The sequence below is a fragment of the Perognathus longimembris genome, chromosome 1 (genome assembly GCF_023159225.1).
Source record: "Perognathus longimembris pacificus isolate PPM17 chromosome 1, ASM2315922v1, whole genome shotgun sequence".
Classification (NCBI taxonomy): domain Eukaryota; kingdom Metazoa; phylum Chordata; class Mammalia; order Rodentia; family Heteromyidae; genus Perognathus; species Perognathus longimembris.
The window spans coordinates 99,889,435-100,177,792 of record NC_063161.1 but is presented as its reverse complement, the minus strand read 5'-3'; the positions used below and the strand labels follow the sequence as shown (position 1 = coordinate 100,177,792).

General features: G+C 39.8%; 1 protein-coding gene across 6 annotated transcripts; it reads right to left on the bottom strand.

The window, feature by feature from the left end:
- Positions 1 to 105,683: 105,683 nt before the first annotated feature.
- On the bottom strand, positions 105,684 to 277,370 carry Smarca2 (SWI/SNF related, matrix associated, actin dependent regulator of chromatin, subfamily a, member 2). Of its 6 annotated transcripts, none has more exons than XM_048347869.1 (34): positions 277,232 to 277,370; positions 262,315 to 262,588; positions 259,997 to 260,126; positions 253,419 to 253,844; positions 242,954 to 243,215; positions 235,528 to 235,654; positions 232,983 to 233,156; positions 230,669 to 230,842; positions 227,716 to 227,886; positions 218,157 to 218,210; positions 214,297 to 214,427; positions 213,667 to 213,724; positions 211,580 to 211,680; positions 210,232 to 210,379; positions 206,968 to 207,131; positions 205,578 to 205,644; positions 204,810 to 204,920; positions 201,880 to 202,122; positions 200,374 to 200,487; positions 192,186 to 192,293; positions 191,277 to 191,363; positions 188,393 to 188,439; positions 186,439 to 186,605; positions 180,832 to 180,995; positions 174,278 to 174,505; positions 170,758 to 170,835; positions 165,271 to 165,489; positions 135,922 to 136,139; positions 127,252 to 127,305; positions 116,676 to 116,781; positions 116,097 to 116,198; positions 112,490 to 112,622; positions 107,972 to 108,114; positions 105,684 to 106,574 (listed from the first exon to the last, which is right to left on the bottom strand). In XM_048347869.1, exons 2-34 carry the CDS (start codon positions 262,537 to 262,539, stop codon positions 106,539 to 106,541), a joined length of 4,770 nt encoding a protein of 1,589 aa, XP_048203826.1. In that variant the 5' UTR covers positions 262,540 to 262,588; positions 277,232 to 277,370; the 3' UTR covers positions 105,684 to 106,538. The 6 variants fall into 6 exon arrangements, with proteins under 6 accessions (XP_048203826.1, XP_048210880.1, XP_048218298.1 ...); XM_048354923.1 differs by lacking the exon at positions 277,232 to 277,370 and adding an exon at positions 276,378 to 276,628; XM_048362341.1 differs by lacking the exon at positions 277,232 to 277,370 and adding an exon at positions 276,423 to 276,628.
- Positions 277,371 to 288,358: the final 10,988 nt, after the last annotated feature.

Below are 288,358 nucleotides of genomic sequence, written 5' to 3'. Positions count from 1 at the left end.
TCATTGTCTTCTCACCCAAATCTCTTGGTGCATTTTGTTGTTTCCTAAATACAATCAAAGTTTTACTTACTTCTTACCTCTATCTCTGTTAATGCCTCTGTACTCATAACTTTTAATCTTTTTATACTTGGCGAGATCTTTCCTACTTTCTAACATACGTGTCAGGTCACCTTCCCCATGACAGGATCTCCTTTTTGTTCCAAAGTGTCTAGGCTATTTCGCTGTATCACTAATCGCTATGTGACTACTTCTACTTCTATAGTGAGCTTCCTGGCCACTTAAATTTTTAATCTATTTTCCTTTATATCACAGCTTCTGATATCATAAAAAGACAAGAATACTCCAAAATGCTTATTGAATTAAATTTCAAATGGTCTCCATTTTTTCATACTGTAGTTTTAAACTCATGAGTTATTTCTACTTTACATTTACGGCCAGCAAACGTGCCATGGCTTAGGGTGGTGTAGCCATCTGCAGGGATTCCAAAATCTCAGAGGAAAACAGGTCATGGAGAAGTACCAGGCCTCTCAGTCCTATGTTTCCTCTCACCATCTGCTTCTGATTTGATCTGCTAATAAAGCAACTTTCCTAACCTCATCTTCTGCTAGAGACGACATGGGATGATTTGGCTGTCATGAAGGAGGAAATATTGTTGACCCAAATCCACTGGAAATTGGACCTGAGGCTAGAATATTCAGGCCTCAGTAATTGTAGGGTCTAAGTGGAGAAAGGAAGCTAAGAAACTGTAGCTTCATATTTTTTTATGTAAAATATCACATTTGTTTGTAGGGCAAAGAAACAGATGCAAGCTTTTGGGGGACTACCCCATAACCCCCCACATTGGTCTTCTACATGTCTCTTTTGCAGACTTAGTTGGTGCCCAGACTTCATATGTTTGGTTCTTCAGTTTTCCTGGTCTGGGCTGCCCAGATTCATGCTATGAGCTGGGAATCTGGAAGACTCTGCAGGTGTGGGCAGGCTGCTTAGCTTGTTCAGTGGCTAAAGTGGAAAAGTAGCCTATAGGCTGTAAGAATAGCCTATAAAGTCTTATTTTCAGAAACTTCAGTGCACCCCACAAATGCCTACAAGGCAGTGAGCATATCAGTACCGAGCCTGGGTCCAACCTGTTTAGATACCTTGGAATTTTCCAGAATTTTGATTGTGGAAAGCGATCACCCTTTTGCTCCAATCAGCTGTCTTCATCAGAAGTGCCTGTGTGCTCAGAAGAAGAAATATACTCTCCCAAGCTGGTATGGTGAAGTACATATACCACTTCAGCACTCAGGAGGCTGAAGCAAGATCATGAGTTCAAGACCAGCCTGAGCTACAAATCATAACTGACTCAAAAAAGAAAAAAAACTCGCTATAGTTCACATTGAGTTCACATCTTCAACATGACTGTGAAACTGGCATGGATGTTATGAAAAATTAATTGGATGTGGTTTAGCATTCTTGTGGACAAGTATCCCATGATCCTGATATTATTTATGAGAATAATTGTATTGAATGTGTTCTTAAGTATTGAAATACATGGAGTTTTCTAGGAGAAATACTGTGGGGAAAAAGTCTCTTGGCTCTGAATCTTTTACAACATGAGATATACTCAATTATTTGCTGCATGAAAATTTCAAATCCAATATCACTGAACTCATTTCAAGTCATTCTTCTATACCTCCGTCATCCCCAAGAGAAGAATGAGAACAGCAATCGATGAAGCCAAGCTATTATTGCAAGAAATATTTCTTAACCTAGTTCAAAGACCTTCTGAGAAAGTAAAATATAAGCATGACAAAAGTGGAACTGATGCAGGTAACTCTGCATTGGACATTCCAGCTACATACAATGGAACCACAGAAGTTGCATAAGACAAAGATAGCAGCCCTTAAGAAAGAAGAAGCTTTCAAGAAACTCTTCCTCAGAGTGTTCCAGCAAAATATCAATTATCTGAAAACATTCAATCACAAGAAAATACTGGAAGTCAATCAGGTATGATAGAGCACATTTTTAGTTCCAGCACTTTTGAGCTAGAGGGAGGAGGATCATGCATTTAAGGCCGTGTATACAGGTAGTAAGACTCTGTCTTACTTCAAAAATCAATAAAGAAAAAAAGAGAGATAACTCTGACTCTACCATGTATCACTCCTATAAAATATTTAGGGTGAAGCAATGCAGTAGCAATACTCACAAGTTGCTATGATGAACTTTACAACTTGGTGGGGAGGAGAAAAGAGGGGTAGGAAAAGTGGGACAAAACAAGAGGGGCTAAAAAAGGCACTCATTACCTCACTTATGTAACTTTTCAATAAGAAATATACTCATTACTTACTAATGCAACTGCAACCCCTCTATATATCACCTATACAATAAAATTAAATTAAGAAAAAAATATCAACAGCTGATACTGTTTTTTGTGTTTTGGTTTTGGTAAACTGAGCCTTTAAGAAATGTTTAATTTTCAACATTCTAGAATTGATAAGGATTTACATTTTTGTGTTGTGTTTGTTGAATAATATACTTGATTAGTAATATGTAATTTTGGAGTAATAGTTATTTTAAATAGTCACACTCTCTAGTATTTACATTTCTACTTGTGTTAGAGTGCATTTAATTTTTGATTTGTTGCATAACAAACATTTTATTTTGTGTCTTGTTTGATGAACTCTGTATGCATCAAATAATCATTAAATGTTAAAGGTGATACTAGTATCTCAGTATTACAAAAGAAATACCTAGTTAAAGAAACTGGCATGCTGTTGTGGTGTTGTACTCAAATAATAAATAAAATTTAAACTATAATGAATAAAATAACAAAGTAATAAAAGTAATAGCACAATAAAAGCCGCAATCATACACAAACTTGACACACTGAAACCCAAACACACAGAACACTGGAGAGGGAACATTGAGTTGATTTCATGTTTTTTCTTCTCTATTTTCCAACTTCTACCATTTGATTAAATCAAATGTCTGAAGGAGTCTCTCAATATTTAGCAAAATAAGTAAAACTGGAGTTTGACTTCTCTTGTGTCACAAATAGAGATCTCAAGATACTGGGAGCCAGAGGTTGGCCCAAAGAGTTTCACTGATTGGTTTATCTCTTAATACATGCAGTGAAAGCAATGTGCAAAAATAATGGATTTGTTTCTGGCATCTGTCTAGGTGGAAATCATCTGCTATCAATTCAGTGCCATTGAGCAGGACCACTTGATAACTTACCCGTGCTGACCTCCACAAGTGTTTCACTCCACACAGCCCAATCTTTGCTCCTATTCTGGCCCTGGCTTCTATTCTGAGAGGAATGTGTGTCCTGAACCCCTTTCTCCCAAGTAGAACTCTGTGATACGTTCAGATTGGATGTCTTTCTATTCTTCAACAATGGCAGGAAAGACAGAAGTATAGTGCCTAAGCATTTCCGTAGGGCTTTTGTTTCAAGTTCTTAGCCTGTCTTCAGGGCTAGAGAACATGTCCAAAAGTAGAGAGATGACCAGTGATCCTGCCAGGACTGAAATCCAAGTTCTTCCCACTTTCTCACTGGTTCTCATACTGTGGCATGCATCAACCCCCTGAAGGACTGGGTAAAACACTATCAGGCTGCTGTCCCTCAGTTCCAGGGGTGAGGGGTGGAGCTATGAATGTGCATTGCTAATAAGATCCCAAGTGATGCTGATGCTGTGGTCCTCACACCACATTGCACTATGCTAATGGCTCATCATCACCGCCCCCTCGGTGATCCTCAGGCAGGTGACCTGTAAGTGACCTCAGGGGAAAATTGTAGCCATGATAATCACACCCAAAGTACAATTCCAAACTGTATGAAATAAAGTGCTGAGTATAAGTTCAAAAATAGGTGGAAGTGATCTTGGCACAGATGGCTCATGCCTGTAATCCTAGCTATTCAAGTAGCTGAGATCTGAGAATGGTGGTTCAAAGCCAACCTGGCATTAACCACCAACAAGCTGGAAGTGGAGCTGTGGCTCACATGGTAGAGTGCTAAGCCTTGAGAAAAAAAAAAAAATCCCAGGGATAACACCCAAACCCTGAGCTCAAGCCCTAATTTTAGCACACATACTCAAAAAAGAAAAGGTGAACATGAAAGAAAAGAAGGAATTGATTTTGAATGGACAGTGATAGGAACTAGAAACAGGTTCAGTGAGGCATTTGGGTTAGGGCTAGCTTACATAATTTATTTGAAAATCAAGAGACTTTTGTTCAAAAAGCAGAAAAGCACGTCATTAATGGTACTCAAATACAAAGCTTTCCCTTTCATAGTCTCTCAGCTTTTCATAGTGCTTTTATTTACTACTTAATGCTGTTGTAAATAAAGCAAAAACATTTTACATAGAGTTATTTGCATAAAAATTTCCACCTTTTAATGCACAGTTAAGGACCTGTGATTCCTGTGCAGAATCACTGACATTGCACAATTTATCTTCCAGCATTTCTATGTATGTACATATTTTATTCTTACCAGAAGAAATACAGCATGACATTCACTGAGGTACTGTTTTTGTTTTGCTTCTTTATATGCTCATGTTCTACCCAACACTCTGTTTTTTAGCTTATGGTCAATAAAGAAGGACTTAAAGAAAAGGAACTATGGAACTATAGCGTGAATGATCTTCCCTTTTCCTTCCACATTACCCCCTTCAGCTTATTAAATCATCTAATACTGGAAAATAATTGGGCAAAACAAAAAAATGATAAGATTGTTTCTTAGAACATTCTTGCCTCTGTGTGTGTGTGTGTGTGTGTGTGTGTGTGTGTGTGTGTGTGTGAGTATGTGCGCGCACTCATTGTTTCTAGGAGAGATTCAGCTTGGGGCCTGAGTGCTGTCCTTAGCTTTTTTGGCTCAAGGCTCAAGGCTCTATCACTTTAGCCAAGACTCCATTTCTTGCTTTTTGGTGGTTCATTGGAGATAAGAGTCTCACGGAGTTTCATGCCTGGGCTGGCTTTGAACCTCCATCCTCAGATCTCAGCCTCCTGAGCAGCTAGGATTACAATTGTGGACTCACACCAGGATCTGGCTATCATTGTTTTTTCTCTGAGTAGGAAGCCAGTTACATTTAGAGTAGAAAGCATGGGTACTCAGGCTCCTAGGACACTTCCTGTAAGTAGCTGAACGACACCTTGCACTCACCTTGAACTCCCCTGCATCCTGAGCTACCACAAATTTGTACTTTTGTGACATCTTGGATACAGTTGTCAAGAGAATGATAAGGGAAGGCGGGACACTCAGAATTTTTGTGTCATTCAAGTGCATGCTCCACCACCCAGTCAGCTCCATTCAGAAAACACAAGTCAAAGTTGATTTTAAGAGTCCTTAACACAAGAGGAGAACATGATCTTTTTTGTTTTTATTTTTGTTGAGGTCCTGGGGCTTGAACTCAGGGCATGAGGGCTGTCCCTTGAGCTATTTTGCTCAAAAGTAGTACTCTACCAATTGAACCACAGCTGTCCTTCTGGTTGTTTATTGGAGATAACAATCTCATACTTTGCTGCTTGACTGGCTTCCAGCTGTGAGTCTCAGATCTCAGCTTCCTGGGTAGCTAGGATAGCTAGGACTACAGGCGTGAGTCACTAGTGCCTGGCTCAGAACATGCTGTTCTGAGCATGGGACCCTGTGCCAAACAGATTGCAAACCCACCAAACCAACAGAGGGGGGTAGTATAATGATGCCCCCTTCATTACATGGGAGGTAATGTAAGGAATTCCAGACTTGAGAGAGAACTCCATTGCCCTACACATGCACAGGAAACCTGTTAAGGACTAACAGATTTTGAAGGGCCAGCTGTCCTGCCTGCTTGCTCTCTGGAAAAATATACCCTCTACAAAGAGGCAAGGCTGTTTTAAAATTCCTCTTTCCCTTTCCCCTACTAAAAATAAAAGTAGGTAGCTTAAGTTCATATATAAGAATCAAAATAGCTGTGAGATTATTTTATTATGTGTTATATTTTCTCTCAAAAGCAAGAAAACATCTCATAAAAGCTGTAACTGTTATTGATCAGTGTAATAAACGTATCAGAAGATAATTTCCAGCTTTGAGTACCCAGAGGATACTTTCATTTCTTTAATGAAATTACAGAGAAATATCTCTAATTGTTCGTTAGGTGTTTTTTTAATATGAAGCCATGCTTATTAAATCATATTGTTATTACTTTTTCTCTCCCCTTGGTTATTGCTTCGAAATTCTGAGGCACAACACCTTGTATGTCAGAGATTACTTGTAACAGAGCTAGAATTTTATGAAAAAAATGCCTTTGCTTTTCAAATTACTATCATGGGACTTAAAATTAGGCTGCATATCCATTTATGTTATCACAAATAGGATAAAATTCCTATCAAAGCATTACTTACTGGACTTGTATAATGTATATTCACTTTTTTTTCAAGAGATTCAATATTGTACACCATAAATTAAGTAATATTGTAAGAATACATTTAACTTCTTGGTATAAATTTCAATTTAAAAATGTTATGCACTCACTGTCTAATGTATATAACTCTAACCACTTTGTACTTGACTTTTACAATAAAAAATAAATTAATTAAAAATAGAAATGATCATGTAACAAATCTTAATACATGCAGTCAACAGATCAAGGTTGAAGACTACTCAGTTGTAAAATTTGACATTAAAGGATATGTTGTAACTTTACATATTTAAACAATAAGTCTGAACTATACACATATTTATTAGTATTTACTTATTGCAAAACAGATGGGATCTAACAGGCAATGGTGGTGGTTCATGCCTGTAATTCTAGCTATTTAGGAGTCAGACACTTGAGGACTGACTGAAGATCAAAGCCAGCCAGGACAGAAAAATTCGTAAGCTGGCTGTCTCCAGTAAACTACCAAAAAGCCAGGCATGGAGCTATGACTCAAGTGGTAGATTGCTAGCCTTGAGTGATAAAACTAAGGAACAGCACCCAGGCCCTGAGTTCAAGCCACAATACCGCAAACAAATAGGCCACAAACAAACCAAAAAAATCCATTCACTTAAAGCAGAAGGATTTGTGCAGATCTAATCTTCACACTGAGGACTGCCAACATTTCCCAGATGTTTCACAGGTGTTCAGTTGTCCCTCTCCTAGGAACACTGTGGCTGTTTTCAACTTTTAGCTTTATGTGCAGTGCTGTGGTAAGCACCCTGGCATGTGCCTTCTTGTTAAATGCAGTTTATTTTTGAGACTAGCAGAGAGAAAGTAGAACTGACCATTGAAAAGATGTATATTTAAAAATGTCATAGCTTCTGCCAAATCACTTTTGCAAAAATTCTTGTCATTTCCTATCCATGTCCTTATATCCTTTTTTGTTAAAAAAATTGTCATAACAAAGATGATGTACAGAAGGGTTACAGTTACATAAGTCAGGTAAAGAGTACATATCTTTTTTTTTCCTGTTGGTCATGGGGCTTGAACTCATGACCTGGTTGCTATCCCTGAGCTCCTTTGCTCAAGACTAGTGGTCTACCACTTTGAGCCAACAGCTCTACTTCCCCATCCCCTGATAACCTTTTCATAATGAATTTGATGAAATCCAAGTTAGTCTTGTGGTGGTTATGGTGTCATCATGGCGAGGGGATAGTACTCAGCTATTCAGCCAAACATTACTCTAGGTATTTCAATAAAAGTATTTGAGATTAGTTTTTTTATCAGTAGGCTTTGAATAAAGCAGACAACCTTTTGTTGTATGGGTGGGTCTCATCCAATCACTTGGAGACTATAAAAACAAATAGAAATGACTTGATCTCCACCCACCTCTGGAAGAGGGAATTCTTCCAGTAGATTTATCTTCAGGCTCAAACTGATGTATCAACTCTTCTCTGGGGTCCAACAGGCCTGCAGCCAGCATTGCATATTTTGGAACTGACATCCTTTATGATGATGTGAGTCATTGCCTTAAAATAGCTGTCAGTAAACCAAGCTATCTATCCGTCCATCCATTTACCCATTTATCTTCTTCTATCTAAATAATCCTAACAAATACACACTTAATTTAAAGAAAAATAAGAAGAGACATAAATGAGAGTTGTGGGAAAGAGAGGGAAAGAGAGAAATAAAGAGAAGGAAGAAAAGAAAGAGGAAGGGAGGGAAGGAGGGAGGGAGGGAGGGAGCGAGGAAGGAAGGAAAGAAGAAAGGGAGGAAGGGAGGAAGGGAGGAAGGGAGCCAGGGAGGAAGGGAGGGAGGGAGGGAGAGAGGGAGGGGGAGGAGGGAGCAAGGGAGGGAGGTTTTAGTTGATTAGAAATAGAATCAACCTTCTTTTCCCACTGCGAGGATCTGAACTGATGTATTTTTCCTGTGAGTAGTCTAATCAAGTCAACCATGCACAGTGACACTATCATCTTGATAGACCCCAGTTCCCACAAAGCAATTGACCCCAGAGATGCGAACAATCAATAGGATATCAGCTTCATTGACTTCTAAGTTCCTCCAGATTTGCCTGTGTGTATGAACACAAATTAGCTCCTGTTTCTAAATTATCATCCTTGCTCTATTGAACTACCCATTTTCTCCAGAACACTTGAGGAGAGTTGCACCGATTCAAGGAAATACCATCTGATCATTCTTTATATGAAATTAGTAGTAGTGTTAAATATGTATATGTGAATCCATTTTTGTGAATTTCCCTCAGAATCACCTAGTCTCCATCTACATATAGATATATTCATGCACATAGAGCTGCACCAAAGTGCACACATCTGAAAATGTGTAAATCCAAGGACAGACATACACATGCATGGAAACATATACAAGCACACACATGTACATAGGCATACCTACAGGCAAACACAGACATATATGTGATGCTGTGATACTTGAACAAAGTTTGAATTACCTACAAAATGACTATGTTATCTGGTTCAAGAGAAGGCTATTTACATCTGAGCAATGGAGTGTATATAGGAGATCTATCTATTAGAGGGAACGTTTTTATGTTTATAGCCTTCTTTAAGTCTTCATAGTGTTCATGCACTTCTGATCTTTAAATAACATCTCTGGTTTTTTCCGAGTGAAAAGAAAGCTTTGTGTGTTTGCTATAATTAATACTTACATCATTGTGATACATATCTGAGTGATAGATGGTCATCCAATGAATAGAGACTAAGGATGCTTCTAAACATTCTACAGTCCCCTAAAAACCCTCCCACATCAAGGAATCATTTATCCACAATGACCACAGAGTGGATGAGGTTGAGAAATCCAGACTTGTGGTAACTGAAAAGGAACCATAAAGCATTCTGACTGATAAGAACATCAGGAAGTCATTATCACTCTTAGGTATTAAGGTCTGTATTCAATGTGAGGCTACAGCAAGAAGATAATTGACTGCAAGATTAGAGATGGACCCTCACTGGGAATTGATCAGCCAGCAATTTGATCTTAGGATTCCAGTCTCCTAATGTGCCAGAAATACATTTCTGTTGTTTAAACCAACCCATCTGCTCTTTTGTTACAGCAGCCAAAGGAATCCGAGACACCAGAAAATGATGCCACAGTTTGCAATCAGTGAAACTGTGGCTGGATAAGCCAGGAGTGACTTAAGCAGACCATCCCAGGCTGAAGCCATTGTCCTTTCCTTCATTCAAGGTGTTGTCCAAGTGTGACTTGTTCCAGAAGCATGGTGCTTAGGTTTATCAGCCTGGCTCTTATATGACCAATCAGTTTATGTCTTGCAAATCTTATAAAAGCATCAGAGGTTAAAGGAACCTGATTCCCACCGAAAGCATGAGCTGATCAGAAAGCCACCAAGTCTTTGTTGCTCCTTTAACACTGGGGAAATGTCTAAAGTAACTCACCAGAGCCTTCATGAAATCTAAGCAGAGAACCCCTAAAGCACTACCAGTATCCATTTGTTCCAGGGCTAAGGAACTTTCTCTCACATGCTCCCATCAGACTAGAAACCTACCTTCTCTTGAACTGAGACATTTTCTCCCTCATACTGGGTCGTTTATAATATCAAACTTACACATTCCATGCTGAAAACTTAGAACGCTTTTGACTTAGGGACCTTAAGCCTCCTTAGACAATACTAGATCTGACTGGTAGATCTCTCTAAGTTTTAGTTTAGACTACATGGGGTTCTAGAGAAGAAGAGAGCTGAGCAGGCTGAGGAGCTATGAGAAGACTTTACCAAGGGTCTGGCTTCAACTGCATCATGACTTATGTGCAGAGATGGAGGAGAAAGGCCACATAAGGTTGGCCATGGGGGAGGTGGAGGTGGGTAATTCTATATATAGGACACTTAACCTGGCATTCATGGCCTTCATTTACTTTGAGAATGGGTAAGGGCATAGCCTCTGGAAACGTCCAAGTTTCTAAGTATAGCTTAAACCTTTGGCACATTTGAGGCCTTAATTCTTCTGTGACTCAACAATCCCATCTGTCTCACTGAGGCATTAATAGTCCTCTGCCTCCCCCATGTAGCTGGAAGCCCCCATGCATAGATCAGTACTTAGCAAGCATTTACTCTGTGTCAGTTGTTCTCATCATTCACAACAGCCCAACCAATGTTTGCTCAATTAAGGGATGGACTCCCAGCTAGATTGCCAATACCTTCTTCCAGATAAAGGTTGTGATGGGGGCAAGAATGACTATCTTCTCATTCTGTGTACAGCTGAGAAGACTCAGAATGGCCATAACTCCAACAGTGTCCTGCCTGTTTCTAAATCCTGCACTCTTTATTCTTCTTGACCACACTGCCTCCTCCTTTGTGTTCAACTAACACATTGTAGTACCTGCAATAGAAAAACAGTATAGCTTCCTTTATTTTTTTCCCACCTTCTAGCTGAAACAAGCAATTTCATTGCAGAAAATTGTATCACTCTGTTCCCCATTCCGATGTTGATATTGGACATCTCAATCACCTCATAGCAAGTAAGTTAAATTCAACCCAGGCTCTATTTCTTGTTTTTCTTAAAATGATTTTTCTACCTGGGAGGCACATACATTTCCACAAATCTAAAAATAACAGTAATAATAGAAACAAGTATCCATCATTCTTTGAACACCTACCCAGTGTGCTATATGGCTATATGCACTAAGAATTTTACGTTGGGTATCTCATTTAATGATCACAGCAATATCTTAAGCCCCTACCTTTTTTAGTAGATGTAATTAGGCTGAATGCCTAAGATCACACAACTACTCAATATAGTGGTTGGAGTTTGATTCTGGATTTATGTTGTTTCACTATGCTCTCTTTTTTCCTAATTCATTGTTGCTGCTGCTGCTGCTTCCTCTTCATCCTCCTCCTCCTCTTCTTCTTTTCCTCCTTCTCCTTTTCCATCTTCTCCTTCTTCCTCTTGTCCTCCTTCCCCTCCTTTCCTCCCTCCTTCCTCTTCTTTCTTTCTTTCTTTTTTTCTTTCTTTCTTTCTTTCTTTCTTTCTTTCTTCTGATCCTGGGGCTTGAACTCAGGGCCCGAGTGCTATCCCTGAACTTATTTGCTCAAAGTTAGCACTCTACTATTTGGGCTACAGCTCCACTTCCAGCCTTTTTTGTAGCTTTTTTTGTGAATAAGAGTCCCACAGACCTCCCTGCTAGGCTGACTTGCAGCCACAATCCTCAGATCTCAGCCTCCTGAGTACCTGAGATTATAGGCATGAGCCACTGGTGCCCGGTTCTGATTCACTATATTCTTTTTAAAGCATTCTGTAAGCAGAAGTTTAAGGATGACAACTCTTGGAAGCATCTGTTTTTTAAAAAAAAAAAAAAAGACTTCACTTTTTCTTCAAATTTCAGGTTTTTTTTTTCACATAGTGAAGCCTTCTCTTTAACCAGTCTACACAGAAACCTAATCACGGAGATGGTTGACACATTTCTTTGGTTGTACTAGAGGGTCTTTGATTCAAAATTACCTACTTCCTCCCATTACAACCTTTCATCTCCAACTCTTAATATCTGATGGAATACTGAGACATCATGTTTACATCAACCATTAAAATGCTAATGGAATGTGGATCTCAACTGACTACTGCTGAAAGTTGTTCAAATCTAGATAGAAATGTAGTATATAAACACAATTCAACCATTAGAAGCAAAGATATTGAACCATTTGTAAGGAAATGGAAAGACCTAGAAAAAATATGTTAAGTGAAGTAAATCAGGCCCAGAGAGACAAAAGATGCATATTCTCCCTTATATGTGGACTTACAAGTAAATATTTTGGGTGGCATGCAAGTGTATACAAATGTATTAACTGAAATATGGTAGATTCAAGGGAGAACTCAAATTGTGTAATTTCTTAGAAAGGCAAAAAGTCAACGTTCAACACAATTAACACAAAGAAGCATTTACTTGAAAAAGATAGGGTAAGGCCAAGGGGAAAGGGATAGATACATGAAGGGGATAAGGTAGTAAAAAAAAAAATCAATATATATTCTACAAAATTAAGAAGAGTGAGGCAAGGAGTTGGTAGGGAGGAAAGGGTGTGGCATTGAACAAGGTACGTGTGTTCACAAATTGCTTTGTTAAATGGCACTGCTTAATAATTAAGAAAGAAAAAAATAAGAGTTTTGGTACCCATGAGGAAAAGTTTGCCACTAGCATCAGCATGGCATCATGGGCTCTTCCTGAATGTAGTAGAAACCAGAAGTCTATGGAAACATGTGACAAGCAATGATTTTGCAAGACTGGACAGCCCCTGAAGACATTTCAAACACTTTCCTTGGAGTGTGCTGTATAATCGGGAAAAGGATCTCAGTGGCCAAAAAGAACATAAGCTTATTTGGTTTTTATTTTCTCATGCTCAAGATCCTCCTGCTTCTAAGACTCATGCTGATAGAAGAGACACAGCCTGAAAGATCTCTGAATGTGCTGATGAAGAGATAGAATATTCCAAAAATCTCACAGCAGATATTCAAGCTCTGGGATAGGACCACATGTTTTTACTTACAACATACTGGCCAGAGCAAATCACACCAGCTCTCCCATAACAAGAAAGATAGGAAGGGCCTCAGTAGGATATAAAAGAAAACATGAGAACTGTCCATGCTCAGGCATCAGGAGTGGCCCCCAGAGTAGTTGTAATTAAAAGCAGGTGCTACTAAAACTGGTCCCTTCCATGGTTTACTTCTCAAAGCGCTACAAAGGGTATGACCATAATGGGATGCAGGTCAGAGCTATATAATAGTTATCCTCCTAGGCCTGCCTTCAGGTTCTCAGCAACTCTGTGTCCAGGCTCATTCAGAGATCTCCAGCATTTGATTGCAAGACATTTTCACAGATCTAAGGATCCTCCCATACACCCCAGCCACTGAGACTCTGCAGTTGGATGATTATCGGTCCTTAATGACAGAAGCATACATTGGATTCACTCTCCTTTCTGAAAATCCAGCACCTACCTCCTGAAAAAACTTTCTATGATTGCCGGGCTAAGCTCTACCTCCTTTCGTGTGCAGATCCTGGGCCTATTTGCCTCCTCCATGTGGTCCCCTATCGCCCTCTCGCATATCCTCTGGCCAGTAGGAATTGACTGCGGGGGTGAGGTCCACATGTAGCCTCAGTCAGCATGTAGTTGCGAGATGCCCTGCCCCCTTCCCCATACTTGCCAAGGAAGACACGGGGCGCGTGAGCTCTCCAAGAAGCCTCAAGGGGCGTTCTGGTTTATTCAAGGGAGGTGCTAACAGTCTTATACCAGTAATGACATGTGAAGGAGAGGGACTGGCCAGGTGCTAACGATAGGCTAATGAGCATGTCCATCACGGTGATGTCATGGAACTTCACCTCTTGGCTCCGCCTCCTGGGTCAGCCGGCGCCATTACAACACAGGTGCTTGCCACCGAGAGGCGGGGGCTGGTTTGGCTTCTCTTCCTGCTTCAGAACCGGAAGGATGTGGGACGGGCTAGCTAGCAGCCGCCCCAGGTCTTAAAGGAATAGCCATCCCCTACATATGATGGCAGGAGTTCCCAGTCAGATTTAGTGCAGTGCTTGGAAGGGAAGCTGGCAGTTAGAGGAGGGATCCTAGGATGCCATGTTCCCTGTGGCTTTTAGCCTCCAAGAACTGATAATCATATACCTATCTTAGAGAGAGGAAGTGGGTGTGATAGAGAAACACTGGTTGCTATAAGCACACGGATAGTAGGCTGCCTTTCAGAGATGCATCACTGATCAGAACCTCAGATAACTAGGCAGGAAAATATACAGCAGATTCTGCAGAGAACTTGGTGACATCTTCCATCCCCAAGCCCTTGCCCACTGTCTAGGTACGCACTCTCTTTTGTACCTCTTCCAAGTCCTCTGATTGCAACCTTCCTTTATGACCTGTAATGAGACCTTTTGTCCTTGTTACCACAACATGCCTTCACCCAACCTGACCAATATGGAAACTTCTTAATTCTAAAAGTGAATGATAACAGCCCATTCACCGTGAAAACTCTCATCAGGACATGTGGATTTATTAGATAAGAACTTTGGGAGTGTTGTTGTTGTTTCAGTCATGGGACTTGAACTCAGGGCCTGGGTGCTATCCCTGAGTTTTGTGTTCAAAGCTAGCATTCTATCACTTTGAGCCACAGCTCTATTTATGGGTTGTTGTTTTTTTCTGGTGGTTAAGTGGAGATAAGAGTTTCACAGATGTTCCTGCCCAGGCTGCCTTCGAAACACAATCCTTAGATCTCAGCCTCCTGATCAACTAGGATTATAGATGTGAGCCACCAGTGCCCAGCCAAGACCTTTAGTTTATGATACAAGTATAGGGTGCAAATCTCAGTGGGAAATCTATTTGTAGCTGAATCCTTTGCAGATTATTAAGTACCAGCAAGCCACCATTTCATCAGTTCTCAAAAGGATAAGACGATGGCCAGCTCACAGAGCTACTGTGAGTTTCAAGTGAAATCTCCTGTGGAAGGATGTATTGCTCTCTTCCACACATCTTCTAACACCCTAAAGAGTGAAGAGGGTATGGTAAGGTTGCTCATGTTCTCCCTGGGATTAATTCCATCCCTTGCTTGAAACCCACACTTAAGTGCAAATAGAAAATGAGCCATTCTCTGATGATCCCACCAGACTACAATGCCCTGAAGGTCAAGGTCCTTGACCTACTTATCTTCTTGGTCCAGTACTTAAGCTCAAGAGAATGCAAGAGTGCAGAAGGAGTGAAAGTTGGGCCAGCACGGCAACTTCTTTTTTTTTTTTTTTTTTTTTTTTTTTTATTTTTTATTTATTTATTTTTTTTTTAATTATCAATTGAACATAAATTTTTTTTTTTTACAAGGTGCTGTGCAAAGAGGGTGCAGTTACATAGTAGGGCATTGTGTACATTTCTTGTGATATCTTACAACCTGTTTTCCCATCCCTTGTCTAGGTCAGGTAGACCCATATGCAGTATACAATGTATCAAGCACATATACAGTGTTCACAGACTTGGTCTCTACTGTCTCTCCATCTCCCTTTGTTAACAGTCATATATCAGGGAGATCATGCCCCTTTGTTTTCTGTGTTCTAGGCTTGTCTCACTCAACATTATTTGTTCGAGTTCTGACCATTTCCCTGCAAATAACAATATTTCACCATTCCTAATCGCTATGTAGTATTCCATTGTGTATAAGTACCATATTTTTTGGATCCATTCATCTGTGGAGGGGCATCTGGGTTGTTTCCAAATTTTGGCCATTGTGAATTGCAGCACGGCAACTTCTGTACTCACAGTGAGCACAATTCATGAGTGAGATTCTGTATACCAAGTCCTAGGCTCTGGATATAAATGAGCTAGAAACCACAGCAAGTGAGCAAACCATAGCTCCAAGGATGGGACAGGGCAAAGTAAGAAAGGTTCCTGATCCTATGAGTATTTGAACCTAAGAGTCAAGGTGACTTCTTAGTTCCATCTCCTTGACAGAGGATTCAGAATCAATCAAGATTTATCTAGGAATTTTCCATTTACCCAAAGTGGGGAGACTGTCAGATGTGATGGCTATTGACTATTGAGTCTTTATTAGTGCATCTATTTTCTTCAAAGATCCAGAAAGATTACTGATAAAAGACTGAAAAGATCCCTTGAACATCTGAACTATTTCTTCACTTTTCGAATAATGTGCTTCCTGTATTTACATTTTGTATTCGAATCTGCAGAATAATTCGGGCTAGGGGATGGAAACACAGAAGCACATTTTAGGATGCTCATGTTCAAAATTTTGTTTAAGACTCTCAAAAAACAATCCAGGCTTTTTTCTAAATATCCTTTACTGCTGACCAGTTTTTGAAGATACATACCATAGGTGAGTCTTGACTCAGTATATCCCAAAGTTTTTCCAAATTCAGTTTCACAAAAATCACTATGCCATAGAATTTGTTTAGATCACCTTCTTCTTCCATCCTGGGCAATACCCTAGGTAAATGTAAACTAAATTTTTGTGTGATCTTTTCCAACTTTTGGTGAGGGAAACCTATATAAGAGCAATATTGAGGTTGAAGCATCTGCTTTATAATGATTCTTGTTTTATGTATATTCCAGAGAATTTTAAGCCACCTGCAAATGCATCTACAGAATGTACAGAATACAAAGTATGGTCCCCTAACTTAATGAGAACAGAATGTGACTGTCTTATTTTTATGCAATTGAACGCTCTTGTTTCTATTTCAAGTTCTCTTTATACTAGAAGAGCAGAGACTATTCCTGAGTCTATTGTGGCAATCTCCTTTTCCCTGAAGTAGTTTGTCATTTGGGAAAGGATCTTGTGGGTTGGATACTGGTGGCTCACAACTGTAATCCTAGCTACTCAAAAAGCTGAGACCTGAGGATCGCAGTTCAAAGCCAGTCAAGGCAAGAAAGTCTATGAGAGTCATCTCCAATTAACCCCCAGAAAACTGAAAGTGGGGCTGTAGTGGAAAGTGTTAGAGCACTAGCCTTGAGCAAAAAAGCTCAGGGGTAGCACCCAGGCCCTGAGTTCAAGCCCCATGACTGACAAAAAAAAAAAAAAAAGAAAGAAAGAAAGGTCTTCTTGTGAAGGCAGGGTGCCTTTCTATAATACCTTCTCTCCAGACCAGCAGCCTCTGAGACATTTCCATTCCTTTTGGGAATCCATTTGCCTATCAAAGCACTCACTTGGTTATCTCTCAGGCCTAATCCCAAGCTCTCCTGAGGTTCAGGGAAGAAATTTTGGGCTCTCACACCATGCTGCACTGATCCATGCTAAGTGCCTGAGACTGTGCTGGACCCCAAGTCCCAAAACCTATTACACAGAAGTGCCTTCTTGCTTGGCCTATTTCCTGGGCCACTGCCTGGGGCAGAGAGGCTCAAGTTCTCTCAACTCTCAAACTTCCCCAAGGGAACTGAAGGGCTGATTACCTCCTCCTACCTCCAGCTTAGCCACAAGTGGGGGTAACACAGATATGTCTATGCCCCATGCCTCAAACCACAGTGCCCACTCTTTCTTAGCTTCCACTCTCTCCCTGTGTCATCACCACCACCACCCCAAACTCAGGAACTCTTCCAGTGTCCAGGTAAAACTCCTTCCCCTAACTTATCAAGTATTTTTTATGCCTGAAGTACCCTCAAGGCTAGACTTTTGAAGGTTAAAGCTCCCCCTTTTTTTCCCCTGTGATTGCACACCACCACCAATTTCCTATGGTAAATGAAAACCTCAGAGTCTGAACTTGAAACAGGGAAGGGTTAGGAGGTTATGGGGAACTGCAAAGTATAAGAAAGTTAAGATGCCTGGTAATGTTTTAAAATATGATTCTGCCCCCAATATACTTGTAATTCTAAGAACTTCAGTTCACATTCGGAACTCTTCTTCCCCTCAAGTATTCCTATCAGGTCCTCAAATGTGTCTTATTCTTCTTTCCAACTAACTGCTGGCTCAGACCCAAGAGGCCCAGGCACCACTACAAAGTGCCTGTGCCGCCTCTGACTCCCCAAACCCAAACCTAAACCCCAATTCAAGGCACCATGCTGCCAAGTCAGCCCAGGCTTTTCCTGTGTTTTCAGTGACCCAGGGATTCTGGAAAAAACAGCTCTTTTGCTGTAGCTCATTGTTTAACATTCTTGGCCACGAGCCCATGGTGCAGCGGGTGGTTCAGTAACACACAGGGCCACTGCACACACCGCCTCTACCCCCACTGCCCTGCATGGCGTTGCCACACGGTTCTGCCATGAGCCTCCTCCTGCAGGCTGCTGGATGGGTCCCCGAGTAAAGTGGCAGTGAGAGGGGTCTTTGAACACTTGACATGCTCAGACTTACATTTGCCCTAGGTTTGCAATTGAGACCCACTCCCCTAACCATTAAAAAAGAATTGATACAGAGACTGGCCATAAAAGTAGAATTCTTTCCACTTAGAGATGGTGAAGACACAAAAGCCTGGACAAAGAAACTTTCTCTCTATTTATGGATACCTATCTGCCTTTCTTCAGCCAGTCTATGACCCGGAGAGAAAATTGGATAGCTTCTTCCCCTTTGTTGGGAAAAGAGTGGCCTTTTATACTATCACCCTCTGCAAGTATGAGTGTTAAACTTCCTTATTGTAAATTAAAACAAAACATTGAGATGGATACATTAGGAAACAAAATTCTCCTGTATGACAGGCTGAATAAGAGTCCCCAAATATATCCATGACCCAATCCCTAGCCCCTGGGAATGTTAAGGTTATTATAAATGCTAAGGGTCTTTGAAGCTGTGATTAGGTTGAGGGTCTTGAGATGAGGATTGTCCCCAGGGCCCAATGTAACCATAGATATGTTTATGAAGGCCACGGCAGGTGTTGTACAGACAGAAGCTGGAATTAGAGGGAGGAAGCCACAAACCAAGGAATGATAACAGCTTCCTGAAGCTGGAAGGGGAAGGAACATATTCCCATATTACTTTAGCAAGTAATTTTAATTGTACATTGTTGGGTTCTGGAACTTTAAGACTTCTGCAACAGCACGTTTGCAGTCATTTGCTACAGTGGCAGTGGGAAACAAAAAGAACTTTTGAGGGGGAGAGTGAGGTACTAGCAATTTGAACTCAGAGCATTGTGCTTACTGGGAAGGTACTCTTCTTTCTGAGCCATGCCGCTGAGTTCTTCAGTTTTTAGATTTTTTTTTGGTTTGTTTGTTTGTTTGTGTTGTTGTTTTCAAGTTATGGTCTCACTTGCTTATACCTGGGCTGCCTTCCAACTGCAGTACTCTATCTGTACCTCTGGAGAATTTGCAATTCAGGCATGTACCATCATGCCCAACTCCTAATGCATCTTCTTTACTCAAGATTGCCTTCAGTTCAAACCGATTAGGACTTAGAAAAATTAGAAGAATGCAGTAGAACTGACTTGCATCTAGAATTTTATCATGTATCTTTAAAATTGTTGGATCAATAGGTTGGAAGAACCTACAAAATGTGTTTCTTCTCAAAGACAGGGCAAGTGTAATTTATTCACCTTTTTGCTGTTCATGGGATGGCAAGCTTTAAATCATGGTCTCAAAATCATCTACTAAGTCAAAGTTTAATATGAGATCCTGCCCTATTTTGACCATTTCGAGTCTATGATTTCATGCAAATCACTTAACTTTTAGAGATTGATAGCTACTGAAAAAGGTATTGTAACATTCCAATTAGATAATGCAAGTGAAAGAATTTGGTATCCCACAAAAACCTATATGAGTATAAGGTATTCTTACAAATAAAAAAAAGCAACACAAAATGTATAAAAAGATGCCAGTCATTTGCATTTCCTGCTTGCTTGGACTTCAGATAAATCAGAGTTTATTGAAATCTGCCTCAGGTTTTCTTTTAAGGAGCTCAGATTTCATCAAAGGCACTGGACTCTGTCTCTAAGGTCCCTTCCAGCTCTACTATCCTATAATTCTAAATGTCAGCCTGAATGATTCTATGATAGCACCATTAATTCTCTCATGGCAGATAGATAGAGACCAAAAGCCCAAGAAAGAAGTTAGAGTTGATCAGGAATGAAGGATGGCATGGGCCAGTGTACAGACATCTGAGTGAGAGTGTTTTATTCATGCATTCTGTATTCATTTATTCTTTACGCATATAATCACTAAATGACTGTTATATATGCCAGGGACTGTACAAAGCTCAGGATAAGATGAGCAAAGGGTGATTGGGGGAAACAAGAGTTATGAAGAGGGAATGCAACAAGGTTTGTGACCTCAATGACTTTACAGTGATCACAGAGCATTTATAACCACGTCAAATTGATTTCCAAGAGCCTTTGTTAAAATCATCCAGAAAACATCTGTTGTTGGTCACCACCATTCTGGATATGATTATTAGAGACCACCCTCCACACAGTCTGTAGCCATTACAGCTACCAGGCAGGGATGGGGATGGCTCTAATGTTTCATGGCTGTGGTTCCACTTTAAACCCCTCTTCCATCCACAGTTCCCTCCAGTTTCCATAGCTTCCATCCTTCTTACCTGTTTCATTTACCACTGGCAAGTTCCAGCATCCTCCTTCATGTTCTTTCCACAGGACTTAACTTCATTTCCAAACAAATCCATGCTCATCTTGAAGTTTGTGTTCCCTCCTTCCCTCCCTCCCTCTCTCCTTCCTTCTCTCCCTCCCTCCCTTCTTTCTTCCCTCCTTCCTTCTTTCCTCCTTCCCTCCCCCTCCTCCTTCCTTCCACCTTCCCTTCCTCTTTCTTTCCCTTCTTAGGTTTAACTGTTAGTTTGTGTGTTAGGGAAAGTATGGAGACTGAATCCAAAGGAACAGTGCATTGCAGAGGAACAGCAAGAAGAAGTGTGTGTGTGTGTGTGTGTGTGTGTGTGTGTGTGTGTGTGTGTGTGTTGATACCAGGGCTTGAATTCAGACTCTGATGTTCTGACATAGCTGGTTTTGTGAGATCTAACACTTCACCGTAAGACCACGCACATAAAATTATAAATACAAAATCAGGGCTTTGAAAGAAACTGGCACAAATAACAAGCCCCAAAGTATGAGCTTTCCTAGCTTTAGAATAAACCCTGTACACTCAGTAAATCCACTTGCAATGCAGCCCTCTCAGCCCCAGAACATAGCAAAAACCTGAGCCTCATTATTTTAAGTCAGACTTTCTATAATAAAGCCTCCTTTGGTGACATTGGTACATGACTGATACTCTGAAACACTCAGAATCCTGAAATAGGAAGGAATGAGGCCCCTGCTCTGGGTAGATGTTGGGATTCTGTGGTGTGTGCTTTATAATTACCAGGGGCAAACATTTGATGCTACCCCGACCATATAGTCCTTAGTGATATCTTGGTAGCATCTAGGCACCACACCGCTGGCTTCAGAAGCTAATGTCTTTCTGTATCTGTTATCCATCTCTGGGGTAACTCTGGACCCTCGAAAGGATCCATGTCAGTGACTTAGGTGATGAGAGAGAAAGTTGTTTATGGCTTTGTTATGGACTCCATTTTCATCTTGAAAGGTACTGTAGATGAGAGAGACTCAGCTTCTTTGTACTGCACAAACTCTTGCTGGGAAATACATTGATAAGCAACTGTAGATAGCAAAAGGCTGTCCCCCTGTGCTTTTTTGAATGTAGCCACGTTTTCCTTGATATTACAGCCTAAGTATTTTTCTACTCAGGGTTAACTGCAATTCTAGGAGCTAGCTCAACAACCTTGGCTCCTGATATGTTAATGGGAATTTAGAAATTCATTTCCTCAACCAAAGACTGGCTTTAAAGATAATTAAATTCCAAGTGAATTTTTTAAGAAAGGTATGTTAGTCAAAGATGAGAAATTGCCCTATTGTTATAAATGGTTACCACCCTTCCCCTGAAGACTTTATATCCATTGCTTCATTAGGTAGGGAGCCAGCCCCAGGACAACAATCATTCTAGAAGATGGAATATTCAGGAGTTTTCTTTTAAATGATTTTCCCCATGTGTATGTATGTTGCAAATATGAATTTCATGTTTTTATAAATAGTGGCATTACTAGCTCTCAGAAGTTAAAAACTTCTTCTTTATATCCTTACACAGGATTTCCTTGCTCTCATTTTCTTCTCAGGCTCATTTTCCCAATAACTGTGTTTTTAACACTCTTATAATGAAAGGCTACATCGTCATCACACATTTGATTATTTCTGTTGTGAGCCAGATGCACATTCTTGAGTACATTGCTCTGTGGATTTCTAGGAGAAACAACAGAAATGCTAAGCTTCACATTATTACCATTTCATAATAACAGAGTTTAATGTGGATCCTTCCTACATCCTACTTCTACCTGGTGGCTGGGAGGCTGTGGGTCCCTTTGCCTCTCTGAACTTCCATTTCTTCATCTGAGAGTGAGGGGGCCAATGACCTCAGCAGGCCTCCAGCTGTTGAAGCACAAAATGATTTCTGTTGCATTTCCCTCAGATGCTTCACTGGCTGGAGCCCATCCATTCTCTCACACTCAGCTCATTGTCTGCATGTCTCTGAACTCCTTCTCCTTACCATGCACCGCCATCCTTGACTCTTCTAAGAGTTGGTGAGCGGTCCTTTTATTTCCCATCATTCCCTGCATGCAGCCAGTTGTATACATATTAACAGTATAATAATGACCTACTTAAAAGTGACTGGCTCTTTTTATATCTCTCTATTCCCAGAATTTGGGACAATATTGGTTGAGTAGGATCCTCAATGTACATATGAATGAATCACTGTACACAAGTCCATGGTTGTAATTTTCATAACTACTTTTTTTTTCCAAAAAGGAAAAGCTTTATTGAGGGATGATCCTATAAGGAGGCCAAATGATGGTAGGAGGGGAAGAGTTCAAATCTACCTCGCCTATCAGTTGGTTTGGGGAAAATTTGTAGGAAAAGTGAGGGAAGAAGTGGCATGTTGGTTGGCTGTCAAGTAGGAAAGATTTTGAGGCTCTTTTCCTCAGGCTTTTCACAGGCAGCTTGTTTCTCTGTGCGTAGGAAGTGGGAGTTTTCATGTTTATCATGGAAGATGCTAAGCCTGCGCCATCTTAAGGGCCTTAAACAGATGGACTTGATTCTTCTGCATATGACCAATTGTGAAAAGAATGCTTCAAATCTTGCTTGAGTGGATTTTGGAGGCTTTTCCCAGTCCAGAGCTCTGAGAACACTGCTTGGGTGGTCTGACAGAGTGCAGAGACTGTATATACACTGTGTGTTGGGTTCTTTCTTTTCTCTCTCTCTCTCTAGGTTGTGGAGCTTGAACTCAGGACCAGGGCACTGTCCCTGAGCTCTTTTCCTCAGAATAACCCTAGAATAACACTCTTTTCCTAGAATAACACTCTACCATTTGGGGCCACAGCTCCATTTCTGGTTTTCTGGTGGTTAATTGGAGATAAGAGTCTCATGGGAACTTTTCTGCCTGGGCTGGCTTCCAACCATGATCCTCAGATCTCAGCCTCCCAAGTAGCTAAGATTATAGGCATGAGCCACCAGCACCCCACTGTGTAAGAGTTCTTATAGAGACTTCCGTAAGAAGGCATGATTAGTCAATCCATACCTACTTTTAATCACCAGGAGGGTCCTGTGTTCACTCAGAGAGCCTGGGTAAGTAGCCCTTAAAACACATGTGAGTATTTAAGATTTTTTTTGGAAAAACTCATCCTTAGGATACTGAACTATTTGGGGCTGAAAAAGAAAAATGGAAGAACATTAATGTGTGCGTGTGTTGTAATTCTTGCAAAAGAGAATGAGTTGGCCCATGTTTTATAAAACATAATTATAGGCTTTCATCTTCAAAACTCAAGGGTAAAGAGGGAAAGTTTGCACGTACCTTTCCAGAAATACACTCTGGCAAGTATCAAGCTTCCTTTGCCTGGGTTTTTTGGCAAACACTCAACCTTCATATCCAGTATAATTACAAAAACTGGGCAGTTTCCTCAAGTCTAATGATCTCTGGGAAACCCAGATGACTATTCTAATATTTTTTTTGTCCTGTTGGTGTCAACTAGATACATTGGTAATAACACTTGGGTCACTAGTTGTTCCTATAAGATTAGAGTTTTCTTGAACATCAGAAACCTACTTAAAAGCTGTGATTCCTTGCAGGGTTATTTGCCTTTTCCCTTGGTGAAATTGGGCTTGTTATAGAGACACTAGAACTTAGTTCAAGGAGTAAACATATTTATTCCTTCTTTAAGAATCCTTAAATCCTCGTTGGTCACCTAAATTCACTAATTTAACAGAGATCCATCTCCTGTTAACAAGATTCTCATCATCCAGTATGCTACTTTGATCCACTGATTCATCAGCCAACAGCCCTGTGCACACTGCCCTGCCACACGCCTCTCTGGGAGAGCTCAGCAGAGGTCAAAGGGAGGGATTCTCATGGATAAAGGAGACCTCTTATATTAAATGACTCATATCAAACCACTTTGTGTAAAGGAAGAGGAGTGAATAGAAAGTAAAGAGGTGAAAATAGGAATATGAAGTAGCTCTTGGATGTTACATTTCTCTTTATTGATTAAAAAGTAATAAAAATTATGTTCTCCTTAGAGAATCCATTGGCGGGAGATCATTCCATTTTGCAACTTGCAAAGGATCAAGTGTCTGATTTTTTTTTCTTTAATGTCTTATGTTTAACCCATCAGCTCCAAAAAACATGTATTTTATTTTAATCTTTTTTTCCTCCACTTTCTGGTGTAGCCTTGAGTCTACTCCGACGGAGTCCTTCCAGTGAACCTCAAAACCCTGCCTGTAAACAATGGTGAATCCTAGTGGGTGCTGTAGAAGTAGGAACTCTGAGACTAGACCATCTCAAAGAGTTAGGCACTTCAGCAGCCACTGAGGGGTATTGCCTGGTACTCATCTGTCTTGGCCCATGAGGTCTCCTCTGAGCCCCATTTTGGTTGACCACAAAGATGAGGCTCAAGTCATTACAGCAACTTATCTGAATGCACTCATTCAGTCAGAGACAGAGCAAGATTTGAATTCAGATCTTTCTAACACAATCTTCTTTAGCCTCCGTGTGATAGCGGGCCCTCTTCTTGCCAATTCACAGATGACACACAGAGCCTTTAGTTTTCAGCCTACCATAATTCCATCTACATTCATTCCTGTCAGTGGGCTTCTGAGATTCACAGTGCAGCAGAGGCCGAGTTCTGTGAGCGTCTGTGGCTATAGACACCCCATGGGCCCATGCTCTTCCCTCTCTTTAGCCTTCTTGTCTTTCTGCCTTTCCCATAAGAGGTAAAATATATTACTACTACTTGACTGTATATTAATAATTAATATTAAACTAATGCTCATTAATCTTAAATTACTGTTGGTAATTAATGCTGGTTAATCAAATTGCAGTGCATAGTTGAACTGAATCATTGCCTGGAAACCCAATTGCTCATCTCAGTGGGGGAGATTCTGCCTTCTCAGGGACATTTGGGCACTGTCTGGAGAAACTGCGGGTTCTTGCATCTTAAGATCTTAAGGGGATGCTAAAGCATATAATGGGTTCAGGCCAGGGAACTGCTAGCTATCACAATATACCAGGCAGCTTCCCACAGTAAAGAATGATCTGGCTCTATATGTCAACAGTGCTGCTGAGGACCAAACCAGCCCTCTTCACACCACAGAGGTTGTCACCCTGTCCCTAGGCATGAGCATAGCCCAGAGACCCTGACATAGATAAATCATCTTGCATTTTGCCTCCAGGCAGAATAATGCTGAGCTTGGGTCTCATTCTGAATTTGCTTCTTGAACAGCCTGAGAGACTGTGGGAGGCTTATTTTCAGAAGCTGAGAGGCAGCAGGGTCTACACCAAGGAAGCAAATACCAAAGCCTCAGGGTGCCACTGAATGGACAAGCACAGTGGGTTGAGCAAGGAAGACTGTCAGGGCTCAGGGTCCACAAGGCCTGTGTCCTGGGGTGGAGAGGCCCAGAGCCTCCATACAGGTAGCAGTATCTGTGATCTAGGCTCTGGTGTCCTGCCCTGCCCTATAAAGTCTTTCATCTCAGTCTCCTGCAGACGCCCCTGGATCAGAGGAAGACTGTGATAACTCAAGCCAGCTGGGGTACTAATAACTAGCATGTCTTTTTCTACCAAGTTGTTCTTTTATGTTTGAAAAAATACCCTTCATTTATTCACTTTTTACGATTTCCTGAGAAAACAAGACTAGGAATCTCACTTACTTTCAGTTTTAGTGTTTATTTTATTTTATTATTAACTTGGGACCCCTTGAGAATAGATTCTCTCTCTCTCTCTCTCTCTCTCTCTCTCTCACATATATATACACATACATATATGTGAATATGCATAACTATCTGCTATATATATTTGACTATCTGATATATATTTGACTATCTGCTATGTATTAGTCATATATAGCAGACAGTCAAATTATGTTTGTCAGAATAAAATATTGTCTAAGATGCTGGTAACAGTGTAAAAGTATCTGACAAGTTTTGTGCTTATTGATTTTTCCCTTTCAAATCTACAGATCCATACTAATGTGATATCAATTCATATAACTTGAGCAAACAGACTAGCAGAGAGTTAGGTGCTGGAAGTAGACAGATAAATAGATTGTGCTTTCATCCTGAAGGAAGTTAAATGTAGTGGGGGGAAACACAGTCTGCAGAGAGCTTGCTGGAACAAGCAAATTATGATACATAGAAAAGGGGGCTGCAGGCAGAGGGTTAAGAATGTAGAGGAAAGATACATTCACAGACTTTTGATCTCAGGGAGGAGAGCTTTGTGGTCTAGGTCATATAAGCTGGATGAATATTGTTGATGTCCTCACAGATTGTTGTTTCCTGGGTCTGCTGTTACACCTGCTGTTACAGTGCCCTTGCCATTAATATAAGGTCTAGATCCCCAAATGCATAACCGTATAGCTCAATAAGATTCTATAAGATGGGAAACTATACCTCTACCCAAGTTAAGCAGTGAAGCAGTATTCTTTCCCAGTATCCTCTCTATGCTCTCTTCTAACATCCCTCCTCCCTGCTCCCTAAATGTCACACTCAAACTTCTCAAGCAAACTACTTTTTCCAGAGTTAGAATATTATTTTTAAAAAAATGAAACTTGGGGCTGGGGATATAGCCTAGTGGCAAGAGTGCCTGCCTCGGATACACGAGGCCCTAGGTTCGATTCCCCAGCACCACATATACAGAAAACGGCCAGAAGCGGCGCTGTGGCTCAAGTGGCAGAGTGCTAGCCTTGAGCGGGAAGAAGCCAGGGACAGTGCTCAGGCCCTGAGGCCCAGGACTGGCCAAAAAAAAAAAAAAAAAAATGAAACTTAATGGATGAATGCTTCTTTTGCTTGAAAAGTTCTTTATGAGAATCATTCAACTTTCTCCATGTAAGTATACTAAATTCATTTTCAGACCTGTATAGAATTCCATTCCACAAATACACTACAAATGATACATTCTGCTGGTAAATGGAGATTGTTGTATGATCGGCTGGGGTGCTTCCTGTGTTGTGCAACTACAGATATCCATGCCCCTGATAGATGTTTTTGTAGGTATCTTTTGGAGCATGTGGATTCGAGTTCTAAAGGCAGTCTGATTTCACAAATCATTTGAACACTAAATATGTGCAAGTACCTTCATCTCCTTTAGTAGGGGACAAAATCTTTGCACTTAAATATTTCAAACCAAGACAAAGTGGAGTGCCTGAATTGAATTAACACATCAGGAGAACTCAAGCCTTGCAAATGTGGTACACATCACCCGACCACTCTGTGGATCATGCTGGGGACATGGAAGAGAGTCCAAAACACCAACCCCATACTTCAAATTCAATTTCCATCTTCGCCAGAGACCCCTGGTGATTTTCAGGCCATGTACTCTGGCAAGATTTTTCTCTGTAAGTTCAGTTGGGTTTCACTCCTGATTTATTGGGGTTTTGTCAAATTGTAATACCATTCTTCTGCCCACATCCATCTCATCAGCAGCAGTTTAAGCTCAGTCATCTTGAATCAGTCACAAACAGTCCCAAAGGTTTATTTACCCTTATATTTCTTAATACGATTTATAGCATTCAAATATTGAATTAGATTTCAGGATGACATTCATCAAGCCTACTGTAATATGCCCTTGGCTTTCTTTTTTCCCATCATCCCTGTCATCGATCTTGGCAGTAAAAGTGCTGCTGCTTTTCCCTCTGCTCAGTGTGATCAGATTAAGCCACCTTTTCTTTATATGTTGGCAGTGCTAAGAACTCATCTACATGAATGGTTTCAGTCTCCTTTCATAAAGCTTTGTAAGATGCCCACCTTCAATACTTTTTCTACCCATGGTACAGCAGGACTTTTAGCTTTTTTTTCCAAATGTGAGAACTGTTTAAGTCAACGATTTGACCTTCTCTGAAGCAAAGATCAGGCTTCCTGATGTCCAGGTACATAGGTGTTCATGGGACAAAGGGCTGAAATACTATGATCTGGTGTGGAAAAAATGAAATCTCATTCACAGGGGTTGTTGTATAGAGTAGGTTACTCTATGAAATATTAAAGCTCCCCAAAATCACAGAGTAAAGCTCCAAAGTTAAGCCCCCCAAATCACAGAGATTTGGGTGCTCTGTTCTCAGTTCTTGGGGATGCTAAGAGATCAGAGTGGGATCGTCCAGTTCAACTCCACTTATACCATAACTGAGGCAACTGAGATGTAGACTGCCACAAAGAGAGCTTCTCTAACCAATATATTGTCAAACAAAGCCTTAGATGCACCTGTGGTTATTTTTCATTCATTATTTCCTGTGTAACACACACACACACACACACACACACACACACACACAACACACACACACTCCATATCATATCAACTCCAAAGGAAAGAGGGCATAGACTCTGGAGTTCTCTAGATCCTGCCTAGCATCACCCAATTGTTGTTTTTTCTTCCCAGAGATGAAGACCAGAGGAAGGAAAGAGCAGAAGATAAAGGAAGTAGTCATAGGCTGCTACCTGATATAGTGAGAAAGCTTGAACACACCTATAGGAGCCTTCCTCCCTTCTGCTCCTGTGCCGCAGGTACTGTGTGGTGTGTCCATACTTCAGTATTGGAGTGCTTCTCAAAAACAAAGCCCTGCCCTCGTTTATATCACTCCTGACACCTTGCTGGCCACAGGTCTAGACATCCAGCAAATCATTTATGAAGGCTGAGAGATCAATTCACTCATTTTATTTTTTAAACTAGAAGATGGAAGGATAGGGACTAGAGAAATAGAACAGAGCATCACCCCTTCCTTGTATTTGAGAGTAAGCGTGGATGCTCTTATCAGTGCAATGGAATCGACCCTCTTTCCTCTTAACCAAGGGTCATGGCCCTGTGTTCTAAATACCATAGAAGCAGCCCTGATGTTTCTGTTTCTGATCAGCCTCTTTGCTGACCCCAGGCATTGTTGAATGATCCCCAGGACCCACAGCCACAGGAAAGAATTATTTTCTTCTTCCTTGAAACTTTTATTTGGTCTTTGTTCTCTGCTAGGCCGGTCAGTTCCTAATGAAAGTTGCATTTCCAGTTTGGAATCAACAACATGGTCATGTGATTTCATACCTTCTTGCCAGCAGAACTGGAAAGGTCTGTCTTTAGAAATGTGTAACTTAAGCTAAGGCCTAAGACCATGGTTTGCTCATAGAGAATATTAGAGACCAAAACAAAAACAAGCAAAAGATGCCCTTCGATATTTGGGTTCAGTGACTTCAAATTCAGACAACTATTGCCAAAGCCAGGCAAGTTAATGACACTGTCTACAGCAGCTGGGGCTCCCCAAATCCCACCGTGTCTCCTACTCATCAGGGACATTGTGTATGTCACCAGAGCCATGCTGATTTTGCAAGACTGCCTGCCTGCCTGCCATTTGGCACTATTCCTACACATGAATATTTCCACTGAAGATTTTTCCATCTGACAAGACCTCTTGGTGAGCCCATAGTGTAAAAGCAAGGGGATTGGACCATGGAGAATGAAACACCTGCTTGTGGGCAATGTGGGAAGAAGCCAGGCAAGGAGAAAGGATAAGGGCATGGCAATAAAGAAATAAATGGGCTGCAGGCTGTTGGTGGTACCCAGGTAACAGGCTCCACCTGGATGTCATCAACTCCTTGGGAGCTAAGAACAAGATCTAAGAAGCTGCAAATGCAGAGGTATAGTAAAAATTTCCCCGTAACAATGAACTATCAAAGTTTGGAGCCAATCACCCAATGAATGAATGATAGCATCTTTCCAGCGACATTGAAAGTTTACAAGACTTCCTTAGACTGGAAAGATCTAATCAGTTTAATCACATGCTATTCTCTGGGAGATGGATTATTAGAAAAGTCAGAGATGTTGTCCTCATCTTAGTCCCTTCTACTGCATAGTTTAATTAAAATGTTGGATGGAGAGGGAGGAGAAGAGTGCATGGTAGTTGATTTTAATTTTCTTTCTTGGCCCCAAATGATCTATTATTGTTCAACACAAACAGAATCCTGCTTCACATGTCATATTTTTTCATGTATTTTTGACAGCTCTGATATGCATTATTCCATTATTTTCATTCTTTCACAGGGAAGTTGCAAGGTAAAAAGGAGCCAAGTGGACCATGCCTAGGATAGTGTGTTGATTATTATCTGCACTGAAGTAAAATAGAAGAACAAATAGAGCCACAGAGGCAGGAAGACAGGGAATAGGTAGAAATCGAACTCTATTGTTCCCAAAAAGTAGAAGCTAGAGGTCAGTTGAAAATGACTGTTTACTAGAATGAGTTGAAATTAGCAAGAATTCTAACCTTCCCCTTCTGCCCCATGGTTCTGTTAGTGAGGGTTTTGTAAGAACACAGTGATGGAGTGGGAAGCTTTCTAGCTGCATTGTTCTTAGAAAATTATGTAACCTCCCTCAAGCCTCAGTTACCTCAACTTGTGAAATGACAATAACAATGGGATCTCTCTACTGTAGTGCCTCTAGCTGATCCTAAGGGAAACTTAAAGAGTACAAGATCTCTTCTGTCTTCAGCCTTGTCTCCAGTGGTGTGAGGAGTCAGCCACCATTGTTTTCAAGTGTTGACTGTCTGCTTCTCTTTCCAATGCCCAGTTCAATGACTTCGGATAGAAAAGACAAAAAATGGCCAATAGCATCTTACAACGATTATAATTGGAAGTATGTTTTTTTCCCAGTGGCTCACAAACTAATGGCTCATGTTAAATCAATGGAGTGTTAAGAGTCAATGAAACGGTATTATTATCCACCATCATTGCTGTCATTACTGCACCAGGCTTTTTACAAGAGTCCATATAACTTATTCACAAAAGCCCTGCTAAGCCTGTAGTAACATTCAGCTGATTCTAGGGGAAAACTTAGAAGTCAAGAACAAAAATACCTTGTCTTTATCCTTACCTACAATTGGCCATTGTCTCTTCTCCCTCCTACAGTCCTTCAGCTGAGCTTCTCAGGAATGATTTTAGGGTAAATCCTTTAAGTGAAGAATGAGTGCCATCTCTGCCCATACACACCACTACTCTGCAATAACAATCTAATGGCTAGCTAGGCATGGGAAACTGAGGTCTCCCATTGAGCTGAGACCTCCCTATGCAGGATTGTCTCCCCCATCCTGCATAGCTGCATGAGAAAGGAACTAGGATGGTCTCACAGCTTTTCTTATTCTGGAATAAATTTTGGAGTTTCCAAAGCTACCATCTTAACAGGCCCTCGCTGCCTGTGGATCACACTCTCTGGTGGGAAATTCAGAGCAAGGTCGCAAACATGTTTCTTGAATAAACTGATGAGTGACAAAATAATAATACCAATAATAAATACATGGCAAACATGAACCATTTAATATATGAAATGGCCAAGTACTCATTAGCATGTTGTAAACAGTACTCAAATATCTGGCCGATGGAATGTTGAATTGCTTTACCCCATTTTAAAGGACATTTTTTTCCTAGTGTGCATTTAAGTTTAAACATCTGTCCACCATGTTGTCTGATTCAGAAAAACATTCGCACTCAGGCACAAACTAGCTTGCACAGGGATCTTCCTGGCTATGTCATTTCTAGTGACAAAACAATGTGAACAGGCCTAAATAAAAGTGATTAAATGCACATTGATACTCATGACTATGCTATTTGCAGCAGTGAGAAAAGATGAAGCCCATTTGTACATATAAATGAAAGAGAGACAGAGAGAGAGACAGAGTGAGAGAGAGAGAGAGAGAGAGAGACCTGAGACTCAAGGCTCAAAGCCAGGTTGAGCAAATATATCTTGTCTTCAGTTAACCATCAAAAAGCTAGAAATGGAGGTATTTTCAAATGGTAAAGGTCAAGCCATGACTAAGAACTCCAAGCCCAGAGTTCAAGCCTTAGTGGGCACATGCACACTCATGTGCACACGCGCACACACACACCCCAAAAGAAAGACTGAGAAAAAAGAATGTGACATAATATGCTTGTATTCTTAAACAATATAATAAAATGTTTATATTTTGTTTCATTTATTTAAAATATGAACAAAACTACTTGTGTGGGTTTTTTTTTTTCATCTGGGGGTCCAGATGCATAAGAAAAGTAGAATGGCCTTTTGGAAATGGAAAAATTGTGGAGAAGAACCTTGGGGTCAAGTCAGACTTCAGATTTTGTCTTTTGCTTAGATTTGTGCTTTCCAATCCGCATATCCTCACACCATAGTTATGTGATTAAGTAAAAAAAAAAAAGTGGGGGGGATAAAATAAAGAGACGCCCATCTCCTGGATACTCAAGCAGAGGTACAAACTCCCACAGTGGCGATGCTTGCATTCTCCCTGCCAAGGAGGGGCTGGTGCCATCTGTGCTGTGCCGAGCAGTCAGTCACACATGGCAGCTTAGGGCTGCTGCATACACTTGTCTCTGGGAGATTATGAGCCAAGACAGAGGAAGACAGAAATCCCTAGCTGCCTCTGACCCACTTGACTACGTGATGGACTGTCAATGGCCACACTGGTTATGCCTTTCTCATCCTCTGATCTACTGATGCCCAGCAAGGTGGCAGGAGGAAAGTGAGGAAGACAGAAAGGTGGAAGGAGAGGAGATTGGGGTCATTTAACACAGACAGATCCACCTGGTGTCTATCCTAAGAGCCTGATCTTCCTGTAACTAGACATCAGGGGATTTGATGGTTTCTCCTCCTCCTTTTCAATTTCCTCTATACTGCGCAAGCAATCTCTCTAAGCCAAACCACCTCTACCCTCTACACCTCACACCAGTCACAGTCAAATGGTACTTCCTATTTAAAGGAAGGAAGTAAAAAAATGAAATAGGCCTTGTGGAAAGGGGATATCATAATATACATGTAATTTTTTGTCTTCCTTAGGAACCAAAATATTTCTCTTGATGGGTTCAAGTTCTCACATTTATTCCCTAAAACTTGCACAGGATGAGATTTCTGCCAGCTTGTCTGGTCTCCATCTGTCTGTGTTGGTCCTTCCACCCATCCAATCACATTCACTTAGCACCAGCCACATAAATACCAGTACTACAAGACACGTGACTGTGAATGGTGAAAAAGTGTCAAAGAAGACTTGGAAGAAGTAACATGAAGAAAGAGCAGAGTGAGTCAGGTTATCTGGCATTCATTTGGGAGTATGAAGGACACTGGGCATAGACCTACTGAAAAACATGTAAGCTATTCTGAGCTAAAAGGAGGAAAATGTGGATTACAACATCGTTTAGTAACTCTGTTCTTAACATGCCGTGGGCAAAGGGGTGTGTGTGGGAATGACTCAATCCAGAAAGAAAATAGCACATTAGGATCTCGGAAGGATGCTGGGTGGATTTCTACAAACACGGAGAGACGTCATTCCAAAGTATATGTATGCTTGTAAATGAAATACTAATAAAGCTCTGGAAATAAAAAAAATATGGTGAAGTGGGACTGAATTTCTGGCAAAGGGGAAGTTGATGAAGGAGTTGGTGTTTTCTACTTCCAAACCTGCATAGCCTAACAGTGTGACCCGCAGAGGAGAGACTACTAAGCTGAGAGTCAGGAACCAGGGTTGTCTAAGACTTGCTATTTGATTCTTCTATTGCCTTGGTCAACCTTTGTCATTTTAATTTTTAAAATGAATTCCAATGGTTCTCCCTTGCTCAATAAAAGCAATTGAAGACACTAACTTGCTTTCAAATGTGTTGCCTCTTTTACTCCAGACAGGGTCAACATAAAAGCTTAAAGATAAACCAAATTGTCTGTCAGAATAGCAGGTAGGCTTGGACTGCTGGAGGAAAAAAAAAAAGGAAACACATGCTGTGGACTTCAATTGATCTAGCATTGATGAAAATATGTGAAATGATTGCTGGAAAGCTCAGGAGAGGGTACTCTGCAAGCACTCTACACACCCATGGACTGGGCACTCAGATTGCTGATTGTATGACCGCAGGTGGTGTATTTATGAGACATTTGTTGGTCACTCTCAGAAAGGGAGATACTCAATCATTTCATTAAACTGTTAAGTAACTATACAACAAGAGCTAACTGAGCAGCCATGGAGGGTCCTTAGGTTAGACTCCAAAGTTGGAATGAGAGAAGGAGGCTATGAAAAGGGCCACAGACAATTCAGGATCAGCTGGCTCTTGATGAGTGTAGGAAAGTGGCCATTAAGCAAGGATGGGAGTGCTCCAGGCTCATTAGCTGGTTTTGAATCCCTGTGCTTCAGTTTTCCTGCTCCATTGGGTTGCTAACATTAAATGGAAAATAATTCAAAGTGAGAAAGGTAAAGCACATAATCTCAAAGAAAAAATTAGATATTATGACAAGGGCAAAAGTACACCGGTAGGCATCTTTTAATAAAATAAAATTAGAAAAAGACCTAGGGAAACACAAGCCTACAGGTTCAGAGCATTTGTGGAATAAGGACAATGCAGGTGAATGTAATTTTTGTTTGTTTTTGCTTTGTCGGTCATGGAGTTTGATCTCAGGGCATGGGTGCTGTCCTTTAGCTCTTTTGCTCAATGATAGCATGCTAGCACTTTGAGTCATAGCTTAACATCTGGTTTTCTGGTGGTTAACTGGAGATGGGAGTCTCTTGGATTTTGCCGCCTTGGCTGGCTTTGAACACATCCTCAGATCTCAGTCTCCTGAGTAGTTAGAATTAAAGGCATGCGCCACCAGCACCCAGCTTAAATGAATGTTTTATATACCTCCTATAGGCAATGCGAGGGAATTCTGAGTTCTTTCAGTTCTATATTGGTTCCATTCTATTGGCTTAGAACATGTAATTATTTTTGAATATTGAAGTACAGAAACAAAGTAAAAATAAAATCTAAATCTGAAAGGTAGATACTTTCTATTTGGAATGCAAATTTAGGCTTTTAGAAGTTTTAAAAAGAGGTGGGTTTTTCAGGAAAATGGTATTACAAGGACTATAAGCCAGTCATCCCTTAGCCCCAATATCACCTGGCTTTGGACACAAACACACCTAAACTGAGGCCAAAATTATAGAGCCCCTGCAAATTGTTAGTACCCCCTGACTGGTTGAGGGACCTCTATGTGCTATGGGGATAGAGGACTCCAATTATCTTGTTCCCCTATCTTTGTTTTTGTCCCCACACTTTCATTTGCCCTGGTTAATTGCTAATAAAAAAAATAGTTCTCCATACATAGTGAGACCAAAGGAGGATACTCTTAGGAGAACACAAAGGCACTATGCCTATGTGCATCTGATCATATCAAATAATATTCATCAAAATGAACTCCAGGAAATGGAAATAACAGGTTTATGTGATTGCTGTTGCTGTTTTTTTTCTTTTCTTTTCTTTTTGTGTTGTTTGTTCCTTTATCTGACCTTGGGAGGGCAAGGGAGGGCACAGAAACAGAGGAACAAAGACAAAACAAATGCAGCAGGAATACTTACTAGACACTATGTTAAAAATGAACTATATAACTTTGGATGGAGATGGAAGGGAGAAACTGGGAGAGAGCAAGAGAAGGGTTGACACTGTCCACATCACCTTTAAAATAACAATTTAAAACAACTCTCTGGTGCCCCTGCTGCTGCCCCTCAGGGGAGGCCAGCATGTATGTCATGACTCATGAGCCCAAGACTTAGTTCTTTAGGGGCCAAAGTACCAATAGAGCCTCTGCAGTAGGGGTAGTATGTGTGGAATCCCCACTGCTTTAAAACCATGTAACCCCCAGGTACAGATGGTGGTGAGAACTATTGCCTAGTTCTGGTGCCACAGTGGCCATTTTGTGAACTAAAAATGTAATATTCAGGATAAAAGCCAAGCCCTAAGGATTGTAGGGCATAATAGTAGAAGAAATCTGAGTTTCTGACTTTGAGTCATCCTACCAACCCAGATTTTATTTTCTTAAGGAGAGAAAAGATGAAAAACCAAATAAAATCCTTATCTTGTTAAACCACTACTCTGAATTTTCTACTGCATGCAGCTAAACATAATTGTATTTGATTTTAAAATAAATATATAAATAAAAGGTCTCAAGCCATATCTAATATTTCTTCCATCCTTTTAGAAAATCTCAAGTTCCAATTTGTTTTTCCCCAAGTTAACTTAAAATTGGAATATGACTTTAGCCTTTGAACTCTGACAATGAAAGCTTTGAATTCTTACATTAAATTTGGCTGCATTGCTTCAGTTGATCAGTGAATCTGTTCTTACCCTAAGTAATTTATGGAAGATTGTGCATCCAGATCTCAGGGTGCAGAAGTGGCAATGCAAGTGGTGATTTGTCTAAGTGACTTGTGCCCAGGCTGGAAGTTACAAGCAGCTGTAGGCCTGTGCCCTGATACTCCCAAGGGGAGTGATACGTGTCAGTAGACTTCTTTCACTTTTTTTTTTTTTTAGGATTTATTGTTTTATTATATATTTTATAAAAGAAAGAAATAAAAAAGATAGGGCCCAAACATGCATGCTACCCACCAGAGGAAGCTCATCTCTTTCTTGTGCAGACTATTTTTTAAAGCAGGCCATGGTAACACGTTAATATGCCCAACTACAAAATTGGAGCTTCAAAAGGTGTATGAAGACAAACATGAACTTTCCCTTGTTTCAGTAACATAAAGAACCAGGATGTTAACAGGGAGCAAATGCCAAATGAATAATTGGAGTGTCTGTAAGGGCAGGACCGGTGAGACAGACATGGGCCACATGATTGCATCTACTTGTTTTCAGAAGGCACCTGTCTCCTACACCTTTTCTCAACAACTGAGGATGACAGCAGGAAAATCCAGTATTTAGATTCTACCCATTTTGAGGCATCAAATGCAAGAGGGAAAGATTAGTTATATTCAATCCAAGCAGCATGCAATGAGTATATGTTTAAACCAACATGGTTAAGTGTTAAGATTTTTAGAAATCAAAATTATTTATTCACAATTAAGGCATGATAAGGATATGAGTTCTTTCTAGTTCACACTAAGCAATCTGATTAAAAGAAGGAAAATGATATGGTTTTTAAAATTCTTTTTGGATAGTTATACTGGTTTTTAAAGGTCCTTGTTAAAGCTCTAGAGAATTTTGTATGTTTGCCTTTGGAAATGATTCTTCAAAAGATTAGCAGAAAAGCACAGGTGGCAGACCGAAGGACATAGATGCTTGTAACTGCACGTTGCCACAGGTCATTATTTTCTGCTCCAGTTGTAATCATTCAAGGGGTCTAAACAGTTAACAGTCACCCACACATTTTCTAATTTGTTATCTGGTGGTAAGGCTTCTTTGGAGGAAGAGGGAAGATGCTGCTTTGCCTGCCTTCCAGTTCCGGGGCAAGTGATTATTTGGACAGTTAACAAATTCTACCTATGGGCAAAGGACCAAGAGTATCATGGGAAATATCATGCACTGGAAACTTGCATTTGTTCCTGTCTAAATTCAGGCAACACGTAGACCTACTGAGACACCATGCCCTGGGTACCATTTAAAAATGGAATGTCTAAGAGGAGATTAAAAAAAAACCTCATGAATCTTACATTTAAAACCCTAAACCTAAAACTGGCCAGCAAATATCACTATAAAAAAAAAGCACTTTGCTGATTTCCAGTTTATAGCCTCTCTCTCTACTTTTAAACTAACCTACAGAAAATAAATCATTGTTCCTATAACTTTCTAAGATGCAATAAGCCAGTTCTGGGTCTCTGTTGAGTCTTTTCCAAAAGTACACATTGCATTATGGTGTCCAAACTCTTATATTGGTCACATGGTTCTTCAGAATCCTGTCTTCCTTTATACTGAAGAGCCAACACACATGGAACTCAAAGAGAACCACTGTCCCTACCTTGAAGTTTGGGAAGGATAAAATATTTCTAGGGAAACCAAGGAAAGGAATAAGAGAACAATTTTCTCTCCGAATTAGCACCTCTGGATTTCCTAATATTTCACCTGTGTGGCCCTCATTTTGAGAGTACTGAGAACACTGGCACAGCTCTTTAAATAAGACCACTCCATCCTGCACATAGTAAGTAATAAGAAAATCCAGTTTCTGGAATGGTCTGGAATGTTCTCTATGGGTGTTTATTCTTTGCAATCATTATTGACATCTGAAGTCTTGGGATGAGAAACAGTTTTTCCATTTCAATTTGTGCAACTCAGTGGGAAAACTTGTTGTTGTTGTTGTTGTTTACTTTGAATCATAGGCTCACAACTGCACAATTGAGAATCTAGCTAATGCATCCACACTTACGTTTTGTAGTAAAAGGTTCTCATTCAGGCTCTGGAACTCATGAACCTTTGTAGCCAGGCACTATTTGGCCTCTGATGGAAGACCTATCTTTCTTCATAAACACTGGATTCTGAGAGGATATGGTCAAGATCCCAGCCACAGCAGGATGATGCAGAATGCTCCTAGACAATAACTGCAGCCTCTTTGGAGTCAATAAATGTTTTCCCATGGCCCATAAGTGCAAATGATCCCGGATATTAATGGCTCAACAGCATAAATAAGAAAAGCTTCTCACTCTCCCTGTTATTTTAAAGGTAAGACTTTTGAACTAGCAAAGCATGTCATTTTCATTTTGTCTTCCTCATGAAAGAGCTTGGACAAACATCTCTAATGCACAGCTCCCAAATGCAAATTATCTCCAGCTTACCTGCAGAGTTGATTTTCTTTTTCTTAATGGCCTCTTTTCCTTGATTAAATCCTGGAGCTTCATTTGATACATTAAATCAGAACTAGAATCCCTGAAAACAAAGCAAATTAAAATGGCAATTCATTATCGAGGAGGCTGTGTCTTTCACCATTTGCTGAAAAAGAATGTGAAAGGAAGACTGAAAGGAAGAAATAACAATAGAACAAAAGGCAGAAGAAAGAGATGAAAGGAGAAAGGGAAATGACAGGTATGGTAAATAGATTTGAAAGCATTTGTGCCTCAAATGAAAGACTTTTCAGTTATTTTCTTAATTAAAAACCATTTCACCCTGAGTTTCTTTATTACACTTTTATCTACATTTATTTATTCATTTCCCCATTTCTCTGTCTTGCGTGAAGAATAGTCTGAACATCTCAGTGACTGATCTATTTAATCAGAGATTCTGCTGTTTGAAATTATTCTGAAAAGCCTTCTAAAAATGTTGGGAAATGTCAATAAAACTGAGGCTATAATACAACCTTCAGCACGTTGATCATTGTCATGGTCATCATTCATTCTTGCATTCTTGTTGTCCATGCTATTGTTGATATTAATCAGCCTGAAACACACTTAATTTAATCCCTAGAACCAGCAAGAGTTTGGATCAGACCGTGATGATAATCCTGGGGTTGTATTTAATGAGTGTTCTAGATGTATAAAAAATGGTGGGTGGTATTTAGCAAATGAGTTGATTTCCTTGAGTTATAGATGCCTCATTAGCAAACGCCAGGCTATGGAAATGAGTAGGCAGCCTCTACAGGAGAGATCAAGAGCTTTCAAAGCAGTTCCAGCCCTGTAGAATCTACTAAACAGAACACAAAGAACTTCATTTTTTCTCCTAATCTGCTCTTGTTGGAAGCAGTAGAAATTCAACATTTTTGTACTCTCAAGAGGCTAATTCTGGCCTCCAGTCCTTCATCATAATAGAATAAGACACACAACTTGGGGATTGCCTCAGCTAGAGTCTAGATGTGAGCTGAATCTGAAACTGAAGGAGAAAACTAGATGAGTTCAGGCAGCTCCACTTACGTCATTTTGGGAGGTAGAATATTTTGCCTGTTTTAAAGAAGAGATGCTTTGAGTTCAAAGATAAAGCCCAAAGATAAAGGTTACCTAATAAGCAAGCAGCAAGCTGGAATAAAATTTGTTTTTCTTGCCTGTTTTAAAGGAGGTGCTTGACATTCAGAGATACTAAATAGCCACCCCCAAGGTTATCCAATGAGTAAGGGAAGAGCTAAAATTTGAGTCAGGATAATGTTCCCTAGAGGTCATTAGCCACTCTTCAACTTTACCTCCCATGATTATTTGAGAACTCAAATGAGACTATAAGTTGATTATGTGGAATACATGTAATAGTCATTATTGCCTAATTTCTGTCAGAGCTAGCCGATTCCTCAGATATAACATGGCTTTTGGTTTATGGCTTTTGGCAAGGGTCTCCTTCAAGTGTAGAAGCTAGTATGGCCCTCCAGAAAAGTCCGACTCCATCTCAAGTGGGTTGTGTTGTAAGGGAAGTGGCCACTTGCACTATGCTTCCAGAAAAGCAGAGCTGCTTTGCTCTAGGCAAAATGGATACCCTCATGTCTTGTTTCGTGTGTGTGTGTGTGTGTGTGTGTGTGTGTGTGTGTGTGTGTAAAACCAATTTTCTATTTTGGTTAAAACAAAATAAATTAACTCTCTGCCCACTGTGAACATTTACCTTTGATGCCACTGTCTGAGCTAATCACATATTCTAGTCACTGCACCTCCTATCAACAGCCATGTAGCTGGCATCTCTCCCTATACACTGGGGTGACATCAATATTTCATTGGGAACAATGAGGAAGAACCCTGTTTGCTCTGGGAAAGAACAAAACATAGAGATGAATTCAATAAAATGGCCTAGATACTTGGGGGAAAATGTGATAAAGCCCTGCAAGAAGGAGAGAGAGAGAGAGAGAGAGAGAGAGAGAGAGAGAGAGAGAGAGAGAGAGAGAGAGAGAGAGAGAGACAGAGAGAGAGACAGAGAGAGAGACAGAGAGAGAGACAGAGAGAGAGACAGAGAGAGATTTTCCTCAGTGGTATTTAGAGAAAAGGGATTTAATGCACAACAGCTTTTATTTATTGTTTTCAGTAAGCTTTTTATTTGCATTATTATTCATTTGGCAATTCAGATGGGTATTCAGAGGTGACAACTTGCCAATTTTTTCATGAACATTTTTGACTTGAACATCTTAATTTGAAATCACTGCAGTAATTACAAGGGGGTAATGGATGTAGGAAGGTATTAAAGACACTCATATCAAGAGGACCTTTGCTAAATGGGAGCTCTGACAGTTCAAGGATGCCTGAATATTTGCCTGCTGATGGGATAACAGGAACAAGGTTATATGTGTGTCTGTATATTACTCATGCTGAGACATTTCACATCTTTTAGAAATAATCAGAACTGTGAAAGCCAAGATAGTATTGTCTTCATGACATTTCTTTTGAAAACTTCTTCTGAGAGTCACTGGAGCAATAAAAAGGCATGCCTAATCAGTCAATCAATATTTATTAAATATCTACTGTGCCTTAATGTACTCTAATCCATTTTCCTGCTTTATTCTGTTTGTTTCAGTAGCACTTGCTACTGATACTGTTATAATTTTTGGAGTATTTATTTGGCTATTATCTGTTCACCCTATTAGAGTTTCCATTTCATAAGCTAGGAATTGTGGTTCCTCAGATGAATTTATTTATTTATTATCTTGGGTTTTGTTAGCAACTACATCTCAACTAGGAAGAACAATGTCTAGAAAATAGTAAAGGCCTAATAATTATTAGACGAATGAATGCATGAGTGAGGGAACAGTAAAGGCTAAGGTAAGTTAAGGACTAGCAAGTCATTTTTCCTGATATCCATTTTAATCTAGCTGGAAAAATTGTATGAAATTGAGATAGGCTGCAAACCGAAGTTATCCATATTGTGTCTTCTTCGAGGTGTATTCTGCACAGAAAGTGACAAGATGGCTGCTGTACAGAAAGGAAAGAAAGCTGTTGCTCTCCTCTTTGGAATTAACTAGTAACAAGATGCTCATTTCTCTTCTTTGGGCCATCTTCCAAAGGCTTGCTTTGCACACACTCAGCCTTCTGTATTGGGGGTGGGGTGGGGTGAGTACTGGGGCTTGAACTCAGGGTGAAGGTGCTGTCCCGTAGCTTTTTACTCAAGGCTAGTGTTCTACCACTGCAGCTACACCTCTGCTTTTTGAATAGTTAACTAACCAACTTTTTGCTCATTAATTGGACCTAAGAGTCTCGTGGACTTTAATACCCTGGCTGTCTTCAAATCATGATGCTCAGATCGTAGCCTCTTGAGTAACTAGGATTATAGGCATGAATCATCAACTCTCAGCTCTGCCTTCTGTATTTTTGATCCTTCTTATTTTGTGGGGTGAAGACTGACCTTTTCCAACCTTCTGCTGGTACTAGTTGGTTTGCCTCCTACCTCTCTCCATTAATTATATCCAGAGACTGGCTTGATACCAATGTATCCTTGGAATAAATTTCCTCAGTCTTGCAAATTATATTGTAAGACACAAAATAAATCCTATGACTTTTTAATAGAAATTTACTAGAAAGATGTTTCCATTGTTAAATAGATTTTGGGAATACAGATTTAAAGATACTCGCATTGGCTGTTTGCAAGCCTTTAGTACTACTGGTGTATATTTAAATATCTGGAAATGACCATAGTACATAGTGAAATTTCTTCCCAATTTATTTGACTGTAGAACTTTTCTCATCTAAAATACGCATGATCTCTTGTTGTCATTGGGGATATAGTTTAGGAAACATTAGTCAATAAACTTTTCAGAAAGACATATACAGATTATTAGCCTGAGCTAAGCTTTTGGGGTTTCATAGAGTGACTATCTGAGCACTACAAATTGAGTGGGAATCATCATGATTGAATTCAATGAGCTAGGACCATGAGGATCCAAAAGAAGGGGAAAAAAGCTTTCACAGGAAAGATGGAATGGAGCTGTGTTTCAAATTTTAGAAATTTCATGAAGAGCAAATAAAGAGATTTCAAGTGTGGGCAAAAGTGAAAGACAGAGAGGTATATAACTATGAGTAATTTTATTTTTAAAAATTTTATTCAAGTTCCTAAAAGTTCATTTAGGCTTTGACTAATGCATTCTAACATCCAATCCTATTTTTTTTCCTATTAATTCAACATGTTGGCATTGTCAGAAAGCTTAGTAAGACAGAATTCAATGTAAAAGGATTGCATTATGGAAAAATGCCTGTATGGCAGAAAAATGGGAAATGACTAGGGAAAATTATTAGACCATCACATAAGCCTGACCCCATAGGATAAAGACAAGGAAGGAAAATGGATAGAAGCATCCCAAGCTGCTATTAAGCTTTAGAAAGGAAGGGCAACACCGTCTGGGACTCCTTGCTGCCAGAATTGGCCATCAGAGAATCTTTGTTTGATTTGTTTTTGTTGCCAGTCCTGGGGCTTGAACTCAGGGCCTGAGCACTGTCCCTGGCTTCTTTTTGCTCAAGGCTAGCACTCTGCCACTTGAGCCACAGCACCACTTCCGGCTTTTTCTGTATATGTGGTGCTGAGGAATTGAACCCAGGGCTTCATGTATATGAGGTGAGCACTTTACCACTAGGCCATATTCCCAGCCCCATCAGAGAGTCTTATATCTCTCAGGACTAGCTTCAGCACAACATGATGCAAATGTGGTCATAGATTTTTAGTTGCTGGCCTCTTTGCCATTTAAGATCCTTGTATTTGAGATTTAGCAAGGCACGCTCTCATCACCACTGCGCAATAGAAAAGTCTTAAATTATTTTTTTTTTAAGTGCTGGTCATCAGTGGCTCACTCCTGTAATCCTAGCTATGCAGGTCGCTGATCTGAGAATCACAGTTCAAAGCCAGCCCAGGAAGAAAATCTGTCAGACTCACTTCCAATTAACAACAAAAAGCTGGAAATGGCACTGTAGCTCACAGTATTAGAGCACTAGTCTTAAGCACAAAAGCTCAGGGAGAGCACCCAGGTCCTGAGGTCAAGCCCCAGAATCAGCACATTAAAAAAAAAAAAAAAAAAAAGGTGAACTAAGCTGCATATAAAGAATAAACCACATAAAAGCCCAAACCCAAAAGTCTCCATCTGAAATCACTGATAAAGACAGAGCAATATCTGATGCACATAACAATAAGCCTAGGCTAGTAACAAGAAAGTCTTGTTACTTCTTATTTTGTGTCTCTCAGTTGAGAATATCTTCATTTTCCTAGGGGTAGATTTAGTTATTATGGAATCTCACGCTTATAAAATTGATGTTGGGCATGGGAGCATCTATCATTAAGGAAATACGTATATTAATATATATATATATTACAAATAAAAAAATCATCCAGGGGCTTTTTCTGGGGCTTTGAATGGACCTCAGGAAACAAGAGATCAGCTTCAGCCTCATTTACTTGATGACAAATTCATTCCTACTCATCTGCAAAAGATGGTTAAGAGATTTGGAGGACATTGCATGAGCACACTCAAAAATAATTCACTGCTGATGGATTCATGAAAATGCAAAATGCCCCACAAGTGTTTAATTATCTGAACTGTGTGTGCCTTCCATGGTAAAGAAACAGCTGATGAGAGATGGAGAGAGAAAGCCAGGGAGGTTAATGCACAGAGAGTGACCCTGGAGTGTTCTTTCCCACAGAGCTGACTGAGCTGCTGACACGAATCCAGAAAGAAATGCTCTTCAAATTCAGCTCCAGTCATAGTCCTTGGAGAGGATCAGATGTGGCTTTCATTTTCCGACTCTCTCTGCCTCTTTAAAGACAAAGGACAACGGAGCTAGAGGAAGCTTAGAAAGAGAGCAATAGAGGAAGTTAATCGGACAGAAATGTATGTGAAATCCTATGATGAAGCCCCTTTGTACAATTAATAAACACTAAAAAATGATAGGAAAGTAAATGAGTTCAGTTGTGAGAGCTATGCCCGTGGAGTAGGAGGCAGCCAATGGAGAGTGAAGAGGGGTTAATATGGGAATATGGTCAGTGTATTTTATATTCACATGATTAAAAATAGAATAAAATCTGTTGAAATTCTCTTAAGAAAAAATGATACAGGATAAGGGAGAGTGAGTGAGGCGGTAAGATTGACCAAGGTACTACTACATTCATGGAAATGTCACAACAAAGTCCCCTCATAAAACAAATACACACTAATAAAAATGTGTTTTTTAAGTAATAAAGAAAAGGCAACAGAAAAGAAAAAAAGACCCATAAGTGAATCACATATTGGAACTACTAAACATTGCCTGAATCCTGTTAAGGAAGGTAGATAATAAGATGCAGAATTTTACCAAGAACTAGAATCTATTTAGAAAATGAACAAATAAGATTTCTATGACTAACATTAAATAAGCAGGTTTAACTGATGGTCAACATAGCCTAAGTCGAGCTGACTGAAAGTTGTCCACAGTGAACATCCCAGCTAAACCACAGATTAACAAAAGAATGCAAAACGAAGAGAAGAACATAGACCAAATTAAACAGAGTAAAAAGATCTAACACATTTGTTATTGAAATACAGAAGGAAGTGAGAGAATGGGAAGGAAGTAATATTTGGAGAGAAAACATGGGATCATTCTCGGAAAAAATTTTGAAAGATAGCAAACCAGGACTCCCAGATTCTATAAATGTATACAAGCCAACTAAACATGCAGCATACCATGGTTAAACACAACATAAGAGAACTACTGAACACTCAGGGCAAAGGAGAGCAATCATTAAGCTTTGTTTCCTAATGCTTTGCATGGAAAGCTGAGAGACTAAAGTATGACATCTTTAAAGTGCATATATATATACATATATATACACACATATATGTATATATATGTGTGTGTATATATATATATGTATATATATGCACTATATATATATATCCCTAGAATCAATAACCTAGAACAATAGCCTTCAAAAATAAAAGTAAAATGACTAACAAAATCTGAGACCCTCATCCTTTCAGACTGCCCTTACAGAGGGGAGAAAAAGGAAAGCAAGAAAGAAGCAAGGGAAATTTCTTCAGGAAGAGGAAAAGTAAGCTCAAAGGAATTGTAGAAATACAGCTGTGAATGCAAACCAATGAAAGGAAAGCTGTGAATATTTTCAAATTGGTAGACTTTGGTGGAAAAAAAAACAGTAATAATGATGCTGGAGTTTAACAAGCATACAGCAACAAACTACAGAACAAAAATGAAAAGGGCAGAACCAAATTCACTAATAAATGCATTTCTTTGTTTCTTGGCCTTCTGTCTGTCACCGGCATCTGGCCCAATGGAAGATATGCAGTTAGTACTATGCAATTGTTGGTTGAAATTATCCTTTTATAAAGAGGGAGACACAAGAAAGCCCAGAAATGAGTAGAGTGACAGTCATGAGCAGCTCAGGTATCTTCTGCAGACAAGTACTCCTAGTGTTGACTTGAGAGCCTAGTTTTGTACTTAGTATCCTTGAGGGTGGGTGACATTTTACCCTGTTTTCCATTTAACTAGTGTGCCTGAAAAGGAAATATTCCTTCTCCTTTGAAGAACGGAAGTCCAGGGAAATTGCCTGCACCCCAATCTGTGTTCCACTGTTAGCCCAACCCTGTGCAAAGCACCTTTTCCCCCTCTTCCCAGAACATCCTTTCCTAAGAGGCAAGGCACCAAGAAACCAAGATTAACCCCTGAGGCATGCACTCCGGCCACATATCACCTTGAGGGCTTCTTCCTTCCACTAGGAGGCTTTGTTCTGGAAGAAAACAAGGTAGATGGAGGAGAACCATGTGTAGCAGCCTGATGTAGAAGCATCTGCAGAGCTGTCAAAGTTCATTTTCCAAGCAATTTTTCCATAGGTTTTAAGGTGACAAACTGCCTCTACCTTGCAGATGATTTTGTTTTCAAAAGGAAAGCCCAGGAAGCTATAGGCAGTTGTTCAAGAGAAAGGGATAAGATGATAACTCGCTCTCTCTCTCTCTCTCTACCTTCTTTTCTCCTCCTCTCACAAAACCCAAAAAGCAGGCACGGAATATATAATATGGGATTGTCAGATGTGCAGTGAATTTGTGATGTGGAAAATTTTTAACAGCCCCTTTAATTTTGCAGACCTTTAACAATCAAGTTTAACACTCAAATAGGTTACAAACTCGGTAGAGTTTGTACACAAAGTCAAGAGACCAGTGTGACTGGTAGAGGCAATATTTACCTCTGTCAGCAGAGAAGCAGCTGTGTGAAGAAGGAAAAGCTTTGCCATTGAATTGCTTGATTTTAGCCCTTCTTCTACTTCAAACTGGGGGGGGGGGGGTGTGGGGGTGGGTGGGAACACTTTCTCCACCTGCAAATGAGAAAGACAACAATATTCCTACTTTATGTGACTTCAGGGAAAGCTCAGACGAAGTAAAGCATACACCTAAGCTTTTTCAATGGAAGATTCCTTAAGGACAATCTATTGTTATCATTCACCTTAAGACTGGTGCAAATATTTCTTTCTTTTTTTTTTTTTTTTTTTTTTTTTGGCCAGTCCTGGGCCTTGAACTCTGGGCCTGAGCACTGTCCCTGGCTTCTTCCCACTCAAGGCTAGCACTCCGCCACTTGAGCCACAGCGCCACTTCTGGCCATTTTCTGTATATGTGGTGCTGGGGAATCGAACCCAGGGCCTCATGTATATGAGGCAGGCACTCTTGCCACTAGGCCATATCCCCAGCCTGGTGCAAATATTTCAGACTGTGACAACTAATGAATACTAACTGTACGAGAATTCTAAGAACAAGAAAGATAAACTGAGGGATGTTTCAGCCTCACCCATTTATCTTTTAGATAGGAAAACTGAGTAAAACCCAAAGAAATAAAGTTGCTTTCCTGAAGTCCCGAACTTAGAAAAAAGAGAAGAAAAGGAACATCCCTCAAACCCATCCCAGATTCTTTGTTAGAGGCCTAGTGCGCCATAGAGGTCAGGATTAGCAGACTCCAGTGGGGACCATTTCTTGTTCTTTGATGTCTTCAGACAATCCTGAACTGGAGGAGGAGATTAGCAAGAGATCAAAGAAGGATATTAATAGTTATAGGCAGCATCTAGCTGGTGTTTTCTTTCTCACATGATATGAAGAATTTTGAAAGCACTCGATGATTTCTACTAAGAACAAGGACAACATTATCTGTAGATTGTTGTAAAAAAAAATTATCTTTCAGGGAAGGCCTGGACATATAAGCTCAGAGTGAGATGATATCCTGGAAGCCACTTCAGGATCATTTCTAAGGCCTCTGGAGTTTACTTGCAGCTGCTTAAAAGCCAGAAAGGAAAGCGTGGCTCTCCACTGACATTGGCATCATCTCATTAGCACCAGGAAGGTAGAAGAGAGGACACTTGGTATAGGGGTTCACATCGTTTGTGTGGGTGACAAGTGATTACCCGAAGTCTCCAGTGTCCTCATGAGATTTCTTCACTGAGTCCTAAATCAATTACTGATAAGGTAGGGTAGAGTTAATCCAACAGGACAGACAGTTCAGGGGTCTACACAGAAAAGATAGGTCAACTATCCACTTGGCATAAGCCACTTAGAACCAGTTACTTGAGGCCTTGATCAGTGACTATTACAATAACACTGGCTGTCCTAGACTCTGCCAGCACTGGGAGGTTTTGGGGGTCTTTGAAGATGAAGTGGTCATTTGATCCTGAATTTGCTTCTACCACCACAGCATGACTCAATGCCTTCCAGCAATTCTTTCGTTGGGTTTTTCCCCCCTCCCCTTCAAAGGTTAGAAATCAAAGAGCCCAGCTCTCAGCAGATCTTAGAAGGCTGCCAGGTTAACCCAGTTACATATTGTCATTGGGTCAATGTCATTATTTGGACTTGGATATTTCCCAGATCACATTAATCCTTAATCAGCATTTTCCTCTGATGTCACAAGACTAGAAAGCCAGCCCCTATCATCCAGAGATTGGCTAGAATATCTCAACTTCACTAGAAGTAACTGTCACTGATTCAGACACAAGAAATAGCCTGTCCCCAAGAGACCAACTCACTAAGCAAGGGAGATCTCCCTAAAGTATAGTATGATTGCTTTGTTCTGTGCTGGCCAGTCACCTCCCTAAACTGTGTTGTCATCTCTGATTCCTCCCTCTATTTCATGCAGGGTAACTCGAAGAGGCCAAGTGTTGTGAATAGCCCTGCTACACTTAACTGATAAAATACAGCCAGCCCCTGCCAAGTTCAAGGGAGCAAAAGGATAATCCAAGGAGGTACTGAAGTAGAACACTAAGCAACATGTCAAGTGGATGTGGCTGTGGACAGCTGAGGAGGGACAATAGTGAACTGGCTTAGCTGGGGTCCTCAGTCATTTGGAACCAATGAGGGACAAAAAGACAGAGCTACCATCCTAATACAGCCTATAAGAGCCACTCAGGGACACTGCACAGGGCAGACCACACACATCTGCTGTGTGAGAAGAATCACCAGAATTAGTTTACTCATCTCTCTTTTCTTGTTTTTATTATTAAGTAGTCGTACAAAGGGGTTACAGTTCTGGAAGTCCAGTTTACTTAGCTTTGAAACATATCCTAATTAAATACTGTCCTAAGAAAGACTGTCACTGTGGCAAGACGATAGGTTATACAGAGAAGCAAAATATTTTAAACTCCCTGCAAATTGGATTCTTACCTAGATGAGGTAAGATGATGTGAAACTTGATGTCCATTTGGAGCAATAAGTAGCAAAGCATATCTAGCATATCCAGAGATGTGTGTATGCATGTGTACATATATAATATATACATATATACATAAATGTGCCTACATACACACACACCTGAGCATACAGATATAGAACCCCTGAAAAGAATATAAATTTTTGGTAATTGAGTTAAAAAACAATTACAACTTACAAACACTTTTTAACTAGGTGTGGCAGTACATACCTGTAATCACAGGTCTCAGGAGGCAGAAGCAGGAAGATTGTCTACTTGAGGCCAGCCTGGGTTACTTAGTAAGATCTTATCTCAAAACAATTTAGTTATAAAATAAAAAACTTTTTTAAAAAGTTAAAAAATGGCATGCCTGAATTCTGACCATAATTGTATGTATACTATGTACTTAGGTAAGGGGGGAAAATCCAAAGGCTAGGGAATTGGTACTGCTATTGTTTAATACTTTGTTGCTGTTGTTTTCATTTTTGCTAGTCCTAGAGCTTGAACTCAGGACCTGGGCACTGCCCCTGAGATTCTTTTGCTCAAGCCTAGTGCTCTACCATTTGAGCCACAGTACAACTTATGGCTTTTTCTGCTGATAAGAATCGAACCCAGGACTTCATGCATGCTAGGCAAGCACATTACCACTAAGCCGCATCCCAAACTCCTTCTTTAATACTGTGAATTAAAGTATAAGATCACCTTGACTAAAATAATTGGAATTTGGACTTACTATTTCTGGACAGGAAAGTTATCCACCATAGTCACTTCATCATCAACAGAGCAAACCCACCAGGAGCACACAGAGGTAATGATGACATATACTGGTGGTTTTTCCTTTCCCCTTTTAATTATTCCTACCAGTTCTGGCACTTAAACTTGGGGCCTAGGTGCTGTCTATAATCTTTCATGCTCAAGGCTAGTGCTCTACTACTTGAAACACAGCTCCAATTCCAGCCTTTTTGTTTTATTTTGGTGGTTCATTGGAGACAAGAGTCTCACAGACACTCCTGCCTGGGCTGCCTCAGACCTCAGCCTCTTGAGTAGCCAGGATTACAGGTATGAGCCAGGGCCCAACTTCTCACACCTTTTTCAGTGTCTTTAATATCTCACACAAAGGTGAGATCATTGGTAGGGAAGGTACACAGAGGCCTACTTTCTGGTATTTTCTCTGTTATCCTTATCTTCCCACTCTCTCTAACCTCAAATATCTTTAACTCAAAGTATCTCCTCCTTCTTTACCCAAAGACCAGTCATCTCTATGGATATAGGCACACAAACAGTTAGGGGAGGGGAGACATCTATGTAGTAGAAATACATTGGGTCTGCCAAGACGACAGATCAAGGAAATGTAGTATGCCACAGAAAATGCCAACTGATTTCAATTTTGAGAAACTGCGTGGTAAACAATATAATTTACAAGGCAAAGCAGTTTAAAATATAGTGCCTGACACTTTTTGAAGGGTCTTTTGTAGACATTAGAATCCACGAAGCCCAAGTTTGTTTATTTGTTTGTTTGATTTTACTGCAGGACACCTCTGATTTTCTTCTATTACTGTGTAAAGCTCACATCGTTGCCCAGGTTAGTATTGTAATAGGAAGATGAAAGTAGTCTGGAAAGAAGTAAAAATAATCAGGGCTGGGAATATGGCCTAGTGGCAAGAGTGCTTGCCTCCTACACATGAAGCTCTTGGTTCGATTCCCCAGCACCACATATATGGAAAATGGCCAGATGGGGCGCTGTGGCTCAGGTGGCAGAGTACTAGCCTTGAGTGGGAAGAAGCCAGGGACAGTGCTCAGGCACTGAGTCCAAGGCCCAGGACTGGCCAAAAAAAAAGAAATAAAAATAACCCAAAATCTATTTATAATCATTTGCTAAAAGACTGTTAGCTAAAATGTGAGGGAGAGTCAAATTTTTCCTTGGTAAGTCAGTGGTGCCAGGTATCTGACTTACATTTCTGTTCCTTTCCTTTCCTGAAATAGTATTTTCAGTGGGCTTGAGATGTAATTTGGTGGTTGAATATTTGCCTAGCACATGAGGAGCTCTGGGTTCAATCCCCAGCTCCAAAAGGGAGAATCATTAAAAGAATACTAGAATTAGGAAAAGACTTATTTTACCTGGTCCAAACTGTCCCCATTTTGTAGACAAGAAAACTGCAACACAGTTTTAAGTCAATCCTCAAAATTGACAGATCTGACAGAACCAGGAAAACAAAACACTTCTTATCTCCAGCCCATTTTTTATCTGCTCAACAGTCTCTCACCCTGCAGTCCTGTTCCTACTATCTCTTCTCTCATTAACATTCCCATCAAAAAAGAATATGGACCAAATAGATGATATAGGAAGTAGTCGCCCATCCTGCATCCGAGCTCAGGTAAGATGAAGGTGTTGTCTCATGCTTCTTGAAGCCTGTCAGCAGACAGCTGCTCCACAGTGTCAACAACTAAGAGGAAAGAGGGAGTCTTGCTGATGATGGCACAACATTTTTCAGCCCAGTGCACTCTCAGAGAAAACAGCCATGGTATTGTGTTTCTTTGTAACTGCTTAGAATGAAGCTTTCAAAGCATTTAAGTAGAACAATTCAAGGGACCATGTGCCCTTTTACTAGCAAAACCAAATGCAAAAACAAGACAGAAGAGGCCAGTGGAAATTCACATGGCAAGAGTTACTGGGACACACCTTGTAATTGGCTTCAGGCCCTTAAAAGTCTAACCCAGAGCTCTGTGCTGGCCTCACTGAACAATGAAAAACTGGGTGCATGCCATTAGAGAATGGTCTTTGAATTATTTTTTTTTCCTTAAACGTGATTATCAGGGTTAAAAGCAGTGTATAGACATAATTATGACTAGGATCTAGTCACTTAACCTTTCTGACTTTGGTTTTGGCTTGTTTTTCTTCTTCCAATTTATGAAATGGCAGAATTGAATTAAATGACCTTTGAGACCCCCTTCAAGCTTAGAAATTTCATATCTATAAACACAAAGCCACCTGCTTCATGCTAGAACAAAGCTCATAATTCTGGCTCATTAGCAATCTGTCTAATCATCCAAGAAATAAATGAGAAAACAGTTTTTATCTGAGGAATAAGAAGTAGGAAAGCCCAGATTTTTAGACCAAATTCCTTTCTTAAGAGAATATTGTTACTTTGGTATGTAGCCACAAATCCCCTTGCTCCCAATTTACTTGGCCTAGTGATATTTGATTTTAAGAAAAATTACAAATAACAACTTCCTGTAGAACAAATACCTACATTAGAGATTTTTTTGAAAAAAATTGGGAGGATAGTACTAGGGTTTGATCTTAGGCCACTGTGTTTGCTAAGCAGGCACTCTAATACTCCACCAATCCCCAAAACTATTTTATTACTATTAGTTTCTTTGGTCAGCCTGGGGCTTGAACCCTGAGCTCCTCAGCTCAACACTAATGCTCTGTCACTTGAGCCACAGCACCACTTCTGGTTTTCTGGTGATTAATTGGAGATAAAAGTCTCCCGGGTTTGTGGGGAGGGGGGTGCTGGGAATGTAGCTTAGCAGTAGAGTGCTTGCCTAGCATGACCTGGGTTCAATTCCTCAGTACCACATATATAGAAAAGGCCAGAAGAAGAAAAGGCTCAAGAAGTAGAGTGCTAGCCTTGAACAAAAAGAAGCCAGGGACAGTGCTCAGGCCCTGAGCTTCTCACAGCCTTTCCTGCCTGAGCTGGCTTTGAACCTTGATCCTCAGCCTCCTGAGTAGCTATGATCACAGGCGTAAGCCTCCAGCACCCTGCTATTATTTTTTTAAGTACTTGTACAAAGGAGTTACCATTCAATGAATCTATTTATAAATACAATGCATCTTGGCCAATGTCATCCCTTTCATCATTCTTTCTCAACCCTTCCTAACCTACCACGCCCCTCAATTTTCTTAATTTTGTGGGATATGCATTAAATGTTTTCACTGTATTCTCTCCCCCTTGCTTTTTTATTTATTTATTTATTTTTCCAGTCCTGGAGCTTGAACTCAGGGCCTGAGCACTGTCCCTGGCTTCTTTTTGCTCAAGGCTAGCACTCTACCACTTGAGCCACAGCACCACTTCTGGCCTTTTCTATATATGTGGTCCTGAGGAATTGAACCCAGGGTTTCATGTATACGAGGCAAGCACTCTTGCCACTAGGCCATATTCACAACCCCTATCCCCTTGCTTTCTTGATTGTACATGAGTTAATGCAAATTAAACTCTACATGTCCCAGTTTCTAAGATGCCTAGAAGAGATGTAATATGAAATCTTTTCTTGAAATGTTGACATCGGTTTAGAAAAATGAAGGATATAAATTGAAGTTTTTAATTGGAGAAGTTCCTTGTATAAATATAATAGCCAGAGGTAATGGATGATGCTCACACTTGATCAAATGTGGACACTTATAAGGAAAAGATTTCTGTCAGCTGGTTAATTTTTATTTTATTTTTGATTGGCACAGAATTGTACATAATTTATGAGTTTACAATATGATATTTCTATATACATTGTGTAAGGACAAATCAAGATAATTAGCATAGCTACACCTTAAATAGTTTCCCTTTTCTTACAGTGAGAGCATTTCAAACTCTTCTAGATGATTATCTTCAGTTAGTTGCACAAAGGAGTTTCAACATTGTATGAGTTTAATGCATCTTGATCAATGTCACCTCTTCTCTCATTCTACCCCCTGTCTCCCAACCACATCCATTCATCCCCTCAAGTTACCTGGTTCCATCTTCACACTGTATTTGCCCACTTTCTGAACTACATTACTGTCATGTCCAGTCACTGTATGCAGCAATAGGACACTAGAAATGATTCCTACTATCTAACTGTGACCTTGTTCCCATCATTTCTACCATACCTCCCTCCACAGCCTCTGAAGAAACACCAACCTACAGTCACTTTCAATGAAATGAACTTTTTTGGATTCGACATAGGAGTTAGATTTCATGCTCTTTATTTCTCTGCGCTTGGCTTACTTAACATACCATCTTCCGTGCCAGGACAACTCCTCTATCTTCTGGGATACCAGTGCTCTGCTCAAATTCACTCTTTTATAAATATTTGAAGTTTTTTCTGTTTTGCTATTAGACCTAGATGGTTATAAAAACCTTAATAAACTAGAACTTTCTCAAGGGGCTTTTAGGTGGATTCCAGAGAAGGCTAGTGGGTTAGAAAGCTTGCCTCAATGAGCCTGTGTACATTTATCTTAATCTCTGCAGCACTTGATTCCCAACACATAAAAGAAATAGTACTTTCTTAATGGTGTGGAAAGCATTAAATGAGCTAATATGTTGTGTAAAACGCATTCAAAAGTACCTGGTAGGTGCTAAATGTCACATAAATAGTATCTATGTTTATTTGTCTGGGGACGCCAGGCTTAAGTGATTCCCATATTCAAATGATGGATTTGAGCAGCCACATCCTTTTAAAGGATCACATAGCTTCTGAAGTTGCAGGAAGCGTGTGCTGATTGACAGGGATGCTGTAAAAAGAAATAATTTTCCAAGGGGAGCAGCAGTGGTTACCATGGTTTCCAACTGACAGAAGCTCCAAGGTCAATTCCAAAAAACATTTCCCCACTGATAAAGAACAGCGAGATTCCTTCAGCTTTCTAATCATTTCCCCCACACCAGGGAAGATTGTTATAACACCGAGCTCTGGCTTCCAGCAGAAGAGGGGGAAAAAATCTGAATCAACTAGAAAGCAGAGAACAGTGGTCATCTAGCTGACCACGGACCATGAAGGCCAACTACAGCTGACTTCCCAGGGGAAGAGAAGGAAGTGTCACTTGAGCAATGGAATTTAAATGATCACAAGAGGGAGGAAGTGCTTATAGAGAAGATTCCGTTGTGCATGGGTAACAGTCACGAAGGACAACTTTGTACTGTTTGAAAGGATGGCTCTGCACTCAGAGTGATTCATTTCAACTTCCTGAAAAGTAACTCTCAAGGCACTGGGGGAAATCACAGAGCAAAATGCTTTGGGAGAACCCACAGTGCAAGCCACCTCCCGACTTAACTCAGTGCTTCCTGCCTCTGGGCCTGCGTGTGTCTTATTCACAAATCAATGCTCCAGCCTTTGGAATTAAACTCCTCTGACAACCCACCAGCAATACCAATAAAAGATTTTCTCCTCTGGAGTGACTCAAGTTGTTTCTGAAAAGCCTTTTCCACAAGGGAGAGGATTATGCTCAGAGAAGCTTGTTCTCAGGGCAAGGCATCCTCCCCACAGGTGTGCCACATGCCAGCACAGCTGTATTCGCAAGGTCCAAAAGCGAGTGTTTTTATTATAGTCAAGCTGAGCAGGCATTTACTACAAGATCTGAAAGATGCAAGGATAACTGCCTCATTGCTATGGTTTGAATGTGTCTGCCGAAAGTTCATAGATCAGAAACTTAACCCCCATGTTAATAGGTTAACGGTTTTGGGAGGTGGGGTCACAGAGATAATTAAAAGATTAGATGAAGTCATGAGGGTGGTGCCCCTAGCAGGGCATTAGTGGCCTAATAGAAACAAGGAGACTCAAGCTAGCACATTTGTTCTATCTTGTCAATGTGATACATTCTGCCATGTCAAGAGGCCCTCACTGGATGTCAAGCAGGGTGTGTGCTATGGATTCTTGTAGACTTATCAGCCTTCTAACCATGAAGCAGATCATTTGCTTTTATTTTCTTTCTTTCTTTCTATGTATTTATTTTTGCCAGTCCTGGGGCTTGAACCCAGGCCTGGGTGCTGTTCGTGAGCCTCTTTGTACTCACAACTAGCCCACTACCACTTAAGCCACAGTGCTATTCCCAGATTTTACTGAGTAGTTTATTAGACGAGTCTCATGGGGACTTTGCTGCCAGAGCTTGCTTTGAACTTTGATGCTCAGATGTGAGCATCCTGAGAAGTTAGTATTACAGGTGTGAGCCACTGGCTCCTGGGTCTCAATTTCTACTCACTAGACATTACCCAGTTGAGTCACAACTACTGAAAGTAGACTAAGACATTAACTGAATAAAATACTGCCAGAGAAAGGCAACACTTACAAATTAGTAGCAAATCAGAAAGTGGAGCTACAGATTGGCCAGGCATTCAAAGGCTATGTTTTGAAATGGCAACCTAGAAAAATCCAAATAATGAGATTTCCTACTTAGTCATCATAAAATTAGGTCTTTTGTAAAGCAAGCTCATAATCATCTACTTACAAGGCTATATTCAAAACGAAAAGGGAAAAGAAGTTGATAGTTACAATTTGATTTGAAGATTTTGTGGCATGGGGGACTGGAGCTTGGACACAGTGCTTGTTCCCTTGAGCCATGCATCCAGTGAGGCTGTTTGGTGGTTAATTGGAGATGGAGTCAGAATTTTCTGTAAGGCTGGTTTTGAATCTTAATCCTTCGGATCTTAACCTCCTGAGAAGCTAGGATCTCACAGATGTGAGACACTGGCATCTGTCTTTGGAGAATGATTTTATGTAAGAAAAAATCTTCCCACCTGTTGCTACTCAACTGTGTGATCTGGCTGCGTGCCATCGCCTCACACCTATCATCCTAGCTACTTAGGAGGCTGTGATCTGAGGATCATGTTCTGAAGCCAGCCTTATCAGGAAAGTCTCTGAGACTCCTAATTTCCAATTAACAACCAAAAAAAGCTAGCAGTGGAGCTGTGGCTCAAGTTGTAGAGCGTTAGCCTTGAGCAAAAAATACTCAAGAACAGCTCTTCGTTGCTCTGTCTCTGTAGTATAAGTCCAGTAATGTGTTATGTCCAATATTGCTTTTTTTAGCTCAAGATTGCTTTGGCACTCCCCTCATGAGGACTTTCACTATTTCTGTGAAGAATGCCGTTGAGGTTTTGGCAAAGATCAGATTAAACCTATAGATTACTTTCAGTAGTAGAGTCATTTTATGATATAAATTTTATGATATAGATGATTTTCTGATATAGATTTTACCAATCTATAAGTGCAAGTGCTCCATCTATCTTCTAGTGTCTTCTTTAGTTTCCTTCTTCAAGGTTTTATAGCTTTTATTATAGAAGTCTTTTTTGCATTCTTGATTATATTTATTGCAAGGTAAAACTCAAAGAAAATGACGTACTTCTTCATTGTTTATAATGTGAATGTACAAACCAAGAGTCTCTCCCCTAATATACAGGAAGAAACCTCACTACTGAGTCCTCGTGAAGAAGGCAATTTTAAGAGCTGCCCATTTCTATTTTTTTTTTATGTTACATTGTCTTTCTTATGATAAGCAAGGAATAGAAAGACTGCCATGTTGAATTATGGGAATTCCTCTACAATCTGGAACTCCAAAATACTTTAGTCCTTAACACTCTATTCTTTTACATTGTAGCAAAATAACGAAATATGTCAAAAACCCTAAAAATACCTTCTGAATCCACAAAAGAGTTTTACAATATGTCAGGGTGGCTGTGATGTTGAGAATATTATTGTGTTTTAGTTGTTTTAAAGAAAAATGATGATCCAGGGATTGTGTGTGAAACAGGCCTCCACTAATCATAATAATCATTAACAAGTATTCACTGAGTCCCAACTAGGCTGCAGAACCAAGAATTATTCAGATGAGCTTTTACTCAACATTTCTAGTTCCAAATTTAAAGATAAAATGTTTGAGGGTGGGTGTTTAAAAAAGTAGGGGAGGATTCTATAAGAGCCCATCCAAATGTGGTATTTTACAATTGAAATCTATAATATTAAGGTTCCAGAACACTACCTTTCCCAAATGTTCTCTCCTCCTCCTCCTCCTCCTCCTCCCTCCCCTCCTCCTCCTCCTTCTCGTCCTCCTCCTCCTCCTCCCTCCCCTCTTCCTCCTCCTCCTCCCTCCCCTCCTCCTCCCTCCCCTCCTCCTCCTCCTCCTCCTCTTCCTCCTCCTCTTCCTCCTCCTCCTCCTCCTCTTCCTCCTCCTCCTTCTTCTCTTCCTCCTCCTCCTCCTCTTCGTCCACCTTCTCTTCCTTTATTGCCCAGCACAATGGCAAAATGCTTCTTGCAACATATGACGATGGGGAAAGTTAGGGAGCAGGCAAAACGAATGTGTTTCAGATCAGTTTCTGGAGAGCAAGAGAAAGAAAGAAAGCTTTTCCCATTTCTATCACTGTCTTCTACAAAATACATTGGAAGACTGCTAGGGAATGTGTCAATAGCATCTTTGTTGACAAATGGGGATCTTTCCTGGGTACAAGACAGAATGAACATGCTGGTCACCCTATTTGTCAACTGGCAGTCATGCTAAGAAGCTCAATGTTAGAAATAAGTTCAAGGATATCTTAGGAAGTTAAAATGCATGTATTTAGCATTAAATAAACACATTTTGTATGCTCAGCACTCAGCTAAGTGCTATGAAGGAATTAAGCAAGTATAGCAGAGAGTCCCTGCCTAACAGTTAGCATTTAATTAAATCACATACTTGGTTGAGCGTGATGAAAGACTTGAAGGAAAGATAATGCCTGGATCTTGCTTTCCAGCAGTTCATGGCTCTGGGGAAAACAAAAGGTATGCACTTAAAACGTTTAAAATGAGATCTGAGGCAGGAAATGGAAATGCCAGAATGGTTGGCAAAGAGTCTAAGCAGTCATTCAGTAGAGGAAAAGAACACAAGTGGGCTGCAACAGGATCCATGGATGACATAGGACTTGGCTTGTACCTGTGGCATCTTCACTCAGTCATTTTAGTCCATGAAAGAAGTGTGTCTCTTATAAACCCACAAGGAGAAACTCAGGCAGACAGTCATGCTAGGGACAGCAGTACCCTAAGATGGGCCAAGGCACTTCTGGAAAATAAAACATAAAGCTAAAAGCATACTAAATCCAGGAAAGTGTGTTGCACATAGAATGATAAGATAAAACCAGCAGTTCCACTTACAGGCCTTTAATTATTAATTGTATCTTTCAGGTGTATGGCTATCTCTACACAAAACAAACCATATTCACCAGTATTCATGGAGACACTGCTCAATGGCATATGTGTGTGTATATATATACACATATATATATACATACATATATACACAAATGAATGCATGGATCAACATAGTATTATATTGATAGTATGGAATATTACCTGACAATAAAAAAATGACCAACTGGGATACAGCACAAGCCTATAGGCACAAGGTTCTAGTTGGGTTACGAACTTGGCCTGCAAGGAAACAAAACAGCTGTGTGCTGTGACAAATGAGCCCAGAGAACATTATGCTGAGTGGTGAAGGCCGTATATAAAGTATGACAAGTGTCTTTACTTATATAACCATATAAGTCTGCAGAGAAAGGAAGCAGATTAATAGTTTTCAAGAGTTTCAGGGAGCAGGGAATGGGGGCAACTATTATTTACTGGGTATAGACAAGGAGGTAGATGACAAATATGTTCTAATATTAAGTAGTTGGTGCACAACTAGGAAAAAATCATCGAAGTATATTCTTTTTTTTTTTTTTTTTTTTTTTTTGCCAGTCCTGGGCCTTGGACTCAGGGCCTAAGCACTGTCCCTGGCTTCTTCCCGCTCAAGGCTAGCACTCTGCCACTTGAGCCACAGCGCCGCTTCTGGCCGTTTTCTGTATATGTGGTGCTGGGGAATCGAACCTAGGGCCTCGTGTATTCGAGGCAGGCACTCTTGCCACTAGGCTATATCCCCAGCCCCGAAGTATATTCTTTTAAGAGGTGACGTTTACTGTATATTAATTGTATCCTAATAAAACTATTAAAGGAAAGAAGAGACTGGGAAGAATAACTGACCCAAAGACAAGAGTACTAGCTCCTAAGGGTGAGAATATAAACTAGACATCTCCATTTCTTTTCAATTACAAACAAAAATATTATAAAAGAAATTATTTAAAAAATATAAAATGGAAACATAAAAGAAATATAAAATATAAAGGAATAAAATATACAAAATGTAAAGAAATATAAAAGAACTATAATATAAAGATACTATATTTCTTTATTAGAAATTGCTTTTTAGGGCTGGGGATATGGCCTAGTGGCAAGAGCGCTTGCCTCGTATACATGAGGCCCTGGGTTCAATTCCCCAAGCACCACATATACAGAAAACGGCCAGAAGTGGCGCTGTGGCTCAAGTGGCAGAGTGCTAGCTTTGAGCAAAAAGAAGCCAGGGACAGTGCTCAGGCCCTGAGTCCAAGCACCAGGACTGGCCAAAAAAAAAAAAGAAAAAAGAAATTGCATTTTATTTAAATTTTCTTTAAACTTAAATTTCTTTGAAAGAAATTACATTTTATTTTAATAGAAAAGAAGAAAACAATGGGCAAAATATAGAAGGCTTGTAGTTCACAGAAACAAGATTCCATTAAGAACATTGCTTCCCTTATGGTGTTACGAAAAATTTAAAAATCACAGAAAGTGCACCTTAGGTAAGGGGTGAGGGGAGGTCATGTGTCATTTTAGCAGAAACTTAAGGGCATGGCAGAATTATTTCCCCATTTGAACTCAGGGCCTTACTAAGCCCTCTCCCACTTGAACCATGTCCCATCTCAATTTTGCTTTAGTCATTTTTGAGATAACTTCTCATAAATTTTGCTCCAATCCAGCTATACTATGATTCTCATAGAGCTGCCTTTTGTATAACTAGGATTATACAGATAGACACTACACCCAGCTTGTTAGTTAAGGCCTATGCTGGCCTTGAACTGTAATCCTCCTGACATCTACCTCCAAATTCATAGTGATTATAAGCATAAGTCACTGGACCCAACCCTTGTACATGTCTTTAAAAAGCTATATATGTAGTACAGGGAACACCCATGTAGTATTCTTCACCCTCAAAATTCCTTTTGCTTTATTATTTGTGCTTTGTGGCTGTACAACACCCCCTCTCTCTTTACATATATCCCCAATATATACCAAATTTTATAAATTTTAAAAACACAGGGCTGGGGATATGGCCTGGTGGCAAGAGTGCTTGCCTCGTATACATGAACACAAAATTTGGCATACTTATTTGAGAGTAAGAAACAAGCCTCACAACCCTTTTCCTTCTGGATTGCAGTGAACATTTTCTAAGAATACAGATATTAACTTACAGCCTAAGATATTCAAAGATGCTCAATACAATCTGTCCTTCCATGTAGTTTACTGCTCATTGTCCAAACTTGTCAAGTGACCTAGCATGTTTCTTTTGGCTCTATAACATTATTCTAAAATGTATCAGTTGAAAACAAGGCTTGTAATTTCCATTTCTGTGGATTGGGTACCAGGGATGGCCTCTCTAGGTCATTTGGTTCAGGGTATCTCACTAGGCTGTAGTCAAGGGCTTAGCTGGGCTGTGTTTTCATCTGAAAGTTCAGCTAGAAGAAAACCACTTTCACGATGACTCAAAAGGCTATTATCATAACTTGGTGTATGGCTGGCTGTTGGCCCATAGCCTTCCTTGGTGCTTTACCAAGTGGTCTACCACCCTTGATCAGCTCACACATGGCAGCTGGACTACTTTTTTTTTTTTTTTTTGGCCAGTCCTGGGCCTTGGACTCCGGGCCTGAGCACTGTCCCTGGCTTCTTTTTGCTCAAGGCTAGTCCGCCACTTGAGCCACAGCGCCGCTTCTGGCCGTTTTCTGTATATGTGGTGCTGGGGAATCGAACCTAGGGCCTCGTGTATCTGAGGCAGGCACTCTTGCCACTAGGCTATATCCCCAGCCCGCAGCTGGACTACTTTAAATGGACTAATAAACCAAACCTCCCAAATGGCAACCTCAGTCATCTTCTGTAGCCTAATCTTTGAAGCAGCATTCCATTACTTCTGTCTTGTTCCGTATATTAAAAGTAAGTCAAGGACCTGGGGATATGTAAGTCAAGAAGGTAGCACTGTGGCTCAACTAGTTGAATATTAGACTTGAGCATGAAGAAGCTCAGGGACAACACCCAAGCCTTTAGTTCAAGATCTATGACCAACAAAAAAGTCATTAGTGAGAATATTGAGAGGGGTGATATCAATCAAGATGCATTGTTAAATGGCAAGTCCTTTGTACAACTATTTAAAGATGGAAAGAAAGAAAAGAAAGAAAGAAAGAAAAGAAAGAAAGAAAGAAAGAAAGAAAGAAAGAAAGAAAGAAAGAAAGAAAGAAAGAAAGAGGAGGGAGGGAAGGATGAAGGGAGGGAGGGAGGGATAAAGGGAGGGAGGAAGGAAGGAAGGAAGGAAGGAAAGAAGGAAGGAAGGAAGGAAGGAAGGAAGGAAGGAAGGAAGGAAGGAAGGAAGGAAGGAAGGAAGGAAGGAAGGGTCATAGTCACAGCGGGGGAAAAAAAAACTGAGTAAACAAGTCCAGCCCACATCTAAAGGAGATCATTACACAGGTGACAAATATCAGGAAGAAGAACTGTTAGGATCCAAGTTAGAATTTGTCTGTCACGCCCAATAATGTTTTCCAGTATAAAATCTAATCTACAATCATGCACTGCATTTAGTTAACATTCTCCTTTAGTCTTTATTTTTCTTTATCATGGATGTGATTTAAGACAGTCCCCTTGTTGAAATAAAATGATCCACATTTGGGCTTTGTGTGATGTACATTATTAGATTCAAGCTATACATCCTAGGCAGGTGTTACATGAACAGTGTTGCATCATGTTAGGTATCATATTCAAAGGCACATGACACCTATCTGTCCCTCATTGGTAATGTTAGTTTTGACATGTGGTCACAATGTTATCTGACTTCTCCACTTCTACCTTTACATTTTCCCTCTTTGCAATTAAAAAGCATTATGTGTGGGAGACACTTTAAATTCATGTAAACAGCCTATGCCTTGTTCAAAATGTCCTCTAGAATTACTCTCCTCCATGACTAAAGACTTCCTCAACTTCTAATAGCACTACAGGCTGGTGGCGCAGCTTTAAATATAGGTGTTTAAGATCAAAATGATAGCCGTATGTTTATGTGTATCCACAGGTGCATACGTATAGACCAAGTCCCAGAGTTCAGCCTACTGCAATCCATCCTTCCCCCACCCACCATTTTCCCTTTCCATATTAATCACTCCCACAATGAGAACCCTGGCCCCCAAAGTCAATGTACTTGATCATGTGCTCAGTACTAGAAAATATCCCCAAACAGTTTCAGAATCATTTGTGCCCAAAGAGTTTAGTATTTATTTTGTTTTCCCCAATCCCAACTCTACCCAGACTCACAGGGTTAAGTCTCGGTTTGTTATAACTTCCTTGGATTGCTACTCAATGTACACTTCCTTCCAGTGTGATCAGTCATATGGCATACAATTAGATTAATATTTTCAGCTTGGTTTTAGGTAGTCTCTCTCCCTCCCTCTCTCCCTCCTTTCCTCCCTCCCTCCCTCCCTCTCTCCATATTTGTTTCTTTATTTTTATTTCATTCTATTTATTTTTGCTGGTATCAGGAATTGAACTCGGGGCCCTGCACTTGTTCAGCTTTTGTAGCTTTGCTTAGTCAACTTTGCTTGCTAGGCTGATGCCTATCCCTTGCACCATGTCTCCAGCCCAACTTATTGCTGGCTGTTTTGCAGATGGAATCTTCTGAACTTTTCTACCCAAGCTGGCTTCCAAACCTGGATCCTCCAGATCTCAACCTCCTGAGTGGCTAGGATTACAAACATAAGCCACTAATGTCAGACTTATTTTTTTAATATATTGAACATTAATTAAGCTTCCCAAAGCACAAATCATATGCAAAACTATACAGGAGAATTATCACTCCTTCATATATCCCTTCTTCCCTGTTTCCCACCTTCCCCTTTGAATGGCTCACTACATTATTTTCTAATTTAATCATTTATTTTCTATATATCTTTCCTTCTGCTTTGCAGATATGTGCAACTTTCTCATGTTTTGCTTTTCTTCATATGTATTAACATATCATATATACCCTTTGTCAAGAAAAAACAATTGCATGCCTATAATCCTAGCTACTCAGGAGCATGAGATCTGAGGATCTTGGTTCAAAACTAGCCCAGTTAGGAAAGTCCATGAGACTCTTATCTCCAATTATCTACCAAAAAAGCCAGAACTGGACCTGTGGCTCAAGTGGTCAAACACCAGCCTTGAGTATAAAAGCTCAGAGACAATCCCTTCAAGTTTTAGAGGCCAGCAGGCTTCTCTATAGTCTCCATTCATTCAGTAAACAAGTGTGACTTTCCACAGAAAGCCGTGCATTGGTGGGCCCCATGTCCACAATGAGTTGGGCTTATAATGCCCTGTCTACAGCCTAACCAAAAGCTGCTTCTAGCATCCCTTTCTCCTCTGTGCCTTGTCTACCCCCATCATCTGGTCTTCAGACCCTTGTCCTCTAATGCCTCCAGTGCCCTTGCAGACTTTTAAAAACCTCCACCTAGCACTGACCCATGACCTCGACTTGTTAGTGGAAGGGTTCAGTCTTCCATCCAAGAACAAGCTGTACTATGTCAAAGTGCCCTCATGTTGTTCTACCCTCTGTCATATTTCCTGAAATTTCACTACCCTGGCCCTTTTACCTTACACACACATGCGCACACATGCATGCATGTACGCACCTTGAAAGGCTTAAAGACTGATGTTTTCCCCTAACAGCAGGAAGCTCCTAAGGAAAAGATTTTTTAAATAGCTGTCTGTGGGGTAATTCATCATTAAGCATTCAAGCACCATTCTCACTGAGGGTGGTTCTTGAGCTATTGGCTTCTACCCTCCAGCTCCCCTGCTCAGCCCCTGGGGAAGCTGCTTCTCCCCTGTCAGTGACCCAATAGCCATAAAGCCACCATGTGAGTTGTTTGACTAGGAAGTCCAGCAGTAAGGAGGAAAATTCCCCGGGTTTTGCCTTCAGCTGACTCCCTTACACATCCAAACTACAACATCAACATCACTGAGCACTGGTGGCTCAGGCCCATAGTCCTAGCTACTCAGGAGGCTGAGTTCTGAGGACTGTGGCTCAAAGCCAGCCTGGGCAGAAATGTTAGTGAGACTCTTATCTCCAATTAGTCACAAGAAAACCAGAAATGGAGCTGTGGCTCAAAAGTGGTAGAGACTTAGCCTTGAGCAGAAATAGCTCAGGGACAGCATCCAGGCCCTGAGTTCAAGTCCCATGCTCAACAACAGCAACAAAAACTCCAACATCATCTGACAATTAGCCTTCCCCAAACTACTAGTTGTTTTTTTTTTTCTCCCCCTAGTAGTTTCTTCAAACTACTGTACTCCCCAAAGGGACAGCTTAGTTGGCATTCTGAAGGCATAAGGCTACACATCGGATAACAGCCATAGGAGAGAAAAGGAAAAGAGAGAGTCAGGCCCCTAGACAGAGGAGGGGCCTCACAGGGTTGACACAGCAAAGCTTGCACAAAGGATAGATGAGGGCAAGGCAAAATGAGAAATCATTTGCACAGAGTTGGGGGGGGGGGGGACACAACAAAAAGTTCCTTCCATTCTTTCTCTTTGCACCTGGAGGTACATTTCCATTTCAGAGCAAATGCAGCTACAAATGAAAGTAGCTAGGAGCACATTCCTACTTAGGCAGCTGATGAAAGCCCCATTCCACGCCTTTGATGCAGGATGCATAACTGAGCATTTTTTTGAACCCCTGCATCTGTGGGGATGCTTGGGAGCCCCAGCAGAGCAGGCTTGACTGTGGGCAGAGACAGAGGGAAATTCTGGCACAACTTTAGCCCTGGAATGGACTACTGGAGCTGTTATAATAGAAAATCTGGAGTGGATCAAGAGACACCAGTGCCTTTCTATAAATCGGGCACTAGGCTCAGGCTCCAAGAAGTCCATCATCTGAACCCAGGACACCCACCCTGCCCGTCCCCACGGCTCCTCGGTGGTGGGAACCTGGGAGGGGCCGAACATGCTGTTCAGAATAATTTAGGAGGCAGAATATTCTTCCTGCTTGGTAGTGTGAAATCACTTATTTACGGCATCCATTCAGACCCCTCCGTTCGCAGATAATCCCCCTTTCTAAGCAGTGGAACTCATGAATGTTGATCTTGCAAATCAAGCTGACACTGGCAGCTTTTGTCCACCAGGGCATACATCAAGGCCTGCCTGCTCCACAGCACGTTTTCCTACTTCATCGGCATGCCTGTCCCAGATTCTTGCAAGGCAAGCTCCTCCCCAAAGCGACCTGGGGTCGTCTGCAACAATCAAGGGGCTTGTCTGCCAAGTGCTAGGGCCAACTTGGAACGTTCTGCTCAAGGCCCCCAAGAGTAACCCTCAAGACAAATGGGCAGACAGGAGGAGGGCACCCGTTGAAGGGGCCCTCAGGAGCTCTGAACACTCATCCGGGGGAGGGGTGGGGAGAGCTAAGGTTTAAGTCCTTAAACACGTATGCCAAGCCAAGCCCTGGACAAAACCCCAGCTCTGAGAAAGGAAGCGATGAAACAATTGCATTTACATGACGAGAGGGGACAAAGCCAGCCAGGATGCATGGATCCGAAATAATGAGATCAGATGGGGGAACTCCGTTGCCAGCTCCATCCCAGAAGCCATCAATAAAGCTGGCTTTGCTGAAAGCCAAGTGGATCGTTGGCTTAAAGAGTGAACGCAGTCGTAACTCTGGATCATGGTGGGATAAGATGCTTATTTATTAATGCTAATTAGCTAATGTTTATTAACAGATCCAATCTCCAGAGAGATAGCTACACACTGCAGACCAAATATATACTTGAGTGTTTGGGGATGGGACTGCTGGAGGACATAAGAATATCAACCATAGGCATCCTGACTCCAAAGACTCCGGATTTCATACATTAATATAGGTGTGCTTAATTTAAAATGTACTATGGTCTCTATAGCTGAAGGAAGTCACAGTGTGCCTCACAGATGGACCATTTAACTGTGTGTGCTACTCAATTTTATGTAAAGAGCCATTTCAGTGTCAAGGCTGGACTATAGGGAGGATATTCATACATGTACGTACACACACACACACACACACACACGCACTATAGTGCCAGTACTAGGGCTTGAACTCAGGGCCTTGCCACTGTTCGCTTTTTCACTCAAGCCTATCATTCTGAAACTTGAGTTCTGTTTCCTGTGTTTCTGGTGGTTACTTGGAGATAAGAGTCTCACAGACTTTTCTGTCCAGGTTGACTTGAAACCAAGATCCTGAGATCTCAGTCTCTTGAGTAGCTTGGATTTATAGGCATGAATAACCAATACCTGGTACACAAGTTTATAATCTTAAAGCTGTCTTGACTGCTGGGTGCAGGATATGTAAAGAAACATCCCTGTAAACAACAGGCTAGTCCTCTGTTCCATTTCTCAGCAAACAGGAACACTGATTCTTGACAGGTCTTCATCAGCTTTCAGCTTTTTCCTGTTACTCTGGCCACTGTAGATCTCACCAGAGAGCAGACCCATAAAGGATGTTTTGTGGATGAAGAAAAGAGGCCATTGGAGTGACCATTTTTATTGATAACACATTTCTCAGAGAGAAGGGATATTCTAACTTAGGGTGCTATGGGAAGAACCTTATCCCTACGCCAATGCTGACCATTTTCACATCAGCTACACCTCCAATCCTGGAGTCTCTAGTTAGTATAGAATGCAGCGACAAGCTGCTTTCCTTTTGTGGGATAGATTCTTCAAATACAATTCAGTTGTCATCAAGGCAATGATCCAACCTTGCCTTCACTTGTGATTCTTACCTATCTATACCTTCTTGGATCTAAGCATTCTCTATTTATTGACTTTGTCAGTGACCAAAGAGTAGATTGCTTCCCCCTTCAGAGTCTCCATCCCCTTCCTCTCCCTGCTCTAGCCTTTGGAAAATTTACTCTCCTTGACACCTCCAGGCTCTAGTTGGTCAGCATATGTGACCAATAGAGCCTGGGACCAGGTCAATTTTATTTCTCTTCCAGGATCTGGGCTCATCAGTGGGGAAATGAAGAATATAAAATGTGATCATACCTTGATGAGTAGGTGTGATACTTTGAAGTCAGATTCTGTGATTATTTCCAGCATTGCAAATCTTGCTCAGGAGGGTATGTGTGTGTGAGCGTGTGTGTGTGTGTGTGTGTGTGTGTGTATGTGTGTGTGTGTGTGTGTTTCCATATGAATTTTAGGATTTCTTTTTCTGTGAAGAATGTCATTGGAGCTTTGATAAGATTTTACATATGTATTTTCATATTGCTTTTAGTAGTAGGATCACTCTAACAATACTTATTCATATGGTCCATGAGTATAAGAGCCCTTTTCATCTTCTAGAGTATTCTATAATTTTTTTCCTTCATTGTTTCATAGTTTTTATTGTAAAGGTCTTTAACATCTTTGGTTAAGTTTATGCCTATATGTTATGAAGGATAATATGAATGGGATTTCTTTCTTGACTTCTTTCTTGTGAGGTTATTAGTGTATAAAAAATTTACTGTTTTTGAATGATGATTTTACATCTTGCCACTTTGCTTAAAGAAAATCTTAAGTTATCTCAAATATAAGAGTATTATTGTGGAGTCTTTTGGATCTTTTAAGTATAGGATAATATCATTTTTAAAAACGATAGTTTGATACCTTTCCTTCCTATTTACATTCTTATCTATTTATTTTGTCTTACTGCTTTGAGCACTTATTATGTCATATGTATATATGTATTCATACACACAAATACACACACAACATTTTCTGATCTTCACACCTTAGTAACTCTTATATTCATCAATTCCTGCTGATCAGAAAAGAACCACTTCAAGACACATCACAGTTAAAGCAAGAAGGGACAAATTAAAGCTGCAAGAGAGATGCAGCAAGTCACCCACAATGGCAATCACATAAGAAAAACAGCAGACTTCTCAACAGAAACACTGAAATAAAAAAGGGCCCTGAAAACAAACAGGTGCCAACCTAGATCACTCAGTAAAGCTATTATTGGTAGCTGAAGGACACATAAAAAATTTCCATGACAAACAAACATGAAAAGAAATTCTACACCGAGGAGAAAATAATTATAAAAATATAAAAGAATTATAAACATATAAAAGAATATAAAAATATAAAAGAAATTTCACCAATTCTACTCTTAACATACATAGCCCAAAGGCAAATGAGATGCCCATTTTGTCCTCAAAGAAATCCCACTGACAACTATCCTGCCAGCAAATACTCCTGGTGGTCTCACCTACTTTTAGAAGATTGTACCCCAGGAAGGTTGTCAGACCACTCAAATAGGAATCACATGAGAAATATTTAAATACTAAGTTATTGTACATAATCAAGAGTGTGGGTGGGGATTGGAACTATCTTTTTGGCTTTGAATGACCCTCTCATCTTCATTTCTATGATATGAGCACAGAACTGCCTCATTATCTCAGTATAATCATAACTGGTGCACTTATCTGCTGACCACGTTTGATCACTTTTATTAGACAATACCCCTTCTGAGGACAGGCACCCGGGGTAATCCAAAATAAGCTTTCAAGATACTAGATTTTTAAAACTCAAAAATACGCATGGTGAATGGTGGAAAGAGGAGTCAAGAGATACTGAACAGTGAGGTGGAAAATCAGCAGAACCAGTGTCTTATTAATGTCATTGTCAATCATTAATAACTACATTACCTTAAGCCTTTGGTTTTTTTTGTTTGGTTTTTTAGTTTGGGGTTTTTTTGGGGGGTGGGGAGGAATGACCAGTTCCCAATTTCCCTCTGTTTTATCTCTGACAAATCATTCTATAATCCAGTGAAGCAAGTCTGATACTTTTCTAACATCCTAGTATTTCTTTGCTTTCCTGCCCCTACTACTTTTTCCTCTCAGAAGCACCACCACAGCAGCTTTGAGAACTCTCATTTAGTTTGTAACACACATAAATGAAATGTGAGTGTTTTGAGCTGAAGTTGCTGTCAGACCACATTGGACCTGAGAGAGCTGAATATTTCCCTGGCTGCTTAGAACAATCTGCCATACTGATCCAGTTACCAACAGACCCTACTGCAGAGGAGAGGAAAGTCAATCAATGTCCCAACTGTGTTCCACATTCACAGGCTTTAGAATGCCTCTGGGAGCTTGATAAAGGAAAGCCAGATACAGAGAAGGGTTGGCTGAGAGAGTGACTTACTAAAGAGCTAAATGAGTCACCTCAGCCCTTGGCAGGAATTTCCTTATGGCATGCCAATTGTCTTAAAACACTTTCCTCTTCTTGCAATGAAAAAATCAGTCTCTTAGTGTGCTGCCCACCTTAAAAATGCAAGCAATGAATGTCTTCCAACATATAGGGCAGGCTCCCCAATCTCCATGCCATGTATGGTAAAGCCTTCAAACCTTACACTAACGGTGAGATGACATAGTTCTAGTGGTTAAAGGTAGAGCAGGGAGACAGAAGAGTCGAAGCTTTTATGGCATAAGACTAGTGTGTCTATTTTCTTTCTTTCTTTCTTTCTTTCTTTCTTTCTTTCTTTCTTTCTTTCTTTCTTTCTTTCTTTCTTTCTTTCTTTCTTTCTTTCTTTCTTTCCTTCTCTTGCTAGTTCTGGGGCTTGAACTCAGGGCCTGGGCAGTGTCCTTGAACTTCTTTTGCTCAAAGCTAGAACTCTACCACTTGAGCCACAATGCCATTTCTGACTTTTTCTGTTTATGTGGTACTGAAGAATCAAACCTAGGGCTTCATGCATGAAAAGCAAGCACCATTAAATCACATTCCCAGTGCCAGTGTGTCTATTTTTTTTTTTAACGATGATAAGCATTTCCAATTGAACAGACTACTTACAGCCTTCCTAAAAGGTTCAGTTCCTTTTAATTGGATAAAATAGTCAGAACAAGATATTATGAAACAAAAAGCTCGGATGGCAGGGAGGGTTGTCACAGTCATGAATGTTCTTGGAAGAATTCAGTGAGTTACACAAAATCCCAGGAAAGTGCAGAGGCGTAGCAGTCTCACAGAGCTCAAAGACTTCAAATTAGAGTGTCCAGCCCAAGTGCCCTCTACACCTTATCTTTCAGAAATCCCAATTGCTTTAAGCCCTATTCTGAAAAGGGCAGCCACTTCTTCTCTTGGTTTAATCATTAGAAGCACATTTCTGTAATGTAGATCAATCTGGTATGATCTTTACCACACTTAAGGTAGCTATTCATCTGGAACACTTTAATAACATTTAGGAGCTAATAATATCCTAGTGAGGTTGCAAGTATCTATGGCAGTTACCAGCAATAATAACATCCCTGATAACGTCCCAGACCTGGAAGGTGCAGCTACCCCCTTCCTACTTTTATAGAGTTACCTGTTCTCACTAACTTCCTTCTGCCTTCTCAGAATTGGTCTTTCACCCTTTCCTCCCATTGAGAACAGAGGCATTCACACAGGATTTTCCTAGCACCTATTCTACCACCACTACCACCCCCATCTTCAATCATGACAGAGCAGAGGCTACAATACCAGCACCTCCATCTCAAAATATCTATACCCTTGACTCAAAAATTGGCTTTCTAAATCTTTGCCAAAATATAATCTTTGTCCTCAGCCCTCATATATCAGGATATATGGCAATTTCCCAGCTAATAATGATGCTGGCCAGCAAATGCAGGACTTCTCTGAGTGGGCCTATGTATGAGCATACCAGAGTCTTTGAGGATAGAGCAATTTCTTTCCTTTTGCAATGCAAGGAAATGATAATACGAGTTCTTCATAACAAAGATTCCATAGTCCAATATACTTGGGGATCACTGAAACATCCCTTTGGGAAATTCTCATTGAAAATCGACATCTTACAAAGTCCAAGAAATGTCAACAATAAAGAAAACCAACTCCTTTATCTCCAATTTTCCAATTTCCAAATTCATTTTATCCCAGATATGAAGGAAACACGGTAATAGCAGAATAAAAACACTCCTAATTAAGTGGGGATGGATAGAAGCATATTTTGTTAAGAGAAGTTCAGCTGTTGAGGGCAAAGAAGCATTCTGATATTGAACTTGATGTGATATAGCATGTGTTGAGTTTATGTGTGTGGAATATTATGCTGAATCTTGATGGGTGCATTATTTCCTTCGTGTTCATCTTTACCACAACACCATGAGGTGGGTCCTACCCACACTCAATCTTTTTTTTTTTTTTTTTTTTTGCCAGTCCTGGAGCTTGAACTCAGGACCTGGGTGCTGTTCCTGAGCTCCTTTTGCTCAAGGCTAGCACTCTACCACTTGAGCTTCTGGCTTTTTCTGTTTATGTGATACTGACTCCAATCTCAGGCTTCATGAATGCAAGGCAAGCACCCTACAACTAAGCCATATTCCCAGTCCCACACTCAATTTTACAAGCAAATTTTAGAGAGTTTGAGTAAACCTGAAGAAGTCACACAATCTTAAAGGAGGAGAAATGGACATGGAAGGCAAGGTCTGCCAGCCAGCACTCCATGTCATGAGCCTGCATCCTTTCTGGTTAGTTGAGAACCTCCATGTCCTCAGGGCTACTTCAGTAGATTTAGATGAGAACTGGTGTGGATCCCTAAGGAGAGGTGTCTTCATCTAGTTGTGGAATTCAGAAGACAGAGACTTGTACTGCTCCAACCCTATCCAAATGAATTATTATGACTTACTTAGGGTGAATAATATTGAAGTGTTGAATGTAGAAGAATTCAGAGCTGTGATTTGTATGTTCTGTCAAGAACTTATGTTGTCCTTCCCACATCACAGAAACAGATTCTCTAGCTTGAGCTTTAAGATGAAGACTTAATTGCTCCAAACATTCCTATGTGCCAAGAAGTGAGCCATCATCTAGCTCAGTGTGGTCCCCAGATCTCAGCATTAGCATCATCTGAGTACTTGATAGAAAGCCAAATCCTTGGGCCCCACTCCAGACCTACTGAAGCAGATCTCTGGCAGTAGGGTCCAAGAAACTAATACAACAAGGCCTTCAGAAAATACTTGGATACTCTAAACTTCGAGATTTGATGATTTGACGAGCCCTAGTCTCTCGTTTTATAAATGAGGAGATTGTAACCTAGAGAGTCAAGTTGATTTACTCATGGTCCTAAAGTGAGTAGTGGAAGAGCCAGACAGGGTGGGCAGTCATCTGACCTGTCCAGTATTCATTGCTTTTTCTTTTGGTAACAGAATTTATCTATTACAGCAAAACTGTAAAGCCATAGGGCATCTCCCAGAGGCCAAGCACTCCACCATCATGGGGTTGGTGCTGTTTCCACAATGATCCTCACATGACAGACTGTCTCCTCACCAGGGAGATTGAGACCAGGGACATTGACTTTACTCCCTCCACTGCCTGGTCTTCTTGCCTCTTAAACATCTTTGCAGGTCCATGCTAGATCCTCTTCCTCTTGCTGCCTGCCTCTCATGACCTTCTCCTATCCAGACACTAAAAAAGACTCAATAGCTGAGAGACTGCTCCTTATTTTCTTAGAATCTTAGTCTCAAACAACTGGAACCTTGCTACCGCACTCTGAGATGAGACAAAATATCTTCCTTTCAAATGCTAACAGTCCCTTCCATAACAAATCTCTCTACTGGCTCACCAGGTCTTTGTGTGCTAAGAGTCTTCTCTTCTTCTTCCTGAGGAGCCAGAGTTTGGACCTGAAAACTATTTCCTCCTTTTTTCCATCACCTATCTGTTTCTCTGTATTTTTCTTGTCCCTTCTTTCTCCAACCCTCAGTTCTTTTCCTCTTTTATTTCCTTTGTTATCCTGACTGTTCTCATTCATAAATCTAGAGGATGTTTCTATTGTGAATTTGGTCCTATTCTCATTTTTATATGTAGTAATTATCCTAGTAGGAATGAGGCAACATTTTATGTTTTTGTTTGTTTTTGTTTTGTGCTGGTTCTGAGGCTTCAACTCAGGGGCTGGGCACTGTCCCTGAACTTTTGTGCTCAAGGCTAGTGCTCTATCATTTGAACCTCCACCTCCAGTTTTTTGTTGGTTAATTGGCGATAGAAGTATAATAGACTTTCCTGCCCAGGTTGGATTTGAACCTATGATACTCAACTCTCAACCTCCTGAGTAGCTAGGATTACAGGCATGAGCCACTGGCACCTAGTCTTCATTGTGTTTTTTAGTTGCATTCCAGTTAGCAATGCTGGGTATTTTTCATATATCTTGTTATTTATGTCAACTTTGAAAAATGTCTTCCCGGTTTCTTTATTCATTTTTTTAAAAATCAGGTTAAGTTCCTTTTTTTTAATATACTTTTGAATTGAGTTCATTATACATTTTGTTTAACTCATTATTAACTGTATGACTCACAGATATTTTGTTCCCTTTCCTTGGCTGTCTCTACTTTGTTGATTATTTCCTTCACTGTACAGAGGCTTTTCAGTGTGAGGCAATCCCCTTGGTCTCACTTTTGAAAGCATGTGATAATATACATGATAGATAAGAAAAGAATTCAGAGGGAAAGCAGCTATCATCAAGATGGATAATATTTACATTGTTTAGTGAAGAGAATCGTGGGTCTATGAGGGGTCATATACCTGCTGTCATTGAGATTCTTGACTGGAAGATTTGGGAACTGGAAGATTTGACTTACCCTATATGAAAAGACATCAGAAGGAATAATTGCAACAGCGTAAATTCTCTGAGCTATTTCTTTCATAGGACTATGGAAAAGCTGGATCATGTTCTATTTATGAGCAACCCATTTGGGACCATATTTTTACAAATTATAGTCTTCCCAGAAAATTCAAGTTGAAAGACTTGGAAAGAAAAAACTGAACTATCATTGTAATCTACAAGAGAGCATTGCATAGCTGGACCTCCTAAACAATCACTTGTATTTTCTACTCTGTTTCTCTCTCTTATAACCTTTCAGCTTTGATTCCTGCTTCTTTCCAATTTTTTCATTTAGTTAATGACAGTAATTGTCTATTTGGTTTCTGCATGGGCAGGGCTTTTATAGTCCAGGTGATTGCATAGGTAATAAACCAACTGTATATCCAAGCAAATTCCTTCAGGTGGGGCAAGGAATAGGAAGAGAGATGGTTTCCTATGGGACAGAAGATGTTTTCTAGGTCTCTGCAGAGGTATGAATATAGAACAGATTGCAGGGCAAGCTCCTGTGGTGGGCCAGCAGCCATACATATAAGAATATGGAGTTTGTCCTCTAAGTGAGGACATCCCATGACATCAAATATAGGCCAAGTGCTGGGAACAAAATAATAATAATTCAGATCTGTGCTGATTGAAAGGAGTCATAATTTTTATGGTTTAACAGGCAGAGAATAATGATGATGAGAAACTAGAGATGGTAACTCTTCTGAATGTTTGATAGTAAAGGGAAAATTTGTAGCTCAAGGTAATTGCAGCGTTGATGGAAGGCTCAGAGCTTCTCGAAGTGTTTGAGAATAAGCATGTCTGAGCATAGGAATTGATAGCAAAGCCATATTGAGGATGAGAGGAAATTGAAAATGTGTTTCAAGTGATTTTCCTTATGCGTTTCATTCACGTGTTCACGTGTGGTCTGTTGGTTTACCCCCATACTCGTTATGCATACACTAAGCTCAGTGCTAGACTCTGAAAACAAAATATGAACTCCTAAAACACAAACCAGAAATCTACCATCTGTTCCTTACTTTCCCTGCTTCCCTGGCTTTTTTCCCTCTAACCCACTTTTGGATGAGCAGCTCACCTTTGCTCATCCAGGTCTTGGCAACCTCATTGCTTCTTTTGTTCTAAGAAGGATGGGTCAGAGGGAGTGCTTTTGCAGCCTGTTTCCTGCCTTGGGCAAAGTCTGCAGGAGCCTGGTGATTTGGCGCCCCCCAGGGGTACCCAGACAACCCCGTCCTGCTCAATGAAAGATCCAGGAAACACAGCAGCAGTGTGAGGTTCAGCAGTGAATGACAGCTTGAAGGACAAATCTCAGTGTGTTTTGGACTTTACTCATAAGAAGCTATCAGGGCTTGGGAGTGTAAGAGGAGGCACAGAAATGGAGTGTTAAAAGGTGAACAAATACAGCAGTGGTACTCACTGGATACTACTTTGAAAATGAACCATACAACTTGTGGGTGGAAGGGAAAACCTGGGAGAAAGTGAGAGAAGGTGTGACATTGTCCAAAAAGAAATGTACTCTTTACCTGACTTATGAAACTGTAACTCCTCTGTATATCACCTTTACAATAATAATAATAAAAAAATAATTTTAAAATCAGGGGAAGGAGAGAATATGCAGTTCTTTCCCAAGTTCTCCATCGTGTAGCTGACAACCTGAGTTTTAGAGTCTAAAAGTATAAAATGAAGCTTAATTCTGCTCTGTCCTAGTTCTATGGTATTGGGTAAGTGGCTGAAGTTTCTTCATCTGTAAAATGGGGCTAATCATATATCATTTGGATACTTCTGTCAAAGTGAAATCAGACAATGATTCAGAGATTAGATTCAAAATGGAACAGAGAAGCTCAGATTGACTCTTTTTTTCAGTCTCCAGGGTTGGGGAGGGCAGGGAGAGAAGAGATCTTTGGCATTTGGGAGAGTGAAGAAAGTGAAGACCAAGATATTTCCCTTCCTGGAAAGTCATTCTTCATTTTGAGAAATAGAATGGTCTCTGAAACGCTGGAATGGCTCTGAAAATTTGGGAGTCTTGGGGAGCCACGTGGCCTGGTTATGAAGTGAGATCCTCTCCCCTAGAGTCTGCTGATTCCCAAGCAATGCTGATGGATTGAAGGACAACCAGTTCTTCAGACAGCATGTAGATCATTTCCCATGAATCTTACCTTGCACAATTCAGTCATATGAGGATATGAGGCTCTTGGTCTTTTCATTTTCTCCTCATTTGTAATGGTCAAGCAGGAGTCAGCGATTCATTGTCTTGGCAAGAAAGCACCGGCATGATAATTGGTCTTTTCCTGAAAATCCAGTCACAACTTTCCAAAGAAGAAGTTTTGAAAAGAAAAAGCCCAAACTTGCTGGCATTTTTCACAGAGATGTTATTTGATGGTCCATGTCAACTCTCCCTAACAACTGTTTGCCTTTCACAGTTTGCTATTTGCAGTATGTCTTATTGAAGCACAGGGCTTCAGTAAGACTGACCTGTGTAATGAAGAAACCAAACAGAGCTTCAAAAGTGTTAAGCCTTCCCTTGGGAGAATTAACTCATCATTGGAACTTAGGCCATCTGTAGAAAGAGGAGCTGTCTGATCTTAAGCAGTGGTGCCTTCCATCATTTAAAAGAAAATCAGAATGTTAAGAGCATGAAGAAACCTGGAGCTTTTTGTCAGTTCAGTCCTTTCATTGGTAGACATGCAAACACAGACATACCTAGACAGTAAGTAAGATTTTTATAGGTTCATTAAGAAAGTGAAAACATTGTGATTTGAACCCATGTCTTTTGACTCCTTACAGACGCTCTAGAGCCTTTTGACTGAGTAGGTTGAGCTTGGAAGGATAAGGACACACCCACCTGAATTTGTACATCTAGGAACATCCAGAAAGATGAACTGAGTATGAGGAGGTAGCTAGAAAGCAGGGAGCATTGATCATGGTCTATTTTACTAGGCTAAGATAGATTGGAGCTCTCTGAGGTCTGGTAGGCAGAAGAAAGCTGGCAGCTTTACCATATCTCTCTGATAAGCTTAAGACAAACTTCTAATCAATCACATTCAACAACCCAAGAAAGCTTGTGCAGGCATGGATATGTGTGTGCCTTTCACTCCTGTAGCCCCAGAGCCTCGCAAGCTCATTCATTTATTCATCACATTAATGGAGTATTCACAGAGCACATGTCAATCTTGTGCTAAATGCTACAAAGAAAATGAGGAATGGGTATTATGATTGGCTTGGTCTTTGTGGAGAGTATACATAGTGGCAGAGATAGAAATTTAAAGCCTACAATCATACAATCAAATATGAAATTAAAGTGATGAGAAAAAATATACATTTCCACACAGATGATGTTTATATGTGTATACATGTATTGAAAAACAGAAAATTTGCCTTTTTCCTCCAACAAGGAGCAAATTCGTTGCCAGCCTGTGACCCTTGCTCAGTGTTCTGCATAGCTGAAGAACTAAGATTAGGTTGGTTTGCTTTGTGTATTTGTAATTTGCATTTCCATGCAAATTTTAGAATCTGCTTGTCAATTTCTCGAGGCAATCAGCCATCTAGGATTACTGTTTGGATTTGTTGAAACTATACATCCATTTAGGGATTTGTATCTTCATTTCTGTTTTAGTTTCCTAGGATTTATTTGAGCAAAGAAAATAAATGGTTTACAGAACAGTCAGCTACTAGGATTAGAACAGATCTTGAAAACTCCCAAGAACTGAAATCTTGACAGTATTAAGATTTGCAGTTCATAAACACAATGTATGATTCCTTTTATTTAGATACACTCTAGTCTTTCTCAGCTGTATAAGCCTTGTACGTATTTTGTTAGATTTATCTGAGTACTTCACCTTGCCTTTATCATACTGATACTTTGATTTCCATTTCCAATTACTCATTAATAGGATATAAACATATAACTCATTTTTAATGCCAAGAAATAGTGCTTCCTAGTGATTAGTGGTAGGGATGGCCTAAAGCTGACTTGCAGTAAGTGTTCCCTGTGTATTGTTGAAACCTGTAGATGTTCCTGCCTGCAGTGCTGCAGTCCCCATAGGAACTTTGGGTCTGGGAACGTAGCTCCTAGATGTGTATTTACCAGATGATAACTTCATCCAACATACTTCAACTGGCACACTGCTTTCATTCTGGGCTAAAGAGCTTTAGTCAGACAATAAACACATATTATATTGGAATGCAAAGCTGCTGAATGAGGTCACACTTACATTTCATTTATCTTCAGTGTGACACTCTTAGCTTTTATATCAAATTTTTATATCACTTTTATATCAAATTGTGGGCAAAAGTCTTGAGGTGATAAAGTTCTTGGCATAAGAAAAGGAAGCCAGTGAGGATTTTTCTGAGAGCCCACTGGAAAAGTAGCATCCTAGAGAGCTGATTTACGGGAAGGAGCTGAGAGCAGAGTGGGAACAATAGTCCATGGGAATGTGGGAAAGAATCATGATGAGGAGAAAGGGACCAAGGAATGGTTGAAGTGAGTGGTCAAAGGTCATGTAGATCCCTCAAATTCTCTAGCATTTGGGAGTACTTCTTCCCTTTCAGTGTACAGAGAGCCTGTGTCTAATACTTCATTTCACTTGACTTCCAAAAGTTTGTTTTTCCCTGATTCCTTATCCAAAGTATTTCTGGAGCTTTCTTGTCCTGCATACCAATGCCACATGCCACGACTGTTGCCTCTGACCCAATGGTGCCTTGTATGACTGGTGCTGGAAGTTCACCATTGTAAGTTCACCAGCTTGCCACCCTCATTTTGGCATATGTGAATTGTACTCCCTGTCTGAAGTTGAGCAAGGCTCAGTTCTTAAACATATGCAATTCCCTTTCCCAAGCCTCAGTACTGGACCATTCATTAATTCCTCCAAGGCACAGAAAATAGTGAATTGTATTTAAGAATAGACACTAAAGGCTCTGAAATAAGTAGAGAAATACCAGGTGGAAAGGAAAACCTCAATTAGACATAGGATGTTATAGGTCCAGAGTTTTCATTATAAGATTTTCTACTAAGCATCTTTTTGATGAGCACCAGGCACACAGCCATGTTGCAGAGATGAGCTCATGTTCTGACAAGTCTTTCTCTATGCCTTCCAACTAGAGTAAAGGAAGTAGACTTCAGTGTACGGGAAGGATACTTGTAGTTCCCAGTCCAGCATGAAAAGAACTTTGAAGGTGCAACACGATCCAAAGCACAAATAAAAAGGCTGAACACACCAAACTAATCAACCACTCTTCTTAGATCTCTCATAGATGCGTAGTCACAGGGAAAGCTAATTAATGCCTTCCAAATAGGTTTGCTTTCCTTCCTTCCTTCCTTCCTTCCTTCCTTCCTTCCTTCCTTCCTTCCTTCCTTCCTTCCTTCCTTCCTTCCTTCCTTCCTTCCTTCCTTCCTTCCTTCCTTCCTTCCTTCCTTCCTTCCTTCCTTCCTTCCTTTCTTTCTTTCTTTCTTTCTTTCTTTCTTTCTTTCTTTCTTTCTTTCTTTCTTTCTTTCTTTCTTTCTTTCTTTCTTTCTTTTGGCCAGTCCTGGGCCTTGGACTCAGGGCTGGAGCACTGTCCCTGGCTTCTTTTTGCTCAAGGCTAGCACTCTGCCACTTGAGCCACAGCGCCACTTCTGGCTGTTTTCTGTATATGTAGTGCTGGGGAATCGAGCCAAGGGCTTCATGTATAGGAGGCAAGCACTCTTGCCACTAGGCCATATTCCCAGCCCCAATGCCTTCCAAATAGGAAATGCCAATGGGTGGGTACAGAGAATCATAACCTACAGACCTAGAATCCATGAACAAGAGATCCTCATAAAAACTAGTGCTCAAGTTAGGAAAATCTGACCATAATTCACAAATTACAAGTTTCCTAGGGCAAAGAAAATATCTAATTCTAGTCTACCATAGCTATTACACTTCACCAAAGAGGAAAAGGGAAGCCAGGAGGCACTGCTGGAGATTGAGGTGGCAGAGGCATGGGCTCACTAAAAGAACGAAGACTTCTCACATGACCCTACAATGCTACACAAATGCTGTCCTTCCCCCATATCCTACCACCATGTCACTAACAGCCTATTGATCACAGTTCATGTTATCTAGTACACCAGGCCCAACGATTGGGAAAATATTACAAAGCATGTTAAAAGGAAACAAAAACAAAAGCCCCAGAGCTTTAAAAGACAGCAAAAAGCATCAGAAATAGATTTCAGATATGGCAGGGATATTGAATTATCAAACTTAAAATTTTAAACAATTATGCTAATACGTGAAGTGGGGTATAGCATGTATAGACAGAATGGATGGTGTAAGCAGAGATATGGAAACTCTACTCATCAGGACTTGGATATAAATAAATTTCTTTTGTTTAGAAAGTAGCCTCAAGTATATCATTATACAAAACACACTAAGACACCAATTAAATTATCCTTCCAAAATAATACAGAACTACTTTCTTAAATGAACAAAAGTTGAGAGAGTTTGTTGCCAGAAAGCCTGCCATAAAAAAAAACAAAAACAAAAATCCCACTGTTTTAAAAGTTCTTCAGAAAGAAGAAAAATCATAAAGACCAGAAATTCAGGTCTTCATTTAAATATAAAAATATATATTGGAGGAGGAATAACTGAGAGTAAAATAAAAATGCTTATTTTTTATTAATCTATTTGACATACAACAGAGTTGAGAATTATAAGAGCAATGCATTCTGTTTATGCTATATGTGATATATCCATATGTCCATTTGTATGTTCATGTATAACTAAAGTGAATGGCAGCAGTGATATTGGGGACAAAGGATAAAAATTAGGATTATTTTATTATCATGAGACACACCACCATGAAATGGCACAGTATTATTTAAATGTGGCATTGAATTAGATGTAAATGTGTATTACAACCCTTAGGACATCACTAAAATATATGTGAAAAGGTGAATACACGAAATATTCAGCAAAAGAAAAGTAGAATAATTTTAAATGTTTGATTAACATAAAGAGGCAGAAAAAGAAAAGAAGAGGAAAATAGGAACCAAAAATTAAAACAGTTAATAGAAAACAGGTAACAAATATGATAGATAATAACCCAATGAACATCTTTAGTAACAATATTCTACATAAACCAATGAAAAGACAGCAATTGTTGGAAGAGATGAAAAAAACTATAAGAAAATCCACTTTAAATATGAAGAGATATGTAGATTAAACACATTGATATCTCATGCTAACCATAGTTGAAATGCTTATATTCACTTCACACAAAGCATACTTCAGAGCAAAAAATTTATCAGGAATAAAGAGAAATGTTATATAATGATAAAAAATGCATTTTCCAAGAAAATATCATAATGCTCCGTGTGCATGCATCTAATAAGAAAGTCTCTTATTTGGGGGCAAAAACCTGATAGACCAGCAAGGAGAAACAGACAAATCTACTATTATAGTTGGGCAAATCAACACCCCTCTGTCAGAAATGGACAGGCCTGGCAGGCAGAAAATCAGTAGGACATAGTTGAATTCAACAACATCATCAATCAACTGGATAAAATTGGCATCTATTGACCACTTCATCCAATATCAACAGAATACAGAATCTGTTCAAGCTAACATGGAGCAGTCACCAAGATAGACTATATCCAGGGTCATAAAATGTATGACCCCCAACGTAAAACAAATGTAAACAAATAATAACCCCCCCCAGACTGCAATGTAACTTAACAAGTCAGTAGCATAAAGGTAGCAAGAAAATCTATAATATTTGAAGATGAAATAACACATTTGTCAAAAAAATAAATCTCAAGATAATTTTTAAATTATTTGGAACTAAAGGAAGATGAAAATATAACTTAACCAATTAGTATGACGCAAATAAAGCAAAGATTGGCAAAGGGAATTGATAAAACTAAATAAGTTTGTTGGGAAAGAAGAGAGATATGAAATCAGTAACTCAAACTTTCACTTTAGGCAATGAGAAAGAAACATTAAATATTTAAGAAGTGAAAGAACCTGTGGAAATTCTTTTGCAAAAGAAGAGGGATAGTGAACGCAATAGAGGGGTGAGATTGACTGGAATACAATACAAACATACACAGAAATGTAGCAATGAAATCCTTCCCCTTGTATAAATAAGCTAAAAAATATTAGTACAAAAAATACAATTAGAGCAAGAATCAATGAAACTGAAAATAGAAAGTTAGGAGAAAAAAAAAGTCAACAAAACCAAAAGCTGATTGCTTAAAGAAAATCAATGCTGTCAATAAGTCTCTAACCAAGCTAAAAAGTCAATAGAAAAAAATCCTTCAAAATTAAAATCTGGTTGTCTGAAAAGGTTAATAAAATCAGTATGACTCAGCTGTGATAGATATTCTTAGTGGTAATCTTCACAATAGATGCCTAGGAAATTAGTTAAGGGGAGCGTCTGTGGAGGTGTTTCTAGGGTTTATGGGCTAAGGGAAAGAAACCCACATAGAATTTGGGTGGCATCTTTCAATAGGCTGGGGCCTGAATGGAGAGACTGGATTAGGAGGTGGAGCTAGGTCATGCAAGCATTCCCTCTTCATGGTTCTGTCTATTAGGATGCTCATTACCCTGCTTTACTACACACAAAGCTATACTGAGAACATAGCACAGGCAGAAATCTAAATGACCTTGAGGCATGAGATAATATTTTTTAGGCACAACAAGAAAGGAACAGTTTATGACAGAAATAATTGTTTAGGCGGACCTTCTCAAAATTTAAAACATTTTTTTTATTAAAAACTTTTGCTCTGTTAAAGACATGGTCAAGAGACATTTCAAAGAAGATACATAGATGGCAAACAAAATGCCTTCTGTCCTATGGGAAAATATAAATTGAAAAAGATAAAAGCTAACAATTCAAGTCCACTGCACACCTATTGGAAGGGGGTGGTAAGGATGTAAAGCAACAGAAACCTCTCATTCATTGCTGCTGGCAGTGTAAAATGGAACAATTACTTTGGAAGAGATTTTCTTTTGAAACTAAATATTCTTTTATCATACAATCTAGCCATCTTTTTAGTATTTTCCCTAAGGAATTAGAAACATATCTACATAAAGACATATTCATGGCAGATAGATATAATATGTATATATATACATATACAAATATACATATTGTATATTTGCCAAAACACACAAGGAACTAAATATGTACATATATACATACACATGTCTGCGTGTGTGTGTGTGTGTGTGTGAGTGTGTGTGTGTGTGTGTGTGTAAGGAACTAAATTGTAGTTCCATAGGTAAATGGTTAAACAAGCTATGGTACAACAAGGCAATGAAATATTTTTAGGCAAAAAAATGAAATAAACTGTCCTATGAATATGCACTAGGTTTCTTCCAATGAAAATGCATGGAAAAATCGAATGCATGTTACTAAATGAAAACACTCATCTAACAAGATAACATACACATAAGCCTAACTACAAGACTTTTGGAAAATTCAAACGTACAGAGAGAATAGAAGAATTCATATTTGTCTGTTGTCAGAGAGAGGGAAGGATAGACAGGCAATGCAAAATTGTTCTGTATGTTACTACAATGCTACAATGGTAGATACATATTAATATATATAATATATGTAGTATATGTGTATGTATGTGTAATATGTGTGTATCAAAATTCCTAGAAAGTACGACACATGAATAAGCTAGATTTGAAGAGATCATTATATGGTCCATGTAGGTTCATAATTTGCAACAATGTACCTCTCTGATGAGAGTTTTAATGATGGAGGAGGCTATGCCTGTGTAGTAGACTTAGTAGGCACATGGGATATCTCTACACCTTTCCCCAGTTTTCCAGCCAACCTGAAAGTTCCCTTAAGAATTGCCCATTAAAAAAAAAGAAAGAACACAAACGAAAGCCTGTATTTCAGAGCTCAGGCACTCTCCATAGACAATTTTTTCCATTGTGAAGCATAGAGCAAAGTTACTTCCTGCAACTGTAAAATTGTTATGATTTTTTTTTGCTATATAATATTGAGAGACCCCACATATAATGTGCTTATCTTTCTGTTCCCCACTTCAAAATTGCCTAGAGGTGAGCTCTGAGAGTTCTTATCTTCTAGAAAAAGAGACCAGCTGCTTAAAAGTTTTAAGTTTGTCAAAAAAGAAAAGAAGAGGGGCTGGGGATATAGCCTAGTGGCAAGAGTGCCTGCCTCGGATACATGAGGCCCTGGGTTCGATTCCCCAGCACCACATATACAGAAAATGGCCAGAAGTGGCGCTGTGGCTCAAGTGGCAGAGTGCTAGCCTTGAGCGGGAAGAAGCCAGGGACAGTGCTCAGGCCCTGAGTCCAAGGCCCAGGACTGGCCAAAAAAAAAAAAAAAAAAAAGAAGAAAACAGTGGTAGAACAACTGGAGAACGTTTCACTACTGGCAGCCTCCCAACTTTTAAAAACAAAAACAACAATGACAAAAAACTGCTGGTGTTCTGACTAGCTGGAGTATCCTATTCCCCAGTTTTAAACCAGTGATAGGAAAGTTTGAAGGGAGCAAGTGGACCCTAAATCATAGGAAGCCTCTTTAAGAACCTTCACTAAAGAAAAAAAAAAAAAAAAAAGACTATTTTGAGTCCACAATTCTCATCTGTTTTGGTGTCCTGTCACAGAATGAGGCAAGTACAAGCTCAGTAGCTTCATAGTCAATGTTAAACTTTCAATCACTGGGTCTTTCCATATCTTGATCTTTGCTTAAGATGTCTCACTTCCAGGGCAGAAACAAAGGGTGGGTTAGATAAGCTATCACTTGGCCAACTGGTAGGAGTAAGGTGCTGGTGGCTTAAGTCTGTAATCCTCTCTACTCAGGTTGCTGAGATCTGATGGTATGAAGCTAGCCTGGGAAAGTCTTTGAAACTTTTTTTTTTTTTTGGCCAGTCGTGGGCCTTGGACTCAGGGCCTGAGCACTGTCCCGGCTTCTTTTTGCTCAAGGCTAGCACTCTGCCACTTGAGCCACAGTGCCACTTCCATTTTTTTTTCTATATGTGGTTCTGGGGAATCGAACCCAGGGCTTCATGTATACAAGGCAAGCACTCTTGCCACTAGGCCATATTCCCAGCCCGTTTTTGAAACTTTTAATGACAATTAATCACCAAAAAGCCAGAAGTGGAGCTATGGCTCAGTAGTAGAGCTTTAGACTGGAACAGAAAAGGTAAGGGACAGCACCCAGGCCCTAAGTTCTCTCTCTCTCTCTCTCTCTCTCTCTCTCTCTCACACACACACACACACACACACACACACACACACACACACACACACACACAACCAAAGTAGCAACCTGCATTCCAGTAGCAAGAGTAATGCTGCTGAAAGTGTATAAATTATCCATGCTTGAGCTTTGGCCTTTTTAGTCAGTTTCATTTTTCAGTACAGGAAAATAAACCCTTTTCTCATCAACTTTGATCCTGCTTGCTATTTTTTATTGTAAACACTGAGAGACTGACTATCATGTGTCTAGTCATCTCTGATCGGTGCTGCTTTGTCATTAATTCTTCGTATGGGAGATGGATGGCCTGTGTAGCTCTCCTAATTCATGATACACTACTGTCACTAGCCTATAAATAATTAATGAAAAGGGACTTTTTGGTGAAGGAAACTGTCAGACCCATTAGATTTAAGTACTAGTTTAGCTTCCTTCCTGTAAGTTTTTATTGAGATTTTTACAATGTAGAATCAACTTTTGGTAAGGCAATAAAATGGCACTAATTCAAACAGCAAGGGCTTGAGAGAGGGGATGGCTGGTTAGAATGAAAGAAAAAATGTTTTTGAAATAAGTATTTAAAAATTAAAATTAAAAAAACAATCACTGTGTCAGGCCCACTGGTGGCTCATGCCTATAATCTTATAACACTCAGGAGGCTGAAATCTAAGGATTGTGATTCAAAGCCAGCCCAAGGAAGGAAAGTCTACATGACTCATTTCAAACTCACCATCACAAATAGCTGGGAGTGGAGCTGTAGCTCAAGTGGTAGAATGCTAGCACAAAAGCTCAGGAACAGTGTCCTGAGTTCAAGCCCTAGGACCAGCACACAGCAAAAACAAAAAACACTATGATTTGAACTCTGTCACCACGGTTCTTTTTTTCCCCTCAGTAGAACTGTTCTACAAAGAAGGGTTCACTGTACCATAAGTAAAGGGACATAGTGAGCCTAGCAGGTGTTCTCAATGGCCTGCTCTGCATCCATCCATCCTTCCATGAGTAGGACTTTTTAGTGAAAGTCCACTAAGGCCTATTTCTGATAGAAGATCATGTGAAGTCACCCTGGACAGGATAGAAGTGCTGTGGTTATAGATTCCTACAGAGGAGCCTTAGACAATGGAAGACACAAGTTGGTGGATACACCAGGCACCATAGCTGTGGTGCAACAACTACGGCCATGTTTTACATCATTTCCTTCTGATCCCCAGTGAGATTATATGCCAGTAGCCTGCATCACAAAGCTTCTCACCCACATGCATAGCAGTGACTTGCTTTCCTTCCTTGTTTTAATTTCCCACATACTTGCCAGTACTTCTTGAATCCACCTCTCAAATAAACTATTTTCACTTGATCCTTGTTTCAGGTCTTTTCAGTTTACCCTACCATCAGTATAAGCAAACAGATAATCTGATGGCTAGTAATTAGGTAGAGCCAGGTAGATAAAGATGTTAACCTATTCATAATAAAACGGTACTCTATGTTAGTTGTTAATGAAAGGTAGGTCTATAAAGTTTTAATGACAAGTATCTCAACCTTTCCTCAATAACCTTTTTAAATGTGCTGGCATGTGACTTTAATGCCTCCCTTACACATCTGAGCAAATGACCTAAGTTCTTCTGTCTTCTACCTGAGCACTCCAGGAGCTGTCTCTACTGATCACCTGGTGATCTGAGAATAATCCCCTGTGTTCATGGGCAGTTCAAGTCATATACATGATGCATTATTTTTAGATTATGAGTCCAAGTTCTTTGTTTTCTCAAACAAATCTGCATAGGAAATTAAACTATGGAGTCAGAAACTTCTGAATCTTTTTAGTGTCTGTGTCATCTCTCTTGGCCTCAACTCTCAGTGGAAACAGAACCAATCTTTTTGTTCCTCATATTTTAGATTCTCGGCTTTCTTTGTGTTTGCCATTGACCCAATCCAATAATAGCGAAAGATGATTTTTTTGAGTCTTCAAATCCCCAAGGAAAGGACATTTTTTCTGTTTCAACTGAGTCTGTGTGTTGGTCTGCTGTGGAGAGAGATGGCCCCCAGCTTACTCTTCCAGTTGGAGGCTTGTAGAAGTAAAAAAGAAGATACTTAAAATAGGAAGGTTTATAATATTCACTAACGAGAATGCCTGTTGTTATGAGTACTTCTCAAGTTCTTGAGGTTATTTGAATATTGCTTTCTTAAATAGAATAATCACCTTCCCCTTCAATTTCTTTATTGGTAAATTTGTACTGAACTGGAGCAAAAAGAATGATAGTCATTTTTAGTTTTACTTCCTTGATTACACTGGTTATAAGTAATTATTTTCTAATGTTTCTGTTTCTATAAACCACTATATTTGTCTTCATATTCTACATGCTGTTAATATAAAAACTCTCAACCATACTTTTAACGGAGTTGATACTAGCAAAGAATGATTCACGAGTCACAAGTCACAATGAAGTTAGTCAAAAGTAGATCAAAAGATAGATGTAGTGGGCTTAATGCCTGTCACCCCAGCTACCTGGAAATCTAAGGCTGGGAGGAATACAGTCCAGGCCAGCCTGAGTTAGAAAAGCCAATACCAATCCATTTCAAGGAGAGATGCTGAACATGGTGGCTCACACTTCTCATTCTAGCAATGACCAGAAGTCTGAAATATGTAGATTTCCATTCAAGCATGCACCCACCAGGAAGCAAGACACTGTTCTAAAAATAAGCACGTAAAAATTAGGCTGGAGGTGTGGCTTAGCAGCCGAATACCTAACAAGCCTGAAGTGCTAAATTCAAACTCTAATACTACTAAGTAGACCTGGACCATCTTTTTCATATGTTTGCATGTTGTCAAGAAACATCATTGTTAAACCTTATAATACAAACAGAAACCAAGATCTTCAGAGAGTTCCAGCCAGTGGGAGCTCTGAGAGGCCACACAAGAGATCCAAGTAGAGAAATCACATGATTGGCTACTTTTGTATATGTGCCTTATCTAGGCAGGTGTGGTGAGGCCTTTGCTTTATTTGGGCATCGATTTCCTGTGACTAGTTGAAGCTTTTGTTTGTGATCGGCTGGAATCAGGCTATTCACTGTTGAGTTCTGGTTTGTTTATTTAGTAAGTTAGGTTGCAGTTTGTTCCAGAGAAACTCAAAGTACAGAGACAGCCTCAGGCCAATGGCCCGCCTGCTTAATAATGTGTTGGCATGCCTGTTCCTATGAAAAATAAATAAACGATTGTGGGATAAATTAATGGCAATATGTAGGATAACATGGGTTTCATTAAATTGTAGCTTCTCTTGAAGCTCAATTGTAGAAATTAAAAATTAAAAACAAATGGGGCTAAACTAGAACTGCTGGCAGCTACAGGCCAATTAATGTATTGTTGTTAAGGATTTACAATTGCTCTAGAATATTCTTTCCCAGGGATAAGTTTTGTCTCTAAGGTTGATAATAAATTAGCTTAGATGTTTTTTGTTTCTGTTGATGCTAGCCTGATTAATGTCTTGGATGTAGAGTCTGTGCACTTAACGGGGAATAATGTGTGTGTGTTAGGAAGCAACTTTTCTGAGGGATAGAAAACAAGGCTGGGCCCTGGCACCACACTGTCTACTTGGATCCTGGCGAGCCACTCACTGACTGACCTTGACTATGTTGTGAGTGCTTCCATGCCCAATATCCTCATGTGTAAAATAGGGATTGCAGTACTCAGCCTTGTAGACTCACATTGAGGATTATTTCAGAAACAGCACTTGGCCTTGTGATTAGTGAAACCCTAATAAAGTAAGTCTCAAGTAAAGCTAGAAAGAATGGTTATTTTAAAAGTAAGGCAGGTGCTGGTGATTCACACCTGTAATCCTAGATACTCAAGAAGCTGGGATCTGAAGATTGTGATTTGAAGCCAGCTATGGCAGGAAAGTCTCTGAAACTCTTATCTTCAATAAACTACTCAGAAAAAGCTGGAAGTGACGCTGTGGCCTAAGTGGTAGAGCTTGAGCCTTAATCAAAAGAAGCTCAGAGGCAGCTCCCAGGCCCTGAACTTAAGCCCCAAGACTGGGGGAGAGGGAGGGAGGAAGGAGGGAGGGAGGGGAAGAGAAAGAGAGAGAGAGAGAGATGAAATTCCTAAAATTGTATCACTATAAACATAGACTATCTTTTCCATGTGTGTGCATACTGACAAATATAATTCTAAAACCTTCTAGAAAAAGTGGTAAATATTTACCAGAAGGCAGATTGGAATGGGGATGTAAAAGCAGAAAATTAGCATATATCGAGTGTCATCAAAAAGCCAAAACTCTATGTACATAGTTCAATGGGAGTCCAGATTTGTGTAGATCCAATCCTACCAGGCCACTCTTCTTCCTAAATAAAATTCTCATCCATCTTTATCTAGTAAACTGTGTTAGAAGGGAAGACTATCTGTTTGAATCTGCTTTCAGTCATTGTAAAGTTGTGTGATCTTGATGATCCTTCTCTTCCCCCATCCCCCGCTTTGTTTTCAACTTTAGTCTTTTCATTTAGGCAACTTAGACAAGATCAGTCTCAAGCTACATAAGTGGCTCAGTATCCTGGTCCTGTTTCTTCGTATCACTGGGCCTTGCTTGTTGCTGGGGCTCCATACTCAGGCATCACTTGCTAAATCTGCCAAACCCATTGCTAAGCAGCAAAGCAATTGTCTAAGCATGGATGAGCAGGATCAGAGCCCTCTGAGTATTCCCTAAGTAGTATACTTTACTTCCTCTTGCCTTTGATTTGTTTTCATTCCACAGATCAGAAAAAAAGGAGTGTATTCATTTTTTTTTTTTTTTTTTGTCAGTTGTGGGGCTTGAACTCAGGTCTGGGCACTGTCCTGAGCTCTTTTGCTCAAAGCTAGCACTCTAACACTTTGAGCCACAGCTCCATATAAAATAATGATTTATAAAATGAACTCCAAGAAAGGGAATCAAGAGACATCTTTTAGTTGCTATTGTTGCTGGTTTTGTTTTCTTTTCCTTTTGTCTTGTTAGTTTGTATTTAAGAGGGTAAGGGGGAGTGGTCACAGAAAAGGTGGGTCAAGGGTGAACAAATATAACAGTAGTACTCAGCAGACACTATGTGGACAATGAACTGGACATCTTGTAGGTGGGGATGGGGAAAATCTGGAAGAAAGGAAGGAAAGTGGGGACATGGTTCAAAAAGAATTCCACTTATTACCTGACTCATGTAACTGTAACCCTTCTGTATATCAACTCTACAATAATAAGTTAAAAAGAAAATAAAATGGTGTGTTTACTGTAGCATCCCACTGTTTGAGAAGCTTTCTTCTGTTCCCAAATTTCAGTGTAGCATCTGACTTAAAATAATAATAATAACCGATTAAGTTGGGATGCCTCATGTCTGCTGGCTTGCTTCCTGGACAGTTGTTTTGATTTGAATCCAGAGAGTAATTCCATCATTATCCATGAAAGCCACCAAATATTGCCCACTGTAATAGATATGGAAAGCAAAATATTACAGATAAATGAATGGGAAGAGAGAGGGGTTCCCATGATTTATTTTTATTTTTTTAAAGCTTTCCTTATTTATTGATTGATTGATTGATTGATTGCCAGTCCTGGGTCTTGGACTCAGGGCCTGAGCACTGTCCCTGGCTTCTCTTTGCTCAAGGCTAGCACTCTGCCACTTGAGCCACAGTGCTACTTCTGGCCATTTTCTATATATGTGGTGCTGAGGAATTGAACCCAGGGCTTCATGTATAGGAGGCAAACACTCTTGCCACTAGTCCATATTCCCAGCCCGCCATGATTTTTTAAAAACCATTTACCTGCTCCTAGTCTTTATGTGTCGTTTATTAGTACATAGTTTACAAGCCAATACCATCAGTAGTGATGTGTAGATATCAAATAAATAAGAATGTATGCAAATTCTAGTCATGTTTGATATGAAAGGTTTTTCTTTTTTTAATTAAATTTTATTGACAAGGTGTTGTGCAAAGGGAGTATAGCTACATTATAAGGCAGTGAATATATTTCTTGTGATATCTTACACCCTCATCAAAGGTTTTTTTTAAACTGAATAAAACATCATTTCTGAGGATCTAATACATAGAATAAAATTTATCAAACTGTCCTTCTTTCCATCGCCCTTACCTTTTAAGGACTAATGAAATACCACTGATCAAGACATGTGCCTCTTCCATTTTCAATGCATCTGGGAACCTTGTCATGCAATCTTACTTTTTGAGTTATCCAACTCTTTTCAAGAGTTATTCTTTCTGAAGTTATTATTTCACTTTCGAAAAGATTTACTATTCTCCTCTAGACACATAATCTCTAATCATTTCCTTCAGGATAAGTTGACAATTCATTTGTCTCCTAAGCAATAAGACATGACCACCTCTGTGCATAATGAAGAATGCCAATGCCTAAATTTATTGGAAATCACATTAGCAAAACGGATTGTATTTAACCACAAAAGTCTAATCAGTGAAAAAATTAGAACATAGACACTCATTTGAATGATAATACCAGAAATGACTTTCAAGACCATTTATCAGCTTAGCTTACAGATAAGAAAACTCAGGTCCCAAAAGATGAATAAATTTTGAAGGTCACACACTGGCTCCTGGCAAAGCTGGTTCTAAAATACTGCTTCCCAGAATCTTCAAACAATTTTCTTTAATTTACTTTCCTGTATAATTCATGTTTAAAAAAAAACTGGAAAGATGTTTTTAACATGCTTTTAATTTCATGTCTTAAAAGGTATGCTTATTTTAAATTTTGCAAGAGCAAAGTCAAATACCATTTACACTGTGCAAGACTTCTAGCTCGCTCTCCAAGCCGGAAGAGCTTTTTGTTTTCTTTGAATTTCCATATATCTTTCCCTATTACAGAAAACTGCCTCTTCCCACCTTATAGTATACTTAACTTGTGTCCATCTCTTATCTTCTTTCCTAGCCAATAATCTTCTAAGTACCTAGGACACTGGCTGTGTCAATGTCAATTAACATGTAATCTCAATCTTGCTTCTCCCTTCTGTCCCAATAAACACTTTAATCTTTTAACAGCAAATTCTATCTTTAAAACAGCATGGATTGTTATTCTGGGTGGGAAAATTCTATTTTTTAAGCCAACAAAAGTATATTATAGTGCAAATAACATACAGGAGGCTGTAACATGAAAATGTAATAGCATGGTTTCTGGCTTGTAATAAATTCCAGCATGGACTCCAGGCGCTGGTGGCTCAAGCCTGTAATCCTAGCTACTCAAAAGGCTGAGATCTGAGGATTGCAGTTTGAAGTCAGCCCATACAGAAATGCCCATGAGACCTTTATCTTCAGTTAACCACCAGAACACTGGAAGTGGTACTGTGGCTCAAGTGGTAGAGTGCTAGTCTTGAGCTGCACTGCTCAGGGACAGCACTCAGGCCCTAAGTTCAAACCCCATGACTGACATAAGAAAAAATAAAATAGATTCAAGCAAGGTACAACAGAGTTCAAGGTAACCCACAAGCTAGTGGGATATTTTAAATAATTCAGAATAAATAAGAATTTTTAAATTATGTGGCAGTTTTAAGGGAAATGTAATTAAAATTTGCAACTTGCTCTTTCATTGTTGTTGCTGCTTATAGAATCAGGAATAAAATATTCCATTGCAGACACCTAGGAAAAAAAAACACAAGGACTGAGCAGTATTATTTAAGGGTCTCTTCTAGTTGTCTTCATGTGTTCATTTGGTCCACAAGTATTTATTGACTACTTGCCATGTTCCACAGAGCATTGCAGTGAGTCATCATGGTTTTGATGAGGAAACACACAGAGAAGCATCTAGATCAGTCATGGAGACAGGGAACAGGCTTTCAGAGACCTTAGCATCTCAAATGATGAGTTAGCCAGGTTGAGATAGTGGCAGTGACAAGACCATTACAGATAGAGAACCTCACACTATAAAGCCCCAGAGGCAGGGAGAGTTTTGATGCATTTAGGTACAAAGAGGAACCCAGAAGGTCTAGGGGTTAGGATGCCTCAATATTGCAAAGATATAAAAGTGCATTGTCATAACTTTTCAAGAAAGAGCACCTGTGATTTCATTTCTGCTGTCATTACCAGGCAGAAATTCACCCATATATTATTATACATTTCACCAGAAGCTTTGAATCTGGATTTTTATTGAGAAGTATATGCTTTTATTTATTTGTTGTTAATTTTGGTCCTCCCACTTAACCTCAGGGTCAGCTCAAGGTTAGCACTCTACCACTTGGGCTACAGCTCTATTTCTGCTGTATTTTTTTTTTTTTTGCCGGGGGGGGGGGCGGTGGGGTGTTAATTGAGGATTAGAATCCCATAGACTTTCCTGCTTGGGCTGCTGGCTTCAAACCATGATCTTGGCCTTCTGAGTAGCTAGTATTACAGGTATGAGCCTCCAGTGTCTAGCTCAAGTATGCTTCTTTCTAAGCATTAATAACTATTTTTTAAAAAGCATGAGAGAGAGAGAGAGAGAGAGAGAGAGAGAGAGAGAGAGAGAGAGAGAGAGAGAGAGAGACAAGGTGATTACACACTGGTGGCTCCCCCCTGTTATTCTAGCTACTCAGGAGGCTGAGATCTGAGAATTGAGGTTCAAAGCCAGCCTGAGCAGGAAAGACCATGACATTCTTAGCTCTAATTAACCAGCAAAAAGCCAAAAGTAGAGATGTGGCTCAAGTGGTAGAGTGCCAGTTTTAAGCAAAAAAGCCCAAATCATGAGGCCCTTAGTTCAACCTCTAATATTGGCACAAAAAGAAGAAAGGAAAGAGGAAGGGAGGGAAGGAGGGAGGGAAGAAAGGTGGGAGAGTAGGAAGTTGGGAGGGAAAGAGGACATCTAAATTGGAAAGCTTTATAAGGCAGGCAAAAGATTTTCACAGGAATTGAGTGATGAGACATCTCTGTAGGAGACTTATGCTGAGTTCTTGACTTATCAGATTGCTCTTTGAGATATACATTTGGTTTAGGAGGGGAAAAGATCAAGATAGTGGGCTGTGTGGGAAAGAGGTCCTCTTGACTACATGGAACAGGCTGAGAACTGGGAACAGAGTTTAGAAGTAAAAGAAATTGGTGTTTATTTGAACTGCTTATTAAGAACTTGGATTCCTAAGACATGTTTCTAGCAAGTCTGTACAAATTTTGTAAGGTTGCATTGGCTGACTCAAACACCCACTGATGAGATGTGCTGAGAGTTCACTGTTTTTTATGGGTATAGTATAGTCCCTTCCCAGCACCATTACAGGATGATGATGATACAGCATGCATTGCCACAGTCTTTGGAAAGAGTCTTCTGGGAAAAAATACACACACACATATGTATACTTATGTGTATATATGTATACATGAATATATATTTTAACATATAATATGTATATGTGACATATATTTATAATATATAAGTATATATTTATTTATATGAGACTACTGCTTGATTCTATGTAATTCTGAGCAATCTTAGAGAGTTCTAGGTGTCCAAAGCACCCACCCTCAAAAATGCTATCATGAATATGAATACTCTAGAAATATTGAAATGGGAGTCAGGACATACTTGATTTGGGAGATCACAGTTCCTCCAAATATTGCATATACTAAGCCAACTAAGAAGAGAAATAGTGGTTTTTGTTTTAAATTTCTGCACACTTTAAGGGGAGGCCTTAGTATCAATATTATGAGCCTGCTTCCTCAAGAGCTACCAGTCTGAGAAAATTTGTTTAGAAGGCCAAGAGTGATGGAAATAGGCTGTGCTGAGGAGCTTTGAAAGAATTCCATTTCAAAGCCTTGGTGTTCCCAAACTGAGACTTTTTGGAACATCCAGGGCAGAATTAATCATAGCACAAAACCCTGTGTCATAGAGTCAGGTAAACAAAAGTATTTAATTTTCTGAAGGAGCTCTTTTTATGGGTCATAAGCAACTGAGAAGGAATGTATAATCTCTTTTTTGAAAAATTAAAAAAACAAAGCTTAAGCCAAGGGTGGTAGTGCATACCTGTAATCTTAGCACTCCGGAGGCTAAGTCAGTAGGATTGTAAATTTGAGGCCAGCTGGACTGCATAGTAAGAACCTGTTTCAACCTGGGGGCTGGGGGCTCACAGCTGTAATGCTAACTGCTCAAGAGGCTAACATGTGAGCATCACAGTTCATATCCAGCCCAGGAAGGAAAGTTCCGAGACTCTTATCTCCAATCAACCACCAAAAAGCCAGAAGTGGCGCTGTGGCTCAAAGTGATAGAATGTTATCCTTCAGTATAAAAGCTCAGGGACAGCATCCAGGTCCTGAGTTCAAGTCCCATGACCGACAAAAAAAATCTGTTTCAACCGTAACAACAAAAAACACAAAACACATTAGGGGCTTTGAGGAGTTAACATAAGGTAAAATAATTTTGTAGGGCCTCTTTATAATAAGAGAAAAACAGAAGTATTATGAAAATAAATATCTAGGAAGTAACCCAGAGGGAATCTAACCGAGAGAAAAAGCAAATAACTTTAGCTGTTTCATTTTATAAGTATTGTAATTGGAAGGACTGTGTTTTTAGCAATGACATAGATAAACTTGACTCATTGTTCTAAAAATAATTATGAAAGTTGCCAGAGTGGATTTAAATTATTTGTGAAAAACACTGGAGAATAAAAATATTCCATATCAGCCCCAATGTTTTAGGATTGTTGCACTAAATCATCACACACCTTCTACTGTGTGATAGTACAGCCATTATAATGAAGGCATTAAGGGGTTGTTAAGCCATTTCGCATCCCCACTAGTGATGCACCAATTGCAGTTGCCTTGCATCCTGTATGGCCTTCCTGTGTCTAGGATGTTGACTGCTGCCATTCTAGTGGGAATGTACTAGATCCCCTGGTAGCTTTACTTGGCTTTTCTCTAATGTTGGGGGAGGTTCTGAGCATTGCTTCACATGCTCATTGGCTATTCAAATACCTTCTTTTGCCAAGGCTCTATTCCAATCATTTGCTTATTGTCAGCTGGTTTGTCTTTTGTTGAACTCTAACACACTCATTTTGAGTTATTTTGTAGACATCCTTCTGCAAATGCTTTTCATAGTCTCAGTTTCCTTCATTGGTTTTATTCTTATGCCTTTCAAAGAGCAAAGATTTTTCATCTTAAAGTCAATTTATTTTTATTTATTTATTTTTTTGCCAGTCCTGGCCCTTGGACTCAGGGCCTGAGCACTGTCCCTGGCTTCCTTTTGCTCAAGGCTAGCACTCTGCCACTTGAGCTACAGAGCCACTTCTTGCCATTTTCTATATATGTGGTACTTGGGAATCGAACCCAGGGCTTCATGTATACAAAGCAAGCACTCTTGCCACTAGGCCATATTCCCAGCCCTAAAGTCAATGTTTTTTAGTATATTATTTTATGTTTCTTTATTTTTGTGTCTTAAATAGTTTTTCGAATCCAATATCACAAAGATACTCTATTTCCTCCTACTGTGTTATACTTTAGCCATTAAATTTATGATACATTTTGATTTATAGTAACTTCATTTTATGTATAGTATGAGGTAATGAATTAAGTTTATTTTTTCCCCACATAAACATGCATTTGCTCATATACATGTACACATACATATATATAAAGTTATATATAAAGTTAAGTTCTTACCATATAATCTAGCAATCTGTTAGTATGATGTAAGAGAAGTGAAAATATGTCTTGGAAGGTCTGAACATTGGTGCTTAGTACAATAGCACAACCTCATTTATAAATCACCCAAATGACCATTAACAAGTGGATAAACAGAGTGTGAAATATTTTAAACTATGAGATATTACTTATCAAAAAAAGCAAAAAAAATCTCAGAATCTCAGAAATATTTTCCAGTTGAAAATACTGAATAATGTGTGCTTCTCTTTACATGAAATTCTAGAAAAAAAGGCAAAACTAGCCTAACAGACAGCTGGGGTGAGGGAAGGTTGTTGGTTATATAGGGGTGAGAGAAAAACTTATAGAAGAACACAGTTGACATTAATTTGTGGGAGTGTTTACATGTTAAGCGTGATAATACCAAGCAGAACTTTACTTTTCAAGTGGGAAAACCTTATTGTGTGCAAACTATATTTTAACAAATCTTGGGAAAAGCCATATAAACAAGAAAATGGAAAAGAAGTAATAATTTATTTTACTTTTTAATTTTTTGCTAGCAAACATGTCTTTTTTTGTTTTTGTTTTTGCCAGCCCTGGGCCTTGGACTCAGGGCCTGAGCACTGTCCCTGGCTTCCTTTTGCTCAAGGCTAGCACTCTACCACTTGAGCCATAGAGCCACCTCTGGCTGTTTTCTATATATGTGGTGCTGGGGAATCGAGCCCAAGGCTTCATGTATACAAGGCAAGCTCTCTTGCCACTGGGCCATATTCCCAGCCCCAAGAAGTAATAATTTAAAGAATGTTTTTTTTCTAGAAAAAACGTTCGCAATATGTAATATTACTTACTCTTTATTTCCAAAATTTTCCCCGTCTGCTTAGTCTGATATTAATGCTAGGATGTTAAATGATTTAAATATGAATCTCTAAGTGTTTTCATATTGAAAATGTGTTTCTCATAGATAGCTGAGTTGGGTCTTGTTTTGGTCACTTTGGAAGTCATTTTAATTCAGTGTATTTAGAACCTTGCCATTTAAAGTGATTGAAAGAGTTGAATCAATACATTTTCTCTTCATTGGTCCTGTTTCTTCTAATCTTTTTCTGCCTCCTTCAGTTTTAACTGAGTATTTTTTATGACTCTACATTTTTTATACTTCTAGTGTATCGGATTGCTTTTCTTTTCTAGTATTATTATTTTTAATGGTGCTGGAGATCAAACCCCAGGAACTCCTGCTGGCTAGGCAAGTACTTTACCACTCAGCTATTAATGAGTTGTTTGAATTCCTTATATTTGTGGCCAATAATCCTTTTATTCAGATGCAGCTTTTGCAAACAGAACTCTCTCCTTGGAAGCTCCTCGGTTTGATTTTTTCCTTTGTTTTGTAAATACTTTAAATTGGTAACATAAAATCACATCTATATTTTTCTTTCTGCTTTTGAAATCTGATCCAAAAAATATTTGTTTTGCTCCAAATCAAGATCATGAAGCCTTTTAACGCATGTTTTCTTCTCGTAGCTTCATAGTTTCAGGTCTTACATTTAAGATTTAATCCACATTGATGATTGTGTAGTTGAGAGGCAAGGTAGTTTCACCTATGTGTTTATCAGTTTTCCCACCACAGTTTATGGAAGAAGCCTCTATTGCGTCCTGATTAGGTGTCAGTCTCTTAGTGAGCCTGTGCCCTTGGCTGGGACTGTGTTAAGTGTTTCTTACATTTATGTGTGCACCCCTTTCTGCCACTCCAGAAAAGTCAAGAAGGCTAAGAAGGTATGCATTTGAGCATTTCTCTTCCTCTAGGCTGGATAAGCTCCAGAAAAGAAAAAAAAAGTTTCCCTTGAAAGCAGGCCTTGTCAAGAATGGAATGCTTTTGGAGCATTTTTAAATGGTGACTTTTGCCTACAATAGATGAATGGATCAAAAGAAAAATATATGGTACCTATACAAAATGGAATTTTATACAGGCATTAGAAAGAATAGTATGTCATTTTGCAGGGAAATAGATGGATCTAGAACAAATCATGTTAAATGAGGCACCCTCAGACACAACAAAGGGCGTATGTTTTCTCTCATATGCAGAAGTTAGATCTAAAATACACCGGGACATGATAAATTATACAGGTTTCTAGGCTTTCACACACAGTGAGACCAAAGGAGGACACTCTTAGGAGAGGAACAAAGGTCCAATGCCTCAGTGCCTCTGACCATATGATATATATGTATATATGTTTGTTTTTGCCAGTCCTGGGGCTTGAACTCAGGGCCTGAGCACTGTCCACTGTCCCTGGCTTCTTTTTGCTCAAGGCCAGCATTCTACCACTTGAGTCACCACTTCTGGCTTTTTCTATATGTGGTGCTAAGGAATCAAACCCAGGGCTTCGTGTATACGAGGCAAACACTCTACCCCTAAGCCATACTCCCAGGCCCCTCACATATGATATTTACCCAAATGAATGCCAGGAAATAGAAACAAGGTATTTTTCTTTCTTGTGGGTTTTGTTTTCTTTTTGCCTGTTTGTTCATTTATCTGTCTTTGGAGAACACAGAAATGGAGGGACAAAGGGTGAACAAATGCAGCAATGGTACTCAGGATACAGCTGAAAATGAACTATAAACTATACAATGTATGGATGGGGAAGGAGAGAAAAACTGGGAGGGAAGGGGCAACAAAAAGAAATGCACTCTCTACCCGACTTACATAACTTTAACCCTTTTGTCTCTGTATATCACCTTTTAAATAACAGTAAGAAAAAAACTGGAAAAAAATGGTGACTTTTCCTCTTGCCCTTCTGGACACCCCAAGTTTCAGAAGCTGGCAGACAGAGCTTCTGGAGGTAAAGCTCTTGAAAGTGTGGCCCATTCCTAAAACTGGATCTTGCTGAAGTTTTTCAATTAAAAACATGCCCCCACTGAACTGCTCACAATTCCTAAATTTCAGGTTAGAATTGTTTTTTCCAGGTTCCACTTGGAAACCTTTATGCTCCTGGGCTGCTGCTGTGGCAAAGTATGATTGTTTGTCCCCTCTGTTTGTGTAGGCAGTGGTTTGTCCCATGAACCAAGTTCTGTGATGAATCTAAGAGCTGTTGACTTTCCATTTGCTCTGGCACTTGTTATGTGAGCAGGAAAGTATTCTTCTACCTTCTTTCCATGCACTGCCTCCTGGACATTTCAGTGTCTCTCAATGGTAATACGAGTAATTTCTTTTTCCTCCCCTTGCTGTGTTTATTGGCTTTGCATTGGTGAAGTATGTGACAGACTATTTGAGGAAAGTTTATTTAGCTCATAGTTCTAGAGGTTCAAAGCCTAAGATCTATGAGTCACATAGGTTTGCTCTCTGAGACAGCAGATGACAATGGCAGGAACTAATATGCCTGTCTCTTGGGAGCAAGTGGTCACATCTCAAGTAAGAGTGAGTGAGAGAGAAGGGGAAGGGAGGGGAGGAAAGATGAGGGTAGGGGAGGAGGAAGAGGGAAAGGAGGAAGAAGAGGGAAAAGGAGAAGGAGAGAGAATGGGCCAGAGTTCCACAATCCTTTGCAGGCACAGCCCCAGTGACCTGAAGACTTCTAACAAGACCCCAACACCTCTAGGTTCCACCCCCTCCCAGCTGCACAAGCATAGTGTCCATCCCTTTACGATATACCCTTGGTGGGGACTGACATTACACACCGTCCACAGCTCTTCCACTTCTTCCTATAATGTACATACATGCAGTTTATGTGGAAAAGCAAATAACATTCTTTAAAACAAAGGAAAGTAAGAGCAAGTTTAGTCTATTGCTTGTGTAGTACTTAAGGAAAAAAGAAGTCTAATATCCTTAAGGTAGAGCTGAAAATTAAAATCTTGTACCACTCACAGCTTACTGTGCACATTAAAATGGCTTAAGTTTCCATTGTCTTTGTGAGCACAAGTTTAATGTTCCAGGAAACTCCTGTTCTGCAAGTGAAAACTATTGTTATATTACAAGGACTTCCTGTGAGAAATATCAGCTTTTCAGGAGAAAGCATCATCTGATAGTTATGCTCTAAGAATTCTGTGAAACCTCCCTCCCAAATGTCACTTAGCAATTTCCACCAGTCCTAAAGTGAGTGATGTCACTGAATGAATCCCAATCAAGTCCAAATACTGAATCACTTTATTAATCTGTTTGTGTGTATCAGTATTAGGGCTTGAACTCAGAGCCATAGTTTTCTTACTCAAGGCGGATGCTCTACCATGTGAGCCACACTTCCATTTCAATCATTTCTGCCTGTTAGTTGGAGATGAGTCTCTTGAATTTGTCTGCCAAAGCTGGCTTTGAACTAAGAGTCTCCCCAGATCTCAGCCTTTTGAGTAGCTAGGATTACAGGGATGAGCAACCAGCTCCAGACAAAAACATTTCAGAACCAATTTTAATCTAACCTTGAACTTCTCTCTTGGAGAAACTGTCAAAGTGGTCATGTCCTCTAATAGAGAAAAGAACCAATTCAGAAACTATTTCTTAGCATTTTTAAAATTTTTAAACATTTATAAGTCATGTTTCCCTAACATAATAGAGACTTCTTAACAACCATAAAATATCAACTACAAAGATTAGAATGATAGGACAACTCACTCTTCACATTTTGTAGAGGAAATTAAAACTCAAGTCTATAGCAAAGTCCAGAATAATCCACATACTTGATTTTTAGGTCAGGGCCATGATGGGGGTTTCTCATTTGAAAAAAAAAATTACCTTAAGGGTTAAATAAGCAGCTTTAGAAAAGAAAGAAGGTCTTTAGAAACTTGTACATTTCTGCTACAATGTACCATTAAATGTTTTTGACCACATAGATAACAGTGGCACCATACGATTGTATTGTCAAGTTGTAGCCATCTGTCCCTGTGAAGTCACTTTCTCAGTGTCCTTGCTGTTGAGGGACACAGTACTTCTGCCTCTGTAATTATACCCTTAAAATTCAACAAGTTCATCTTTACAAAATCCCATTGTAAGAGTTGGCCCTGTGAAAATCTCCCTACTTCAGATCATGGAGCCCATGCTAGGAGCATAGACTTTAACTTCAGCAGAACCAGCCATGGGTGCCAAGCCAGGTGCATGGAGGAGCTAAAGCGAGGCTGGCAGGAGGGCCAGCTAAGAGGTCTGCTCTCATAAGGGTATGTTTGCTGTTGGCTCCAGAATTTCACCGTGGGAAATGCTCAGGAGTGCCATCTCACTGAGTGTGGGACTTGGTTTGAAGCTATACGAAAGTTCCCCTGATGCTATGGAGCATACTGAATTCCATTATGCTGTTTTTGTTTCCTCTACATGAATACCTATGACAAAGTATAATTAGGAGGAATAGTAAGAGATTAACAGTAAGTAGTAATAAGATACAACAATATACTTGCTATAATTTGGATACTGAATGTCCCTTCAACCATGTTAAAGGTTTGTTCCTAAACTGGGCCTGGTGGAACATACATAGAATCTCAGCAACTCAAGAGGAGACAGAATGACTGAGAATTTGAGGATATCCTGGGCAAAATTAGTGAGATCAGATAGACAGAGAGATAGACAGAGCCGGGTGCCAGTGGATGGTGGTACGAGCCAACTAGAGTGTGCAATAAAACAGAAGAATCATGATTCAAGTTGGCCTGGCAAAAGCAAGCCTCTATCTAAAAAAGAGCTAGCACAATATAGGTGTAGTTCAATCTGTAGAGCACCTGCCTAGCAAGAATGAAGCCCTGGGGCTGGGGATATAGCCTAGTGGCAAGAGTGCCTGCCTCGGATACACGAGGCCCTAGGTTCGATTCCCCAGCACCACATATACAGAAAACGGCCAGAAGCGGCGCTGTGGCTCAAGTGGCAGAGTGCTAGCCTTGAGCGGGAAGAAGCCAGGGACAGTGCTCAGGCCCTGAGTCCAAGGCCCAGAACTGGCCAAAAAAAAAAAAAAAAAAAAAGAATGAAGCCCTGAACTCAGAACTGAGGGCATAGCTCAAGCTCTTGCTTGGCAACTGTGAGTACTGCAATCAATGAATCAATGAATGAATCATTCACATAAAGGCTTGCTCCACCGTGCAGTACTATTGAGAGGTGATATTACTAGGAGGTGGTTGAATCTTTAGGAGACAGGGCTTACTGGGAGATGGAGATAACTGTGGGAACCCACTTCCTTATCTTCCTTTCTGGTCATGAACTTGGCAATTTTGTTGTGCATTCATTTCTACTATGATGTGTTGCCTCTCCCAAAGCAATTCAGCTAACTGGCAACAGACTGTAAACTCTAAACTTATGAGCCCAAGTAAACCTTTGCTCATGGCTACTCATTGTCTTACTTACAGCTAAATAAGCACTGCAAGTGGTATGAAAGTCGATCTGGTAATGAAGGTAGATACTGAGTGACTAATATATGGTAGCATATACCCCATGGATATCTTGGAAAGACAGGTAATTCATGAGTTGGGTAGGAGACTGTGGGATGACTCATTTTCACTAGAGCCAGGGAGAACAACCTAGCAAAGACAGCAGCAAGAAAATTAAAAGACATCTTCACAGTGCAGAAGTCTTGTACCATGAAAACAATATTTTTGAGTTGCTGAAGCCAACAGACTGCAAAGAGCACACAAAGTACAGAAAATATAGAAATGGAGGCAGGGAATGAAACTGCTTTCTTTGAAGTTGACAATAAAGCATCCCAGTAAGATAACTTAACATGGCTTATTCTTTGATGAAATTCTCCTAATGATGTTAGTGATATTAAATATAAACAATATAGCAACATAAACAAAACCAAGGAGAGAAACCCAATACCTAGTAATGCTCAGACTAATCAGAAGTTTAGACATGAGAGTCTCAGTGTTTAGGAGGACAAAGAAGTTGCCGATAGGATTGCTTGTGCTATATTTGAGTTGGATTTCCTTTAAGAAACAGAATATAACATTGACAATTCCACCCCTAATATATTCTCAAAGACCTCTGACTTCTCCTTGACAAGTAAAAAAAAAGGTTTTACTTTATCTATTATCCCCAAATGCTTCTATTTTCATCCTGCCATCATCATATCCTTAGAAAAAGGAAGTCTAGTCTTTGAGCTGGGTGCCAGTGGCTCAAGCCTCAATAGCTACTCAATAGAATACGATTTCAACCTGTGGCTTGAAGCCAGCCCAGGCAAGAAAGACTGAGATTCTTATCTCTAATCACATACACACACACACACACACACACATACATACATTCATAAATACATACATACACACACAAATGATAATACTGAGATAAAATTGACACTCAAATGTGAAGTATGGTCTCTAATAAGATCATTTAGATAGAAGACAAATTTAAGACAATTGGCAAAATGATGGTGGCTTGAATATTAGATAGCAGGAAGCAATTGTTAATTCTTTTTGACAAGATAATGTGACTGTGATGACTGAAACTTGTTTTATGGTTTACTAAAAAGTGGGTGGGGAGGATAAGCATTAATGACTGTCAGATATGAGTCAAAGGGTATATGGATATTCAGTGAGCCAGTCTTTCAATGGAATACTTTTGAAATCTTTATATAAATGACTTCATAAATTTTCTGGCAAATAAACAGAATGTAAGTCACAAGACGAGACTGAGGAGGGACTTAGTGTGGTTTGGTTCACAGCAGCATCTCTTCAACTATTTCATAGGTAAGAGCCAGGGAAGTAATGTGTTTTCCTATTCCTTAAAAACATACCTACATCATCACTTCAGCAGATTCTCTCTCTCTCTCTCTCTCTGTCTTCCTACTTTATCATGTGTGTATAGGCAAAACCTGCCAAGTTCTCTGTAGGACATTTGCACCTCAGTCCCAAGCATTTCAGTCCCCTAAGACTCAAAAACAAGAGGCAGCATTTGTTGAGCTAAATTATCTGTTTATTAGGAAAGCACCAACACCACATTCTTCAAAATTACTGGAATTTTATTTGCCTCAGGCTTATGACTGGCAACCAAAGACATTGTGCAAAGAAAGCAAAGATTAAGTACACTTTAGGGAGGAGACAATACACCTTGGGAACTTGGGAGGTCAAGTGGACAAAGGAAGCCATTCAATACACTCTAAAGATTGCAATAGTCAATTGCGCTTTTAACAAAACTTTCAAAACCAAGAGCAAAAAGGAAAAAAATTAAGCAATGTTTACAGTAGACATAAATCCTATACAATTCAAAAAGCTTTTGTTCTTCAGATCATAGAGCATAAAATGGAAAAATGTATATATGCAGGTGAAATCTAACTACTGTACACATTTATCACCTATTAAAGTTGCTTATATGTATCACAGTGTAAAAAAAAAGTACTGAACAAATAAAAATCTTGAAAAATCTTGCCTGATGAAAAATAAAATAACCAGTGGCTTTTAATGGCTTCTCCTGGTTATCAGTACTACAAAAGACAAACAAAATCTTCTCATCAGAACAGGTGATAAAACCAGGCACAATCAAATAGTTACCAAATTAGAACCACCCATAGAAATATACTTTCCACCCACCTATTTTTTCCATCAAAAGCTTTTGTTGCTTTTAATCTTTGAATCTTTGAGTCCCATTTGGTCACAATATGTTACAAATATTTGCGTGTGTATTTTTTTTTACACCATGATATCATATGTTTGTCTGGCACTATCCTAAAGCTAGTTTATAGATGAGGATGAGGACGTAGAAACAACCCAGTGCCCCCAACGACAAGTGAACTCACTGGGAAGAAATGTGGGAAGAGGAAAGGATTCAGTTCTATGATGGAAAAAAAAGGTCCAAGTGTTCACTCATCATCAGTCCCACTTGCTTCTGACTGTTCCTAAAAGGAAAAAAAAAAAAAAAAGATAAAAGGCAATGATATTTCACAAAGAGTTCATGGTCCAAATCTCATTCTGTAGAAAGACAGGAAGATGCTTCAAATGCACGGGCAATCAAGAAGCTAATCTGGGCAGGACCATACTGAAAACCCAAAGCCATACCCACTCCATCAGCTGTGTCTCTTGTTTACTGCCTTTCACTTTGGCTTCTGAAATTTATGGCTATAAATGTCTATTTTTAGATCTCTTCTAGAAAAGTTCATGTGAGAAGAAAGTGAGCATGCATTTGATGTCCGGCTTATTAGTAAAATCATTTGAGGAAAAATACAGGAGTTGAAGAATATGTGAAAAATACCCTATTTCCGGAAATTCACAACCAGAGCAGGGTGGCAGTGTGTTGAAGAAAAATCCAACTACTAGTTTATATACTATAGTGGAAAATTACCTTTCCAGAAAGAAAAATGTGTATGGAGTAGGTGTCATGGTATGCAAGCTTCTCTGGAAAGTGAATGGAAAGGAGGTACTACAAAAGGCTTTGCTCCTGGGTCTTCTAAGTAGAGGCAGTCATTAGGTCTGGGGTAAAACACTAGGGTTGTAATTTGGCCCCCATTGGTTACCAACTCCTAGACTTGAAGTGAAGCATTCACAACCTAAGTACTGCTTTCTGTAATATCTTTAGTGATAACTGTCTCTTGTGACACTAAGCATTAAACGTGCATTGTGCAGGAAGAAACCTATTTCACTGACCTTCACATATCACTAAATTCTCCCTGAATTTTCCAAATAATAAAAAGAATGCCTCTAGGTATTTAAATGTATGGTACCTTAAGTAGCAACTCAATCCCAGAACTCTGACATCACAATAGTTGTTCTCATTCTTCTGTCTAATATGTTATATAGTAAAGCACTGTGCTGGGTGAGATGGATATAAAATATTAACAGGGCATGAAGAAAAAAAAACATTTGCAGGTAAGTGAATAGAAAGATTTTTAAAAGGGATGAGTGGGAAAGGAAATTGATTTTGTAATTTTTTATTTTAAAATACTGTTTAAAAAGTAATATTCCCAGCCAGGTATCAGTGGCTTACACAAGTAATTCAAGCCATGCAGTAAGGTCAGACTGGAAGATTGAAACTAGCTCAGGGAGTAAAGTCTATAAGATTCTATTTTCATGAGAGGGGTTAACACTGATCAAGATGCATTGTACTCACAGACATGTTGAAGTGAAACCCCTTTGTCCAACTACTTAAGAATTATTTTTTTTAAGAAAGAATAAAAAAGAGGACACCCCCATCCCAATTTCCAAATTAGCCAGCAAAATACTCAACTGGAGGCATAGCTAAAGAGGTAGAGCTACAGCCATGGGAAAGAGTAGGAAGTCCTTAGTTCAAACTACTTACGTTTTCATCCTGCTCTTCATCACTGTCAAAATCACTCACAACAGGTTTGGCTTTCCCTCGATTTGGCCTTTTCTTGCCTTTTCCTTTGTCCCGCCCTTTCTCGTCTTTTTTATTAAGCTTGATTTTCACCTTAACAGATTTTGCTACAAAACAAGAAACAGACACAAGGAGTGACACAGAAGTCTTTTTACAGATAATGATCCCACCCGTAGTGCCCAGAACACCCCAGCCTCTGTCTGTCTGGAAGGTGAACTTGAGCCCCATGAAGCAGACCTCATGGGGGAGGCAGGGTAAAAGTAGGAGACGGATCCTTTTTCTGGCTAAGCAGGGACTATGAAGTATGTAGGCGTTTATTCAAGAGATTTTATATTACATTTAAGTAAATATGCATGGTGAAAAAAGCCAATAATTTCACTGTGTCAGTAACCGACTTGAAAACTGAAATAGTAATTCTTCAGAAGTATGGCAAGACACACAGTTAAAAGGCATATCTTGTTTTTAACTTTCATTTCGTGCCTTTGAAAACTTCCTCTTCCTCATTTCTCTCCCTGCATCTTCTTCTGGTGATTCTTTGCAGGAAATTTTAAAAGAAAAGAAAAGCACAGTCTATACATACAAATACCTTCATTTCTGTATGGATATATTATAAAGTATTCAAGAATATGTTACAGACACATATTTGAATTTTGTAAATATACATACACATATACCACATACACACCCATTTTATACTCTTTTTGTAATGTACCAGCTTACATCAGATTTGCGACTTCTACGTCTTTTCAACATGTGTAATGTTTCCATCTATGGTTATAGTGCAGCTTATTTTGCGAGGCCCCCAGGGGTGGGTGCTGAAGTCTTTTTTATGAGAATGAGTGAAGTTGCCTTCATGCCCTTTGTTAACCTATCCTGGCAGCATTTGGGGTATGGGAGGGGCAAGTAGAAGCACCCAAGGGGTAAGCTTCTGACAGTTCTCTGCCTGAGTAGCCTTCAGGAGGACTATATTCCTTTGGCCTCTCATAGGGCAATCTAAATACAGAAAAGAAGACACTCAAGAGTTCAAAGGTCTATAGCACAAATACAGGTGTGTATCACATGGAACAAAGATCTATGGCCTTGTTCTGGGACAGGCAGCCTTAGTACTTTGTGGCTGAGGTCACTGAGAATATGGACCACTCACACCAGTTTTCCTAAGAATATTATGTTCAGTGGGTCTCACGGCACCTGCATCTATATACAATAATGGAGAAGGTCATAGCTCCAGAAGATTATCTCTATAATAAAACATTTTCAGCCTTCCCACAGGGAAACATAAGCTAACAAAGGTGATGACAGCCAAACTATTTTGAACTGAAGTAGAGTGATGGTATCTGCCCTTCTTCCATTCTTCCATGGCAGTGATTGGCTGGTTCAAGTAGACAGAGCAGAATTCCTAGTCGTAGTTTCTATCCATCCTACCAGAGGTCTACTGCTTTATGTGCTCTCAGATGAGGTCTTCAGAGTTGAGAAATTCAGAATGAAAGATAACAACTGTAGACAAAAAGGACTACCTATTAATTGATGCATAAATGCTCTAAAAGAACTGATCCCATGAGCTTGTCCTTTCAGCCAATTCTATATACTTTTAAAAGTGAAATCTCTAAAAGGTGAGTGAGGGTAGGAAATGCAGGAAAAGTCAGATAAGGAAATATGTTTTCTAGACTATCATTTCAATGCACCTGGAGTGTGGGACAAGCTAAATCTATCACCCTTGTGTGTTAATAGATTTGTAACTCTAAAAAAAGACACCCAATAGGCTGTGGTGGATAAGCAAGCACCTATGACAAACCATCAGGTGAGCCCTACAGTCAACTTCCTAAAGTGTTACAATGCCATCGTATGTAATCCTGAAAAGTCCAGATTACCAAGCCTGCTAGGCAAAGTTTGAGCCTCCTTCTTCCTCAAGGTGTCCCAGTCTGGAACCTGTTACCCAACTGACACAGAAAAAGTGATCAAGCTACCCAAATCACTTGACCTTGAGGTGAGAGGTTACCCAGGTGAGTCTTTGTAATCAGCTGACACATGACATGGGAGGCAACTTTGGGCTCCACCCGTCACTGCTGGGTGTACAGATGGAACTAAGGTCATTAGCCAAAGTGCACTGCTAAAGATGACCCTCCACTGACCACCAGCAACCAAACAGGAACCTAGTCCCTATCACAAGAGACTTGAGTCTGCCAACAACCATGATGAACAAGAAAAGGGGCTCTGCCAGGGACCTCAGGCTGAACTTGTGTGCTGAAGAATTGTATGGTGATAGATTTCTATTGTATTGTGCTATTAAGTTTGGGTCATTTATTGTATCAGCAGGAGAAAATTAACTCATTGACTCAAGAGAGATTGGGGAAAATTGTAAGTTGATAGATGGGATAAGAAGACAGCTATTTAAAAACAGATTTAGGATGTGGCTCTGAAATAATGCAACATATTCCTAGATAGATTGCATAGACTTATTTGTCAAATGCTAAGATATTAAATCTCATGAATAATCATATGAAATTGGGAGAGGTTAAATTGAAAACAAACAAAAGGCGGAGTAAGTAAAAATACTGAGTGTGGAAGGATGGGGAAAAAGGCGCTGCTGGTGAGCATGGAGCTCAGTGATCTGTGGGAACATGTATAAAACGGGCATCTGAAATGTTTTAAGATTTTTAAGGGTTGGAAAGTATAAGACAGGATTATTTTTATTAGTATACACTGGTTGTACAAGGGAGGTTTCATCGTGACAATTCCACACCTGTATACAGATCAACCTTACCCTTTCTTATCACTCTCCTTATCCCCTTTCCTCCCTTTGTAAAATGACTTCACTAAATTTCCTTGTTCTGTTTTCATATGACCGCATTGTTTAAAATGGTCTGCTTCAAAGAGGTCAATTAATATATTTGGTCCATTCATCAGTATACATTAATATATCTGATGTAGAAAAATCATGACAATATAGAAGGCAACTTTTCAAAATGTTAAAGTATTGTATAATTCTATCACAACTTACTATCTTCCTAGTCATCTCTGCTAAACAGGTGCCCATCCTGGAGATTAAACTCAGAACCTGGGCCTTGTCCCTGAGCTTTTTCTTTTTTTTTTGGTCAGTCCTGGAGCTTGAACTCAGGGCCTGAGCACTGTTCCTGGCTTCTTTTTGCTCAAGGCTAGCACTCTGCCACTTGAGCCACAGCGCTACTTCTGGCCATTTTCTATATATGTGGTGCTGGGGAATCGAACCCAGGGCTTCATGTATGTGAGGCAAGCACTCTTGCCACTAGGCCATATTCCCAGCCCCCTGAGCTTTTTCTTAAAGGTAATGCCTACCACTTGAGTCACAGCTCTACTTCTGGCTTTTTTTTTTTCTTTTTGGTAGTTTATTGCATAAAAGTCTTAACAGATACCTGAGCACCAGTGGCTCAAGCCTGGAATCTTAGCTACTCAAAAGGCTGAGATTTGAGTATTGTGGTTAAAAGTCAGCCTCGGCAGGAAAGTTATGAGATTCTTATATCCAACAAACTACTCAAAAAGCTTGAAGTAGTGCTGTGGTTCAAGTGGTAGAGTGCTAGCCTTGAGCAAAAGAAAGTCAGTGATAGCACCTAAGCCCAGTTCAAATTCCAAGACTGGCAAAAAAAAAAGTCTCACAGGCTTTCCTGCTGAGGCTGGCTTCAAATCATGACTCTCAAATCTCAGTCTCCATAGTAGCTAAGACTACAGGTATGTGTCACCAGTGCCTGGCTTGTAATTGATCCATTTTTTAAAGCATGTCTACACTGTTTTGCATAAAGATAATAACTAGTAGCATGTATTCAGTTAGAGATCTAGAGTGGTAGTAAAACTAGGTAAAAAGAAATTTTAGACTTCAGACTTTTAAAGAGAGCCTTCACTTTTGAATCATTAAGGTTCTTCCCTTGGGTATAAAGCTCAAGAGAATATCAAATACTCCATAATGCACTATTTCAAAACCTCAGCTCATGCAAAATAAACTAAACATTTAATCTGTGATGAGGAAAATATCAACATGTTAAGTAGATGATTAATCAATAGCCCTGCCCCTCCAGGCAGATACCACAGCACTAGAATGGTGAGTGAGCCATACAATTCCAGCTCAGATTGACAATTAGGCCCCATCACGGGCTGCTGATTCCAAGTCACTGGGTAGGACTTTCTATCTGTGGGAACTGTGCTAAGGAGAACACAGATGTCATCCCAACATTACAGTACTAACACCCAAATGCAACATTCTCGGAGTCTGCAATGAGCCTCGCCTAAACGTCATGCACTTGTACACGTTATGACCCTGCTCAAGTGCAACTTCCACGTCTCTGAATTTGAAGTTAAGTATATGGCCTGAGGCTGCCCACAAGATCAAAGGAGATTAAGGACTTGAATTTGGTTCTGCCCAACTCCCAAGTCTTGTCTATTTGCATGGGTGGAAATGAAATATCTGCAGGTGGAAGCAGGTCAAGAAGTACAGACTCCTGATGCTGGACTCACCCTCTGACTCGGACTCCTCTTCCTCTTCTTCTTCCTCTTCCTCATTGCTATCATCCTCACTCTCTTCTTCTTTGGCAATTTTCTGCCGAGCACTCTTAAACACTGACTGTAAGACGATGGAATCTTCATAGATCTGAACAATTAAAATAGCACGTGTAAAGAACTGCAATCTTAGGTCATTGCTGTCACCATGGGCTCTTCTCTATGTAACACTCCAACTTTCTTTTATGAGACTGTTAGCAAAAATGTCATTGTTAGTTCTTTAATGCTCTTAGGAAAGTCAACAGCAAGGCACTGAACCCAAAGACATTCTCAAAAGAGGCATATATTCCAAAAAGAGCAACAGATGAATGAAGATAAGCTTATCTTGAACAACAAAAACATTACAATATTTGTTGTTTGGATTACTGAATTTTACAGTAATACCATAGCAAAGAAATCTTTATAATATTATTTCTTATTATTAACTTTATCAGCCTGGCGCAGGTGGCTTACACCTGTAATCCTAGCTATTCAGGAGGCTGAGATGCGAGGATTGCAGTTCAAAGTCCCTGTGAGATTTTTAATCTCTAATTAATTACCTGAAAACCAGAAGTGGCACTTGGCTCAAAGTGGTAGAGCTCTAGCCTTGAGTAAAGAGTCCAGGGACAGCACCCCAGCCTTGAGTTCAGGGCCCACACCAACAATAACAACAAAAAGTTTATCAGTGACAGTATTCATCTACTCGATGTTTGGTTTTTAATATATGTATGTACACAGGCTTGGCAGGTATTGAGAGAGACAAAGTTAAAAAATAGTCTTCCCTCAAACAAACAAAAAAAAACCAAAAACAAACTCAAACTACAAGAATGACTAGGTGACCTACGAATCACAGTTCTAGATACATATCCTAAATGATTAAAAGCTGGGTCTTGATGAGGTATTTGTATATCCATATTCATAAGATTCATGATAGGCAAATGCTAGAAGCAACCCAAATAACCTTTTAGACAGATATGTGGCTAAAAATAATGGAGTGTATTCATATTCTTCCTCAAAACGAAGATCTTCTGACATGTTATGACATGGGTGAGCCTTGAAGACATTGTGTCCAGTAAAATAAACCAATCATCAAAAGAAAAACAATGTGATTCCATTTAAATGGAGCATCTAAAGCAGTCAAATTTATAGAAACAGAAGGAAGACTGGTCATCAGGGCTCAGGTAAGAAAGGAGAGTTGTTTTAGACACAAAGTGTAAGTTCTGGGAAAAGGGCTTGAGATGCGTGGAACAACTATATAAATAAAACCAACACTACTAAATGATAGCCTTAAAACTGGCTAGGATGGTAAATTTTTTTGTTGTCTTTTTTTTTTTTTTTGGCCAGTCCTGGGCCTTGGACTCAGGGCCTGAGCACTGTCCCTGGCTTCTTTTTTTGCTCAAGGCCAGCACTCTGCCACTTGAGCCACAGCGCCACTTCTGGCCGTTTTCTGTATATGTGGTGCTTGGGGAATTGAACCCAGGGCTTCATGTATACGAGGCAAGCACTCTTGCCACTAGGCCATATCCCCAACCTTTTGGTTGTCTTTTAACCATTGTTGTTAAAAAAAAGTACAAAGGAAAAACTGGTCTTTATTCTCTAGGAACATATTCTTTTAATGTAAAGACCCTCACACTCAAAATGATGGGGCAACTTATTCTAAGCACCGAGTGAAATGGGAAAATGAAGGACCAGGGAGAGAGCACTACGGAATGGGGTCACTGGGACAAAATGTGCCTGAAAAGTCCAAGTTGATTTTCATTTTTTGTTGTTGTTGTAGTACCACTAGTGGGACTTGAACTCAAGACCTGCACACTGTCCCTGAGCTTTCTTAAGGCTAGTACTACTACACTGTGAGCCACAACTCCATTTCTGGTTTTTGAGTGATTAACTGGACTTTTCTGTCCTGGCTGGCTTTGAAGATGCATCTGAGAGGATGCCAATGTCAACTTCCTGGCAATGAGCTGTACCATGAGCTATGAGCTATGAGCTATGAGCTAATACCATCTCATGAAGGAATGAAAGATTCTCAAGGTCTGTCTACACCAGTCACAGCTGCAGTGGTCTCAAAAGAGATGGAATCGCCTGGGTGCACCTGTGACCATTTAGGCTGAGGAATGGCAGGAAATGATGCTCCAGACTATAGCAAGGGGTCAACAAAAGGAATACCACATAGAGGTGAAGTGACGCTGGAGAGCACATGGGGAGCCTCGAAGCCTTAGAAGGTGACAAATGACAAGATAAAAAAGTGGTTGAGTTGGTCACCTGTGGCTTGTGCCTGTAACCCTAGCTACTCAGGAGACTGAGATCTGAGAATCAAGGTTCAACTTCAGCCCAGTCAGGAAAGCCCGTAAGACTCTTCTCCAATTAGTCTGAAATGGAGCTGTGGCTCAAGGGTAGAGTGCTAGCCTTAAGCAAAAAGCTTAGGGACAGAGTCCAGGTCCTGAGTGCAAGTCCCTGGACTGATAAGAAAATAAATAAAAGAGGTTGAGCAGGACAACCATGGACCAACCAGGGAGTAATTGATGCAGAGCTATTTTCCCTGAATTTCAGTTATGAGACAAATGTAGAGAGGAAATGGATACATATCATAATTAATAAAGCTATGCTGAGAATTGGAAAATCTATCTAGAAACTATATGAAAAGATCAATCACAACAGGCTTCTCAATCGACTCTGACTTCCTGTTTGTCTTGGCTTTCACCCTACCTTTCTTTAAAGTCTTCAAGACAGAAAACTTATTTTTAAGGCCTCTTGTTTGAGTTTAAGGTCAAGCAAACACTGATCATCATAAACCTGGAAATGCAACGATTCTGTTCAGGGTTCATTTGGAAGATTGTCCTGGTCTTGAATTTGATGCATGCAAATATAGGTAAAAGGGTTTGATCAGCAGAGGCAAGGGAATGTAAGGAGTGGCGGATCATCACATCACATTGTGATTTCTTCTTTGGGTGTGAGAATGTATGAGGCCAGAAATGCAAATGGGGGGGGGGGGGAAGAGTTCCTAGAAAAGGTGAGAGTAATTAAGCTGTAATTAAAGTGGAAGTGTCCTTCCCCTTGTGGTTTTAATCAATTCAGTGTTACCTGTATACACTTCTACTCCCTAGCTAACTATGGAGAAAAGAATGTAAAGAGAACTGCAAATAGGGCTGATAAAAGGTGTTGTTTTCTAAAGCAATTAGAGGCAGGTTATTCCCCCTCTTATGTCATAGTACTTTCAATTCCTGATGGAAGGTTACAAACAGAAAAGTGAAGGTAAGTGTGTGTAATTAAATGACAGTGCACAAAAGCAGAAACAGTTGGTGCTACAGTTTTCCAGCCAGCAGTACCTGGAAGGGCTTGCTCCAACCCTCCCTGGTTGGAAGACACGCATTGAAGAGAGCATGAGTCTGCACATCTGCAGCCCAAACGTAATTTCAAAATGCCAAAGCCTCAATTTATGCACATAGGTAGCATAGACTAGGCTAGGGTTTTCATTTTCCTTTGGCTTGGGTAGGACCAATGAGTCATAAAGTAACAAAAACTGAGATGTTTTATTTAAAAAGAACATGCTGAATATTAGAGACTTCTCAGACAACCCGACACCCACCTGGGATCCCTCTAAGTTGAATGTCTGTGCATTGTGACAGAGAAGCATGACGTCTTTCTCCAGGTCGCCCAGGCTCCGGTACTTATGGTTACGAATTCTCTCCTGATGGAAATTGTGGATAAAATAGAAGACAGAAGAGTAAAGGGTAATACAACAATTATTACTTCTTTAAGAAAGTCCAATTTTCCCCTTGTTTTCATATCATTGTCCCCTATCCCCTCCCCCAGCCAGAGAGTGGGATTACACACCCCCAGGGATGCCATTATCAAGACTGTCCCCTTCCACCCTCTAGTGCATGCCTTGGGGAAAGGAGGCGGGGAAGCACTGTGTGGGAAATAAGAACTGTAATGGGAAGCGAGAGTCTGAAGGGTCTTCAGTAAAGCACAGTATAATATGTGCTCTCAGTGATTAACACATGTGGAATTCCAAGATATCCCATACCTTCCAAGTGGCAGGTTCTGGCTAGGTCTGGTGAACAGACAGGACATTATCACCGGCCAGCCCCAAATAACGGTATCAATGCAGTTACATGGCTCCTTTATTTAATTGAAAAAGGAAGTTAGTAAGCAAAATATCTACCTTGATTTTTTTGAAATCCACTGGCTTCCTAATTAATTCATAGTACTCTGGTAACTCTTTTCTGGAAGGTAACTGAATGAAGACTTCACTGAGCTGTCGCCCTGAACTGCAGGATGGGTGAAACAAACAGAAACAAACCACATCAAGCACTCCTCTGGGAAGGTTTTATTGCAGAAAACATCAACAAAGCGAACTACCTGCCATGCATATAGACATGGCAGGGCAGGGGGCTTCCTAAATCGAGCAAGATAGCACCACAACCATGCTGGAGATGAGTGCCCCTTTAGCTAACTTCAAATCGCCTGGCAACACAGCCAGGTCCCCGTTTCTGTCACGCCTAAGGGAAGTGAGATGTGGCTTTCTCTTATAAGCCAGTCTCTCCCTTCCATATGTTAGAAATATTTAAAGTAACTTAATCAACTCAAATACACCACTTTAAAAAAAATAATAGGACCCGTTGATTAAAGGTACACAGACATTTCCATGCTCCTTTGTCTTCAAATTCACTTTGTATGTACAGAGAAACTCAAAATAATGTTAGAATATAGTCTGGCCACACAAATGGAAAGCTTTTGCATGTTCCTACTGGGTGACCATCTTTTCAGCTTTATTCTTTTTAAAAGATTTCCCATATTCTGAGCCACATGGGTCTACATTATCTCCTGCCCCAAAGACTCCCCTTTAATCTCACCTAACTGCACAGATCTGTGTGTGGACCAGTTTGGGCAAAAAAGAATCACTGCCTTTGGAGACTGTGGGTGGCTCATGTTTCTAGGATTAGTGCTGCGCCTCCCCTCATGCAACGCTGGGTTTATTGAAAAGCAGGTTTTAATGGTTACAAATGCTTCGCATTTTGTAATTCAGAAAAAAAAAAAAGCCGCAAAAGTAATGCAAGCCTTTCACATCACAATATTAGAAACAGACGTGGTTAAAGGAACAAAGATAGATAATTTTGGTTCCAGATCCTAATATCTGATTTGGCCCACCCAGATCAGTAACAGCTTGTGATATATGGGCTAGTCATTTTTCACAAAGATCTCCCTCCCCTTACGATGCCATTTCTAGTTCCTTTGTGAAGCCAAACATCAAAAGATAACCATCAATCACCGGCATGTAAATTTCCGAAGGTGACTGCAGGAGTGTGCGAGAATGTGCCAAGGCAGTGGCAGAGCACAAATGACAATATGCTGTTTTAATCCACAAGTCCCAGTTGTATAATTAAAAAATAATCATAATGACAGTTATCATAAAAAAGGCATGCGCAGTAACTCAAATGGTTGCTTAGCAACCAGTGGGAGAAAAGCTGAAGTGCAAAGGGACCTGCATAAATTAACTGAAAATCCTCTGTCAAAGGATGGGCGAGTTTTTCTGCTATACTGACTGGGTCACTGCTTGCTTTTTTTTTTTAATGCATATATGGGCTTCATGAATACTAAAATCAGGAATGAGCACAAGAGGTTTAAGAACACTAAGGAATTGCATTTTTATGTTATTGTGGCAAGAACCAAGGTGTTTTCTTCCCCTCACCATCCCTCAGCCCCACCCCATGCAGTTTGGAAAATACGTTTATGCCACTTAGAATGTGGCAAACCTCTTTTATTTATTAGCACTTTCAACACAAAGCCAGGATTACTAGTGCATTTCCCTATCATCTATCCTGAGATTTATACATTCGAACCTTTGACTGTTTAAAAAAAGGAGCATATGAAAGGTAACAACAGAAATTTATAGATAGCAATATTTCTATTTATATCAGAAACATAGCTAGAATTAGCTTAAAAAATAAAACCAAGCATCAATGCCAACATCAGACCTCTTTGTAATGGTGGATTTACATCTGACCCTCAATACCTTCACAGTGTCATTTTCGACATTGCCAACAGATGGTGTCATTTTTCTATTGACAGCTTAACAAGCCCATCTTTGCTCTGGCACACCTGTGATGGACACACTTTCAACTGTGGTACTAGTGAAATAATAAGCAGCATAGATCAAGAGTGTAATGAAACCCTGAAGGGCAAAGTTGCAAAGGCAATCTTGTTCTGCCCTCTCTGCCCTTATTTAGGCCTTAGAAATCCTAGGCCCTATAAGGAAACACGTCTTAAGAGTTATCTGCTCGTAAAGAGGAGAGCTGAATGTTCTCAGACAGTGAGCCAATACTGTAAAAGGAGAAACAAACACATTTATTCTGCTTCAAAAATGAAGCACTCACTGGATTTAATACTCCTATCCCATTGTCTATTCTTGCTCTCATAATAACAGAAGATGTGGATAAAAGGTTGACTTGGAAGCTAAGGAAGTCGTCTTCTGACCCTGTTGCTTCCATCGTGCTTCAAACATCTGTCTGGCTTCCCAAGCCCTCCAGAACACATGTTCCCTTCAGTGTGTCTACCATCCACCTTCTTTGGTGGACAGGCGAGCCTCACATCTGTGCACAACTCAACCAACCTCCTACTCACTCCATGGCTGTGAATTTCTTTGTCTTTTTCTTCTTCAAACACTTCATGACCCATCCACATATAAGGACCCATTCACCACAAAAATGGAAGAAATTCTCCTAAATATTCATTACACTTAACTTCATTACTCCTATGTATGTTATCCTTTTCTTTCTCACAGGGTCAGATATTTTACAGGTAGTCAAACTTCCCCAGCCCTGCAGAGCAATGGCTGTTCTGAGGACTGCTCAGGCAGGGAACATCTGGATTCTTAATGTCCCTCACTCTCACCTGAACTGTGGTAGCTGGAACGCTTACTAATGGATTATAGTCATAGCTTTCTTTTCCCTCCAAAAAAATGTTACAGGTTAAAACCAAACAAGATAAAAGTGAGGCAGCTTGAGGGAGCTTTGAATTCTTGGAATTTCTTTTTCAAACTTGAGCCTAGCAAAGCCTTTTATAATATACCATTTCAACTGTTTTTCCCCTCCAATACCAAAAAAAGGTGTTTGTTGGTTTTTTCCAAGTATAGAACAATGGGCTAATTGTGAAATGGCTTGCAGAGGTGATTTGATTTTGTTGAACTACTTAAACCATCATAAGGTACTTTCCATTATGTTACTGTGTACAATTCAAGGCCTAAATGCAAATTGCTACCTCAAGTACACTGTTTTCCTGGGACAAAAGTAAGACCCACCTTCCCCAACCCCCACATCCAAAGACAGTCTGGATTTCAATCCATTTGGCACAGTGATTCATCTGAGATTAAGAAGTAACAAAGCTACAACTAGGGGGAGGAGTATGTAACCAGCAAGCCAAATTTAAAGAGTTGTACCGGACCTAATGTTTACCTGTGGCTGGTTAAGAACTTTTCCTGTCTACCAATGTATTAATGGTGCAGGGGAATGGCTGTCTGTGGGAGATGGAAAAGCCCAATATTCCACTTGTAAATGGTGGTCTGTAAACCCTGCATGTGAAGCTACATACAGAGTGAGGTTCATTTTGTTATTCTTCACCTGGAAAACAATTTTTCTCCAAAAGGCAGTTTACACATTGACCCTATTCTGACTCTAAAATGGAGACCACATATAGTCCACACTTTATATAAATATTAGCTTTACCACTGGTTACATTTTAGGTCTAATTGTAGGCATGAGAGAAGAATATCTCACTAAGAAACTTCTTTAAAATCCTGGCTGTGAGTTTTCCATGATTTTTTTTTCGAACTAGGGCTAAGCAAGAAGATTGACACTGGCTGAGGCTCTTTATTCCTTGTATTTTCTTGTTGTTTGTTTCTTTGTTTTGTTTTTTTTTGTGTGCAAGTACTGGGGCTTGAACTCTATCACTGAGCTACAGTCCCATTTCTGGATTTTTGGTGTTTAGAGATAAGAGTCTCATGGACTTTCCTGCCTAACCTGGATCCTTAGATCTCAGCCTCCTGAGCAGCTAGGGTTACAGGTATGAGCCATCAGTGTCTGTCTTTCCTCTCTGCTTTGTGTTTCTCCTGTGTCCAAGCTGATTGGTTGACAATATCAAATAAATACTTCTGAGAAAGAGATCTTAAATGAAGCTGAAAGAAGTTTTGTTTACATTAACAAAGGTAACTTAAATTATATTACATTCATCAATAAGATAAAAATGTGACTGTCTTAATTCTATAAGAAAATGATGTCATGGTTTAGAATACCCATGTGGGGCTGGAAGGCTTTACAGGAAAAATAACTATAGTCCTAATGGAATCATACAGGAAATCATTTGGGAAGACAATTTTGAAAACCCAGCCAACCCTGCAGGGTAGTAGGTGAGAACATACTATTGCTTTTTAGGGTTAAGTTCCTACTAACTCTTGTGCATACTATGGAGAAAATTCATCCATCCTCTAAGTGCACCTTCATTATCCAGTCAGGTAAGGTGTCATGAACTGGGTGCTTGTAGCTTACATCTATAATCCTAGCTACTCAGGAGGCTGAGATCTGAGGATTATGGTTCAAGGGGGCAGGAAGAGCCCACAAGACTTTATTATATCCCACTAACCACCAATAATGCAAAAATGAAGGCGTAGCTCAAGTGGTGCCAACCTTGAGCAAAAACACTAAGGGACTATACTTAGATCCTGAGTTCCAGTCCCAGTTTTGGAAGGGAGGAAAGGAGGGAGAGAGGGGGAAAAAAGCATGGGAGGGAAAGAAGGGAAGGAGGGAGGGAGGGAAGGAAGGAAGGAAGGAAGGAAGGAAGGAAGGAAGGAAGGAAGGAAGGAAGGAAGGAAGGAAGGAAAAAAGGAAAAAAAGGAAATAAGGAAGGAATCATGGGCCCTCTGTATTTACTATTGACAGTTCTCATGTGGGTCTCCGAAGGTACTGATAATTCCTACCAAACTAGGATCTGGCCTCCCAGGCTCTTGAAAAACATGACAGAAGAATTAACAGCAAGCCCGGGACTGGTGGCTCACACCTGTAATCCTAGTGACTCAGGAGGCTGACCGAGGGTCATAATTTGAAGTGAGCTCAGGCAGAAAGGACTCTTATCTCCAATTAATTACCCCAAAAAAGTCAGAAGTAGAGCTGTGGCTCCTGTGGTAGAGTGCTAGCCTTTAGACACAGACAGACAGACAGACACACACACACACACACACACACACACACACACACACAGAAAGAAAAAGAAAAAGAAAAAGAAAAGAAACAGAAAGCACTAAGACTTTCCAAACATCTTAAGTAGAATCACTCTTTGGTGCCCAACCTTATTTTCCATAATCTATCTATCTGGGCTGAAACCCAGAGAAAGATGTATACATAAAGATGTTCATCATAGGGTTATTTAAATAAATAAGTCAAAGCAGTCAAAATGTTTACTGATTTGGGAAAGGTCACATAATGAAATGCTAGCATCAAGAGCTGTGTGCTTTAAAAGAATGGAAAAAATGCTTGTTATGACATTAAAAAAAAACCCAACAAAAATAACCACCCTCAAGATAAAAAAAAAAACTGTTTGTGAAACTTCAAGGTTTTTAAACAGGCTTTAAAAAGGATCAGAGGAGATATGCCAAAACATACGCATGAATAACAATGCACTCCTATTTAACAAAATGAAGATTTATAGCCAAATGTAATTTAGAACCACATATCCATAAAGACAGTCTCAACACTTTTAATAGGTTACCTTTCCTTGAAGCATACTAAAAGTCAGAAGTCAAATATTATTTTCCCTACAAAAATAGGGGGTCACATGACTGGCTTATTTATATCACCATGAACAAAATATTTCACTAATTGTCACCTTTTACTGCTACTAATAAAGGCCAAAAAATAAACAAACAGAATAGGATAATTAAATAAAATGCTCAGTTAAGGATGAGAACCCCGGGGCTGGGAATACGGCCTAGTGGCAAGAGTGCTTGCCTCCTATTCATGAGGCCCTAGGTTCGATTCCTCAGCACCACATATATAGAAAAGGCCAGAACTGGCGCTGTAGCTCAAATTGGCAGAGTGCTAGCCTTGAACAAAAAGAAGACAGAGACAGTGCTCGGGCCTTGAGTTCAAGTCCCAGGACTGGCAAAAAATAAATAAATTAGTTAATTTTTTAAAAAAAGAATAAGAACCCTATCTTAAGAAGTCATGGTACAAAGTTGCTAATGGTTTCTTTCATCAGAATGTCCTCATTGCATCTACTGCTGTCAATGGTGGCCGGCAAAAGGACATGAGATTCAGAAAGTTATCTGCTTTCCTTTTTGACACGCATTTTGAGGAGTCATTTGAAGATGATTTACCACCTATCACTTGACTTTTAGAAATTATTGGCTTGAGGACATCTGTTTTCTTACTCCCTCCCCCCCACACTTGACATTTCACAATAGCAGGTAGACTATGGAACTCTCACTATCTCTTTCAAACAGATAGCGAAGCAGCCAGCCAATTGCCAGCTTTTACCACTTCATCCTAAAGACTTGCTCATCACTCTGAGAGGTGCCTTCCTTTCCAAATGCAAGAACTGATCTTCCCTTCCACAGAATATTCTGACCTTTGATCTTGTGGCTCTGTTAATAATAAAAGCACTCTTTTAGTAATAAAAGCATGCTTCAAAGTTTTTGGCTGAATTATGCCTAAACTCAAAAGCACAAAGCTTTCACAGGCAAACAAACAACAACAACAAAAAACAACAAATACCTCCCCATCTGCACTAGAGACCTAAACACTGTGTTCAACCAGTGGGTTGTGGTAGGCACCAGAGTGGTGCTTTTCTTCTCCCTGAAATGGCCATTTAACCAAATTCCCATGGAGCATGAATCTAAAGGAACAAGACAGATTCTTTCCAGGGATATATATATATATATATATATATATATATATATATGTATATATATATATTTAAATAACAAGTATTGCATATATATATATATATGCAATACTTGTTATTTAAATAAATCAATCCATTTCTGACCAAGATGTTGATGGACTAGTCTTGAAAACAATTTATCAGCTCTGTAGGAAGACTCATTCTACTCCAGTTATTTCCAGTTGGGATTTCTGTTGTCTCCTAAACTAGTGCTCTCCTGGAATTTGAGAGGCAGAAGCCCCTGGGAGAAAGGCTAAGGGCCAGGCTAAGGTTGGAAGCTAGAGGAAGTCTTCTGTGCCTCAGAAAACAGGCATACTAAATATCTGTGGGCTACCCACCTGCTGTATGTGGGTATAATTGGATGAGCACCATAAGGAAATGTCAAGTCTGCCAGGAATCACAGTAGCCTGCTCCAGGAAACAGTTTAAGTTAAGGACTTGTAATGAGGGCAAAATAAAGCACCGGAACTCCCATTTCCAGGAGCACATTCCCTCTCAACTGCAGGCAGTTTCTGAACTCCAATTCAGCCTTTTCCAAAGTATGTTCCACAGCCCACCAGCTTAGTGGATTATTAACAGTATCCCCTGAAATGGGGACCTTACCAGTTGAATCCTTTTGGGAAACCCTAGGAAACATGATCCCATACAGGGGCCTGGGCTCTGACCTTCCTAGGCTGCAATTCTACCAGATAAACACTCAGCCCCATGTTGGGTCCAGATATCTGCCACAGAGACTGGGTGAACCACAGCTCTTGACCTAGAGCTCAAAATTCCTCCAAGTGTATCTTCTGGTCACACTCCTGATTTGTGGCAGCTTCTCTATGATCTAATTAGAGCTACTAATGCAGAGGCACTTGGGCCTGACAGCCATCATAGCAGCTCCTTCCTCCACTTAAGGAAATATAGAACGTCTGCTGCCAAGGATACTAAAAATAAATTTTGTCTGAAAGACTTTGTTGGCTGATCCTGAAGGGGCGGTCAATAGTAACAACATAATCGCAGCATCAAGGGCTGTGAATAGCCAGGTGGAGAACTTTGATTTCCTGTCATGGACTAGGGGCAGCGGGGCTACACACACATGTGCACACGTGCATACACACACTGACTTTGCTTTCACTTTGCATTCCTATAAAAGATACTGACACTCGGTAGAGAGAGACAGAGTTACCTTATTCACATCCAGTCTACCCCAAGTCTTGTCATTCATGTGTTGTCTTGCTACTGCCACCTCCTTATCAGAAGATGCCTCCTTCTCTATGTATCAGCACTGTCTAACCAATGCTTCCTTCACTCTGTATCTCACAAGGTGTCATGGTGCCATTTCTCAGCAGAGGCAACCATGTTCCCATAACCCACTCAGAGTCTCCCCTCACATATGAGAGCCAGTCTTGGCTCCATGGCTGTCTTCCCTCTGTCTTCAGCAGACCCTGCACACTGGTCTGTCTCTGCACTCCTTTCCGAGAGTTCAGGAGTGCCTTCCTCTGACTTCCTAACATGACAGTCACTGTAAGTGACTGGAGACTGAGTCCTTGAGGACAACACTGGAACTCAAGCCTTTCCTGGAACACTCTGCTGCTCCTCCTTGCACCTGGACACCTTCTCACCCAAGAAAGCCTGCTCTTGCCCACTTCCATGGCTGCTCCATCCATGGAACTGAGCCTCTTTGCCTCCTTCACCCATGGCCTACCTGGCAATTTCTACATTACTAGTGTGCAGATCTGACCCTATTCCTGTTCGTTCTCCTCTCCCAGCCCGGGCACACATCGATTCAAACCAGGTCCTTGGGTTCCTCATCTATATAACTGCTTCCAAATGTACTTTAAGATCCATTTTATCATAGATTTACAGAAAAATGTTGTGCTTCTGAAACCTTAAAGGATCAACACACACACACACACACACACACACACACACACACACACACACACACACACACTGTTCTGCAGGAAGGGTTAATTCATTACAATACAACCTCTTACCACCATATAGTTGACTCAGGCTTGTGGGAAAAGGAAATTCGTGTGACAATAAAGGACCAAACAGGCCCCAAAGAGCCCCGAGGAATCAAGCACTGAGCCCCTTGCTATGCCTCTAGAAATGATAGTTTAAAAGTATTTTTAGTGCAATTGGATTTATCTAGGTCCTAAGTGCATAAAGTTCTATCTTCTATCCTCCGAAAGCCCAGGCATGAACATTAGGGGCTTGCAATTGCCTTTCAAGTTATTAATCCACTTTTCATGGTCACATGACTATTTGAGAGAAGAAAGGGGAAAGGAGGTAGAAGAGAAAGGAGCTTAGATCTGCTCTTGCTTGTGGGATGGGAGCTAAGCCTGCTCTGTGGTATTTAAACCATCAGGCTTCTTTCTAGGTAATGGAGGTAAAAGTGTCTATCCAAGTGGGCTCACTCTTTCAACTGCCCAGCTTTACAAGAGTGTTTCTTGTTTGAACCCCCAAATTCAAAACCAGGTGGAATTCTTTGCCATAATAGTAAAAACAGAGCATAGTTCTTCATGCTTCTCATGATTGATGTGGCTAGTTTGTAGGATAAATCATTGTTTACTGAACAGCAATAAAAAAGTATCAAACAAAGAAAAACACATGTGTTTAATGCTATACATAAAGAAGAGTGCTACAACCAGGAATCAATATTCATTCTGAAATACAGGCCATAGTCTGTTTTCTCTAGATTAGATCTATCTTGACTTAAAAAACAAGTATAAAGGACATTATTGACTCAGTTAACAAAACTGGAATGAGGACGATTAAGCATTGTGTCAATATTTTTAGGTCAGCTTAGTCAAAAGCAGAAACAAAGTATTATTTTCTATATATTAATAGCAACTCCTAACCCTGGTGTATCTTGCCCATCCATCTCTCCCACTCAATCAACATCTACTGGTCACAAACAACCTCTGGGAATAAAACAACTCTCCTTCCACCCAGCTGAAGCAAAGGAACACAAACGTTAGGCAGATTGGCCTACGATGCATAAGGCCCTAACAACCTGCAATAAAGCCCAGCACACACAGGAGTAGCCACAGCCCCTGCCCCTGCCCCTGGCCCTGTCCCTGCACATGGGCCTCAATTCAGTTTCTGGGTGCAGAGCAGTGTGAACATGCGTGCAGCTTCATGTTACCCTTTATCAAAGTCTGTGTGTCCTGGCCCCCAATGCTGGTACTCTATGTAGGACAGTAGAGAGTTAAAAGAGGCCCCAGGACAGCACCACAGAAGCTGTGCAGAGAGAGATGGGAGTTAGCACAAACCCATCTCTGAGGTGCTGCAAGGTCAGGCAGGCTCCTGCCTCCTTTGGGAGATGTGGATTTACCATATGGATCCTCCCTAGCCTCCCTGCCCACCCCCTATAAGACACGTTCAAAAGCATGATAGGTGTTTATTATAAACAAAAGTTCCTGTGTTCTCCACACTCCAAATAGAGGTGACTGGAGGAGGGACAGGAGAAATGTGCTTCTGAAGATATATTCTATGCCTTGGTTTGTTGGTTTCTTTCTTTTTTGTCAGTCATGGGGCTTGAACTTAGGGCCTGGGCACTGTCCCTGAGCTTTTTGCTCAAGGCTAGCACTCTACCACATGGGCCACAGCATCACTTTTGGTTTTCTGGTGGTTAATTGGAGATAAGAGTCTCATGGACTTTCCAGCCCCGGCTGGATTTGAAAGGTGATCCTCATATCTCAGCTTCCTGAATAGCTGGGATCACAGGTGTGAGCCACCAGCTTTTCTTTTCTTCTTTTTGCGGGGAGGGGCACCAAGGGATACCTGTTTTAGAGACAGGAATACAAGACAGATCCTGACCTGTTTCCTTCTATTTCCAACTGAGAATTACTGGGCACCTTCTCCACGTTACACCTGTGGTAGAGTAGAAAGAACACTAGAGTCAGAAGACCTGGGTCCTTCTCCCGGCCCAGTTCTTCCTCCCAGGTTGGGTGACCTGGAGGAATTCTTTGCATTTCTCCAAGCTTCAGTCTCCTCACATACCTGCCTTGGTGGGAAGATCACAGAGACAAGTGTTTGGAACCTCATTCTGAAAAAAAATAACACACTTTTCCACAAGTGGGAGAAAACTGGATTTCCTAATGACCCCAGAACTTTTCCTTCTTGTTCCCCTGGCCCTGCTTTCCTCCACACATGTCCTGTTCCTGCTCCCAAAAGGAGTGGTGGATGGGCAGCACTGGTTGGGTGATTCTAGCCCCTCAGTCTCCAATGAGGATGATACTTACCTCCCATGGTTGCTGGGACCATGAACTAGGATAAAGTGTCTTTGTTACAAGACTAAGAACATGGAAGGGGTCCATACATCCATCAGTTTTGGTTTCTGAACACCAACTAAGCAGTCTTCTCTGCTTCCTATAATTCTACTTAAAAAAAAAATAAATAAAAGGATCTCTGAATGAGATCTTTTCAAACTCAAGATCAGAAAGAAGTTTATTTCCATCAATTGGAAATAAAAATGATGCCAGGTTTATGCCTATATCCTAGCTACTCAGGAGTCGAAGATCTGAGGATTGTAGTTCAAAGCCAGTCTGGGCAGGATAGTCTGTGAAACTCTTATCTCTAACGATCAAAGAAAAAAAGCGCCTAAAACTCTACCCTTGAGCAAAAATACGCAGACAGTGCCCAGGCCCTGATTTCAAGCTCCAGGGTCAGGACCAAACAAAACAAAACATAAAAGTACCACTGGATCTCCAGTAGGGAAGGTTCCTCAGGTGAGCTTGTGAACTCTGTGACATGGGTATCCTTATCCTTTCAGGAGGTGGCAGGGCACAGCTGTTGGGCTGGACACATCTGATCTGAGGCGGCCCTTTATCCAAGTCTTACTCTAGACCAACATAGCAGCCACAGAAGAGTTTCTCTGTTCTGCCTCAGAGCTGAAGGTATTTGGGGAGGGATTAGCATGTGAAAGTGCATGTGATACTCCACATACAAAATGCACTGGAATATCCAGAAAGATTAGGAAGAGCAGGGAAGGATGTACAGGAAAATAAATCTGGGAAGTCTGTTGGGTTCAGAATGTGAAAGACTATTTTGTTCTATGCCGAGGATGTCTGATGATCACTGGGCAGGCCCAGGAAACTATTGAAAGTTTTAAGGAACAAGATGGCATGATCAGGTACACACCTCAGGAAGGCAGCAGGATGGGGAACAGACTGCAATCAGGACACACAGATAGGCAGGGCTGTCCTTGGCCAGGACAGAGGGGCCAAGGATTCACTGAGACAGAGACTCAGGAAGGAGAAGGATGGGTGCCTTGGAAAGAAACTGAGTGGAGGGAATTTTGTATCTTAGTGTATATCAGAAAGACAGCAGAGGCTGAGAAGATGTGTACTGCTAAGATCTCAGGCTGGCCACAGAGCTGACCCAGAGGAAACAGAAGCCAGAGGGGACCAGGTCATCTTGGAACATGTAACAGTGAAGGACGAAAACTCGAGAAAGACCAATATTCTCCTGTTACACTGAAAGTAATTCAGAGAAAGACAGGTCTGTTTCTAGGATCTGAGATTAATAGGCTAAAAGTCAATGGCAATGCTAGGGTTTAAATGAAAGGAAAGTCTAACACAATAATTTCAAATCAATCATCTTGATAAGGAATACTCCTAAATCAGGAATCTGGAGGGCTTGGGGAAAAAAATGAAAGTACAAATAACAACAATAACAACCTTAACTAGTGGAGTTGCTTTTACTGAGGTATGTTACTACAAATCTGTTTTTAAAAGACAATATAAACACTCATATAAATAATCCATTGGGTTGCTACTTCAAGAAGATTATCAAGATGGAAAAGTCACACAACAGGATATACCTCAGTGAATTTTAAGTAGAGCACTTTGAAGAAAAAACCCTGGACTATGGCAATATTTTTTTTTAAGCCAGTCTTGCCTTTTGGAGTTCAAAAGTAGCAGCTTAGTCTTATTTGAAATAAGAGAGATGGAGCCATGCACGGTGGCTCATGCTTGTAATCCCAGTGACTCTGGAGATAGAGGTTAAGAAGGACTGTGGTCTGAGACCCTATCTGAAAAACAAAGTAAATGGAAAAGGACTGTGGACATGCCTTAAATGATAAAAGTACTGGCCTAGAAAACCCGAGGCCCTGAATTCAACCCCCAATACTGGGAAAAAAATAAAAATAAGAAGAAATGTTACAATGTCCACAGCAATGAAGCAAGTATAATTAAAATGGTTAGGTTTAAAGAATACTAACACCTTTAAAACTGTGCTATAATGAGCCAGACACCAGTGGCTCATGCTTGTAATTCCAGCTACTCAGGAAGCCAAGATCTGAGGGTAACAGTTTGAAGCTAGCCCAGGTAGGAAAGTCCATGAAACTCTTGTCTCCAACTAACCACCAAAATAAAAAGCCAGAAGTCAAGCTGTGGGTCATGTGGTAAAGTGCTGGCCTTGAGCAAAATATCTCAGGGACAGGACCCAAGCCCCAGGACTGGCACACAAAAAAAAAGAAAAAGTGCTATAATGTAATAAAAAAATGTTGGCTGTCTTTTCTCGGGAAAATGTCATTAGAACAATGCAAGGGTTTTTTTCCTCCCTAAAAGTGACCATAAATGCTGCATAATGCCACTGTATCGCCACATAGTGGGAGCTCACAGGACCTGCTAACTGGAATTCTTGGTTTGGTAGCCTCAGTAAGAGAATTCTGCCCTCTCTGTGCTGTTTGGTGATAAGTAGGGTGCATACCAGGAGCTGACCTCATGATCAGATACAATGGTACAGTGGGACGGTTCTAGAACTAAGGAAACAAGGGTAAGAAACACTTCCAGGATGAATGAATGATTTTCCCCAAAGCAAGAAGTGTTAAATAAAAAACAGAGAATACGTGGAGCTCTACCCCAGTTCTATCAACACTGCCAGAGACTATTAAAATTGCAGACAGAAAGGTAAATGCCTTAGTTAAGCATATAGAAGCCTGAAGACTGACAAGGAGTCAGGCTCAATGAGGCTGCCATTCTTGCTGCTCCACTGTGCCTGCACTGCACCCACTAAACAGATGGGCAGTCCTGCCTCCCTCATTGCTTCCATCTTCAAAGTCAGACCCAACATCCACATCCTGTGCAGACTGCAGGGCTGGTTTTCATGGATGCACTTTCAAGTCCCGTGTCTTTCTCTAATCTACTGAATGAGGATGTGAGGATTTGACTGATATTCTGCTTGCTCCGAGATTCTTCAGGAATGAGAAGGTGCTTGGATTCAAAAAGAAAAGCACAATAAATATAGTTGAAAAAAAGAGTGGATCAAGGGGCTCCAAATAAGTTCAAGCACCCAATGGCAAACTAATTATATCCCAAAAGGTGTGTAGATCATTAAGTCTAATAGTATATAGGAAATCAGAGAAAATAGAACTAGAAACAGAAGACTAGAGATAAGCAAATGCCCCAATTTCAAAATGAAAAAGGAAACTTGAGATTGTTATATTTGATGTTGACCCTTGTAGAAACCTAGAAGAAATTACTCAGATGCCATGGGGCTATTTAGCAAAGATAAATAACATCATTAAGCGCCAGCAGGAGGTCTCTTAGAAAAAGCCATGGCAGTCTAACCTCATTTCACTTTTTTTGGCAGGGTTTCTAGGTTGATAGATGGGAGAGGCTACAAACATGGTATATTTCAGTTATAGCCTTTCTTGGTAACCTTGAGAAAGGATGGATAAATGTGGATGATGCGATAGATAGCCTGGCCATGTAGGCTCCTTGTTATTTGATCAAGTTTCAGGAGTACTGGTTAATATATTTATGTCAACCTGTAGTGATTTCCAGGCGCATGCCAATAAACTTTGTCCTTTAGAAGGTTCTCAACAATAGGCTCTTACAAATCTTATGATGACAAAACATTAGGATATCAAGTAAACATCATTTTTCAGGAATTCAGTTATCTCAGTGGGACAAGAATAATGAGGGCAAAAAGTAAGAGACACATCTGCACAGGGATTAACTATAAAGTCAGTACATAAAAGTTGAACACTAGTCCAGTGCTAATCTTGGTAGCTTTCATTTGAGGAAAGACCTAAGGGGATGAGGAACTCAACATGTCAAGTCCCATTTAAGTTAGGTCTGTGTTAGGGGTGCTGGAAAAAGTGAACACACTCCTGAGTGGTGTTAACTGAATTCTGGTGTTCACAGTAAGGGAGGTATAGTCTCCCTAGCCTTCAAGGTACATCTGGAGTGCTGGGAGCAATGTTTCAAAGAGATGTTAGGAACACAGAGCATATCCAAATAGGTGGTCTACTAGCCCCAATGTCTAAGTCTTAGACAGTAAAGTGAGGTGTTTCGAACTGAAGATGAAAGATCTGAACTAGATATTCTTGCTTATAAATATCTCAAAAGATATGTTTTATAATGAGTCTGTATTAGTTCCCTGTGGGTTCAAGTGGAACAGACAAAAGTCAGAGGGCTAGATCCATTTTTCATGTGAGAAAGACCTATTGTACCATCAAACACACCCTTACAAAGTGAGCTAAGGCTAGTACCCACGTGGAGGCTGGATAGTGGGCACAGGGGGACAAATCTGTGCCATGGGAAATTGGACTAGGCAGAGTCAAAAGTCCTCTTCAACTTTAAGAATACCTCTATCAGCCACACTCAAGATTTGGGAGAGCTCCACTCAACCATACATGTTATTCTCTCATTTCACACCTCCATTCATGGGCCATTTTAAAGAGTATAAATGCAAATTAAAATGAAATTTTCAAAGAGAATCTTAGGTTAAATGTTACGTGAACAGAGAATATGGCTTCATAAGAGCCTCCAAAACAATGAGTAAGTCAGAACAAGGACTTCCAATACAACTTGATAGACTTTTATGTGGAGAAATAAAGCCATGAGGACAAGTAACAGAAGATCAGCAGTATATCTGAGTGTAATCCATTCATGAATCACACAAAATGACTGGGTCACTGGAGTTACATATTTTAAAGTATCCTGCTTTAAAAACAACAACAACAACAAGTCATATCAAACCAAACAACAATAACATACACGAAAACAAAGCTAGATGTTAGTAGCTCATACCTATAATCCTAGTACCTCGAGGGACTAAAATTTGGAAGATATGGTTTGAGGCCAGCCTTGACAGAAAAGTTTGCTAGATACCACATGCAAAATTACCATCAAAAAGCAGGGGTGGAAGTGTGGCTCAAGTGGTAGAGTATCAACCTAGTAAGTAAGCTCAGCCAGCTCATGGTCATTATTTCAAACCCTGTTACCACAAAACAGTGAGGGAAGCCTGGCACTGAATACAAAGCAATAAATAGATGCTTAAATTATCTTGTCTTTGTAAAAATAAAATCAAGACACATCTGTCTCAGAATCACATAAGAATCTTTAAAATAACTATCTCACGAGATCCAATTAATTCTTCTTATATACCTGTTCAATATAGATGGCAATGTTTATTTAACACTCTGCTAATCTACAAGCTCAGGACTCTTTCACTGGACAGGAGCAATGGGAGAGGGAGCTTAGTACATTTGGTGTTTGTTTTCCAGGTAGAGTGACTTAGTGTGTTACTAACTGCCTGACTAATGGTGCAACAATTGCAACACAGTGAGATGTACATTTCCCAGTAACATTTTCTAAAATGAACCAAAAATATGACACTGTATCTAATTAAAGGCCTTCCTAATTTGAGTGCCTCCTACTTAAGAACCAAGTTTGGTAAGAAAAATACACAATATAAATAGAATAAGTATGGTTTTTTTCTAGAGGATTGCTAACATGAAATATACATGAAACATGCAAAGCTGGTATGTTTAGCACGTACTCCCTATAAAGTACCTAAGCATGGAGGCAACAGAATGAGTCTTAGGAGGGCACTTGATAAGGAAAAGGTAAAGAAACAAGGAAAAGGGAGGGAAACAAAACCTACTCGATAACAGCATGTTACAATATTTTAATATGCTATACCTACAGTAAAACTAAAGACATCTTCAATATTCAGAAACAGGGAAAGTACATTTTCTGCTTCTGGAAATAAAACCATGGAAACGGGTATCAGCAAGGACACTGACTTCATAGAGCTCAGCCGTCCCTTCGCCCACCTGACTAACTACAAGTAGTCTGAATGGCTGATTATTAATCATTAAAGAACCTGGGTTACATGAACTTGTGCATGACTACAATTCTAGAGGCAGGTGCAGTAATTATTCCCCACCTGTTGTGTGGATCGGGGAAACTGAGGTTCAGGGAAGTTAAGTCAATTCCCTTGCTCTCTCACAGCTAAGGGACACCAGAGCTGGGTTTTTGATGCAGGCAGTTAAATCGAGACAACAGCTTGTGCTACAGTGCACCAAGGTGAACCAGGAAGTCACAAATGAAAGGCTCTAGAGACACCAGGTAATGAGTGAGGGGTGGAAGCATGATGACAAATGGCCACTCACACTGCACCTTGGAGGAATGATTAGGAATGACAGGGGGCAGCTGACATATGTGTGCTCCAAATAGAGTGGTCCTTTTCAATCTCTGTAGCCTTTAGAGATGTTTGGCAGAGTGTAACCAGAATTTAAGTTTTCAACAAAAGAAAAGGCGGTAGGGGGAGGCAGAAAATGTAAAAAAAATGCGTTTGCTTTTAAAGGTTTTCACACGCTCCTTTCTTTCAAAAAATATAAAATAAATATAAAATAAATGAATATAAAATAAATGAAGCTTAGAGGTAGAGTGCATGAACGAAGTCCTAGGTTTGATTCCTCAGCATCACAAACACAAAAAGCCAGAAATGGCACTGTGGCTCAAGAGGTAGCGTGCTAGCTTTAAGCAGAAAGAAGCCAGGGACAGTGCTCAGGCCCTAAGTCCCAAGCCATAGGACTGGTGGAAAAACAAATAAGTAAATGAATCTTTTGATCACCTGTGCTCCAACAGTTGCTGGCCTCTGCAATGTTATTAGGAAGGCACAGCCATCACTGTGGACTCAAAGACCAAGGCACATCTGGTCAGAAAAACATGTTGCACTCTCTTGAGACAGAGGCAAAATCAATCAATCAATCAATCAAAAAGTATGTGCAGAGTAACACTTTTCTTTGCACCAGAGGCTGATAAAACAAGGTCTCATAATCCAAGATTTCCTCAATGAAATCTACAAGTGGAGTTAGGGATGAACACACTAGAGAGGGAATTAGTGATTCTTGGTTTACACAAGGATTGTTTCCTCTTAGTAGATTTGCAATTAAGTTTTCCTTTCTGGACTGCCATCTTCTCTCGTTGTTACTCCACAGCAGATCCAGATTCACAATAATGGGTTTTCCCTTGGTGGCCTCTTCAGACTCCTTCAAGGGGATGTGTTTTTAAGGAAACTATTAAAAATAGTGAACATGGGACCATGACATCTGATGAGTAGAAGAAGTGGAAATTCTGACCCTTCCATGAACATCTCCTGTGCCTTCACCATTTCTGAAGACTCCTTACAGAAAGGCTTAACAACCCAACATGATAAAAGTTTCTGTTTTGCTTTTTCAGGTACTATATCTTTCTATTGATTTTTTCCTCCATAGTATAGGACTTGTACCAAAGACACAATGAAAAACGAAAGTCACAATTCAGTTACTTATGTTTAAACACATCTAGGTTCAGAAAGCAACACTAGTCAATGTCAAAAATTGCTGGATATAAAAAACTGATAAGACTCCACCACAACAATTTAGAGATTTGTCATATCATATCTGGTTTTCTATCTATTTCAGTGGAAACAGACCCAATCTTCACATAAAAACATCATTATACGATCAAGTAAGAAGCCAAATCAGTTAACTAAATTCCACTAATCAAAATATACCTATCTAGTTTATCTATTTGATAGTGCTGATTGACATTCTCAAGTGTCATTACTTTGGTTTTCAAATCACTATACATTATTTCAAGTAGTTTGGACAGTGTCTAGCAGTCTTTGCACAGGTCACACCCAATAATTCCATGAAAAAGAGGCAAATTTGCTGAGATGCCATGCTGACTACATGTAGCAATATTAGGAGACAGCTTGAGGAAGAGCTCAGAAGTCCAAGTATTAGAAAAAAGAAAAGGACACTATTTTTGAAGAAGCATCTGTTTGGTTTTAAAACAGAACCCTTAGTGTGAAATATTTACTTTAAATATATTAGGATTCTTCTTTCTCTAACAACTCAACCTCAAAACCCAATTTCACTCTACCAACCAAACTTCGTTAACATCAATAATGGTATTTCAAAGGTTCTTAAAAATCTTTTTCATATGGGGAGGGAAGGAGGGAGGGGGAAATAGGTAGATAGATTCTAAACCTCACTTTCAACTATATTAATAAATGGTGACCCATCAGACAAAATAAGCAGTATTGGCCATCAGACATAGTACAATGTAACTCTTGCCTTTGGAAGGAATGAAAATTAGGAAGGACCTTAGAACCCTAGGGTACAACTTAGTAACCCTGGGTCTTTAGCTAGTACCGCTCATGAGCTTAGTGAGGATGATGGAGGTGAAGGACTGAAACACTTACCTGTCTTTGTAGTTTATAACAGTATCGATGATAGCATTCATCTGCTTTGTCAGTTTGGGCGGATTTGGTGAGAGTTTCTCAGCTGGAGGGCGGCCTCTTCTCTTCTTAGCTTTTTCCACATCTTCCTTCACGGGATCTTTATCCACATTTCTTCGCCTTTTTCTTTTCTTAAGCCGTACTTCCTCTTCCATTTCTTCCAAATTGCCGTCTTCGATGGCCTGTTAATTGGAGACAAAGAAGAAAAATTCAAGACAGGGAAGTAACCAAGACAAATTATACATATATAACAATAACAAGAATAAAATGAGACTAACAGAAAAGTAAAAATCAAAGTTAACAGTCATCAATGAAGAGGGAAGAAAAAACAAAAAACACCACCTTATTAGATAATGCATCTTTAACCCAAGTCTATTTCATAAGCAAAACACGTTGAAGGCCCAAACACTCATGATAAAGAAGAATGACAAATGTTAAAACATCTATACATTCAAGTGCTTGAAGCTAACTGAATCTCTATAAAATTTTAGCTTCATTTAAGAAAAAGTCCCTCGATGTCTCATTACTATGAGAAAGAAACAGGTAAACAAAAACCTAAGGGTGGGTGGAGAGAAAAAAAAAAAACCCTAAAAATACATCCATACAAATCAGACAAGCTTTGACCTTTCCTTCTCTAAGGTTTTAAATCAATTTATCCATGATTCACAACATAAATCAAAATGCCCAACCAGATTGTTCTAACGTAGCAATTAGTGAACAAGGAAAGAGGGAGCACAAAGCCACACTCCTTGGTAAACACTTAAATCATCTGATAGAGAACACACACACTCACAAACAACAAACACTTTTTTCCAATTACCTGCAAACGCTTGCTTTAAACCAGAGCCAGCAGCACTAATGCAGAGAGATAATAAAATAGCTATAAAAAACAACCAGGTATAAAAGAAACCTGTTCACAAAAGGCTAAAAGATCCATGTGACAGACCCAGAAGTTTAAACTTTTTCTTTTTTGGTAAGTCTCTCAACTTATGAAGAAAAATTAAAGGGAAAAGAAAAATGCAAAAAAAAAAATTAAAAAAGGATGAAAGAAAATTTGACCGTAAAACAGAAATTTGCTGAAAAAAATCTTTAAATTACATTTTGAGATTTCATCCTCACACAAAATAACTGATGTTGCTATTTGTTCCCCCTGCCTCTCAATACTGCCTCCAGTATGCAAATGCTAATCAATCCTTTCTCGTAGCTGAAAGAGCTCTAATCATAAGGCAATTACCTTCATTTCTCCACAGCACCAAACATGGCTAATATTTATGATCATGTGAGTATAACAATCAATATAAAGAGTGATTACAGCTCAGACATAATTTCTTTCACTTATATACAATGCCTCCTGAAAAAAGAAAGGTTTTGTGAAGAAAACCTGCTCCAGCACACAAAACAACCTGGCATGATAAAAATGCCAGTGGGATTAAAAAGATGTTTCCTATGCATTCTCCAATATGAAAATCCATAGAAGCAACATGCACACAGACAGAATCCTGAGGGACAGCCTGAGCCCAGGCCTTAATAATCAAAAGACAATTTCCATCACGATCCCACAGTGTTTAGATAACCACTATCTATGAAAGAGGCGAGATCTGATGAGTTATGAGGAAAAAAGGAAAGAAGAGGAAGAAAAAAAAAGCCCCGCATTATTTCATTAATATTCATTTGCTTAAAAGCAGGACACCCACTATACAGCTAAACACACTGCAGCTAAAAGCAAAGATTAAGAAAAGGAAATTGTCCCGTATTTCTTGGAGACTGAACATGCTAATAATAAATACAGCATGCAAGGCTGTCAACAGTTAATAGTATTGCTCTCCTCAAGCACCCAGTTGCACACAGAAATACGGAGAACACCGGCTTTTGATGTGTTACACACCTACACATGCCTGGGATGTCGTTCTACGGAATCTTCAAGACGGCAACGAAAAAGGATATTTACCTTACCACTATCAGCAGGCCGGCTATCGGAAATCACAGTTAGTGGGGATAAAATTAACAAGCCAGCAAAGCAGCGAGCTGCTAGTCTCTTCATCAGCTGATCAGGAAAAAAAAGAGAGCTGGGAAAGGCTATGTTTTCATATACAAGTAATTTTATTTTACTGAAAATTTAATACTGAAAGGATTGTGGATACTCAAATCTGCTGTTTCATTCTACCTACTACAAGGCCCGAAGCCTTCCTCCTTCAGCCTGTTTTAATATTGACAACTACTTATCATATTTTCCCCCCTTATTATTCTAGGCAGCAGAATTAAGAGATTTTTTAGCTCAGGTAGTTACTGATTCTCGCTTGCATTTTTAACAATTAAGCCAACAAAAAAACAAATTAATATTCAATTTTATTTTTTAAAAATTAAAACAAGGTCTGTTTTCTCTCTATTTTAATACCTCATTTTAGTTCTTTTTAAAAAATATGCTGCATGGTTTCGGATCACTCTACAATGATTTTTAACATAGAAAATCATTTTTTTATTAGATGCATGAAGCTAAAAGTAATATACATGTTATCAGGTACAAATATTTTAATAAAATTATGTTCATTGTCTCTTTAAAGAAAATCTCGAGCAACTGTGATATTCCACTTTCAGTTTCATGCTGTAAATTTTTTCATTGTTTTTCTTTTCAGTGGGATACAGGAAGAAGGGCAAGTTGTGAAAAGAATTTCTACTATCACCCCCCCCCCTTTATTCTGAAAAACAAGGGGGAAACAAAGCATAAGCTTGTGATGTTTGGACTTTTTAAGTCTCTAAATCTGTGAGTAGCTAAGAAGCGAAAGCAAATTAAATTGCAAACAGAGCTAGGGAAACAATCTTTATTACAATTGCTCATACGTGCAGTTTCTTATTAAATTCAGGTTCTGGAATTACAAGGAAACACACAAAGTACTGACCATTTTCTTCCCTAAGTTAAGGTTTTATGCAGGAATTCAGAGCTACCAAACCTCCCCCCACCCATCCCCAATGGAGTGAGATTTCTTAAGGGTCTTTCGCTAGCTGAAATCAATTACATATTTCCCAATGTTTTTTGCCCCCCACTTACAGGGTACAGTAAGATTTCTCCTCCATGTAAGGAAAATTATTCATGGAGATTTTTTTCAAAACTGTTCTTTTATTTTTTTAATTATTTATTAAACTAGCTCAACTGACTCAACCTAGGGGTGGGGGTGGGGATCCAAAACAAAACCAAACCAAAACAATAAGCAAAAAAAAAAAAAAAAAAACTTGCTACACAATGCTAAAAGTACTCCCCTCCCGCCCCCCAATATTCCCCTCCCAAACCTTTTACCAACAACAATAATGAAATAAATCACAGAAGCAAACCCCCAGTTTCCGACTGGTGACGTGTTGCGCAAGAGTGCGAGCCCTAATTCAACATACAGACGGCTCCCATGCTGAACTGCCTCTAGATTTAATGAAGTGAATAGGAAGGAAGTCAGGGGAAAAAAAGTGTACAAATAAGAAATTAACACTTTCCTTCCCTACCTAGCGAGATACAACTCTACAGCAAAGTTTGGTGAGGCACCTCTTTCCTTAAAGGCACACAGCACTCATTTGCCTCCGGACGGCAGGAAAAAAGCCCCATATGGTGATAAATCTCCAGCCAAGTTAAAAGAGTTAAGCATATTTCCGCCTGCGGGTTTTTTGTTTTCTCTCTCTCTCTCTCTTTTTTTTCCTGAATGAAGCTGGAAATTACTCCTTTCTCCACTGGATGGCAACCTTTTCCCCTCCCTCTTTCTTTCTTTTCTTTCAATTTTGCTTAAAAGAAAGAAAGAAAAAAAAAAAAAAAACAAAAACGTTTTCCTGACACTGGGTGTGCAAGGAGAAAGGGAGGGGGTTCTTCTTCATCTAGTTCTTAAGAGAGAAGTGTGCAGCTCCTGACCAGGAAGTGCAGACAGCCATGCAGGACCAGGACTGCCCAGCTGCTTTAGAGGAAAACACTTGCAAAAGCTTGCAAAAGCACATGGCAGACCCGGGAAGCAGCCACACGTGGCTCTGGTCGTGGCTCTCTGTCATCATGACACACGCCAACAACATCTTTCACTGAATGACAGCAGGTCCAGAAAGCAGGCATGATGCTTGTTCTCAGCCCAGAGGAGGTAATGAGGCGCTGTTGTACACGTGACGTGTCCGTCTCACAGCAGAACGGGATCCATGATTACGAATACACAGGGACTGGCAAACAAAAAGCCACACACCAACTCCCAGTCGTTGTTTCCTCCTCTGCATCTCCACCAGGCAGGGTGGCACAGCCCTCAAAGCGGAACAAACCATCTTAAGGAAGACGAAAAGCAGCAATTCTAAAGACAGCCAGACAATGGCGATTTTCTTGCATGTGAAATAGAAAAAAAAATCAGTCTTCTAGCACTAGCTCTGATATTTAAATACCATGCTGATGCTGTTTGTCTGTACTGACATGGTTTCTTTCTCCCTGTAGGACAGGGGGATGGATGGGTTTTCCTTCTTTAAGAACTCTGTGTTTAGATTCCATAAGATGCTCCCAGGATGCCTCTGGGGGTGAAAGCCAGGTCACAAGGCTAAAAGCTAAGCATTAAAGACAGCTAAGACAAATACATTATACTAGCATTTTCTGAGGACAACTCACATATCACCAAACTAGATTGTAATATTAAGGGGAGGGTAATCTTCCCTCATGTCCTGTGGAGATCCTAAAACCCAGAAACATAGGTAGGAATCCCCCAAATTGGAATACCAATGCTGAAAATCAGAAAGCAAAAATTTAAAGAAAAGTCAAAATGTTGAGTGTGGGGCACACTCCTACAATCCCTTCATTTGGCAGGAGGATCAAAAGTTCAAGTTCAAGGCCAACCTAAGTTACATTGCAAGCTCCAGAAAGCCTAAGTAGTCATGTATGAGTAGTATTCTTTGGGATACTAAACAATAGCAGAATTAATCATGGAGCTCTTTTTTGCTCAACAGTGGAACAGTGGCACACCAGTTTGGTCACTCAGGGCAAGAAGAACCAGATAGAACTCTAGGATGCAGAATTTCAGAGGTAAGGCTTTGGACAATAGTATGCTTTGGGTTATTACTGATTCTGAATGCAATTTGTTAGCAAAGTGTTCATAGAAAAGTCAAATTCTCTTAAGTGAAATAAGCCAGACACAATAGGTCAAACACCAGAAGATTCTACTCACAGAATGGACAGTGGTTACAGGGATAAGGGGAGTGGTGAGGTAGGGTTTAACTAAGTTGAGAGGATGGATGGTGGTAATGAATGCAGATCAATTTGCATGTATTTGTTATAGAAATATGCATTAAAATGATTAAAATAGTGTATTTCATGTAAATATTCTGTCATAAGAAAAGAACTTCATAATAAAACAAAAGTCTCTAAATATTGAGGAAATCCGGACAACCATATTAGGCCCATACACACTCCTACCACTCAGTGCACAGCAGCTCTTAGCATTTCAACAGGTGGCATGCACAGTCTTGCTCACAGAGAGAAACCCTTTTAAGAATCCCCTTTTATTTATTTAGTGATATAGGAAACCACCAATGCACAGGACTTAGCTATTCACAAATTTTTTATGTTGGCTAAATGCCTCAAATGTTCAAGAGATGAGTTCAGTCTAAAGGCTGAGGATTTTATATCATAAACCCACCCTACACTGTAAGATAAAACTAATGTCATATTCACTCAATAGGCAGAGTTTTAGGGTTTTTTGAAATAGGGTTTAAAAAATAATTTACTTTATTGTTATTATAGAGGTGATGTACAGAGGGGTTGAAGTTACATGAGTCAGGTAATGAGTACATTTCCTTTTATACAGTGTCTTCTTCATTCTCTCCCAGTTGCTTCTTCCTATCTCCACCCACAAGTTGTACAGTTGACTTCATCAATGTCCAGTGAGTTCCACTGCTACACTTTTTCATCCTTTTCCCCTCAAGTCTGTACCCTCCTCCCCCAAAGATGCACACATGAATACATAACACATAAGGTGAAGAAGACAGAATCATCAAAAATTAAAAGCTAAAAAAAAAGAAATAACTTGTTTCCATATCTTGGAATTCATTTCAGTATGTATATTATTTTACATAAATATGAAGAGGTACTTAGGCATTGTGCATTTGTGTTTCCCTCCTAAAAAGAGTATCCACTTTTGGTTTCACTGTAGGTATTTAGAATCCTGTATAATTTGTCATATCCCAATGCATTTTAGATCTAGCTTTCACAAATGAGAGAGAACATGCGCTATTTGTCTTTCTGAGCTTGGCTTACCTCACTTAACATGATTTATTCTAGTTCCATCTATTTCCCTGCAAATGACATTATTTTATTCTTTCTAATGACTGTGTAAAATTCCATTGTTATAGGTACCACATTTTTTTATCTACTTATCTATTATGGGACATCTGAGCTGTTTCCATATCTTGGCTATTGTGAATAGTGCAGCAATGAACATGGATGTACAGGTATCCTTACCATATCCTGGCTCATGATGTTCAGGGTAGATGCCGAGGAGTGGTATGGCTGGGTTGTAGGGAAGATCTATGTTTAGTTTTCTGAGGGACTTCCAGACTGCTGTCCAAAGTGGCTGTAATAAGTTCACATTCCCACCAACAGTGCAATAGGGTTCCTTTTTACCCACATCCTCACCTTTGTTATGAAACAGGGTTTTGCTATATAATCCAGAGTGGCCTCAAACTCAAGATCAGCTTCCCAGGTGCTGGGATTGCAGGTGTGTGTCTATTCCCTGTTTATCTTCTGCAAGGTCAGGCAACTTGGATGCCAACTACACCTCTAACTCTCCCTGAATTCGAATGAAATGTGTTATGTTGGCTATAGATGATAGATGGAAAAGGAACTGAGTTTCAGATTAATGAATTTCTATCACAGTGGGTTTTGAGGTTTGGGGTTCAATAATCTCAGAAATTAACATGAAATTAACGCTCTCTTTCAACACCTATGGCATAAGAAAGCTACATAAAGACACTGGGGGATGGCTAAGAAGGGCAAATTGAACCATAACTTCTCACTGTAATCATGAGCTGGTGCTCATGATTTGCTCTTAAGCAAGGATCCTATGAGAGGTTTAGGTACCTCTTTATTTGAAGTTCTCAGTATACTGAAGCAATGAAGAAATTCCAAGGGAAGGGAGCAAACTACTATAATTTCAATGTGTACAAAGAGTAATTAAGTGCTTTTTAAACAGGTAGATTACAATGACTAAGATCATAGCTTCAGCCTAGTGTAGTGGTATATACCCAATAGCCAGGAGGCAGAGCCAGGAGGATTTCAATTCAAGGCCAGACTGGGCTACTTAGTTAAGACCCTGTTTCCAAAACCAAACAAATAACAACAAATCGTAACTTCATTTGTAGATCATGAAAAACTTATCCAAGGCAAGTTTATAAATGTGAGGCTTCACTAAAATAAATGATTCTCTTCAGTTGGCTGTCGGTGATACCTCATCCTGGACCCAAGTTTACAGGATACAAATCCTCTAGTCTATGCAGCAAGGCATTGTGGCCAAAAGCATCAAACTAATAGCAGGGCAGTGAAAATAGGGCAAATGAAAGGACTAGCCAGCAACAAGGGAGGAGAACAAGTAAGTAAAGCCACACAAGAAATCAAAAGCACAATAAGTAGTTTGATGCTGTCTGGTACAGGAAAACACCAGCCTCATAGGAAGAAAAGGCTGATGCACAGCATCATTGGTACCTTGATCTCCAGCATCATTGGTACCTTTGTCTGCTCTTACAACTACCAGGGTCATAGTAGCGACAGCTAAACACAGTTTGCTGTGTTGTTAGTTACCCAGGGCTTTCTGCACACTGGCTCATTTAATCCTCATAACAGCCTTAAGAGGTAGGTATGGTTATTCTCTTTATTTCACAGATGAGGAAACTGAAGCCTGGAGTACTGAGGTAGCCTTTTGTTCTAGATCTATACAGAAGTAACAGACTAAGTATTTGAATTCTGAAAGCTTGTCTGCATAAACCATACCCCCAAGCTAGCAGGCTATTCTATTTTACAGTATTCAATGATAACTCTTGTCTAATCATGGTTAAACCATCAGAAAAAGTCTGAGGGACACTTGCTGGTTTTAGGAGAATAATATTAATATGATACATTTCAGGAACACTTCCAGAAGAAATGACATATGCAAACATTTGAAGTCTCTACTTCTCATAGAATTCTATGACCATAAAAATGATTATGCCAGATACTGGTGGCTCATGCTTATAATTCTGCCTGCTCAGGAGGCTGAGATCTGAGGATCACAGTTTAAAGGGAGCCCCAGTAGGGAAGTTTGTGACATTCTTATCTCCAATTAACTACTAAAAGAGCTGGAAGTAGAGCTGTGGCTATAGTGCTAGCCTTGAGCTTTAAGAAAGCTAAGGGACAGCGCTCAAGCCCTGAGGTCAAGCCCTAGGACTGGCACCACAAAGAAAAAAAATCATAAAAGTTGATGCCATAACAAAGCCACTTTATAAATCAATGGGAAACTTATTCCTGGTTCAGGATCTTGGACTTATGGTGTTTTTTTTGTTTTTTTTTTTTTTGTCAAAAACCTTAAAAAGTGATTTAGTGTTATAAAAGTATAGGGAAATTTTAAGAAATAGCAAAATGACCATTTACTTACTATTAAACATTGAACACTACCTTGTTTTATTGCTTTGAAAATTTTTTTATCAAGACTATTTCAAAGCTGGGCTTTATGCCTGTAATCCTAGCTACTTGGGAGGCTAAGATCTGAAGATTTCAGTTATAAACCAGTCTGGGCAGAAAAGTTTCTTATCTCTAATTCACCAGCAAAAAAATAAAAACAGTGAAGGCATGGCTCAAGTGGTAGCATTGAGCACAAAAGCTAAGTAACAGCACTGATACCTTGATTTGATTTCGTCTCTAGTACAATATCTGTATATCTATATAAGATAATTTGATGTTTCCCTTCTCATCAAATAATTTAAGATAATAAATGAATATCTTTTCTATGGTTTGGCACATTGCCATATTCAGAAGTTCAGATCAGCCTACATTTTTCATCCTTTGCTCTTTCACTGGTATGAAATATCTCAAGAGTTCATTTTTAGTGTGAACAGGTTTGGAATTTTTTTGCTTTGCCAGTATCATTTCCTCTGGGACATCTTAGCCTTTTGTCACCAGGGTCCCTGGCTAGATATTCAGTTTCTTTTTTATAGGTTCTTTGCGACTCTCTATCTTTCTTCATATAAACTGTTGTCAGGACTGTCTTCCAAAAGGTCTGTCTCATCAGCATTAAATATTCGATGAGAGCCATAAGCCTGACAACACTAATCCTTAGACTCTGGTGCAAATCTCACAGATACACCCTTCTTTGAACTGGTGGCATTGTCTGACATTTTAATATCAGTCAATTCATACTGACATCTGAAATCAGCCCTGACTGGCAGAGGGAAAGATTTTCTTGTGGTCTCTTTGTCATTATCATTTTCCTTAAACTTCAATGCTCTCTAGCCTGCATACCAGCTAAACTGACTAGAATTTATGATCATTATGGTCGACAATCTACTAAAGTAAAAGTCAGATGCAATTTCAACCATAAGTGACTTTCTGTTCCTAGTGCAATTTAAACTAAAATATGTTGAGATGACTTTATCTTGTTTTAAGAGTCATTAGACTATTTCAATATGGCTTGTACTACAGCTCCACCATAGGCACAGATCTTATGTTAACTGAGCTAGCCTCTTTCCATTTTCAAATCTCCCAACCTGCACAATCATTTCTTGTTTCTTTACAGTGCTTTAAGCCCTTGATGGTCAATTCCTTCCTTCTCTCTTTCCCTCTTTCCTTTCCTTTTTTTTTCTGCACCATCCTGAGGCTTGAAGTTAGGACTTAAATTTTTTGCTCATAGCTAGTGCTCTACTGCTTGAGCTCCAGCTCCACTTCTGGTTTTTTGGTGGTTAATAAGAGATAAAGAATCTCATAGACTTTCCTGCCCAGGCTGGCGTCAAACTATGATCCTCAGATCTCAGCCTCCTGCGTAACTAGGATTACAGGTGTGACCCACCAGTGCCTGGAATTTCCCTCTTCTAATGGGCTGTTTTTGTAAAATACACAGTGGGATGGGAGAGGCGGCTAGCAAGCACACGCTTAGCTGACTGTGGCTGGATTAACAGTTGCACAGATGAAACAGTAAAGGATTTGGCAGGCACTGACCACAGTGTGCAGACATTCCTTACAGGGATTTGTGGCTGGAAAAGCTAGCAACAATGCTTGTATTTTAAATGCAATAATTCACAATCGCTATTGTACAGTGTTATCGTCCAAAATTCCTATGGCGAGGTCCTAATTCCTGATAGTCTAGCATTTGAGTATTTTCAGATAGGGCCATTATATAGGAAATTAAAATGAAATGAAGTCATATGGGTGGGCTTTAGTCATATATTTAAGCCTGTGTGACTCCAGTCCTTCCAAGGATTGGGACACAGGCACATGCTCTGAGCACGGCATACTCTGTTGCAGGGTGGCCTTACCACTACTAGAGAGAAGGGGCTCCTAAGTAGCCTGGACATAAATCCACAAACTTCAATATATCAAATGCCTTCTGCTCTCTTTCTATCCCTATGACATAAAAGAACTACCCTTAAAGATTGATGAGAAGTGCCAGAGGAGAACCCAATCCCTCCTTCTGAAGATAGAAAATCTTCCATGGAGATCCAATTCAGAGAGAGAGAGAGAGAGAGAGAGAGAGAGAGAGAGAGAGAGAGAGAGAGAGAGAGTGTGTGTGTGTGTGTGTGTGTGTGTGAGTTCCGGAGCTTGAACTCAGGAAACTCAGGGCATGGGCACCATCTCTGAGCTCTTAATTTTTTCTCCAGAATGCCAGTCCTCTACCACTTGAGCTATACCTCCACTTCTGATTTTTGGGTGGTTAGCTGGAGATAAGAGAGTCTCATGGACTTTTTTGCCCAGTCTGGCTTTGAACTGTGGCTTTGAACTGCAATCCTCAGATCTCAGCCTCCTGTGTAGATTGGATTCCAGGTATGAGCCATCATTTCTTGACCTCAAAAATCTCTCTGTGGTCTTTACTCCTTTCTCTTTGAATTTCTATTCCCACAAATGAAATTTCTACCAGTCTACCAATCATCCCAAGAAACAAGTTTATCATTTTTCTTCCAACTAAGCAAATATTTTTTTCACCTGTCTTTCTGTTTCCTCTAAGAAGAGCATCATTTCCCATAATCATCTAGGTTGGAAACCTTCAAAATCACCCATTTTCCTTTTTATATCCCAAAGTACTGCAGATATACCATAGTTTACTTCTAAAATAGTTCACAAACAACATTTTTCTTCTAGGTTCTGGATGGTGGTCCCCTCATGAATGGGTAGGTTTGTTACTGGTGTTCTCCATCTTTCTCTCCTTCCTTTGCTTTTGTTCAGTTCATCCTAACAACTCAAAACGTAGAATGGGCACATCCATTCATTCTCTTATTTTAAAACATGTTCAAGGCTCTGAATTCTTTCTGCAGACCAGAATGAAGCCCAGATTCTTTGGCTTTATGTAACTTCCAAGGTCTAGCCTTACCCTAATTTCCCCTCCCCAGTTGTAAGACTGTAAAAACTATGTGTCTAACATACAAGGTCACTGTAAGGAGGAGACACACATTTCTCAGCTTCCTCAGGCTTTGCTCAGCCTGGATTCTCTACCTAATCCTTACTTCCTGCCCAAAGCATGCTTATCATTTAAGAAAAGGCTGAAATATAATTTAATTTAATATTCTATCTGGTTCCTCCTTCCCCTGTACTTTCATAATATAAACACTTTTATTCAGTTGGTTTAATTCTGCTTTGCATAAGTCAGTTTGTTAGCTTGAAAACATATCTGAATCTCCTATTAGCTTGAATCTCCTATTATCTTGAAGTCTCTTTTTGGAAAAAAAAAACTTAAAAGTTATTTTAATAAAATTAGCTTCCAAAGGCACCAGTGGGACCCCCAAAATCTTGCTGTAATAAAATAAAGTCTTCATTGTTTACTCCTCAGCTTTCTCAAAATGACAGGGCTTTCACCAAGGAAGCACATTCTCAACACCTGGCTCAAGTGATAACTATTTGAAGGCAGGCTACACAATTACACAGTGAATTAAACTAAGTAAATGGGTTAAGATGAAGACCTCTGTTCTTAGTTTATCTTGCTGAAGTTTACCCCTTTAAACTGCCTTTCCTTTAACTGGTGACTATACAATCTTCTGTCTTTCTTTAGCTTTGAGAGTTAAATGGCTTAAAAAGATGTTCAGCCTTAGAGGCAGAAAGACCATCCAAAGCCACATGGGAGCCGAAAAGCAATGACAATTTACACCTCTCAGTTCAAAGGCAGAGAAGTATTTGCAGCTCCACTGAACCAGTTAAGGAGGAGGGCAGGTAAGGGTCCAGCTTTCCCAGGCAAAAAGCCAAACCAGGGTGGAGACACTGACCTGCAGTCCTAAAAGGCTCACAGAGACCTGCTGCTCAAAAGATGGAAACCCACAAATGAGTCCCCTCTCTACCAGGGGCGGGGTGACCAGCCATCCAGACTCCCTCAGAGGCTGTCTTGAAGCTCTGTAGTGTTAAGACTACAGGTCATCAGAACTCTGTTTCTGATTTGACTCAAGCTCCTGCACCTTTTCAAGAAGCAAACAAACTTCACAAGCCAGGAGGACCTCGACTCAGTGGGCAAAGGGCTCACCAGCCCACGGGGATGGTGATCACTGTCTTCTGCCAAACTTCAAAGCACCACAGCTGTGCATAGATGTGTATTATCAGATTCTAAAAGGCAATTGACTGGGCATTCAACTTAAGGACAAATCCCCAGCCATTTTCCATGACTGTGAGGTTTTGTAAAATGGGGGAAATAACACAAATTTCAAGACTTTAGGGGGTTAAAAGGTAGTGAATGTGCATTTGTAATATTTAGCCTCATTCTGTCTGATACAGAGAAGGAAGGGAGATAGGCAGGTACTGAAAGATTGGGGCTTGATTGTACTCAAGGAGAGCCTAGTGGGCTGGGTTGTAGCCTGCCTGGCACATGTAAGGCCCCATGTTTAGATCTCCAGCCTTCGAAAGTCAAAATTTCCATGCATATGAATTTTGCTTAAGAATTCAGTCCTGAGGGGTTGGAGACTTTGTTTAGGTCATATGAAGAGCACTAGCCAATGAGTGAAACAAGTGTCCAATACCAAGTTTGAGTCCTGGTGAAGAAGAAAGAAGGAAGAAGGAGGAGGACGAGGAGGAGGAGGAGGAGGATGAGGAGGAGGAGGAGGAGGAAGAGGAGGAGGATGAGGAGGAAGAATTATTATTATTATTATTATTATTATTATTATTCAGACCTGAAGAGGGAAAAAGAGGTGGATATTTCCTAACTTTCTGACAGTAAAAATGCACCAGTCACATAACACAAAAGAGGTAAAAAGTCACTTTTTTTTTTTTAGAAAAGAGAACAAACAGCCTGTGAAATATTGAAGCCCTGCTTACAGAGGAAAAGAGAGTTGCTTTTCCAGTGTGGAAAGCATGCCCCCACATATCCTTCAATGTCCTAAAAACAACAAAAGAGGCAGTCCCCTGGCATCAAGCGCCGGGCAAAACAGGGTGTTCATACAGAATGGAATGACAGTCCAATACCACCAGCAACAGGCTGGGGCTTGATGGGATTTACTGCCACTGCTACAAAAGAACTGAACCTCACAACAGGATCAAAATAATTCAGAATGTAATGGCACCAAAGCATCCTCTATCTGGGATAGGGGATACTTTAACTTGGCTCCCCTTCCCGTCTGGATACATGAAGATCAATGAGATTATAGGTAATACTATTTTCTTTCCTTCATTCTTCTGTATTTTTTTATTATGCTTTTATGACAGGAAAATGCCTTCAGGTAAACTTCAACCAAAAACAATGAGGACAAAACACAAAACAGAACCCAAATCCTCCAGAGCTCCAAGCAGCCAAGATTAAGATTCTAAAAGTGCTTAAAAAAAAAAAAAACACAACTAAATTGGAACTATCAGACTCATGTAGCCAGATAAAATGGTGGCAAACAAAATACTTATTAGTGAGCTCCTAAACTGGACTCACATTTATTAATTCACATTCAATAAATGTCCATGCTCAGTGGCCTCACTGCCACCTTAGAATACTGACACTACAGTCTGGATTTCACAATATCCTTCTCTTACCTCCTGTACCATATAATCATTCCTTGGTCTCACGGGACATTGGCTCCTTGAACCCCTCACCCACACCCAAACACACACAGGCACTCCATTACCTTACACAAAATAACTATATGCCTCTCTTTTTGTATACTTTAAAGCAGCTTGAGATTACACATAATGCCCAATATTACACAAATGTTATGTAAATGGTTGTTATACCATATTAGAGAACAATGATTTTTTTTAAGTCTGTAGGCAGTCTTTTTAAAAAAAGTTTTTAGTTGTGATTGGATCTGAGGATATGGAATCCACAAACAGGAGGGCTGTCTTTCCCCTGACATTAATGTACTGACTTTTATTATTATTGTTGTTGTTGTTATTATTATTTTCCTGGGCTTGGGGCTTGAACTAGGCCTGAGTACTGTCCCTGAGATTCTTTTGCTTAAGGAGAGCACCCTACCATATGTGCCACAGAGCCACGTCTAGCTTTTTTGAATAGTTTGTTGGAGTCTCACAGGGACTTTTCTGCCCTTGCTGGCTTTAAACTGGGATCCTCAGGTCTCAGCCTCCTGAGTAGCTAGGATTACAGGTGTAAGCCACTGGTGCCAGGCCTGATTTTTTTTTTAAGTAATTGCAAGTGGACTTTGGTACTGATTATTAACCATACAATGTTTGTCTCTCAGTGAATACATTAGATCCATTTAACACCTGCTACATACTCTGAAAAGTAGTGTACAAAGGATTAACTAAAGGACTGATGGATTGCTTCTTGTTAAGACAGTAATTGGCAATTCTGGGTCTTGGTCTATACAGAACCCAGGCCTCAGCTGCCCTGTGAGGAGATAGTGCTCCCTTCGCCAGCTTCACCTCACTGGCATGTCCCCTATCACGTCCCATCAGCATGCCGGACCCATTTCAACATTAAAGTGCTACCACAACTAGATGAGTTCCTGAAATCCACCTAGTGGATCAGGTCCTGAGCCCACAGACATGCAAGGAACCCTTTTCCAAGCCTGCAGCATTGAAGAGGAAATCTAAGAATATAGAAGAAAATTTCTGAGGTTTGGTTCCTGAGAACTGAGTCTCATAAAACTGACCCTGGACCTGGACAAACCCATACTGTCCTAAGGACACCAACAGCACTGGGGAAGAATGACAGGCAGAGAGATGAGCCACAGACATTACCCACCGTGACCCAGCTCCACTGTCGATGGCCTCATTGAGGAGACTTAAGATATTATATGGCCTCAGAGTGGCAACCAGAGCCCATATCCTGATCAATGACCCACTTTCCTTCCACTCGGTCACCAAAGGCAACAGGGAGGGGAGAAGAGAGGAATGGAACCACTAGCGGTCTCTTGAAGCTCCACTTCTAAGGACTATAGCACTTAACACATTATTTGTTAAAAGGAGTCTCTATGATCTAAGGGAAAGATACTCTTTTTGAAAAGACAATAACAAAACAAAAAACCAAAACAGCACTGTGTCTGGGTGCTGATGGCTCACATTTGTAATCCTAGCTGCTCAGAAGGCTGACATCTGAGGATGAGAGTTTAAAGTTCAAGAGACTCTCATCTTCAATTAGCCACCAAAACACTGGAATTGGAGGTATGGTTCAAGTGGTATGGTTCAAGAGGTATGGTTCAAGCATGAAAGCTGAGTGACAGTGCCTCTGCCCTGAGTTCAAGCTCTAGTACTCCCCCAAACACAGACACAGACACAGACACAGACACACACAGACACACACACACAGAGTATATTTGGGGAATGTGTATTCTATGATAGACTCTGAGCACAATGACCTTCAATATTGAATTTTGGTAGGCGTGGCAGCACAAGGATCAAGTACTGTCTAAAGCATAATGCCATGTCTCGTCTACAACTCTTCATGATTCTGACAACTTCGAAATAGAAAGTAAGCAATCTAACAGGCAAACTGGCTTTACTTATGTATATCAGAATAATTATATGGGAACTTTTACAAAACTAAAAAAAGAAAATGCAACTGACTTTCTTTGTATCTTTTTAAAATTTTGAGTTAGATGAGCTTTACTAATCCAGTTTTTGATGAAACAGAAATTAAAGGTTTCAAGCTAGAAGACAGCTGTTTTAAGACAGATGAAGATTTTTGAGGAATAGATGAATGGAAGCAATATTGTATTTTTATGCATATTTCAGTAATCTCTATCAATGTGTTGTGAAATTAGAAATGGAGCCTTCACATTGAAAAGCTCATAAGCACTTGTATGTGAATTTATGTGAAACAGCATAAGTGAGAATCTTTACATGAAGGCATGGCTCACTGGAATCAAATTGGAAAGAATGCCAGCCATTTCTATCTTGACCCATAAAAAGAAAACATGGGAGATTCCTGGGACAGAGCAGTGAAGAAGACAGGCAGGGGCGTGGCCATCCTGAGCTCAACACTAGTAGAAAGGACAATGGCACTCTTTACACAAGACAATATTAGGTGGCAGTTATTGGCAGGGGCTGGCTACTTCAACATGAGTAGCCAGGAAGTGTCACATTGGACAAGAAGGAGATGTGAAGATCAGAAAAACATACTTCCAGAGTGGGCTGGGCCTGTAGGATAGTTTTGTGTGGAAGCCACCCAAAATACAAGAGCCAACTATAGACCATATTGACATGCTCAGATTTCCACATACTTCCAATGGGAAACCACTGGAAATGTTATGCAAAAATGGTGATCAGAACAGATAACCATTCTAGAAAATTCCCCTCTACTCCTCTGGGCAGCCACTTGAACTACTGAGAACAAAAAGAAGAGCTTTGCTCTACATTGCCATGAATCTTAAACTGTCACATGGCCAAGATCCAGATCCTCATTTTCTTAGCACCTGAGGCCACTACCCCCCCTTTTTTTTTTCCAGCAAATGTCCTGTATTGTAATTCTTTTTTGCCAGGGAGAGAAGAAGGGCTAGAAACTACATAAGCACAGTGGTTGTTGTTAGAAAGGTTTGTCTCCTAGCTGAGACAGAAAGATCAACCTAGTTGCCTTCTGTGTCTGGAGGCCACAGTGTCCTTAGAAGCATCTGCCCTTTTCTCCCCTGGGAGTCTGAAGGAGAGAAGGGGACACTTGTAAATATAATCATCACAAGGGTGACATTAAAAGTCTAGCCTTAAGTAGGATACTTCTGGTTTAAACTCTGCTGATTACTAAGTTAGAAGCCCTACAAGCATCTCACAATCTGTTTTTACTTGTTAATTTCCACCTGTGTATACTTGGAGACCTGCTCTTGACAAGCTCTTCAGGGAGGCTAACCATGCAATGGCATCTCTCAATTGTGGCTCTTAATTGCACCAAAGCCAGTCAGCTGTGAATGAGAGCTGTCTCTTAACAGCACTTCCCTGTCTAAGCACAGTGTACGGCTCAACCTAAATGATGCCCCATACATGAACACTGAAAGAAGTTAACTTTTATATAACTTCCATTCATGTACTCATGGATGAGAGAAGGACATGACTCTTGCAAAAAGTACAATCCATAACAGCTTTGGACAATTTTAGAAGTTTCCTTTGGGTAGCTGGAAAGGATCCTTGTGAATCTGGATGCTATAACAAAAGTTCCAGTGAATAGGCTAAGAGGTGTCCCGATAGCTCGTAACACTGACCTTTTCTGGAATCTTTACAAGCAAAAGGAAGGCTAGAGCACTCACTGGGGAATCTTTCATACCACGACTAATTTTTGTAAGGGCTCCAGTCCCATGACCTAATAACCTTCCAAAGGCTCCTCCCCCTTAGACCATCACACTGGGGTTTCAGTTTCAACATACACATTGGGTTTGTGGAGTCATTCAGGCCCCAATAGCCCATCCAAGTCAAGAGATCTTTCCAAGACCACACATAGTGGATACTTAGAAACTCCTTTTGCTGAAAAGCACTGGCTCCTCACTTGGGCGCATAAGATGACTGAAAGCAGGATAAAAGCCTAGGCTCCATTTTTCATCTGAAAACTTTGGTCAGACTCCTGATTAACACTGCACACAGGCATGTTAATCATTTGAGGGCTGCTTGTCTACAACACAATGATAGCTAACCAGTCTTCATCTGTCTTCAAGGCTGAAGGCTCAAAGGTAAGAGTAATTGTAGCATTTTACTCTCCCCATTTACAATGTCCTGTTCCAGAACCCCCACAAGGCATCTGAAAGTCTTCAATCTATGTGTTAAACCTGCAGTCACCTTGGAGTCCGGGGCACAGCAGAGTTTTGCAGATAAATCACCCAGTGATGAGCACACCTTCAAGCTGAAGCAATCACCCCACAGTAAGTGGAGTGCCCACTCAAGGAATGAAGGACTTCTTCAAACCACCTCCAGACCAGGACTGAGATGATGAGCAACAAGACCATGTTCCATGTTAGATCAAGCCTGTTTCATCATACCACCACTCCCCCCTGTCCCAGTTCTCCCTCTATTTAGATCTAAAACTCATACCAGTTCCCTGAAGATGGGCTACAGTGCTTAATCTCCCCTCTTCCTGAAGCCACCAGATTAAGTCTCCTTTCTCCACCCTGTATCACCACCTGTCGCTAATTGTTCTTTTTATTGGGGTGAGAAGTGAGATCTGGCACACTGGAACCCCTGGAGCGGGGCCTCTGGTCCAGGACTCGGGTAACACACATAGGAGGATCCACCACATTCCTGATTCCTGACTGCTAGCCCCAGTGTTCTTCCTTCAGGCATGAAGGATGGAAGGGGAAAACTGAAGCAAAGATAATTAATGGCTAAGTATGGGCTGGCAGGCAGTTAGGTAGAAACAGACTAAAGACTGTAGGTTGTCTGAAGTGGATAAGTCTGTGGCCAGGCCCTGAACATCTTCAACAAGGATACAAAGCATCTGTTTTAATTCCACAGAGAATAAGGAATTGCTTCACTACTCCCCTGAATGTTTCTCCAATCACCCCAAACTTTGTCTTTAAGACTTATAACAGGAGAATGAGTGTGTGTGTGTGATGCTACTGAGGATTGAACCCAAGGATTCAAGCTTGCAAACACTTTGATGTGGCTCAAGCCATGTCCTCCTCCCCCTAATTCTTTTTTTGTTTCTGAAATAGGTATGATCTCTATCTTCAATCTTCTTGCCTCTGTCTCCATAGAAGCTGGGATTATGTGAATGTGTAAGCCTACCCTTTTACTATTAACCATTAGATTTTGCTCTATATATAATTAACTGTTTTTAATAGGTACTGTATGTATTATTGGAGCCTTCTTATATGCAAGGTCTTGTTACATATATGCAAATTTCAGAATACCACTTGGTGCAAGAGCTAAGATTTCCCCCATTTTAGAGAACATAACAAAGGTAAGAGACTTTGAAGCAGGATACTCAAGGTTACCAAGCCAGTGAAGTGGAACCTGAACCTTTGGCTTATCTTCACTGATGCCTTCCATCATTCTCTTGAACTCCCAGACAGACAGGGAGCCATCAACGGCTGAGGTCCTTAACCCCCATACTCACCCAGATGCCCTAATGAAGCCACTACACTCTGCTCGCCTTTTCCTAAACTGTGCCCTCTGATCCCCATCCCACAGGCAAAGACTTTGTGTCCTTTTACTTAATTTTTTTAAAGTAAAAAAGTGCAGGACAAACAAAATTTTGATTTAAAAAATAGACATGCCTAAAATGATTATTTTTCTGAAGAAGTAAATAAAATTCGCTCCATCTAAAAGCAATATGAACTTATTGGGCCTCCTTTGTACCTATAAGACAGATCCAATTTTCTATGGTTACTTGTGGAAGACTGTTTGATTTCAGAGGTGAATCCTGATTTTGAAAGACAAAACTCATGACTAGAAATTCCAGATATTGGACTTCTTAAAATAATCGATCAAAACATCTCTCTTCCTTCTCAACCTTTAGCGTTTATTTAAGTTGGCCCTCGGAGGGCTGTTTTGTCCGTTGAATTTACCCTACTGAATTCTGACAAGAAGGAGCACACTGAGGTCCGACTGCTACAAAATCCATCTAGTCAATGGATCTAAAATGAAGTAATCGGTGTGGAAAGTTATAAATATTCTTAAACTACTGTCAAGTATTTCCCCAAACAAGTCACAACTCTTACCACCATTAATTAGTTCAATATTTCCATCCTAAAGCAGGGAAAAATCATGAATTTGGCAAAACCCAAATCTATTTTCTAGGCCCTTAGCTCTCCCTTGTGTATAAAAAGGGAAATGCAGCTTGCTAGAAAATTTTGCCCCAGTAAAGAGAATGACCCGATTTTAAAAGCCAAATAGTTTTTTAAAAAGTCAATTCTGGCAAGTCTTATCTCTTATAACAAAAGCAAAAGAAAACATTATTTAAATTGATGACTAAAGGCAGGATAAAACTGCAAGGGTTATATATGATATGCTTTAGATAAAAGAAGCAAAAAAGAATCTTGCCAATATAAAACCAAGTATTTCTGGAGAAAAAGAACATCTCCAGGAATAATTAAGGCTCTCAGCTGAAACACAGCTCAGGCATCTCAGTTCATCTTGGACTTCAGGCTGGGTGATGCGTAATCCAGACCAATCAGGAGAGATGTTAGCCTATTACAACTATGTTAAGTAAGAGAGAAGTCTACAGCCTGCTTGTTCATACATGGTGTGATATATCTTTCACAGTATATTTCAACATGATTTCCAATATCTTCTTTGAAACTCTAATTCCTATAATATTTCTTAATATATTCTTTCTAGTTCTTTATGACTGGAATCTTCAGGGATTTGTCGGCCATCTGTGTAAAGTTTAGCTGTTTGGCTGCCTGGTGATGGGACACCTTAACTAAAGGAACTTGCATCCTGGCATTATGTAGTTTCTTAAGAAACTAAAGGAAATTCCAATACCTGCCACATTGTATGTTACTGGTTACTCCCTAATATGAAAAATTTTCAGTCTTTTATTTTCTTTACACTACATCAAGCTTTGGGAAGAGGAAACTTCCTCAAATCCCTTTAGTAGGCAGTACATATGATAGGATTCAGGCATATATAAATCATGAGAATCTCAAGCATTTATCTGGTGGCTGACTAATCAGGAAAAATGAAGGCATTTTTGCCTTTCTCAAGATTCCTCCTGTGATTTGATGGAGTCTGACACTAGTTGTATCTATGGTCAGGTTTGATATAAGGGGTGGGGCTCACTGTCTTCATTTACAAAGTGCTTATTGGAACCTAACTGCTTAGGGTGTTACAAAAGAAAGTGGCATCCTCCTTCAATACTGAGAGATGGGATGCATATGAAAAGAAGCATTCTTCATGTACAACGACCCCACAGAAGGCAGATGAGACCCTCAGAAAGATAACAGATACTCCAGCAAATAAGAGGAACTTTTAACAGTTATGGTTTCAAACAGCCGGATCCACTGGGAGACAACAGCATACTCCAAAATTTGTTCTCTCCATCCGGCTGGCAATTACGTATTACACAGAGCACATAATCTAGGCTGCATTCCAATTACCTTTAAGTGCTGTGGGCAGAAATCACTCATTCAGCAGTTAAAGAAATTCAGGGTTAGCACTATGTGTTTTAAGGAAGAGAAGGATTGTGAAGTTGGCAAAACCACTAAAGGAACAAGAAGAATAGGAACATGGGTAGTTCAGAAATTGCTTTCCAGTCCTTTTTTTTCTTTAGCTTTGAAGTCACTCCAGTTTTACAAAGTCCCTGCCTCAAGAATGAAGGCTACATTACAATGTTAGTAACATCTTAACCACCACCCACATGGATGAAATTAAATGAAAAAAATAAAAGGTCCTGGACCACCAGGCTCAGCAAAAGTCTTTGCCAGCTTGCCAGGTGCTGTGGCTCATATTCATACCCAGCTACTTGGTAGTTGGAAAAAGAAGGATCATGATCAGAGGCTGGCCCAAGCAAAAAGTATGGACCTTATCTGAATAATAACTAAAGGAAAAAGGGTTGGAGACATGGCTTAAAGGGCAGAGCACTTGCCTAGCAAATGCAAGGCTCTGAGGTCAAAGCTCTGAGTTCAATACCAACAAAAGCAAAAAGAAAATGAAATGTCTGCCAATTTGGTAGATGGGATGTCTGTCCTCATACATAAAGACATAATGATATTTTTCTAGGACATTGCTGAGATAAACCAATTATACTGTATATACAGATATACAACACATGTTTAATATTTGTTAATATAGCACTAGTATTACCTAATGCACAGCATGGTAACGTCAGAGTTATAAAACAGCAGTAGATAGAATATTTGTAAACCACATTTAGATTCTCTTGTACACTTTCTAGACAGGTTACGTCCTGTTCAGGTGAGAAAGCCATTGCTTCAGTAAGAATTGGGATAAAGTGAGAATGCAAAGGCAAGAAAGGATTGTGAGCCCACTGTCCAATAGTAATCCCAATCCAGTTTTTCTGACAGAGACATGTGAATGCCAGGCTTCTATATTAGTGAGGGGAGCTGCTGTCCCTTTAAAAGACTGGTAACATGCCTTTGAAATTTGTCTTTGTTTTCATTTCAGTGAAGGTTCTTTGGAGGAACTTACAGGAAAGCAGCCCAAATCATCAGGTCACTCCGGTTCATTCTTTTTAGGTGACTTGATAAAAACATTGCTGCTTATTCTCTGTAAGAATTGTTTTGCTGCCATCTTTTCTTTTGCACATGTGGCTCCCCAAACTAAGCATACTCTATAAGTGACGAGTCTCCCTAAAAGAACATGTGTGAGGCTTCCCAGTGAAAGACAGGCCCTTCTTTTTAAAACTGCCCAAACACACCAGTGCTCTCTCTGCTCATCTATTATTTGGTTGACTTATCAACTTCGTACCTTTGGCACCTGGCTCAGTCTCCAAGATTTCCCTTGGTTCCAGAATCAAGCCAGGCAGGTGGTGAGTCCTCAAAAGGACAGTGCAAAGCCCTGGAAGTTACTGTATGACAAGAGAGGAAAGCAGAGAACCACCTTCTACCAGGGGGAAAGGAAGCAAAGAGGAAGTGAAATACGAGGTCAGGCCTGAAGACACCATTACCTACTGCAATAAAGGATTTGTCTGGGCACCTCCTGGGATGTTTCTTTTTTTGCCAGTCCTGGAGCTTGAACTCAGGGCCTGAGCACTGTCCCTGGCTTCTTTCTGCTTAAGGCTAGCACTCTGCCACTTGAGCCACAGCGTAACTTCTGGTCGTTTTCTATATATATGGTACTGAGGAATCAAACCCAGGGCTTCATGTATATGAGGCAAGCACTCTTACCACCAAGCTATATTTCCAGCCCCTCCTGGAATGTTTCTAAGAAAGCTTCTAAGAGTTTCAAAGAAAGTTATCACAGGGATGAGACTTTGCCCTGTGTATTAGTTAGCTTGTGGTTATTCTGACAAATACAAACTAGAAACAGGTTAAAGGTCAAAATATCTGTGTTTGGCTTCAAAATTTTCAGTCGAGGATCACTTGGTTCTGTGTCTGTGGGTCTGCAGTGAGTCAGAACATCATAGAGGAGGGGGACAACAACACAGTGAAGCTGCCCACTTCATGGCAACCAAGAAGCAGAAAGTATGATGGGAAGAAACTGGAAACCAGACACCCTTCAAAGGCATACCCTCAGTGACCTGATCATCCAATCAAGTTTCACCTTCTAGCACTTCCCAATGATGTCATTAAAATCTGACTAATGGGGGCTGGGAATATGGCCTAGTGGTAAAGTGCTCGTCTCGTATACATGAAGCCCTGGGTTCGATTCCTCAGCACCACGTATATAGAAAAGGCTGGAAGTGGCGCTGTGGCTCAAGTGGCAGAGTGCTAGCCTTGAGCGATAAGAAGCCAGGGACAGTGCTCAGGCCCTGAGTTCAAGCCCCAGGACTGGCAAAAACAAAACAAAGCAAAAAATCTGACTAATGAATTTTCAGTTTTTAAGGGGTTTCAGCATGCGATTTTCATACATATATAGGATATACTTCTATCATATTTCCCACACCCTCCCATGTGGGGGGATCCAAACCATAATACCCAGTCTGATCTCCAGAGAGGGTAGAGAGCCTGGAAACTGAGTTTATCACATAGCTAAGTATGCCTACATAATGAAACCCTAATTAAAACTCTGAACAACAAAGCTCAGTGGGCAGCTATCTGGGGAACTTGCTGATGTGTTTGGAAAATCACGCACCTTGATTCCATGAAAAGAGGCCAAAGAGCAAAGTGTTCCTTCTAGACCTCACTTCAGCTTCTCCGCATTTGGTTGGTTCACTTGATTTGTATATATGTAACTGTAGTCCCAATAGACATTTTCCTAAATTCTGTTTTTAGCAAATTATGGAATGCAAAAGGTTTGTGAAAATCCTGCACTTACAGCCAGTCAGTCAGAAGTGTGGGCAGTCTTGACTGATCCCTAGACCTTATGGGGTCTTTGCTGACTCTTAGTATTAGTGGCAGCATTGCTGATGGGGTATAGATAGAATATTGTCCTGACTGGAGTCAAATCTCCAATGCTGAGGAGAGTGGAGCTAGGAGGTAACATGGGAACAAAGCATCAGAAATGTTCACAGAGGCATTTTACTAAAAAGCTAACAAAGTTTGAGCATTAATTCTCTCAGAAACACCTTGCAAAGCTCCAAGATGGTCCCTTGCCATATGGTCATATGGTCATAAACTTTGACAAAATAATGTGAGACATTTTGTATTGTTCATTTAAAGAAGTTCTTGGACCTGCCCAGTCATCAGATTCTAGTATTTTCAGGCCTGACAGGCCTGGTAGTGACTCAACACTTGTTGAGGACAGGACAATTGTACTTCATCCTAATATAGTTCGCAAGAAGTAGCTGAGAGGGTGTTTTAAACAGGGCACGTGAGAATGGAGAGACCAAGAGGCCAGACTTCTAAATGGTACTTCAGGATGCAGAACTACTTTCAGCTAGAGCCATGACTAAGACTCCAGACTTCAAGAGAACATACCATCAAAATCTCCAAGCACACGAGATTGGGCCAACTGCCTACCAAGACCTCCCAAAACAACAACAGACCACAGCCCTGTAACTGTCTCAGAGGGTAGGAAGAGAATTAAAATGCCCACCCCAAGGCTATACAGAAACAATAGCATCCAGTATTACCCACAATATTTGGGGAAGGAAGATGTGTTGAGAAATTTGAGGAAACAGCCCCTTGGATATGAGGATGTTGAACTGACCACCTCACAAAGATGAATGAAGTTAACTTGAAAATGGCTATCATCAAAGGCATTTAAGATTCAATGGAAACAGGGATTTCAAAGCAACTTAAAATACTTCCTTTTTTCAAAACTGTATTGGAAATTGTGATCTTCCTCATTATAATAGAATAAATACAGGGTAAAAAATACGGTAAGAATTCTTCAACTAATTAGATTCTCTCCAGAGCACTGTGGAATTGTTAGCATACTATGACTACAAAATAAACCTGTTTGTGATAAAACTATATAGTAGCTTTCAAGGAAAGCAGCAATATCTTTTACATTTATCCTAAGTAGCTGAGGCAGAGAAGGCTGGGTAGGTGTTCATTAAAATCTTACTTTCCTAGGGGCTGGGAATATGGCCTAGTGGCAAGAGTGCTTGCCTCGTATACATGAAGCCCTGGGTTCGAATCCTCAGCACCACATATATAGAAAAGGCCAGAAGTGGCGCTGTGGCTCAAGTGGCAGAGTGCTAGCCTTGAACAAAAAGAAGCCAGGGACAGTGCTCAGTCCCTGAGTTCAAGCCCCAGGATTGGCAAAAAACAAAACAACAACAACAACAAAAACCCTTACTCTCCTGAGCTCACAGCCAGAACATATTTCTTCCTCTCCTCTGAGTAGCTACTGAGTAGCCAGTTCTAGCTAGTTGGAGGACAATGGATGCAATGTATAACCACTTAGGAGCAGCCCATAGGAACTCTAGGCCCATGGCGCCATGTTTCCCCATTTAGCCATGAGGGTGGAGTTGACCACATTGGCAAAGGCTTTATCGGCCCAGCTATCCGAATAGCTATCTGGGAATAAGTGTCCTCATCAATGAGTAACTCCTACCATGGGCTTTCATGTGAGTTAATAACTAAGCTCTGATTCAGTCTTTTGGACAAGTCCGTGTAGGAATTATCTGTTTCAGTAGTATACATTATCCTCATCTATCCTCTTATACATCAGGATAAGATGTACTTCATACTGGGACTATTTCAATGTGGCAATCAGGGTATTTTTTACTTGCACATGGAAGCACTAAATTCTAACAAGACATAGATAGATTCAGCTTACGTTAACCAGTCAGGGAATCAGGCATGCTGGCAATGACCATGCACACTGGAAAGTTAGAATAGGGCTGTGACAGAAGGACAAACAAAGTAATTGAGAGCACTGTGGGAAGTGTGATTAGTACCAAGGCATCAGGAGAAAGAAGCAATTGAATTGGACCTTAAAGTTCAAAAGAAAGAGGAGTGTAGGGAAATTCATTCCATACTGATCACCAGTCCTCCAATATTTTATCTATGAGGCTGTGATGCTAAAGACAGAAAGCATATTGTTCTGTTCTCTCCGAGGACTAGAATTAAGGCGAGTAAACAGCAGCTACAGGGAAAGAGGATTTTTGTCCCAAGAGAGGAAAGACCAACAATCTGAACTGACCTTGAACTGGAGGGGCTATGGAGACAAAAAGGTAGTATGTTTCCTTTGAAGGATGGCCAGCCTCTTGGCGTGAAGCCTGCAGAGTGTGATTTAAGCACGAGATGGGATGGTAGCTGCTCCATTCAGCTGCCTTCCAGCTCTGGGATGCTATGGGTCTTCGATGCCTCAGCCAAACAGGCTTTGTAAAACATTGCCAGGAAAAAGCAGAATTATTTCAGCCCTGTTAGAGCATTTCTTACACGACAGTCCTTGCCAATCTCCCTTTCAAAGCTGTGCTGGCTCAGTTTGCTCAGTGTGTTCAATCATCAGCACTAAAGAACATCTCTTCACTTTCAGGCCCATGAGAACTTCCTAGATTTCCTTTTATTAAAACAAAACTTAACAGGTTGCTATCAAACAGGATTGCTGCTGGGTGGACAGGAAAACAAAGGGTAGTAAGCATCACTGTGAGGGCCAAGGAGTGTTCTGTATTAATCTTGTGTCTTGCCTACTTAACAACACGTTGTGAACCCATTACAAAATATGGACATCGGTTTTTAAAAAATTCATTACAAGGAGATACATTTATAGCAAAGTTCAACAGAGAATACTTTCCATCTCCTTGGAGAACAGGGCATGTTGCAAGGTACCTTAGGGTTAAATTATAAACCTTGATATCTACAGTGTACTTTCCCAAGACAAACTCGTTTTCCATTTATGGATATGCCTGCTGTGAAAAGAAAGGGAGTCTACCAGACACACTAAAAAGAGAACTGCAATCCTAACATTACTGCTAAGTTAGTGGCTTTCATTTTTATAAACATTCATTTTTGTGCTTAGAATCCACTGGGTATTGTGCTAATGTTCAGGGATATAAGCAGGGAAAAAAATAAGGTGTCTTTAATTCAAATACTTTCCAAGATTCATGCTAATCTTCTAAAATGCATTTCTCAATGATTATAGTATAAGAGATAAGTTCAGTGACATTCTAACAGGGTTATTTTGCTTGTAAAATCAGGAGATTATTTACATGCAAAAAGTGATTTTTTAAAATGTTGGCCTTGATTATGGTCATCTCATTTTCTAAAATAACACTCCAGGTACTTCATTTATTGCTTAAGTAATTAAAAGAAAAAGAAAAGCATTTTCCTGAGCTCAGAAATGAATGTTAAATAAAAATTCTTCTCATTATAGAATAAATCCTTAATGATTACAGATACAGCCTTAATGCTAAAACAAAAGAACAAAGGAAATTCATAGACCCACACTGTGAGGTCACTGGAACCGCTGGATATGATAGGGAAACAATGACGCACAAGTTACATTTTCCATGCCAATTGTTCAACCATAAATATGAGCGATGCTTTCTTAGCCTGTCTTGAGAATGGCGCAGACTTCAATCTTTTCAAAATTCAGGTCACACTTCTCTTATCATACAACACCCCGAGTGAATCACATCTCAAGTGGCACTAAGCCCTGTCTACCTTTGATATCCAATCTCAGAATCCTCCCATTGCCTTTGTATCCACCTATCTACTTGTGGCTGGGCCCTAAAATCTTCATCTTGAAAGGCTGGGGAACTGCATTCTCTTGTTAGAAAATGAAAAGAAAGGTTCCCAACAACAGCTTCTGTTTTGTTTGGTTTTTACCCAAAGGCACTTACTATTTCCAGCTCTCATTTACTGGCCCTGCGTGTGGAATGAATGTATACTCTGCTTTGCAAGGTACTAACTCTGCTCCTCACGTTGAAAAGCAGAGCCAACCCTTCCAAGGAAAGCATGCCACTGGCCTCTATAATCACACCCGCAGCTCACACGAGCATTCTGGCATTTCTGGGATCTCCAAGGAACAGCATGAGATTTCACTCTTCACTCAAAATGAGAAATCATTATTTTCCAAAGAGAAAACCCAAAACAAGACAAAAAAAACACCCTCAAAAAACCAAAACACAAACTGGAGAATAACATTCTCAGCCATCAGTGACGATGTCCCAGGCTCTCATCTGTGTTGCAATAGATGGGTCAAATCCAAACAAAATTGAACACACAGACACATCAGCACCCACTGATTCTGCTATTTCTTTCCAGCTGTGTGTCCTGACTCACAGTACAACCTCTCTGGGCTTCAATTACTTCAACAAACCAAAAGAGATCTAAACAGGCTGGGCCTCTATAAATTAACACAGCTAGAACACTGTGAACGATCTGTTGCCTCTGAACTCTCTTTGCAGGCCTTGCAGAAGCAAAACTCCAATTAAAGACCAATTAAGAAGATCTCTAAGACCCCTTCTCCATTTTAATTCTGAGTTTGAGAGAGTGACGCATGACCAGACAACTGGTAATAAAACATTAGTGGGGCTCACAGCTCTAATAACCTTGGGCATCCAAAGGCCAATTCCGCTCTGGGAAAAAAAGGTTTCATTTGATCTTTTCTAAGTATCACCTTGAAACATGATCCACTGCGCCACTAGCAGAATGACTCTCACCTTCCAGGTTCAAGAGTCTTTTCCCTGGTACCAACAACTTGACCCATAGGGAATTCCAGCTCCTCTTGATTTCTCCAAGCCACCAAAACCAGTCCAACCATCCAAGGTGGAGTTAAGAAGCCACACCTACCCGGAGCCATTGCTTCTCTGTGAGGGCATCGCTGTAGTCCACATCGCGGCGCTGGCGAGAGCCCCTGCCAAATATTTTCTCTTCCTCTTCTTCACACGTGAGCCTTTCTACTTCAGCATCATCCTTAATAATCCAAGAGGGCAGCTCATCTTCCTCCATTAGGCGCGGTTTACGCTTTGGATTTCGAGCATCTTCTCTCCGCCGGTCCATGTCCATGCGCTAGAGATAGGAAGAGAAGCGTCATCAGAGCTTGAGGATTCCATACCCTGGTACCGAACTACAGTTCACACAATTTTTCTTAGAATGCTGAAGGGTCCTTTGGGGTCTCTATGATCTAAAATGTTCACTTGTTCTAGTTCATCCCTAAAACAACCTAGGATCTACCTCAAGGTAGACCAGCTTTTGAATCTCAGTTTTACATTTAAACATAGTCTTCAAGAATTCTTCTTCCTAATCTATGTATACAAAGCTTTCTCGTAAGTTCTAGAAAAAAATCCAAGGTGGAGATGCATTAAAAAAAAAGAAGAAGAAGAAGAAGAGCTCTGTCTGTATTAATCCTTGCTTCTTTGGATGCAATGAATTCCTTGGGCATATAAAACAGAAAATTCATTAAGAACCTTTCTTTTTATTCAAGAGGATTTGGGGATGTGGGACTGACTCACCATATTACTACAGAATAGCCACTCACAGTTGGACATGGAAAGGGTCAATATTTGGTTAGTTATAAATGCACTAAATTTTCAACCCACTATGGGCATTATGGGAAAAAATGTTCCCCATTATTTACCTTCAAACATTTTAGCTCTTATGAGAATATCACACCACACAGACAAACATCAGAGGTAATTATTTATCAACTGGCCAAGTTATAGGAGAAGTATCACTATTATTATTGCTACTATACTATTATTACATAATTATAGAAAGGGATTACAATTCCATAAGTCAGGTTATGACTTTTTGGTCAAGGTCAGCTCTTCCTTTGTTCTCCCCCATTTCTCCATCCCATCACTACCCTCAAGTATGTAGTTTTCTATATAATGCACGATGAATATAACGACTACATTTTGGTCACCCTTCCTCTTTCCATTTCTGTGCCCCCTAGGAGAAATCTCTCGATTGCTTTCAAAATGTCTGTGTCTCCACCTCCTATTCTTTTTAAAGATTTATTTGTAAATAAACTAAATGCCATATTGTCAGGTTTCAGTTATACCTAAACATTCAGATAGATTTTTTTTAAATAAAAGCACCGTTGAATTTCAAGTTATGTAGCACTAGTTAGATAATCTTTTCCATAAACAAATTAGATCTTTAATCATTATTTACCTTTTCCCTCTTCCTTCTGTTCAAATGTATGAAAACAGTGATTTGATACATATTTCTTTTCCTAAAAAACTAAAACTGATAAAATGCAAATGAAATATCTAGTCCCCCAAACCAAATATGACCCCTACGTACTATCGAAAATTTAAAGCTCAATATTCCTTAAACTACACTTTGACATTTTTGGAAACCATTATGCTTCCAAGCTGGGGTAGACTTGGTGTGTGGTGAAGTCGCATTGGTAGATAAATGTAGCTGCTCTGTCATGTGCTATACTTAGCATGCAATGCTCTGCTTAATCCTGCTATTTAATGCTTTGCTATCAGAAATGAGATCCTCCAAACTGTCATAATAAGCACATAGAGGATGCCTTATGCACAGCTGGATCTGAAAGAGAGGTTGCAGGAAGCCATCTTCAGACAGTTATTAGATAATTAATAAGAAAAAAGAAACTTTGTTGTTGGTGTTCTACATTGAGGTGACAAAATATTGCCACTTCAACTTTTGGTTATACCACTACATTTATCTATACCAGAGCCTGTAAATGGATGTAGGCTATGCTTAGACCCACAGCTGGGAGAGTTGATCTGTTTGATTCAAATAAATTATTAACTTTTTTTTTTAATTTCAAGAAAGGTAGTATACGTATAATAGGCTTAAAGTGACTAGTTATTACATGAGATTCCACCAGTTAAAAAAAAAAAAGAAAAAACTCTAGGGGCTAGGAATGTGGCTTAGCGGTAGAGTACTTGCCTAGCATGCACAAAGCCCTGAATTTGATTCCTAAGCACCACATAAACAGAAAAGGCCAGAAGTGGAACTGTGGCTCAAGTGGTAGAGTGCTAGTCTTGAGCAAAAAGAAGCCAGGGACAGTGCTCAGGCCCTGAATTCAAGCCCCAGGGCCAGCCCGCCCCCCCAAAAAAAATCTACAGTCATATTCAAGAAGAAGGATATACCTTCTTTAGTAACACAAACCATCCTTTGTTTGAGACCCTTATAATTATTTGAGACACTTATAATTATTTAAAAAAGTATGTCTTGGGTTGGGGATATGGCCTAGTGGCAAGAGCGCTTGCCTCGTATACTTGAAGCCCTGGGTTCGATTCCCCAGCACCACATATACAGAAAATGGCCAGAAGTGGCGCTGTGACTCAAGTGGTAGAGTGCTAGCCTTGAGCAAAAAGAAGCCAGGGACAGTGCTCAGGCCCTGAGTCCAAGGCCCAGGACTGGCAAAAAATAAAAAAATAAAAAAGTATGTCTTGCCTTTGTAGAGAACATAGCATCTAAAAGCCTAATATGTATATGTCAGAAAATGTTTTAAATAAGTATCGCGAGCTGTCAAAAAAACTTTTTCCAGTTAAAAGTCACAGGTAAGCAACATAAAAAAGTGACTTTTTGAAGTCAATTTTTAAAAAGAAACAACAAATATTTAAAAGAAACATCTCGGGCTGGGGATATGGCCTAGTGGCAAGAGAGCTTGCCTCGTATACATGAGGCCCTGGGTTCAATTCCCCAGCACCACATATACAGAAAATGGCCAGAAGTGGCGCTGTGGCTCAAGTGGCAGAGTGCTAGCCTTGAGCAAAAGGAAGCCAGGGACAGTGCTCAGCCCCTGAGTTAAAGGCCCAGGACTGGCCAAAAAACAAAAAACAAAAAAAAAAGAAACATCTCAAAGAAATGGCTCACTTTTATGTTGCCTACAGTATCTATGATATAAAACCAGATGTTAAGCTTGCATTCATTTTATATACATTAGTCATTCTTTTATAACAGTGAATAACGAGTTCAAATATTTGAACCTCGGAGGCTTTTCTAGCTAACATTCCAGTCTTGTCTCTCACTAAACTTTTTAATCAGAGTAGCTGGCAAGGATTCTAACTTTATTTCCTGCCCCCTGGTGGAGGTGCTAACGAAGAGTGAATTGACTAAAGGCAGCCAGCAGATTAGAAAGCTAAAAAAATAGAAACCAACCTTAAAAACAAAAACAACAACAAAAAACAGCGTGAAAATATAAAAAAATCAAAGTGCCTACAAAAAATTGTGTTTCCTAACAAGCCTCACCCGTTACAAGCCCGTTTCTTTGCATTCTCAAGTTAAAAGAGTCCAGAGCCTTGGGTATATGTTCTTTTTTTTTTTTTTTTCTACAAATGCCCAGCCCAAAAGAAAGAAAGGAGAAGTATTCCTTTTCCCTGATTTTAAGGCTGCTCTGAACTGTTCTAATCCAATTTGTGCAATGTCAGGCAGCTTGTTCTCTCCCATGTCTTCAGAGTTTCTGAGCTCATAGAAGTGCAGAATTACAGCCAGGGAAGCTCAGGGCCTCTTGCCCTGGAGTTTCCCAGTCATCTGCATTTTAATACATTCCTGAAGGACAGAACAAGTACTTCCAATATAAACCTCCAATCTCCCTAAACAGGATATAATCTATAAATGGGGTGACCAACAGTAGCAGTTTAAAAATTTAGATTTTTATAAACAACCTGTCTTGGCTCATTCCTCTTGCCATCTTTTCCGAAATGGCTTCACCTGGGTAAAGCAGCTCATTTGGGCCACAAGTGGAAAAGGGCTGGGGAAGTACATACCCAAGGTTAGGAGTTTATTGCTATGGTTACCTTCATTTTCTCAAGAATTAGTGGTCATTTATCATGAATTGTTACATGTGGACACAGTGTTCCCAAAGTAAAAATCATATAAAACCTCACAAAAATAACAGAAGCATCCACACAGCTGGAGTTCTGTTCTCCAAGACTGTCTTCAGCTAAGAAGGCAGAGATTGCAAACCCTCTGGGTCACATTTGGCCTGTTGTTATATTTTGTTTGGACAGCTGTGTTGTATAATAATGAAGTCCTGAATTTAGTTGCCAACACTCTGAAATCTAGAGATTGCATACAGAAATGTATTTGTCCACCTTTTCTTGGAAAAAAATCTGTCATTGCTGGCTATACATCGCTGCCTCCCACCTCCATCTCCAGTGCATATATCCTGTGCAGTTGCTTTGCTCATGCAGGTATACCTATCTGAGATCGAAGGACTTTTCAGTTTGGGACCTCTGATGTCAGGGTTCTCCTGAATTCAACCACCAAAGTCATGCTTTGTATTCATTCATTCCTTCCACAAATCAAACTAAATGTCTGTGGTAAAGATAAAAATGATTGAAGGTACTGTAGGAAGCCTCTTAACTTTCATGTCCTGAGCCATTCTGACGTCTTGACAAAGCCTGCAACTTGGGAAATATCACTAATCATTCAATAAATAACTATTCATGGATTAGTAAATGTCCAGGACCGTTCTGGTCACTGAAGATACTGAGCACAAAAGCCTTATGAAGACACTGAGCACTATTAAACAGACTCCCTGCCTTCCCACATCAGCCAAGAGTCTTGATCCCCACAAACACTAGTTTGTAGCCTGCCTCCTATGTAAATCGAATTTATCTTTCAGCAACATTACAGATGCTATGCATTATGGAACTTCAGGGTTGAAACCACAGATATTAAATTCTCAAATGCCAAGGTTTTTTGCCACTGACTTTGAAATGCAGCAGGTTTTGCTTTCTGAATGGAAGATCTATCTTCCTTTATACACATCTCAAAGGTTCCTATTTGCTTAAGCATGCTCTCTGCTACAATTACCAGGGGCACATCTGGGCCTATTTAGTTGTTGTTCACCTGCCCCTATAGAGAGCAGATTTGCTTTGATCCAGGAAGGAGCCAGCTAGAGCACAGCTGTAAACTCAAATGCTACAGGAGCCTGGCAGGTTTCCTGAGTATCAAGGGCCAGGGATTAGAAGTAATCTAGGTGTGGGGGTCTATGGAAAGCTGTAAGCCACATGGCCTGTCCAGAGGGTGTAGCTGCTATTCAGCTCTGGCCAACTGTTTCCCTACAAAGCTGTGAGTCTGATACTGCCCTATATCCTTTTCCAAGCAAAGCCAGAAATCAGGATTCTTTTTCATGTTGGCAACTATTGTGAAATTTTCAAAAATGCTGCGTGGGCCAAACAAAATATGTCTGCAGGCTAAATCTAGCCAGTTTGCAGACTCTGAGCTGAAGGAAAGGCACAGGCTCCATGAGTATGCTCTGCCAGGGTACAAGAGACTCCAGGCACCTTGGTTAACAGAGAAAGGGGCAGAGGAGGAAGGCATTGGTTTCCATGTCTGCAACATTACCATAAAAAGGTCAAATTCTTCCTCGCGTCGAGCAATCATTTGGTTCAGAGTCTCGTCGTCTGGTACTTCATCTTCTTCCTGGGATTAAAAACACAATGATGGAACAAGCTTTAGGAGAGAGGATGAACAGCTGGAACAAGCTACAAATAAGTAAGGAGAATCTGTCCTCCAGACCACAGGGGTCAGGCAGAAAAGAAAAAGAAGTGTGTATGAGTTTATACTTGCCATTTGTATTTTGCAAGCTATTCACACCATCTTCCCACAGCAAAATCTGTCTAGGGAGGAAATGTGATGCACTCGAAGAAATACTGGTTTCTCCTGGGTGTGTAGCTTATTTCTGTTACATTTAAAACAAATTACTTAATGTCTCTCCGCCTCAATGACCTCATGTGTATTATGGGCGTGACATTTACTTCCCAGCAGGATGTAAGGATTAAATGAGGAAATCCATATGAAAAAGTCCTTAATGTTAATTCTTTTAATTTCACTGACCTCCCAAATATAAATGCTTATTTTCAAAGGTTTGCAAAAAAAAAAGAAAGTATGTGAAACTTTGTACACACAAAGCAAGACCAAAAACTCATGTGTGCCAAATATACTATCTTTAAGATATGTTTAATCAATGTGGAGAAAGTAATGACAAAGGGCTTAAAGCTTCATTTTGTTATTTAGTGTGTGTGTGTGTGTGTGTGTGTGTGTGTGTGTGTGTGTGTGTCCGCCAGTACTGAGTCGTGAACTCAAGGACTGAATGCTATACCTTACTTAGCTTTTCAGCTCAAGTCTAGTATTCTGCTACTTGAACCACAGTTTTAACTCCAGCTTTGTGGTGGTTAATTGAAGATAAGAGTTTCACAGATATTCCTGCCCAGAATCCTGGCTTCAAATTGTTATTCTCAGATCTCAGCCTTCTGAGTCACTGGCTAGGATTACAGGCAAGAGCCAATGGAGCCCCGCTAAAAGCTTTATTTTATATTCTGCTAAACAAAGGCCCAGTAATTCTCTACTAATTCTTCAGAAACGAACAGTTTGCAGGTTTTTTCAAGCTTTTGAAAAAAAAAGTCAGATGTTATGACTTCCATAGTTTAAAAATGGTGATTCTAATAATTGGCCATATAGTATAGAACTTATTTTCCAAAATTATTTTTATCATATGCTGAGTAGGCTTGCTAAAAATCAAATGGGGAACTTCAGGGCAACCATGGAGGGAAGCAAGAGAAAAAAATAACTTGGAACATCCAATTACATGAGTCAAACTAAGTGGAAGTGGTGCTGTGGCTCAAAGTAGTACAACACTAGCCCTAGCAAGAAAGCTCAGGGCCAGTGCCCAGGTTCCTAGGCTCTGAGTCCAAGCCCCATGACTGGTGGAGGTGGGGGCGGGAGGGGGGGGGTGAAGAAGCTCAATTTAAAAGAGGCAACTGTTTTACAAGAAGTTACAAATGAACTAGAAGCCTAAATAAGATTGTGTCTGCTTTCAAGTTAATGTCTATATATTGTAGGGCCTTAGTAAGTGTGAAAAATACCTGCAGTTCAATAAAGTAGAAAACCTAAGATTCAAAATAACAATGACTGCTATAAAACCCTGCCATTTTTGCTTACCTCCAGATTGATGAATGTCCATTTATCCAAGTATTACATGTCATACAATAAAGACAAGGAGAGCAGACTAGCTAATGTAACCTTGTTTGAACCATGGCCTTCTTACCATCAATGAGGCCCAGTAGACCAGGCTTCTCATGTACACTGGGGAGGGAAAATGCCCTCTTGGAGCACTACATGGCCAGGAAGTTTGTAGTAAATTGTCCGGGGTTCCCTGTGCCCTCCCATTCCATGGTGTACTATGGTGACAATGGCAGCCTGTGCTGCCTTGGGTGGTTAAGACCTGGGCCACTGACTACAATCTATCAGTGTGCCCAGGGGAATTCTCATCAGGGCGCCAGCCACCCACGGAGGGTGATATTTTCCTGACATACTCATTGTTAGAAGGGATGTGGAGACCCAGCAGGGCTGCTCACAGCTGGGTGCAGTGGCATAAATTCCTCAAGCCAGGTGGAGATCAGCACCTTCCCCATGGCTTGGAAAGACTGAAAACATCCAGCTCAGGCTAACAAAAAAATAAATAAGCCAAAGTGCAACAGAGATTCCTGGCTGAGCATCAGCTCTGCTTATATCAGGTTTGTGACCGTATATCACTCAACAGAGCATTTTGCCTTTTTTTTTTTGGAGATGGCCAAACATGTAAATAATAACAATCTGACTTCAAGTCTTGTATCAAATATTCAATTTCAAGAATCAAAAATGGTAAATTATTTCAAATAAACACCTCTAAACATATGTGGGTGTGTGAGTGCACATGCATATGTTATCATTCATCATTTTCATGAAGCTCAAATGATAATTAATCAAACATAGAAGACTGACAAATTAGGAGGCAGAAAGCCAACCTATGGTTCAATATTCAGGATTTGTCTCAGAATTCCTGAATATCAAACTCTACTTCATATTTAGAGTCATTCCACACAAAAAAGCATGGAAGACTTTTAAAAGAATCTGGCTTTTGATTTATGAAAGACTTTAAATATCCATTTTCTACTTAAGGCAAAACTCAAACTATATCTAACACATGCAAGGAAACCAGCATTCCATGCGAACATAAGATAAACCTACAGTTCAACTTATAGTTACAGGCATGTGAAATCAAACCTGTCTATGCTAAGCCAGTTTTATGTGAACGATTGGTGCTGACCTTATAGATACACTTTTAAAATCTACTTCACGTTCATTTCTGGATTGAAACAAGGGCCTTGCATATGCTTGACAAGTAATGTGCTATAGCCCTATAATGAATTTTTAATATAAAATCACTAAAACTGGTGATCAAAAAATACAAGTGGTAACCCAAACAAGCTCTATAAGAAATATAAAACCATTGCATTATTCACACAAACATAGCAAATGAAAAGAAAGAAATTAACTATTTTTCCCTGCTTTTTTCCTAAGTGTAGGTTAAGGGCTTGCTTTCCAAGTGCAAGTATTGATAAAGGAGCCAAACACAGCTGGGAAGGCTCGCCCTGCAAACATCTTTGCAGGGCTGTTGTTATCCCTAACCAAAAAGCAACAAAGAAACAGGGCTTTAAGAGTATGGAAGGAAGAAAAGGTGCAGAAGGACCCCCCTTCAGGTTTTCTGCTCTTGTGGCTGATTTCATCCCTGCCAGATGTCTGGCCTGCAGTTCTGCATCTGCCCTACAGGAAGCAGCATTTGCAATACAATAAAGCAGGCTTAGTGGTACTTCCTCGAATGAGAAAAATATCCACAGGCCAAGGCTTGAGGGCCCTGGCATCTGCTTTTCAGATACTTATTTGGATAAATTTCAGAAGTTTTTCTGTGCTAGTGGATATAAGATAACAGCTATTCCTTTTAATTAACAGCAGCCCAGGAAGTTCTTTAAAGAATAAAAAGGTTATTCTGAATCCTTCAGAGACAAAAGGTCACTGATTTCAAGAACTTGGCTTGTTTGAATACCTCATTTTCCTCTTCATGTTCCAATATGGCCTGCAGGAATGCCCTCCGCTCGTGGCTTGAAGACTTCTGATCAAACATGCCTGCCTGGATAACTTTTTGATCCACGTTCAGCTTGTATTTGGCAGCTGCAAGAATCTTCTCCTCCACACTGTTCACGGTGCAGAGTCTCAGCACCCGGACCTCGTTCTGTTGACCAATGCGGTGAGCTCGGTCTTGTGCTTGCAGATCCTGTTTGTGAGAAGAACTGGCTGTGAGGTTCAAGGTGGCCGGATTAGTCCAGGAAAACAATAACTGCCCAAGAAGGAAGTATGGGCGGGCTCTTTCATCAGCCTTTTCTAAGGTAAGATTTTGTTTTTATTTTTAAAAACACACAAGATACTTTCTTTAGAAAAATGTCAAGTTCATTCTTTATTGAGGAAGCTTGGGTTAAATTAAGAAAGCCAAATGGAATCACATCTGAAGTTTGTGATCCAGTTCTCAAAGTATTTTCACTGGCCAATAGGCTTACCACCAGAATTAGTCTGAAACGAAAACAAAATCCAGTACTTTTGATATCAAAAGTTTGATTCAGATATTACATATGACTACTTTTTACTTGCAAGACATAACTATCCCTTAAGTGTGATGTGTTAACGATAATTTTATAATTTCACTAAATAGTATATTCCTGTATTATATTAATATGTACAGACATACGTGTATACCAGGACTATATATTACATTATATATATATATATGTATAGCGTACACAGCTAGTTAAGTAGGTAGGTGGATAGATAAGACAGACAGATAGATAGACAACAGCCAATTTCTTGGGCCTTGCTCCACTTTTAATGTAGAAAATGGAAGGATTGCTAGAGGAGTAGTAAACAAATTTAACACAAATGCACCAAAATGTTAAATTGGGAAGGGCTCAGACTCAGAAATTTCACTTCTGGATTGTATTCTAAAGAAATAATCATGGAAAACAGAGAGGATAAAGGAAGGTGCATACATAAAAATGCATATGTACATGTGCGGAAATGGATTAGTGAAGTTTGTTGAAATAAGTTTAGAAATCGAGGAGGAGGAATAAAGGGGAATGATGGAAGGGGTGAGTCTGATCAGGGTATGTCCTATGCCTACATGGATATTTCAAAATGAAACCCTCCTGTACAACTAATTTGAGACTAACTGAAATGTAGAAAAAATAACCATGGATTTGCCCAAAGATTTTCAATGAGCACGCACTTTCCTAGCACTACTTATTGTTAGCATTTCCCTAGCCTCATGTCCTCAGCTCCTCCCACTAGCCCCCAGATCCACCCATACCTAATGAGCCACTCCTACTCACTACCTAACTACTTCCCCTTTACCCCCAGAGAGAAGCTGCCACCTGGATAAGGTGCAGATGCCTTGTAGCTCCCTCTCCCGTGAGAACTATGGCCCCACTAATAAACCTCCTTATGAACTTTCTTCTCCTGTCTGTGATTATCTCCGCATGGTCCTCTGGGATGGCCAAGACACATGCTTTCACTTATCATTTATAATTTTTTAGAATGCTGAGTTAACCATCTGACAACAGAGTAATTAAATTAGAAGGTTCTACTTCATGTAGGTAGCTATATAGAACCAAATCATATTGTATAAGATTTAATGATTCTAAACTCTATGTGAAAAACTGTACATTATAAAAGAATATATACAATATGATCTCGTGTGCATATATATCTAGACCAAGGTGATGGCTAGGGAGGACAAACATCAATGATCAAACCAATGTTTATATCTCCAGGTGACAAGATTAAAGATCATATTTTATTTTCATTTTGTTTACCCATGTTTCAACAATTTTTTACTTTCCATATATGTTACTCTTATAATAAAAAAGAACTGGATTAAATATTCAAATCAACTTAATGAAGCACAGTTACCTGATTATATGGCTACTCAATACAATGCTGAGTCAATGCTAATTACTTGTTTACACATATCCCCCACCAGATTCAATGATTTTAGGGAAAAGGTTTGTTTTCTCTCCCATTCCTGGCACCATAATTTGTACAGAGTTGATGCTCAGTAGCTATAAGCCTGGCCCTTGAATCAATTGGGTTTCCTAGTTCCTTGTATAGCACACAAGGACACACTGGATAAATGGGTACCCAGGACATTTGTTGTTGCTATGGAGACTTTCGAAATTAAATAGCTAATTAGGCAGATGATCCCACCCCCCTACCACAGATATTTGAATAAGTTTAATGTAAACTTTATAATGCTAAAACATGAGCATAGCTGACTCCATCCAAAATAAAATTTTTTTTAAGGGGAGAATATAAAGGAGTAAAGAAGCTAATTAAAACCCAAAGGGGAAACCTTAAAGGTTTTTTTTTTGTTGTTGTTGAGTCCTGATATCTAATCATCAATCCCAACACAAATTAACCATGACATGCAAGCAGTAGCCAGATAACATTTCAGTGACTTCAACTTTTCTATTGCGGCTAGAACAAGGTTCAGTAAACTGTTTCTGTCATGGTCCCAATCCTAAAGATTCCAGGTCCTCTCCACCAGAGCAAACACTGAGCTGCTGTTCTCTCCCAAGGCTGGTATCCTCTAGCTCTTTTTCTATATTTATATCTAAAACTGTGAAAACCATTCTCCACTTTCAGGTTGCACAAAAGCAGATGGTGAACAGACTTGGCCCATGAGCTACAGTTTGCAAACTGCTGTCCTAAAAGATGTCCGCAAATCCACAGCAATGGGAAGATGCAGGTGGTAACCGGTGACAGGTGAGAAAGCAGAGGAACTACACAAAGAGAAAGTTCTTGAGCCCTTGGGAATTTGTCAATAGTTTTGCCATCACTGACAAAGGGTATGTGTTTGTGTGTTAATGATCATACATCTACTCAGAAAGCAGCAAAAAAGTGAACATTGCTGGGCTGGAAAAATTTAGGGAATGTAATCCTGTGAGATCCAAGGTCAAAGAGGGGGAAAGGGTGAACATGGTGACCAAGAAATGAGTGCTATAATTACTGAAGGGGTTACTTTTATCAGTGGTCTCAGACTGCCCAGCTTTATGCTTATAAAAAGTTGTAGCTTTGTGTAACAGTACAGTTTTAACTCCATTGGTCAGAAATGTAAGTATGCAAGTACCAATCTATGCTTTCTAGTAACACTGGAAAAGGAGAGTCTTGATAATACAAAGATTTGACCTTTCGGTCTTTGCTTTTGGGTAAGTTTCCAGTAAGCAAATTGAAGGCTTTTGTTTTGAATCTGTCAAATAACCTCTCTATTTTCTCTATTGTAATTTTGATTCAGCAGGATAGAGAATACTAAGAGAGGATTTTTTTTTCCTCCAGGTATACTGAATCCCATATGGTAAAAAGAGCCTCACAACTTTCATTTTGGGGCTAGGCATCATATAGAAATACATATGTAGGGTAAAACTCAGACCCATATAATTCTATAATTCTAAAGTGTAGACGTGTGTTGAGTCCTGGTGCTGTGTTCCTGAGAAAGTTAATGCTAGTTTTGTTGTTCATAAGTTCATAAGCTAGTACTGGGGTTTGAACTCAGGGCCTGTACTGTTTGGCTTTTTTGTTTAAGGCTGCTGTTGTACCACTGGAACCATAGCTTTACTTTGGGCACTCTGCTGATTAATTGGAAACAAGTCTCTAGGATTTGTCTTTACTAGGTGGCTTTGAACCCCTGGATCCTCAAACCTCAGCTTCCCGAATAGCAAGCATTGTAAGCATGAACCACTGGCACCCCAGTTATGGCTAATATTTTGATGATTACTTGAAAGCAGTAATGAAGAACTTTTAGTTCCTTTACTGAAAACTTAGTACTGTTATCAATATCATTCTAGGATCACTGATTTTTGAAAATGAGTAAAGAAGTTTGCGCCACCTAAATGGTCATGTTTAAATGACAGACAGGAAAACCTGGACATCTCAGTTTATCAAATCATATAGATGTGATTCCAGCTTGGGCAGGTGTGACAACTTTCAGAGTTGTATAACCCAGTTTAAGGATCTCCTGGTTGGATGTCCAAGGAAATCTGGGGTCTTTTGGTCTGTTACCACTTTAGCTCACATATAATTAAGGGGGAATGGTTGTGAGCCCCAGGTAATTTTATTTTGATTTTGAAAGGTTGTCTTTTAGCTACTGGTAATATAGTTGTGTCCCAAAGTTTATAAAGTCAGAGAATGGTAAGGAGGTGGTTGAAAAGGAAGAGACTTACAGGTGGCCCAGAATCACTTTCCATGGTAAATTAGCATTTCTAGAATCAATTTTGGGGGACACTTAGAATTTACACAGAACCAGTGAAGTTGAGTAGCTGAGATTCAGTAGAAATGGTTAGCTCAGATGAGAAAATTGTGAATATAGGGAACTCTCCATCTACAGTTACTAATAAAGGCTTAGGCACCTGTAAATGAAATGACCTGAACATCCAACCTCACTGAGTTCCCCCAGGAGCAGAGAAAGCTCACATTCCTTCTCTCTCGACACTCAGCTGAGCTCAGTATGCACCATACAGGACCCACATTTCCACACATGCCTACAGAATACTGAATACCAAATGGTCAAAAGAAAATCACATTTCTCCCACATGAATATGAACTCTGACTGAACATTGGAATGTAACATGGGATATCAAAATACATAAGATATATTAAAAATGTTTCTCTAAGACTTGGATTTCACATACTGGGCAAGCCACTCCCTACTCTTGTCAATCAGGACATTTCAGTACGAAGTCTACTTTAATCCTTTTACTTCTCAACTTTCAACACAGAGGTATGTGAGAACCTCTATAGAGGGATGCTCCTATGAGCTTCCAAAGGAATATAGAGCCCCTCATAAGAAACCTGGCAGATAGGAACAGGAGGCTTGAAAAGTTTCCATATAATTTTAATGTACTCCTAAACTATACTTTCTGCCAGTAAATACTTTTACCATGTAACCTTCCTAGTAGTGCAGAAAGCCAACTCTATGTCACTGATGAGCAAAGCCCAGCTCTGGGAGGAGCTCATGTAAAGTGGATATAGACCTCACATTCATGTGTAAAATTTGGATTTTCTTTTCCTCTCGTTTGAATCTAACACTTGCCCCAATATGAATCAAATCCTGGTAAGTACCATTCTACCCAGCATCTTCTAGGCAGGTTCAGTTAAGAAACCTATGCCATAGAGCCACCCATTCAACACTTTTTTTTTCAAGGTCCCAAAATACTCCTTTAAATTTATCTAAAAAGAGCTTGAACAGATGCTCCACAAGACTTTTTTTTTTTTGGCCAGTCCTGGGGCTTGGACTCAGGGCCTGAGCACTGTCCCTGGCTTCTTTTTGCTCAAGGCTAGCACTCTGCCACTTGAGCTACAGCGCCACTTCTGGCCATTTTCTGTATATGTGGTGCTGGGGAATTGAACCCAGGGCCTCATGTATATGAGGCAAGCACTCTTGCCACTAGGCCATGTCCCCAGCCCCTCCACAAGGTTTTTTTTTAGATGATTTTACACAAAATGTACAAAATAGAAGATTAACTCTCATATAGTAACTGTTTGCCCGTAGGAAATTACTTAACTGGCCTAGCTCTGTTTCCTTGTTTCCTTTAACTGTACAATTAGATTGATAGATTGATTGATTGGCTGGTGCTGGTATCGGGACTTAAGCTCAGGGCCTGGGTGTTGTGACTTGGTTTTTTCTGTTAAAGGCTGGTATTCTACTACTTGAGTCACAGCTCCATTTATGCTTTGGGTGGTGGTGGGGTTAATTGGAGATAAGATTTTCATGAACTTTCCTGCCCAGGCTGGCTTTGAACTGTGATGTTTGCATCTCATCTTCCTTAGAGGATGAGAAATACAGTTGTGAACCACTGGCACCTGGCAGAAATATAAATATTAATAACCACTAATTCTCAAGTGCCTATAAAAACTGAGTGAAGAGGTTGAGACAGAGTAATGCTATTATTTTGAAAATAATTTTAGTGCTAGAGATTTGGACCCAGGACCCAATGTGTGCTAAAATTATGCTGTACAGCAGCATTACAGCTGCTGGAACATTGTTAATTTATCATTCACCAAGTGTAATTCAATGGCAATCCCAGGCAATCAAAGCTAGGCAGGAACTGCATTTGTTAGCCCCAATCTTGAGCTCTTCAAAGATGCGCATATGATAACAAATAAGAAAACAGCCCTAGCCTGACACCAGAGGCTTATAATCCTAGCTACTCAGGAGACTGAGATTTGAGGATGATGGTTCAAAGCCATCCAGGGCAGGAAAGTCTTTATGATTCTTATTTCCAATTATTCACAGAAAAAGATGGACATTGAGCTGTGGCCTAAGTGGTAGAGTGTTAGCCTTGAGCAAAAGGAGCTCAGAGACAGTGCCCAGGCCCAGAGTTCAAGAACCAGGATCAGCAAAAAAGAAAAGAGCTCTACTCATTGTTTGGGCTTCCTTTCCTCTTTAGAGACATGACCTAGTTGTTTGAAAATGTGCTTGGGCCAATAGATGTGAACGATGCAGTGGATAATTTTTGGTTCCTCTTTAGATGGCGTGTCTAAGTTAGATGTGCTAACCTGATGAGGATTCCAGTCGCTGTCAAAGATGACCACCGTGTCAGCTGCCTGGAGATTTAAACCCAGGCCTCCAGCTCGTGTGCTCAGCAAGAAAATGAAATACTGGGACCCAGGCTCATTGAATTTCTTCAGCAAAGCAGCACGATCTTCAGACTTGGTGGTGCCTGAGGGGATAAGAAAAATAAATTTGCCAATTAACTCCTGTCTGAAAAATGGCTGCAAACTGGACAGAACGTTCTATTTCCTTGAGAGATGCACCCAGAGGCCCCTGAGCCTTGAGGAGTGCATTGTCAGGGGTTTGGGACTTCTGAAAGGCACTTGGAACATTTTATAATTAAATGAGAGAGAGAGAGAGAGAGAGAGAGAGAGAGAGAGAGAGAGAGAGAGAGAGAGAGAGAGAGAAAAATAGAAAAGGAAAAGGAAGAGACAAAGTCTTTATACATGGCTAAGTACCTTTGTAACTTTGCAAATTCTATAATCTTGCTCTAATTTTGAGACCTACTGGAAACATTTTTTGGATTTATTTCTGGGCTTGAAAATATCTATTTAAAAAGTGACTCATGAACAAATACAAACATATGCCTGACACAATCATTATAATAGCTTAAAGTAACTTTTTAGATAGGCATTAGGAAAAGAATTTATTTATGCCAAGAGAACACTGGATTGCTCCTAAGAATAATATGGTGAAAATGTAAAATGTGAATGAAATATACATCCTTTTGGAGCAAGATCTGAAGCCTCAGTAACATATATTAAAGCAAATGAATCTTTTCAGGGTGTTTCTCCAGTTAACATTCCACTCTGTTATGTTCAAAGGACTTTAAACTAAAACCAAGCACCCGAGCAGCATGTTAGGACACCTGAGCTGGTTTGCACCATGGAGTGTGAGGAGGCTCCAACAGTGAGTTGATTCTTAAATCAAGAGAGACTACAATCCCAGAGTGGGGCACTCACGTCTGGGGCACATGTGGGCTCCCAACCAGCCACTCAGTCTCATGCTCTCCATCTGTAATGTATTTACCCAGCGTTTACATGAAATACATTCTGGAGGGGAAGAAACCCAACCCCCAAACCAAGCAGTGTTCCTTCTAAATGTGTTCCCCTAAAGAAGTGTAGTTTTGAGTTCTCAAAAAGACTTTAGGCTGATGGGAAATATATATGCCTGTTATATTATAGTCATTGCCTGGCTGCTGTACAAATATTATTTCTACATGTTCTTTTTTTTCAAGGATGAAAATGTACCAGCAATTTATTTCCCAGGATTAAAATGTTTAAGTGACTCCAGCTAAAGGAATCAAGTTACTCATGAGGGTCAAGTTCCCAAACATGGGGACTCTGTTTTTCACATTTAGTAAAAATAACAAGTATGCTCCTGAGGAGGGGAGAAAACCAGTCTCTTACACACAATAAATAGGGGGTTGGGAATGAAGGGGGGACTCTCCTTGCTTAGTGTAGCAATGTTCTTGAGACTTGGTGTACTTTCTAAATTAGATTTTTTTTTTAACTGGTCAAATCTTGCCAGGATGAATTGTAAGAATTTCAATCTGAGGGAGAAACATCAATGAGCTTTATTGAGTGAGATTTCAAATGTGGAAATCTTTTTTTATTTTTTTATTTTTTTGAGAACTGGCTTTTTGAGATGATAGTTTACCATTTGTACATGATGCTAATGGAAGATTGTGTGTGTGTGTGTGTGTGTGTGTGTGTGTGTGTGTGTTTCCTGGTTCCTGAACTCAAGGTCTGTGTGCTCTCTAACTTTTTCATTCAAGGCTGGCATTCTACTACTTGAACCACAGTTCTACTTCTGTTTTTTTGGTGGGTAAGAGTTTCATGGACTTTCCTGCCCTGGTGGCTTTGAACAGGGATCCTCAGGCTCCTGAATGGCTAGGACTACAGGCATGAGCCACAAGGACCCAACTGCTATATGCTTGCTCTCTCTCTCTCTTTCTCTCTCACTTGCTCTCTCTCTTTCTCTCTCTGCCATGAAACGTTCTGTCTCTATTGCCTTTCTAGTTGAAATACTGTTCTTAAAAAATTACTTACATGGATTACTGATTCGTATATTTATCCTCGTCCTAAACTGAAGGAAAAGCCAAAAGAAGCCAAAATATAGAGCTTCCAAAGATCATGACAGCTTTTCTTACACCAGAGTATAAAAACTAACAGATAAATATCTAGAAGACATAATTTCAACAATATATATTTTATTTTTATGGTACTGGGGATTAAGCCCAGGGCCTTGTACATACTAGGCAAATCTCTACCATGGGCTACATCCCCAGACCAGTTTAACAGTTTTAATAAGCTGAACAATTATCTGTTGATGATATGTATTTACATGTAAATAAAATAATTGGAGAATAATACTACCTTGGATGGTATAACCCTAATTGCAAATTACAGTACCAAAAAAACCAGAAAGAATAAGAAGAAATGACTACAGTCAAATGAGTTCTCAGGTCCTAAACCAAATATCACTCAGGCAGACCGATTAGCCATGTATTTAGTATGTATTTAAAACTGTGTAAATAGACCGGAGCTTAACAAATAATAAAAAACCATAATATCCAATCACTTTTCATGCAAGCACTGTAACACTTCTTATGACAAGATTCAGAATATACCAGCTTAATATTTCCATTAGTCAGATATCTTTGCTGATGGCAGGCAATCTTTTCAGTATTATTCAAGGAGAATCAAGCTACCATGTAAGAGTTTATCCAAAGGCAAATGCTCCTTGCAGGTACACAGGATTCAATGTGTTCAGCAATAGCATCCATTTCATTGTCTTTCAGACTTTGATGTAGAACATAACCAATCATAAAAATACAATTAATAGCAAGGGCAATTGTGTTGAAAATTACAGAATTTGCCAGAAGGAACGCACTGCCAGACTTTCATGATTACTAATTTTCGCTGAGTTTCAGCTGCTTAAAAAAAAAAAAATCTTCTAGAATGAAATTTCACCACTTGATCTAAAAAAAAAAATCATTTCCAGTGAAAAGACAAGCAATAATAAGTTAGTATCTAAATCTATTCATGCAACTATTATCTTTGCAGAAAAAAATACTTGCTTAGCTTTCAACAAGTAATTTTTTTCCCTTGAAATATGAGACTTTCTATTCTACATTGGGAACTGGAACATATTTTACCAACTGGGTGCTGAAGTTAGAAGGTGCAGGTGCAGACCGTGTACTAACTCTGTATACATCTGTTAGTTATCAAGTGTCTACTTCCAAAGTGAGTGGCTGCTGTTTCTGGTGGGAAGAGGCCTTGCCTGTCTTCTCCATCCATCTGTAGACCTTACAGATTTGTCTGACTCCACCTAATGGTTGGGGTTATTCTAAAGGCAGGGACTGTGAGTGGCCCATTCATCTTCTGTCACTAGTTCCCAGCCATTTTCAATTAACTTACTCATTTTAAACAAGTTCAAAATCATAGTTATAATACAAAGCTATATGCCGGAAACCAACTGTACAACTGGGGGCGGGGAGAACTGGGAAGGGGGAAAAATGAGGGAGGGTTAACAAATTTGATAAGAAATGTACTCAATGCCTTAACGGATGAAACTGTAACCCTTCTGTACATCACTTTGATCATAAATAAATTAAATAAACAAACAAACAAAATGCCCATTATTTATACAAGTATTTTGGAGATGAGCTGTATCTCAATGGATGTGCAAAAACAGCTATGTTGGAATCAGATAAATGAAAGTTCAAACCTGATTTTGCCATCTCTGTTCCATGCAGAGTACAACAGCAAGGATCAACAGAGGCAATGGTAGCTTATTCACTGAAAGATTTAATAACATGTAAAGTGTTTTGATTAGTATCCCACATGTGCTAGGTGCTGCATACATCATCTATTGGGACCATTATTAATTTTTAATAATAGTGATAATGGCAACCAACAGCCTCTTGGCAAGAATTTTTCAGACTGTCAGGAAAACAGAACAAGGTGTTTCAAGGCCTTCCACTTTTGCCAGGCTGAAGTCCTCAGAGAAGTGAGATTCAGAAGGAAGTGTCAGCAATGGCAAGCAATAGTTAGGCTGAACACATGGGATGTAAATTCGGGGGAAAATGAAGCCTGGAACCCAACCTGAGCTCCTTCCCCACAGAGAGGGAAAGACCCAGTCAGAGAAGGAAACTACTGGGAGTCTGCCAAAAGAGACAGACTACAGAGAGTAAGTCTACCTATGCATGCAAATTACTGTTTACTCAACTGTTGTTCATCAGTGTATAGTGACTTCAGAAAAGAGAAGTAAACAGGATTTTAAGCAATCCAGACTGTTGGATGAAATTGTTAACATCAAAATAAATAATACTCCAACAGGTGAGCCAAACGGCATTCACCTAGATCTCAAGTATGACATGTTTAGTATATTTCCATTTATGCTTAATGGCAAATAGGGACTGGGATGTTAGATTAGATTCAAACTCTGCTAATGGAATATAGACTTTAAATTTCCTGCTTGCTTAACTGTAACATTAATACTACATTAGATAAAAACAGCTATTAGCAGGACAGTGCTCTCTGTACCTGGGGATTGACTACATCCTGGCTGTAAATTAACTGTTTCCTCCTTCTGCTCCCCAAATGCTTTAGCCTGTCACATTATGAAAACTGTGATCTCTGAAATACACTGGCCAGTATCCAAATCCTTTAGGAAGCATCTCTAAATTCATATTTTCTTTCATTCATATTTGCTTAGTAATGTTAAGGACATAGTATTTATGCACATTTTCAAGAAGAAAGGCATATACTTAAAAAATAGTTTTATTATCTTTCAGTACTTGTACAAAGGGGTTACCATTCAACAAAACAATGTGTTTCATCTTGATTGATGTCACCTCTGTCATCACTCTCACTCATCCCTCCCAACCCAATCAGATACTTCATATAGCTTCAAAATTCAGGAAATAATGAGAGAGAGAGAGAGAGAGAAAAAGAGAGATTAATGGAAAGTATAGTTGGAAATGAACAAATACATTCTTATTGGAGAAAGTATATCATCATACACACACAAGTTAAAGGCTTATCCATATATTCTACATAACGTATAAGCACTACCACTCCTAAGAACAAGGAAAGATTGTGTGTGCGCGCACACACACACGTGCATGCGTGTTGGTCCTGGGGCTTGAATTCAGCGCCTGGAAGCTGTCCCTGAGCTCTTTCTCTCAAGGCTAGTTAGTGCTCTACCACTTGAGCCAAAGCTCCATTTCTAGTTTTCTGGTGGTTAATTGGAGATAAGAGTCTCAGACTTTCCTGCCCAGGCTAGCTTGAATGGCTATTCTCAGATCTCAGCTTCTTGAGTACTTAGGATTACAGGTGTTAGTCATAGACACCCAGTTTTTTTTTTTTTAATAATCATATGTACTTCTGAATTCTTGTTGGTGTCTATATGAGCCAAAGAGCTGTGCAAATGATGTCAGTCTGTGTAAAGCCAGAGGAGGTAAACCTTGCCATGTAGGAAAATCTTCACCCACTTTGCTAGTCAGTTCATTGTTATTCCTCCTTTTATGTCTGAAATTGGATCTAAGGCCTACCATCACTTTCATTTCTAGCATGGCTTCTGAGAGGAATTCTTTGTACACTTACCATCTAGACGCAGGTAAAGGAAGTTCCGAAAAGCAAAGTAGTCCTCCATGATGGTCATGAGAGATGTCATCTGGCAGAAAAGCAGCACACGGTGGTTAGTTGCTCTCAGTTTTGGTAGAATGCGATCAAGTAGCTCAAACTTTCCTGAAGCCCGATACAGCTCAGCCCTGAACCCAAAAATGCAAAACAAAAAGAGTATTACTGCTGTCCATCCTCTTGAAGGATGCAGTAATGCTTTGCTTTCACATAGAGCCTCACATACAGTCAACATTCAACTAGTAAGTGTGGAATGAATAAATGAAAGAATGAACTGATATCTGTTGCAGATATGAGAGTATTTTAGTGGAGAAAGAAAATATATTCATACAAAACCCATAAAGGGTATATTGCACGTGGTATATATGATAGCAAATTCAAGAAAGAAAAGGAAACCCTTCGAAGTTAAGAGTTTCATGGTTTCTCTCTTATGTAAGAGATAAGAGACTTCTAAGTACAAAATTGTAAACTTAGGATACAACTATTGAGCAGTACCTACTCTATACTAGGCACAATGCTGGGAGGTGTACAATTTCAAGCAAACTGCACAATTATGAATCATGGTAAGTACTACAAAGGAAAACAGTGGGCTGAGGTGTGTCTCAAGTGGTAGAGCAAATTGCCTAGTGTGTTTGAGACCTTGGGTTTGATCCCGAGTACTGAGATTGGGGGGGGGGGGGGGGTTGGGAGAAGCAGCAAATTAAAATGAGAGCAATCAAAGAACATTGGCCTTTTCTTTTGATTAGATCCTGAATTTGACAAAAATCGTTCCTGGTCTGTGATCTCTTTTTGTAAATTAGGTCTTACTGGAATACAGTCATGGTCACTCATTTATGTTGTGGCAAGTTGATTTCATTCTATACTGGTTGAGCTGAATAGGTGTGACAGAGACTTTATGGCCCACAAAACTGAAAATATTCCTGAAATGGCCCTTTACAGATAAAGCTTGCCAGTCACTGGTTTACAGTGTCAGAGGCCAGCGATCTCCCTGGAGAGAGGACACTGAAGGAGGAGATTCTGGAGAAAGGAAGAGCATGTGCCAAGATCCTGAGGAGTAAAGAGGGCTTAGGAGCCTGAAAAATGGGTGTGGGGGGTGTGCATTATGTAAGCATAAATGAGGGAGAAATGCTGAGGCAAGAGGACAGAGGAGGGGCAGAAATGGGAGCAGGCACCTTAGGGCTTTATTAGGTGCCCTGAGTCTTCTGGTTTTCATGGCAATAGACAACCACTGCTTTCATTTAGACAAGCAGTGGAGTGATGATAGCTGGTGTTCACTGTTTACAAGGTCATCCTTAGCAGACTATGCTGCCTTACTGTAGCTAAGCAAGTCAAAATTATGAAGATGCACTGGTATCTCTCACCTATAATCCTAGGTACTCAGGAGCCTGAGATCTGAAAATTGCAGTTCAAAGCCAACCTGGGAAAATCTGTGAGACTCTCATCTCCAATTAACCAACAAAAAGCTGGAAATAGAGTTGTGACTCAAGTGGTAGAGTGCCAACTTTGAGTGACAAAGCTGGGGTCAGAGAGCCAGGCTTCGAGTTCAAGTGCTAGTGCCAGCACAAAAAATGTGAATATATGTGACAGAAAAGATGCCACGATACAGAGAAAGGCAGAAGTAGGAGCCTTTTTCTTCCACAGTAAACCTGCTTCCCTCCCTTTCTCCCTTTCCCTGTTCTCTTCCTTCCTCCCTCAACCAACACTGTGTTACGTAATGCTGCAACTAAATTTTAGGGTTGATATTGTTTGAGAAATTCTTACCAGTGTACATACAGACAATAACAATGAAAACCATCACTGGTAGCCAAGGGACAGCACAGTATATTTTAAGGTATGCATTTCCAGGAGAGAGAATACTACAAATGGGGTATATGTAAAATGGAGCTATATTTCAAAAGAGAATAAAAGTAAGATTTACCCATTGATGACCCCATTTGAGTAGCCCAGGTGTTCAGCAAAGGACTCCTTTAAAATAAAAGAAGAAAATGGTTTCATAAATACAATTATTAACTTATATACAGTGAAAAGTAAATAACAACAAATAAACAAATACTTATGTTAGAATGAAGCAAGACTTCATGTATGTGAGGTCAGTTTTTGTCTACCAGGAATGGATCCTGTGTTTTTCTCTGTCTGTAAACTCCCAAACAAGGAAATTACTCTAGCCCCAGCGCCCACTGTCCTAGGGCTGAGCCAGAAGTTTCTGGGGGTCTGCCTACCAATTCAAGGTCTAAGCAAGTTGGAATGAACATGAAAACTGAAATGTATTATGGGAATTGCAATACAAATAATGACAATTATATAATGCAGTTCTTAGTTTAGATAAATCGTGAAACCCATCCCAGACTGTCATTTTCTCCTTAAGAATAGGCCCCAAATGTACTCTACTCTCCATGTCTACCATCTGCTCTCATAATACTGAATGTATTCAACATCCTCACTGGTTCAGAAGAAGAAACACTTGACTGATTTCTGTTTTCTCCATCTCCACTTTATGGAGGCAAAGATCCTCTGCGAGGTGAAGAACATGACACACCTTAGCTACCAGCTATCCTTTTTCTGCTCTGTTCTAACGTGATCACTGGAGTTTTTTCACCAGGAGAACCAGATCTCCCCCTCCCACCCCCACCCCGCCCTTGCCCTGCCAATTCATGGTAGGCTCCAGTTCCTCAAGCACTGCCTTATGCACAATGACCAAAACCCAACTACACCTTTCAGAACTCACAGGCCACACTGGTGAGCAATCCTTACTATTTTTAGGCTCCACTCTGTCCCTGAGCAGCATCCATGAATCATGATAAGATTAGATATGAACACCATGTAAACTGCCTCATTTCTCTTGCTTGAAGGTTCCCAAGGAGGCAGTGAGACCAGTCTTGAGGCTGGGCTTCTGAATGATTTAGTACCAACAAAAGGGTCGTGTGCAAAACAAAACAGGAAAGAAGCAGCTGCACATAGCATCTCAGGCCTGTAAGTGCCAAAAGACTAACCAATAACTGGGTTTGGGGTTTGTAAAAATAGGTTCCTCAAAGTATTTTACACTCAAAAAACCAAACCAAAGCCTCTTTTTCTACTGAATGCTTCTTGAAGTATAGAAAAGCATATTCCTTAAGCTTAGCTTCCTTTTTGACCCCTCTGCCCTATACTGAGCTGCAGACCAATATTTGAGGATAGGAAGTATCAACCCCTTCGTTCTCAGCATGCCCACACATCTCAAAGGTTAATGGCTTTAGGATAGCCAAATGGAAGTAAGTCTCCCAATTTATTTTCACAATTCCAAGTCTCCACATCCCTGCATAGTTCAGACCAATGTCCTAAAAATGTTTTCAGGGGGAAAAAATGGAATGGTAGGTAAAAAGTTAACCTGACCCCAATCAGTTCAATCTTTAGATTTGTTCTTTCCCCAGCCCTACCAACCCAACATGGACACCTTACATCTGTTTAACATATAAGTGTACAGGGCACTTGGTGTACTATTATTTAAAAGTTGATTATTTCCCTCACTACAGATCTGGAAGGCTATAGTAGCTTGGAGATTGAGTGGCTTAATCCACTTAATAGTGAAATAGTGGCCAGTGACATGAACTCATTATTGCTCGTGGGATTCACCTTCATTAATATATATAAATAGGAATAGCTTACTATATATTTTTTTCAAAATGTTGTTGTTATTTCAGTTAGATTTATAAATAGATCTTCACTAATTTCTCAACTGTGCAAGTTAACCCTAAATAATCATGGATGTGTGCCCTCCCCCATACCTCTGGAGTACTCTCCAGAGGTAGGAGAGTATTCTCCCATGTTCAAGCTGTCTTCCCCCATGTCTGAGGACTGGGTTCCTATCCATACATCTTCTCTCCTATCTCATAGGTCCTCTATCCTATATCCTTGAATGCCACAGCAGTGGCAAAAGTCTTTCTACTTTCCAAGGACTACTGAGACAAGACTCTCATATAGGAAGTGGGCAGGCCAAAACAGAATGGAGGAAAAAAGAACACTAGAAGTTAAGAATAGTTCAACTCAATAACTGATTTTTACCACATGATAAAGTTTCTAGGAGCTTCTATTTACTATGTAAAACTAAATTGGTGCCAACATTTTTCCTCTCTGCTGAGTTTGCAGAAAGAGGCAGGTTCTGTACTAGTAAATAATTGGCCTCCAGGCCTATTTGCTTAGAAACAGTAACACTGAAAATGACTATGATGGTAGTCATTCCTTCTTCTCATCTCAACTTCCTGTACTGGAATGAAACCCTGCTGATAGAGGAAATGTCCTCTCTCCTAAAAGCAGCATTTTAGACACCTGGGCATCAGAACAGAAGCATTGCTTCGCATTGTCATCATGTCAGAAATAAGTCAGGAAAACAGAAATCTAAGTAGAAAACAAAAGCCAGTGTATCTCACAAAGAAAATAGTTGAGGAGCATTTTCCTCTTCAATATGTAAAAATACATTAATATTTTTCACAGCATCTTTTGCTTGTCATTATCTCTGATTTCAGAGCTCCTACCTGAAACAAAGCAATTCACAGTACTTACCCAATCCTAGATAATGAGCCATTGCTTGCCACATTTTCTCACTGCTTGAAACTCTTCATTATAAAATCCCAAATGCTTAGGCACTTGGTGCCAATGAGAATCTATACCCACGAAATTCAGGTTTGATAATTCTACCCGAAGAGCTAGCAGAACATACAATTTTGCCTTCTACACATATGCTTCAGACCTATTTTTTTAAGTTTTTTTTTAAGCTAGCATTAGTAGGATCAGCACAACCATGATCAAAACACAAGGTACAGACTTACCTCAATGTGCTGGAACATGTAAGGGTGATTACAGATTTTTCTCAACTGCATGATAGTGTTCATAAGTGTCTTTGCACCTCCTTTCCCCTGAGAACAAATGGAAAGATAAAAGCAGTTAATTAATTGGTCAAGTATTTCTAGTTATTAAAAAAAACTAAGCTTCAAAGCCAGGCCTGCAGCTCAGTAGTGTAGTGTCTATTACGTACAAGACTGGGTTCATTTCTCAGTACTGCAAAAGAAGAAGGAAGAAGCAGAAGGGGGGGGGGAGAAGAGGAAGAGGAAGGAAGGAAGGAAGGGAAAGAAGAAAGGGAGTAAAGGAGAGAAGAGAAAGAAAACAGATTTTTTACTAAAAAAAAAAATCAAAAAACAAAAACAAAGGGCCAGACATCTTCTCAGTAATCTATACACTTTGTGGGCCCAAACTCCTGTTATTATTTGGCTGTTTTTGAGTTAGATATAACATGTTCATATATATCCTACAGAGAAAAAGTTCATCTTATGGAATTACATCAAGCTGATGGCTTTGTGTCATGACTGTCTACTGCCTAGGATCCTGGCAGACTAGAGCATAGAACAGATGCCGAGGGAGAGAAACTAGATTTTAAAACTTTCTAAAATGCCACCCAACACTTGAGCAGAATGTGTTTCCTGCAGATTTGACACAAGCACAGCTAACTATTGGTAAGAGGAACATAAAGAGGTGCCTTTGTGCTCTCTTCTCCTTCCCTATTGTAGGCAGGAGGTTAAGACATTCCCATTGGCAGCCACAAGAATTACAGAAAGGTCCAACGTTGTACTTTATTTAACCCAACAGCATTTGTAGGGATGGATGCTCCCTGGAAATATTCATGCCACAGCCTGAGAAGATGTATCACAGCTCCTTGAGTCACACTGGCTTCTGCAACATACCTTCTTGTCTTTCTCAGAGCCATCTGTGAGGAGGATCCCCTTGGCTTGCATATGACGATACAAAATCTTCTGCAGAGCTGACATGTCACATTTGATCACATATTCAACCTAGGGAAGGAGACCCGGAAGAGCATGAGTGGGTGGGCTTTTCTCAGTAGCTCCTACAGGTAAAGATGCTGGTTCCCATTCTTCAGCTCATGAGGTAGAGGTGGATAGTGGAGCAAACTACAATCTTCATTATAATGGTGAGACCCTTAGAAGGTTATGTGTAGCCAGACTTGCTTCATTTGCTTCCATGATAGGGACTGAGTGGTTCACTACAGAGAATTTTTAGTATTTCTCTGCTTCCTCCTTACATACAAACATACATATGAACATATATACCACACTTCCTTATATATAAGCAGAATATTTCTAGGATAAAGAAGTAACTGCCCTATGATTTTTTGTTGTGTAATATATATATATATTATACATATATAATATATATATAATATGTATATATTTTAAAGAATCACAAGTGGCTACCCTTAATTCTAGTCTTTATAGCTAGCCTGGGTGGACATTCACTCTCTACTCTTGAGAGATGATAGGATACAATGCTGTGTGGACAACAAGTAGGAGAAAAATTAATCCACAATTGTGCACAACTTTCAGGACACATAAAGGAGGACAAGGCCTCCTGGGCTTCCAGTTGAGCTATGTCAACATCCAATCTAAAGCAGCTAAAGGGAGCCCACAGGACTCGTGTACTCACAGCTTCTCACACACCTGCAATGCTTGATCATACTCCTTGTGCATAAAATCCACCTTATTTCCTATTATTGTTTCTTCCTTATTAAAAAATCCCAAGAATACAAATGTGCAATTTTCATAATAAACTCCAGATTAATGCCTAGATATCTGTAGAATGTGATTAAAAGTAAATCAGCAAGCTGCCTAATGTTTAATAAACGGATTAAAAATGATCAAGTTTTTCTCCTAGGGCAGGAAGGAGGAGGGCACAGAGGAAGGAAAGTTGAATTTTCATTCAGTTCTCACTTTGGAAGGAATGCAAAGGCTGGGAAGAATCAAAATAGTCGTGGTACCACTCACTTCAAGACAAATTAGAGAAAGGCTTTCTACTGTGTAGAAAACTACAAAGAACAAGTAACCAAACCCATGATAAACTTGTCTTAGTTTTTAATAATCATCTTGGTCAGGGAGGAAAAACAAATCAAGCTTATTAATAAGTAAGCTAGGAGATAATGGTTTCAACCTATAATGCTAGCTAGTCAGAATGCTAAAATCTGGAAGATCATGATTCAAAGCCAGCCTGACTCCATCTTCAAACATAGCAAGCAAAAAGTAGGGCTCAAGTGGTAGAGCATCAACAAGCAAGAAAGCTACGGGAGTGTAAGGCCTTAATTTCAAAAACCAGTACTGCCAGAAAAAAACTGTAATACATAAGTATACACTTAACATAGCTTTGTATTTTGCACACGTTTCAAGTAACTCTCCATTTCCCTTGTTTTTCTTAAAGAAATTATTATTTTTGCAGCCTTATTGAGACCTAGTTGACAAATAAAATTGTATATCTCTTTAAGGTGCACAATGTGATTTTTTTATGGATATGTACTCTGTGAAATGGTTACCACTGGCCCACTTTCTCAAGAGCTCTTAACTCAAAATTAGATCATAGAGAAGAAAAATGTTAACTATATTCAGATTTTAGCAAGTATAAGGATGAAAATGACATCAAGGGCTAACATTATTGAGCTCTTTGTATATACTAGGCTCTGTGCAAAATGCTTATGTTCACTTTCCTAGTTGGTATGATAGCTCTATGGGATGATCTCATTTGTAGACAAGGAATCTGAGCATCACTGAAGCTATGTCACTGGCCCAGGGTGACCCAGTGATTGAAGAATGCAGTTAGGATGTGAAGCTGTCTTATCAAGAAAGCATACCAAAGCACACATTCACCAAAAATGTCTACATGTTTACTTATAAAGTAAATATATGCACACATTAATCATGCACGAGTAATGTCTCAAAATGTGAGTTGCCTTTAGAGCATGGGACATTGTTAAGGACTGTTAATTTATATCCATATTTCAAGATTCCAATATGAAGATACCTAATGTTTTTATTCAAGTCCAGCCTAATGACTCTATTATATGCATGGCTGATGAAAACTCACAGTAAGAATGGAAGAAGTCTGGCACTGGTGGCTCATTCTTATAATCCTAGCTACTCAGGAGGCTGAGATCTGAGGATCACACACAGTTCAAAGCCAGCCCAGGCAGGAAAGTCCATGATACTCTTATCTCCCAATTAACCACCGGAAAACCGAAGTAGAGCTCAAAGTGGTATAGCACTAGCCTTGAGCAAAAGAGCTCATGGACAGTGCCCCAGATCCTGACTTGAAGCCCCATGACTGACAAAAATGAAATGAAGAAGAAGAATGGGAGAAGAGGAAAGATGATTTTTCTTTCCATTGTTCACCTGTGTTTACATTTGGTTGATGTTCAATCTGCACTACTTGGCAGAATTTTTTTAAGCCCTTATGGGGATCAAGGCTGTTAGTTTAGTTAAAATCAGACCAGATTTTTACACAGAGGATGTAGCTCAGTGATAGAGCACTTGCCAAGCATATGTGAAGCTTTGGGTTTGTGCTGGAGAGCATCGCTCTCGCTCACTCGCTCTCACACACACAGATCAGATCATTCTAAATTCATTCATCTGGGAATAAGGGAACCCATGAGGTATCACAATAGGCAAAAAAAAAAAAAAGAAAGAAACAGGTAGTAAGGATGAATAGACAATCAGCTATATTGGGGATGGGAGTGGAAATTTGTGCCTATGCTTTCCTTGAGATAATTTAAGTATGTGTATTACCAAGCATATATTATCTACCAAGAAAGTACCAGTATTAATATATGTATCGATGTAGCTTAGTTTACTTTTCTTTTTAAAGGTTCTTTTTGATAGAAGCAGTCTTAGAGACTTGTACTCAGAGCTTTGTACTTCCCTTTACTGCATGAGCCATATCCTTTTGATTTTAGGTTATTTTTAGAGTCTCATGCTTTGGCCCAGGAAGGCCTCTCATTGTGATACTCCTACCTATGCCTTCTGAGTAGTTGAAATTACAGACATGCATTACTATATCCAGCCTAGTTTTTAAAATGTTTTTTTTTTTATTTTGAACAAAACAATATACATAGTTGTTCTAAGAACTTCCATACACATACGTCAATACCCACATGTCCACAAGTGCACCTGGGCCCTAAAATATTTGAATGATTTGATCCTTCTTTCTGCTTGGTTAGATGATTTTGCCTTCCACTGCATAGCAATATTTGGTGTGAGTAGACCTCATCTCCAAGGCTAAGTTTATCAATCTTTCACAACATATCCCATTTCTGAGTAACCCCTTTCACCTGGCCTCAATGCAGAACAATACTCACAGAAAGAAACTAATAAATATGAATGAAGAAAAGGAACAAACTAAATAATAGACATATAGACCAATAGGGTTGAAGTGAGAGTAACTGCCATATAGTGGTACCAATTTCAACACCAGCTCCCAAAATTTCATGGCACAAGAGTAAAGCATGAATGTGAAAAGTTCTTCGAGAGAAGCCAGTGGTACAGAAAGTGAAACTGGCTTCTTAATAGGGATGATTTTTCCCTGATGTAACAGACTGTGAGAACAACTGGGAATATTTAAATTCAGATATATGTATAATTGTGCTAACCTCATGTACATGGTAATTATTCTATTCTATACCAAATTTGGTCACCACAAGTAAGCAAATTAGTGATTACATTGGCCAAGAATCTCTTCTCATATTAACTGTGTATATGAATTTGAACTTTATTCATAGTTTCTGACCACACACTTCTGTCCACTTTAAACTCCCATTATAAAAGGATGAAATGTTGGAATGATGAACCTGGACTACTGTGATCCATTAGCAGCACATTGTGAACTGAAAGTCTAAGAGAAGATGATGCAAATTAGGAAAGCCTCAGCTCCTCTACCCAGAGATTGAGGAATGACAATAATGATTAATTATATTACAGATTCCAAACTTTTATATGGTAAATATAATCAAAGATTTTAGCCCAGCTCTAGTGGCTCATGCCTGTAATCCTAGCTACTCAAGAGGCTGAGATCTGAGGATCAAGGTTCAAAGCCAGCTAGGGAAGGAAAGTCTGTGCGACTCATCTCCAATTAACCACAAGAAAACTAGAGGTGGCTCTGTGATTCAAGTAGAGGAGCACTAGCCTTGAGCTGAAGAGCTAAAGGACAACACCTAGGCCCAGAGTTCAAACCCCACAACTGACAAAAAAAAATTTAAAAACTACAAATTATATAAAAGTCAGGATTGATATTACAGAGGCCAACCTTTTATGAACCTCAGACATTATACACATACTTTAAGATACTTATATATCAATATATAAACAGTCAATTGCATGGTTTTTTTCTTTCTTGATAAAGGAATTAACAAAGGAGAAGTGTCAGTATAGCTAAATCAACAGATAATTTTCATTTAGGTTAAGTTGCCTTCTATAATCCTTTTTCTATAAGTAGGTATTCTTTCCTGAGTATAAGGAATGGATTTTATGCCAACAGGTATGGGACCTGCATAATATAATTCCTTTGGTCATTACAGGTATTTCATTAGCTTATTATTAAGACTAATTTTTCTCTGCAGTATAGTTACATTAGCCAAATGGTATTCATTTTATATACCTGTTTCAGTTTTATTTGAATAAGTACATGTGAAGCTAAGTTTAAAGTCAACACATCTATTAAAATAACTAAAATATATATTTAAAAACTGAGGATCTCAAGTACTGATGAGAATATGTAGGGACTGCTGGAAGTGTTAAAAAGCAGTCCACAGAGTATAAAACAATGGGGAAGTCTCCTATAAAGTCACGGGTAGCCTTACTTCTAGGTGTGGACTTTTAAGAAATAAAAATCTATGTCCATACAAAAGCTATGCAAAATGATTATAGCAGCTCTATCCAAATCATCAAAAACTAGAAACGCAGATGTTTCTCAACTACAAATAAAAACACTATGATAGTTCACATAACAGAATACAATTCAATGATAAAAAGAAACCAATGTTTGATATATGCAACCACTTATATGACTCTGAAATTTATTATGTGGAATGAAAGGCAAGGCACTGTCTGACTCCACTCATCTGACATTCTGGAAAAGGCAAAGCTTCGGGGATGGAGAATAGATTAAGAGGTCAAAGGAGACTAAGAGTAGAAATAGGGTTTGATTAAAATTGTAGCACTAGAAAAAAGCAAACAAACAAAAAACCTTTGGGGCAGTTGTATAATGCAATTGTTCTGTAGTTTTTGAACATTCATTAAAATTCATAAAACTAGACACTGAAAGGAGTGAATTTTACTACATGTAAATTAAAAACAGTATTGGAGAGGAGTCAATGGTTGACATATATGTATTTAGTCTTTTCTGACCATCAGCCATGATTTACTCCTTTGTGGACTCAGTATACATACTTGTATGGTATAAAGCTCTATCAAGGCAAGAAAAGTAGAAAAGGAACATAGGCCAGGCCAGATCAAGAACAGCCACTTAAATGCACAAAACAACTCATCTCTCCCCATCTCACATGGTTGACTGGGTCAGAGATGTGCAAAGGCCACTGGATATCACAGTAATGTCAAGAAAACTATGAGAAGGAACTTGAAGTGGAACTCTAAATAGTAATAGTAGCAATATTAGTAGAAATTATGAGATAGCAGCTGGCATTAGGTGTACTTACTATATGCCTTCCATGGTATTGTAAGCACTATATATACTTACTCCTCACAATTCTACAAAGTTGCATGAAATATTTTCCAGTGCACTGATGAGAACAAGAGACCTCTTTGGGTAAATGACTTGCAAAAAGTCATTTCATACAGAAAGACAAAGAGAAAGCATCTGAGGACCTATGCTCAGTGATGTCAAAGCCTACGATTTCCACACCACCAAGTTGCCTCCAAAAAAAGGTATCATGAATATCTTTAAAAGTATGAGTACTTATAAAAGTATCTATTACCACATATGGAGTGGTACCACACACCTCCAATATAATACTGTAATTAATTATTATTAATATAAGTAGAGTTATGTATGACCCTTACTCTTGAGAATCTTAGAGCATATATATATATATGTTTATGTGTTATATGTTTTTTATATACTTATTTATTTATTTACTATCCTTCAGGGGTATACAGGAAGCTCTCTTGTAGAAATCTCCATAGAATAAATTTTATTGGTGGTGGTGGTGATCACGGGGCTTGAAATCAGGAACTGGGTGCTGTTATTGAGCTCTTTTGCTCAATGTTAGCACTCTACCACTTTGACTCACAGTTCCTTTTCTGGTTTTGAGTGGTTAATTACAGATGAGAGTCTCACAGGAACTTTTCTGCCTGGGTCCGCTTTGAACAACAATCCTCAGGTATCAGCCTCCTGAGTGGCTAGGATTATAGGCATGAGCCATTGGTGTCTGGCCATGAGTAAATATTTTATTGAAGCAAATCATTTTTTTGCAATTTTTGGAATATTTATTTTTGTACTCTTTTTGGTTTTTATTCTGAAGATATTATATATTCTTAGCATTACATATATTTTTATTATATTTAAGTAGTTGTACAAAGGAGTGTCCATTTAGCAAGCAATTTTATGAATACATATATCTTGATCCATGTCACCTCTTTCAATATGTAATATAACTGACCACTACAAAAGTCCTTATACTGAAAAGTTATGGGGGTTTCTATAATAAATTTTCTTAAAACCAGGCATACTTTAATTTGCAAGATGTTTTGGAAAGATCTCTCCATATGATCAGTCTTGGAAATGAATAAAGAAGATAAACAAGTTTTATAGAAAGAATATGTAACTTCTTGGACCCCAGTAATACCAAGCCAGGAAGTAATCTGAGGCAGCCACATGGCCCTGGTACCCACTCAACAGTTGATCTGTCAGTAACTTGACACCACTGGAGCAGAAACGGTGTTACCCAAAGGGACCCAGACCACAGGAAGTCAAAAGCAGTATCAACAGCACACCATCTCAAGGATGTAGTCCTCAGCAAAGCAACATATTTAAAGAAGTAGACTTTTATTAGGATAAAACCTAGGTCTAAAACCTTATTTGGAATTTTTTTCTGACTACTAATGAACAGGGGACTCATGAATAAAATTCTCTCTTAGCGAACTGATCAACTGTGTACACCATCTTGCCAACTTACTCTTTAAAATGAACAGGATGAATAATTCTGCCCCCAAAATAGTTGTTACCAAGAAAAACCACAATCATGCAAAAATAAGATGCTTCAGAAGTGGCTCATCTAAAGAAAATCAAATAAAAATATCTCATGCAACAAATTATGTACAACTGAGTTTCAAATTTGTATGGTTCCAAAATATGATCATAGATATAAAAAACTAATATTCAAATGTAACCTAGAACTGTGGAGCTAAAGACTCAAAGACATTTGAAAGTACTGAAACTTCTTTCTAGAGTTACCGAAAAAAAGAATTACTTAAATGGTAACAGAAACTTAATTCTTGTGGTGTAAGACAAAAAAAAAAAGTGTGTTCCAGAATAGCTAGCTGATATGTCTGCAATCTATACAATCTCTGTATCTCACTATAAGAATGATATCATAAACATTACATTGAATAAACTTTCAGGAAACCTAGTAGATGTTTTCTCTGCCCTTCAAAATCCTAAATGCCTACAACAGTGACTCAACAAGGCCAGTAACAACAACAAACCCTAAAATTAAAATACATTGAGGGGTTAGAGGTGTGGCTCGGGTGGTAGAGACTAGACAAAGAGTGAATGTAGTACCAAGTTTGAGTGCCAGTCTCAAACCAAAAAAAAAAAAAAGAAAAGAAAAAACACTGAGACTCAGAGAATTGAATAATTCCGTAAAATCTTCTGAAAAGCTTTTAGAAACCAGGCTGAAAAATTCTATGATTTCTCTTTTCTCTCTACCTCTATCAAACACAGAAGCACTTTAGGTTATTTTTCAAAATAGCTGTAACTAAACTATAAGCCTGCTATTTTAGAAACACAATTTCAGGAGTGGATACTTCAAATATACTTGCAGGGAGCAGGCCCCCACCCCAAACTTTTTCATTCACAACATACTTTTTCTGGAAGCTGAGATTCAACTTCTTTCTTCAGTCTTCTCAGTAAAAAGGGTCTCAGGACCTTATGAAGACGCCTGATGATCAGTATAGTTTCTTCTTCATTTAAGTCCACCTAAGAAAGAACCTTACATCAATTTGAATTTTTAAAAAACAAGAATGAGTTACATAATAACATTCTATGCTATATTTATTATGTATGTTTTATACTAAATGAATCTTATATGCATTAAAACCAGGCTTTATGCCAGTCAGATATAGGCCTCCAAATTCTCTTCACACTTGGCTATCAAGGGGGAATAAAATGGCCTCTAAATGCATGTCTTTGTCTTAATAGCTAGTTGAGTAGAAAGTATCCCGACCCAGGTTTTGTTTAGTAGGGTTAATAGTTCAAACTTTTATGGAATCTGACTGGCAATGAAGACTGATTAGCAATGAAGACTGACAAGAGACAGAGACAGAATGGGAGAAAAGGGATAATAACTAATGTGTTCTTGCTTAAGCTGAAACCTTAAATTAGGCCCTTGATTTTAGTTGACTCATATAGACAGAATGAGGGGACAGGAGCTTGAACATGAAAAACCCTATTTTATGCTGGTGGGTCTTTAAGTCCTTCTACTTCAACTCCTTTCTTTTTCTCTGAACCTTTTCTTTGAACTCCTTTCTTTTATTCTTTCAAATTTATAAAATCCCCCTATCTTTCACCTTCCTCCTTTTAACCTCTAGGGGGCAGAGTTGATTGACATTACTTTCGGTAAATGAGCAAGCCCAATTAATTGTTGAGAAATGCAAATGTGCCCAGAGGGTACCTTAACTCTAAAAGGCCAGAGTTCAAACATGTATTTTCCTAAAACATTCTTAGTTGCTTTTCATTCTTATGGCTAAAGGATCACAAATCAACATAGCATGTACCCATTTCATTTCTTGCAATGAACCATACCTTCCTTTCAAAGAAGAAGAAATAACAAATTTGAAAAGAGCTTATGCCAGGTATTTATATACACATGAAGCAGAGGTTCTCACTAGAACTTGAAAAGTATGTGTGCAGACAATTAACACAAACTAGGTCAGATTTACACACAAACCATGTGGAAATATTTCAAAGGAAAGTTTAGGTTTATAATGAGGAAAGATTTGTGTTAGGTTTTTTATTCATTTGGTTGAGTTGTTCTGCTTAAATTAATTCAGCAAACATCTCCATGTTCATCCTCCTTATGTCCTGCTGTAGTTAAGGATTTTACTGGTTAGAAATACTCTGTGGGTGTCTGGGAAATATGTTGGTAAAAAGGCAAAGGGATTCAGATGCAACCCCATACTAGGTTCACAGGGGAAAATTATCCCTGGGTGGGACTGTATCCATCTGTAGATCAGTTTCATAAATAAAGCAGAACTGTAAACCACCCACAGAGGTTGTAGGGTTCCTGTGGCTCTATTGATTTTTAGCTTCAGGCCCTTTGGTTTCATTTCATTGTCTCGCAATAAAGAAAAACAAAAGTTAGACAAGTACCCTTTCACCAGTCATGGCAAATGGAGCATTAAACCACTGTTCAAATGTGCTGCAGCTCTTAAAAATTGTAGGGAGGAGGAAGTTGAGGAGGGCCCAAAGTTCAGGGAGCTTGTTCTGCAATGGCGTCCCAGTCAAGAGGATCCTTCTAGGGGCCACATAGTGAGTGTTCAACACCTGAGTCAGCTTGCAGTGATGGTTCTTCATTCGGTGGCCTTCATCCACTATCATGTATTTCCACCGGATCTGTAACAGGAAAGACCATGGCAGGATGAGCGACTTAAAAAGAAAACTTCCTCATGAAAGGCAAGGGTGTGTGTGTCAAAAACTAAAGAACTCAACTTCGTACGTGATGTGTCATGATATTCCCAAACACAAAACTACTTCAAAAACCAATATATTCCATATATGGCAGTTTGTGAAATGTCATGTTCAACCAGCAATGTTCCTCAAGGACCAGCAGTGATTTCTATTTTTTTTTAATTTTTATTTTTTCCATTCCAAATCACTACTTTACAAAGAAAGGAAAATGGGCCCAGAATAAAATGGCTGATCCTCTGTCTAGATTTCACATCTCTCCATCCAATGCTCTTTCTATTGATAGTGTGTTGTGACAAGTACTCTAGATTTCAGTACTATGCTCCCTCTGCTCAGAGGAAGAACAGGCTGAAGATAGCCAAATCACAGCATACACACAGCAACACCTGGCTTGTGAGGAATGGCACCAGCAAATAACTACAGCTGACATCTCCTTGGCTTCTTGCCTTCTTTTCTGTTACCCTAGCTGCCTATTACGTTTATGGCTCAGTTCGGTATTGTTTTTTCCTTTTATTTCATTTTGTTTGAATTGGTCACTGACATGAAAAAGTTGGAATATTTATATAAAAATCCGAACATTCAACTTTTTAAAACATGAGCACAAACAATCAGCCTCCCTCAGTTCATGCATCTTCCTCACCAGATCTAGAAGTCCTGTTCTATTTAAAATAAAACTACATTCACTGGCAGGTGATGCAATAATGTGATTCTTCCATTTATGGTAAAAAAAAATTAAACATAACAATGCCTAACCTATATCAATAGCATTTAAAACATTGAGATACTCATGGAAGTAAGTCCTCTTTCCTAAGGCTATAGGCCCTTTCCTCCCTCAAACCTTACCTTTCAGCCTTCTTCAGGTTTGCCTTTCAGTTAGTTACAGTGAGAACAATGGGCAAATGTTCTGCTAAGCCTACACATCCTTTACACCCTGGTGGCTGTGGCCATAAAAAGCATCTGCGGCTCAGATGTTCCGAGCCCCTACTGCAAAGCTCTTCAAGAGAGAAGGCAGATGAGCAAAGCATTATACAGTGTGTGCCCTCCTCATTAGGAGCACTGGTAACACCAGGGGGAAAGGAATACAGTCATCAGTTAGGATGGGATGTGCAGGTAAAAGAAACTGCCAGGTTGTTTTCCTTCCTCTCCCAACCTCCAAGAAAAATGTTTAAAAATATTTAAAGTGGTACTTTCAATGGCTCCAAACTTTCTAACAGCAGCAAATGAAGCCCAAAGACCAGAATATACTTAAAAATATATTCTAAATCGACTTTCCTGCCTAATTTAGCTTATGAAATAGTAAACAAGGAACCAGAGACCTTTGATTTTGCTATCGGGTGTACCACTAATTAGGTCTTCCACTTGGAAAAAATTATTACTCCTTTCTGTAGCTCTATTTCTCCAGCAACAAATAAAAGCAATGCATCTCGTTACCAGGAGTCTCCAATGAGTTTTGAAATACATATGCAGAAGACACAATATGAATTTTTTTTTAAAAAAGGATCTCAAATATACACACAGATTCCCATAGTAATATTGGAAACACATCATTTCTGACATTGCCCAATTCATCTCTGAGTGTAAGGGATAGAACACAGCATTGTTGTCAGTGCCATCTCAATTATTAAACCTCCCCTGGGCACACATTTCTTTTATGTTATTTCCTATGATACCATGAAAGGAACTCTCAGTTCCCAGAGCAAAGGTTTAATGCAGAGATACACCAAACCCCAGAAATAGGGATTCTGTTCAATTCTGGCTATAACTTAGTTTCAGATTATAATGGTTTCAAAACACCACAGGGTAAAAGAAATTACCTAGGAAAAAAATTAAGTTTTCATGATTTCTTTCATGAAAGACAGTACTTCCATCTTTCTATATGAACATATTAGGAGACACCATGATATAAATGGAAGGCAAAAGGCCTTTTATTTTCTGGGTAAAGGACAATTTAAGACATACAAATGGGGGACATGTAGGTCACTGAACAAACTCTTTGCCAGCTTTAAATAAATACTCACAAGAACAGCCCTGAGTAATTTGAACAATGTTTGTATATTAGTTTTCCCGGAAAAACCAAAATCAGATATAATACACATGTCTCAGCTTGGATAAATGCTCAGATGGAAAGCCTACATGGAATGATTCCTACTCACCTTTGAACACACACACACACACACACACACACACACACACACGTGCAAGAGAGAGAGAGAGACAGAGACAGAGACAGAGACAGAGAGAGAGGAATGCAGTTACATGGAGAATAAGCCAGGGCAACAAAAACAATTATTTCTTTCCAAGCATATTTAGGGCCATTGAAGAAAAGTACCAGAAGGAACCCAGGTAAATTTTCCTAAACAATTTAAACTCACTGCCTATGACAGATTCAATCACACATCCCAAGAAGAAAAAAAAAATAGCAGCATGAAAAAAAGTAAAACTAACAACCAAGACTGATGGAGGAAGGTGCAGGAGGAGGTCAGGGGAAGACAGACAGAAAGAAAGTAGCCATCCACTGATCAAATTATACTATTGAGGATAATTTGGGGAGTACTTTACACTCCATTGAGATAATCCATAATTAGAGATAAGAGAATCTTTTCAAAATAACGTACCTTTGCAAGAATGTGCTTGTCTTTTATAATGTACTCATAAGTAGTCAGAAGGACATTGAATTTGCCACTTCGTAGTTGGGGGACCAGGGACCGGCGCATGGCAGGGGTACCCTGAATGGAAAGAAAAATCATATAGATTACCCAATGGAAGTACGTGGGTGCTACTTCTCACTATTCATAGCTTAATGGACACAAGACAGATGATTCTTGATGTTAGTCATCTACTGACATATTATCCATGAAGAAACGTCAAGCTACATTGTACATATCCTGACCCTGTCCAGACCCTATAGGAAGGTGTTCCCGCTTAAGACTAAGGAAGGAAAAGCAAGAAGGAAATTGCAGTGGTGGGTGTAGTAAGGAACCCGCTGCTTGGCTGAAAGGCTCCATTTCTGAGGGAGCCTGCAGCAGGCAGGCCTGGCGCCTGGGTAATTGCCTGACTTTGCAGGAGCCCTCAACACAGTAGCAGCCTACAGTGAGCCAGTCGGCAGCAAACAGGATGTGCAATATTTGTCATTTGTATTACTCTCATCAGAAACCTCGCAATATGATAATTAACAATTTTCTTCTGCATTTCACTATCTGAAAGTAATTATGGTTTATTACAGTAATCTTCTTGGGATGATTAACTCTCACTGTTTAGTACATGATGTACATGACAAAACTTTACAACCAAATACAGTTCACAGATGTGCATATGGAAATGAAGGAAATAAGGGCCTACTTTTTTGCTTTTCTACATTTACATACAAATACAGCATTTCAAACCTTGTAAGAAATTTTCACCACAGAAGGAGCCCACTTGTCAAATTCGTATGTCCAGTTAGATAGAGTCCTATAGAACAACAAAAATAACACAGTGAAAAAAACCACTTGCATAAAAGTCAGTAGTTAAAAAGATGTTATTTTCAGACCTTGTTTTCTTAAGAGAGGCTAGAGAATATAAAGGATCACCAAGCACATATTTATTTTAAAGGTGTGGAAATAAGAGATAAGTTTGAAATAAGCCACATGGAATGACAACTTTGCTTGTGCTTCATTAAAAGAAAAAAAGCAACTCCTAAGAAAAAAACTAAAAATATAGAAAAGCTGGAAGCAAAAAGAATCTTAAATTTTAATATAGTACAGAAAATAGCAATTGCTAAGGTGATTTGGGGACTTTTAAACTAGCCATATAAATTTGGAGAAAACTTAAGAAAAAGAAATTACAGAACCATATAGATATATTAAATAGATCATGGGGGAATAAAGGGGAAAATACTGAATGCTTAAAAAAAATCCTTGAATGTATCACCATGATCTATGCAAACATAAGAGACATAAAATGTATAGTATGTGTAAATACTGTGGAGACAGGTAATTCGTATACGAAGGTCTGTAGGTCACCTTCACTGAGACACACATTTGGAAGAAAACACAAAAGGAATCCTTATTGTATTCAAGGTCCAAGTTCACATCAGCCCTGTAACAGATCCCAGAGAATCAAGCTGCAATCTGACACCCACAGCCAGATATGTAGTACCCCCATGGAACGTCCCTCACTCAAGAGTGCCCCCTAAAGACCAGTGAGGATACCCAAGACACTGGAAATGTGGCCTTGGCCAAGACTGTGCTTACAAAGCAGCAAAGCTGCATGTACACAGAATGTTCACGCTGAGGTTAGGTTAATGTAAAACTCATACTCAGGATTTTGATTTCCCCTCTCCTTTAAAAGATACAATGAAGCTGTTCAGATATATAATCCTCTGATCATGCACATATATAAGCTATATATGTATATTTTGTGCATGTGTATATGTACATATACAGTTGGAATGGAACAGGGAAATTTATTTTAATCTTACAAAAAATACCCACACCTCTTGCTTTTATGAGTCACTTTGGAGGAGATGACAAGTGAGCCCCACTATTCAGTGTGCAGACTGTATAGAGAGCAGCATCAGTGGCTGATAATAATCACTTGATCCAGTGCTTAACTAGCCATCAACAAGGCTGGGGTGGGATGGGGTGAGAAACTAAAACCTTAATTCAGATTACATGCTCCCTGGTAATCCTACTACATGCTAAGATTTTACCTCACAGGAGAAAGGAGGCCCGGCCAACCTAGGCAATCTACAGCACACAGAAGGGTGACTGTGGAATAAATGACTTTACTTACGAGAGGGGAACAATGATGAGATAGGGGCCATTGAGTCTTTTGTGCTCCATCAGATAAGTGATGAGTGCAATGGTCTGTATGGTCTTGCCTAGCCCCATTTCATCAGCTAAGATTCCGTTCAAATTGTTATTATACAGGGAAACCATCCATTCCAGGCCCTGGAGCTGAAATGAAGAGTAATTGCTTCAATTATCCAAGACCTGCACAGGTAATTAATACTAATACAACTCAAGTAAGGCTGTGACTTCTCCACTTCTCCATACTGTAGGCTGGGTTCCCCACCGTAGGCAAGTGCAAGGGAGCGGGGCAGGGGAGGGACAGAGGAGTAGGAGGGGGGAGTACCAGTGAAAGAAAGAACTTAAAATATGAGCCTGTAAGCATCCGGTCTGCTTGGCAGGTGCTGAGTGTTAATCAGATTTAGAAATGATGGGCTGTAACATACTGGTGGGATTTTAAGCAGCTTTGCTGCTCATCCCTACTTAGCATTTCACAGTATATGACATTCTAGAATTATAACAAATGAAGAAAACCCAAACCTACATCGATTCCAACCAATCCAAGAACAAAAAGCCAATGGGAGGATTAGAGGATGAACAAACCAGAAGGCAGGTTTGGCACACAAACTGCTGATCATTAGAGACAGCTTTCTCTAATGAACAGCCTTCCCCCTAGGTGCCATCCTCTCAACAAGGAAGGCTCGGGACCAGGAGCCAAGGTAACTCTGCTGGGTCCTTGGGAGGACATTTCTTGTCCTGGCAGAGAGACTTCCCAGGCAGCACACTGAAACTCTGCCATGTGTGCTCACAAAGGCAGCACACTGTAAGCCAAATGCCTGGACATTTAAAGCATGAAAGCAATGCAGAGACTCGGCTTCAGATCCCTCATCGTAAACAAGAAAGAAAGGTGAGGTATGAATGCAAAAGTGTTAAACTTCCCTCCTCCTACCCTCAATTCCCTTGCTCCATCATACCATCAATCATATGAAGAATATATGTGTGTATATATATGTGCACACACAATATCTCCATACATACATGGTAAAGCCAATTTAGCTTGCTTGCTAATGAAGTTATGATTAGAAAAATGTGAATATCAACTTATTATTCTGGGATTTTGTGTGTGTGTGTGTGTGTGTGTGTGTGTGTGTGTGTGTGTGTGTGTGTGTATGTGTGTGCAGGTACTGGGGCTTAAACCATGGCACCGTTCCTTAGTTCTTTTTTTTTTTCTTGGCTAAAAGCTGGCACTCTACCATTTGACCCACAGTTCTACTTCTGGATTTTTGGTGGTTAATTGGAGATCATCTCATGGACTTTCCTGCCTAGGCTGGCTTCAAATTGTGATCCTCAGACCTCAGCCTCCCAAGTAGCTAGAATTTTAGGCAGGAGCCACAGGCAACCTTCTACAATAGACAGAAGTTTGATGAGGGTGAGGCACTAGATCCACACTGGAAAGCCAAAAGAGCTAACCATGAGAGTGATGAAGAATACTTACAAAGGTGTTGAGTGACAGGAGGAAATAAGTACAACACTAAAAATTATTTGCCACTGATCCAAAACTAAACTTCTCATACACAAATATAGAAAGTCTGAGTTAACAACCAGGTCAGGTAGATTAAATGAAAAGAAAGCCACTCTGTAGGGCTGGAGGTATGGCTCAAATGGTAAAGTGCCTGCTTAACAAGGTTCAAATCCCAGGACCAAGGACTGCAATAACTGATACACAGTGTTTCCTATCATGATGATGTATCAAGAATGTATTCTTTTCTCTGAAAATTAAGTATACAAATAAAAACATTTCAAAAAACAACAACAACACAAAACCCAACACTCTGAACCTCTTGACATCGTGGTCTTTGGGAAAATTATAACTTTACAAAGCCAAAGAGTAGTCTGCCACATGTATGCAGGGATTGCTGGGAACCTCAAGACTCTTTCCAAACATTCACAAGACCAAATAGATTTTCATAGTAACACCAAGGTGTTTCTTGTCGTTTTTATCATGTTGACATTGGAACTATTGGTGCTAAAGCACTATGGGTAAAACCTGCTGGCACTAGTGTGACTAGAAGTCACACTCCTTCCATCTCTCCATCCCCACAGAAGCACATGACCGCACTGTAGAGTGGAAGGGACCAGATGCCATAAAGTTTGAGATTTACTGGTTTAAAGTACATGTTTCCCAAGCATATTTTAGAAGACACTAGTTTGTATGTTGCAAGTGAGATATAAAAATGTGGATCTAGGGACCAAAGAAGTTTCAGAATTTTAGCATGAATCAAAGTTACAGAATGCTGATGTACATAAAGGATTACACATGATTTTGTTGTTGTAGTCAGCAGTGTGCTAATGTGCATTATGGTTGACTGTCAAGGTGACTCTATGCCTGGTTAGTTGGGACAGTCCAGGGTTATGTTTGTTATCAATAACAAGAGCTCCTTCATGCTCTCACAGGTATCCAGATTTGGAAAAGCAAATTGTGTAACAGTCCTGCTTACAGCTAATAGTATGTCCTATGTTTATCTGAACACAAAATCCTAAATTTTAATTTTTTTCAACTTTTGAGGAATAATTCACAGAACAAATGATGCAATGACCACACTTTAGATAACACTATGAAGCAATCAGAGGCAGAATCTGGGAATCAACCTCCATTCCTACCAGCCAGATGGACCCTTATGTTTACAGCTGAGTTTGGTTTTAGGTTTTTTTTGGTAATGTGGTTTGAGCTCAGGGCTTTGTGCTTGCCAGTCAGGCCCTATATTTCCTGAACCATGACTGCAGTGATGGCTTACTTTTTAATCAAAGCAAAGATGCTCATAATTCTTATTCTAGCTTTTGAAAACTCATCAATGCATTAGATGAAGGCAAGTGGTTTAATTTATAGCATAAAATGGCAGCCACAACTAAAATACTCAGAGAAAGATTCCATTTTCTTCAGGATAAGGTGAGATGTTCCTTACCCAAACAGAATGAGGCTAGCTACTCCATTTTGAAACTGTTTCAAACATTAAGTTAGGATTTCCAATAAGAAAACACATCCCAAATCTACAAAGGAGAAAATGGGTATGGCGGGTCCTAGAAAACATGAAGAATGTACAAGTGCTAGGAGTAAAAAATGACAGACACAATGGGCAGATTCTCATAATTACCAGTGATGCGATCTAGAATGTGCCACTATCTCCCAAACCTCTCAAGTATTTCCATGAGTATGACAGCCTCCAATGGAATTCAGAAGTTTCCAAGAAAACACAAGCATGCCAACTACCTGATAATGCTTTAGGGTTCCATTAATGAGGAGGGCAGACTGCTTCTCCACCCTCTCTGAGATGGCATGGGCCACAGTGTAGTACGACTGCGATCCTCTGGCGCTGTACTGCATGCTGTATTCATCATCCACGTCTTGCTTGGCTGTTCTGAGAGGGACAAAGTGGAGAACCACAAGGGGACATCTTAGTAGGGGTGTCACTTCATTCAAAACAAATGGAGAGCTTCAAAGAGCTGCCATCAGTATAGTTTAGCAATTACTATGCCTCCTTGTGAAAATAATATGATTGGTGATCTTCACAATAACTAGGCATCATTACTATCTCCATTTTATGCCTTTGAAGAACTTGAGGCTAGGAGAAGTTATTTCCTTTGCCAGGTCATAAAAGGTGCCCTTGACCTCAGATACAGATTTGCACTTTGTCAATGGAGCTGCCCAGGGCTATTAAGAAACAAGGACAAATCCTATTCACAAAACACTGGCCAGAGCTTGGAGGACAAGTGGGAAGGTATGAAAGAAGACATCAAAAGGGCAGGAAAGAAAGAAGTAGTCTTCTGTCTTCTATCCCTTGTTTATGAGGTGGTATTTTACTCTATATGCAATAAGGAGCCACTGAGCATTCTTAAAAGCTTCTGTGAAGGAGCAGGGATGGGGCAGTAAAACAAAGGTCTGCAGCTATGAAGAAAGGAAGAATGTCTTAGAAAGTCTATTTCTGTTTCTTGGGGGGGGGGAAAGCTCATTTTTTAAATTCTTTTCATTGTAGGCTGTTTCACCACCAGGGATGTACATTCCACTGATAATGGCAGGACAAACTGGAATGATGAGAAAGAGGGTAAGGGCCATTTGGGGCAGAATAGATGTCTACAACAAGACAGGACCAGTGATGTTTCACATTTTGGCTTCTGAGTATTTTGATGCCATTAACAGATGTGGAAAGGCAGCAGAACCACCAGTTAAGAAATAATTTTGTCAAACTAACTTGTGACAGAAGTGAAAGTGACAGGTTTAGAAATCCAAATCCAGGAGTGAGCCTGAGCTAGAGAGATTAGGATATGGGGAGGGAGGGAAAGGAGAGGGCAGAAGGAAAGAGAGAATGGAAGAAAGTAAGAGGGAAGGAAGGAGGGAGGAAGAGAGGAATATTGGAGAGGAGAGGATGGAAGTGGAGAAAGGATGGAGGGAGATGAGCAACATGGAGCCCTTGAACCTTGGGATTCAGAGCTCAGAAGTGACCTCTGAGGTACTGAGGACAGTTTCAGATGAAGGGTGAGCACAAGTTCGTCTCCCTTCCTTAAACAGAAACTTTCTCTTTAAAAGAAAGTTCCCACAGCCCTCTCTAAGGGCTACATACTCAATGATCTGCTTAGCATCCTTCTCAGAAACTTCTTCACTGTTTGGATCCAGAAGTATTTTTTCTTCAGTTTCCTGCCTAGTGGATTCTTCTTCCTCATCCTGGAGAAGGAAGAGAGATAAGGAGAGAACTACATTGTAACAAGTGAATTTATGATTGACATTTTCTAGAAAGGAAGCAAACAGTATCCAACTTCACAGAGGAATGAAGTGAATGCAAGGTAAGGGGGAGGGATAAATGCAACATCTACATAAACCAGGAAATTCATCATTTCATGTTGCTCAAAATCACAGAATGAGTGAATGGAAAGGACCTTTCATGATCCTGTTGGTCATTGGTTCCCAAGAATAATATGTAAAAATCATGCCAGTAAGATGTGTCCTTGTCATTATTTAGTTATTCAGAGTCCCACAGAACACATCTGCTCTTTCTTAGTAGTATCCTATAGACTTCTCTTCAAAGGTAGATATTAGGGTTCTCCATACCCTCCTATATCCCCTAAAACACCACCACAACAAAAAACCCTCTCTGTGATCATGCTGTGGACTCTGAAGGCCTCCCATGCTTATTGTAGAGGAACCGGAACTTTTGTGCATCCTGTTGTGTGTAGCTACTTCCCACCACACATTTCTAAGCATCCAGGAAAAAAAACTCATTAATTTGCAAAGGATCTATTATCTTCCTACCCTATAAGGCATATTATACCATATTCCATGGAGCAATTGAAAGTGTCACTAAATATTTATTATGTCCATTACTAGCCTAAAAGTAAACCATGTTTAAAGATAACAGTGCATTTCCATAATTCTTCAAGGGAGAGTATCAATGCTAAAATCAAACCCAGGATGACAGACCTCTAAGAAGCCTGGGAGGGGAGGCTGAGATAAGGACTCAGTGCCTCAGGGCTGTGCCTTTGCCTCTTAGGGAAGAAAACTGGGAGTGACATACCACAAGTGTCTATGATTGTCAGTCTCTGGTTAACCAGCCTACTTTATCTTACCTCTATCCCTTTGGCTCTCTTCCTAAAAGAGAAAACTATTCCAGTAGCCCATTTATGGATCCACTCACCCAAGTAAGCAAGACATGGAAAGATTAGCTGAGAAACAAATTATCATGGCCCAAATGTATGTGGGTTTTAATGGCTATGCCTTATTAAATATAATGTCTATTATATTAAAAAGTAGTACAAGTTCATGGTAGATTAACTTAGAAAATAAAATTTAAAAAAAAGAGGGAAAATGGTCATTGCCCTAAAGTCCTGGTAAGTATTTATCAGTTAAGCTGCTTCTCTCTGGTCCTTGGTGTTTGAGCTATGGTCCTCTTTGTGGCACAATTCTTCTATGCTGGTAATCACTAGACTGAATGACTACATAGTAATAATGCTATAGCAAAGGAGACAGAAATCAGTCAATCCTTCTACATATATTTATTATACTAAGCATTTCATAATTGACCTAATCAATATTTTTGTTATTTCTAAGTTACTATTAAAAGCATCCAAGATTGCCATTTTAGAAACATTAAGTACTCCCTCAAAGAAACTGAGAAATGTACTTCTCTTTGGGTAAAAAGTATATCAAATGATTCAATGAGAATTACATTTAAAGAGAAATCGAGAGGATCAATAAATCAAGTCCATGTTGCCCTTTATATCCACGTTCTCAGGCTCACAACTTCAAATAGACTCTATAGCCGAAAGAACTTCACAATTTTTTAGGCAGTTAACTCTCAGAGTGAACCACTTGGAGGCACAGGATTGCCTTTCCCAAAGTAATCCAACTTCAATTCTCCCTGAAAGTCATTTTCACCATCTCCAATTTAATGCCAGCTTCTCTTTACTTGGTCCCAAATGAATTCAGCATTTTCTAGGCCTCCCCATCATCCAGAAGCCCCCAAGAGATCACAGAAGTACTAGACATGTACCACCAGGGCTTCTGTAGATCCTTGGCCCAATTCTCACCCAAAATCCAACCTTGGAGAAAAAAACAGTGGACCACCTCAAGGATACAATCTATGCTCAAGAAGAACTTCCATTCCCCCCCACCAATTTCTGATTCAATGAATGCCAAAGAGAGATGCATACATACCTCCTCCTCGTAATCAGAGTCACTTTCTTCACTATCAGATCTAGGGGCAACTTCATAACTAAAAAAAAAAAAGAGTAGAAAATAGGCTTAATTTTGTGAAGATTATAAAACACCAGTAGACACACATGACATTGATCAATTTGACGATGAGAAATCAAACAAATAAATATAGAACCACCCTGTGTTCCAGCAATTCCACTCCTGGTAATTTACCCAAGAGATTATAAAACAGGATACAATAAAGCCATCAGCACAATTATGTTCATTGCTGCACTATTCACTGTAACTAAGATATGGAATCAGCCCAGATGCCCCCTAATGAATAAATGGATCAAGAAAATGTGCACAGTGGAATTTTACTCATCCATTAGAAAAAGAAATGATATTGTACCATGTAAAGAAATGACAATACCTGGAAAAATTATTTTAAGTGAAGTAAATCATTCCCAGAGAGACAAAGGATGTATGTTTTCCCTTATATGTAGAAGTTAGGTTTAACTTATAACCTTATAATAAATACATTGGGTGGTAGGCAACACAGCTATGTTGTTTTAGTTTCAAATATTTTATAAAGCACACCCAAACTTACAAAACCCAAAGGACACCAGTAATTCTGTTTTCCCTCCTTACCCAGGATTCATTTCCAACCAGGCATCCAGCTGACTGGCTTTGGGTGCTTCTGGTCCAAACAGGACCTTGCCAGTTTCTGTGTGAGTCACTTTGACAGGCAGGTCACTCATCTGACTGCTCTCATCTATCGGCTAGAAAAAGGGGAAAGAAATCACATCACCACTGGATATGAGGATGATGTTCTCTCAGTTTTAGGCTGAATATTTCTCAGACTTTGTTTTCCAGCCTCTAAAACGTTTTCCTGTGTTTCAAAATTTCATCACCTAGTGATTCTGAGTGGGAAAAGAGGCCACCACCCACCAAAGGAACTGAAAGCAGGGGCCTCTTGGAACCAAGGTATAGGCCAAGGTGTAAGCCCATGTGAGGAGACAGAAGTTCCAGGGAGTGGGAATAAAAGGCCCACTGGAGGAAAAGAAAACCATGGCATCAGCAATGCCAGTAAAGTAACATTGGCTGGGTTAGGTCCCACCTGTGCATTCCTTGGATCAGTTTTTATAAGGTAAGGCATAACACTGGGTCTAATGAGTCCAATTCTCCAGTATTCCTGGAGGTCTGGTGAGTTACCCTTTGTCCTATAATAGGTTGCACATCCTTGACCTCAAAATCCAAAATTTTGAGTGTCACCATGACACACAAGTGAAAAATTCCATTCCTGACCTCATGATTGGTCACAGTCAAAACAGAGGCATATTAAAATAATATATAAAATCATCTTCTTATAATATGTAGAAGGTGTTTATGAAATATAAATTAAGTGTATGTTTAAACTCAGATCTCATACCCAAGATATCTTATTATTCCTATGTAAATATGCCCAAATCCCCTCCCCCCCTGCAAAAAAAAAAACAAAAAAAAAACCAAACCTCTAAATCTGAAACACTTCTAGTTCCAAGCATTTACATTGAAGGATATTCAACCTGTAACATACTCCCCTCTTGTACAAGGTAGGCATGGACAATTTTGGTCATTTGGAACTAAAATCCTCTCAATCTCCATGAAACAATCACTGGAAAACCATAATTTTACTGAGAATGATGAAAAACACACTGTATCTTATGCCATCTAATTAGTGGCTGATTTGACATCTAGAGAATTAGGGTGCTTTATCTAAAACCGAACTACTAGATATCTAACTAAATCATCATAGATATGAGTATGGCAAAGAAAATAAAAGGCCTGGCTTATATGAAACCTAGAGAATTAACTGAGGCTAAGGTGAAGTTTCATTTCTAAACTACATGAAAAGTTGCTTATTCTGAACATTATGACAATAAGTGAAATTGAGAGGTAAGGTGTATTTAACCTACTCTAGAGAACAAATTGTCTTTAAAAGACCTGAAAATGGAGCAATCCTATGCAAAAGAATACTACTGATTATGAGGCAACTGATTTCTAGAAGCAGGTCCCTAGGTATGATGTTTAGAAATGCTACATTTGTGAATGGTTCATTATATATTTCCTGAAGAGTAATAAAAAAAAAGAATGTTTAAGCAATTTATTATTTCAAAGAACTTTTCCTGACTCTTAAAGTTTTGTGGTAAAATAAACATAGCAAACACTATCAGCTATAATTACGATTACCATATAATTTACTGTTCCAATTAAGAAAAAAAGTGATAGCAAAAGCAGTATAAAGGCTTCATTCTATAACTTATAGGAAACCAAAAAAGAAGCCAAAAAGAAAGGGAGAAAAGCAGGGTGTTGGTAGCTCATGCCTATAATCCTAGCCACTCAGCAAACAGATATGAGGATCACGGTTCAGAGCCAGCCCTGGTAGAAAAGTCCATTAAACTCTTATCTCCAGTAAACTACTCAGAAAAAGTTGGAAGTGGTGCTGTGGCTCAAGTGGTAGTGTGCTAGTTTTGAGCAAAGGACGCTCAGGGACAAAGCCCAGGCCCAGAATTCAAGCCCCAGGACTGGTAAAAAGAGAGGAAGAGAGGAGAGAGGGGGAAGAAGGAGGGAGGGAGGGAGAAAAGGAAAGAAAGAAAGGGGAAGTGAAGGGAGGGGAAGGGAGGAGAGGGGAGGAAAGGAAAACAAAAAAATGTTCAAACCCCTGTACTTCTTTTTCCCTACTTCTTTCAGCCAAGCCCTGTCAAGAGAAGATGCCACGTATTAGCAATTATTCATACAAATAACCTTAAGAGAAGAGAAAGCTTCCTCTATACTACCACCTTTCCCTCTTCTATATGGGCCACAGCAAGGGTTCCAAGCCCTGTCACTTAGCATGGCCACATGACACTTCTTCCTCATTAATGTAAAAGGTCATTTATACACTCACAAGATAAACAAGGAAACCTAACATTTGCTATCATTTTCCTTAGAAAAAAATCATATCTTGTTATCTTGAACTACTATAATAAAGCTTATTTTATTGCTAATGCTGTGCCTCAAAGAAAATTAGAAATCATTGTGGCTGGAATTAGAATTTTGGCAAAGCACTAAATGAACACAGAGACTAATAAGAATATTATTTCAAACAAACTGAACAAGATGTCTACTTTGCAAACTTCCACCAACAGAAATAGCATGTGGGCAAATTAAAGGAGTGGAGAGGGAGAAATATATGTCACAGGCCCAAGATCAGTAGTTCATTTTCCCAAGAGATAAGAACACAATTATATGAATATGTTCCATCTCTCTCATGTGTTTGCTCATTACAGACTGAGGGGCAGCATGCTTAGGTAAGGCTGAGCTTTTGCAAATGGGGAGTCAGTTCTGTGCACTCTACTATATAGTATTCTTCCCTAATAACAGCTCACTTAGGGTTTCTTACAGATTAGATATTTATTGCAATTTTTCCTTCCTTGTGATGTTTTATAGTGGTTAGCCAACATTTATTTTCAAGAGGCTTCTGCATCCATCCAGGCTGTGAGCTCCTAATAGGAATCATGAGCCCAGTGACTCTGGAATGGGAAAGCACTGCCCCCTGAAGCATGCTCCTTCCCAGTGCTTCCAGAAGGCTTATTAGCCAGGGGTTGGTGACATACCTGAATCCTAGCTACTCAGGAGATTGAGATCTGAGGAGCTCAGTTTAAAGCCAGAGGGGGCAGGAAAGCCCATGAGACTCTTATCTCCAATAAACTACTCAAAAAGCTGGAAGTGGAACTGTGGCTCAAGTGGTAGAAGGCTAGCCATGAACAACAAAAGCTCAGGGATAATGCTTAGGGCCCTGAGTTCAAGCCCCAGGACAGGTGAGCAAAGCGGGGAGGAGGCTTATCAGGGTCTCTGAGAGAAAAAAGTGAAAAGTGATTTGAACCAAATTCCTTCTTGTTCTGCTTGGTTATTGTGCTTCCCTATTGTGAGCCACTGGACAGAACCTTGAGGGTTCTTTTTGTTTTTTCCTAAATGTAATTAATAGATAATTGCATCTTTGGGACTCAGTAGATATGAGAAATACTAGGAAAAGTGTAGGACTATGCCTATGCAATTATGTATAGAATCTACATTATAAGCCTATAGAAAGGTCAAAGAATATATAAACATATAGGTTTGTATATTTTTATAATTTGAAATTAGTAAAAACAAAGGAAGCTGGGTCATAGTTCATATTTCTGTATTATCTACAGGCCAAATGTAATTATGGAATCACTTTATATTACACATAGTCACAAATATATGGTTATCTGTGCACTGGAAATGGCATACAACAAACTTCCTTAGGTGATTAGCAGGAAGTAGATCACTTCTCATTTTATCTTTTTCATATTATTTTAACCTTCTACTATGCTAGTCTTCTATAGTTTTTACTTCAAAATGATTAGCTGGGTAAAAATAAAATTAGGGTGCATAGAGGTTATGCTGCAGGTACAACAGGGACTCCATTCTGCAGGACACAGTAGCAATGGATGTGCCTTTCTTACCTCTCCATCTGGTCCCAGGGCAGACTCCCCTCCCTCGGCATTCTCCTCGGCCTTCTGCAAAATAGCAAGCAAGGTCAAATGTTACACGTAAATCAAGAGAACAGGACGGGACGTCATGGCAACTCTTTAAATGGTTGTACAAAGGAACTGCCATTCAACAGAGCAGTTTACTTTTTGTTTTTATTTTTTCTTTGCTATCTGAAACAAAGCCTGTGTTGTGTTAGTAACTTGCAGTGAGTCATTTAAAGACAGATGTGATTCAAGTCCAGCACACTAGAGATTTGTGGATCATATCTTTAGGGACCCAAAGAGCTTAAGACATGGCAGAATCAAGAGAGCAGTCAGAATTGGAATCGTACTTCTCATGTTTGGCATGGTGAAGACAAATCCTAACATAATTAGCTCGACTATCCTATTCCCTGAGCAAGTTTTCATCAGCAATGAAGAACAGCATTCTAAAACTGTCCATCAAAAATAAGCTCTGAGCTGCTCCTGGGTCATAAAAATGTGAAATAATACAAAACTCTGTGAGTTCCCTGGATGTTTTCCACTCTACCTAATTGGCTTTCATAATACACAATATTTCCATAGTGTGTGCATGGAGAAAGTAATGCAGATATTACATTCTCAGGAAGAGTTCTGTCATCTACCGTTTCTCAGTATTCAGTATCTCCAGTCCACAAACCTCCATGTGCCTCAAGGAAAATGAAATGATTAGCAAAGGTTATTTCACATTTTATACAGACTCAAGAAAGTCTCAATTGCAATCTATACAAAACCATCTAAAATGTCTTCCATTTACAACAACCTTTCCGGCACGTAAAATATTCTAACCTGTATAGCACCTTTATTTAGTTTTAAGGTTATGAATAAGCTACACTATTCTATGTAATTCAACTTAGAGAATAAAACTGTAGTTGTTTCCTTAATCAAGATATTTAAGAAAAATGAATTTTCCTCCTTTAGGCTCTTTGGCTAATTAAGAATATAGAGGGGCTGGAGATATAGCCTAGTGGCAAGAGTGCCTGCCTCGGATACACGAGGCCCTAGGTTCGATTCCCCAGCACCACATATACAGAAAACGGCCAGAAGCGGCGCTGTGGCTCAAGTGGCGGAGTGCTAGCCTTGAGCAGGAAGAAGCCAAGGACAGTGCTCAGGCCCTGAGTCCAAGGCCCAGGACTGGCCAAAAAAAAAAAAAAAAAAAAGAATATAGATATTGATATGACATCAATATTAATACAACCTTGTTCAATTAAGGCACTCAAACTATTGATATGTTCTGTCTTCTATAAAAATATTGAAATAGTATCTTCACAAAGCAACTTTTCTGAAACTGTTTAATGTTTAAGATCTGTCCTCTGTTCCTACAATACCAGGGAGGGTCCATAAATATCTGACATTTCTGAATTCTCTTTTAATGCGATTTTCTTACAAAATACATCTATCTCTGCATGTCAAGGAACAAGGCATAAAATAATGTAGCTCCTACCCAAGAGAAATAACCCCTTTGGGTATGCCCCCCAATTTAAGATTTCTCTTAGTGTTACTCAGAAGTGAAAATATTTACAAGCTCAAAGGCATGACAGGCCAAGCTCTCCACAAGGTTGGGGCATAGAAAACAATGGCAGAACTCCTCTGTTCAGAAAAGAAACTATGCCTGAAGCTTCTATTCTTGGGATTCAGGCACTATACTCAGAGGACAGTTTCAATTAATGGGAGAAAGTCAATTAATCCTACCATTCTTTCCACACAACCCAGATATAAGCTACAAATTTGGCCAACAAAGAAAATCAAATGAGACAATAAAAAAGCCAATTTCAAATATCTAGCAAGTGGAACTGGATCACCATTTCAATGAATAGCACATTAAAAAGCTTGAAGCACCATAAATGAATAGAATCAAAACTATTCTGCAGGCTACTCTCCTATGAATATACTATGAGCGAGCCTGAGTGTTATCGGAAAACTGCCTCATAATCAGACCTTTTCATCACTTAAAGTCCCCTAAATATTCTGTAAAAAGTCATATTAAGTACAAGCCACTTGGTTCTGGAGTTAAGACAAATTGCATGTGAATCTCAGCACTGTGACTTAGTGGAAAAGACCTTAGCTGTGTGATTTTGAACCAATATGCTTCTCTTTATGACCTGGTTCCCTCTTGTCAGTAATACACCAAAGACTGCTTCAGAACTGGGCCACAGGTCCAGATAAAAATCCAGAGTTCTATATGATACTCACCCAAAGTGTCAGTCTCCACAATGCAATGTCTGTAATTGAGACTGGGTATGGCATTGCCTGAAAACTGCCTCAGGATGCTAGAAGAGCAAGGATTTCTGTTCATTGTGTTTACTGAGGTTTTCTCATAGCCACAGGGGTGCCTGGCACTGAAAAGTCACTCAATGAATACTTGAGATGAAGGAATAGCTGAAAGTTTTAAGAACAAGGACTTTCCTTTAGCATATATGATGATGATGGCGGTGATGATGATGGTGATAATGATGATTTTAATTAGTGCCAATATATTTGCAAGTTTAAATGGTGACGTGTTGAAAATAACAACAATGATATACCACTTGTTTCTTTAACTTGAAGTTCGTTTCACTTAGCATCATCTTATGTGTTCATATGGGCATAGCTTTTGGGTTACTGTGGTCGTCTGCTAGGACTATCCTAAACGTGTACTAATTATTCCTGATGAGAGAAACCATAGAGTTCATGTTTCTTTGTGTCTGGCTCACTTCACTTAGTATGATTTTTTTTCCAAGTCCTTTCATTTCCTTATGAATGGGGCAATGTCATTCTTTCTGATAGAGGCATAGAATTCTATTGTGTATATGTACCACGTTTTTTTGATCCACCCCATGTTTTTACCCCTGATACCACTGTAACTGATTTTAGTACCTTGGATATTGTATATACATGCATTGGAACTAGGGAAGGGAAAGGGAATACCAAAATCAAGAGACAAAGGATAAAAGGACAAACCAATGCAACAGCAATACTTACAAAACTATATGGTGTAAACCAACTGTACAACTTATGGGGGGGAGAGGGAAATGGGGAGGGAGGAAGCGGGAGGAAAATGAGAGAGGAGGTAACAAGTGGGATAAAAAATGTACTCACTGTCTTACATATGAAACTGTAACCCCTCTGTACATCACTTTAACAATAAAGAAATAAAAAACAATGGTGGTGTGACCTCACTCATGCATGCCCTGTCCTTATACAGTTCTGCTATGATGTTATAATAGGTGAAACCCAAGTATCTGTCTAATCTATGGCATGAGACATGAATATGTCTCAACATACTTTAGATTCTCTCAGCTGCGTAGTGATATCTAGATGGTATTCACTGATAAACCAACAGTCTCATATCAAACTGATGCTTTATTTCCAAAGAGAAAACAAAGCAAAGCAAAATGAGTCTCACTCCACTATTCAACCTGATACTAAAGATTAGGATCAGTGCTTTTGTTTGATCTAACTTTGGACAATCTCTGAGGTTAAGCCTCTGGTGAAATGGCCTGTTTCGAATGTAGCAGCTGCTATGGTGTTTCCTCCCACCTGAGAAATCTTCATACATAATTATCTGTATCATGGAATTGCCAACACATGATCACAATATGACAGGCTGGTATCTGCACTTAGATCCATTAAATAAATAAGTACTGCAATTCATTCATTAATCAAGAATGAAGGAACTTTTCATTGGCATCTTTCTACCAAACAAAACACTTCAAACTAATTATATTTACATAGGCAACAAAGAGTGTAATTAGCCTAGTCAGGTAAAGAGATGTGTATGATACAAATTACTAGTAAGCAAAGGTTACTTGCTACTAAAAATGACTCCAATCTAAAGACAATTTGGTTTCCCAATCTCTAAGGCCACTGTCAATATTCACAAATAAAGATATGTGCAGGCTACTCATCTTTTTCAGAAGGTATATTAAATAATGGATTGAAGAGCTATGAAGGGAAAGCAATCCCTAAATGTGAAAATCCTGTGTAAGCTGAACTCAGGAAAACAGATTTCAATGGGCTAAATGACCAAAACACAAGAGGCTATGAAGAGATACTGTAAACAATTATAAATTGACAGTTCTACATGAGATATTTTACAATCTATACTATAAAGTGAATGTGTTTTATCCACTGGCAGGAGGTATTACTATAATTAGCTAAAAAAACATTGAAATATGCAGATGTTTTAAGGACTCACTCTGCTTCACAGGTGAAACAATGTGTAGGAACCACTTGGGTATGAAGATAAGTGGTTAGCAACAACAATGCTGAGGAATACCAAGTTAACAAGTACTTGCACATTACTTACAGAAACTCATTTTGAACATTTTGACTCTGACACTAGTTGATCCAGTGAAGCAGAATTTAGATCTAAACTTTTGGTTTTACCCATTTGACACTGAACTCATCAAATAAATTTCATCATTGTAGCCTTGTTTTCCCCGGACCTTACTATAATACTTCCACACAAATGTGCAGAATTGCCTTGCAATCTTTCTGTGACCTATAAAAATCTTTCAAGTAGAAGCTGAAATATACTACATCATCTCGGGGGGGGGGGGAGGGATAAAAGCACACAAAAGAATCAGAGTAACTTGAATTTAAAACAGATATTTCAACATTAGATTTTTGTTTTCATAATTTTCATCACTGAAAATTAGGCCAACAGGCTTTTTCTTGGTTATCTAAGATTAGATTTCCTACCACCATGTTGAACACTTACATCAAGCCAAAAAGGTTCCCACACAATGTTTAACAGTCCCAAGATTTACTTACGACAGTGGTAGCCGGCAGGAAAAGAGGCAGGAGAGAGGGGCAGGAAGGGAAACAGAAAAAGGGAAGGAAGGGAAAAAGAAGGAAGGAAAGAGAAGGAGGCAAGGAAAGAGAGGGAAAGGGTGAAAATAAAATAATTTTTAAGAAAAAAAAAAAACTCCATGAATGGCAGCTATCTGGCAGAGTGGTGTGGCCCCATGCATTCTGGGAGCACATGCCCATTAGTATTATGGGTTTTCAAGAAATGCCAATAATAGGGGCTGGGCATATGGCCCAGTGGTAGAATGCTTGCATGCATACATGAAGCCCTGGGTTCAATTCCTCAGCACCATATATATATAGAAAAAGCCAGAAGTGGCTCTGTGGCTCAAGAGGTAGACTGCTTACCTTGAGCAGAAAGAAGCCAGGGACAGTGCTCTGGCCCTGAGTTCAAGCCCCAGGACTGGCTAAATAAATAAATAAGAAATGCCAATAATAAATAACAAGAGCACAGTTGTACTGGTGTACATCCCATTGAAAGATGTGGAAGGGATAATTGCATATTTACTTTTTGGCTTCGTGTCAAACAATTCTGGATGCTAACTCCTTGACATGGCTAGACTTCTAAAGTAGTAGGTGGGAGTGAGTGTAGTATGGGATCTTAACCACAGCTTCTTAAGAAAAAAAAATGCACCCTAAAGCACTGTGCAAAATGCCTTATTATCACCAGGAGCCATTCTAAATTATAAGCCATGTAATTAGAAAATTTGCTCCATAGGAGTTGGGGGACCTTGTGGTAACTTACCCACAAAAAAATAAAGAATCTATCGTTGTCCTAAAAGATGCTTACCTACTAATATCTGACTGATGCTCATTTTTTAAGTAAGCATTTACTTACTCAGCGTCATAAAAATATGCTGTCAAGGAAAAATAAATCCATCTAAAAAAATAAGCAAATTTCAAAAATCATGATTTGACTTTTGTATTGTAAATTGCTGAAAAATGACTATTTACTGAGCACTTACTATATTCCAGGGAGTATTCTAAGTGTTTTAGATAAATTTTTCTATGTAATTATCTACCACAATAAATCTGTGGGATAGATAATTCCTATCATCCTCTTAATAGACCAAGAGACTAAAATACTGTGTAACAGACCTTTTAATAAAATATCCTAATAGCAATTAGCATGTCTATGCTTTCTATGTAGTTATGAACATAAAAGACTGCATGCTCATGAGACTTGGACAGCAGTCCAATTTACTAATGGAGATACGTTCAATCCTATTTGTATAATTTGGTAGGTTCCATTCTCAATTTATCTTGTAGTCACACTGTGGGTGTCAGATAACTGCCTTTGCAGATAGAGCAGAGCCTTCCAGGTCATGCTAAATGCACACAATAGCACATGCATCTTCAAACCCTGCAGAGGTTAGTTTTCACCTAATTTTGTTATTTCAATACTTTAAAAATAATTCCTACTCTGGCTATGAAGTATATATGTGTTGTTTACTTATTTAAAAAAATCTCTCCTGTTTTAAGGGCAATGATGAAAGGTCAGGCTGAGAAGAAATGTTTCAAAATGATTTATAAACATACTGCACAGAAATACTTCTCACTAGAAGAAGGGAAAGTTAATCAAGGTCATAGCAGGCTATAGGAAATCTACCCTATTATTTACAAACAACAGTTAAACATAACAAATTCCCCAAGAAAGACAAAGTCCTTCTCTGTTAGGCAGAGTAATTTTTTTAAAAAAGCAACTATATATATTAGTTTAAAACTAAACATAAGAAGAAACCCTTTTCCAATTAAATTGCAATTCTCCTTAGAAGTGTCACTATCTTAGTTTTCCTTCAAGTGCTACAACCAGCTCAGTTCTATCACATCATCAATTAGTGCAGGTTTTCTCAAAACAAAGGTATATGGATACTTCCTCTTATTTAAAAAATGTAGAGAGACACAGAATGTTATTTCATGGTGTAAGGAGGTGCTGAAAGGGACGACCAAGAATCCTTCAGCTAAAGGAAGCAAGCATTTCCTCCACCACTGAGAAGCTGTTATAAGATATCTCAATCATTCAATCTGATAAAAAGGAGAAAAAAAATAGAGGTACACCAAAGGGTCCAATAATCAGCTTTTGAAAGCACCCATTTCCTTCGCACTTGAATAAAGGTGTGTCTGGACTTGGATAGTTTGCTTTCAACTCTCTGAAGTAATTCTTAAGGTCCTGTTAAAGAGAGTCCAGGGAGAACTAGGAAGGGGCTTGGTCTCCTCTTGTTCTTTTTACTCTCTTCCCCTTCCCTCCCTCCCTTTCTCCTTACTTTTTCTTTCCTTCCTTCCCCTCTTTTTCTTTCTTTTCCTCCTTCCTTCTGCCCTTCCCTCCCTTCCTTTGCCTTCCCTTCCCCTTCCTTCCTTCTTTCTTCTGTTCTGCCAAGGGCACGGGATTCCCTTGGCTCAGAAGCCAAGCATCTTGAGAATAATGAAAGGAACAGGTAGGTGGAGGAAAGTAATTCTTCACGTTGATCATGTGAAGTAATAAGATGCCAAGCAACCTCCATAAGGCAGATTACCATTACTTGTACTGTCTATTACTCATTTTCCAGGACACCAGAACCCAACTCCAACTTGGCTCAATAGCCTCCTTCACAGCATTCATCACAGATTATAATTCTATGTTTGGGTACATGCTTGATTAATGCCTTTAGCTTCCTTGTTTCTCTCTAGAGCACTACCTAGGCTTATAACAAGTGTTGAGCCAAACAGAAGTGTCATTAACAAACCTTAAAGCAAGAATTTTGAAAGAACGACCAACAAATAGATCTTGTAGAACAGGAAGCATTATGAGACATATGACAGATCCTTTCTCTGCACAGGTTAATGCAAAGATCAAGATACAATCATCAGGGCTGGGGATATGGCCTAGTGGCAAGAGTGCTTGCCTCTTATACATGAGGCCCTGGGTTCGATTCCCCAGCACCACATATACAGAAAACGGCCAGAAGCAGCGCTGTGGCTCAAGTGGCAGAGTGCTAGCCTTGAGCGGGAAGAAGCCAGGGACAGTGCTCAGGCCCTGAGCCCAAGGCCCACGACTGGCCAAAAAAAAAAAAAAAAAAAAAAAAAAAAGATACAATCATCAATGTTCAATTGCCTGCCTTATAATCTATTGATTATAAGCCAGAAGCTCAAATCTGGACCATTAGCTTTTAATCACAAAGAAATATGAAATAGGAACATTAATACTTTAAAAATTTAGACACAAACGTGACAATCTCTACAGAGGGCTTTTTTTCTTGGATTAGGAAAAACTATGGCTCCCATTTATGGGGTCCACTTATGGAACATTATAGAGGTATATCTGTTTGCCTGTGTACTCTTTACTAACTCTGAAAATGTCTTTTTAAGTCAGAAATTGGGAGCTGGAATTTTTACAACATCTATAATGCTACACTGACAAGAAAATGAGGTATCTCTTCCCAACAAAACGTCTAAATCCAACCTGAGTCATCCCTCATTCATCTTCACAATAAGGTAAGCTATCTTACACTAAAGAAATCAAGTGCAAAAAGGCACCTTCATAATCATTTATTCCTCCTCCTTAATTATGAACAGGTAGGAGAATTCAGAAGCCATGAAATTAATTATTTTTTGAAAAAAAAACCTTTCTGTTCCATTATTCCGTGTAGAGAATGAATGATTAAATGCTACCAACTTTCAAGTTTTGCAATTCAGATGAAGACTTTCTGCTGGTATTTGTACCTAGCCTAATCAGACTTTATCACACAGTAGAATAGTCATCCCTTCATATTCATAAGATATTGATTCCAGGATCCACACGGATACCAAAATCTGAGATACTCAAGTGGCCTGCACAAAATGTCACCATATTTACAGTGTACATCTTCCAGTTATTTCATATCACTCCTAGTTTATAATACCTGTGCAATGGGAATGCTATGCCATTGCTGTTAAACTAAACTGTTTAGAAAATGATGGCAAAAGCAATGTCTGTACATTTTAATGCTCATGGGATATTTTTCCAGATATTTTTCATCCTTGGTTAGTTGAATTCATGGATGCAGAAACCACCAATATGAAAAGCTGACTGTCAACCAAGACTGAAATTACTGGAACACTAGCCATCCAAGAGGATCTGTATTCACAGGTACACACTCAGCAAGCTGCTCTTGGATTGAAATGTAATATCTGCAGAGCAGAGATACCAAATATACCCTTCATGCCTCATGATAATTATGATATATTTTACATAGGGCTATTTTTTTCTATACCTAACCCCCATATGTACACACTTACCTTACTGTGACACCAGGGCATCAGAATAGAATTGAACAATTTTGTCATCTGTCAAAATATGCTGAAATTTGTTATAAAGCTATCTCAGAGCTATCTCATACATCTTCCTTTAGCTGACTGCAATATGTACACTGTATTTTCTTCTTAATGTTCATGCCAGTTTCTTAACTCAGCAGTGCCCTGTCACAATGATGGCATGAAACTTAAGCAAACACTTACTTGCATCTATGTGTTCCCTTCTCCTGTCGACTGTGTATACTTAATTTAAAATATCATCCTGTATTAAATGACGGAAATATAGGGTACACTGCCTTAGGTCAGCAATCCTATTTGGTATACCTTAATCTCCAAACCATTGTCTACTTTCATGAGATACCAATTTGAGCAATTATTATTCAAGAGCAATACTCATCTGCAATTAGTTTTTGCCCTTTATGCCATGGGCTCAACCATTAACTAGTATACTCACCTTCTTCCTTCTTCTCCTCTTCTTCTTCTCTTTGGCTGCTTGGGCCTGCTTGTGCTCCCAAACCAGGTTGGTTAGATTGGCCACATACTCATCAGTCTGCTGTAAAAGGTAAGCTAAACGCCTGTCCTTCTTTTGGTCAATTAGTTTCCTATATCCCTCTTCATCTTCTGCCTGTTGAGGAAGAAAGAGAATGATGAGAGAAATGTACATGTTTGCTCAAAGGTCCATTTTATGCTCCTTCTTCCTGCTTGACAATCTCAACTTGGGTGGTGAGTTGGACAAACAGGATGCACCAGGTTACAAGGGTTATAATCTGGAGCTTAGGATAGGAAAAACATGCAGCTGTGATATACTCCAGACCCAGGACCCTGGTGTTCCCAGCAACATCAGTGAAGAGTCCTACTGTACATGTGGTATGGTTAGGCAGCACCTTTGGTCTTCAGTGTTGCTTTGATTGCACCAAAAAAATCATTTTAAAATTTGACAATCTCCTATCTGAAGTATATTTTTAATTTTATATTTTAGAAAAGTTAAAATATAATTTAAAAGCTCATGCCTATAATCTTAGCTACTCAGGAGGATGTCAGTTGAACCGAGGATTTCAGTTCAAAGCCTGCCTGAGCAGAAAAGTCCTGGTGAGACTCTTATCTTCAATTAACCACTTAGAAACTGGAAGTAGCACTGTGGCTCAAGTGACAGAGTGGTAACCTTGAGCACAAAGAGGCTTAGGGAGGGCACCCAGTTCAAACTCCAAAACTGACAAAAATAAAAATAAATGAAAAATATACCTATATAATTATAAGACCAATACCAAGCAACAAAAATTTATCATTGCTTTTGTCAAGAAGTATGCACCACTAGAATGTGACTCTCACAAGGGCGGGCCTTGTTTTGTTTGCTCCCTCACTACCTAGGAAAATCCTTTTTCCATGATTAAGCACTCAAAAAGCTTACTGTTGCAAAACAGGAAGAATCGTCCTGTACCCCATTGCTTTCAGGGGGAAGATTTTTCTAAGGGACAGTGTTGTTTATTGAGATTCCATCATACAGAAGTCTGTCAATACTGTTTTCTCATGATTTAGGATGATCAAAGTTTTACCAAATAAACAACAAATGCAAAATTTAAAAAAAAATTCATCCTGTTTCACTGCTACCTTTCCAACCACATCCTTATCCAGTTACAATCTGGACTGTCTTGAAACAAATTCCAAATGACCTAATGTCCTTTCATTCATGACTATTTTCATAAGACAAGGACCCAAGTGAGCTTTTAGTAAGTCATTTTTATACTTAATAACAACTTCTTTTTGACACTGAAAACACTGTGACTGATAGGAACGGGCAAATGTAGAGGACTTGTATCAAACAGGCAAATGTAGAGGACTTGTATCAGAGATCTTCCCTGAGTTACCAGCCTTGGTAGCTGGAAACAAGTATGTAGCACTGATGTCCGGTACTACAAAGGATAAAACAGACACAAGAATTCCACTCCCACCTCTCATTGTGCAGCATATGAGATTAAATAAAATAGAACCCTGGTGTTCTCTGCACCGTTTCAAGAAAAGTAATTTTTATACATTGCCCAAAAGGACACCCCAAAATACTCTTGTCATGTGTTGCCTGGATGAAAGAGAATGCTTGCAACATCTTTAAGAGGCAACTCCATCACTGGAAAGCTTAGGTATGCTGCCGTAGGACGTCACTCTAGCACACTTTCCCGGGTGACAGTAGCTTCTTCACTCAGCCTATCTGCTGTCTGCCCCGTGAATGAGCGTGAACTTCAAATGCTATTATAACTCTAATTGCTTTTGGTTATGGTTGATCTCACTTGAAGAAAGAGTGATAAAAAAAAACCTTCAGTTTTTCTATTATCTGTATATTCCATCATTTAATTGCAAAAATTAATGATTTGCAAATGCTTAATCATTAGTGTCAAACCAATCTGTTACTGAAGTTCTAATACAGTTTCACTTCAGTTGAATCAGACAAATTTGACTGCTGACTGCTCCAATTACTATAAAATGGTCTCCTTCACTGGTAAGAAATCTCTTAGACAGTTCCTTCCCTTCCCCAAATGGAGAGGGAGGCAGATAAAGTGGTAAGATTTAAGAATACCTAAAAACACAGTCTTCAGAAACACAATGTTCACTCTGTGGAATCCAAGAAAAAGGGGGGGGGCAAGAAAGATGGTATCACTAGAATTCTCCAGGGACATAATTATGACTGAGGCTTTATCTCCTCTCATTCAGAAATGATGTCCCAGACAGATCTGTGCATCTCCTGTCATCAGTGCAGATCATTCACTTTTCTAAAATCTACAATGTCCTGTTTAATGCCTCAAATAAAGTCCTGTGGCCAGTAATATAAACCTGTCCCTCTGTGTTTATATAGCGATTAAAACCTAAGACTGCAAATGGAAGGATCCATGAGCAGCTTTTGAAAGGAATACTGCTACCACAGAAAAGGAGCCTCTCAAAATTAAGGTAAGAATCACTTTTTGTTCTGTTAGAGAATAATATCTGCCAGGGAGAAAGGAAGGAAGAAAGGGGAGGGGAAGGGGAAGGGGGAGGGGAGGAGGAAGGAGTAGGGGAGGAAGGGGAAGAGAGAGGAGAGGAGGGGAGGGGAGGGGAGGGGAGGGAAGTCAATACCAATATCTACTGTGTGGCTCATTCAAAGAACTTGATCACTCATATCAAAGAAGTCATATTTTACAAAAGAACTACATTTGCCATTCTTCCTGATCTGGTTAACAAATCCCCAATAAAGAAATAACAGCAAAGCTATGTCCTAGCACCCTAGGACATAGAAATACACTCATTAGGTGTGGCTCTGGATACAGATATTAAGACATTTGATAAGCAGCTTCCAGTTTCTCCTGCTGCCATAGTTCCCATTCTCAATGCAGCAGGACAGGAGCCGAGCATCTTTCTGCTCTCCTTTGGGGGCCTCTTACCATCAATCTCCGCATTCTCTCCTTTTCAATCCGTTCTGTCTCCTTCTTCTGCTCCCTTTCAGTGTTGGCATGCCAAGTTGCCACTGCTTTGGAAAGCTTCTGGATCTTGCCAGCCACAGAGCGATGGTATTCCTTAAAATCTTTTGCATGTTGCAAGATACTGTTCAGATATTCCTAAACGATACCCAAGAGGGAGGAAAGGACACTTAACTCACATTCCCCAAGGCTCAGGGAGACATCTGTTAGGGTTCAGGGACCTGATAAGACTCTGCATTTGAAGTGTGTATGAGCAATAGGGTTGATGGGAAAGAGGATCTCCTACATCTATGCTGTCACAAGCCTGGTGGACCAGGAGGGTGTAGTCACATGAAAATAGAAAGATCAAAGACTGAGAAAGACCTATGAAGGGGACATGAGGGCACACCAGTCATTCACATTAAAATAAGCCTGAGATATCTGGGTATTTCCCTGGAAAAAATCCTGCTACAGAAGTATCATTTCTAAACCTGGTGTGGTAGCTCCTAACTGTAATCCTAGCTAATCAAGAGGCTGAGATCTGAGGATCTCCATTTAATGCCAGCCCAGGCAGCTAAGTTCATCAGACTCTTTTCTCCAATTAACCACCAAAAAGCCAGAAGTGAAGCTGTGGTTCAAGTGGTAGAGGCCAGCCTTGAGCAACAAAGGTCATGCATAGCACCCAGGCTGGCCCTGAGTTCAAGCCCCAAGAACAGTACACATGCACAAAAAGGTAACACTTCTTCTGTGCTAATTTTAAATACTTTAGAACTGATGCAAACCAAGTTTTATACAAAGCATAGGTTGCCAAAAATGATTCATATCCACTTTTTAAATAATGGAGGAGAAATGTGTACTTCACTTACACTAAAAATCCTTCTTCATTGTTCAAAATGAAACTAAGGCATGAAATTAAGCACAAGAAATCATAACATATAGGGTTGTGACAAAACAACCAAAACCTTTCTTAAAGTATTTCTTAACTACAGGAAGGAATGTTCTAAAATATTTGTGCTTCTGAAACCTCCAGCCAGGCACTTTAAAGAGCCTGGGATACTATATTTATATGTGATATAAAAATAACTTTCTATGTTCTTTAAGTTGTCTCTCCCCAAGATTTTGCTCTAAGAAGCCCTGTTACCATCCACCCATTCAGCAGCTTTCTATGAGAGCATAAGTATGACACCTGTTATGGGCTGAAAGTGTCCTCCCAAAATTCCTTTGTCATAACCCCCACTATGATGGTATTCAGAAGTGGGATTTGTTCCCTTGTAAAGAGACCCCAGACAGTTTCCTTATCTATGAGAACACATGAGGGAAGGCTAACCTGGAAGAGAGCCTCATTAGTGCCTGATCATGCTGGTGTGCTTGTCTTGGACTTTAGCCTCCAGAATGGTGAGAAATAAATTTCTCTGGCTGATATGCCACTAAGCCTCTGGTATTCTGTCACAGTAGCCTTAAGTTACAATACTTGACTAAAATTCAAGAAATCCAAGGGGCTGGGAATATGGCCTAGTGGTAGAGTGCTTGCCTGGTACACATGAAGCCATGGGTTCAATTCCTCAGCACCACATATATAGAAAAAGCTAGAAGTAGCGCTATGGCTCAAGTGGTAGAGTACTAGAGAAACACATTTTCAACATGAAGACACTTAGAGATTCATATTTAAAAGAGACTCATTTAACATCCTAGCATTAATATCAGACTAAGCAGATGTCGGGGAAAATTTTGGAAATAAAGAGTAAGTAGTATTACATATTATGAACATTTTTCCTAGAAAAAAATCATTCTTTAAATTATTACTTCTTGGGGCTGGGAATATGGCCCAGTGGCAAGAGAGCTTGCCTCATATACATGAAGCCCTGGGTTCGATTCCCCAGCACCACATATATAGAAAACAGCCAGAGGTGGCGCTGTGGCTCAGGTGGTAGAGTGCTATCCTTGAGCAAAAGGAAGCCAGGGACAAAGCTAAGGCCCCAGAATTCAAGCTCCAGGACTGGAAAAAAAAAAAAAAAAGAAGAAGAAGAAAAGAAATCCAAGTTCTCACCTTGCTATTAAACCAATTAATTTCCTGATACTGGGCAGGTACCCCATTTGACTATCTTAGCCTGAATTTCAACCATATAAAATGATGTGACTAGACTAGTAAACTTCACAGAGTTTGTGTTTTGGGTTTTTTTGGCCTGTGATATCACTACCACCGGCAAGAGGACAAGTTTACAACCAGTCTGACCCTCTACAGTGACTCATGGGACACCCCTGTCCAGTTGAGGGTAAGCGAGGGCCCAAGTGTAAGGACCTGGTGTTTCTGCCGTCGCTTCCTCTCCTGCTCAATCTTCTGCTGCTTTTCCAGCTTCTCCGTCATGCGGGCTTCTCTCAGAGTCTGACGCTTGCTCCGTTTGTAAGCTTTGGAGTTGAGAGCCGTCTCCAGGGTGGTGTCTCTACGCATGCAGGCCACCACCTCCTGTCTCAGCTGTCAGGAGGAACATGGTTAGACAGCCTCCCAAACAGAAGCCAGTGCCTGAGCCCTGACCTTCTCTCCATGTGATAGAATGCAACAAGGACTCTACAGCAAAGTTACTCTGCTACTCCTTTATGAATAAATGAAAGGACTAACATCACGACAAATTTACATAGCATTTTCAAGGTTGGTATAAATTTTTGTTCCCCAAATAATTCAGATTGAAAAAAAAAAACATTTCCAGTATTCTAACAGTAACAAGGGGGGGTGGGAAGGGGAAAGGTAGATGTTGTCCTGGCTTTTAAATAAAATAATTCATTCTATTTTATTATTCAAAAGACACTAATTAGTTCATAAGATTTTCAAATTTTTATTTCCTTCTAAATGTCATACTAACAGTCTCTTGTGTTTAAAGATTACCTTTAATGATCATCTGCAAAAAAAGAATAAAAGAGTTACTTTTTCTATTCATGTTGGAGGCAGATACTTGAACAATGTGAATTCATAGTCTCTAATACATGATGGGAAATACTGATTTTGGCTGCCTCCCATTCCAATAATAATTTTTTTGCAGGATATTTAAATTTTACATTCTACTGAGGACTTATTTTAACTCACTTAATATAGTATTTTGTCCACATTTCATGTCATGTGGTAGTAGGGGTGGGAACCAGGGAGCACCCATTACAATAGTGATTCAATTGAATCTGAAAACAGCCTTAATTACAGTTAATATAATTGGGCAACTTTATAGAAAACAGCCTTTCCAACAAGAACAAAGAAAAAATAAGGAACCAGTACAAGTCTAGTATAATGAACTCAATTTCAATGAAGCTTATTTCAGAAAATATATATTGCTAATATAGATTGAACAACATTATATAAATCATTATTAATTCATATTTTTAAAAGTCACCTATAGGAAAGAAGTAAATGAAATTTGGGAGAATTTTTCTTTTTAAAAAAATATTTGATCTGAAATAAATTTCCTTTCACAAACATAATTTCCAAATAGCACCCAGCTACTACTGACACACTTCTGTGACATAGCAGTAGGTCAAAGGTATGTCCTTGTCCATATAACAAGAGCAAGTTCAAGTATGGTCTTATGATTTTAATCTCATCCTTCCCAGACCAAATCACACAATTCAATACTTTCCAAACTATGTTTATCCATTAATAATTCATTCTGCACACCCCAGAATTTAACAACAACAACAACAAAAAACAGTTGACTGACAAATTTTCCCTATCCCTTTGGCTTAAGTCATTCTGTGGTCTGAATCCACACAACAAAACTCAGCCAAGGGAAAATTACTACTACCTCATTCTACTAGTCTCCTACTGACTGAAAAGTTAGAAAATAGATTATTATACCAGCTTTTAATAAGTGACTATGAAGAACTATAACAAGCTGGACACTGGTGGCTCCTGGCTATAATCCTAGCTACTTAGGAGGCTGAGATCTTAGGACTGAAGTTCAAAGCCAGACCTGAGCTAGAGACTTTCATCTCCAATTAACCAGTAAAAAAAAAGCTAGACTGAAGAGGTGGCTCAAGTGGTAGAACAACAGCTGTCAAGAAAAAAACAAAGCTGAGCAAGAGCACAAGGCCCTCAAAACACAAGAAAACAGGTAACTCACTGATTAGTTGCTATGTGGGTTTAATGTGACTGAACAAAGTTAAGTTTTAGTGAATAACTGAGTTACAAGAAATTATTTTTATGTGTTTCTATAAATGATGAGCTATTAAGTTGGCAGAATGGCTCTTTGTTAAAATTATTTCCACATTCATGGCTAGTATTTTGCATTTGTACTTTATCAAGAAGTTGTTTTTTTTTTTGGGGGGGGGGGCAGTCCTGGGGCTTGGACTCAGGGCCTGAGCACTGTCCCTGGCTTCTTTTTGCTTAAGGCTAGCACTCTGCCACTTGAGCCACAGCGCCACTTCTGGCCGTTTTCTATATATGTGGTGCTGGGGAATCAAACCCAGGGCCTCATGTGTAGGAGGCAAGCACTCTTGCCACTAGGCCATATCCCCAGCCCTATCAAGAAGTTTTGATCAACTAACTTCTTGTCTGCCTTTGAGACATAAAGGCAAACTTAAGACTTCCCAATATGTTCTCAAGGTTTTTCATCCAAACACAGTAACTCTGCCATAGTATAGGAGGAGACAAAAATGTCTCTGATGTATCAAAGGGAAAAAGAGTATTGAGAAATTCATTCTCATTACCTTTTGCTATGTGTTGTTGCTCTAAAAGACATGTTATTTTTACCAAGTTTCTATCTTTATAACAGTACCCAACTGACCTTAGGAAACTTGCAGATCATACTTCAGGAACCATTACATCTACTTCCTATCCTAGGTGTACCAGGACAAAGTATTACCTGACGCTGGAAATTGAGTAACCGAAGGGCTTTCAGTTCCACAGTTGCTTTGGTTCGTAAATCTGGTGGCAGAGAGCCAGGTAGATTTTCCAGTTCTTGTATCCTATGAGCTATGCGAGCCTGAAGTCTAAAAAGAAATAATAAAATAGGATGGAAATATGCGTTACTATTTTAATTATCAATGACTGGCAATTGGTTAGAGTTTAAGTTCATGGCAAAACACCTTCTAGATACTGTCAGTCCACTTCTGACACCTAACAACATTTTTCTGATGCTCAACAGAGAAAAGCTTCCTTTGAATAAATGTGTCCAGTTCCTACGTATTACTTAATGATCTGACTTTCTGTATGACTTCTCTCTATCACCCAGAAAGAAGGCTCAGGCTACATCTAGGAGGAAAGTCAAATGTCCTCACTCACTCTTAATGGACAGAGGAAATGAGAGACAGAAAAGTTTGACTTGTTCCCTAACTCACAGTCAGCTAGAATGTAGAGTTGAGTTTTTTAACTACCAGTTTTGTCCTAAGGCAGCCAGGACACTTGCCCTCCTTGACAAGATAATGATGAGGAGAGCAGCTACAGCAGAGTAGGCAAGAGCAATTTTAGCAACTGAAGCCACAGAAGTCAGCCAACCCAAGACAATCAGAGAGGGACCTGCCAACCACCGCCACTTCCTCAGAGCAAAGTGCTTGCTTGAGAAAAAGAAGTAAATTAGGCCCTCTCAAAAATCAGAGGCAGTAGTAAATAGCAGTGAAAATCTACAAGTTTCTAGAAAAGGATGCTAGGGAGTCTCACTTCTGATGCTATCCAAAATGTAACTCCAGGTACTTCCCCAGAACAAAGATATCTATCATCATTCATTTGGGACACTATCATTGTTACACATGTAGGCTAGTGTTAAGTCCTATACTTATAAAGAATTATATTCCATTCAAATGTCGTTCAAATCTATTTTTAGATAGGCCTCCCTTAAATTTGAGATAAAATATGTGGGGCTGGGAGAGATGAGAGAGACAATGTAAGGGGTGATAGCAATCAAGATGCAACGTACTCATAAACTGATATGTCAAATTGAGACCTCTTCATGCAACTACTTAGGGAGATACTGAATTTTTTTTTAATCTGGAAATTGATTTCAACAAATGAATACTATTAAAAGAGGTAATGAGTTGTCCTAGTAAATATTAACTTCACTAAATACATTTAACGCATTATTTTATCTCTTTCTCACACACACATACATGCACATTCTACAAGGTAAATACTATAATGGTATTATTGTTCTGAGCTAGTAAAAGAAGACAAAATGAAACTGTCTTTGCTCGATACTGAAACTACTGTACTAGGATAGCAGATCACCAAAATATACTTTCAGAGAGCTTATCTAGACCTAAGTAAAAAAAAGTTGGGGGTTAAGAATTGTGTTACAAATTAATATTATCTTAACATTTCATTCAGCCCAAATATCAAAGTAAGTGCTTGTTTAATATCCACAGTTATTTGACTTAAAGAGAAATGAAATACTTTTCCAAAAACATAAAAGTGATTTGTAGGGAAATGATTCCTTTTTCACTGACTTTACTGAAAATAATATACCCGGTAGGTTTCTGCTTTATTTGGTACTGATTTATTGAGTAATCTACTGAATCACATTAGCTTATTACCATGTGTTAATATTATCAGTGCCACTGTGTAATTATTTTACTTAAGCATATCAGTACAAATAACAGCACTCTCAAGTGGCCTCACTATCAACAACCATAATGTACATTCACAATTTTGCTCTTTTGCAAAAATCATCCAAACTCTCTCAAACTATTTTCACATTCTTTTTACAAGTGGTAGTCATGGGCTTACTATTGTGGCTTATAAATTTCATTATATGAAACAAAACACCTACACTTCATTTATCTAGTTCATTTTCTTAACCATCCACCTAGCATCTAGCCCCAAGTCTTCAAAGATAGTGATAGATAACTTCTTAACACTGAGAACATTAAGAGAAAAATCCACAAAATTAAACTGAAAGAGTTTTCATAGATTAAGACTATACTATTGGGTGTCCAGTAGTTCACCTCTGTAATCCTAGTTATTCTGGAGGCTGAGATCTGTGGATTTTAGTTTAAAGCCAGTCCAGCCAGTCCATCAGTCCATGAGACCAAAAAGCTGGAAATGAAGCTGTGGTTCAAGTGTTAGAGCACTAGCCTTCATACAAAAACTCAGGGACAGTGCCCAGACCCAGAGTTCAAGCTTCAAGACTGGCACACACTCTCCTGTGTACACACACACACACACACACACACACACACACACACACACGACCATACAAAAGAACATTAAAGATTACAGTAAAGTGAGATGGTATAGCCAAAAATTTGGCTGTTCTATTTTCTTGTGGCAGACCTTTTTCACTTGAGCACAAACTACCCCTGTGAACTCTGGTTCATTCTCTGATAAAGTGAGCCAGTTGCTAAATTAGAAGAAGAGTGCTTTTGTGTTAATCTTCCAAAAGACTATGAAGGTAGGGATGCATAAATAACCATGGGACACCTGGGCTGACAGAGCTCAGATTAAACCACGTTTCAAGGGTGGGAAAGTAAGAGTGAAGGGAGAAGCAAGGAGGTGGAGAGTGGGGGCTGGCAGTGGTGGGGTGCCTGGAGCATTGGGGCCAGTGGGAGCTAGGGAAGCACTTTTCCCTGTAATGACTGCTTTTCCAAAGGGCCAGTCATTTGTTAGTCTCAGAGTTTCCAACACAAAAGGATCTCTCTTTTATGAAAGGGAGGCAAAAAGTACAAAGTGCAAACTCTTAGAGAAGAGAAAAGGTAGATTTCACAGTAAAATGATACACATTCAATACACCCTATAGGGGGTGGTAGTAAAGGTGCAGGAGGGACTTCTTTAACATAGAAAATTATATCTTTGTTGTTGTTCTTAATAGGAATCTTCATTTTAAATAATGCTCCTCTCCAGACAATTTCATCTTCCCATCAATGGGATTCAGCGGGTAGTCCGATAAAGAGATTCAGGATTCTAAACTTCCCGAAACAACAGCAAGATGTAATACTGCTTGCCTGCAGGAGACTCATTTAGTGTCCTCACGAGTACAGAAAATTGAGGCAGAATTAGGTCACTCAGGTTTTTCATACAGATTGAACAGTAAATCAAGAGGGGTTACTGTTCTGGGAAGAAAAAGAGTTCCATTAAAGGCAACAGATATTTGTTCAGGTCCAGAGGAGAAGTTTATGATTCCTGTAGGAGAGTTATTTGAACAGAAAATGACACTGGTACATTTTGTTCCTTCACAGAGCTGAGTGACACTTTAAAGAGAGAGGGAGAGAGAGGGAGAGAGAAAGAGAGAGAGAGAGAGAGAGAGAGAAAGAGAGAAAGAACTAACCTGTGTGACTTTTGGTAACTCTGGGGCCCATAGTAGCTGCTAGTAATTTTTTGAGAAAGAATTTTTAGGGTTTCAATGGAGATAAAGACAAAAAAAAAAGCCACAGGTAAGAAAACCATGCTTGCTTCCCCAGATCTACTTTCACACTAAATTCTGACTTGATTCCCATGAGGGCTGATGTAATTCAAAGATGTCCTTCCCACACAAACCTCTTCAAATGTCAAATACAGCCTCCATGAAAGCATTCATGGAATTGGTTTACATGCCAATTTGAGAACTCTTGTACTTTAGATCAGACCTCTGACTCTAAATGAAAAGAAATGACATTGGGTATATTATCTGGGTGCAAAAAAAGAAAGAAAAATCAGCATGGGCAAGGGGAGTGGGAAGCATCATGTCCAAATCATTCTGACACTTAGGAGAGAGAAAAGCAATAAAGTTCCATCAACAAAGAAAGATGCTGTTTGTTACCTATAATTCATGCCTATAATCCTAGCTACTCAGGAGGCTGAGATTTGAGAATCAAAGTTTAGAAGCCAACTAACTCAAACAAAGCTGAGAAATTAACCAGCCAAAAGACAGAGATGGAGGTGTTGCTCAAGGGGTAGAGCACTTGTCTTGAGTAAAGAAGTGTGTTGGGCGAGGGGGTGGGGGGAGGCAGGGAGAATGCAAAGCCCCAAGTTCAAACCCACCAGTAATGGATTTTTTTTAAAAATCCCAAAAAAGATCCAACTTAAATAGGGAAAATAGTTTTAACTAAAGTGCTCATACAGGTCTGAGGTGAAATGTTCACATATAAAACTTACTTGTACTATAACTTTCTAAAGAAAGCCAATTTGTCAAAATTCTGATTTTATGATGAATAAGGAAAGCAGCCAACTGATTTAAAATTCAAAGAGATGCAAGATTCTACTAATTTCCTTTCAATTTTCATAGACAAGGTAAGTGATATCACAAGGGCCAAAAGAAATTTAACATCTGTTAAGGAATTTCTGACAGCTGATTTTTGCTCAACGTTTATCAGATGGAAAAAAAAAAAAGTTTTTTTCTTCAGAATTTGTTCAACTCTTTTTTTTTTTTTTTTTTTTTTTTTGGCCAGTCCTGGGCCTTGGACTCAGGGCCTGAGCACCTTCCCTGGCTTGTTCCCGCTCAAGGCTAACACTCTGCCACCTGAGCCACAGCTCCCCTTCTGGCCATTTTCCATATATGTGGTGCTGGGGAATCGAACCGAGAGCTTCATGTGTAGGAGGCAAGCACTCTTGCCACTAGGCCATATTCCCAGCCCTTGTTCAACTCTTTAATCACATGATACTGGGCCTTTCGGGTTATAAGAAAGAAGGCAGGTCAGTCATTCTATTGTAGAAGTCAAAAGGGAAGATGTTTCACAGTCTTTTACAAGTATCTAAAGAACATATTCTAACCCTTTCAATGGACAAATTTACCTAAGCTCTGCAGCTCAACAATTCACCATCACAGAGGCAGAAGCCACTTTTTGCTCTGAGACCAAAGCTGATAACACATGCTCCAGTAATTCAGTTGGTATCAACCCATTCTTTCCTACAAAGCCATGGGAAATTTTAGGCCAAAGGTCACACCAGACTTTTGGACTCAGGGTTGTCCAGATCAATGATTTCAAAAACCATATAGCTTTGCAAAAGAGGAGATATTCATTAACTAATGATAATATGAAGAATGGCCATTACATTACATTCTACAATGCATATAAAATACTGATGAAGACAATTTTTATTAATATAGGACTAGAAGATGAAAGTTTTTTTATACACTGACATAGGCTTAATAGGAGATCATCCACTAAGATCATATCTCCCCCACTCAACCCCCAAAAATAAGATTAAAAGAACTCTACAACTGAAGTTCTGTCAAAAAGGACAGAAAACTTAGCAGTCACCAAAACAAACAGTTAACAAACGCACACACACAGACACACAGACACAGACACAGACACAGACACACACACACACACACACACACACACACGGCCAAGTAAGAGAAACAGGGCCAGATACTACATAAAACTTCTAGGTACAGACACTGTCTTATGCAGGTAGCTCCATGTGATGTAACAAAACAACTAGTAGCTTTGTATGTCTTTAGGGTAGGGGAAAAAAATGTCAGTTCTTGGGAAGTCAGAATTTTAGAGCAACTACACAATACTTCTTCATCTTGTTTGACTTTTTTTTTAATATTTCTGACTTATTTAATAATATAAAGAAAATATTGCACATAGTTTTCCTGTCTTGGAAAAATGTGCTAATATTGGACTTCACAATATACAACTACTATTTACCCAAAAGAATATGCCTATCAATACTGAAATATCATTTGATGATGAATATCTAGCGCTCTCTCTCTCTCTCTCTCTCTCTCTCTCTCTCTCTCTCTCTATATATATATATATATATAGCTGGAAACCACAAAATAAATGTTCCTAATTGGTGATTACTAATAGTAATAAGAGAGCAAAGTTACACTCATCTCAAAAGATATATCTAGATGTCTAGATATATCGATATATTTTCCAATTACTGTGTTTCTTTCAGAGTAACTCAGTTTTGTTTGTTTGTTTTAGTTTTTTATCTGCTGTGGGATTTGAACTCAAGAGCCTTGGCGCTGTCTCTGAGCCTCTTTGTGCCTTTTGAGTGGCTAACTGGACATAAAGAGTTTCACGGGGCTTTTCTGCACAAACTGGCTTCAAGATCCTCAGATCTCAGTCTGCTGAGCAGCTAGGATTATAGGTGTGAGCCACTGGCGCCCAGCCAGAGTAACTCTTGAAAGCAATTATATTTTATTCTAGTAACAAATAAGTCAGTGCTTTTCTATAAGACTAAGGCAATGTTTTAAAAGGGAACCTATACATCATTTACAAACATTATAATTTTTCAATTCAATGGGTAATATTTACAAAATAACTAATATTTACTGAGTATGTTCATACCACTTTATCTTCCCAACTTCACAATGAGGAGAAATGTCATATTACTTATCAGACAAAGACACAGAGTGGTAGAAAAAGAGATGCAATTTGGCCAAGGTTACAGAGCTAATTAATAGACAGAGCATACCTCCTGGCAGACTCCATAACCCACAACCTTAGCTTTGTTTTATTTTGACTCAAGACTTACTATAAATCCCTTTGTGTTTGACAATAAGCATTTACTTAGGAGGTCTGTTAACTATCAGCCAGTGGTCCAAATTGTGACCACTGTCTGTTTTTATAAACAGAGTTTTATCAGAAGAAAGCCAACCTATTATTGTCTATTGGTATAGGGTTTTTTGTTGTTGTTCCCCCACAAAAAGGGCAGAGGTATTTGTGTCTGAGACATATGGACCTGCCAAGCATAAAATATATTCCATCTGGTCCTTTACAAAAAAGCTTTCCAGCCCCTAATTTAGAAAGATAGGCTACATCAGGTGAAAATTAAGTTTCTGGAATAAGAATATAAAATAAGAACCTTATTTGAAGACATTTACCTGTAAAACTGGACCAAGCAGTAGACAAACATGAATTACTTAATACAAAGACTATTAAATATTATACTAAGCTACCAAAGTTTTGCTCTCATATCGTATGATATGTTTCTAATCTGAAGGTAAGGCTGAGGCAGCCCATTCAACATCTGATCAAGAACAAACTGAGAAACAAGAACAAAGCTTGCATCATCATAGGAAGAGATGGCCACTTCTTTAGATCCCCAGGAACTTGGGCTGGGATTTTGATCTTCAAGTCCCCAGCACTTGGCATGTCATAGAAGTGGATAAAAGTTCTCACAGTGTGGGCAACCCAGCACCACCACAGGGCCTCCTACCAATGGCACCCAAATTAATTGTTTTTTTGCAGCTTTGACCTGAAATTGTCATTCAAGCGGTGCATTTTCATCTCCTAAGTCTACTTTTGGTCCTTCCTCTGGGCCACAGCAGAAGGACCACACCGAAGGAGGCACCTCCACTCCTGCCAGCCTGTGGTGGCACTTTCCAGTCTTTCCCTTCAACCCCTCTGGATGGGCAGTACCTGTACTCCCGTTCCTGGAGTATCTCCACTGGGTCCAGGCCTTGTGGTTTCTGGATGGGGCTGATGCGGCTCTGCTTCTGTTGCAGCTGCAGGACAGGTGAGGGCTGCCCCGGGGCAGGCTGCTGCACAGAGGGCCCAGGCACAGCAGTCGCAGGTGGCTGTGCAGTGGCTGGAGGTGCAGGTGAAGGACGGCCACTGGGCGCTGGCACTGGCAGTTTCTGTGGGGTGCTGAGGCCACCACTCAACACATCAAGCCCGGAGCCTGCAGGACAAGAGAGATGGGCAGGACAGGATGGGTGGGAGATTGCCCATAGCCACACCCGGCCTCCCCTGGCCCTGAGGAGCCAGTGTTGGGGACCACCAAATATCTTAAATGCCTGAGGGGATTGAAAGCAAAGGAGGGTAGGAAGGAGAGGGAAGAGGAAGGGACGGGAAGGCAGAAAGGAAAAAGAAGGCGGGAAAAAAACACAAACAAGTCTGGCATCTATTCCCATGGGGAAATGGTATTCGCTGATGAGCATATTGCCACACATGGCCCCAAACCTGACTCTTGGGAAATAAACGGATTCCAGAAATGGCATCTTGTTTTCAATGCATTGCTCCACAGTAGGTTTTTATAGAGTTACAGGTGCTTCTAACTTCAGAAAGGAGTTTTACAACAAGCAGGTACCCTTTGGGTTTAGTTCTAAAAAGTTCATTTTGCAGAGGGCTCTATGAGCCCCTTTTTGCTAGGCCTTATCCTTTGCATGCGAAACAAAGCCTTAACAAGCCAGGAACTTGAAAGTCTTCTGATGAGAACAAGGAAGAGCTCATACTTTCCTTAGTGGACTTTTAAATACATGTCAGGCCTAATCAGTGAGTCTCTGGAACTTGTTTTTACTATGTATTCACAGATATTTCTACATTTAGTGTCAGGAAAAAAGCAATAATAGAATTAATAGAGATTAATAAAAATTAAACAGTAAGATTCAAAAGAGCATTTTCTCACAAGAAAGTGACATATAATCTTTAGGCTTCTCAAACCTTTTAAGTATTATTCAATTTAGCTATGGTCATTTTCCATATTAAACTTCAGGAATTTAAATTGCTAGGTATAGACCTAAAATAAGAAATGTTCCTTCTCTCCTTTTACATTGTTTTTAGAAAATTATAAATAAGATCAGTGGTTCTACCTGATAAATTAGTACGTTTAAAAAAATCTCAGTAATTAGATGTTAATACCATTGATAGGCATTCTTCCAAATCTTTTCTATACCCTTTTACAAAATTAAAACTGAAGTTATTAAGTTCAAAAATAATAGTTTATGCACTCGACTTAGTAATTAACCATACAAAGGCATACATTACGACAAATGGAACAAATTTATTCAATTTCCAACAAGCACCATTTAGCAACGGGCTTAAATGGCAACTCAAGGAAAGCTATAAGCAAACATTTTGACAGAAGGAATGCAAAGAATTAGTGCAAACTGCTGAGGAAAGTACCGTGTGTCAACCTGCAACAGAGTATGTGTGTGAGTGTGTGTGGATGTATATTGTTCTTTCTTTCCTCTCTTTCTGAAATTAGGCAGATCTTCCCCCCGCCCCCCCACCAAATGTGCAACTAAATAAGATTTCTTTTTAAAATAACTTGTAAACTTCATTCTAGGGGATGATGAACAAAATCTTGGGGGAAAATGCAAGTCATTTTGCTTTTTATTTCAGGTATGTACCATTATAATGAAGGAGTTCGTTTTGCTTTGGTATTTCTGTGTGTGTGAATTGCCAATATAAAAGAAAATCCTTTCTAAACATTACACCAGGGTTATTAAGCAGTAGACTGAGTTAGGGAGGGAATTTTACACGATCTTTTCCTTTGTGATTGCTAGGCAGACACTCTACTGTTGAGCCATGTCTCCAGCCCTCTTTGGCTTTATTTTTCTTATGAGGTTTATTTGCATGGGGCAGGCCTTTGATCTCAAACCTCCTTGTTGATCAGATGACAGGCTCAGGTTCCGTCTGGATTTTATTTTACTAAAATAAAATACAATTTTTTTCTTTTTTTATATCTGAGACCAGGACTTGAACTCAGTACCTGATGCTTCTCATCACTGGCTAGTCCTCTACCAACTGAGTCACACCTCCAACTCCTAAAGTATATTTTTCATCTTCATTGCTTAAACTATGACCCAGTCAAATGAAAGGAGATAGTTTTCTAGCTTGTTTTTAATTCTCTGATTCTATGAATATCTTTAATAAGCCCAAGGGCTAGCAGAATCAAATATATTGGAAGTCTTGGTATAAAAGCATACTAAATAGTGCTTACTACCATTTGGTCCTCTAAAAAAAAAACACCGTATTTGACACAACGAAAATTGGGGGTTTACTGATAGGATGATATCACAATCATTACTTTCATTCCATTTTCAAAGCACTAGAAGGCCAAGTAATTCAAAACCACCTAATAGTGGAATGGCCATACACTCTTCAGTACTTCTGCTGAGGCAGAAGGCAAAAGCCTAGGAGGACCCCCTGAAGTACATTCAAGTCACTATCTGTAAAATTGTATTTAATCCAAGCACAATATCCAAAGCACATCTGTAACTATTAGTCTGTGCCTACAAACTAGATCAGATATATGTACACACATATATATGTACACACACACACACACGGTTAGCCTTATTTGATCACTTAAATATAAAGACACTTTAATGTGACTGATTCACTTTTGTTGTTTCAATTTGATTTCTGCCTTTATTAGGGGGCGTGAACTCAGGGCCTAGGCAGTGTCTCTTCTTTTTTTTTTCCTCAAGGCTGGCACTCTACCACTCGAGCCACACCTCCACTTCAGCTTCTTGCAGGTTAACTGGAAATAGAGTCTCATAGACTTTCCTATCTGGGCTGGCTTCTAACCATGACTCTCAGATCTCATCCCCCTTGAATAGCTAGGATTATAGCCGTGAGCCATCAGAACCCAGCTGGTACCGTTTTTAAATCTTGTGTTCTTTCAGAAGAAATGATTGTTTCATGTCAGCTCTATCACCCACTGGCTGTATCAACTTGAGCTTGTTACCCAACGTGCCTCCATTTCTCCATCGTTAGAATGGGGTTTTAGAACCGTGCGAGGGATTAAAACCCTGTGCTTTCTCACAGGGTGCTGGTAAGGATATGTGGAGCAATATGTCCACATGGCCAGATCTACCCATCTTTATTGTTACCAATGATGGAGAGGTAAAGAAGTCTAATTAAAAACTATACCAAGCTTTACTGCAGTACTATATCACCAAAGAAAAATGTCCTAGGAAATTAGATCCCACATTAGGTGGCAACTTTAAGAGTATTCTTTTCCATAACAAGTTTCAAAATATTTCTATAGTTCAACACAACTCAGCACAAATACTCAGATATGTCAGCTTGCCACAGGCTTCCCGCGAACTGCTGTGAGAGCCACTTGCAAGCTCAACAGCACAAGTTCATTTACTGCGTGGGCTTATTGTCTCCTCCCTCTGAGAGATTATATAAATACTTCGTCTTTGAAACTGGAGAACCAAATGCAGCTTGCTACAATTAGACGTGCCCAGAATCTAACTATTTATTAGGTTCTGTATTGGTCCCATAGTGGCTGACAGGTTCCTGCCTTTGCCTGGTTGGGTCGGTGCTCCAGCCACAGAAACCTTCTTGACCCCCTAAACACTGGAGGTCCAAGACATATGTCCTTTCCCTGATACCTTCAAACAGAAGACAAATTGCATTCTTTAGTTTGTCTCTCACACTCCATTCTCCATCAGAAACAATTTAGACTTAATTGTCAGAGGTACATGCCATGTGCTTGCTCTTCAGCCCTTGGCTCCAGAGTCTAAGTGGAGCCATGCCTTGTACTCTAGAGCGGGGGTGCCAACACTGCTCAGAGCTCTTCAGTGGGTGCATCCCATCCTATCATGCCTGATTTGAAGAAACAGGGCAAGAAATTGTTAGGTAAATTATCAGTTTACCTAAGTGCCAAATGCACAGAATATCCCTACAAGCACAGTTTCTGGCCATTCAGAACTCCCAACTGGCACATAGGACATATGTTCATAATAGTATTAAACTGGAATTTAAGTGGAGTTTCCATAGGTGGGAAAGAATACATGCTATGAAGAGTATTAAAATAAGTATATTAAAAAGTTTCAGGTATTAAAAAGTAAAGGGGGGGGCTGGGGATATAGCCTAGTGGCAAGAGTGCCTGCCTCGGATACACGAGGCCCTAGGTTCGATTCCCCAGCATCACATATACAGAAAACGGCCAGAAGCGGCGCTGTGGCTCAAGTGGCGGAGTGCTAGCCTTGAGCAGGAAGAAGCCAGGGACAGTGCTCAGGCCCTGAGTCCAAGGCCCAGGACTGGCCAAAAAAAAAAAAAAAAAGTAAAGGGGAGGGAAGGCTATTGGACAACACGCACACACACACCAGTAAAAAAAAAAAAAAAAACAAAAAAAAAAAAAAAAACTTTTATTTTCTATCATAATGTCCCCTGCCTTACCTTTCCCTAATCACAGGTTTTTCAATTCCCATTTGTAGTTTGTCTTAATCTCTAAAAAGAAAAGTGAATCAAAACTAAAAGAAGCCATGTGTTGGACTCGAGTGCTGCCCACAAGATTAAGGATACATTCCTCAGTTCCAGATACTAACACTTCCCAAGAGAAACCATGACACAGCTCAGTGTGCAGGCCCTCAGACAGTTCAGAATTCTCTGGTGGTGGCTTGGACAATGCAACTTTTGGTGAATTTTAACTTTGGAGTCTATGTCACCTACACCAGCCCAACTCAAAGCATTTCCTTTTATCCCTGAAGAATATGGTAACGCGACAAAAGGAAAAATGGAAATGCAGCTACCATCAGGTAAGAAGACACCCTAAAATTTATGTTCCTTTGAAAGATTAAAATTTATGTTCCTTTGAAAATGGGGTATTTATGAACAAGATCAGTAGAGTATGTATACTATTTTTAAATGGAAGATTTAAAAGCTAAGTTTAATATTAACTTTAAGGAACCCTTGCCTTATTTTGATTTGTCCTAAATGTCAATCTAAACCCCCTCCCTTCCCCCCAAAAAGAAAAACCATCTTGTGCTTGTCAAGGAAAGTTATCTGTCTCCTTAGGAAATCAGATTTGGTGATAAGGTCTGCAGCCTGGGGTTACTCCTCACAATAGCAGGAATGGATCTTGTATATGAAAGATCTTTTCCTCTTTAGCTCACAGCCTCCTTATCTGCCATAAAATCCTACTTGCCCAAATATTTTCATTTCTAAAAGAGTGATGGGAAATACAAAAGACCTGAACAGTAGGTCATAAAAGAAAATCTCTCTGAAGACAGGAATCAGATGAAGGAAATATATAAATTTTAGAGATGGGTAATCAAAAAGAACCTTCTCTTCTGATATGAAAGATGGATATACAAACTGTGTCCTTTAGGACATAAAATTTTTGATTAGGCATATATGTCCAGACAACTGACATCCTCCCAACTTTACTACTGCATTCAGACCCATTATCTTAGGATGAAAATGTTTCTCCAATCAGTAATTCAGTGTCCTATCTATTTAAGAACATGGCAAAATCTTGTGCTGAGAAAGTCATTTTAAATAATACTAATGCCTATGGAGGCCTAAAATAAAGGTGATGGCCCAGAACAATCTACATGTTCAGGGGATTATGCACAGCTGTCAGGGACCCAAACCACTATCTTTTGGAAGGTTCAGACTTTGCTCCCTCTTTTTCACCAAGCCATCTGGCTGTGACCAGTTATCCTTTGCTTCAAAACCCTTTTAGTTAGCACAGCTCTTATACCAAGATATGGGAGACAAAGATGAGCAACTGTGTTGACACTGTTGTGGGTGGGTAAAAGTAAAGATCCTCCACTCCCCTCTTCACACACAGGAGAATACAGCTTGAATTCTGGTACCCATGTTTTGAAACCAGTCCTTTCCCTTGACTTAAGAATCTGAGCCTGGAAGGGAAAAGGACAAGAATATTCGCTCTCCAGTCAAACTGTTGATGTGTAACATGGGCAAAGTACTTACTGAGAAGGGGCAAGGCTGAGCCAATAGGCACTCAGTGGCTCTAAGTGCATACAAGTATGCATACACATTCCTTGTATTTAGCTGTAGGGCTTGAACTCTGGGTCTGAGCACTGTCCTGAGCTCTTTTGTTCAAGGCTAGCACTCTACTACTTTAAGCCACAGCTCCACTTCTGGTTTTCTGGTGGTTAATGGGAGGTAAGAATCTCACAGACTTTCCTTCCCAGGCTGGCTTCAAACCACAATCCTCAAATCTCAATCTCTTTGAGTAGCTAGGATTACAGGTGTGAACCACTGGCACCCAGCTTAGCTGTATTCTTTATAGCTAAAATTTTATTGTTTTGAACTTCCTGACAGTTCAGACTGTAATTTACATCTCAGTCCTGCTGTTTGGTCCTATATGATCTTCCATTTACCAAATGGCCACACGGAATTCTGAGTACAAAATTATGCTTTTACGCTATTTAAAAGCCTACTGCTATAGTCTGAATGTTTGTGAACCTTGCTCACCCACACAATGCCTATGTTGAAATCCTAACTTCCAAAATAGATGGTATCAGGGAGTAATTAGGCCATGAGGGAAGATCTCTCATGAATAGGATCAGTGCCAATGTAAGAGTTCCTGAGAACTTCCTTATTCCCTCTGCCATGTGAGGATATAGCAAGGAGGTGTCATCTATGAATCAGAAAGCCCACACTCACAAGACACAAAATATGCCAGCCCTTTGAGCTAAACCTTCTAGGTCCACTTCATTTTTTAATCCATCCAGTTTGCCATATGTTTTTACAGAATCCCAAACAGACACTGTTTTTTTTTTTCCTCTTTTCTTTTTCCCTTCCTTTCCTTTCCTTTGCTTTCCTTTCTTTTCCTTTCCAATCCCTTTCCTTCTTTCCTTTACATTTCCTGGAGCTAGGAACCCTAGACCCCAAAGCCTTGAGTACACTAGACGAATACTCTATTACTGAACTACACCCAAACTCTTTAAGACACACATTCTTTTATTGTTTTGCTTAAAACAGGTCCAGGTTGGGGCTGGGGATATGGCCTAGTGGCAAGAGTGCCTGCCTCATACTCATGAGGCCCTGGGTTCGATTCCCCAGCACCACATATACAGAAAATGGCCAGAAGTGGCGCTGTGGCTCAAGTGGCAGAGTGCTAGCCTTGAGCAAAAAAGAAGCCAGGGACAGTGCTCAGGCCCTGAGTCCAGGCCCCAGGACTGGCCAAAAAAAAAAAAAAAAAAAAAAAAAAAAAACAGGTCCAGGTTGGCTTCCAAGTGCTGCCAATTACAGGTGTGCACCACCACACCTGGTGCTCCACACACTTGGGCTCCTTGGAGCAGGACGGAACTTCCTTAACAAAGACCCAGAAAGGCTACAAATCAAAGAAAGGTTGGACAAATGGGACTGCATCAAACTGCAGAGCTTCTGCATGGCAAAGGACATAGCTCGCAACATAAACAGAAAGCCCACAGACTGGGAGAAGATCTTTACCGGCCATTCAACAGACAAAGGACTCATATCTAAAATATATGCAGAACTAAAAAAATTACCTTCCTCCAAAACAAAACTGCAAAGAACCAATAGCCGCCTCATCAAGTGGGCTAGAGACTTACAAAGAGACTTCTCTGATGAGGAAATGAGAATGGCCAAGAGGCATATGAAAAAGTGCTCTACATCACTGGCCATAAAAGAAATGCAAATCAAAACAACACTGAGATTCCATCTCACCCCAGTAAGAATGTCATATATCAAGAAAACTAACAATAACAATTGTTGGAGGGGATGTGGCCAAAAGGGAACCCTACTTCATTGTTAGTGGGAATGTAAACTGGTTCAGCCACTCTGGCAAGCAGTATGGAGATTCCTCAGAAGGCTAAATATAGAACTCCCCTATGACCCAGCAGCCCCACTTTTGGGTATCTATCCAAAAGATCACAAACAAAATCACAGTAATGCCACCAGCACAACAATGTTCATCGCAGCGCAATTTGTCATAGCTAGAATCTAGAACTAACCCAGGTGCCCCTCAGTAGACGAATGGATCAAAAAAATGTGGTACATATACACAATGGAATTTTATGCCTCTATCAGAAAGAATGACATTGCCCCATTTGTAAGGAAATGAAAGGACTTGGAAAAAGTTATACTAAGTGAAGTGAGCCAGACCCAAAGAAACATGGACTCTATGGTATCCCTTTTGGGAATAATTAGTACAGGTTTAGGCAAGTCACAGCAGAGGATCACAAGAGCCCAATAGCTATACCCTTATGAACACCTAAGATGATACTAAGTGAAATGAACTCCATGTTATGGAAACGACTGTTATATCACAGTTGTAACTACTTTCAATGTCCCATGTATATCTGTAGCTTCTATTATTGATGATGTTCTTGTATCACCTTCCTTTGGTTGTACCTACACTATCTCTTTAATCTTATCTAAGTATATTAGAAACCATGTATACTGGTATTAGAACTAGGAAATTGAAAGGGAATACCAAAATTGAGAGACAGGGTAAAAAAAGAAAAACAACTACAAAAGCGATACTTGCCAAACTGTTTGGTGTAAGTGAACTGAACAACTCATGGGGGGAAAGGGAAAGGGGGAGAAGGAAGGCGGGGTATGAGATTCGAGGTAACAAACAGTACAAGTAATGTGTCCAATGCCTAACGTATGAAACTGTAACCTCTCTGCTGTACATCGGTTTGATAATAAAAATTTGAAAAAAATTTTTAAAAAAGGTACTCATTCATAATGCTACAGTTGACAATTAATGAGGAGAGTTCATATTTCAGATAGCAGCTCAATTCTTAGAGCTGCATCAAAAAGAAACACAAAGCAAAAAATATTTTAAAATTTAAATAAATACCAATCTGAACTGTTTCCCATTGCTCAAGTCCCAAACCTAAGAAGAGCACCAATTTTCTAACTGTTCTCAGTACCTAGTGTGTGGAAACTTGATCAAATGAGTGGATGGGATTCATAGGTACCAATATCTAGGGAGCATCCCATTTCCTACAATTCAAAGCTGCCATCAGAACATTCATCAGATTTTATTAAGAACAAAAACCTCTCCAAAAGAAATTACCTACAAGGAAAACCCATCACTCTACAACCCCTTGTAGAATTCCATTATCAGGATCAGGCCAAACTATCTAGATTACATCATCTCTGCCTGATGCATAATATCATTATGCAAGTGACTTTATCCCAGGAGCTTCTGATTTTGTCCCAAGAGTCTAAGATATGGGTCATGTAGAATCTATTAATCTACGATAAGCAAATGTTACTGATGTTTCTATCACATAAAGCCTCTTACACTAATAACAATAATGGAGATGATCATACTAGTACAATCAGGTTTCTACATCTATGACATCAATCAATCCTAGATAGAAAATATTCAGGAGAACAAAATGGCATTTGTCCTGAACATATGTAGGCTTCCCTTTTTAGTCATTATTCCCTAAACCATACAGTGTAACAACCATTGACAGAGTATCTACATTGTATGTGGTATTATTACGTAATCTAGAGAAGATTTAAGGTACACTAGAGGATGTGCATAGGTTTTATGCAAATACTGCATCACATTTTATATAAAGGATTTGAGCCTCATGGCTCCTGCTATCCACTAGGGGTCTTAGATCCAATCCTCCTCAGATTCAGAGGAATAACTGTAATTTAAAGAATACTTTCTCCTGGGAAATATACTTTATATTCTCATACCAGAAATGGCTTTGTATTCTCTGAGAAATTGGTAAGCAACTTCTTTTCGCATTGTGAGAATTAAGGTACATGACCCTGCTCTTTGTTGGTTCTATCAGGAAACTCAAACCATCTTTAAAGCTTAGCCATAGAAGCCATGAAGGCTTTAATGGCATTTACATTCCTGACCTTGATTTGTTTTCATCTTTTTATATTTTCCTTTGTTTCTGATTATTTTTATTAGATAATTATGTTACAACATATATGCTTCTTGAAGGTCAAATGCTTTTCTAATGAAAAGGGGAAGAAACAAACAAATCAATATATGTAAGATGTCTAGGTGGGGGCCACTTCAAGGAGGAGATTTTGATGGATGGAACATACTAGATCTAGGATTTCTTAACTAGGGTATATAGGCTTTCAACCCTGGACATCTTGAAAGAGAATGCAAAATATGAGTGAGTAGACCACTTTTTTTGTTTCCCTTAGGTACACAGCTTGTATGAGACTCCATAAGTTAAAAATTACTGGTGTAGAACTCCATCCAAGGAAAAGGCTACAAATCTTGGTCAAGCTAAGTGGAACAAGAAAAGAGAAGTTCAACAAAGGGCTATGTCAGTCCTGGGCTTTGACTAGCCCAGCACTGCTGTGTGTGAGCAGGCTTTCATATAGGAACTGGGCAGTACTGTGGTGTTATTCATTTGGTTGCATAGTAACCTACCAGATGGTCTGTTGTAGCTAACCGGGGCTGGTGGCTGCTGCGACTGCGGCTGTGCCTGAGGCGCCTGTTGTTGCTGCGGCTGCTGAGGCGGCTGCGGCTGTGGTTGCTGCGGCGGCTGCTGCTGCTGTTGCTGCTGCATGCCAGGCAAAGTCCTTTTCCCCTGCACTGCAAGCTGCAGTGTTTCAGGGAGCGGCTGGCCCCTGGCCAACATTTTGTAAGCTAAAATCTGAGCGCGAAGCTGATGCAGCTGGACAGGACTGAAAGGCGATGGGCCTCTGTTGGTCTGGTTCATGGCCTGCAGATCGCCGGGGATGAGAGGTCCTGGCTGGCTCGGTGGCATCTGGGGTGGAGTTGGGCCTCCTCCAGATATAGGGCTGGAGACATGCTCTGGGGCTCCCAATGGAGATGGATGTGGAGACATATAACCTAAAATTAAACACGGGGAGATCAGAGGCTGCTCTGAATGACCCTGAGCGTTATTCCTAATCGCTCAGATAATTCTTTACATGACATGGTAAAAATTTAAATTTTGAATAACTTTGCACAGTTAAATATATACATATATGTTGTATACTCATAATTTGAAATTTTCTCATAGTCACATTAACACAGTAAAAGGAACGGGGAATTAAGTTTGAACAACTTATTGAAGCTAGCCTATTGGAAACATTCTCATTTCAAAATGCAAAAATGATCAATGAGCTATTTTGTCTTCTTGGCTTTTTATTTCCACAATGTGTCTTTGAAATTCAATATTTTAACCTCACAACCATTTGTTTCTTTGGTAGCTACACTTCAAGCAATCAATAGACACTGGTACACCAGAAGGCAAACTCTTCATAGTGGTCCATAGTGGTTGTATAATTAAAGGACGGCATCAAAGGATAGTACTATGCATTCAGAGTAGTTCCAATCTAGACAACAAGGCCTGGAGGCATTTCAGTAGAAAATAAAGAACATCTGATGGGGAGCACAAATATTATTTTGTGTACTTCTATGCAAGTTGTGAATACATTTTCAATTATGGAGGGCCAGTGTTTTAGGCACTACGCAACAGACAAGACACACTCTCTCAGCTCAATTTTCCCTACAAGTCATCTGACACAAGGATTGAGCGCAAGTGATTTATCTAGGAGGTGCAGAGACCCTGGTAAGGTGTGGAAAGGTGATACATGGAAAGGAAACTGCCAATAAAAATGTGTATTATAAAACCAGCTGCCTATGTGGATCCTGAAGATTAATCCTATGTAAAAGCTCTATGGTACAAGATAAATAAATGATTTGTGATTATCCCAGGAAAGTAGTGAAGAAGCCAAGGAACTCAGGCTCTCACAATCACCAGTCACTGATGCTTAAGTCACTTGTTATTACTAATGATGCTGAGGGGGTAACAGGTCTCCTGAGAATTGCTCTGCTGCACGTACTGCAGGATTTAACCAGTGGAGACAAACCAAGATGGCAAGGATGGTCAATGGAAAACAGGCAAGTGGAGTTATAGAAATAATAAAGGGAACCCAAGAGGGCATAGAGGAGAGCATGTATGTACTGCTACGTCAATCCTCACACAACCCTACAGACTATGTATTGCTACCCCTACCTTGTAAAGTGAGGAAAGTGAGGAACAGAGTGAGTTACTTAAAATCACACAAGTAACTATTAGCAGCTTCAAGATTTAAATTAAGATCTGTTTGCAATGTATGGTATCTGTCCAAAATCTAATACACATTTTGTTATGTAAAAATGAGTTAAGAATTTCAACTGGCACCAATAGCTCGTACTTAGGAGGCTGAAATCTGATGATCACAGTTCAAATCCAGCCCAGGAAGGAAAAGTCCACAAGACTCTTATCTCCAATTTTAAAAAACTCATGGACAAAACCCAGGCAGGGTTCAAGCCCTAAGGCCAACACACACACACACATACACACACACACACACACACACACAATTTTAAATCTTCCATGCACACCATTTAGGAATTAATATAAAAATAAAGGTAACCTGTTTTGGTTAAAATAAATCTTATGCAGGAGAAACTTAAAAATATCATCTTCCTTGGGGAAGAAAAGTAAAAATGCATAAAGATGTCAAGGAAATTGTTTCAGAATATGATGTGCATAACTTGGCCAAACAATTCTCAGAGAAAACACATGGTTGAATATTGTGGGAAGATGTCCCAGAGAAGGAGGGAACAAGGTGACTAGTTGACATCTAATGACTATATGCATATCATAGTTATGATAAAAGTTACTATAATCACTGCTTATTAGGTAAGTGCTGTCTGTTTGAACCTATGTCAAGTCTGCACTGTAAGAGCTCTGTACATTTATACACAGTCACAGATGTCCATAGGTATATGGCCTCACTGGCTAGATTCACCATCACTGAGACTAGAGAAGATAAAGAGTAAAAGGTTTATTTTCCCCAATCAGCAAGACTGTTAATTGCAAATGTTAAATCATCTCCAATTTAACATGATCCCCTGAGACAAAAATCAGTCCTGTGCTATCAGTTGGTAAGAAACAGACGGCAGTTAAAGGGACTCTCACCCTAGAAAGGAATGGAAGAACTACTAAATCTCATCCCCTGCCAAATCCCTTATTCCATAAAAGAGCACAAAAACAATATCATGGTTGGGTACTAGTTTGTTGGTTATGTTAGCCAAGGGGTTCCCTCTAAAATCAGCCTGAAGGACTAGCAGAAAACAAAATTCCAACTTATTATTTATAAACAAATATTTCAAGGATATAAATAAGTCTTAACTTTTGTCATTTTCCCCCTTGTTAATGAAGCTTCCATTCAATCCTCAGTTGTAATGATAATTTGTTCTTCATACACATTTCTGAATAACCCTAAAATTTACTACAAAGGGGAAAAAAAACTTTCCACCGCAGAAATTCACATTTTCATAATAGAAGGAAGCCACGGGAGTCATGAGTATGTCATGAGTCTCTTGCTTCCTGGTCTTTACTTACTTTTCTAAGATTGTCAGTCAGTTATAAGCTTATTTGTGACAGTCACAGGATGGTTGATACAATGGATGAAAATATTAGGCAAACAAGTTTAAATGCAGCTGTAGAATACTCTTTATTATTAAATCACCCTTTTAAACTACCAAGAAAATAGCTTTACTATGATGTTGGGACAATGGCAGAGCAGTGTTGCAAAGGGGAGGCAATTACAATAACAGAGAACCTGAGGCTATACTTTATCTGGTATTCCCAGGAGGCCCATGTGTTAAATACAGGCTTGGACTTCAACTTGGCATTATTTGGGACATGGTGGAACTTGTAATAATTGGGGCTAGTGGAAGAAGGATATGCACACAAGGTATGCCCCTTGGTGAGGATAGTTCGATCCCTGGCACATTCCTATTTTTTTCTCTGCTTTCCAGACGCCCTGAGCTAAATAGGTCTTCATTACCACCTGCTCTTGCTATGATGTACTGTGCAGCTACAGGCCCAAAGCAGCAGAGCCAAGCTGACAACTTGAAGCACCTGAAATCCAGCCAACATAAACATATCCTCTGTCTACACCTGAAATTGTTTGTAATGATGCAAAGCTGACTAAATATCATGGTCACTGGAAAATCAATGCAAAAAAAACCCAAAACCTTGCCTCAAATCTGACAAGAAGGAAATTGAGAATAAAATAATCATCAGGAAATAATCAATACAGCATTTTTTTTTTTGCCTTGAATTGGATAAGAAAGAACTGGGGGTGGGAAGAAACTATTTCCCAGAATTCACAGAGGATGTGATAGAATCATCCTGTCACAGTGGGACATCACATGTGACAATGTCTCTCAGCTGCAGAGAGGGATTTTTTTTACTACACGATTAGCATTCCATAAAACTCGAGGAAAAACAGAACCTAAATGATGCAACAACATAACATACTTTGGTAATTATCCTTAGTGGCAAAAACAGTGAAGAAATTGCCTGGGAGTGAATATACATGTGTCTGAGGATGACAATGTTGATATAGATGCTAGTCTTTCTGAAATCTTGTTTGATTTGCTCATCTGTAAGTATTCAAGAAGAAGCAGTTTTCTTCCCCTGATCTTCAGATCTTCAAGGGCTATTATCTCCCCAGTTTCACCTTGTCTTGGAGAGACATAGGAAATTCCCTTCTAATACTGATGATCTCAAACTTGTAAGTGCAGTTTTATGTGAGCTTTCTCTACACACACACACACACACACACACACACACACACACACACACACACTCCTATGAAGATATCTCCTAATACACTAAAAATCAACAGTGTTATTGTTAGAACCATCAGGCACACAATTCAACATCTATTGAAGGAAATGGTTTTGCTTCCCAAGCAATACCCTTAAGTAACCTAATACGTTGCTAGGTAATTAAACCTGGTGGCATTCTGATCAATAAAGCACTTCTCTCTACCTGTCTACCTACAAATGGCTTTCTATAACCGACATTTAAAGACATATTCTATTATCAAGTCTAAGTTCTTTTCAGATTGTTATACAGAACAGGACTGCATTATATCAATACTATTTTATCAAAAAAAATACCTTTAAATAACTCACTCCCTGGTGTGCAACACACTATTTTAAAGAATTTATACATTCATTCTGATTCCACTAAATGCAGACCGCTTGCATTTCAAAGTAATTAAAACTTATCAAACTTTTATAAAAATGGAGATCTACTTAAAATGCTTGACTTGTGAATGCACAGGCATATTTCTATACATAACTGAACAAAACTTACTAAATATCCAGTCAGGCTCTAGAATTCATGCCAAATGTTGAGGATTCCAACATTCTTAAACTGAAAAGCAGAGCCAAGTGACCAGAAAAGTTTTAAAAGACACAACAGTAAAACTTCTCTCCCTGATTCTTTTTTGTTTGTTTGTTTTGTGCACTGGAGGTGCTTACTTGTGGGGTTTTCTATCATGTCACTTCTAGAAGTGGCCTCAAACCAGGAATAGAAACAGCAAACACCTGGATTTAACAATCACTGTAAACTTCATCCATATCTGATATGTATTAAAAACAAGATCTACATTAGCTCCATGAGTGCACCTGGCCCCTTAGAATTTAAATGATAAACTCAGAAGCATCACTTTTATTCATTCTCCACACTGAATGATTCAATTTTTTCTTCTCATACTATGAAAAGCCTCAATCCTGCATACTACTTTCCTGATGTGGTCAAGAGTTTATGAGTCATCGCTGACAATTCAGATCAGCATCTGGGATGTTCAAAAGCCTGTGCAAATATTGGTGGAAAGATATTCTGATATTCACCTCCAAGATTGATTTCTATTTCAAAAAAGAAAATAACTGTGAGTATATTTCTTTAAATTCTCAGAGGCAAAAGTCTCTGCTAGTATATCTAATTTTGAATGGAGGAAAAGCTCACACAGGATGACATAGAGCAATATATAAACCATACACGTCATGTTGGAATATCTACATGTCCTGGTCAATTAGTGCTAAATTAACACATGTTCTTTGCATGTTAAGATGACCATACAACAATACTAAAATCAGGATACAGTGTGTTTTAAAGGCATTGAAGCATCTCAAAATTGCCTTCAACAATGATGGTAGAAAAGATGACATGAAGGAGGAAAGAAATACATCATATATGGGTTTGTCCAGTGTTGTGTGCTGAAATGTTCCCCTACAAAAAAAAATGTTGTGTGTACCTGTGAATGTGGCCTTCTGTGGGAAAAGGACCTATGCAGATACAATGAAATTAGGATGAAATCACACTGGATTAGAAATTACCCTAATCCAAAGAACAGTAACCTGACCAAAGGGAGGACTCTGGACACAGAAACAGACACACAGTAATATAAATAAATTAATTAACTTAAAATTTAAAAAGTCGTGACAATGAGGGCAGACTAGAATGATTCATCTGTAAGCCCAGAAATGCCAAGGATCACTGACAACCAAGCACCAGAAGCCAAGATGAAGCAAGAAAGAGTTCTCTGAAGTCTCTGGAGACAGCATGACTCTGCTGACACCTTGATTTTGAACTTCTACCCCAACAATTCCAAGAAAATGAATTTGTTTCATGCCACTCAGTTTGTGGTCATTTGCTCGCAGCCCTAGGTGTCAAACCAAGCCATCCATAGCAATGACAGATAATTTCACTGCCAGAAAAGGCTATTTAGACACAATGTGTAAGCATGCAGCTCGAGTGACACAGGTGGTTCATTTAATCTTCACATCTACTCGGTTGTTGGCAGGGAGCTCTGAATTCATCCCAATTACTCACTGGCTATGGAAACTTAAGAGAAACACAGTAAATTCTCTAAACTTCTTAACTGGGGGTACCTACAAAAATACATCCAGAGGATCTGGAATAAAGTACCTGAGGCAGTATATTTGAACATACAATGGTTAGTAAAACCACTAGGATGTTGGAAATAAAAATTGCTTATCTAAGTAATAAAATTATGAAGACAAGGATACATTTCTGTAGGGAAAAGAAACTGGATTCAATCTTCTTTAAGTGCATTCTTTGGAAATCACAATGAAAATGCCCATAGGAAAGTGGAAAATACCATTGTCCTATGTCAGAGACAAACCTTGGCTATGTTGATCCATTGGACTCTGTGGAGGGCCCATCCCAGGGTGAGGTGGCCGCATACCAGTGCCCTTCATGGATCCACAGTGGATATCCTCCACAATCCCCTTGTCATGTATCGCATCCATGGACTGAAATAGTGGAAAGACATCAGTCACACACCTTGTGAAGCTACAGCATTTCCATCTGGAGATTTAAGATCCCTTCCCCAAAGTCTTCAAAGGTATGATACAATCGCTCATTATCCATCTCATAGTCATTTTACACCTCATTGAGGGGAGCAAAATATTAAAATAAGATGATATCAACAGGATCTGTAAAACCATCTATAAGTCAAAAGTTAAAGCTTTAAACATTGGGGCTTTTTTTCCCCGCTTTGGTCATGTCAGAACCTGTCAAATCATATGAAGCCCAGTTCAGAGGGTAGATAAGTATACGTTATCCTTCCATGTCCTTCTTAGCAGTCTTGAAACCTGATATATATTTGAGTTAGTCTGAAGTAATACTATTTGAAATGTCTACAATGGTCGTGTGTGTGTGTGTGTGTGTGTGTGTGTGTGTGTGTGTGTGTAATTTTTCTCCATTAGTGAGGAAGGAACTATGCAAAGTCAAAAAAGTTGAAACCAGAAAGTTTGCTGGCAACTGGAATGAGAGAAACAGACAGGGCAGAAAAGCAAATGGGGATAAGAACTGAAAACGAAGGAGAACCAACTAGATCAATGCTCCAGAGAGAGATTAAAGGCAGAGTTTTGAAATAAATAACAAACAGGGGGACTGAATCCAGAAATGGAGGCCCCATACTTGATAGACACACAATAAATAGTTATTGAACTGATGTTAATTTAATCCAGAATCAGGCAATGGAGCATGTGTTTGAGAAAGGAAAAGTCTATTCCTCCTCAAACTGTAATAGCAATTTTCAAAAAACAGCCTGAAAGAAATATTTCCAGGAGTTTATAGAAACCAAATGACTTCAAGCAAGAAAGTATGAGTGTTTGCAGTTTTGGAGAAAAGAAAGTTAATTTCTGCAGAGTCAAAAGCATGCACTTGAAAAGAGGAAAAATTTGCCATAAAGAGGATACTTAGAAGAAAAATGGGAAGAATCTGGTATAAAGAGTGAAACAGAGTCTGTTAAATAGTAATAATAGAGAGGAAATCAAAGCAGCTCAGCAGATGTATTTAGGCCACTTGTTTATTTCTTGCCAGTGATGTTGAAAAGCAAGATGCTGAAGCTCAGAGGGGAAAAGAAGGAGTAAGAAGAGAAGCATAGCTGTCTAGAAAAAAATGTGAAAGAGTGAGGGCATCTGGCCAGCAGGTGTGAGCTCTGACGGTTTCACCCAGGTCCTCAAGAAAAGCACTATCTGAGGAGCTGTGCGGGAGGGAAAGCAGGGTGGCAAACACCAAAAAGTTCATGGGGGAAGAACAATGACAAATAAAAGGGAGTGTCCCAGAAAGTAGAGAATATGAGGAAGTACAATAAAGATGCAAGATAACAAAAATGGCTCGAGGAAATGATCATCAATAAAACTGCCCAATTATTAAGCACAATTCCAATCTTCACTCACATACTCCATTTTTGAGTGCCTAAATAATCAAAGGGAGATGAACAAAATATTTCCCGCACATTTTCTCTTTCATTTGGAAGATGAAGCATCCTCAAGCCATTCTAAAATTCTGTTAGTCATTTGGACAAAGGTTTACAAGTGACAGATAAGATCCAAAAGATAGCTCCTAAATGAACATACAACTTATTGACTTCACTACATCAATATGGCCCCAAACTATGACATGGGAAATAAGCAACTTTATTTCTCCAGCTATCTGACAAGCTAAAGGCAGGTTTAAACAAGGGTGGGAGAGAACTAATACTAAATGAACCTGTCAGAATAGCATAGTCTTAGTATTTTTAAAAAGCCAACATTTAATCTGCAGTAATCAAAGTACCTTAGAATGTGTGTTTTTAATAACATAAGACAAAAGTGTAGCTTGCTTCTCCTTTTTTTTTTTTTTTTTTTTTTTTTTGCCATTCCTGGGGTTTGGGACTCAGGGCCTGAGCACTGTCCCTGGTTTCCTTTTTCTCAAGGCTAGCACTCTAGTGCTTAAGCCACAGCACCACTTCTGGCTTTTTCTATATATGTGGTGCTGGGGAATTGAACCCAGGGCTTCAAGTATGTGAGGCAAGCACTCTACCACTAGGCCATATTCCCAGCCCTTGCTTCTTCTTTTAACCATAGTAGAGAATAGAAATGAGGGTCACAGAAATACTAGTCATCCATGACTCAGGATCTGAGGAGATCAAGCAGGAGAATATACTCTCACCTTATGCAGTTGATGCATGCCTTCCTGTGGGAAATCCGTAGAGCCCATTGCCGGCATGGGATGTGAAACACTGGGAGGCCCAGGACTTGGGCCCATCATGCTGTGGACAGAACCTGGGGAGGGTCCTGGTCCTGGACTAGGTCCCAGAATTGGTCCAGGGGAAGGCCCAGGCCCTGGCGAGGGCCCAGGGTGGGGCATCGCAGCTGGGTCTGTAGGCGTGGACATCTACTTCTCCTGTCTCTGCCAGTCAGCAGAGTGACACTAAGTTGGAACACTGAAAGACAAAAATGTTTTAAACATGATGTTAAGATCAGAATAAAACAGTTGTTAGCATTTGATGGTGCCATTTCTGTAACAAACATCAAACAGAACTGCCCTGTCTAGGCCAGATGTTTGAGTGAGTTTGATATATATCCTCATACTTCAGTCTTTATAAAGACCACTTGTTTGAAAAAAATGCATACTCTAAATGATTCCCCCATAAAGATATAAATCATCTAACGATACAAAGAAGACTCACTGGGGAAATTGAAATTTAACACATAAGCAGAATTTCAATAAGTTTGAAACTTACTACTGAAGACAACAGATGCTCTCCAAAATGTACTGGCCTAGGCACCTTGTAAGTCATTAACCCCCCACTCCATCTCCAAGCCACTAGAATAGCCATTTAAGAAGTATCCAACCAAGACCCATTTTCATAAGACAACAGGCATTCAAATATCCACAGACGGGGCTGGGAATATGGCCTAGTGGCAAGGCAAGAGTGCTTGCCTCATGTACATGAGGCCCTGGGTTCGATTCCTCAGCACCACATATACAGAAAATGGCCAGAAGTGGTGCTGTGGCTCAAGTGGCAGAGTGCTAGCCTTGAGCAAAAAAGAAGCCAGGGACAGTGCTCAGGCCCTGAGTTCACGGCCTAGGACTGGCCAAAAAAAAAAAAAAAAGCTCAAATATCCACAGACAATTCCAGATGGCTAAATGGGAAAACTACAATTTCATAAATTGAGAAAGAAAGTCCCAATTACAAAAAAATCAGAAGCTCTGAGAATCAAGGATGGGTTCAGACATTACTATATGAAATCACTATGTTTCACATTTCCTTTTCTGAGATTTAAGTTCAATAGGATATCGAAAGAGCCCAGCTCTGGGCCTAGTACACCAAGTGGTCACTTGTATTTTTGCCTTATCTCCTTACCACCTCCACTGAACCTGAAGTGATCAGAAGAGACAGTGAAAGATAGAGTCCTTCTGCCAAATCATTGAGTCAGAGAGTACATACACAGTGAAGACTAATCTTTTTTCCTCCATGCTTCACTCTGGTAAAGAAGTTGTCTATGATGATAGGCTTGGGGGCTAGGTGTGGACATTCTGGTCTCTGAATTCAGCAGAACAATATCCCATCACCCATGCTTGCTGGCAACCTCACTAGAGAACTGGCTCATTGAGTGGGTATAGTTGCACCTTAGATATGAGGCAAAATGTTTTCCAAATTCTAAACCCAATGATTCCAACAAGATAGCTTCATATTCTGGTATTACCTTGGAGACATATGTTTATACTTTTCTATCGACCTCAGAATAAAACAGTTGTTAGCATTTGATGTTACTTCTGTAAAAAAACAAAGCAAAACAAAAAAAAGCAAAACCATCAAACAGAACTTCCCTAATGCAAAAACTTTTTCCTGTCAACCTCATACAATACAGAATGAGATACCCTAAGCGATTTGCTGACTTGACACTTAATAGTAGCAGCCTGGTCTCCAGAGCAGAGATCATTGTACAATGAAATAAGAAACGAGAAGCAAAGTACAAAATGCCTACATTAGTTCCATCCCTTGTACCTGTTCTCACTTATCCCTGACTCTCCAGGACACAAGAGCCATGAAGGCAGAGATTTGATCTTCTTCATGCCTATATACCTAGCACCTACAACCAACAGTCAGTAAAGTGCTCAAAAAACACATGAGTAAACTGCAGGCAGAATTCCAAGGGTCAAACTATCAAAGGAGTCAAGTGATTTTGTAAATGAAAACTAGAGAGAATCAGTGTTTGAGGTGTGCTTCCATAAAGAATCTTTAATGAGAAGCAAAGAATTAGGCCATTCTGATCAATAAAATAAGGAGGCTAAAACAGGAGGCAACAAAAGGTTACTTCATGATGATTAAAAGCAGGGATTCTAAGATGGGCTCCAAGAGAACTCTGAATAAGTAGTTTCTAAAACAACAGGGGAATGTTGAAGGGGAATTACAGCCTTGAATTCACTGGAGAGCCAAATGTTATTATTTATTCTTTGTGATTAACAAAGCAAGCGGAAACGACTATTTTTTTTTTTTTTGCCTTCCACCCTCTCTCACATAAACACACACAGGTTCAGTCAGCATCTTAAATTTAGGAAGCTGACGTCAACTCAGGGGTTCTACAAGTTATAATGTTCTTTCATGTATGTAGCAAAGTAATACACCCTTTTATATTTCAGTGAATAAAAGGAAATTGCTTAGTTCCTGTTATGGTTTACCTTGAAATTTGCCTTAATAGGTATTCTGGCATTACACCCCAAGTTTAAACAATGAAGATAGAAATATTCAGGTTAACTTAATAGTTCCAGTTCTCAAGTTTTGCATGTTGATATACATTAGCCAATAATGCTACTTTCTACGTATATTATCATTTTCATCTAGAAATCTCAGAGAATGTTAGAATTACTCATATACAGTTCCATAAAATGCTCCTGTTTTGAGAGGAGGGGAGGGGGATAAAGGAAACTATTAAAAGTTCTTAGAGGGAAAGCATAGAAAGGAAATGGAAAATGACGACGTATAAGTGGAATGTTAATATAAGAACATGTTATATAGGAAACCTGAACAAGAATAGAAGTCTTAGGCTCACTGTTGGAATGTCATTGACATAGTGAAGGTGTGTGGCTCAGTGACACACAGCTGATGAATAGTAGGGACCCAGACTTCAACTAAGTGTCCAGGAACCTGAGCCCTGGTCTCAGGCATGCCACCCTGCAGCCCTGAGGAAAATGATCTTCCTCTGGGGTCCCTTAGTGTCCTTGGGGCTCTGGATAAGAGTGTCTCAGGGTCATCTGCCTCTATCTATTCCCCAAATTATGACTTGATACCTTCTGCACCCACAAAAATTTCAGCCAACCCCTATATTTGTATCGTTCATTAATGGACCTTGATACCAAACCAAGGTGGTCCTGGGAAGACAACCTCACAAGGGTGAGGCCAGCAGTCCTGATCTCTTAATCTTCCTCCACAGTTCTGGTGGCAATGTTATTTCACAGTTTAAGTACATGAACTTTCCCAATAGTATATAGATACTTGGGGGGTACAAATCACAAACAGCTACAAGTTTCAACCAGATGTGTATGTTATTAAACTTGAGTCTTCTTTTGATCTGCTTTACTTCTCCCCATTACCCTTAGGAATCCTTGTCCTCTTCTTTCTGCTCCAAAGCACAAAGATGAAAGAGGTGATGGGGATGGAGTGGTGGAGATGGGGTGGGTATAGATGAGTAGGGCAAGAGTTCAGATAACCTGAACTGGAGAATGATAAGTCTGACCATGTGATGGAATTCACAATCATTTTTCTTCTGTCCTAAGGGTATGGAGTTTTACATTTGTCACAGAAAAGAATGACTTATTCCGTAAGTATAGAACTAATACAATGAAGAAAATGTGCCTGGGGTGTGAGGGGGCAGCCTCTCATCTACTTCCCATAATCATGCACTGCTGTGGCCTCATCTCTTCTGCAGGACACTTCACTCTAGCCTCAGGGACAGGCTTCCTGAGGCCTGGGCCTCTGTGTTCTTAAGCAAGAATTTTTCAGTAGTACACCCTGTCTTCTTTTCATCCAGACATTCTTGCCTTTACAACTGAGAGGGTTCTGTTGTTTTGTTTTTTTTTAATTGTTGTTGTTTAAATAAAAGGCCCTGGCAGTTCTCCCCACAACTCAAATGCCACAATCACCCTCCCTCAGTCCCCATTTCCCTCCTTCCTGCTGAGCTAAAAGTCCTGCACAGCTATCTGCATAGTGAATGGAGTTCAACTTCATGCAAATCTAAGGGCCATAATATCAACTGTATCAACCCTGACAAAAGTTAGGCCTTACTGTCTAACTGAAAACAGAAGAAACTCTGAAAACCTCCCCACCCCCCACCAGAGCCATACATATAAACACACCTATATGTCCTTCATAATAATTTCAGTGATCTGAATAGAGGGGACACTTTGTCACTCTTCTCCCAGAATGCTTTCTCTAAAGTCACATTGGTAATAAGAGCAAAATTTCCAATAGAGATTGACTCTCAGCCCCCATCCCCACCCCTGACCCAGACACACTGAACCCTTGTTTTAACCAAGCCAAGAATTTACCAAGATGGAAAGCTTTCACTTGGGACAGAGAAAAGTGTGACATGGAGAGAATAGACTAAAGAAACACAGATGTGTCTGATGAGGCAGGTATTTTGCAAAGATCAGGATTTGGCTGATACTATATTAATCAATAAAGTGACACAGACGCAAGAAAGCCTTAGAATATGAGATGAAGATGATATCCTAACCTGAATAGATCAGTGATGTTGAGCCAAATATTCAAAGGAACCATCTTACCTATTTATTCTCAACGTTGCTCAGTGCCACCCATCACAAGGCATGTAAGCCAAGTTCCCCCTTCCCCCGAAAAAAAGATTATAGAGTGCTTGTCTGAAAATCTGACAGAGACAGAAACAAGAAACACATAAATGTGAACAAGAGAAAAAAATAAGAAATATTTCCTAAGTCTAGTAGGAGCAGAGTGAAAATGTCCTCTCATGGCGATAGAGTGGGAAGGTTCACTTCCCAGTTTACAGGGTGGAGGAAGGAAGGGAATTAAAGAAAACTTAATGAAGAGGGTGGAATGTGAGCTAGGCCTTGAGGTTAACAAGAGCAATAACAAAAAATAATAAGTTTTTACAGAGAGTTGGGGAAGTTCATTAACCGTGACAATATTGTTTAAAATAATTTCTACAATGTTCAAATGGAAGCTTGGGGGAAAGCTTAGGTATCCAGCCTACATCAAGACTCTAAGGATCAGATTAAAGGTAGAATGTCAGAATAAAAGAAGTAGGTCCAGTCCACTTTCTTAAGAATAAGTCAATCTTTTAAAAAAAGTTTTCTGGGTGTACTAGGAGATAAGGCTCCAGAGATCATTAAGATAAAAACGTTGTTTTTGGTGATTTTCCCCCCCATGGCTGTTTGCTGACTCAGAACATCTCCTCTGACCTGAAAGGCTGCTTCTTGTTTTCTAAGTATCTTTCTCTACAAATGAATTGATAATTTACCCATAAGAAGTCACAACATCTCTAGAACTGGGGCGCAATACTCTTCTGAATGGAGGAGTGGCATGGATTAGTAGTAGTGAAGGTAAGGGGGGGAAAAAAATCTACCAGGAGTTGCTTGTTTGGAGGCCAAGATTGTCTACATAGGTGGTGAAACAGGATCAAGGCCTGCACTGCTTTTGAGACTAAGCTATACAACTTTAAACAGTTTGTAACATGATTTGGGCCACAGATAAAAAAAAAAAATACTGGTTAAAAGCTCATGTTATAAGTTGCTCTATCAAAAGCTTAGAAAAGCACTGGAAACACTTTCTCATGGCTATTCATGTCAGTTTGCCCATCATTTTAAAGGCAAATATGTTTTAAAAAGCAGTGAAGAGAATGCAGTTGTAATATTCAATTCATATCATATGAAATTAGAAAAATTGAGGGGAAAGGTTGGGTTGGGAAGGATGGGGGAGAATGATGAAAGCGGTGACATGATCAAGATGCATTTTACTTATAAATAGACATTTTCAATGGTTACCCCTTTGTACAGCCACTTAAAGATAATAAAATATTTTTAAGTATTTCTTTAAAAAAAAAAAACAACTTCACCCTGTTCATTGGCTTCTGTGAACTCTCCTTCATCTTTCAATCAAGGTAACAAATTAGGACTGTGTGAGCTGTTGCCCACATTTTAAATAAACTGCCTTGGGACCATGCTTGCCTGGAGTCAGACCTGGCAAAGGCTGGGAGAAAGCTCTGTGTACCACTAACTGCTGTACTAATTAGTCTCCCATGAGCCCCAGGCACTGCTTGTACAGGACCCCAGCTCTTCACATTATCACCCCTGCAGATTCCAGGAGAGAGCAACTTACAAGAGTCTACCCATGATGCAATGGATGGCCTCCACAGTGAGGACCCATCTTCCCACAAAGGGAAGTTGCTTTAAAAAGAAAGCTTACCAATAAAACCCAAAGTACAACAGGCTCTCTCAAAAAGAAGCACTTCAAGAAAGCCCCCTTTAATGTGGAACTCATGTTTATTGTCAGTTACAGAGATCATCACAGGTAATTATCACTTCTGAAATTCAGGTGAACCCAAACTGCTTGAAGGTCATGGAAAAACCTCCACGGGAGAGGGGGGGAGACACAAGCTATCAAAAGCTACTTTTAATACTTTATAAATATAAATATTATACAAAGCCTTATCTCAGAACTTAATAGACATAAAGAAATAATTATGGGTGAAGTATTTAAGATATGGAAAAACCTAAAAAATAAAAAGAGGAGCTAGTTTCAAAGCATGGCACCCTGAAATGTAATCACATGTATATTATATGCATATATGAAATGTATTCATGTATATTTACATGTATGCCTGTCTTCAGGTCAGGTGAGGCCTGGAGATTGCAGCAACCTCCACTGGGATGCTGATAATAATCATTAATAGCCACTTCCTTTTCTTTCTGCGAAGGTAATTTCATTTGTACACCAAATCTACAAAAGTGTGAGATGCATAATTCAAAAACTTTACTTAGCAGTAAAACTCAAGTACTATATGCTCAATGAACTAAGGTATATGTATGATGGATGACCTTTAATAGACTTACTTGCCTGATATTCATAGTAGCAACAAGATTTCAACAAGCAAGGATTCAAATTTACTCCAATTGGAATGGATAATAGCTATTTATGAACCTCCCATAGGGAGGCTCAGTTAACCTCTTTGTGTTCCAAGGTATCCTATCTACCAAACAGACATTAATAAAATCCAAGTATAATCTCAATTTTGAAATGAATCAAAGAAAGCATTAGACATAAAGAAACCTTGTTAAGCTATCATAACCAAACGTGTGTTCATGCCAGGATCCCTCTAAGAATATCAATTATAACCCTGAACTTGAATATATACACTACCAGATTAATCTGATATACTGCTTTGCTCATGTTACCCCTTGACACAAAACTTCTGAGAGACAAACCTCCAACCCACATTGGATAAAAGATTCATGTTTTAGCCCAGAAGTCAAGTCTTTCTACAATCTGACTTTTTACCTTTTGAATGCTCCCGCCTCACTGGGATCTCTTGCCCCAGGGAACCAGGTCAGAAACAGATGCAGAGTCTTCCCAAAACTTGTTCAAGCTTGGTTCCTGTGATCTCAAGATTTCTTCTGATCTAGGATGATCAGGAGCACCCCTTCCCCCATCCCAGTACTCCTCTTCTGCAACACTACCTCATTTCTAGAAACCTCATCTGCCCCATCAACTCAAGAGAGCTTGCTTGCCCTGCTATCTCTATATCACATGGCCTCAGCAATTCACATTAGCCACTTCTTTGTTTAAATGTTCAGGTACATTCTGTCAAACACAAATTCTCACAGACCACTGTTCATTAGTTCTTTCTTTCTCTCTCTTTCTTCCTTCCTTCCTTCCTTCCTTCCTTCCTTTCTTCCTTCCTTCTTTCTTTCTTTCTTTTAACAGAACTTGGACTTTGCTTAGTGGCATTTTAGCCCAGCACAACAACCAAAGCACAAAAAAATAAGTGCAAGTATTTGCAAAACACCTAGTTCTACAAAGCAAAGCAGGGATATGGAAGAGGGCTTTCCTCACAGACATTCAGTTTCCACAGGATGACTCATCTCTCAGTGGGACAGCAAAAACTGGAACATACCACATCAAGTAGGTAAAGAAATGTACAATCATTCTCAACAAGAAAAACAAAAGAAGTGCAGCTCCCATAGAGAATTCCCCTAGCCAACTTGATATAATCTTTATGGGGAGGGTTAGAATTTTTTTCTTCATTTTAAAATAATTTTAACTAGCCAAATCTGAATTCAGTTTTTTAGAAAGGCAGAAGATCAGAATTAAATCTTAAAGTTTTTAAAGTTTGATTTCAACATCTGTGGATCCATTCATCAGTTTACAAAAGGGTTAACCCATATTTAAAGTAAGTCCATTTCTAAGACCTTCATGCTCGCAGAAATGGGCATCAGATGTTGGTGTGGGGCTGATGCTTGTGCTGATGCCTGTCCACCTAAAACCACAATAGAATATTCTGTTAATTTTAAATACTTTAAATCTTATAGGCAAACAACCTGATTATACTTGTTCAAATGTCTAGCTCATCCTTCTTATCTAGTAAAATACATTTCTATGACAAAAAAAGGTATATTGTGAACCCAAAAGGCTACCAGTCACATCAGAAATCATGATCTATGTATTTCATAAAGCATCAGTCTAGTGAATAAATTAATGAAGTGTGTGTGTATATTCAACATTCAATAGTCATTTAGTTAATAATGAATTTCACCAGATCCATTATATATTTTACTATGGCTTAATTATTTATGTATCTGTGTGTGTGTGTGTGTGTGTGTGTGTGTGTGAGTGCACGCCCATGCGCCCTAGTACTGAAGCTGGAACTCAAGGCCTGAGTGCTGTCCCTCAGCTCTTTGCTCAAGACTAGTATTCTACCACTTGAGCCACAGTTCCACTTCCAGGATTTTCGGTGATTAATTAAGAGATAAGTGTCTCAAAAACTTTCCTGTCTGGGATGACCTTGTACTCCAAGGCTCAGCTCTCAGCCTCCTGAGTAGCTAGACTTACAAACATAAGATATCCACCAGCACCCAATAATACCTTTATATTGTAAAAATTATCGAAATATCTTATATAGCTCTGCCATACCCTGAACACTTTCAAGGAAAAGTTATTCCACGTCAACATGTGGAATAATGCAGTCATAAGAAACAGTAATAAAGCTGTAAAGTTTTCTAAACTCAGGCTATATGATCCTGTTTAAGTTGATGATAAGTATCTTAGGCAAATAAATGTGCTCTTTCATAAGACTGAAAGAACATAGTTCTAGATTCCTGTATTCTCTGCTAAGCATAAAGTCACAACTTTTTGTATAGAACAAATAAACACCCTAGGCCTTGTATACTCTACCAAATAAATGATCACCATCTGTACTTTCTATTCCAAACTACTTATGGAATGACTCATGACTTGGTTAACTGCATAGAGATTAAAGTTCCACAATAAGAACTTTTTCAAAGAAGAGAATACTCAGCCTCCATCCTCTAGTAGCCAAGAAACAACCTCAAAAAGGCAATATTTTTTAAAAACAAAGAAGTTAGAAGATTTCTTTTAAAAAAAAACATGAAAAGAAGAATTTAGAAGTAATCCCAAAGTTGCTTTTCATAATGGCTTTTCATATTAGGGAAATTTTCTCAACATAAATACTGCAGAAAGGAAATATGACTCCCATGTAGAGTTTTCTGTCATTCATCTTAAGCAACTAATTGTCCATGTCTTCCCTTAAGATCACCTTGACCAGAACTAGGAGCAAAATATTCTGCTGGAATTAGGACCCAATAACAGTCCCATAGATTGGAAAAGCTGGGATGTGGTCAGAGCATCATATCTGTGATAACTGAGTTGTCCTCATGGGAACATGTCAAGATGTCATAAATCAGATTAATTATATTTATGTGAGTATCAAAAAGCTGCTGACCTAAAAAAACCTGACAAAGGCCTTGTTTACAGAAAGGCCTTGTTTATAGAGGAAGACTTCCAAAGGAGAAGGGGGGGGGGGGGAAGAAGCACTAGAGGACAATGCCACTCTTAGAATTTCTAGAAAGTTTCTGTTTATGGTGGTACTCCAATACACCTTTAAAAGAAATGTCAAAATATTACAGTATTATAACAAGCATCACAGTTGCCTTTTAGAAAAAGAATGAGATGTGTTTTTGACACCAGCCTGTAGAATCATTTATCTTAAGCCTGATCAAAGAAAGCTACTTTTAAATAATTATCTGCAGAAGGGTTACCCTCTAGGTATAGTGTCTGCTATGCTTGAAACAGAATTCAAGCATTAAGAATTCAAACATTAACAATACAGTGCAAGAGGCACACTTTTTTTTTTTTTGGTCAATTCTAAGCCTTAGGTGTTGGTCAAAGCACTTTTCAAGAGACTTGATGAGAAATGCTCAAAAAAACCACTTTTAAAATGAACAAAAGAAAAGATCTAAGGCTGCTTTGAACATACTCTTGTGGTGAATATTTTTGTGAAACACCACAGTGCAGCTAGTGCCAATGCTGGGCTGTAACTGATACAAGAGAAAAGCTGCACTGAAGAAAGCCCTCCCCCCTTAGCCCTCAAGGGTTCTGATACTCTAAATCCCTCATTTATTTTAAAATACTCTCTACCAATATGCCATCTTTTTTTTTTTTAACACCCAGAACAAAGTAGATAGTTCTCTGAACTACAAGGCTCCCTTGCTTCATCTTATATCCTTAACAGGTGTCTCTAAATTCTTTTTTTTTTTTTTGCCAATAGTAAACATCTGAGTTGAAAAGGGCACTGTATTTTGTTTGTTTTTATTTTAAATTGTACTGCTTATGTTTCCTTCCTGCTAGTGTATTAATTGAACCAAATAATGGGTTTCATTATGACACTTTTATGCAGGTATATACTTTAATCATATTTGGTCCACCATTATCCTCTTTTGTTCCCCTTTCTTCCTACCCACTGGACTCCCTCCCCTTCAAAGGGGAGCATTTTAAAAGAAAGCAGGCAAGCCCAGGAAAATAAAAGGGCAATTAGATTCCCAAAAGAGAAAGTGTGTCTCTATTTGCATAACAATGCATCAGCTAGGATTCAACCCAGCCACACCTCCTAACCCTTCACCAGCGAGCTATAAGTAGCCTGGAAGCTAGTCCAGACTAGCATGGCCAAGAAGCTCTCGACCCCCCCAGTAACTGAATGTAAATATTATTGACAACATTTGAATTTGCATGTCTAAGTACATACACACATATAACATTGAGCATGGCTTTTCTTTTAGTACAGTTCTCAGTGGTTTCTGAGTCTTCACGTGCTGGATTGCACCGGAATTTTCTGCTACTCAACCCTCAGGCAACTCCACAATCTCAGTGATCCCCCAAAGCATTCTGTTTGCAGAAGAAGCAAGGCATAACTAGGTGCAAATTCAAGAGAAGTCCTTTGCGAGGGAAGTTGGGAGTATTAACTCTGCTGTTGGTAATGCACAGACTTTAAAAATAACCAGCACTTGATGCAGTAAACAACGTGTATTTGTATTCTGGAATGCTTTCCTTATGCTCCATCTTTGAACATACAAAGAAAGACAGGCTAACATAATACTCAGAAAGGAGACACTAATGACACCTCTCAAAAAAAAAAATCACTAACCTGGTTGCTCTGCTTTTTCCATCACATTAAGGGTGGAAGAGAGAAAGAGAGGTAAAACTCTCCAAAAGTTATATAAACAAAGGAATAAGGGAGCCCAGTGTGGGCTTTGCACCCATGTGCCACTAAAATTACATAACACTCGGTGCAGACACTGAATAAGGAATGGAGGATTCGGTGCAGCACCCCTAACTCCCTTGACTCCCCAGCCTTCCTGCTTCCCTTCAAAACATCCAAATCGCTGGCAAGAGCGAGTGGACTCTTCCTTATGCCTTTTATTTGTTATTTATTAATTTATTTTTAATTGCTGGAGTGTAATCCTGCGAGAAGAGAAGGCACGTTTAGGCCCGAAGTTTGCATGTGCAACAAGCCACCAGGACACCCCCCAACTCTCCGGACCCGGAGTGAGGAAAAAAAATAACTGACAAGCAGCGACCGCAGCTAGCCGGGCCTTCTTCTTCCTCCCTTTCACGAATGCCTTCCCGCTGGAAAGTTTGCCACGCAAATCGATCGATCCGGAGGACCCGGAGCCCGGTTCCCCCGCCCCCCCCCCCCACCCTAGGCAGCCTGACTTTGCAGGAAAAGCGAGCTGGAGACTTGGGGCTGGTGGCTAGGGTGGGGGGTGGGGGGTTGGCCGGGAAAGACCTTAGAAAGCTGGGACGCTCCGCGGGTGGCGGCGGCGGCCGCGGCGCAGGCTCCTTACCTGAGGCGCGGGGCGGGGAGGACGAGACGCGGCACCGGCGAGGGAGCGAGGGAGTGAGCGAGCGGCTCGGGGCTTCTCTCTCCGGGGCCCGTCCGGGAGCGGGATCTGCAAAGCCGCAGCCTAGGCCGGCGCCCGCGGCCCGGCCCCCGCCGCCGCCGCTTCCTCCCGCTCGCGCGTCATGTCACGGCGATCAAACATGTCTGTGTGCGCTTCGCCGCGGTGACTTCCTGATTCTCCGCCGCCCGCGCGCGCCACGCACTCACACTGACTGCCACACGCACGGCCACCACCACCCCTACAGCCCCTGCGCACATACAAACACACACATATACACGCAAACACCAGCCCGCGCTCGCCTCGTCCTCCCCCGGGGCTCCAGGGGATCCGCTGGCCGAGCGCGCCGTGCTGGCGACGCACTGGCCTGGCGCGCACTCCACGCACTCGCACTCACGCGCAGACACACTCGCTCCGGTCCCGGGAGCGCGGAGCCGCGAGAGCTCGCCGCCCCCTCCCTCCCCTCCCCACCCCTCCACCCTACTTAGCTACCCGGCCAAACTTTTTTTTTTTTCCTTACCCTGGCTTGAGCCTCGTCCAACTTCCCTCCACTCCCCCTCCCATCCCCCTGGTCCCCAAGCAATCGGAACAACCCCAGCCGCTCACCATCTGTATGCAAACGACAACCCGGATTTAAAAAAATAAAAATAAAATAATACGATCCAGGCGGCGCACTCGGGAGCGAGCGCACAGACAGACACTTGGCAGAAAAGCGATTTTCTTCCCCGCGTGTGCCGGAAACTGGCCCGAGTTGTCCCAGCTCAGGGCACCCGGTGCCCCCCCTCCCCTGCCTCTCTTGGAACCCGCAGTGCTGCACCCCTCCACCGAACGGCTCCACTGCACCCAGGCTGCTAGGCCTGGTACGGGGCACCCGGGGGCACCAGGCTCGAGGTTTTCCAGTGGCTGGAGGGCGCCTTGAGGGGGCTGGCGGGCTGGACTGGTTATTTGGGGAAGTGCATCACGGCACCTTTGCAGATGACAACGCCGTGTTTTGCAACACAAACAGGAGGAGGAGAGACTGAAGGATGGGGGGGGGGGGACGATAAAAAAAAGAGGGGAGGTGTAAATCTGGTTGGGATGGGAATAAAGCAAACTCGAAAGCAGGGAGAAGGAAGGGGTGCGTGTCATCTCTGGGAGGAGGCTCCCACACGGTCTCCCCGCCTCCCCCCCCCCCCGCTTTTCTCCCCATTCCCTCCCTACCGCAGCCCTTCCCCTTCCCGGGCTACGGTACCGCGGATGCCCGGGTGCGCGCGGTCCGGTGGTGACAGTCAGGCAGAGAGGATTATCCGGATCATGGCCTCCCCGGCCCATCGCAGCTCTGGCTCTCCCGGGTCCCAAAGCGCCCCCGAGCATCCAGATGCCCCGCGGCTGAAGCTCCGAGCTATGCTAGTTAAGGAATGACACCAAGCAAAGAAAACCAACCTGGAGAGGAGGAGGGCAGGGCAATGGAGCCCGACTGGCACCTTCGACCTCCTTTGGGGGAACGGAGTGTCCCGTGGCGAGGGAGGGGGAGGGAGGGAAGGAAAGGGAAGAACCTCCTGTCCTCCCACCCGCAAGCTGTGCGGCTCCGACAGGACACCCTGAACTTCCAACACCGGAGCCCGCGCAGCAAACCAAGCAGCAGCCAGGGACCGCTGCAGCGGCACTCCGGGCTCGGTTTACGGGGTAGTCCCTTTGCTCTAAAAAGGCCTAGCTTCACAGTCCGAGTCCCCGTCCCCTCCCGAGGGAACGCAGAAAGTGGAGGTGACACCTCCGATTCCCCCCACCCCCGGCTCCGCACGCACCAGCCCGGCCCACACTGGTTACCACCACCACCTTCCAGTGCGTACCCCGGCCCGTCGGGGTGGGGTGGGGGGCTTCTCCCGCTGAGATCTGTTGGCGTCTTCTCAGCCCGGAGCCCTTTAAACAAGTCCCCAGGAAAGCGAGTGGCTGCCGCGTTCGTTGGCGCCCGGCTTCCAGCAAGGACTCCTCGCCCTCCTTTCCCCGTTCCCCTTCCAACTCTTCCGGGGAGGATCGCTCGGGATGATCTGTCGTGTTTCCATTCTCTTCCTCGACAACAGCCCCCCCCACCCCGATCCCCCAGCCCTTCCCCTCCTCTTGCCACCCGCCCTCCCCACCTTAGCATTCGAGGAGATGCGGGGGGCGGGAGGGGGGGGGTGTACAACCTGACCGGGCGTGTTGCAACCTTGAGTTGGCAGCTCCTCGCTGCCAGACTGCCCAGGGTCAAGGCTGTGGTTTGGTTGGGCTTTCTACTCCCCTCTCCTCCGCCCCTGGCCCCCACGAAGTAGTAATTACTACTGTTATTATTAGAACAGCGGGGTTCGGTTGAAACTTTCTCGTTTCTTCCACCGCCTCCCGGGAGCTGTCGTTAGAGCATTCCACCTGAGGCCCGCGGGGAGGAGGCGGGCTTTTGTGTTTGTTTTGTTTTTGTTTGTTTGTTTGTTGGTTGTTGGTTGTAGCGGCTGGCCCGCCTGTTTGTTTTGGTCTGGGTGCATGCACAATCAATAATAATTAGGGTAATAATGAATAATCCTCAGCGAAGGCGGTGCGGGTACCCACTCAGCGCGGCGGATTGCGTGGGGGGGGGGAGGCCGGAGAGGAGGAAAAAGAGGAGAAAGGAGTTGTAAGTTATATTTACCTTGCTCGCGAGGAGTGTGCTGGCTGGATCTTCCCTCTCTGAGTCACCCAGAGTACAGAAACAGAGGGAGAGAGGGACTAGATTATGAATATGACTTCATTGATGACAGCCGTCCCCTCCTCTTCCTAAACTCGGGCTCCGCCCAGCGTCCCACCCTCGCCGCCTCCACCGGCGCCGGAAGACGCGCTGCAGTTGGCCCCGCGCGCCGCTCCTCCCAGCCCTCCCGGGCGCGGGTTGGCGGGGCGCGCCTGTCACTCGTCCCGCTCAGCGACTCCGGGCGCGCAGGGTGTGTGTGGGGGGGGGTAAGTGGGTGGATGCGGGGGGGGGGGCGGCGGTGTGCAAGAATGTGGATCGAGAGGGCTCTACTGTATGTGGATCCTTGGGCGTCTGTGTCCGCAAGGCGCTGGCTCTCGCCTGGTGTTTGTGCCTGGAGCCTGGGGGCCAGGAGAGGGGGGAATTAGAAACTGCGCTGGACGCCGTGAGACCCGAGCTCCACGGGAGTTAGGTGCCCTTTTATCTCCTTTCCTGACTGTCTTCTCCACCGAAGGAGCTGGGGAAGAGAAGAACACGGAACGGAAAGGGAGAGCAGCCGCTGTAGTGATCCTGTGTACTAGTTATTTTGTTGTTTGTTTTGTTTTTGGAGGTGTGTCGGGGGGGGTGGCGGGGAGGGGGGGTTACTGTTAGCGAAGGTGCTGGAATCGTGAACGGTGCTTCCGGCCTGCCAGAGCGAGCCTGCGGAGAGAAATAGAAGGGGACGCGCGAAGGGAGGGCTGGGGTGGCACCAAAGCTGTCGGTGGCACAATATTGGCTGTGGAGAAAATGAGTATGATTAAGCCAGCTGAAACTTTTTCAACCCCCTCCCCTTTCCTTCCCACAGCCACCCTCCCCCCCAGGTTGTCATTTATAAATCTGCGCTTCCCCCCCCCCCCCCCTCCACCTCCACCACCACCTCTCTGGGCCTCGGTAAGAAAAGGAAGGCTGGCACAAAGAACATTCAGGCCAAAGCTGCCTTTCTCTATAGGGCTGCAAGCTTCCAAATGCCAGTGAAAGAGAAACAGCTGAGAGGATGAACGCCTTATAACTAAATAAACAAATCTGCCCTAAACCCCTCTATTTACTTCATTGACTAGACACTTAACAGCACTTTAACTTTCCCTTACCTAACATCTTCGTGTAAAATATATACAAACAACCCCGTGGGGGCGGGCAGGTTAAGGGGCAGCTGAAGCTTGGAATCTGCTTTTGATTTAAGAAGGAAAATAAATCTCACATTCTCTACAGACTCTAGTCTCTTCTCTCCACTCTACATTTAAAACCAATTAAGGCTACAAACTATAATCTGCCAGCACAGCGAAGTGGGGGTGGGGGGAGAGGAGGGGGCGGCTCTTGGTTCAGTTTTCCTTGAAATACATTATGTTGGCTGGACCCATAGGTCACTGTTTGGTGAGACAATTTTATTTTTAGTTTTTATGAAGTGTGAAAGAATGTTAGGAGATTTTAAATCAGGGACCTATTATTTTAGACTCAGATTAATGTAGGTGCTTGACTTTTAAAATTAAAACTGGTCTTATGTGGTAGTGTTATGAAAAGTATGATTTATCCCTTATTTTGTAATGTAATGGCTTAAATTAGTCATTCAAAGTGCACAGTGACTGGCTGAGAATTTCTTGGCCTCCCCCTCCCAGTAGAATCCTATTTTAAGACCATTTATACTTTTGCAAAATTGAGTCTGTGTGAGTAGCAGGGATTGAAATGCAGTTCTAGAGTGCTTTAAACTGTGCTGCAGAGTAAGTTTAAGATCAGGACCAGAAGCAAAGGAAATAATGTCAGATACTGCTTGTTTACGTCCTGGCCCACTGCTAAGTGAAGTCTAGCCCACAAGGGCAAGGTGGTTCTCACCTTTAATTACTTGTAGACTTAGTAATCACCCACCCTGTAGTTTTCTAAGGTCTTGTGACTTTCTGGTTAACTTTAGCTTCAACGTTTTCTGTCTATCCCAAAGTGAACCTCCAGACAGCAAAAGACAATACATCTAAGTAAAATAAATGTGATATGCCCTGAAGACTCTGTTGTAAAGACTGTTGTTTTGCTTGCCTGAGAGTTTATACCAGTATAACATTAACTGGGAAATACACAGACAGAATCTTAAACAAAACTAGTAGTGTAGTAAATGTATAATGTAAGTACTAACTTCTAATTACCTAATAAGTTACAGCTAATCATAGCCAGAAACTGACTTGTCTGTAATAAAGGGCTTTAACACAATGACAATGTTTATTTCATTATGAAGTATTCCGTTTCACTCTTTTAAGGCTTAATTTGTTTCTCCACCATGTCAGTGTCACACATCCAGTTTTCCCAATGTATGAGTGTACCTTTTATATGTGTGATGGGGTCTTGCTCTGTGGTTCAGGCCAGGCTGTGAACCTGCTATTTCACCCCCCAGAGTACTGGGATTATAGGTGTGTACCACCATGCCCAATGACTTTACCTTCATTCCCTGTTCCCTTGTGAATGAGCACTCTTTATCCTTCCAGAATTCCACCACCACCTATCATGTCAGACTCCACGAAGACAAGTTATCATGGTGAGATGTTAGAAAAAGAGACTAGCCTTTGTGGCTCTTCCTCTGGGGATCAACCCCTTCTAGAATGTTGTTAGAAAGGAAGCTTGTTTTTTTTTTAAAAAAGGAAACAATCACTTTGTTATACATGTATATTTTTCAGCTCATATAAGGGTTTTTTGGTGCAGAATTTATAAGCATAACTATGGAAATGGGGAAAAAAAGTACTACTGGGAGCAGAGGTTAAACGTAGTTAATGACTCCCTTTCACCATATAGTGGCTCAAGAAGTCCTCTCCTTCCTTTAGGCCTATCCACTGAAGGATCATTTTGTTTGTTGCTTGCATGGCAGCAAATAGGATTTAAAAAAGAAAATAAGACCCAAACTCAGGAGAAATGAAAGGCAGTATCATTTTCTTGGCTAGGGAAAAAAAAGAGTGTTGAACATTCAGCATGAGCTTCATCTCTGAGGTAAAACAAAATTGAACAATTGAGGCTAAGGAAGAAAATGATGGGTTCTTTTTGTTTGGTAGAAAATCACAGGGGAGTAAATATGGTTGGAGGCTAAAAGGACTGCAGCAGACTGCATAGGATGCTATCTATATTCACATGAAGCTTTTCCTTTTGGACTTTGATGAGTCATAATGAGTTCTCTAAACTTACTCTTCCTTTTCTACTTTGGTATTAAGGGCTGTAAGTTGCTGTTTTCATATCTGTATGGTTACATTTGCTTGTTATATAAGTCTGCTTTGGTTGACATTCTGTCTAGAGTAGTTAATGGGTTTGAAAATTGGTATCTGGTTACAACAACCTCATGAAAAGTAAAATACCATACAGAAACTAAAACGCTTCTATCTCTAACTGACAAATTGTTAATGTGGACTATAATGATGCCTAGTTCCAGAGCAGGTAAGACCATTTAGGGAATGAGTACTTCATCTTCATTAATGGAAACTAAACTTTGACAAATTGAGTCCACTGACATTTAATTTAGTGAAGAGTTTAGAATTCGCAAGTAAATTTATTACGGAAATAAACACTGGTCTCTCTCATTTCCCCCACCCCCACAATGACCTTTTTTTTGTCTTAAAGATTTTTATCTCTTCAAGATTTTATCTCTCCATCCTAATTCTCCTTGGGATAGTATTACTCTCTAGCTTAAAATCCTTCATCTATTCCCAATTCACCTGGTGATAAATTTTAAACTTCTTAGCCTAACCTCCAAGGCCAAACACCAACAGATCTCTACCAGTCTTCTTGATTCTCTGAGATGCCTGTACTCTGGCAAATCTTTCTTACCTGCTATGTCTTAAGGTGATATATTAGTCAGATTTCCCTCTGACTAAGCATAGCTCTCCACGCGGGTCTCCAACCCACACTGTCCAAGATGTACCTATGACCCAGCATCCTTCCAGTGGTTCAATCTGTCTGCCATGGACACAGGTTGCATGTCCTACTCTGCTCCCGTAGCAACAGGTGTCTACCTCCATTAGGGCACTTACGGCTTGGATGTGATTATTTCTTTGGTATCTTCCATGAGAAGGTTAGTGCCTACAGGATGTAGAACAAGTTCACTTCATCTTTGAAAACTCAGTAATTAGCCAGTTGCTTTGCACATTGTGTACTGTCTAAAAAAATAAAAAAGAAAGAAAGAAAACCAAGAAAGCACTTTGGTGAATGAAAGAAAGAAGAATAGATAATAAGATTATCTGATATGAAGAATTTAAAGGATCTTCACTATTAGTAATTATCAAGTGAATGAACAAGTTTCCATGATGTTCAGGATCTTTGTGATGTTTTCCAAGCAGAGAGAGCATAGAAAATGTTTTTTGTCTTTTTTGTGTTTGTATTTTTGTTTTCTGAGTGGTAGGATGTGGAGACATTACCACTCATAGACATGCGAAGAGCATTGACAAGACTTTTTTTTTTATTTCCTGTTTTTAAATCAGTCTGGGAATCATGAGTGCATACACAACAAATGTGTAATAGGAGAGTTATGATTCTAATGGCAGCTCCTGTTTACTTCTCTTTGAAACTACATGCCAGAAAGCTGTGCAAAGGCTTTGACATACGTCCTTTCATCCCTTTAACCTGATGAGATATATGACATCATCCTCGTTTTAAAGTTGAAGGAGCTGGGAGGCAGTAAATAATTTACCTAAGGGAGAAGTCTCCAAAGTGGAGTAAGCAAGACAATCCATTGGGCAGGGAGAACATTAGAGATTCTGCTTCTGTTTTCCTATAATGATTTTTAAAAATGTAAGGATGCAATGACAAACAACAACAATAACAACAACAGCAAAAACGTTTTACATATCTCTCCAGGCATCGACATTACCTCAAATTTACTGGTTCTAACTTAAGTGGATTCACAGATATTACTGAATCTAATTTTAACCAATCAACCCTCTTATTTATGAAGCAAGTGACTTAAAAAGATTTCTGAAAAGAAATCAAAGGTTGAGATACTGATAATGCAAGCACAGGTGAAAATCAGACTCAAAAGTGGCACTTTAACTTCTGAGAATTCATTGCCAGCCATGTTGAGAGGTAAAACAATGAAGGTCTAATAAGATCTAACAAGAAATAGATCAAAAATACCTACAATTATGTCAGGCTACTTCAAATATGGACTTGTAGTTAATTCATCATGAATGATGAATTCTGACCCAAGCATATATTTTGTGTGGAGATATTCACTATTGATAGTATGATACCATCATGATTATCAAGGTAATTAAAACTTTTCTATCATCACCTTAAGCTCCTTCTTTCATCATTTCTGTTTTGTGTACATTTTCTAATGAGCATGATATATTAATACTGAATACATGCATTATGAATAAATATATGTAAATCATGCATTATTTGTTTTCTTTTTAAGTGCAAGGAGAATATGATCACATAATTTAGTGATGACTAAATGATGAAGTCAGAATTTTTAACTCAGCGTGGTATCAGTCCGGACTCAGAGTGATATGTGTTGTTCATGTACAAACTACACAATAATTTGTCATCAGTATGGGATTCTTAATCCATGTTGGAGCGTGAGGTGGGGTGGAATATAACCAATCCTCAGAGCTTCTGAAAACTCTGAAACTCTTCAAGAATCTGGGATCATCTGTACTTTATGCAGCAAGTTTATGTATTTCACCAGACTCTTAAGTAGGGGTAAAAAGGGGTAAGAATTATTGACCAGTCATCATCAGTGACATCAATGAATGGCCCAAGGATAATTTTCTGATAAGAGATAAATCCTCTGTGACATATATAAAACTAAATGTGCATACCTTATGCATCTAAGTAGAAAATAATACAGGAATATATAAAATAGAAATAACTATTGAAATTGTCAGAGATGGGCTGTTGGAATAAATCGAGATAAATAATCTGCTTTGGGGGGAAATTTAAATCTCTCCACAGGTAGGGATAATATTCACACCACAACAATATGACTTTTAGTTTTCAATAGTGCTACCAACCAGAAAGTGACGAATATATCAAAGATGCATGAGAAGTTTGGGAAAGGGTTGAAAGCATCTGGAATCTGCATGGAGCAGGGTTTAATGCTGGGCAGAAAGCTTTCATCTCTTTTTCAGATAAACTCAATTGAACAGTTACTGACTTCAATGAGTGCCAGGCATAAAGAAAATACTCATATTTAGCACGGAATTGTGCATATTCAGTTGCTTATCTTGCCAGAGACATTGTGGTATCTGTTGGAATTTTATTATTATGAAGATTACTTAGGGACTTTTGGTAATAGACTTTCCATAAATGTGTGGAAAACCTAGACTGAATGAAAGATCTGTATAATGTAACAGCTTTTGTTGTTATTTCATACTTAAAGAGTACAAAATCATCATATGGTCTATATTTGGTTAAAATTCCTTAAACAATACCACCTAATAGATGCATATTTTATTTAGTACCTCAACTTTATGATGTATTTATCAACTGGACTTAACTAACCATAACCACATTACCTATTTTACCTGTAATACTCTTGACTTATATCAATGTTATTATTTTTCACAAAACTTAAGACCAAAATGTTGAGCTATTATTTCTAAGGCTAATATAACTTTAAAAACCACTGGTCAATAGAGGGAAATACTTACATACTGCAAATAGAATTTAATGATGTACATAAATGATTTTTTTTGCTTTCAGCCTTCAAATGCTAATATTGCTAATTTTGAGCGATCACAGACCATATGTCGATGTCTTACTTTGAGTAGTAACACTGTAATTTCTTATAATAATCAGTTCTTAAAAAATCCATATCAGTCTCAAAACACTAATTCCGTGAAAACAATAAACACCATATCCTTCACCAAACAAGTAGACTGTGAGTGAAAATCATTGCCTCAATTAAACAACAACAACATATTTAGGTAGGGACCAGTGGCTCACACCTATAACCCTAGCAACTCAGGAGGCTGAGATCTGAGGATTGCAATTTAAAGCCAGTCTGAGAAGAAAAGCTTGTGAGATTCTTATCTCCAATAAGCCGCAAAAAAGCTGGCTCTGTGGCCCAAGTGGTCGAGCTCTAGTCTTGATCAAAAAATGTTCAGAGAGAGCACCTTGACCTTGAATTCAAGCCCCTGGTATCAGCTGGCACAAAAGACAAAACATCTCCAAAGTCCTAGCCCAAAGCTCAATAATAATCATCAGTGCTCACCTGATTAAATGGGCCCAGCACGATCCACTGTATGTTGTCTAGTGTATTTTTACAGACTATGTTTTTCAAATTATTTAAACGACTATTCACAATAAGAAATGTACTTTATATCATGATCTAGTATACATATATATATATATTTTTTTTGGCCAGTCATGGGCCTTGGACTCAGAGCCTGAGCACTGTCCCTGGCTTCTTCCCGCTCAAGGCTAGCACTCTGCCACTTGAGCCACAGTGCCGCTTCTGGCCATTTTCTGTATATGTGGTGCTGGGGAATCGAACCTAGGGCCTCGTGTATATGAGGCAGGCACTCTTGCCACTAGGCTATATCCCCAGCCCTAGTATACATATTCTTACTAATGTAGTGAGTTGTGTTAGTCGAGATGTCAGGGGCCAACCAGGCAAACAGAAGGACTTTAATTCAGGGAATCGGTTACACTGAGGATGAAAGGTTAAGAAATCCGATGAGAAACAGTAGCAAAAATAAGAAGCCACTGCCCGTCCTTCATTGGGAAAGAAAGGAATAGGAAGAACTAGGGAAGTTTAGAAAACATGACTTCCTAATTAAAAAAATTTGAACCATATGGTGGAGATACAACTATTATTAAAATGGTACAGAGTGGGTGCTATATAATGTTGTGACACAGCCATCCACCTTGTAACATTAAAATGAGAACAAACATCTCTTCCCTCAGACATTTATTATTTCTTTGTGACAATAATATTCAAATCCTTTGCCAAAACACAATATTTTATCTATAGTCACACTATTGCGCAATAGAGTAGCAGACCTTCTGTGTGAGTGAAACTTAATATCCATTGGCAAAACTTTTCAACTTGGATAAGAGTTTTTAGATTCCACATGTGAATGATCCTTCAGTGGATCACCTTGTCTTCTCCCTTCTTCCTGTCCTCTTGCAGACTTGTCTCTTGCCTGTAATTGTCTCTTACCTGTCAGCCCCCGCCATGGGCTGTCTACACTGATACAGGAGCCTTGGAAAGGCAACCCAATAGGGTCAATCTCCATTTGCCTTACAGAGCTGAGTGGAAGAATGAGACATGCATCTGAGAACCAACAGATACAGTAGCTAAAATGAAGTCTGCTAAAACAGTACTTACCTTAATGAAGTGAAATGCTTTCCAAAGTTTGTATTTCCTATTGTATTTGTTTTACATCTTAGGCACACCTCACACAACCCAGACTTCACTGTGTGTGAGAAAACTACTTTTTGGTTGGATTAATGGAGGATACACATTTCAAGAACTATCCTTCCTCCCATTATCTAAATAATTGGCTTTTAGGACAGGTTATTAAAACAAATCTTATGTCAGGATGTATGGGTTCAGTAAAATAGAAATTGTCACCACATTCCTATTCCAGGTTTATCTTTTCTTAATATATGGATAACAAATAGATAATGATGGATGACAAAAATATACAAATCAATTTCAGTTCTTTTTCACAAGTACTCAACAAATGGTTGGATATTATAGATGTTTATCAATTCTATTTTTTTCATGATCATCAATGTTAGGCAAGAGTGTTTAGGACATAATAGAGTCATTCTTTTTAAGTCATTGTTTTCAGTTGTGGGCATTTATGAGTAAGGCTATGACCAGCATCCAAGGCTTTTATGTAGACATATGTTTAGGTAGTACCAAGAACAGTTAGATCATGTGGGAAGGGTACTTTTACTTTTGTAATGTGTGATAGGTCTCAGCCTCCTGCGTAGCTAGTATTCGGTGTGTGAGCCACCAGCATCTGGCTGACTCAAGTTATTCAATTTTTCTATGCCCCAGTTTCTCTACCAATAGAAAAGGGGTGATGGTATTAGTATTCTAAACCATGTTTCACAATCAGCTCTCCACAAAATCTCTGATTGGCAGCATAAGTTGACTTCCATGATATAACTACTCTCAATAACTGATTTCAAACTCACAAAGTTCCTGGAAACTTCACAGTCAGTTTCTACAGGTAACTTGGTAAGTGGGTTGTCATGAAGTTTAAATAAGTTAATACATGCAAAATGTTTGAAATTGGCCCTGGCACATTATGTGCACGGATAACTAGTAGCTACTGTTATTATAGCATCCTAGTTAGCTTTCCTCTATGGCAGTGGAGGATAGAGATAGTACATTGAAAAAGGCAGTTGCCTTGACTTTCTCTCATTACAGCCTTTTCTGAATCACATGACTAGGTTCACTACTGCTAAGTGGCCCCGCCCGATTGACTTATTTAATTTTCTTTCCTTTCCTTGATTCATCTTTATTGGAGCATTCTAAGAATCAGAGGACTGGCTTCAAGCCACATACCAGTAAAGAAAAGGGTTGTAAAACTTAAGGATAATACCAACTGAATAATTTCCCTGAACTATCATTTAAAGAAAGGCTTAAGAACTAACTCATCTAGATATGAAAGTTTGTTTGGATAAGATTACTTTGGGCTCTTTTCAGTAGAGAATATGAATAGTACTCCACCTAGCCTTATTTCAAAATTATTTTTATTTTATTTTATTCCATAGTAGTCTTGACACAAAATAAATAAGAATTTTTATTAAAAAGAATCCCCAAATATATTACTGTGAACAGTGTAACTTTCTGTTTTTTTATTTCAATGGTTATTTCCATTGCTTCCACTTATAAAATGCCTGCTTATGAGTCTAATTTTCTTGATGTTTTACGAGAATTAAAACTTATGAAATAAATACAGAAAACCTGAAACTTTTCATTTTTCACTCAAAAGTTGGCCAGCTAATAGCTGTTCTCATCATCTGTAATCCCCAAACCTATTAGTATTTTTGATAGAATAAGGTTTTTATAATGTACTGTTTTCAGTTATTTTTTTCTTTCTTTTTTTTCTTTTTAGTTTATGCCCTGTTGTCACTATTTTTTTTTTTATTTCCGTACCCTCTGTCTTGTATATAAGCTTATCTGATTTGCAGAAGGGAAAGGGAATCACAGAAATGAAGGGACAAAAGATGAACCAATGTGACAGTGATACTCAACTATGTTGGAAATGAATTTTACAACTTGAGAGAGAGGGGAGTTGGGGAGGAAGCAGGAGAAAATGGGGGAAGGAATAAGACTGTTCAAAAGGAAATGTACTCATTACCTTATATGTGTAACTATAACTCCTCTGTACATCAACTTTACAATAAAAAAACAAAACAGTGTGTTAGATCAAAAAAAAAAATACACCCCTAGTTCTTTCTTCAGCTGTTTTATCACTCCTAATTTGCTTTTCCCATTCAGATGTGTGTGTGTGTGTGTGTGTGTGTGTGTGTGTGTGTGTGTGTGTGTGTGTACTGGAGCTTGAAAGGGCTAGTGTTCTACCACTTGAGGCACAGCTCCATTTCCAGGTTTCAGATGATTAACTGGAGCTAAGAGTCTCAGAGACATTTCTGGCCTGGCTGGCTTTGAACCTGGATCCTCAGATCTCAGCCTGCTGACTAGTTAGACTTACAAGTGTGAGTCACCAGTGCCCAATTTCATAGATAATTTCTAATTTTGTTGTGCAAATTATATGTTCTTCTCGAGTCACTTTCTGCATTGTTCTTTTCCTGCTGTTGCAATTGCATAATTTATTTCTTCTCTGAATTTTATGCCTAACAGTCATCATCAAATGCTAGAGAATCTTTAGATTATGAAGATTATTGCTGAAGGAACCAAAGAGACAGTGAAAAGTTGAGGTTATGATCCCATGAAAGGAAATGTTTGAATTTTCCCAATGCAGAGAGAAGGGAAATCACTCCCAGCCTTATGCCTTCCATTTCTTCCCTTTCTTCCCAGCTCCTGGAAACTGCCCTTTTAATTTTTGTCTCTGTGAATTTGACTACTCTAGATCTGTCATATACATGGAATCGTGAAGTCTTTGTCTTTTT

Excerpts from the sequence above, each read along its gene's own strand:
- Smarca2 (XM_048347869.1), bottom strand. The coding sequence starts at position 262,539 with ATGTCCACGCCTACAGACCCAGCTGCGATGCCCCACCCTGGGCCCTCG. Across the intron at positions 191,364-192,185 it reads GCTCTGAGAAAGACAAGAAG|GGGAAAGGAGGTGCAAAGAC; the intron begins GTATGTTGCAGA and ends ATTTGTTCTCAG. Across the intron at positions 116,199-116,675 it reads TGGATTTCAAAAAAATCAAG|GAGAGAATTCGTAACCATAA; the intron begins GTAGATATTTTG and ends AATTTCCATCAG.